The 226,891-nt window shown below is 35.4% G+C and overlaps 4 protein-coding genes and 3 long non-coding RNA genes across 17 annotated transcripts; 5 read left to right on the top strand and 2 right to left on the bottom strand.

Moving 5' to 3' along the window:
- Window positions 1-18,495: 18,495 nt before the first annotated feature.
- LOC148783359 (uncharacterized) lies at window positions 18,496-21,830 on the top strand. The gene is made up of 2 exons (XR_016049649.1): window positions 18,496-20,972; window positions 21,506-21,830. It is a non-coding gene; the product is annotated as an uncharacterized LOC148783359 (long non-coding RNA).
- A 1,951-nt stretch (window positions 21,831-23,781) lies between these two features.
- On the bottom strand, window positions 23,782-26,642 carry LOC148783358 (uncharacterized). Its single transcript, XR_016050398.1, has 2 exons — window positions 26,416-26,642; window positions 23,782-24,269 (listed from the first exon to the last, which is right to left on the bottom strand). It is a non-coding gene; the product is annotated as an uncharacterized LOC148783358 (long non-coding RNA).
- Window positions 26,643-27,960: 1,318 nt separating this feature from the next.
- On the top strand, window positions 27,961-29,196 carry CP1 (Ca2+-binding protein 1). The gene has a single exon (XM_006841559.4). It carries the CDS (start codon window positions 28,511-28,513, stop codon window positions 28,982-28,984), a length of 474 nt encoding a protein of 157 aa, XP_006841622.1. The 5' UTR covers window positions 27,961-28,510; the 3' UTR covers window positions 28,985-29,196.
- Window positions 29,197-48,572: 19,376 nt separating this feature from the next.
- On the bottom strand, window positions 48,573-56,302 carry LOC148783357 (uncharacterized). Its single transcript, XR_016050397.1, has 2 exons — window positions 56,168-56,302; window positions 48,573-49,045 (listed from the first exon to the last, which is right to left on the bottom strand). It is a non-coding gene; the product is annotated as an uncharacterized LOC148783357 (long non-coding RNA).
- Window positions 56,303-64,735: 8,433 nt separating this feature from the next.
- LOC18431436 (haloacid dehalogenase-like hydrolase family protein) lies at window positions 64,736-184,261 on the top strand. 11 transcript variants are annotated; one of them, XM_088858617.1, is made up of 28 exons: window positions 64,736-65,209; window positions 66,169-66,778; window positions 66,911-66,967; window positions 67,090-67,184; window positions 74,830-74,929; window positions 84,376-84,434; window positions 121,736-121,878; window positions 122,260-122,362; window positions 132,373-132,460; window positions 132,624-132,702; window positions 139,633-139,693; window positions 139,820-139,895; window positions 141,361-141,471; window positions 148,044-148,139; window positions 157,108-157,230; window positions 157,789-157,986; window positions 158,137-158,241; window positions 158,555-158,619; window positions 168,053-168,146; window positions 168,780-168,937; window positions 177,932-177,981; window positions 178,066-178,187; window positions 178,304-178,411; window positions 179,961-180,053; window positions 180,561-180,597; window positions 181,426-181,673; window positions 182,308-182,457; window positions 183,896-184,261. In XM_088858617.1, exons 3-28 carry the CDS (start codon window positions 66,962-66,964, stop codon window positions 184,058-184,060), a joined length of 2,733 nt encoding a protein of 910 aa, XP_088714743.1. In that variant the 5' UTR covers window positions 64,736-65,209; window positions 66,169-66,778; window positions 66,911-66,961; the 3' UTR covers window positions 184,061-184,261. The 11 variants fall into 11 exon arrangements, 8 of the variants coding, with proteins under 8 accessions (XP_088714743.1, XP_088714744.1, XP_088714747.1 ...); XM_020665419.2 differs by having other exon boundaries at window positions 64,739-65,209; window positions 66,678-66,778; XM_088858620.1 differs by having other exon boundaries at window positions 64,762-65,209; window positions 139,633-139,719.
- LOC148783356 (uncharacterized) lies at window positions 89,450-92,486 on the top strand. The gene is made up of 4 exons (XM_088858624.1): window positions 89,450-91,188; window positions 91,281-91,408; window positions 91,495-91,570; window positions 91,660-92,486. Exons 1-4 carry the CDS (start codon window positions 90,381-90,383, stop codon window positions 91,728-91,730), a joined length of 1,083 nt encoding a protein of 360 aa, XP_088714750.1. The 5' UTR covers window positions 89,450-90,380; the 3' UTR covers window positions 91,731-92,486.
- Window positions 184,262-204,745: 20,484 nt separating the features above from the next.
- LOC18431438 (basic helix-loop-helix (bHLH) DNA-binding superfamily protein) lies at window positions 204,746-205,601 on the top strand. The gene has a single exon (XM_006841563.4). The coding sequence runs from the start codon at window positions 204,923-204,925 to the stop codon at window positions 205,433-205,435; it is 513 nt and encodes a 170-aa protein (XP_006841626.1). The 5' UTR covers window positions 204,746-204,922; the 3' UTR covers window positions 205,436-205,601.
- Window positions 205,602-226,891: the final 21,290 nt, after the last annotated feature.

The raw sequence follows: 226,891 nt of genomic DNA, 5'->3' as shown, positions 1-226,891 counted from the left end.
TGGTGTGATGCTTATCAGTCAGCAAAATGTGTTTTCCCTAGAGAAAATACAAAATCAAATATAAGTAGAACTTCTGTGTTTTGGAAAGAAGCATGTTGGTATAGTAGTTGACCTCTCTATTTTTCACATGATGAGCTTAATCAGGAAAAGCAGTTTGTTAACTTTGACAAGCGCAGAGGAGTGAGCAGAGAAGGAAGTAGTTTAGATTTAAAGAGCCGGAGTTTATAGATGCTTTGTGTGTAGAGATGAGCATGGGTGCTAGAGAGTAGAGGCAGTGGTAGCTTCTATTTCCACGTTTGTTGTTTACCTTTTAACTAAAAATTTAGGTGCAATTAATAGAAACATTCTATGAGAAGAGCCATAGGTCTGTTCCCCCAAATCCACCACTTTTCATTAGGTAAGGGACTAACAATGATTCCAAAGAGCATCCAAAACACACTCTCTTAACTAAAAATTGATTTGGAGTTCCAAATTCCCCACCTCTCAAGTGGAGGGGGCCGTTTCAATATTTGGGGGGAGTTTGACTTGAAATATGTTTTGAGCTCCAAATCAAATTTTTTTTTTTTCTCTTGATGGGTAGAGGCTTGGAGCATAAGGAGAATGATATCAGATCCTTTCTATTTCTCTTATCCAACCAAATGTGATCAATTGGGCGGCGCAATCATTTCTAAATACCCATGTCTAGGGAAGTTACACATTTCAAATCCCATTCGTGCATGTCCTCGATGAACGTGCATTCTCAATCTGGGCCTACGGTTAGCTATGCGTCTTGTATATGGGTCACACCCATGTTACTTCAAGTCATGTTGGCAATGGACCAACCATCCAAGCTTTAGTTTGTTGGTCTTAGTGATGCTCCAAGTTCCCCCATCTTAGTTATTCATTTGCACCATTTTGCACAGGGTTTCGCACCAAGGGTCTTTGCGACTTGAGAAGGCTTTCATGGGTGCCTTAACTCTTTCCACGCCCCCTCTTCAAGTATACCTCCATTATCGTGTCCAACTTTCTCATGATTGGACTTTGAAGGCTCATCCTCAATAGGAATATGGTCTTCAGTCTGGTATTAATCCTTGAAATTAACCCCATTGATATATATATATATATATATATATATATATATATATATGACCTTGGTCCATATGATAGCTAAATTGTTGGCAAAAATCTCCTAATTCTTTTTTGCCACTTAGATTCTGTTTATCAAGTTGTTTTTTGAGTTTCAGATCTGTACATAGGGCTAGGCCTTCAGCACAGATTTCTGAGGATAATTCTGATGCTCATGCACAACTCGACCCATATAAAATAGCTCCCATTTACCTTGCAAATCACTTGAATCCATCTTATGGCATTAAAACCCGTAAATGGTATGAAGCCATTCTCATGGAAACTGGTTCAGCTTCAATAGTTCACTTTTACCAAGGTACTACTAAATTATACGCATACTCGAAATTCCAAATCAAAAAATTGCTTTCTTACGAGGATTGGGGATGTAATCCCCTCCAGGGAAAAAGGTTATTAAATCCAGAATTCCAATATAAATCTTATAAATATTCTGAATACATTGAGGCATGGCATAAAGTATTTGCCTACCAAAATCCAAATAATACTCATTCCTGGTATATCCAATTCAAACTCCCTGTCCTAGAAAGATTCCCTAGTTGGTTTCGCCATTGGTTTTTGTTATGGGGATCTCAAACCCAAATATTGCCTGATGCATTTCAGAGTCTACAAACAAAATTTGCTCAACATAATACTTGCACTAACTTAGATGATTACCATCTCTACTTCATGGCAATATATCAAATCCCTTGGATTCTCAAATGGGAATACTCCATTTCTGAAAATAATACTAACAACTATGAGTATATTCCCCAATTAGGCAAAACCTTGAAAGTCAAATGGTGGGACATTTTCAGTACCAATCCTGCCACACTACCTTTGAAACGGATGCCTCCACAACCTGCAACCTTCAATCCAGTGTCAAATAATACAGTCAGTCTTCCTACATTTTCAGCCTACCTCAAAAAGCTGAAACAATCACATCCCAATGCTACTTTTGACGAAATAGAGCAAACACTACTCCATGTTTTTGCTCCCGATACAACTATGCCAGCAACTTCAGAAGAAACAGTCAAATCACGAAATCCCTTATTGGATGATTTCAGCCAGAGGCCTACAGACTGAATGACCCGACCCAACGGTTCGATTCCCTTCTTCAGCACCGATATGACTGCTACAACATAAAGAAAGATAAAATATTCCCTTTTCCAAATAAGACAAAATAGAGACACGTCATTGTACAGGAAAGATTCCCTTTTCATATAAAGATAAATCCACGTTGCATAAAGGACAAATCATAAAGCAACATCGCCCCTTCGCAAAGATGCTCCTCACCGACGTGACCAATTTGGGGTCACATCAACGCATATCAACGGCTCGCTTTCCTTCTTCTCCCGCACAAACGATACTTACCTACCGACGATCGCACGAATCTCTACTATGCAAGATTCCTCCATCACTTCATCAGCCACCAGCATACCAGAGCTCGCCACGTCTCCCTCATCGACATGACATGTCCCCTCTTCGTACTATCTTCTTATCCTGAAGAATCCTTCTCCAGCAAGCTATCCATTTTCGACCACAACTTCCTTCCACCAATCCCACACTTTCCTTCATCAGCAAGCTACTGATTTCAGCCACTCGTCTGAGACACAGCCCTCTATAAATACCTCTTCATTCAAGCAAAGAAGGCAGAGCATTTTTCAAGGAAAGACCAGCAGCAGTAGCAGCAACCAAAGTTCTTCTCAAATAGTTCTCAATAGTTCTCTTCTCTTCTCAGTTCTCTTCTCTTCTTTTCCCTCAGATAGCTTTCTTTCTCAATTAAGCTTTCTCTATCTTCAACCTTTTGTACATCAGTTAAAGTCGGTAACGTCCCTCTTACTTTGTTTATTATACATGTGTGATTGTCATTTTTCTGATTTACCTTCTTATTATCGTTACGAATGGCGAAAGTTTGCAAGTCTTTGTATCTGTAACCAGTAAGTCATTTTGTAATCAGTTCTGTAATAAATAGTGATGCAATTTAAATTTGTATTTACATTCAAAATCCAAGAGTATACTCATACTTCGTGGATTATATTTGATATTTCTGTGCTTCCTATTTTCATTATTATCTTCGTGTTTTTATATTATGTCACTACCTTACAAAAATTAATAACTGCTAACTCTGTAATTTTTCAATATCTTCTGTAACTTCTAGAAATACGTACAGTAATTCTAGCAAAAGTCATAGGGTAGATCTTAGGCGTAAAATGGTATCAGAGCCAACCCTGTTTGAGAGATCTCATAGTGTTACAAGTTCTGCTATCTTAAGAAACTTAATAAATTAATCCATTAAAGAAAGTTGGTCCGAGAGTTAAGGCACGAGACGAAAAGGTCTTATGCAAAGTACCGCCAAGGCCGAGGAAGAGCCGCTTAGGGAAAACGCTGGACTTTTGGTCGTCCTGAGTTGTCATTATCCGCAACCTAATAATGGAGAAATTTATTAAGAATCTGACAGATACCACAACTAGTAAAACTAATAGAACTTTAAGGATTAAGAACAAAGAAGAAATTATTATTAATGATATTGAAAACCAAATACAGAATTGGAACATACCAAAGGTTCCAATATCAGATATTTGCAAAAAAGGTGCATTTGACTTCAAAATCGGATATGCCATAAAAACAGTAGAAGAAACTCTCTCTGTTACTAGTAATCAGGAAGATTTTCAGCTATTATCTCAAAAAATATTACAAGTTCATAAAAATAGAAATTATAAATATTTACATATAGGATTAATACAAATAGCAGTCAAACCTTTAACTCGCTTAGGATTAAATAATTCTATCTTAGTCTGTCTACAAGATACTAGGCATAATAGATTTTCAGATTCTCTATTAGGAATGGTCGAATCTAGTTTATGTAGTGGACCAATATATTTCGACTGTTTTCCAAATTATTCTGTATCAGTAACAGATCCAAATATACTAAATTTTTTATCCTTAAACCTTAAAACACAAGGATTTGATATGGTAACAGGTTCGCAAAATATTGCTATTGTATATCGGATATATTATAAAGTAATGACTACTCTATGTCCAAATGTACTCCAAATGGATACTAGGGGACAAACAATATTTTTTCAAACTACTATGGAAAAATCAAATACAATTATACCAAAAACAATATCATGGTCAGATATTGTTCTACCCCAAACATGGGCTATCCATAATGAAAACCAACCATCACAAAATCCTATTCAAAATATTCCAGACAAGATTATTGAATATACAGACGGAAATATTGAAATACAATTTACTACAAATAACAGAATTATGGATAATGCATCCATCTCAGAAACTTCAAGTAATCATTCTTTTTGAAATCCAGAACCCCCAAGAAAATCCATTACTACTTATACTAGAATTCCTCCTATAATAAGTATTCCATCAACACCAAAACCACAGATTGATGGACTTTTGCGAGCATCTGATAATATCATTATACCCCAATATAGAAAAGCTGAAGAAGAACCTGCTGAGGCAGAATTCGTTCACGTATTACAGCTTGAAGAAACATTCACCCGAGATGATATTATCAAAGATTTTTTATCTCCAGAAAATAAAAATATTAGAGAATGGTATGTGAAAGAATTTTAACCTAGACTAGTAGAATTATTTCACTCACAATTCAATAAATGGAGACAAAAAGGAAATAAAGGGAAATGCTTTTTTGACTGGTTAAGGGACACCTTAAACCAGCACAATATTCCTATTCTTAACTTTGAAATAAATACGTTAGAAACTCAATATACAGTATTTAATACCACAGAAGGGACTACTATCAAATCTATACATCCTCCTGAGCAAAGCCTGAAAATCCAAGGAGTTGCTACTACAGTACCAACTCCAAAAACTCCAGAACAAACTGTAGAATCTTCATTAACCCAAATAGTTGTATATGAAACAGTAGCCACACCATATAAACTCAATAATGCAAATATAGCCCGAGTGGAATTACTTCCACACATAATCGAACAAAATAATTATACAAACCTTTGTCTTCATACACTAAGACAACAAACAAATAGATTAGAAAATCTATTATAACCTCCCACTCACAAAGAGAAAAAACAATTGTTTTTCAAACCACCTCCTGAATTAAATAAAGACAAATTTCATATCGATAATGATAATACAACCCTTATGGGCCAATTAATTTCAAAATTATCTAAACTAGAAATAAAAGATCCTAAACCAACAATCATTTTGTCAACAAATGATAAAGGAAAAGAGAAAATTCCTGAACATGATACTATGACTCTACAAGAAGAGATACTTTTCCAAACCAATGAAGTTGTAGAACCACCCATTGCCAATACAATACAAAATATGCAAGAAGCATTTTCTGAAATACAACTTACTCCTGATAATATAAATCGTATCAATTATAGTAAAAACTGGCAACCCATAAATGCCCGACCATATTATAAAAGACCAACCCCAGTTGATATCCAATTAGAAGAAGACCTAACAAGTCATACTTCTACATGCCCAGGTCGAACAATTATAGATTGGAATATAGATGGAATTTCTGATCACAGAATATTGGATACAATGAAACACATGACTATGTATGCTTCGGCATGTAAAATGGCTGGTAGTCATGACCAAGAAATAGCAAAAGCTATAGTCTCAGGATTCACCGGATGGCTTAAAGGATGGTGGGATTCCTATCTTAATGAACAAACAAAACAACAAATATTAACTAATACTCGACAATGGACAGCAAAAAATGAACATAACCAGGATATGGTATATTCTGAAAGTGATGCTATCAACTCTTTAATATATACAATTGCTCTTCATTTTATAGGAAATACTTCGATACTTGCAGCAAGAACTGCTGATCTTTTATCTAATTTACGATGTCCTACACTATCACACTATAAATGGTATAAAGACGTCTTTTTCTCCCGACTACTTATACGGGAAGATAGTCATCTTGACCACTGGAAAGAAAAGTTCGTAGCCGGACTACCTTACCTATTTGCTGAAAAGGTCAAAGAACGTCTAAAAAATAAGAATAGTGGTGTAATAAATTATTCCCAATATAAACTACGAGAATTATCCTCAGAAATCTGTGCTGAAGGCCTAGCCCTATGTACAGATCTGAAACTCAAAAAACAACTTGATAAACAGAATCTAAGTGGCAAAAAAGAATTAGGAGATTTTTGCCAACAATTTGGCTATCATATGGACCAAGGTCATATAGATAAAACAAAACCGCATAAAATCCATAAAGTATATAAAAAGAAAAAACATCGAAATAAACCAGACAAAACATATAAGTCTTTTCCAACCAAGCAGAAAAAATATAAGAAATTTACAAAACGTTTTGTTTCTAAATCATCTCAAAATAAGAAGAAATTACCTGTTTGTTATAAATGTGGCAAAGTAGGCCATTATAAAAGTCAATGCAAAGTTAAGCAAAAATTAGACTCTATTACATTAGACGAATCCATCAAAAATAAAATCTATGATATTATTCAATTATATGATTTATCCGATAGTTCAGAATCAGACACTACTTCTTCCAGTAGTGATACTTCTTTTATAGGAACAATACATAATGACGAATTCTATTGGTTTGATAGTTCGGATACAAAAAACGAAATATGTCAATGTCCCATTACATCCTCTGATATTCATACATTAACAAAAGAGGACAATCTTATCTTAGATTTAATAGAGAAAATACCTGATCCTAATGAAAAAAGAGAAATAATTACTCAGTTTATCAATTTAACTAAAACAAAAACAAAACATACACCATTAGTTAAACCTCCTGATAATTATAATTTCTCTGATATTATGAAACGAATCAGTCAACATGAAGCCACCCAAAAGGAACCTACTATTGCTGACTTCAAAGCTGAAGTCAATACAGTAAAAATAGAATTATCCCAATTAAAAACAAGGATTCAAATCCTCGAACTTCATGATAATACCTCCGAACTACATACTGAAGAAGACATAGTAGAATTTAATCATTTACTCAAATCATATCATCCCAATGATTATTTAGATCAAATGGATCAGGGCGAATCATCAAATAGGCATTCGGTAAATGTTTTAAATAGAGTAATAACACAAAAATGGTTTGTATTAATAACCATAGTAATAAATGATGAATATGAATTCCAATCCTTAGCATTGGTCGATTCAGGTGCTGATCTGAACTGCCTTAATGAGGGATTAGTCCCTACAAAATATTTTGATAAAACCACTCAAATCCTCAATACTGCTGATGGTAGTAGACTATTCATCAAATACAAATTGTCAAATGCTAAAATTTGTACGGAAGAACATTGTTTTCCAACTCCATTCATAATGGTCAAAGGACTCAGTCAAGCTGTGATCCTTGGCGTACCTTTTCTTACTTTGCTATACCCAGTTACAGTTTCTCATACAGGTATTGAAACAAATACTCATGGTACTCCTATTAGATTTGAATTTCTTGATAAACCAAAAATTAAAGAAATTAATACTGTTAAACAGAATATGAAATACAAAGAAAATTTCTTAGGATCTTTACAACTTGAAATCAAACATAAACTTATCAGAGAAAAGCTCTAAACTCATGAGATAATACAAAAAATACAACAACTCAAACATTTTATTGAAAAAGAGATATGCAATGAATTACCCAATGCGTTTTGGCATAGAAAACAACATATTGTTGGATTACCATATGAACCAAGTTTTAGTGAAACAAAGATACCAACAAAAGCTAGACCAATCCAGATGAATACAGAATTATTGCAAACATGTCAGCTAGAAATAAACGATTTACTCCAAAAGAAATTAATACGTCCTAGTTCATCTCCTTGGAGTTGTTCTGCTTTTTATGTGAATAAAAATGCTGAGCAGGAACGAGGAGTTCACCGATTAGTCATTAATTATAAACCTCTTAATAAAGTCTTAAAATGGATTCGATATCCCATTCCAAATAAAAAAGACTTACTTGATAGATTATGACATGCTGTAATTTTCTCCAAATTCGATTTAAAATCTGGTTTTTGGCAAATCCAAATAAAAGAAGAAGATAAATATAAAACAACTTTCAATGTTCCCTTTGGACAATATGAATGGAACGTTATGCCTTTCGGTCTTAAAAATGCTCCATCTGAATTTCAAAAAATAATGAATGATATCTTTAATCCCTTTTACAAATTCATGATTGTTTATATTGATGATGTTTTAGTCTTTTCTGAATCAATAGAACAACATTTTAAACATCTTCATACTTTTATTTACACAGTAAAAACAGCTGGATTAGTTGTTTCTGCTAAAAAGATAAATCTGTTCCAAACAAAAATAAGATTCCTAGGACATAATATCAATCAAGGAACAATTATTCCAATTGATAGATCAATTCTCTTTGCTGACAAATTCCTTGATAAAATTCTAGATAAAATTGAATTGCAACGATTTTTAGGATGTCTAAATTATATAAGTGATTTTTACCAAAATCTAGCTTTAAATGCTAAACAGTTATATGAACGGTTAAAAAAGAATCCTCCACCCTGGACTAATATTCATACTTTGGCTGTAGAAAAACTTAAACTCAGAGCCAAAGAACTTCCATGTTTAAATTTATCTGATCCAACAGCTTTTAAAATCATTGAATGCGATGCTTCTGAAATAGGATTAGGAGGTATATTAAAACAATCAATTGATTCTAAAGAACAATTAATACGTTTTACTTTTAAAGCTTGGAATCCTACCCAAAAGAATTACTTTACTGTCAAAAAAGAATTGCTAGCCATTATTCATTGTGTTTGCAATTTTCAAACTGATATTCTAAATCAACATTTTTTAATTCGCACTGATTGTAAGGCAGTCAAAGACATTCTGCACAAGGATATCCAAAATCTTGTGTCAAAGCAAATATTTGCCCGATGGCAAGCTATTTTATCTGCTTTTGATTTCTCTATTGAACATCTTCACGGTTCTTCTAATTCTCTGCCTGACTTCTTAACCCGTGAATTTTTGCAGGGGGGACCATATACTACAACCTAAGGACGATACCATCTCATCTTACGGTTTTTCCTCCTACGGTTTGCAACTCTTTCTCTCAAATAAGAATATCAATACAAATATCAATATGAATCCTCAATCTCCAGATCCCAAAGGAAAACATCTAATGGATTTAGTCCCAAGTAATAGGTATGGGCCTCTTATGCCCACCCATTCCTCTCTTAACCTGACACCCATGTCACCCCTTCGATCCTCGAACGTACTAGAATACTTAATACAGACTCCTCCACAGAGTCCATTATCTACTCCAAGTCCGGCGTTTTCCCCGGCATCATACCCACATAAACAAACCTCAACCTCTGCCAAATCCATTTACATAGATACTGCTTTCTTACCAGATATAACCATTTCTGATGCTCATGCACAACTCGACCCATATAAAATAGCTCCCCTTTACCTTGCAAATCACTTGAATCCATCTTATGGCATTAAAACCCGTGAATGGTATGAAGCCATTCTCATGGAAACTGGTTCAGCTTCAATTGTTCACTTTTACCAAGGTACTACTAAATTATACGCATACTCGAAATTCCAAATCAAAAAATTGCTTTCTTACGAGGATTGGGGATGTAATCCCCTCCAGGGAAAAGGGTTATTAAATCCAGAATTCCAATATAAATCTTATAAATATTCTGAATACATTAAAGCATGGCATAAAGTATTTGCCTACCAAAATCCAAATAATACTCATTCCTGGTATATCCAATTCAAACTCCCTGTCCTAGAAAGATTCCCTAGTTGGTTTCGCCATTGGTTTTTGTTATGGGGATCTCAAACCCAAATATTGCCTGATGCATTTCAGAGTCTACAAACAAAATTTGCTCAACATAATACTTGCACTAACCTAGATGATTACCATCTCTACTTCATGGCAATATATCAAATCCCTTGGATTCTCAAATGGGAATACTCCATTTCTGAAAATAATGCTAACAACTATGAGTATATTCCCCAATTAGGCAAAACCTTGAAAGTCAAATGGTGGGACATTTTCAGTACCAATCCTGCCACACTACCTTTGAAACGGATGCCTCCACAACCTGCAACCTTCAATCCAGTGTCAAATAATACAGTCAGTTTTCCTACATTTTCAGCCTACTTCAAAAAGCTGAAACAATCACATCCCAATGCTACTTTTGACGAAATAGAGCAAACACTACTCCATGTTTTTGCTCCCGATACAACTATGCCAGCAACTTCAGAAGAAACAGTCCAATCAGGAAATCCCCTATTGGATGATTTCAGCCAGAGGCCTACAGACTGAATGACCCGACCCAACGGTTCGATTCCCTTCTTCAGCACCGATATGACTGCTACAGCATAAAGAAAGATAAAATATTCCCTTTTCCAAATAAGACAAAATAGAGACACGTCATTGTACAGGAAAGATTCCCTTTGCATATAAAGACAAATCCACGTTGCATAAAGGACAAATCATAAAGCAACATCGCCCCTTCGCAAAGATGCTCCTCACCGATGTGACCAATTTGGGGTCACATCAGCGCATATCAACGGCTCCCTTTCCTTCTTCTCCCGCACAAACGATACTTACCTACCGACGATCGCACGAATCTCCACTATGCAAGATTCCTCCATCACTTCATCAGCCACCAGCATACCAGAGCTCGCCACGTCTCCCTCATCGACATGACATGTCCCCTCTTCGTACTATCTTCTTATCCTGAAGAATCCTTCTCCAGCAAGCTATCCATTTTCGACCACAACTTCCTTCCACCAATCCCACACTTTCCTTCATCAGCAAGCTACTGATTTCAGCCACTCGTCTGAGACACAGCCCTCTATAAATACCTCTTCATTCAAGCAAAAAAGGCAGAGCATTTTTCAAGGAAAGACCACCAGCAGCAGCAGCAACCAAAGTTCTTCTCAAATAGTTCTCAATAGTTCTCTTCTCTTCTCAGTTCTCTTCTCTTCTTTTCCCTCAGATAGCTTTCTTTCTCAATTAAGCTTTCTCTATCTTCAACCTTTTATACATCAGTTAAAGTCGGTAACGTCCCTCTGACTTTGTTTATTATACATGTGTGATTGCCATCTTTCTGATTTACCTTCTTATTATCCTTACGAATGGCGAAAGTTTGCAAGTCTTTGTATCTGTAACCAGTAAGTCATTTTGTAATCAGTTCTGTAATAAATAGTGATGCAATTTAAATTTGTATTTACATTCAAAATCCAAGAGTATACTCATACTTCGTGGATTATATTTGATATTTCTATGCTTCCTATTTTCATTATTATCTTCGTGTTTTTATATTATGTCACTATCTTACAAAAATTAATAACTGCTAACTCTGTAATTTTTCAATATCTTCTGTAACTTCTAGAAATACGTACAGTAATTCTAGCAAAAGTCATAGGGTAGATCTTAGGCGTATATATATATATATATATATATATATATATATATATATATATATGAGCCCAAGGGCCAATTTGACGGTCACGATTTCATTTCGTATTTTAATTTTAATTTTTTTTCTACGAAACCAAATAATTCGAAATTTTAAGTGTGTATTTTTCAAAAATAATAGTATCTAATAAAAATATTTGAAAAATAATTCACAAAAAATAATTTGATCAAAATACCCCCGAAACGTTTTGGGGGTATTTTAGTCAAATTTTTTTTTGTGAATTATTTTTCAAATATTTTTATTAGGTGCGTTTTGATGAGAAGAATTCACGCCTAAAGTTTCAAATTATTTGGATTTGTAGAAAAAAAATTAAAATTAAAATACAAAATGAGGTCGTGACTGTCGTCTGATCAGCCCAAGATTCAATCTAGGCCATTGGGTTCATATGAGCTAATGGGTTAATCTCAGCATTTTCTTATATATATATATATATATATATATATATATATATATAGATATATATATTGAGTGAGGATGGATCAGTTTAAATTTCAGCTCATTTCAACATGGGCTTTGGGGGATATATGGTCTAAAGAGTCGCCAAAGGTCATTTTGTCTGTGGCTAGTTTTGGGTCTGGAAACAGTCACCAATGGTGTGTGAATGGGCACTAGCGGTGCCCTAGGAAGTCACCAACAATGTATTTTTAATAATACAATTCATTCACAAATGGTATCAATTGACATTAGGTTGCCTTGAAATTTGGAACATAAGGTTTTTTGGGGCTAATCCATCATCCCACCAAGATTTGGCTCCATCGGACATCGTTTGTTGGGGGTAACTCTATAAATTGAGCCACTTTTGGGTCACCAACCATATGAATAGTGCCCGACTCAGTGGCTTCTAACTTCGGAAACCCATATCTTGAGTATCCAATATTGGAATGCCCTAAATTTTTGGAAAGTATCTTAGGGGCATCTTAGATTAAACTTCAACCAGTTTTGATGACCCGCTGAGCTCATTTCATCGGGGTTTGGCTCATCTTCCTTATTGAGCACTCATGTGATATTTCAATGTCACGGCATCGTCCCAAATACATGATTTTTGCTCATGAGGTCCCATTTCATATATTCTAAGGATCCTCATGATTTGGTTTCATTCTGAGACCTTTTTTATGGTATTCACAGGTTTTGGCAGTTCAGTTGTACATGTATCATTTGTCTGTTTGACTGGTCAACCCTATGCTTTTCACAATTGACAATCATCATTGTTTGGATTTCCCCATATTCCCTACATTTTGAGTTTGTTGGTTAATCCGGTCCCGGTGTCCATGGGTTTTGATCCCATATTTCCGGGATAGGATGACCACAATATTGCTTGGTCTTGTGCTCCATATTCCATCATCCTGGTTGATGCCATGTCGGTTCTTTTGACACAAAATATACCCAAACAATGGCAATCCAATATCCGGGTCCAAGCCTGGACTCAAGTGAAGTTGACCCATCGGACCGGCGGTTCGATGGAATCCATTTGCCACCGCCCCTAATGCTTATGCTGCATTAGCCTCGCCCCTCCTATATGAAGGTCAGTCAAGGTCAAAGGTACTCCCTCATATAGTTTTCTCTAAAGATCTAGCCAACTAGGCGAAGCGGAATTTCCCAGAGTAGCACAAGTCCATGCATGACTTATGAGTCGTTCATAATTTGCTCTGTCGGTAAAGAGGTTCTGTACATCTCACGTAGCCTGCAGGTATGACATAAAGAAAGGGGTTTTGATCGGTAGTTTGAAGGTCCCCTGGCTATAATAAACATGAATGAAACACACAAATATTCTTCCTCTCAAAACACAGGTGGATTATTAAAATATGGACTGCCTACCAAAGAAATAAGAAAAGCAACACTTTTAAACTACTGACCGTGCTGAGTTTGGCTTGACCTGCCCTGTTATCATATCACAAAAGCCTACCAAGCCACCTTGGGACCATTATAATATACGGGCTGCCCGGCCAACTTGCAGTGTGATATCTTAGGGTACTTCATTCAAGTTTTGACTAGGCTTTTCAGATGCACCGAAACTCAGTTTATATAAGTTGTCAACTTTCACCTTAAATATATACCGAAAAAATGCTCCAACATGTCCAATTGATCATTTCTAGATGTATGATTATGAAAATAAAAAAAAAGGTTTTAAGGCATGAAAAACGTTTTAGGTCTTTTTCGTAGTGTATTAGCTGGACCTTCCATCTTCATTACCATCATTTGAGCTTTATCCCAATTATCCGGGGTAAGCAAATTACTTTTAGAAAAATACTCATTAGAAAAATAATGAAAAATATTATCAAATTATCTAAAAGAATAATTATAGTATATTAAAAATAAACAAAATAAATTTCTATAATATTTCCAAGCATTTTGCACCATTTTTTCCATTATTCACCGTTTTCGCAAAACAAAGACCACCACAAGTGTAAGAGAGAAATCGACCACCTCCATCTGTTCGATAATATACCCTTATCTAACCTTGCCTAGTCCTCGACGTTGAATTCGAGGGGTGAATCTTGAGATATGGGTGGGAAATCTGTTTTTTCACGTTTTCTAATCCAGTTTTCACAATGATATCACAAGTATCAAGTTAACTTTACAATAAAAAGAGGGGAGGCCAAATTTGAAATAGAAGCAGTCAAGAGGAGACACGTGGGCCAGGCCAGGTCAGCGCTGGCACGGGCCCTACTCCCTGCAGGGCCGGCCCTTGGGCCACTAAACCCTATTCTTTTAGGGACCTGGTCAGCGCATCCGGCCCATTGCCACCCCTTCAGTATGCAATAAACTATTTATGATGTCACGCGTTATGAAAGCAATGGTCAAAATCACTTAGGGCTCGTTTAGATAGGAAAAAAATTAGGAATATTAGATATTTGAAATTTTAAAGAAATCTATGAATTTTCAATACCAAGGATTTTTGTCTTGGATTCTTCAATTCTCTTGGTTGGATAAACTATACAAAATTCATAGATTCCTTGCAATCACTTCCATGTCCATTGTTTAGTAACAAAACTTGATATAATTTCTCTCTCTAAAATTTTTATGTGCTTTCTCTCTCTAAAACTTAAAATTTTGGATAGTGTATCTATAAAATTTTTGAGGTAGTTTCTCTCTCCAAAATTTGATATGGTTTCATTCTCTAAAATTTAATATACTTTCTATCCAAAATTTAAAATTTGAAATTGTCTATCTAAAATTTTTGAGATAATTTTTCTCTCTAAAATTTTTAGGTGCTTTATTCTCTCTAAAATTTAATATAGTTTCTCTTTCTAAAATTTTAAGATACTCTTTCTCTAAAACTTAAAACTTGAAATAGTTCCCTTCTTCAATAATTTTGAGATAGTTTCTCTCTCTAAATATTTTTAAGTAGTTTCAGTCTCGAAATTATGATATAGTTCTCTCAAATTTTAAGGTACTATCTTTCTAAAAGCTAAAATTTGAGACAATTTCTCTCTAAAAATTTTGCGATAGTTTCTTTTTCTAAATTTTTTTATGTACTATCTTTCTAAAATTTGATATAGTTACTCTATTAAATTTTAAGATGCTCTCTCCTAAAACTTCAAGTTGGAGATAGTTTCTCTCTCTAAAGTTTTGAAATAGTTTCTCTATTAAAAATTTGATACAGTGTATCTCTAAAATTTGATATACTTTTTCTCTCTAAAGTTTAAAATTTGAGATACTCTCTCTAAAATTTTCATGTACTTTCTCTATTTAAAATTTGATATAGTTTATCTTTCTAAAATTTTAAAATACTTTCTCTCTAAAACATAAATTTTGCGATAGTGTCTCTCTCCAAAAATTTTGAGATAGTTTCTATCTCTAAATATTTTTAGGTAGTTTCTCTCTCTAAAATTTGATATAATTTTTAGCTTTAAAATTTTAATATATTTTCTCTCCAAAATTCCAAATTCGAGATAGATTCGTTCTAAAACTCAAAATTCAAGATATTTCTCTCTCTAAAAAACAAGATATTTCTCTCTAAACTTTTTTTTGCCAGTTTCTCTTTCTAGAATTTATCATAATTTATCTCAAAAAGTTTAAGAATACTCCGTCTCTACAATTTTAATAATACTTTTTCTCTAAAACTTTAACATTCTTTCTCTCTCTAAAAGTTAAAATATGAGATTGTTTTTCTGTTTAAAAGTTTTGAAATAGTTTCTCTCTAAAAATTTACATGAAGTTTCTCTCTCTAAAATATGATAGTTTCTTTCTAAAACTTAAAATTTGAAATAGTTTCTCTTTCAAAAATTTTGAGATAGTTTATCTCTTTAAAACATTTGGTACTTTCTCTCTCTAAACTTTTAACATACTTTCTCTCTCTAATATTTTAACATATTTTCTCTTTCTAAAAATTAAAATTTGAGATAGTTTCTCTCTCTAAAATTTTGAGTTAGTTCATCTCTTTAAATAATTTGGTACTTTCTCTCTCTAAAATTTTAACATATTTTTTCTCTCTAAAATTTTGAGATAGTTTCTCTTTCTAAAAATTTTGAGATAGTTTCTCTCTTTAAAAAAATTAGGTATTTTCTCTTTCTAAAATTTTCATACCTACCAAATGCTCCCTATGTTTTGGGTCGAGGGAGCCAATGAGTGAAATCCATGGGCCTTAGAAATGCAAAAAAAAACAAGTTTTAGTGTGGAAACGAAATCATGGAAAAATAAGTCTTATTTCCATGATTTTGATTTTCTTAATTTTAAGTAGGGAAAAGTTTTAATAAAGTTACAACCCTATTGCAACAGTTACGGTTGTAACGTTCTTCACCGTCTAATAAAATGGATGGTGGATATTTTAAAAAGAAAGGAGAGACGGGAAACTGGTAAACGGAAAGCTCAAGTTGCCATTTCAATTTCCCTCCAAATTCTCTCTCTATCTTCTTAGATGTTTCTCTCTCTATCATCAGAACCTCTTACCAAATTCTTTCTCTATCCTCTTGGACGATTATCTCTCCATCAGGTTCATCGCAAAACCTTTTAGAGAGAGGTACATAGAGGTTAATCGCTAGGGATGGAAAGAACCCTCTAGAGAGAGAGGTACAAAGAGAAGATGGAAGGAGAACATTAGGGTTAGGATTAGAAAAAGCCCCAGCACTTTAGAGAGAGAAGGCTGAGAAAGGGTACAAAGAGAGAAGATTGAGGGAAACAGGAAGAGCATATCGAAGAAAAGTTGAGACAGAGAGAGGTACAAAGAGAGAAGATTGAAGGAGACCATTAGGGTTTGCTTTATAAATGGTCATCTGAGCATTTACTGCCATTCAAAATTAGCCCAAGTCAAGGAGGAATTGCAAAGTTCAAGAAAAGTTCAATGACTCTATCTGCTAGCATTTGTTGCCATTCGACATCCTCTGCAACCATTGCAATTCCAGCACCTCAATCAAGCCATCTCTCTATTGTGGGTTTTAGAGTTTGAAATCCAGAATAATCCGTAATGAAGACTTTTTTTTCCCCAATTAGCTATTTTGTTACATATGAGCTATTTTCTTCTGCTTCTTCTTCTTCTTCTTTCCTTGGTGATGTTTTGCCCATATGAGGATTCTTTTGCACAAATCAATGTTATGGTGCATCTGAGCTATTCGGTCTTTTTTTTGCCTTAATTTTTTTTCCACCTCATTTTGTTCTATGTAAAGCTATTATTAATGCATCCATTGCTTGCTTGAATTTAGTGGATGTTTATTCTAGCAAAGTCCATAATTTTTTGAAGAACTTTGGGTTCAGTCACTGAATTTATTTTTAGTTTCTTCTTTTACTCTTTGTTTTGGGAAAAAATATTTTTTGGATAAATGGTGATCAAGTTAGTGTGAACTGCGAGAAAATCATTTTCAAATCAAGATTGACAATTTGGTTGATTTAGTTTTGTTATTTACTTTGGAATTGGGCTACAAATTATCTAATCACTTAATCCACCTATTAAATTAATTTGAATTAGGCCTGGCAAATAAAAGAAATCAGACCAATACATCTGGAAAATAAAAAGAATGAAAGATTTTAACTACTCAATTGAATAATTTTCTTAAAAATTACAAATACCAAAACTATTGTGCATGGTAAATGGATTTTGAAATGGTGGCGATCGGAGATGCTACAAAATTTCTGAAAATTTGCAGCATGTTAGATAAAGCTAAAATTTTTCTCAACCCATTAATTTAAGTTTATATTTTGTTTTTTGATTTTGAACTCATTTATCCCAGATAAATGAGTGTTATGTACTTGTCAATGTACATTACATGCATGGATTAATAGGAATTTTGTATGGATGATGCTATGAAATGTTGGCGATTAGAGATATTTTGCTGCAATTTGCAGCAACATGCTAGTTGCACTATTCTTTATGAGAATATTAAATATTTTTTTGTGTATGAATGAGGAAGAAAGGTACCCAATTATTTGTATAGTAAGAATTTTTTATGTATATAAATGAGTATGTAAAGAGAGAATGTGTATGTTGGTAGCACCATTATGATATTTATGTTTTCATAGTTTTATTGCTATTGTTGTCTGTGATGAAAATAACCATCTTAGAAATATTAGGAGTGTTAAAAGAGTAGTACTTGAAGCCTGACAATTGTATGATAAGGAGAAGTCTTTAATTCTAGCTCTAGAAGTTTTTGAATAATTTTGACTTAAAACAAGTCGATAAATGTCGAATTAGAAATTTCTTTTATGTTTATGGGTCTATAAAATAGGATGGACCTAAAGATGGACACAAAGAACATAATCGACATGGAGGTGGAGAGTATTTCAGGTATTCATGTTGTTGAGGAGTATAACGACAATGAAACAAATGATATTATTCATGTGGATGGTTACAATGGCAGCGACTCTTATGTAAGTCTGGATGAGACTTGCATGGTAGAGCCAATAACTTCGGAATGTAATGATGAGGTTCTACAAGAAGGTATGCGGTTTGAATTTTTTGAAGCCGTATTTGATTTTTTATAATAAATATGCAAAAAGAATGGGTTTTAGTGTTCTATGTTCTTCAACTCGTCGATCAAGAAAAGATGAGTCGGTCATTGCTCGTGAATATGTATGTTCACAAGAAGTATGAGGCGAATCAATCTCGACCTTATACAAGGATAGAGTGTCAAGCAAAGCTAAGGATCAAGAAAGATGAATATGGCCTATGGTTCATTCAAAACACGAGAAAGATCATTCTCATGCCTTTACTTCACCATCCAAAGTCCATCTCCTTCGGTCACATCGTACAATTCCGAAAGCCATGAGAGAGATGATCTACATGTATAACTCATGTGGGTTAACTGCCCCAAAGATAACAAAAGTGTTATCTACATAGGTTGGAGGTCCAAGGAGTCCCCCTTTTGTGGAAGTAGATTGTAAGAATGCAAGATATAACATTCGGAAAAAAAAATCTAAATTGGTAGGTGGGCATGCGGAGGGTTTGATGGAATTTTTTGCTACTTAGAGTGCCACTAACCCATTATTTATATACAAGATACAAGTTGATGAAGACGGACGCTTAACCAATGTGATATGGGTTGATGCAAAATCAAGGATCGCTTACGAGTTCTTTGGGGATGTAATTATATTTGATACAACATACAAAACCAATGCCTATGGGATGCCATGTGCCCCAATTTTAGGAGTAAACCACCACACAAAAACTATTTTCTTAGGATGTGCTTTGCTCCATAGAGAGGATGAGGAGTCTTTTACATGGCTGATCAAAAAGTGGCTTGAGGTGATGAATGGATGCCAACCCAAGACAATTATCACAGATCAAGATAGGGCAATGGCCCTTGCAATAAAAAATGTATTCTCGGAATCTCGATATCGCTTGTGTAGATGGCATATTACACAAAAAATTTAACAGAAAATGGTGCAAGTTGAGCACAAACATCCATCATTCTGTGAGAATTTATACAATTGTATTGACCATTGCACCACCATCATGGAATTTGAAGATGAGTGGCAAAGAGTGATAGAAAGATATGAATTGATGAACAATGATTGGATGCATTCTCTATGTGAAATCCGACACCAGTGGATAGGTGTGTATTTGCAAGATTACTTTTCTGTTGGCAGTAGGACTAGTGGAAGAAGCGAAGCCATGAATAAGGACATTAAGGCATATGTAAATTCCCATACTATCTTGACTACATTGTTAGCCGACTTCAAGAGCTAATTGATAAAAAAATTGATGAGGAAAACAGTGCAGACTTCAAATCTCATAATGAAACATAAGTCATGAATATTGCAACCCGCATGGTGAGGCAAATGGCTCAAATTTTCACCCCAACTATCTTTAAAAATTTCTTTCAGCCAAAGTTGATGAAGGTCACTAATCTTACTTGTTGCAAGAGGATGATGTGATGATATGCACTTTCAGTTTGAAAGAATATGGGGCATGCGACCCTGCCCACACAATTATATTCAATAATAATGAGGAGAAAGTAACATGTAGTTGTCATCGTTATGAGTGCATGTGTATCCCTTGTAGTCATATATTTATGGTATTTGTTTTAAAAATGTCCTTGAGTTACCCCAATACTATATAATGAAGCGATGGACAAAGGATGTGACAAAGGGGGTTGCTCGTGATGGTTTGGAAGTCAAGTAAGGGCCAATCGTGAGGATGCCTATTCCATGCGCTACAATGATCTATTCCAACATGCTATTAGCTAATGGCTTCGTGAGTCCTAGTGTATATGAATACGCAAATATAGTTATAGATGAGGCATGCGACAAGGTTGCTGCTAGAGTGGACAAGGAGAAAGCTTCCACAAAACAAGTCTCTCCTACCCCTAGTAGCCCTACGTCCTTAAGAACACCTGCCCTTTGTGGGATCCCATCCTCTCCGTGGCTTCCAACCCACCTGTGACTATAAAGGCTCCAACTTGTGTAAAGCCGAAGGGACGACCACCTACCCATTTGAGAATCAAACCTCGGTACGAAGAGAGAATAAGTAAGAAAAAGTGTGGTGGTTGTGGAGTCATAGGTCATGATAGGCATAATTGTGCAAGGTACAATCAATCATATTTCATAGTTGTGAGTTTAGGTTTTCAAAGCTAATCGAAGTATTATTTATTGTTTCTTTAATACTTTGAGACTCAAGTTTAATGATTATGAGCAATTTTGTGTTAGTTAGTTACTTAGCTCCAACTTGTGAAATATTGTTTAAAACATGATCTTAATAATAGAATCTATTACATGAAAATTGCTATATTAGATGCTCCAAATATTATTGAGTTGTTTTCCTTTTATGTTTTGGTACAGGAGCGTCACTGTCGAGGGCCGAAGTAACTCCCCAAGGAGTATGGGTAACACTCAAAGCACCGTGGCTGAGGAGCAACAATGATTGGCCTTTAATTTGATATCTAATTGATTTTTGGATATGCAATTACACATTTTTTTGGATTTCTACTTACATATTTTTTTTGATAGTTCTGATGTTGGCTACCTTGCAAGGTATGACGTTTGTGTAAAAATCTTTTGTAAGAAGTAAGTTTGTATTTAAGTGTGATAATTTTCTATGTATACGAGAATGGATCACTGTAGGAAACAGAGGTATTAAATTTGAGCCCTTATGATATGCATGGAAAAGTGTGGAAGATGTCAACATAGGCTATTGATAATGTTCATGGTAATTTGTCATTGTTTATGCTAAGAAGATGTGAAGTATTGGATTTACTACTGCATAATTTGATGCATTGGAGTCATAGGTCATGATAACCATAATTATGCAAGGTACGATCAATCATATTTCATAGTTGTGAGTTTAGGTTTTCAAAGCTAATTGAAATATTATTTATTGTTTCTTTAATAATTTGATGACTTAAGTTTAATGATTATGAACGATTTTGTGTTAGTTACTTACTTAGCTCCAATCTGTGAAATATTGTTTAAAAAATGATCTTAATGATAGAATCTATTACATGAAAATTGCTTTATCAGATGCTCCATTTATCATTGAGTTGTTTTCCTTTTATGTTTTGGTACAGGTGCGTCACTATCGAGGGCTCAAGTAACTCCCCAAGGAGTATGGGTAACACTCAAAGCACTGTGGCTGAGGAGCAACAATGATTGGCCTTTAATTTGACATCTAATTGATTTTTTGATATGTAATTATACATTTTTTTGGATATCTACTTACATATATTTTTTTGGGAGTTCTGATATTGGTTACCTTGCAAGGGATGACGTTTGTGTAAGAAGCTTGTGTAAGAAGCTTGTGTAAGAAGCAAGTGTGTGATAATTTTCTATGTATATGAGAATGGATCACTGTAGAAAACAGAAGTATTAAATTTGAGCTCTTATGATATGCATGGAAAAGTGTGGAAGATGACATTTTGTAGAAAACATAGCCTTTCTTCAACATAGGCTATTGATAATGTTCATAGCAATGGTTTAAAAAGCGGATCGGTGATCCGGATCGAGCATCTCAAAAATCGATCCCCTCGATTCGGATCGAGAATCGGCTGAATTGGTCGGATTAAAGCTTCAAAAATCCGAAAAAATTATTAAAATTCATTATAAATATTGTTTTTTAATAATCCAATAAGAAATGAAGGTACTACATTATTAACTTTCATTTTTTTCATCAATTTGTGAATATTGAGATGCTCTTTCTCTATATAAACTTATGTTAACCATTAAATTTGCATCACATAAAAGAAAAATCATAGAATTATCATAGATAAATTATATAATTATACATGGACTATTATAAAGAGTAAACTAATCAATGAAAGAATGGCCATTAAAATCTCGTTTTGGCGAAAAGTCCTAATCCGTTAAAAAAATCCAAATTATTACAGCCTAACTAACTATAATCTAAAATTATTAAAATTTAACTAATTATAATATTATATACTGAAATTATAATTATTAGTTTATATTTTATAATTATTTTATTAGACAAATAATAACAAATTAAAAAAAAATTATTATATTATCTAATTTAAAATGTATTATTGACAACTGTAAGAAAAATAGTACATTACATGATTTATAATGTAAAAATTAATAAATAAAATAAAAGATTTGGTTATCAATGTAAAAATTAATAAATTGCGTACAAATTTTGGAAATAACACTTCAATTTTTGAAAAATTTATGTTTTTAGGTTTCTATAATAAATTTAGTGAAAGAGATTGTTAGTAGAAAGATGGAGATTTCACATAGAATAAACTTTTTATGTTTTATTTTTTTATGCTTTTCATATTATTTAAAGAAATAATTATACCACTATATACAACAAAAATTAACTGCTATACAAAAAATTAACATTTTTTTTTTTCATTTTTTTATGCTTTTTATATTATTTACAAAAATATTTATACAATATATACAACAAAAACTATACAACACAAAAAAATAATGCCCATGGGGGGACTCGACCTTGAGAGGTTACATGAAGAAACAAAAGTCTTAACCGCCACGCCACCTCACCATATGTGGTTATAACTTGATGATTAATAGAATATATTTAAATTCCCTTTTTATTTAATGATGTTTGGGAATTATCCCACATCGAAAGATGGGTATTTCAATTTGGTATATAAATACCTATGTAATATAAATTAAAATGTTTGTGTAGAAATATTGGGGTAACCTTACACGTGTCGCACGCGTACACGTGCGTGTCGCACGCTTGCAGGGAGGGAATCGGGCTGATCGGAATAGAATCGGATTGAAAGTGGCTGTTATTCTCTAGAACAGGGCGGTTCCTGGTTTTGTATTAGAATCGGCACGGGCTGTGTCGGTTCTCGAGTAGAACCGGGCGAGTCCGGTTCGACTCGTCGATTTTTAAAACACTGGTTCATAGTAATTTGTCATTGTTTATGCTAAGAAAATGTGAAGTATTGGACTTACTGTTGCATAGTTTGATGCATTGGACCTACTGCTACATAAATTGAGAATGCAACTTTTAACTTCCGTAATGCATTTCTTAATCAGGAAAGCTTGAATATTTTTCCCAAGCTTTTTCTTAATCAGCGGCAACTTTATCCAACCATAATAGTGGGTCTAATGTACTGGGTTGATGTGTCTACTCAATTTTAATCTATTTTGTCTTCATTTTTTTTTACAAATGAGCATATTTCAGGACCCAACTGATGCAACAAATTTGTTGGGATGTGGGATGTGTAGTAGTTGATCCTCCTACATACATTCTCTCATCGCAATTGATACCAAATACTCCCTCTCTCTCATTACAATAGATACCAAATGTGCTCTCTCTCTCTCTCTCCTACGTTATGTAACCAAAAAACAGAAATGTGTGAAAGAAGTGAAACATTCAACATATAATAATAATAAAGTTCACAAACAAAGGATGCACTCTTGTTCAACCCCCTGGGGATTATGAACCAAAATTTTACCTAATAGACAACCAAATGAAAACAACATGAACTACACACCTGCATGATTAAACATATACTTAAGAGTACAAATGAATATCCTAACTTAACATTGATCAACTTTTATCACAAACTACTTAAAGAGACACTTCATGCTAGATTTGTGCATGTCATTTGCATATTGAAATCTTGCCCAAATCATGGTCAAGTAAGGCAATGACGTGCTTACTTTGGTTAGAGTAGCCCTTCCACCACCTTTTGAACAATTCTGAAAAATCCTCAAGGCTCATGCCAGCATACATATTTAGGCTATTAGTTAGTCTCAAAAGGTAATGTTGATGAGGGGCCTAAGATCAATGGCTTTAGCTTTGGATTCTTATCTGCTAGAATGAATCTCCATAAAGGCCTGATAAACACAACACAAATGATCAAAATAAAATTACATAGTTTATCTTATTTTGTAAAATTAAAAGTGTCTCTAGTTCATATTGGCAGCAAAATATTTTTCACATCCATGTGAATAAATGAATTACCAACATGTTGTTGATAAATATATAACAAATTGAAATTAAGAACAAAAATTTGCTTTTGTAATAATTATTGAATGGCTTCCAAAAGGAAAGAAACACATTATTGGAATTAAAAAATTTGAGTATCCAAATAACCAGTTACATGCACACCAAGAAACATATAGTTGTTTAAAGCTTGTGAACACAAAGTAGAAGTATAAAACATTGGAATTACTTCACAATACCAACCACAACAACTTAACAAATGCATATAACTTGATTGTGAATACTTGCATTATTTATATGAAAAGATCAAAATTCAGTAAACCCATCTAAATTAATGAATTATTTGCTGATTAAGTTAACCATTTGAAATTTATAACAAAGGTCTTCTTGAATAAGAATTACTTGAATTACCATTAAAATAAAATAAGCAGAATTACTTGAACAAGAATTTGGGAATAAATGACCATTTAAATAACCATTTACATGCTCATTAGAAACCACATTTGAATTCCTTGACATCAAAATTGGAAAAAGCATTATCACTTACCAGCCTCGCCCAAATTCCCATTCCCATAGTGTTCAAATATATTACTAAATCTAGCAAGAAAAGAAAGATAAACCAAATAGTTTTTACCTTATCATGAATACTCATAGCTAGCAATACAATATCTTTTAAAGTCACCAACAAACCAACCCTTCCCAAGAGGTTACACAGTAAGTGAATTAAATTGTTCCCCACATCATTTAGATCAAATTTACTTCAACATTTATCAAGTAACAATAACAGGCCATTTTTCACTACAATAAGAAAAGAATAAGAAGGAAAACCAAAATTAAAAAGTCATATTTCACCATTCTTGTATAAAGATATATTGCTCTAAAAGGCCCTTGTCTTAATATGGAGGATTTATAGGCATACATCCCTTTGCTCAACCAAGTCTAAGAAGTGAAAAAAGTCATACACATAAATGGAGGCCATAATAGAGCACAAAAATTATCTTAATATGGAAGCGAGACATATGCAAATATCCATTTGCTCATCCAAGACCTAAAAGGAAATTGAAAGAGAAATACACCCAAATGGAATCAATAAAAGAAAATCCACGTTATCTACATCAATCCTACCATGCCAATTGAATAATTGCTTTTAACATGGATAAAACTAAAAAGCAAAAAAAGCCAAGAAAGACCACATATTTTGGTCTATTTGGGTCCCTAAAAAAATGAAACCTCTCTCTATTAAAAGAAAAAAAGAAACAGGGAACTTTAAAATGGTGGTGGTTATAAACATACCTTGCATTGGCATTGAAAGAGAAATACACCGAAATGGAGTCAATAAAATGAAACTCAAGTCATCTATATCAATCCTACCATGCTAATTGAATCATTTCTTTCAACTTAGATAAAAATAGAAAGCGAAAAAAAGCCAAGAAAAACCACAGATTTTGGTCTATTTGGGTCCCTAAGAAAATGAAACCTCTCTATTAAAAGAAAAGAAGAAAATAGGGAAACCCTAGAACGGTGATGATTATGAATATACCTTGCATTGGCATTGAAAGAGAAATACACCCAAACGGAGTCAATAAAAGAAAACCGAGGTTATCTATATTAATCCTACCATGCCAATTGAATCATTTCTTTTAATTGGGATAAAAATAGAAAGAAACAAAAAACCAAGAAAGAACAAAGATTTTGATCTATTTGGGTCCCTAAGAAAATGAAACCTCTCTCTATTAAAAGAAAAAAAGAAAACATGGAAATCCTAGAATGGTGATGGCTATGAACATACCTTGCATTGGCATTGAAAGAGAAATGCACCCAAATGGAATCAATAAAAGAAAACCCAGGTTATCTATATCAATCCTACCATGCCAATTGAATCATTTCCATTAATTGGGATAAAAATAAAAGGCAAAAAAAAATCAAGAAAGGCCACATATTTTGGTCTATATGGGTCCCTAAGAAAATGAAACATCTATCTATTAAAAGAAAAAAAAAAAACAAGGAAACCCTAGATGGTGATGGTTATGAACATACCTTACATTGGCATAGAAGAATAGCTGCAAACCATCCCTTTAGTAGGAGCAAAGCCGAACACCACCTTATTAGATAAACCCACTCCAATCATAGAAAAAAATCTTGTCCTGAGATAAACCCACTCCAGAGAAAAAACTCGTCTTGTATTTTAGAGAGAGAGATAGTATTCTGCAACAAATTGGTTCATCTTCCTTATTTTGATAAAGGATTAGGCTTTCTTTCTCCGAGAGAAGAGGAAAGGCCAAAGAGATTCAGAGAGAGAAGTTTGGAAATTGTTTTGGCCATTAATACTTATTTTTACGTTTTTCCCATTTTTGGAAAATTTCAAAAAATACTCTTTAGCACAAATCGATTCTTTAAATTCCAAAATTTTTCATTAATTTTCAACTTCAATTGAATGTGTTTTGTTTAATCATGTTTTGAATATATTTTTCATGTGTTATTAGTTTTTTATTGTTTATTTAAACATTTTTTTGACTACTTGAGATTTACCCGGTTAGGCGGGATTTATTGCTTAGTACTGAGTAACAACTGTGGACACATGCCTGGTTAACAGGTTCCAGTTTTCCTACACTTTTTAAAAATAAAAAGAAGTCGACAGCAATTTACTAAAGGGCAAACTTTCTAGGTTTCTTTTACCACATAAACTTATATACTTCCCCTCATCCAATCATCCATTTTAAATAGAGGGTTAAGATTGCCCCAATCACAATATCATGTCTCCACACTATTTTATTTTTAATTTTTTTCTATAAACTATTTTGACACTAAATTTTGGACGTCCAATCCTCTATTAAACTCGCACTAGCGAAAAATATAAAAAAAATATTTTCAATAAAATAAGATGATCAAAAGACCCCTAAAACTTTTAAGGGGTACTTTGGTCATTATATTTTATCGAAAAATTATTTTTAATATTTTTTTGTTGGTACGTCCTAATGAGAAGATGACAAATACCAAATTTCATATTCATACAAATTGTTTAAAACAAAACTAAAAATAAAATACTCTGAGGTATCGGATTTAAGATCAAACGGTGAGCGACTCTCTTGAAGGCATGTATACATTAGGCATGTATACATTAGAAGAAGATGCATGGATCATTTATGCGGTAGGAAACCTTTCACTTTACTAAAAGACAAAATAACACAAATTTAGAATAGTATTCATATTCGAAAGCCAGAGAGAAACGAACAAGATAACTCCCAAAAAGTAATGGCTCAAAATCTCTGCTCACTTACCGTAAACAATAAAAACTTCTAGAAAACGTTATTGAGGGGGGGAAATATTCGGAATGTACATCAATTTCGCTGAAGTCCACACCAGCGACTCCACTCTGTCACTCTCGACTCCGAAACGACACTCCCACCGATCCCGCTTTCTATCTCTTGCCAAACACCACATTTCTCTTTTTTTCTCCCCTTTCCCTTTCCCTTCCCATCCCAATTCTCCTCTCTCCTTTTTAAATTAAATTTTATTTTTAAGATATTATAAAATTTTATTAAAGGAGATTAAAACGAAATTATAGAGACAATTGCTTCAGGTAAAAAATGCCCCCTTTATTCATCACTACCCAGGGCTTCGGCTACAAAATGTGGATTGAGAATTAGGGTAGGGCTAGGGCTAAGAGAGCTCGATAGTCATGTAGGGCTAGGGCAACAACAAGGCCAGCTTAGTTTGGCCCTGTCAATTTCATTTTTGTATGTAATTGTATTTAGCTTGAATGGCCGCTAGGGACTAAAAACCAGTGATTTGAAAAACGCTAGGATCCTTCGATGATACTCCGGAATCTGTCAACCCTTTTTTCACGTGTTAACTGTCTTTTCCGTACAGTAAAATGGTGATCCCATCCGTCATTCAAACCGCCCAAACCAGATTACCGATCCGTTTTTAAAATCAGCACAATCCCATTCCTCCCTTACCCTTGGGACTTTTTTCTCTCTCTACTCAACGAACCCCGCGTCCACTTTCTCTCCCCCTTGAACGTCATGGCACGCGTCACCGAAGCCTACGTCTTGTGCCCCAAGCCAGCTTCGCCTTTTCTCTCTCTATATAAACCCCACCGAGCCCTCCTCCACCTCTCAAAAAACGCAACATGTGCCCAAACGACAGATACGCCCATGACCTCGCCGGACTCTCGGACTTCCGGCGAGCTTTCACAGTTCTAGATTTTGACTGCGACGGAAAAATAGGCAAAGAAGATTTGCACGCGTTTTTCCAACAATTTTCTGCTGATCCTCGAGCCACTGAAGACGTCGACTCGATGATCGTGGTTGCTGATAGAGACAAAGATGGGTTCGTTGAGTACGAAGAGTTTGAAAAGGTTCTGAGTTTCCCGGCTCCTGAGTCTCCAGAAAATGAGGTTTTCCGGGAAGTTTTCCGGCTAATGGACGGAGACGGTGATGGAAAATTGGGGTTTTCCGATCTGAAGGGGTACATGGGGTCGTTGGGCTTTTCTTTGAGTGACGAGGATTTGGAGATGATGCTTAGAGTGGGCGGTGGAGATTTGAACGAAGGGGTTGGGTATGAGGGGCTGGTGAAGATCTTGGCGGTTGATTTGGCGCGATGAGAGGGTAGTATTTTCTCTGATTTTTTATTATGTATATTCAGAGAATAACTTCGATTCGAGAAGGGGTTGGCACATCTTGTTTTTAACCTTTTTCATTGTTTTTAATGGTTTTTTATTTTGTTGGGTTTCTTGGAAATGTACGATGCAGCTCTGGAAAATTTTGTTTTCTTCTATGTAAACTGTTCTAGTGGAAAGTTATACCATTCACTTCACTGATTGTTATGGTACCTTTCTATTTTTTTTTTATTACATATGAACTTGAGATGCTGCACATACACAAGCGATTTTGATATATACTCTCTCTATTGTTTTACTATTTATGGGAAAAGTTAATGGGTGCAGTTAGGGTGAAAGCTCCAGAAAATACAAATGGTGTTTGTGCCAGAGGCCTTATAATCTTCCATAGATTTAGGTATCCCGATTATAAGTTTTTTTGAAAATTAAAATACACTTTTTAGAGTATGAAACCCAGTTGGTAAGATTTGAAGTGTGGTTCTAAAAAGTTGGGGCCGGCCTGCATTATGCTTTGCCAAAGTTTAATAACACCCATGCAAGTGCACCCCTTTTATAATGTTCTGCACAAAAAAAAGGGGCAAACAAGGTGTGCTCATGGCGCATCTACATTGCAGTCCGATTGTCCGATCGGAATGAGCTATGGTTTACAAAAAGAAATTGAAAACCAGGAGAATCGAGGGATTCTCAAATCGGAAATCACTGGTGCATGCCGCCCGAGCGGACCCGGATAATTGATTTTTAAATCTGTTTAAAAGTTTGGAAGTCTCTGGTCGGTCATTATTGGCTGCTAGCGTTGACAGGTGGTTCTGACGGAGTAAAAATTGAGGTCTGGCCGGTCATTATGCCCCTTTTAGCGTTAGTGAGAGAGAGTAAAAATTGAAGTCTGGCTGGTCATTTTGTCCCTTTTAGCGTTAGTGAGAGAGAGAGATTTCGATTGGCCGATCTTCAAGCAGTGTTAGCCGGGAAACAATGACAACAAGTATTCAAAAACCCCAATTGTGTTTCTGGATTTTTTTTATTTAATTCGGCAGACTGGCCATGTGTGAAAAATTAACGAAATTTGAAAACAATTAGTAGGGTTTTATTAGAGAGTCTGTCATTATTGGTCATTCGATAGTTAAAATAAAAAATATTTGTTTAAATAATTAAAAACTGATTGATTCTATCAAAATAAAAAATATTTATTTAAATAATTAAAAACTGATTGATTCTATCAAAGAATTAATAAAGATCGATTGATTCAATAAAAAAATCAACCTGACAAAATTTCTTTAACAATGATTGAGTGAGGATGGAAGGGGGTAATGACCACGTGCTTAATAATGTGGCTTAATGTTCGTTTACAATTTGTCACGACGTATCTTATTAATTTATTTGTGGGGTTTCCCATAGAAATGGGGCCGGGCCTACAAATGCTTGTACTCGATGCATTTTTGACATTTTGTGTGATACATATCGACGAGCGACCAACCATTTTTCTGGAGACGAGCAGCATTTAATGATAAATTAACGGAGATTAAAAAATAAAGAAAAAATGCTCATATTATAATTTTATAATTATATGTCGGGCAGTTTTTATAAGGTCGCAACTATAAACAATTCGCACGTCTAAATTTTATCATAATGTGCAATTTTGGTGTAAAATATTTTTAGTATTATTTGAAAATCTATTTTTTATATCTAATTATAAAATTTTAAACTCTAAAAATAGTTAAAATCGAGTGGATCTATAAATATATGAACATATTGAAAATTGACTGTCTAGATAATGTGTTGCAAGATGCACTATTTTTGGGACTCAAAATCGTTTTTTATTCATATTTATACATCTCGATGTTGAGATGATCCAATTAGAAGATTTTTCAACGTTAAAACAACCTTTTTTCGATGGAGTTTTTAGGTGCATCTGTAATTCTACATTTTATGGTTCCAACTTTTTATAAACTTTTTTCTTCTAAATAAACTCTTGTACCCATGAGAACTTCTCATGTGGCTCCAAGTTGAAAGAAAATAAAATTTTGGGATTGTTTATGAAGAGGCCATTGATTTTTTTTGTACATGAAGGTCACAATCATTCTCATTCGTTGGATGTCAAATTGCATGGCTTGAGATTAGTCACAAATCTGAAATTTTTCTTTTCGAACTTTGTGTCTATTCATTGATACTCTTACAGTTGCCCATTTTAAAATTTAAGAAACAAGACGATTATAACCTCTATGAACAAAAATAAACGATCTCTTTTATAGATACTCCCATAAAACTTCTCCGTTCCATTCCTTTTCATTTCCAATGCCCAAATGCTTGTGAAGTTTGTCTTTACGAGATGGATGGGTGATGAAGAAAGATAGGAGGGTACCTTCTTATGGGTTGGATGATGAGATTATTAGATAAAGAAAAATGAAAGGTTTATATACTTCTCCTACAGCATAGAAGATCTATACTTTCCCTACCATATAACCGTCCAATTTTGATCAAGAGAGCCACTCACCATGTGATCTTAAATCCAATGTCTCAAAGTATTTTATTTTTAATTTTTTTTATACAAATTGTATGAATATTAAATTTGGTAGGTGTCATCTTTCCATTGAGGCGCACCTATAAAAAATATTAAAAATATTTTTTCGAGAGAATATAATGACCAAAATACCCCTTGAAACTTTTAAGGGTATTTTGGTCATTTTATTTGTTGGAAATATTTTTTATATTTTTTCGCTCGTGCGAATTTAATAGAAGAATGGAGGTCCAAAATTTTGAATCAAAATAGTTTATAGAAAAAATTAAAATAAAATAGTGTAAAGACGTGACATTGTGATTGGGGTAATCTTAAGCCTCCATTCAGAATAGACGGTTGGATAAGAAGTATATAAATTTATGTTGTAGGGGAAGCATAGAATGCTGGCCCTAAATAAAAAGATAAATATTATAACTTAAATAATAATAAAAAAAGAGTAAAGAGGTGGTTAAACTTTATCTTCTTTTAATTTGGAGGGGATCTATAGGATTTTTATAGGTTTAGGGTTTTATTTGTAATTATAATTATAATTATAAGAAGGGGTTGTGTGTCTTTCTTCCAAGAGGAAAGCACTCATAGAGCAATTTTGTACGAATTTCCAAATACAAACGAAGAAATCATAAAAAAAAAAAAAAAAAAAAAAAATCTTTGTATACTACGTTAAAATTGAAACTCAATATAATTTTACTATTTTGATGTCAGCAACCAAATGAGAGAAAAAATAAAAGTTTTTCTTTTAAATATCTCAAATATTAACAAAGTGGAAATGCAACTCATGCCGTTGTTCTATAGCACGCTGCCTTAACCACCTAGACCTTGGCCTTGTGACTAAGGTCAAAGCGAAGTAAAACAGTTGATTTTTTTTTTATTGTTTGAAGTAAAATATTGCTTTGAAGATAGATTTTTCCTTTGCTGATAGACCCCTTCATTTCAGCTCAATATATGTCAGAATGTTTTAATCCTTATGTCCTATTAGAATAGGGAAAATGTATAATGAAACCATTTACATTTCGCACAAGGTAGTCATAAATTATTCTTGATTATTGGATGTGAAATTGGGTGGCTGCATTTTTTCGAATTTTATAACACACCCAAGCTAGATTTTACATTTAATGATTATAATTAATTGTGACCTTTTTATACTAAAGGTAAATGATATCATTGTATATAATCCCATTAAAATATTAACTAAAAATTTTACTTTATTTTTGTGATATTTCTGCATCATAAGCAACTTTTCTCAACTAGACTTGGAATTGCCATTTAATTTCAAGGTTTAGAAGCTAAACTACTTGCAAATTAAAAAGAATAAGAAAGACTAAATCTAGGGTTTGAAATGAGTTAAATGTTTTGGATATCTAGTAAAGGAAAACATGTATACACGGTTGACACCAATGTTTCACAACGGGAGTTAAAAAAAAAAATTCAAAAAGAGGATTCAAACCTAAGACCTCTTAAAGCGAATGCTATAATATATATATATATATATATATTTATGTTGATTTTTTATTTTTTTGAACTTGAATTGTATTCGGGCGAGTTACTCGTAATCACCCAAATAACTCGGTTCGGGCAAGGGTCGAGAACCTTGGCATAGTCGAGTTTCTGAACACTGGTTGTTGATACCTTAAAAATGCAGAATTAAGGCGTATATCTAAAATCTTCCAAAAAGGATTGTTTTGAAGTTGGGAAAATAATTAATTGATCATCTTAACATCGAGATATATAAATATAAAGAAAAAACAAAGATTTCAAGTATTAAAAATAGTACATCTTGCAACAAATTATGTGGACCGTCTATTTTTTATGGATTTGCTAGAGTTGAACCATTTTTAGAGTTTAAAACTTATAACTAGAGATAAAAATAGATTTACCATCCTAAGAATTTTCGACACCAAATTGCATCTCATGACAAAATTTGGAGGTACATATAGGTTCCAGCAACACTTGACAGGGGTTAAAAGAGATGTTTTTGCGTGCAATAATGTCCCTAATAATGTAAGAAAGCAGATTGCGACATTTCTCAAGGCTATCTGTAATAATTCTAAAATTTCAAAAAAAAAAAAAAAAAGAGAAGGAAAAAAACTTTTAATAAGTGATAGTCCATATGAGTATGATGGTCCTCAGGGACCATCACTATTGACGTGGGCTTTAAGCGTATAAGGGGTAATATAATGGTTATACCTCGTGTATAAGGTGTCACTTAATAAAATATTATAATAAGTTATCGTAAGAGTTTAAATACAAGAGGCGAGAACTCCCACCCTAGAAAACTTCTGAGATCTTTCTCTCTCTGGTCGAAACACAGTGAGCTCCTCTCCCTAGCCGAATTTTTATCGGAAGCTCCCTCACAAATATTTTAGGTAAGTGACTTCATTATCTTGAAAAATAATCCGTTCTTTTTAAAAATGAAATGAAATAATTATTTATGCTTATTATCATGATTAATTATTGGCATGATAAATTTTATGCGCAAGCGACCTCATTATTTTGAAAAATAATCTGTTTAATAAAATTGTGATATTTTATCTATGTTAGAAATTTTAAGTGCTGTAAATTTTTTGAAATAAATTTATTTATTTTTCTTGTCTATTGTTAGAGAATTTTAGATACTGTAAAATTATAAGAAATAAATATGATATTTCTGCTGTTAGTAAAATTGTAAGATTTCTGTCTACTGTTTTTGAATATTTAGACATTGTAACTTTCATGTGCAAATGACTGCCTTATTATTTGAAAACTGATATTTTTGCAATTGATTATAGCATTGTTGTGAAATGTTTATTTGTGAATTGATATCCCATAAATTGTGATAATTCTGTATTCTTGAATTTCTATAAGAGTTTTTCTATACATATTAAATTGGCAATTATGCTAGAATGTCTTTACGAACTGCTACCTTTTTAAATTTGAGCTTAAAATATTTGATTGGTTATTTTTGAAATGTTATTGAAAGTGACTGTTATTAATGATTTAAGTAAAATTCATATTAATGATTTCAGTGATATGTTGAGTACATGATATTGTTGATTTCGAATGTTTAAAGAGATTTAGAAATACTTTAAGTATGCAAGTGGACTCATCCGGTTCGCCAATGAGGTAGGTGGACCTATCCGAGACGCCTGTAGGGATTAAGTGGACTCATCCGGTATGCCGGTGAGGTATAAGTGGACCTGCATGGATTAAGTGGACCTATCTGGGATGCCGATAGGAATTAAATGGACCCATCAGGACGCTGATGGGGTATATAGGCGACCTACTTGGGACGCTAGTAGGGTAATTTTGTGGAATCTTTTGAATTATGCCCTGCCGTTAAAATGTTATACGCATTTCAATTATTCGAATTATACTTAATTATGCATTTTTTTTTAAAGTGAAACTATTAATGCATTTCTGTTAATAGATCTCCTTTTTGAAAATATTGATATCTTTCAATCATGATTATTTTTAGGATTATGATGGTCACTTACTGAGAGCCAAACTCATCAAACTATGGTAAACATTTTTCAGGATAACTGCGGTTTCATTTTGAGTGATCGTCAGGATCAACTTTGGAAGATATTGTAGTTGTGCTTAAACTTTCTTTTGTTACTTTGTAAGAATTTGCCTCTGTAAATTTGTCCTATCAAGAGATGTATATATGTTTTAATTGTCACATCTCAGGAATAACAGTATTGTAAATTCTTGGGGTGTGACACTACCAAAGGTAAAAAAATTGCAAAGCAGAGGATGGATGAGGAGATAGCTAGTTTATATATGCCATCACGCGGGAATGATCCAGAAGAGCAATATAATAATGACTTGGAGATGGCTACAAGAATGAGTTTACATGAAACATACTAGAGGGAACAAGGGTTTAGAATGCCTGATGGTTATGACATGGGCATACATAGTGGGCCTAGCTCAAACATGCATGGTAGGTCCAGCTCGAGCATGTATGGCGGACCCAGCTCAAATATGTATGGAGGGATTGGTGGCAATATGTATAAAGAGGAATAAGACGTTGAAGAAATTGTTTTTAGCTTATCTAGGAGTGCCAGTATTGTAGGTCATGGTCGTATAGACCCATTTCTCTCAAAGCCTAAGTTAGAACAGATGACCCTCAAAGGCATGGTGAAAGGTACGAGAAACATGTTGGGCAAATCTGTTGGTAAATGGTTCTATGATAAAGGGATCCCCTTTGATGCAGCCAATAACCCATATTTTTCACCTATGGTCACCGCAATCTAGAGAGCCGGGCCCTGGGTAAACCCCCGATGGCATGTGAGCTCAGTGGGCCAATATTAGATGAAGAGGTGGAGAAAGCTAGAAAGTGGATTGAAGAATATAAATAGAGTTGGCCAAGAACAGGCATTACTCTCATGAGTGATGGTTGGTTGAATAAAGTTAGCAAAAAAGAGTTTGTAAATTTCTTGGCCTATTCCCCAAAAGGTACATCTTTTTTATCTAGCAAAGACGCATCAAAGACGAAGAAGGATGCAAACTTCTACGTACGATTATATGATCAGATAGTGGAGGAGGTGGGAGATAAGCATGTAATCCAGTTTATTACGGACAATGCGCGTGCATGTGTTTCTGCTGGCAAGAGGAAGCATCTAGTATGGACCCCGTGTACTGCACACAACATCGATCTTATGTTAGAGGAGATCGATGAGATCAAAATTGTGAAGGAGACTCTACAGGAAGCGAGGTTGGTGTCAAGATTTATATATAACCATTCTAAAATTTTATTTTGTTAAGAGAATAGTCTAAGAAAAAAGAGATAATCAGGCTTGCCATAACCCGCTTTGCGACAGATTACTTGGTCGTGGACTCTATTCGAGAATCTGAAGGTACAATAAAGAGATTGTTTACCAGTGAAGAGTGGTTAAATGACTGCCTCTCAAAGTCCAGTACCGGGCTAAACGTGGACGGCATTGTCTCAAATAGGAGGTTCTAGTCTCGATGTTTCCATATCGTAGAGGCCACTGCCCTATTGGTCATAGTGTTAACAATGATGGATGTTGACAAGAAAGCTACCATGGGCATCCTTTATGAAGGTATCGAGAGGGCCAAATCAACTATTGGGGAGAAGTGTAGTTTTGCTAGTGAAGTGATCGAGATTATAAAAAGAAGGTGGAACACTAAATTTGGACGTCCAATTCATTGTGCAGGTAAATATATAGTTATATCATTAGAATGTTTCATTGTAAATTATTTTTTTATGAAATTTTAAATGACATTTCTCTATCTATATATTTTCCAGGTTACTACTTCAACCCAAAATTTTTCTATTTGACACCTGAACATCCCCACAAGATTATGAAAGGGGTCAGATACATTATTGCTAGGTTGGAGAGAAGCCATCGAAACTAGGTAGTAGCAATACAAGAGGTATTATTTAATATTTCGGTAAGAAATGATTGAGTTGTTATATTTATGAGGAATAATGCACTAAAATGAAATATTGTGTTTTAGCTTGCTATGTATAGGTAGAATCCTTCGGAACTAAACTTGTCAGAAATTCTCGAACTAAGATGGATCCAGGTTATTCCCTAACTAATATTTTGTTTATTCATAATTTTAATCTTATGAATTATTGTTGCCCTTACAATGCTTTTTGCATTTTAATTCACTTGAATGGTAGGAGATATATGGTAGTAATGCACCTCACCTAAAGAGGATAGCAATCAAGGCGTTGTCTCAGACATGTTCTGCTACTGGCTGTGAGCGAAACTGGAGTACGTTCCAATGGTTGCACACTACTAGAAGGAATCGACTCGCTTTGGAGAAGCTTCATAAGCTACTCTACGTTCATTACAACTTAAACCTCCGAGAGAGACATAAGAAGGAAGCTTGAAGAGTATGGGTCGATAGACTTGGACACAATATTTGTCACAGACACAACAGAACAATGGGTAGTAGAAGAAGATGAGTAAGTATTCACAAGAGAGCGTTCCTTGAGGCTATTGGTGAGGAAGATCTTGAAGAAGGTGATGAGCAGCATGAAAGAGGAAGCAGCCCGCCAACATATCCACAATTCATCGGAGATGTCGGTGATATTACACATAATGAGGGAGAGTGAGAAGGGGGTCTAAGGGAAAATGAGAGAGATGATGATTCTGAGGCCACCCAATCCTAGCCAAATTATTCACATATCGAGTCTCAACAACAAGAGGGTAAGGATGAGCACGATAGTGTAAGTGAGCATGACAGATGGACAAACTTCGGGAATTTTGGATTAAGACCACAACAAAACACTAACACTCGGGGATTTGGGTATAGTCAGGTGCCCACTAATTTGGATGGTTCGTTTTTAGATCGAGTCAATGAATTATCACGCGAATTCAATCATTGGCACTAGCGTGACCAAGATGAAGAACGACATCGTCTGTCATTTTATTTTTAGATTGTATATTACGAATTGTATGCTTTATTGTAGTTCATGTATGATGATATACTTAATCCATGATAATTCTATGTTTATCCTTTTGTGTGATATTAATTAAATGGTAAATAGTAGTTCATGCAGGGAAAGAACATATCAGTATTCTCATATTCATGCAAAGAAATAAAAATTCTTAATGGAGTACCCTAATTTCTTATTGAATTCTTAAAAAACAACATTTATAATGAATTTTAATAATTTTTTCAGGTTTTTTTAAGGTTTCATCCTACCGATTTAGCCGATTCTCGATTCGGATCGCCGATTCCCCGATCCGGATGGGTTTTTGAGATGCTCGATCCAAGTCACCGATCCGCTTTTTAAACCACTGGTTTAAAGAGTCTTAAGAGGAGCGCAGAACAGGGCTTATTTCCTACCGCTTCGAGTTGGTTTCTTTTCACCCAAAGAGGTACTTTCTCTTTATATATTGCCAATTTTTTATTATGAGACACATGAAGAGATTAAGGAGTTGTTCTTACGAGAAAGGATTGGGGCTTTGCGTTCTTCCATCTTTGTCTCAGACATCCCAAAGAGAGAGAGAAACTACAACATGCAACTCTTAGGTCGGAAACCTCATCCATGAAATCATTGAAGCAAGGTTAAAAACATCGACTCGGCCAAGGTACTTAGACCCTGGCCGAGGCAAGTCGGCCAAATCCAGTTCACTTTTTTTTTTTTTTTAATGAAAATGAACATAACATTGATATATATATATATATATATATATATATATATATATATATATATATATATATATATATATATATATATATATATATATATATATATATATATATATATATATATATATCGAGAGAGAGAGAGAGCAATGATCTAATACAACGACACTTCTAGATACCTGTTTGTGGTATTTGTATGACCTCAAATTTTGCATATACACTCTCTTTATCTCAATAATCAATCCCCCCCAAAAAAAAAGTTCAATTTAAACCCTAGATATGGTCAAGATGAGTTACTTCCAAAAACGAATCTAAACCATTCATTTTGTGAATTTCAATATCTTAGTCTTTATAAACTCAAAATCTTTTTTTTTTTTTTAACATTGTTCATCTAATGATAATAAAACCATCAAAAAAAAATTAGAAATGAAAAACTCCTTCTAAGACTTAGATCTAAGCATCTCACCAAAATGAACGGCCTATGTTAAATGGGCAAAAAAAATGCTTGCTAGATTGTGTTTTCAATTTTTTTCTTTTTTTCTGATTGTTCATTAGAATGAAAAAAGTGTATATTTCAAAATTTGGATCACACAAATGACCATAAGATGGTTTTTTAAAATTATTGCATCCTAATACCATACAATTCGGATTTGACCACCGAGGGGGTTGGGAGCCCAACAATGCAACATGGGGATGGGGCTGAGGAAGATGAAGATGGCAAGAAGATAGGTGGACTTCATATGAAAAGAATTCATTTTCTTAGATATGCAGGGGGTATCTTAGGCTTTTGCGAAAGACGGATCACATTTAATAAGGCGGATTGACACCTTTGCGTAACTGTCCTCTCACTTTTCTAAGTTAATTGGAAGAAATTTACACAAGGTTGCAACGTTAGAAGTAAGGTACACTTCAAAAAGCTAGTAGAAAAGAGTGTTATGGAATTAAAAAAACCTTTCAATTGATCATCTCAACTCCGAGATGTATAGATATAAAGAAAATGCGATTTTCAAATCCTAAATATGATATATCTTGTAACAAGTTCTCAAGAAGATCTATTTTGAAGATTGTCTACAAAGAGACCATTTATTTTTTGTAAAAGGAGGTAATGACTATTCCTACTCATTATATGTCAAATTGGATGGCTTGGGGCGAGTCACAAAGTCAGACAAAAAAAAATTGAAAATTTGTTTTTAATCAATGAAACTTTTACAACCACCCATTTTAAAATATAAGGGATAAGAATGATGCAACCTCCTTGTACAAAAAGTAAATGGTCGATTTATAGACAATACCAATTATTTCAAGATTTTAAAGCAGTGTTCAAAAAAATCAACTCTACTTAAGCCTTGGCCAAGGCGAGTTACTCAGGCAAGTCCGAGTAAATTGCTCAAGTCCAGCTCAATTTTTTTTAAAAAAAATGAGGACAAAGAGAGGTCTTGAGTTCGATTCTTGGGGAGGGCGCTATTTTTTTTTACTAGTAAAAATCTCAATAACCTAAACAGACACTTTAAGAGAACAGAGACCAAACCTACAATGCCCCATTCTTAACAATCGCAAGTACAAGGTTTTTTTTATTTTTTTAGTTTTTTATTAGTAAAAGTCTCAATAACCTAAACAGACACTTTAAGAGAACAAGGACTGAAACCTAAAATGCCCCAGTCTTAACAATTGCAACTACAAGGTGTTTTATATATTTTATGATTAATAAAACTGTCAATAACCTAAACATGCACTTCAAGAGAACAAGGACCCAAACCTAAAATGCCACATTCTTAACTACTGTAGTCCTAGGAGTAGGGGAAACGATTCATCACCGGGACCTTAAAAATCCAATTGGTACATGGCTTAGGCCAGTTTGCATATCAAATGAAAAAAAAACTCACATTCAAAAAAAAAAAACAACTATTTTCCACCTTGAATGAGAAATCTTGTTTATAATATTGTGTTTAACTGTTTGAATATATGTGGAAGTATCATAAATATAGTTTTTTTTTTTTGCTAGATATGAACATTGGTAAGTTTTACAATAAATTTTGACCCAATATATTTCTTATTTATTTATTTTTTGATTAGTAAAAGTCTCAATAACCTAAACAGACACTTAGAACTAGGACCAACCTAAAAAGCCCCATTCTTAACAATTGCAACTACAGGGTTATTTATTTTATTTTTTGATTAATAAAAGTCTCAATAACCTACAGAGACTTTAAGAGAACAAGAACCCAAACCTAAAATGCCCCATTCTTAACGATGGTAGTCCTACGAGTAGGGGAAGCCATTCATCACGGGGCCTAAAAATCCAATTGGTATATGGCTTAGGACCAGTTTGGATGCCAAATGAAAAAAACTCACATTCACATTTTTTTTTTAACTTTTTCACATTGGATTATAAATTTTTGTTGATAATTTGTGTTAACTGTTTGGATACACGTGAAAATATCATGAATACAGTTTATTGGATGGATATGACCATTTGGAAACTTTGCAATAAATTTTTACTCAATATATTTCTTATTTTTTCATTTATTTTCTTCTTTTTTACTTTGAGATTAACCGTCACTTCGGTAATTAAGATGACCTCTGCAATTAATATCAATTAACTACTAGTTAATTGAGCATAAAGATTAAAAAAAAAAGATAAATAAAGATAAAAATCTGGGATAAAAAGAACAAAAATAGAACTATTTACTTCTTGAGGAAGCTCTTCTGCCATGTGAATATTTTGAATGCGCCTGATCTATATATACATTTTGAATGTGGCTGATCTACACATACTTGTCATAAAAATAAGTTTATCAAATTGTGGAGAAAATTAATAATATTATTAAATGTTATGTTTGGAATAAGTAAAGATAACCTTATCAACTGTCGAAAGAACTAATAATATTATTAAATGTTATGTTTTAGGAAAATAGATAAGTAATTTGGGGCATCACTCCTCTATGAAATATATTTAAAAATAAGGAAAAATATCTCATTATCTCTTATTTTTTACTTATATTTCTCATGAGACTCAATGATTGAAAATATGTCTCATATGATTGAAAATATTACTTGCAAGCAAAGGGTGTCCATCTCCTTTTGAACATGAATTTCTAACTAAAAAAAATACTAAAATGACACCCTCGCAAAACTCTTTTTTTTCCATTAATGCCTATCTCTCAAAGTACCATGTCTCTCCCTCAAACCATTGTCTCTCTCTCTCTCAACTCCATATCTATGTCTCTCGAATATCCAAAGTCGCAGAGAAGTTTCCCTCTCTACATCGTCTCTTTCTCTAAAAATTATCTAGCCAGCCCTCTCATGTTGTTATGGCAACAATATCTCTCTCTACCAGCCCTCTCTTACTTTCTCTCTCTCTCTACCGCTGAAATTAAAGCCGCCCCTCACAAAAGAAAAACTTGCCACCAAAAATGGCCAAACATGAATTTTAAGTCCAATGTTTTTGAGGGCAACTATTGGTAAAAAAGGAGCATCTTTCTCTCTCTACCAGTCCTCTCTCACTTCTCTCTCTACCTGTGTCTCTCTTTCTCTCTCTATCCTCAAAATTAAAGCCTCTCCTCTCACAAAAGGAAACGCGCTACCAAAAATAGCCAAACACGAATTTTTCAGTGAAGTCCAACATTTTTCAAGGTAAACTACCGATAAAAAAAGGAGCAGGCCATGTTTTCAAGCGAAAACAAGTTTATTTCCCGGCAAAAAGAAGTGTTTGTACAAAAAGGGAAGAGAGAGAGGTTGGGTTTTCTCTCTTATTAGATGGGGCTTTAGATAGAGAAAGCCACTTCTCTCTCTATCAGCTCAAGTCAGCCTTCTTGCGATGGTATCTATAACAAGACAGACGCCCTTCACAAACTTCTTCAAATTAGTTTGAAGATTAGTTGCAGGCTTTTACCTAAGCTCCTCTTGAGCCACTTTGATGTCTTCCCCAAATTGTACATAACACAACTTGGGTGTTTCCAAGCATTTCAACAACACCTTCAAATGTCTCTAAAATGAGAGGGAGAAACAATGTCTCTGCAGCTTTGGGTATTTTTGTGAGAGAGAGAGTGTGAGACGGTGATTTGAGAGAGAGGTGGTGATTTGAACGAGAGATAATGCGGAGTGTTGAGAGGATATCATTTTAGCATTATTTTTTTGTCAAAAATTCATGGTCAAAGGGGTCCAAGGTTGTAAGATAGAAAAATTGCTACTATTTGCTTGTAAGTAATATTTTCAATCCGTAGGCCTCAAGAGAAATAAAAAAAAATAAAATAAAGGATTCATGCATCTTGGATTCGTCTCTATTGAACACGTACCTATTCCAACGTATTAATTCCTTGATACAAACTTATATGAAAGTTGGAAAATTCAATTTCCACAATCTGACGCTTCTTGATACAATTGTACATCTTGGATACAATGCGTACTGATCTTCAATACAATCATGCATACGAATATAATCGTGCCGGCTGAACAAGTTATTTCATAAAATTAAATAAAAAATTTTAAACAAATTAAAATTATAATCATAGATGCTAAACGAATTAATCCATAAAATCAGAATAACAAATAGTTTTTTTTCAAAAAAACAGTTCAAACAAATTAAGAATAACAAAAATAGCAGGTAAGATATATTTTTTTAAAGTCCCACACCACATGGCCGCAGCGGGTAAAACACCAATTTGTCCCTCTTAAACTAAAAGAAAAATTTTAGAGGCATCTTCTTATTCCTACTCAGATTTGTCTCCACCCGAGTTTGTTCGTCCCATATTCTCTCTCCCCTTCAACTACAGCGGCCTTCTCATCTTAAATCTTCGGCGTTCACTCTCCCACCACCTTATTATGTTAAAATCTTCATCCCTACCCCTTTATCTTTTACAATATTATCAGTTTTCTTCTTTACCCCTTCACTTTAGGAGTTCAACTAACCTCTATTTTTCAATCTCTCTCCTGATCTCTATATCTTATTATTTGTCTAAGAAGGATGTTAACCCCTTCACTTTAAGAGTACAACTAACCTCTTTTTTGACCCTAAACTTTTTGTCCTGGACTCCCTATCTTGCTATTTGTCTAAGAAAGATGAGGACCTTAAACTTTTCTGTCATGGAGTACAACTTATCTCTCTTTGTCATCTCTCTCTTGAACTCTGTATCTCTGGAGTTAAGAAGGATGATGATCTTAAACTTTCCCATCCCAAATGTCATGGAGTACAACTTATCTCTCTTTGTCATCTCTCTCTTGAACTCTCATCTCTTTGGGTTTAAGAAGGATGAGGACCTTAAACTTTCCCTTCTCAAATTTGATAAACGCGGTGTATTTTTTAAGTAAGTAGTCAATGTAAAACTTTACCATAACTTTTTATAAATCCTCGATACGATTTGATTCGTGTAGCAGACCCTAAATAGTTGAACAAATGTTTGATGATGATGCATTTGCAAGAACCTTGAGGAGTTGTGTGATGCATTAGCAAGAACTTTGAGGAGATATGTGAAATAAAGATTTTTTTATAGATAATTTGGGTGTCTCGACATTGGTTTACATGAGGATGTGTGATGCATTAGCAAGAACTTTGAGGAGATATGTGAAATAAAGATTTTTTATAGATAATTTGGGTGTCTCGACGTTGGTTTACATGGTAATCATGATAAGCATTAAGTTGTGCATGGTTTCCATAGTTTCTTAGTTTCAATGGCAACCAATTATGATTGGCAACCAACTCAAACTCTAAAGTTTTCTTTGTTTCAATAACTCTCCAAGACCTACTTTCCCAATTCTCCAATACCCCATCGATTAGCAACCCACCAAACCCATTATCATTAGGAAAACTCAAACTCAAACTTTTCTTTGTTTCAATAACCAATTCAAAAGAACTAAATAATTTTTCTTTGTTTCAATAACCAAATCAAAAGAACTAAATATCACTGGATCTTAAATCACAAAATACAAGTTGTGATACAATCTAGGGGAAAAAAATAGGGCTTGAATAATCAACAGAAAAATCCCACTACCTAATAAAAAGAAAAAATAAAGGCAGTGAAAATTACATATTTGAGAATTTTGGTGTACTAGAAATAGAAAATAAGTTATATTTAATGATTAATACAAAATGTTAGAGGGACCAGAGAATCTTAAGGCACCAATAAATTTGGTCCAAGCTGAATATCATCGTAGATTAAGTTAGCTACTTTTGAACAAAGAGGGATTATTAGAAGACAAAGAAGATGTCTTAATAAACCAGTAAGACTACAGGGAACATGAATATAAAAGTGGAAAAAGTTTATACAAGGTCGCAACCTTAAAATGTAGAATTAAAGATGCATCTCAAAAATCCATCGAAAATAGTTCTTTTAATGTTAAAAAACCCTATAATCGATCATCTCAACATCGAGATGGATGAATATAAAAATAAAATAAAATAAAATTGAGTCCCAAAAATAATGCATCTTGCAACACATTATCTAGACTGTTCATTTTCAAGATTTTCATATGTTTATAAATCTACTTATTTTAACCAATTTTGGAGTTTAAAATTTTATGGTTAGATATAAAAATAGATTTTTGGATAATTCTAACATTGTTTTACATCAAAATTACATGCTATGAACTTAAGATAAAATCTGGAAGTGCTCCTTAATTGGATTGTTTAAGGTTGCCACCTTATAGAAACCACACACTATAAAAAATAGAGTTAACAATAGAATCAGTTGCATTAATAAAGAGCATGACTTTACCACCATACAAACTTCGCTCTCTCAATCAATTTCACTAACAAACCGAAGCAAATATCTACTCCCATAGAAGGGTGTTTTGATATAGAGCTGTTCCTCAGTAATTGAACAAGCCCTCAAGCTCTAAACAACAATCACGATGAGAAAGTGTTTGATGAAATGGATGTCTCTTGAGCTTCTTTGTACCAAGAAAATCAGAGCAACCATATGGGTCTTCATAAAATTGTGCCCTAACCAATTCCTCATCTCTAAGGGATCTCTCCTTCAATGAAGACGATGCAAGGTTCAGAGTAGAAGAACCTTGATTCAGGTAATCCAATCTTCAAGTGGTGGAGATGGTATTGGCCAATCGTATGAGAAAAAGGTTTAGTTTTGGAGAGAGAGAGAGGGGAAATAGTTTGGGCAACAAAGAGACAGGGAGATAGTTTTGTGGAAGAAGATAGAGAGGTAGATTGAGACTGGGCTTCTGTATTATTGACAGGGACTAAGAAAGAAGCTAGTAAATGATAGAGAGACTAGAATAGGCGACTGGAAGTGGAGGGCACATAAATATTAGTTGGAGGGCGTATAACTGTTAGGATATGGATATTTTGGGTTTATATTGATGTACATCATTATGGATGTATGAGTATATATTTCTTAATAAGATGAGGTATCAAGAAGATAAAAAGAGACAAAGTCTCATCAAGTTCGGGTTTATATTGACATTACGGATGTATGGGTATATATCTCCAAGAATCACACCATATTTATCTCTTGTAATTGTTGATTGTTCGAGTTTATATTGATATACATCATTATGGATGTATGGGTATATATCTCCAAGAATCATACCATATTTATCTTTTGTAATTGTTGATTGTCTTCTATATATAGTGGTACCTGTTGGGCTTTGGATCCGTATACGTAAGGTTTCGGCATGAACCACATAAATGTTGTGTTCTCTCTCTATTCTCCATTCAATGTTTGTGCATGTATGCTCTAACATGGTATCAGAGCGATAGACTCCTTAGCTCAAATCTGAGCTTGACGAAAAATTTCAGTACCCTCTGACTGGCTCTACCGTTGGCTCAGATTAGTGCCCACCGTATTTTCTCTCTCTAGACGAAACCCGATCCTCAAACCCTCCATCTAGCTCTAGCTCATCTCTTCGAGTCAAGGTGGTTTCAGAACACCTTCAGTCTACCGCCATAAATCATCATGTTGGTGTACCAAGATCTGCTCACTGGAGATGAGCTTCTGTCTGATTCCTTTCCATCCAAGGAACTGGAGAATGGGATGTTATGGGAACTTGACGGAAGTGGGTTGTTCAAAGGTTTCAAAGAGCGATTGATGTTGACACATTTAGGTTTCAGGAGCAACCCCTTTTGACAAGAAAATGTTTGTAGTTACATTAATAAAAACAAGCTTTTTAAGAAGAATATTGAGGGGGCAACCAAATATTTACTCAAAAAATTGAAGTGGAAGCATACATGCATAGACATTGAATGGAGAGGAGAATGGAGAGAGAAGAAGAGACATTGAATAGAGAATAGAGAGAGAAGAAGAAAAAACACAACATTTATGTGGTTCAAGCCGAAACCTTACGTCCATTGATCCAAAACCCAATGGGCTTACGTCTATTGATTCAAAACCCAATGGGCTCTTCACTATTTTGGATATTTTATATGGCTGTTTACATCAATAAGTACGTCTATATATAGAAGATAATCAATAATTACAAGAGATAAATATAATATAATTCTTGGAGATAGAGGTAAATAGTAGAAGGCCTTATCACAAAACTAACTTGATAACCAAGTAACTTTGACTTGTCTCTTGGTATCTTTTAGATACATAATCTTATCAAAAAGATATATACTCATATATATCAATATGAACCTGAGATATCCACATCCTAACACTTCTCCTCGAACTCAAGATGCTTTGACACAACGCAGCTAGAGTTTGAACAATACGAATGCTGGAGTTTGAACAATACAAAGTTGCTAAAAACGAGTGGTGATTTTCAAATTGTTCAGATTGCTTGAACAACAAGCACAAAAAAGTGACAGACCTCAAGAATCGAAACAGACGGCCTCAGGAACGTCTAATATCGAGTAACGAAAAACTTAGGAATCGAAACAAACTGCCTCAGGAACATCTGGGATCGAGTAATGAAAAAATCGATCAATAGACATGATCAAATAACGAAAAGAAATTCGATCATCTCACAGGATAGAGCAACGAAAAACTCCATCATCCAACATGATTGAGTAACGAAAAACTCAATCATTAAACATGAGCATAGATAGGATCGAGTAAACTCGATCATCACACAGGATGGAGTAACGAAAAATTCAATCATCCAATAAGATTGAGTAACGAGAACCAGGATCGAAAGATATGATCATCAAATATGAGGTACTTGAAAGAGCTAACAAAAATCAAAAGAAAATCTAAAACCTTTGAAATGTGAAGAATGCAAATAAACCTTTGAAATGTGAAGAATGCAAATCCTACAAACTTGTAGGCTCTCTAATTTATTTTCTCTTCGAAACTCTTTACTTCTCCCTTCTTTCTCTCTCTTCTTTTTCTCCCTCTTGTCCCTATCTCTGTTAGAGAGAAACCCCAAGATCAATGGTGCACGAAATTAATCTCTCTACCAAAACCATCTCCAATATTATTTCAAAGACTCCAGAGCCACTAACTTCTCTCGAGTCCATTGCAAAATTGATCAATATACAAAACCCACTTTCAAATTCTGCCAAAAAGCTCACCTTTTACCCCCAAAAGCTGATAACGACCCAATTCCATATCTATCCCCAAATAAATCAATCTCTATTAAAATCCTTTTACCCCAAAAGCCAATAACGAGATAACCCAACTCCAAATCTATACCCAAATAAATCAATCTCTATTAAAATATGAATCTTAAATTTGAGTTACATCCCATCAATAACAAAACCAAAAAGCATCGGTGGCAAAAACCAATCTCTATTACCCGAAAGTAAATCTCTCTACTAAATCTCTCTCCCATCAATTAAAAAAAAACACAATCTTCATAGCATCAAAATAATATCTCAATCAATAATAAAACCCAAAAGCATCAAAAGCAAAAACCTTTCTCCAACTCTATTGATAGAAAGTAAATCTCTCTGTTAAATTTCTCTCTCCCACCAATTAAAATAAAAACACAATCTTCACAGCATCAAAATAATATCTCAAATTAACAGCATCAAAATAATATCTCAAACTAATAAAATGTGCAAACTCAAACTTTCGATGATCCAACTCAATTGAACTCGATCTTTCTTTCTTTTTGACAAGCATAACGTCAGCAATTTTCTTTCTTTTGGCAAGAATAAAGCCTTATTATAAATATCAAATCCATAAATATCACTTCTCCAAAAGTCCAAATGAAAAACGGTTAAAAAACCAAACTGCTACACCTCCAAAACACCTGAAAATATAAATTATGCAAATACCATTCTAGAATGATCTCCCCAACGAAAAATTGAAGGTTATTCGGTATATTTAGTTGTCCCCTCAATATTCTTTAGTTTTCCGAGTAAATATTTGGTTGCCCCTCAATATTCTTCTTGAAAAGCTCTTGTTGCTCCACGTCCAACTTGGGTGCGAGCAATTGCATTTCGTTAACAATAACTGCGGGTGAGGCCTTGAAAAGCTCTTGTTGCTCTATGTCCAACTTGGGTATGAGCAATTGCATTTCGTTAACAATAACTGCGGGTGTGGCAAGCTTAGCATGACACATCCATAATCTCAACTAACACATTTTTCAAGAGAAAAACTCTGTGGGTGTGGCAAGCTTGACATGGTACATCTAGAAACTCAACTAACACATTTTTCAAGAGAAAAATAAACACAAATCACAATCAGGTTTGATACAATGTGTCATCCAGTGAAAACATAAACATATATTAAGTTTTTTTAGGTTATCTTAGTGGCTAATAGATAGAGGTAAGTCATAAAGAGAAGTAAGAGTACTAACTACAAAATGACCAAAACAAAAAAAGAGTGATGTGATAACAGTCGCCATTGGCAACACTAGCTTTGCAGATGTTTTAAATGCACGTGTATTACATGCATTAAGCATAAAAAGACGATATGGAGTTAATTCCAATTTATAAGCAAAGAATAGTGAATAAATATAAATAGAGTAAAATAATCAATGAACTAGATGAGATATCTAAAAAAAATGTCCTCTCACTGAAGTAAAAAATTGTGTATGAACATGGTTTCAACTCCCTTATTACAAAATGGGTTTTTAGCAAATATTACGTAAATAGCTTAACCTTGTAGATTTATTTTAGACTTGTTTTCTAATTCGACATTTCTAATACTGGACAGGTGGGAAATCCTACAACCATCTTTATTAGTAAGGGCCTATCTGGTATTTGAAACATTGAAAAAAACTGTGGTTGAAAAAAACTGTGGTTGGCATTTCAGATGTCGGATAACTCAATTTTTAAGTTGTCTAGTATTAAAAATACCATATTTATTATAAATAATTATTATTCAAATTCTTAGCATTCAATTAGTATAACAGAATTTATGTAATATAATTAGTTTTATTTATTTTTATTTTATTTATTATTATTTGTATTTGAATTATTTTATTTTTCAATATTGAAAAATAAAATACATTCAAATACAAATAACAATAAATAAAATAAGAAATAATTAAAACTAATTACATTATGCTTTATTAATTCCATTTTTTCTATTGCCAAACTACTTAGGAAGTTGAGCTAATGTGCTTGTTTGGTGTGGATAGTACTTGATAGGTCTTTATTAATAGAGTTGGTAGAGCACTTCCGGTATTTTCCAACTGTCCAATATTGGAAATATGGGTAATTCTTTTAAAATAGGTCGTGGATGGGGTGGTCTTAACGTAATTTATGCAAAAAGTAACATAGGCTATAATAAAGGCATTAAAACCATGTCTGAATGTAATTTTTTAAAAAAAATTATTAAAATATAAAATTTCAAAGCTATAGAATATAACTACATAAAATAATTTTTGAATAAATAAATAAATGATATGTTTAAATATAAATATCAACTAACTCTAAATTCACTTGGGTACTAGGGAAAAAAATAGAATGACATTTCATGATAAATAATACAATAAAATCAAAAACGAAAATAGCACAAAAAAATAAACATAAAAAATTATACAAGATAAAAAAACATATGTTACTAATAAAAATATATTTAAAACTAATATACCTCTTTAGTCTCCTCCAATACCCTAACCTATTTTGTCGTCCAATGTAATTACTAAGCTTTCTACTTTGCTAAACAAACTTTTGTCCAACTTTTCTCTGATTTTTTAATTCAGCGTCGAGAATTAGCTGAAATTTATGTATAGAGAGATTCTTAAAAGGCTTTTATAACACAAAACAAATAAATACAAAAGAAAAACTTACCACAACAAAAGTATATTATTCTAAAGTATTGTCATATTAAAGGCATGTGACTTCAAATCATGAGTCAAAGGCATGCAAAAGATTTGGCAAGTTTATATGCCCTATTCTTTATATATTTAAACTATATATATTATTAGTGGGATTTGCTATTTACAACATATTTTGTTCAAGCAAAAAAATGTAGGTGCAAAGAATAAAAATAATGATCAAAACTAGTGATCTCCACATTATTTCTAAGGTGGACGAACCACCCCATTGATCCAGGTTTTGAAACAATGGCTAGCACTATTCATGTAACCATAAAATTCATGATTTATTGCTATTCATGTAAGCATGTGCCACCTGCAACTATATTATAAAAAGATACAAAGTATTCAACTCTTGTACTATATTACTACAGTTTACACTATTATAGATAATTATAAAAAAAATGAAATCTATCTTTGAAAAGCTTGATAGTTTGTTGTTTGAAAAATGATTTGAGAAAAAAAAGGGGTGAAATAGACACTCAGAAAAAAGTTCAAGACTTTTATGTTTTGTAGCAAGCATCTCAAGAACTTATACTTGCAAAAGTGAGCCCAATGATATATGCCAAAAACTTGAAATGGAGAATTCAACATATAAGATTATAAATTTATCTTTAGCCATGAATACTTATTTTTGCATTTTCCGTTCTTTTTGGATTATTTTTAAAATACCCCCATCCCCCTAAAAATTGATGTTTTTTCAAAATCGATTGTTTTGCTAATTAATCATTAAGAAAAAACTTTAAATTTCTACAAAAGTACAATAGTATTTTTGAAGTTGGTGCTTTGAAACTTTATTTGTAGCATACTTTTATTCTTCTAGTAAGAATTTCAACTTTACCCCTTATGAAGAAAACATAAGTACCTCTTGTCTTTTAATGATATTTGCACACACACGTTTATTTGATCAATAAAATACTATAAAAAATAAATTTTAACAAAATAAACCACATACTTAAGTAAATTCATCATTCGCAACTCATTCTAATTTTAACTTTGTATTATTTGAATAATTGATTTTCAATATTTGTGAATTGTAGACTATCCTTTATTTAAATTATTACACTACCATATTCATCTACCATATACATTTTATATTGTATCTATTTAAACAACTACTAGATTCATCCATAATCATATTAACTTTTGTAGTCTTTGAACTTGATTTTGAATATTTGTGAATTATAGATTATATTTTATTTAAACTACTCCTACTAATATATTCATTTACAATATACATTATGTCTATTTAAACAACTACCAGATTCATCTATAATATACTATATTGCCAGAACTTGATACTTCAATCTGTTGAAGCTGGTATGGTTTTCGTAAAACTTTCTCAAGTTAGTAATTTTTTTTGTCGACTACCCTTTCTATCTGACCGTTGTCTTCCTATAAAAACTTTTGCAGATCCTTTTGGTTATGGTCACATTTGACGTTGTCTTTCTTGGCAATGGGCTGGGCCAACCTTGGCCCTAGCATGGCTCTAGTTCCCATAGGGTTGGCCCAAGCCCACATGGCTATGATGGGTCCAAAGAGCCCTACACCTAATCCCGGTTCTAGCCCAATCAACAAGGATGGGCCGAATAAAATCAAAAGAAAAATAGGAGAAAAAAAAGAAAAAGGATCGGGCCAATCTTGGCCCAGGCCGGGCCTAGCCCTACCCTCAAGCTGTGGTTGATCGGCACTCATGTCACACTTTGTGGCCCAAGCCCTAGTTTTTTAGGGTTGGGCTAATTGGGAAAAATAAACTATAAATATAAAATAATAAATTGCATAATCAATAAAACAATTGAACTCACTGAAATTATTTTTTGACACTAGTTTGGAAAAGGTTGAGGTATATACTAATTTGGCCAGTAACAATGTTGATTGATACAACAAATCTTTCACCGTTGTGGTCAGATTCGCTTCCTTTCAGCTAAAGAGGCCGAAGTCTTCGGATTTTGGACCTAGACCTAAGCGAAGCGAAACCCGGTAAAATCACTTTGGTAAGCTTCGGTAAAGGAAAGACCTGGTCATGACCCGACATATATAATTGAAGTTCTAGTATGTGAACTAAGATTTCCCGAACTTCCAAAAAGAACCAAGAAGATAGCTGAACAAAGTGCAACATTTACGATAGTAGTTCATTTTGAAGATGGGATTGAGAAAAAATGAAAATGAAAGCAAAGCTGGGAAAATGACAATCGAGAAACAAAGGGACGAAACAAAGAGGTCCATGGAAGAGCCCATGAGGGAGGTCTTAAAGGAAGAAATTGAAGATTTATCTATGGGACTTGAAGAATATGAAAATCTAGTAGCTGAACTAAGGTTTCCTGAAGCTGAACAAAGTGCAGCATTTATGGCGGTAGTTCATTCCGAAGATGAGATTGAGAAAAAGGAAAATGAAAGCAGTGCTTGAAAATTGATGGTCGATAAATAAAGCGACAAAATAGAGAGTTCCGTGGAAGAGTCCATGAGGGAGCTCTTGAAGGAAGAAATAAGGCAGACTTGAAGAAAGGAATTTTCAAATTTAGAGGGACATTAGAAATGTAATTAAAAATAGAAAATTGTTTCATGCGAGCTGGATCGCATTTATACAATATGTTGTGTATAAAGCATCTATCTTAGAGATGGATGCAATTAGGTTTCCATAAAAAAAATTTGAAACTAACGATCCAAATCTTTTTTTAATAGAATTGTTATTTTTAATTTTTAAATTTTATTTATTTTTTTATATTCATGATCTCCATGTTAGAGATAACATGTCGTTAAAAATTAAGTTAAAAAATCCATCTCAAAAATAGATTTTTAAAAGGTGACTCATTTCTACATGGACGCGTAAAAACCATGTCCTTAGAACATTACTAAAAGGTATTTTTGTCTTATCTCTCTAGGGCATTGTAGAGAATTATAGAATGTTCTAGAATTGGAAGAAACAAATAGTCATTTTTGGAACTAGGAAAATTAGTTATCTTCCAATTAATGCACAAATGACAAGTTGCGGTGAAATCCTATGTACGAAGAGTTATTTTAATTTTATAGTTAATGGCCTTTTTTCTATATAGAGACAGGCTCGAAACAATCAAATTTGAGCCTACCTCAAAAATTTCACTAAAAGAGGCTGTTTTGATATCTAAATATTCTCAAATTGATCATATCGACATCAAGATGCATAGACGTGAAAAAAAAAATAGATTTCAAGTTTTGGAAATAGGCTACTTTGTAATGCATTTTTGGACCGTTAATTTTCAAGATTTCAAATTTTCATAGATCTATCGATCTACACTATTTTTGAAGCTTTAAACTTTATAAATAAATAAAAATATATATTTTAAAGCTATCACAAAGATTTCAAGTATTGAACCACATCTCTTGACAATGTTTGAAGGTAAGCTCTAATTTCATTGTTTAGAGCCTAGGCTCTATACAGACAGCACCCGAATAAAAGAGTAGTGTGAAAATGAGAGAGAGAGAAAAAGAGAGAAGTTTTTAGGTCTAGCATCTCTGTTATGGTTGTCCAACTAATTTGTGTCGATCAATGTATGTATCTATTTGAAGATGGAAAACGTTTATATAAGGTTGCAACCTTAAAATGTAGAATCACTGAGGCACCTCAAAACTCTATCAAAAAAAGTTGTTTTAATGTTAAAAAACTCTCTAATTGACCATCTCGACATCAAGATATATGAATATGATAAAAAAGAAGAAGAGAGATTTTAATTCCCAAAAATAGTGCATCTTGCAACACATTATCTAGCCCATATATTTTCAAGATTTTCATATATTCATAGATCTACTTGATTTTAATCATTTTTGGAGTTTAAAATTTGGGAAAATTTTGTATAGAACCTTAATTCATCGTATTATTTCATGGTAGACCCTCTTATTTTTCTTTCAAACAGTATAAGAAAACCGGTAAAGATTTCACCATACCCCATCATCTCTTATCTCCATCTTTTATTGATTTTTTACCATAAAAATTAGCCTAACAATTTTTTTTATATCATTTCAACCCAAAAACTTTTAGACCCTCCTTCCTTTTTTTTGTCAAGCAACAAAAGAAAACCCGTAAAGATTTCACCATGCCCCATCATCTCTTATCTCTCTCTTTTATTGACTTTTGACTATAAAAATTAGCCCCAATAAATCTTTTTATACCGTTTTAACCCAAATTTTTTTTTTTATCGGTAGAAAGAGAAAAAGATGGTTAAAAAAGGTTTTGGGACGAAATGGTATAAAAAGATTTGTTGGGGCTAATTTTTATGGTCAAAAGTCAATAAAAGAGAAAGATAAGAGATGACGGGGTACGGTGAAATATTTACGGATTTCCTTATGGTGCTTGAAAGAAAAACGGAAAGAGAATCTACCATGAAGTAATATAAGAAATTAGGATTCTATACGAAATTTTCTCTTAAAATTTTATAATTAGATATAAAAATAGGTTTTTAGATATTCCAAAGATTTTTTTACACCAAAAATAAAATTTAGAGGTACGCCTTAATTAGATTGTTCAAGGTTGCAACCTTATAGAAATCACACCCTTTGGAGGTACGCCTTAATTAGATCGTCCAAGGTTGCAACCTTATAGAAATCGCACCCTTTGGAGGTACGCCTTAATTAGATCGTTCAAGGTTGCAACCTTATAGAAATCGCACCCTGTCAAGATATGTAGCTTTTTTAATAACTTTCTCATTATGCTGTCGAATCTTATTTTTCAATGAAAAGTCTCCTTATGAAAGTGACATACCTCTCATCCTTATTTTCCTTCTTAATATTTGAAAAACTCCATACGTTATGCTTCCTAAATTGTGAAATATAATGTTTTAAACAAACTTCAGATTTCCAAATGGTATTCTCTTGCCAAACATCATGTTTTAAACAGACTTCAAATTTCCAAATGATATGAAAGGAAAATATTTTTTTCCAACATATCCGATGTTGAATTACATTTTTAGAAAGAGAAAGAGGCCCTAAATTTCAGCTAGAGAGAAAATAACCTGATTAGGGACAGAAGGGCATAATGCAGGCTGAAGATAGAGCCAGGGTGTCCATGCGTGAGAGATAGAGGACCTACTAGAGAGAGAGTAACCAAACAGCTACAATATAAAAAACCAAACCAACAAAAGCAAAACTATCATGATTGAGAGATTAAACAAGAAAAATTCTCATAATTTTTAAAATTATGAAATAATTGAAAGAAACTTGACCAATTTTGTTTTATGTTTCTGTTTTTTTTATGGGGGGTGCTTGATTTTGAAGTTACGAAACAATGAAAAGAAATACGATCAATTTCAATTTGAGAGAGAGAAAAAGGGTGGCCTGATGTTGAATTATAGTTTGAGAAAGAGGGCCTTTGATTTTGAATTTTAGCTAGAGAAAGAGAGCAGTTGGTCACTAACCTGATTATGCAGAGAAGGGACCTTGTGCAGGCTGAAGATGAGCTGGGGTGCATGTGCATATGAGATTTAGAGACTTGGGAGTTTAAAAACTTTTTAACGAATAATGAGAGAGGCTGGGGAGTTTAAAAGTGTTTTATAGGTTTCACTTACGATTATTTCGAGAGGGCCGGGGGTTGGGTTATTTAAGACAAAGGGATGCCGGAAAACGAAGAATTTCGGCCTCCTCCTTATCAAAGAGGGTAATTTGGTTACTAACTAAAATGCATTATTACGGTGGGAAGTTGGAAGCAATCCAAATACTACACAGTATACTTTGTAGTGTTAACCACCATCTATTCCTAGTGATGGACATCGAGGATGAACTAGTTCATGTTAGATGTGTTTGATTAATCAGGTGAGCCAACTCAGACTCGTCTGAATATCTCTGAGTTAGGTGGTCTAACTTGGGGATGTTAAAAAATTTCAAAAAAATTATAAAAAAAAGTTAAAATACCCCTGTCAAAAAAGACAAGTGCTGGTAGCCAAACATGGCCTCAATCGCTGGTTGATGTTCATAAATGGGGGACTTAATATTGTCTGTCTATCTCATCTTTAGAAAGGGATTATGTCTTGTAGAGCTTTTGTAGTAAGCAATGTTTGCTGGCTGGTTGGCAAGAATGACAAAGTTCTTTTTTGGCATCAAAAGTGGGTCGGTGATAGACCTTAAAATTCTGCGACCCAAAGGTTTTTGACAAAAGTTATAGAGCCCATGGTAAGGGTACAAGAGGTTTGTCAACAAAGTGGCTAGGGGTTATCTTGGGATATCCGATGTTTCTAGGATCTCCTCGGTTTATTTTGATGACCGAAGAGTACTTCAAATTATTTTTTTAACAAATTACTTTTCTTTACCTTATTTAATTATTATTTTTACCAAAAAAAGTAGCTTTATTTATTTTAAAAAAGAATAATATTTCAGTTTATTTTAATTTCCAAAATTTTCCTCAGTTTGTTATTTGACCATCAAATTATTTTACCTTACCCCATTTTATTTTTTATTACCGTTAGGAACCTCAATTTGGTTTTAACCAAAAATACATCCAAATATCTTATTTTTAACTAATTTTAAAATTTATTACCGAAAATACCTCAACCGATTTGTTTGCAAAACAAAAAACCCTAGTTTATTTTAATTACCAAAAATTTAATGAATTTATTTTTTTACGAAGAAAATAACTCGTTATATTTTTCTTTATTTGATACTATTTTTTATTTACCAAAATTACCCCAATTTCTTTATTTGATGGGGTGTTCTTGCAATATGGAGCACTGTTGAGGAGTTGGAATCTCAATATTTTTCAAAGAATGCCGATAATGAGGCGATATGGGAGGCTGTAGATGATGGGTGGTTTTTGGTTAAATTAGCTTAGTGGATTATTTTTTTCATGAAACTGAGATGGGAGCAACCAAATTTTGCAAAAGATTTGGAAGTGGTGTATCCCACATAAGGTGCATGCGTTTTTTTGGACATTGTTTTAAGGTAAAACTTTAACTTAAAGAAGGCAAGATAGTGGTGAATGCTTGTCTATCATACATTGTTTTAAGGTAAAACTTTAACTTAAAGAAGGCAAGATAGTGGTGAATGCTTGTCTATCATACAAAAATGTGATCACTTGTTCTCACAATGGCCATTCGCTTACAATTTATGGATGTGTGTTTTGCTAAAGATTGGTTGCTTCATGGCTCTACGGAGGAGGAACTTTAATATTTTGGAGTAGATGGATGTCTGTGGTCTACCAAAAGTATGAATATTAATATAGAAAGCTTTCAGAGCTTTAGAATTATGGGAGATCTGGTCGGAAAGATATAAAAGGACTTTTGATGGACGAAGCCTTAGTATGGTACCCCTAAAGGTCAAGATTGTTCACAATTTATGGAATTGGATGTCTTTTATGAAGGAGGGTGCTAGAGTTTCAACTATTGTTGTTATTGGGGCCATTGTGGGAATGTAACATCAAATGAAGCAGAGATTTCAGCTCTCTTACAAGGGTTGAAGTTTTTGCTTTTTTTTTAATTTTTATTTATTTATTTTTTTTGTTTTTTTTTTTTTTTTTTATAATATTAACCACGAATTTCGTTGCCTCAAAGATAAGTACACTAGGAGATTACAGGAGAGTTGAGATCACCAACGATTGTTGGTGAACTCCCCCTTTGGCAAGCGTATCAGCCTTAGAGTTTCCTTCTCTATAACAGTGCAACAATTCAAACGAATAAATAAGTAAGAGAGAATTAATTTCATTAAAAAAACCTCGTTGTTGGCACGGTGGTTTCACCTCTCCTCTTGCTCATGAAATAACATCTGAAGAGTCTCCTTCATTTATCTTATGGTCATCCATATCGATGAGCAATTTAAGGCCCTTGAATAAACCTCTTGATTCAGCCTCATTTATTGTTGTAATACCACATGGACATGAAAAAATCTTTAAAACTAGTCCATTATGATCTCGGATTAAACCACTAAAGCCAGTTAGCCCTGGGTTACTCAAAGAACTATCATTGAAATTGAGTTTAAGACATTCCAAAGGAGGTGGTCTCCAGTTTGCACGAATCATGTTGAAATACTTTTAAATATTTGCCACTTCCAAGGGATTTTGGATAACCTAACTTTTGGGAACACTGCTACAATCTTTGAGCACCGAGAACCAGTCCACCGCCATAGCAAGAATAATTGATTTCAGATTATCCATATCCATGCACACTCCTTCAAATGCTCTTCTATTACGCTCTCTCCAAATATTCCATTATATGTTAGTCAATATAGACTGCCATAGAATATAACCAATCTTTGGAATTCCTGGATGCATCCATTGTTGAAGAAGGACATTCATTGACTGAGGAATGTGGATACAAAGCTGAATCAAACCTATAATCCCAATTCCAAAGATTTTGGAAAAATCGGTCGTGTAGCAAAAGATGATCCACAGTTTCATCATTTTGAAAGCACAACAAGCATGCATTTGTTAAAGCAAACCCTCTTTTTCGAAAATTGTCTATGGTAGGAATCTTCTTTTGGCACGCAATCCACAAAAACAATTGAACTTTCAGAGGGATATGAGACTTCAAATTTTGCGAAGATCGAGGTCCGCACTTACTTATCATCATAAAACGAGGCAGTAAACTGACTTCATCAAAAAATCACCATGAGAATTTAGATCCCATTTAAGAGTATCTTCTTTGTTTAGTGCACAGAAGAAGGTCTGTAAAAGCTCCAAGAGATTTTGGAATTTAGCAGTAAAAGAGTCAGACAGCCTCCTATACTTGCACACAATGAGCCAAGAATTATTAGAAGCATCATCCCCTCTTACTTCATTCACTGAGGCCAATGGGTTTAACACTATAGAAAAAACCTCAAGGAACAAACATCAAAGGGGTAGTCTACCAACCACTTATCAAACCAGAAAAGGGTTTGATCTCCTTTGCCTACCAATTTATAACAGTGGGGGAGATATAAAGGCTTGTGAAAGTCAATTCCTTTCCATATACTAGACATGGATGCTTTAGATCTTAGACTTCTTGAAGCATACATCTAATATGTATTTTTCTATGAGCATATCACACCATAAGGATTTCTGATGTGACTAAAAATGCTACCACCATTTTGTAAGTAGACTTGTATTCATTATCCTCAACCTCTTGATACCCAGTCCCCCATCCTTAATGGAAGCACAAACCTTATCCCACCTTAAAAGCTTCTTCTTTTTTCTCTCTCCCACTTCCCCCGAAAGAAAGACTCACATTATATCTCCTAACCATTTTGCCACTTCTTTTGGCATTCGAATGATAGACATAAAGTAAATTGGTAAATTAGATAAAGTTGATTTTATCAAAGCGGTTCTTTCCCCAAAAGATAATAATTTGGATTTCCATAAATCTATTTTCTTATCAAACCCTTTAACAATTAGATCCTAAATCGATCTTGAAGCATTTCTAGCAACCAGGGGAATTCTAAAATATTTACTAGGCTACTTACTGACCTCACATCCAATAATACCCAATTGTCTCAACTTGTTTTCCTCATAGCCAATTCCAATAAGAGCCGTTTTGCCCAAGTTAACATTCAATCCCATAGCTAACTCCATGCATTTTAGGAATACCCATAAAGACCTAAACTCCATGCATTTTAGGAATACCCATAAAGACCTAAACTCCCTCTCTTCAAGGTTGCAAAAAATAATGGTATTTTCAGCGTATTGAAGATGTGAAATCTTCAACCCATTGTTACCAATATTAATTCCATTAATTAAACCTTTATCCACTGACTTTTTGACATTTTCTCATCTTTTTTTAGAAAATTTCAAAAATACCTTTGGGTATAAATAGACTTTTTAAAATCCATTTTTTTCATTAATTTTCAAGTTCATTTGGATGCGCTTTATTTAATCATACTTTAAATATATATTTTATATTTTATTAAATTTATTTTTGTGTTATTATTCTGTTTAACACTTTTTTGATTGCTCGGGACTTGCCTGGCTAGGCCGGTTGGCTAGGCCGGTTAAACTGCTTCTAGACCCATATTCGATTAACTGATCTGGTTCGATTTTTCGTACACTGATCCACACCACCATGGGCTTTAAGGTTCTCTTGGAGACATATTTTGGGTATTTGTATTGAGTTGGAGATTTCATTTAAACATGGCTAATGATTTGGCAGAGGGGTTAGCTAAGAGAGGTATCCTTCAACTAACGCTTGTTATATATGATGTTGTGAACTTTATGATGTATTTTTTATGGAAAAACTTTATATAAGTGTGAGGCTCTAAATAACTAAATTAGGGCGCACTAAAAAATTTAACTAGAAAAGGTTTATTTTGATCCCCAAATATTCTCAAATTGATCATCTCGACCTCAAGATGTATGGATACGAGAAAAAAATGGATTTCAAGTTTTGGAAATAATGCATTTTGGACCATCAAATTTCAAAATTTTCAAGTTTTCGTAGATTTGCTTGATCTACACTATTTTTGAAGCTTTAAATTTTATTATTAAAGATGAAAATTACTTTTAAAATCAATCACAATCAAAATAGTTGTTTTTTAAAAAAAAAAAAAAAAAATCCCAAGAATCTTATAAGAAAATGGCATGATGCAAGAAATCTTTGGTCTATCAACTGGGAAATGGGGCTCTTATTTGAACGAGATATTCTCCAAAAAAGGGTATTGTTAATAATCCCATTGGTATCGAAACCATTTAAAAGATACCCAATAACTTATTAGGTATTGTACAAAGTATTTGAAATATAGGACAAAAGTACCATTCGGGTAATATTTCTAAAAGAGTTGCAAAGGGATCTATTGGTTCACCAATCATTAAAGGTTCTAGAACATCTAGACCCATGTTACATGCAATAGTACCTAAAATTACCACTGGAAAGATTTATAAAAAAGAATTAGGCCATGCGAGTTCTCTGTAATAATTATGTCCCATCCTTTTAACCAATTTAGCTCTCAATACAAGATCATTCATGCCAGGCTTCTTTGTTATTGAGATATTTTAAGGCTATCACAAAGATTTCTAGTATTGAAACCATATTTCTTGACACTAGTTGAAAGTACGTTTTACTTTGATTGTTTAGAGCCTCGGCCTTATCCAAACCTCACCCAATTTTTATTAGTGTTTATCAATAAAATCAAGTAACATTTGTCAAAAAAAAAATATTCATTCGCATATTTCAAAAATTGTTGGCAGGGGACATTGATGTAGACAAGGAAGAGGAATAAAATAGAAGCCAAAAGATATTCTTCTCACGCATGAGTGGAATCTCTATTTACTCCCTCAGGCAGAACCCCCCCTAGAATTAATTCTAGGACCTTAAATTTAGGGGACGTAACATCTTCAACCATATATTAACCTCAATAATAATAATAATAAATTCCTAATTGTGCCCTTTATGCACATGAAAGAAATAATGTCTTGAGATCGAATAAAGGCCATCTAAATTTCAGATGGTGAAATCTAAGTGTGAAAAAACTCAAATTTCAATTATTTTTTAAGAATAATCATCTAGTAATTGTTATATAGTTATCAAAATTTTAGATTGAAAAATCTTCCAAGTAGGTCTTCTGACCGAGGGTGTATAGGCAAATTATGCTTATGAGGGAGCATGGTATATGAGTTCAAAGTAGAAGGTTGGGCCAAGGGGAGAGCTGCCATCCACCATGAAGGGAAGTTTTTTTTGGGAGAGGGAAAGAGTGACTACACTTTCAAGTGGTGATCGCTTTAAGGCTGACATGGTAAGTGAGCAGGTCCCTAGGGTGTTCAAGAGAGTTTTTTATTTTTTGATTTTTGATAAGGTTGGATCAATGTTTATTGAGAGGTTAATTGAACATGGGCGATGTGCAAGGGCGTTGAGCTAATGATTATTAATGTTGGATTGGGCCGACATGCGTGGTTAGAAGTTTCTTGTTTTGGTCAGTCTTATGGAAACTGAAAATCGAGTGTACTTCGTAAATACTTGACCAATTTTAGCTTAATTAATGCTTGACCGATCTTAGTTTGAACAAAACTAGGCAACTGAAGATATTTCACATTTTTGTTCTTGTCATTTTTTTTTAAAATCTTGTTCAATCAATTCAACTGACGAGTGGATCAATTTTGATTGGACAATATCCTCAGTTGAACTGAACCAGTTTTGATTGGATTGGTTTTCATATTTGAACGTTTCCATAAGAGAATGCCATACATCAACTCCCTCAAGAAAATAGCCATTTGGGAGATTCTTTATTCCAAATTTTGGGATTTCAAAGAAAATAATTTAAAATTTGAGTTTTTGATTATCTAGATCTTTCCTTCAAAAAATTGGATTGTTCTTTTACAATAGTGGAATGTCATCTTTTTAGAAAAAAAAAGAAAATGGCTATTTAGGAGTTTTTTTTCTTTATTCAAAATTTTGGGATTTTTCTAATTTATCACTAGATGAATATTCAAATGGAAAGAATTTAGATTTTGAATTCTTGAATATCTAGGTCGTTATGAAAAAAACTTGGATGCTTTTTGTGCAATATTGGGATGCCATTTTTTTTCATGCACATAGAGAGTAGAGTTAATTCCGTTTTCATTGACGGTAGTCGGGTTCCGGAGATTGTACCTCCGAAATTTGGGATGTGCAAGGGAGTAGATGGACAGCATACTCCCAAAGGTTGGAGATGTTTTGGCTTTATATTTTGGAACACTTTAGCGTGAAACTACAAATTTACCTAAAACGCTATAATTTACCATATTATTACACAACGGTTATATGAAATTATTGCCCTTATTAAGAAAAAAAAAGAAAAAGGGCAAGCTTTCTATGCTTCCTCTACAACATAAAACTCATATTCTTCCCCTTATCCAACCGTCCATTTTGAATGGAGGGCTCATATTGTCCCAATCACAATATCCTATCTCTTCATTATTTTATTTTTAATTTTTTTTTTATGAACTTTTGACACCAAAATTTTTACATCCAATCCTCTATTAAACTCGCACTAGCAAAAAATATTAAACAAATATTTCCTAAAAAAAAAACCAAAATATCCTTGAATTTTTTAAGGGGTATTTTGATCATTATATTTTATCAAAAAATATTTTTAATATTTTTTATAGGTGTACCATAATGAGAAGATGGCATGTACCAAATTTCATATTCATAGAAAAATAAAATACTTTAAGACATCGGATCTAAAATCAAACGATGAGTGGTTCTTTTGATCAAAATTGGACGGTTGGATGGTAGGGGAAGCATAGATCTTCTGTGCTGTAGGGGAAGTATAGAAACATTTCCAAAGAAAAACAGATGAGTTTTCTATAATCTCAAAATCGATTTTTATATTTAATTCTAAAATTTTAAACTCCAAAAATTATTAAAATTAAATAGATCTATAAATATATGAAAATCTTGAAAATAGGTTGTGTGTTGCAAGATGCACTATTTTTAGGACTTAAAATATTATTTTTTATATAAATACATCCTGTTGTCGAGATGATCAATTAGAGGGCTTTTCTACATAAAAACAACTATTTCCGATGGATTTCTTAGATGCATTTGTAATTCTACATTTTAAGGTTGCAATCTTATATAAATTTTTACCTTATATGAGGCCTACCTTTTATAAAAAAAAATTAAATCATTACCTCAAATCGTCATTCATAAGGCACCTTTTAGCAACAAAATATTAAAGATGGGCCTAAAATCAATTTCGGATATCAACCAAGCTTTGGATCAGCCTAACTTGCCAGTAAGGGATGAAAGTGATGGATCTCTTCTTGGATATTGGAACGTGCTCGAGAAAAGCCCAATCATGATAGATAAAATGCTTGGGTGGTGATCAAAGTTAGAGTATTTTGAAAAAATAAAATAAAATGAAAAATGGTGCAAATGGGTATGAATGTAATATTTCTTTCTTATATTCTAGAGGTGTGGTTGCATTAACCGTTGCAGTACATCATTGCTCTTTTAGCAATTATGGTCCGATTTCGAGGGCGTTGCCGACTATCTCTGAATTCAATGAAAAGATCAGGGGCAAAATAGTCATGATTTATTGTCTATATAGACTGCTCCATAGCTCTAACGGTCGAACCATGGCCTCACAGCTGCTTCCCGCGACTCCAGGAACTCATTATCCACTTCCTCTTTCATCAAATCTCCATGGAGTTCGTTTAGCCAAGCTCTCTTTCTCTCATCCACTTTATTTCTCATCAAATCTCCATGGAATTTCCACTCCAAGACTCCAATTCATCCTCTCTAGTTTCAGAGCTTCAATGCCCGTAATTCGTCATAACCTGGAAGGAGAGAGGAATGGCATGAAGTTTGAGATTAGGTGCCAGAGAACTCAGGGAGAAGTTTCTGACATAGAAGATGTTTCTTCTAATGGGGAATCGAGTTGGGGGAAGGTTTCGGCTGTTCTATTTGACATGGATGGAGTCCTTTGCAACAGTGAGGAGCTTTCAAGGCAAGCAGCTGTGGATGTTTTTGCAGAGATGGGTGTGGAAGTCACGGTTAATGACTTTGTGCCATTCATGGGAACGGGTGAGACGCTTATCCATTTCCTAATTGAACACACAAGCTCTCCCCCCCCCCCCCTCTCTCTCTCTCTCTGCATCTTCATAGTTCTTTAAGAAATCGATTTGGGATATCTGTTTCCAAATTTTTGGCTGATTGGTGTAATTCCAAGTTGTATTGCTCTCTCTCTCTCCCTATTCTGGAATGTGGGCTTATGGCTTTTCCTTTTTTAATATAATGATATGATATTGAGCACTTCTGGTTTGAGATTCAGTCTTGTTCTCCATTGTCTTTGAATTTGGCAAAACATGCAGCTGAAACAAATCTAGGCTAGATTGGATGCTCTCTTTCTTATGCATCATTCTAAACCTCTCAATTCTCACCACCAGTTCTCTGAGTCACTCGCCTCCCTGAGTTGGATGCAGAGGGGGATCTAAAAAATTTCAAAAAATTTCAAAAAATTTCTGAAATTTTTTTTCAAAATGCTGGACTGTTTTATAATCTTTTTGTATATGATTTATATGTATTTGGCAAATATTTATGAGTTTTTTTGCAACAATCAGTATTTTTATATTTTCCTCTTTTTTGGATTTTTTAAAATGTCCCAAACTGTAAATCAGTTTTTTTAAATCCATTTTTCCTTAGATTTTTCAGCGTATTTTAACTTTTTAAAGTCCTTTTAGGTTTCAATTTACTTTTACTACATGTTTCTTACTTTTAAATTGTTTTGCTTTCTTCAATATCGCAAAAACTATAAAAAGAAGCGAAAGAAATATACTTTTCAATTTTTTTCTTTTCCTTTTTTTGTATTTTTGTTGTTTTAGGGCCAAAAGGCCCTGTGTGGACACTGAGGATTCGGCGGTGTAATTCCCTCGGCCAGGTGGCGAATCTTCTGGCCGAGGCGAGTATGGGCACACTGCTTCCAATCATAAGTTCAATCTCCAATCATTCATGGGGTCTTGACAATGGGCTATTATGTGATTTAGGTGGACCACAAGTGTTCTGACTAGTGGATACTCTCTATTCAGTTAAGTAGTTTATGTCATTGGATTCCAGCAAAATTCATGCCTCTTTTTTTATTTCACTCTTTCAGTGTTAACATAGGCCTTGGTGTTGAATGGAACTCTAGACGTCATGTTGTGTTACCCGCCACCCTGACGTGCTTGGAGCTTGCGCTTTCGATGTTATCTTTGGAACTTCTCTAGGACGTGGGATCTCGTTGTTTTGAAAGGATAAATAAGGCTTCAAAAACAAGACTAGAGCGTCTAAGTTACAACTTACAACTACATTCTATCAGATATGGCCATGAGATTCATAAATATCACCAAACCTATTGCCTCCTTATATATGAAATCACAAATTGTAATATGCGGGTCTTTTTATTTGGCTGGTTTGTCCTGGTTTACATGATATTGGTGCATCATGGTTCTGGCATACTTCTAGTCTTAACTTTTGAGACAAATTACATGATTTTTGTTGTCTGTACCTATAATAGGCGAAGCCAATTTTCTTGGTGGCGTGGCTTCTGTGAAAGGAATTGAAGGCTTTAATCCTGAGGCTGCAAAGAGGCGGTTCTTTGATATCTACCTTGACAAGGTAGTGCTTCTCAACACTTTGAACCTTTTTAATTCAGAAAATGATTATACGACAGTTATGTCTTGTATTGTATTATTTTATTTTAGATCATGGGTTTTATTGGAAAACTACGCATTTGTTATATTTCTGCAGTATGCAAAGCCAGATTCTGGAATTGGATTTCCAGGTGCATTGGAGCTTGTCATGCAGGTGAATGTGTAATTCGTTAAATCTTTCTCAGATTGGGCCCTTTTTTTTATTCTGTTTATGTGCCTAAGCATGGGACTTTCATTGCTGGCATGGTGTTCATTCCAATGATAAATATATATCAGTGTAAGAAGGAAGGTCTCAAAGTTGCTGTGGCATCAAGTGCGGACCGGATCAAGGTTGATGCAAATTTAGCCGCTGCGGGTTTGCCATCCTCAATGTAAGCTAATGCTGCTTTTTACTATACTCTAGGGCTTGGGCATCTTCATTCGGTGAGCCTGTCTTTGTTCAGTTTTTCCTTTTCTTTTTCTCTTTTTAACTTTTTGTTGCATGATATTCTTGACCTGACACTGGAGATTTCTCTTGATGGCCTAATAACAACTTTAGGCCTCTACTTGATGTTGACGTGTGCTAGTTCCAGAAATACTCGCTGTCATTGCTTGCATGTGCTATGCTAATTCAAGATAGATTTAGATTTGAATCAACATAAGTCCCACAATTTGAAATTGGAAGTACTTAAAAGTTCAAATTGAAGAAAACATGCCACCTCTTTGTTGCAATGCACAATTGGATATTCCATCTATATCTTGTTATGTTGCTGATTAAAATTTGAAAATGTGAACTACATATGGTGACATTCAAAAACCAAAAAGAAACATATATGGTAAAGAAATATAATAGGAACATGCCTTCTTGAATCCTAACTTAAATGACAAAAAATTGGATTTGTTCACATATATATTGACGGATACAATTCACATCTTCTTGACTCTTTAAGTGGCAAACATTTTGCTCACATGCAGGTCATCACACTGTAGACTGACATACAAGTCTTTTGACTCTCTCTAATAATAATTCAATTGTAGTTCTTCTAAGAGGTATAGGTCTACTCTTGGTCACCTGAACTGACATTCTTTGGATTCAATGGTTGCTAAATGAAAATTTTAGTCCCCCATTCCCTTACGTTTATATGTGTCTCTTTGCAGTGCTTCTACTGAGTCCTGTTCTGTGCCACTGAATGAACATAGTTAAATAGCACACTTCTGTTCCCGTTATGTTCATTGAGAACATATGAAGTTATATTGGTTTATAAGTTTTAAATTTGAGCGTGTATTCTGGTACCTCAGAAGTCAAGCCCCTCAAACACGTTCTGTGGTTACCTTCTATCTTGTGAATTCAATAGGTCCATTTTCTTAACTTCTGTTGACATGCAGGTGCAAGCTGTTTCATAAAAATCAAGTGCTACACACTAAAAAGGTCTGGCTATGTAAAATTTCACGGATAAATTCAATAATTCCTTTATTAATATATGGAATTTCTACTTTCAAGTGCCACAATACAATGTACAAATAGAAAACAAACCTACTACGATATGGGATCTTTGATTTTTACTGCCAAACAAAACTATGTTTATAATACTGAATGCAAACTTTCATTATGAATTTAAATACAATCAGGAATTCTAATCTAAGTAGACCTTAGTCCAAGTAGGAATCCTACTCCAAATAGGACTCATAGTTCAAATAGGATTTCTAAAACAAATATGAATCATCATCATCATCTGAGCCTTCCTAACTACTTGGGGTTGGCTAAAATGCTTTTGGGAATGGAGGGTGGGATGTTTTGTAACTTTGTTGAGGCATCTGCCCCCTTAACCACTGATTCCCCAACCCCATTGCCAACCCTATTCTCAATTAGGACTTCTAAAACAAATATGAATTAAAAACTTAAAAGAAAATAGATAAATGATATTGGGAAGACTTTCTGAACCTTTGCCTAGAGTTTCCTCCTTATGACCTAGCACATTCACACATGATTACCAAATCGATGACGCACTCTAGTCCTTTGGTCCTACTGAATCCTTAGAGTTGGGAAGCACCTCTGGAATACCCTCTAATAGATCTATGAGGCTAAGGGCATGGAACAAAACTGGGTTTCTTTCAGCCCTTAAAGTTTGGGTCATGCCACAAAGGCACTTACCCTGACCTCAAGACAAGAAATGGGCTGGGTGTTGTACCTGCGAACTTGGCTGGCTTGGGTGGTGCGAGCCACTCATTATGGCCCTCCCTTACTTGCCACGAGAGAGAGGAGAGAGTGAACTAAAGTCGGACATGGAGGAGAGAGAGAGAGGAGAGAGCTTTGGTCACAGGTGATGGGAGTGAGGGGAGGAGCCCTCTTTATGTAGGCCTCAATGGCCCTAGGATATTCCAATCTCAATTAGGTTTTAGTTTGAGCAAAAGATTTCCTGATCTGTGAGGTGGAAAAAACAAATAAGAAATATCACTCCCTTAATTCAACCATCATGTTTTAGAGTTAGGAACCTTATTCCCTGAGTCTTTCACCGATATTTTCTTCTAGTCAACTTAGGATAAGATTAGTCAAAACTCATCTTCTATTTTGACTAGAATTTCTTCTCTCTCAAAGACATTGTACAAATTTAAAGCCAAAAAGACATGGTCAATTTTCAAATTCAATTCTCTCTTGCAAAAAATTTACCACATAATGGGAGACCTTCCTGTAAACTATTCTCGCAAAAGCTTTTCCAAAGATTTTCCAAGATATCTTATAAACAAAGTCCATGAAATTTTATAAATAAGTGGTGCGTCCCACCTTTGTGGGGCGTGTGGCTCATGTGGACCACACGTCACAACCCATGTTGTCCCTCCACATGTGGGGGCTGGGTCCCTAGGCCCCACAAGGGTCCCACCTTGCCCCTACTAATTTCTAAAATATCATCTATGCCATGCCCGTTTTAAGGTTTTTGAACCATAAAAGTTTTTGAAAAGTATTTAAAAATATTTCTGAATAAATTTTTTATGGTACAACAATTGTTAGGAGGTGCAAGTTAATCAAGCGGAAGGCTACAAAAAGACAAATGGTTGGCCTAAAAGGACATGGTTGGAAGTGAGAAAAGATATGGGGACTTATATCCTCACTAAGGATATGACCCTTGATAGAGCTGAATCGTAGATCAAGATTTGTGTAGCTGGCCCCAAATAGTTGGGAAAATGGCTCTGATGATGATTATGATGATGGACATAAATGAATTTGAAACAAATATATTTGAAGTTCTTAAAAAATTCTAAAACACTTAGAAATATCTCTAGAAGTCGATTGGTGGGTCAAACGTTACTGCATGTGCTATGTTAATTCAAGATAGATTCAGATTTGAATCAACATAAGTCCTGCAATTTGAAATTGGAAGTACTTAAAAGTTCAAATTGAAGTAAACATGCCACCTCTTTGTTGCAATGCACAATTGGATATTCCATCTATATCTTGTTATGTAGCTGATTAAAATTTGAAAATGTGAACTACATATGGTGACATTCAAAAACCAAAAAGAAACATATATGGTAAAGAAATATAATAGGAACATGCCTTCTTGAATCCTAACGTAAATGACAAAAATTTGGAACATTTGTTCACATATATATTGACATGTACAATTCACATCTTCTTGACTCTTTAAGCGGCAAACATTTTGCTCACATGCAGGTCATCCCACTGTAGACTAACATACAAGTCTTCTGACTCTCTCTAATAATAACTCAATTGTAGTTCTTCTAAGAGGTATAGGTCGACTCTTGGTCACCTGAACTGACATTCTTTGGAATCAATGGTTGCTAAATGAAAATTTTAGTTCCCCATTCCCTTGCGTTTATATTTGTCTCTTTGCAGTGCTTCTACTGAATACTGTTCTGTGCCAATGAATGAATAGAGTTAAATAGCACACTACTGTTCCCGTTATATTCATTGAGAACCTATGAAGTGATATTGGTTTATGAATTTTAAATTTGAGCGTGTATTCTGGTACCTCAGAAGTCAAGCCCCTCAAACACGTACTGTGGTTACCTTCTATTGTGAATGCAATAGGATTATTTTGTTTACTTCTGTTGACATGAAAAATCAAGTGCTATATTGCAAGGAAAGTTAATCCCTTTTGGCTTTCATAGCTTCAAAGCACAAGACTTCTGTGGCACTTATAGGCCACACTAAAAAGGTGTGGCTATGTAGAATTTCACGGATAAATTCAATAATTCCTTTATTAATATATGGAATTTCTACTTTCAAGTGCCACAATACAATGTACAAATAGAAAACAAACCTACTACGATTTGGGATCTTTGAGTTTTACTGCCAAACAAAACTACGTTTATAATACTGAATGCAAACTTTCATTATGACTTTAAATACAATCTGGAATTCTAATCTAAGTAGGCCTTAGTCCGAGTAGGAATCCTAATCCAAATAGGACACATCGTTCAAATAGGATTTCTAAAACAAATATGAATCATCATCATCATCTGAGCCTTCCTAACTACTTGGGTTTGGCTAAAATGCTTTTGGGAATGGAGGTTGGGATGTTTTGTAACTTTGTTGAGGCATCTGCCCCCTTAACCACTGATTCCCCAACTCCATTGCCAACCCTATTCTCAATTAGGACTTCTAAAACAAATATGAATTAAAAACTTTTAAGAAAATAGATAAATGAAATTGGGAAGACTTTTTGAACCTTTGCTTAGAGTTTCCTCCTTATGACTTGGCACATTCACAATGATTACCAAATCGATGACGCACTCTAGTCCTTTGGTCCTATTGAATCCTCAGAGTTGGGAAGCACCTCTGAAATACCCTCTAATAGATCTATGGGGCTGAGGGCATGGAACAAAACTGGGTTTCTTTTAGCCCTTAAAGTTTGGGTCATGCCACAAAGGCACTTACCCTGACCTCAAGACAAGAAATGGGCTGGATGTTGTATCTGCGAACTTGGCTGGCTTGGGTGGTGCGAGCCACTCATTATGGCCCTCCCTTACTTGCCTCGAGAGAGAGAGAGGCGAGGGTGAACTAAAGAGGGGCATGGAGGAGAGAGAGACTGGAGAGAGCTTTGGTCACAGGTGATGGGAGTGAGGGGAGGAGCCCTCTTTATGTAGGCCTTAATGGCCCTAGGATATTCCAATCTCAATTAGGATTTAGTTTGACCAAAAGATTTCCTGGCTGTGAGGTGAGAAAAAACAAATCAGAGATATCACTCCCTTAAATCAACCATCATGATTTAGAGTTAGGAACCTTATTCCCCGAGTCTTTCACCCATATTTGCTTCTAGTCAATTTAGGATAAGACTAGTCAAAACTCATCTTCTTTTGGGACTAGAATTTCTTCTCTCTCAAAGACATTGTACAAATTCAAAGCCAAAAAGACATGGTCAATTTTCAAATTCAAATCTCTCTTGTAAAAAATTTACCACATAATGGGAGACCTTCCCATAAACTATTCTTGCAAAAGCTTTTCCAAGATATATTATAAACAAAGTCCATGAAATTTTGTAAATAAGTGGTGCGTCCCACCTTTGTGGGGCGTCTGGCCCATGTGGACTACACATCACAACATGTTGTCCCTCCTCATGTGGGGGCTGGCCCCTAAGCCCCTACTAATTTCTAAAATATCATCTATGCCATGCCCTTTTTACAGTTTTCGAACCATAAAAGTTTTTGAAAAGTATTTAAAAATACTTCTGAATGAATTTTTTATGGTACAACAATTGTTAGGAGGTGCGAGTTATTAAGGCGGAAGGCTAAAAAAAGACAAATGGTTGGTCTTAAAGGACATGGTTGGAAGTAGTGAGAAAAGATATGGGGACTTATAACCTCACTAAGGATATGGCCCTTGATAGAGCTGAATGGCAGATCAAGATTCGTGTAGCTGACCCCAAATAGTTGGGAAAAAGGCTCTGATGATGATTCTGATGATGGACATAAATGAATTTGAAACAAATATATTTGAAGTTCTTAAAAAATTCTAAAACACTTAGAAATACCTTTAGAAGTCGATTGGTACCAATGGGTCAAAAGTTACTGTCAAGGCATTCCCCCCGTGCCAAAAAATGTGATCTACAACTATCTTCTCAAACCAACCCAACAGGACCCATGGCCCAGTCATGTGCAGGGACTTATGATTGGCCTGTCAAACCTCGCCAATAAATAGTAGAACTAAGGTCTTTTTATGTGGATTATATGTTCCCCTTTAAGAGCAAGTCACATGCGCATCACTGTAGTGCAAGGGAGACTTTCTCTATGCGTATGACTTGTATCCCTTGCTTCTCGGAATGCAGCTGTCATATGTACATGTTGTGCGGAAGTATGTTGAAGATTTGATCGTTGCTCTTATAATGCTACAACTACACACAGGAGATCATTGAGCTCTTCTGGCCCACAAAACCTCGCCCCTGGGCATCTCTTTGACTTCAAAAGGGATGACACTCCTATGCTTATGCCTAGGGGGGAAAAAAGGATTTTAGACATGACCCGGTTCATAGACTGACCAACCCGACTAAGTCAGCCAACCAACATACGTTCCCACCGAGGTGCACAAATAACTATATTTATTATCTTTGCATGCTCTCACGAGCTGGGAGCCATGCATGTTTGACGAAGAAGAAATATCTTTCTTGATATTGACTGAATCATAATATCTCCCATTAGGAATACAAAAGTGTGTAACAAACAGAAGGGAAACAAATGCTCTTAAGAAAACAAGAAGGAAAAAGAAATGGCTATATATAATGTGGAGCAGCCGACGTGACTTGAACACTTCATTGTTTTATTAAAGCCAAACATTATATGCTTCCATGGGAGCACATCATGACATATCTTAGAGTATGTTTATGATTCCAAATTTTGAGGATGTAACCTCCCAACCTAGGTACCAACCTCAACAAATAAAAAATGGTTGTAAACACTCGACCTTTTCTTGAAGAAAGGATGTCCTAAAATTGAAAGGAGACCGTCCGAATTTTGGGCTGCCAGATTTGTGTTTAGAAACTCAAAACCCATTTTTTTATTTTGAAAATACTCATTTGATGATTATAAAGTGGATCCCAAAATTTAAATTTGAGATAATTCTCTTAAGTAAGTGTACATTGTGCTTTAGCAGGAATACACTATTTTTGCTCTTAATTAGAATTCCAAGACGCTCCAAGTGGATCCCCTTTAAAGGGCACGTAATGTGCGAATCAAATGGTGGACCCTTATGAACCATGCGAAACATAGTTGCTGGGAGCAGGAGTGGAAGTGAGCATTCCAACTGCAGCTTTACCAGCAAGTCGCCTTGGAGCACCCCTAGAATTTAAGTACATATAATAACATATAGAAGTGTTTGAACTCGGTCCGGCCACTGAACTTAGCCCTTGGCTGGGCTGAGTTACATGGTCTAGGCCTAGTTGACCAGCAGGCCCTGCAGAAAACAAAACTTGACAAATGTGTATTGAAGTGCACAAGGAGAATGTCTAGAAGAGTCATATGTGTGGATCTATATATTTCACATTTGAACAGGTGGTTCACAACCCTTTATGGAAGGGGAACACGGTCTCATGGGAAAGGGAATTCCGTTCCCACATTGGTCCCACCTTGAAACCACTGGATCAAGGTTCCTGAGCAAGACCACGTTCTATGTGCAGCTGCCCCTGTAATATGATATGATGTCTTGTGGAAACAAATAATTCTGTAGGCCATTTTAGAAGTCTTGTGGATGGCTTTGTACCAGTTCTCATGATTGACCACATGTATACATAGTGAGGTCCTTGTCTAAATATTACAAAAGGTTCACATTTATGTGATTTTGTGAGAGATGGTAGTTCAAGGCTTCAAGCATGCAGGAAGAATTTAAGTCAGAATAAGAATATTGGAGGAAAATTTATCACATTAGGAAATATTGGCTTGAATTTGAATGGATGCTATTTAATAAAATTATGTTTCATTTCCTTTGTTCTTTCTGAAGGCTGAGTAGTTTGTTCTTTTGATTGACAATTTAATATAATTTTATGTTTCTTAACTTTACCATGAACTTGTTCACCTGTTCAATTTCAGGTTTGATGCGATTGTCTCAGCAGATTCGTTTGAAAATTTGAAACCAGCTCCGGATATTTTTTTGGCAGCATCGAATAATTTGAATGTTTCCCCTACTGAGGCAAGTACAAAGGTTCCCTGAGACTGTTCCTTGTTGTTGACTGTGGTAGTAGGTACTCATTGCAAGAGGGCACTTGATCCTGTTAGTGAGCATGGATTCCTTATTGCTTAATGTGCTCATTTATATATTTTTTAAGGTTACTGTTGTCAGTAATTTTCTTATTTACAAATTCATATAACTTCCTTCTAGGATCAACCTTGTAATCTTACATTCCAATTTCTCTTTTTTTTCTTTAATGGAACTAATTTCTTACCCATCATTATGTTTAATATAAATTGTGTCAAGAGCTTTATTAGACATGAGTGTAGATGTTTTTAACTAGCAATTGGTTTTTACCAATGGTACTATTAAATAACAATATGGGTTGAAATTTGTAGTGGCCATTATCTTGCTTTTAGAAACCCAAGGTCTATTTGTGCATCTTTTAGGTTGCTATTACCTTTGGCTTTGGCTTCTAGTTGAAAAAAGCTCGTAGGTGTCTTTGTATTAGGCTCTATGATAGATGTCTAAACCTCCATCTTAATGTGACGTGATTAATCATGTGCTGGATTTCTTTTATTTGCAGGAGAAATAAGTTTTCTTTGTTTACTTGATAAATAAGCAAAATGTGTTTAAGCTTTTATCTAGAAGCATTAATAAGACAGAGACTCGAGGGGTGCATATAGTGGTCTCTGTAGTACTATAATCATCTAAGTTGACATTAGTCTCATTTGCATATTTGATCTAGTCGCATACCACAATCGATGAGTTGCATGAACTCAAATGCTATATTTTGACTTCAAAGGAACCTAGTCTCATTTGTATATTTGTGCTAGTCGCATACCACAATCGATGAGTTGCATGAACTCAAATGCTATATTTTGACTTCAAAGGAACCTAGTCTCATTTGTATATTTGTGCTAGTCGCATACCACAATCGATGAGTTGCATGAACTCAAATGCTATATTTTGACTTCAAAGTAGGGTTCCTTTAAATAGTTTACATCACAGGGTGTGCATCTTACATTGCACAATTAGGGGCTAGATTTGGATCGTTTTTAAACCTATGTAATCTTCACAGGATGTTGTTAAGGCTAAGTTCCTCCTCAAGGCTTCCCTTGCCTTGAATATATAATAAACAGGTCTTTAAGTCTTTGAAGAATCATGAAACCAAGTATTGAGATCCATGAATGAGAGTTTTGCTCTTTTTGCTCCCCTCAAGCTTAGGTAAGTAGTTGAATGGGTTTACAAATGGGGGAAGTTGTTAATCAAGAGAGATGCCTGATATTTTAAATGGAAAGATAAATAAGAACAATGGAATAAGAAAAATGTCAATATTGTCCATAACAAAATGGCCAATTAGGCCTCATGCACCTCTCATATATTCTTTTTATATTAATGGAATAAGAAAAATGTCAATACTGCCCATATGAACTAGAAATAGGACACGTATGTCCTAATAACTTAAATGGAAGAGAAATAAAAACAATTTGACTTTTACCACTCCCAGGCAAATTGGAGAATAAGTGTATTCCCCAACTTGGAACAACTTGTTTGGATCAGATTACGACCAAGGGCTTTGGAGAATATGTTTGCCAACTGACCCTTAGATTTCACAAACAAAGTAGACACTTGTTTACTATTAACTTTCTCCCACATAATGTGACTGTCTACTTCAATATACTTGATTCTTTCATGAAATATTATATCGCTGGCTATATAGGTGGGAGATTTATTATCACGATACATCTTCTTAGGCCCAACAATTGTAAACTCCATCTCCAGCATACGTCTTCATAGGCCCAACAATAGTAAACTAAACTCCATCTCCTGCATCAGTGTCTTCAGCCACATCAATTCGCATGTAGCATGTGCCACTTCCTATATTTACCACCTGCACTAGATCTAGCCACAACATTTGTTTCTTAACTCACCATGAAATTATATTACCATCAATATATATACAATAGCTAGTGGTAGACCGCCTGTTTGATGGAGAACCTGCCTATAATCAACATCTAAGTGACTCCCAATAGTCACATGATTATTTTGCCTGTAAATCAGTCCTCAACCTGGAGCTCCCTTCAGACACCACAAAATTCTATAAATCCTAGTGAGGAATCCTGGGAGAGTGCATAAACCGACTTGTTACACCTAATGCAAAAGCAATATGAGGCTTAGTAATTGTTTGATAAATCAACTTACCTGCCAGTCTTTTGTACCTTCCTGGATCCTCAATATGAATCAATAATTTTGTGTTTAATTCCATACTACTGGTTTAGCCCCTAATAGTCTAGTTTCTGTCAACAAATCTGTCACATTCTTTCTTTGAGGCAAGCTAATGCTATGGTTTGATATGACTACTTCAATTCCTAGAAAATACCTTAGCCAAATCCTTTGTCCATATGCCACAACTATCTCACTAAATTTCTCAACCCAAGAACATGGGGACTGCTTATACCATGTCGCTTATTTCAACTTACAGACCTTGTCTGACTCCCCCTAAGCAAAAAACCCAGGTGGTTGCTCCTTGTGCACCTCTCAAAAATCACCATGGAGGAAGGTATTCTTCGCATCGAGCTGCCACAGTAGCCAGCTCTCGTTTGCTCTTATAGATATAATTATTTTGATTGAATTAAGTTGAGCAACATGAGCAAAAGTTTCTGAGTAATTAATGCCAAAGGTTTGGAACCTGTTTGGTAGCTTGCTTAGACCACAATTTGGGCCTTTTCGAAATTTCACCACTCTCAAAATGGATGTTAACTTGTTTGATTTCTACAAATAGTAATATCTTCTCACTGCCAAATAACCCCAAAATGCTAAGCAAAGCAAATCCTTTCTGACTCATTTTATAAAAAGTTTTGTTTGCGAAGCTCATGCAAAATTGGAGAAGCTCTCTCTCTAACCCCCCCCCGCCCCCCCCCCTCCTCCTCTTGAGAAAAGAGGTGTGCTTCTCATTCCTCACCCCTGCTAAATCTTTCTCTTTCTTTCCACTTCCTTTGTTGCTCCTTACCCCTTGTTGCATCTCTCTCTCTTTCTCTCTCTCTTTTTCTCTCTCTCTCTTTCTCTCTCTCTCTCTTTCTCTCACTTTAACCTGCTGCAACTTTCTCTCTCACCTTACCCATGCTGCAACTCCCCCCCCACCATTGTAGTAACCCTCTCTCTCTCTGTCTCTCTCTCTCTTTATCTCTCTCTCTCTCGTGTTACTCTACTGCAAAAGTCTCCCTCTATGTTAAAATTGTTAAAGTGTATTTTCTAAAAAGTATATTAGTTTTTATGTTATTTTATCATGAGTGATGTAGTAAGGTTGCACTTATAAATTTGTGTAGTAGGAGTGTAAAACTATTCGGTGGTTAGTAGTTATTGTTGCAAGTGGGTAGTTATTGTAGGAAATATGGTTGTAAAAACCTCTATTTAAAGAGAGGTGGTGAGAAACTTGGGTCACATGTTTTAAGGTTAATCTTGGGTGTCAAGATTGTGATACCTTTGTGTACCCTTGGGTCACATGTATTAAGGTTAATCTTGGGTGTCAAGATTGTAATGCCTTTGTGTAACCCATGTTTTTGTTTAATGAATGTTTTCCTTCCACCTCGTCTTGGTTGTTCTGCTTCTTTCTATTTGGTTGTGAGTCTTGGGCTAGTGTGGCATTGTTACTCTATTTGAAAAGTAGATTGTTCCGGTGTTTTGGCGTCCATCTTTCTCTACATGGTTTCAGAGCCACAAGGGTGGTGGTGATGTGGTCTTGACTCCCTTGGTGAAGAAGATTGATTTTTTCTTAAGATGAATTCGGGTAGGAGGATGAATGGCTTTAGCATTGAGTTGCTCAACCAATCAAACTACAAGATATGGAGGTCATGTATGGAGTCTTACCTTGTTGATGAAGACTTATGGGAAGTTGTTGGTGGAAATGATAAGGATGCTTCTACACCGAAAACTGATGCATTAAAAAAATAGAGGGCAAATGCAAAGGCTGAGTCCATCTTGAAGATATCTATTTCTCATAATCTATTTGATCATATTGTGTACTGCAAATTGGCTTGTGGTATTTGGACTACTCTTGATGGGTTTATTCAATAAGAAAGATGTGGCTCAATTGCAATTGTTGGAGAATGAATTGGCTAAATCAACTCAAGGTGATCTTACTATTTCCCAATTCTTCTTGAAGATCAAGAATCTTTGTTCGGAGATTTCTCTCGTTGATTTGGAAGAACCTATTCGGAGGCACGAATGGAGTGACTTATCATTCATGGGTTAAAGAGGGAGTATATTCCTAATGTTATGTCCATTCAAGGGTGGGTTATGCAGCCCTACTTGGTGGAATTTGAGAATCTCTTTGGTGGCTTGCTAAATTGGTTGGATTTTCAATTTGGGAAATGATGGAGATGATCGTGTATGCATGGTCTCCTTTCTAGAAAATCATTTTAAGAGGGAGTGTTAAATTGTTAAACTGTATTTTTTAAAAAGTAAATTAGTTTTTATGTTATTTTATCATGAGTGATGTAGTAAGGTTGCACTTGTAAGTTTGTGCAGTAGGAAGTTGTAAAACTACTAAGTGGTTAGTAGTTATTGTTGCAAGTGGGTAGTTATTATAGGAAATATGGTTGTAAAAACCTCTATTTAAAGAGAGGTTTGTGGTGAGAAAATTGGGTCACATGTTTTAAAGTTAATCTTGGGTGTCAAGATTGTAATGCTTTTGTGTAACCCTGGGTCACATGTATTAAGGTTAATCTTGGGTGTCAAGATTGTAATGCCTTTGTGTACGCCATGTTTTTGTTTAATGAATGTTTTCCTTCCACCTCATCTGGGTTGTTCTTCTTCTTTCTATTTGGTTGTGAGTCTCGGGCTAGTGTGACATTGTTACACTAATTGAGAAGTTGATTGTTTTGGTGTTTTGGCATCCGTCTTTCTCTACACGCTGGACCTTACTTAAGCTCTTTATCCACCCAAATCTCCCTCTCTAAGGCATGGCCCTTGCTGCAACTTTTGCTCTCTGTCTCCCCATTTAGTTTGGAAAACATGGCATGTCCGGTCTCTTTCTCTCTCTAATGAGAAGCTCGCTTACCCAACCCAAAGCTTGCTTTATCTCTTCAAGAAGCTCACTCTCCCAACTCAATGAAGCTCACCCAAATCTCTATCTCTCTTAAGCTTTTCCCAGTTCTCTCTCTCTCTCTCTGTCTCTCTCTCTATTTCTCCATCTAAGAAACTCGCTAAACTCGCCCAAAATAACAAAGTCCTCACCCCATTGTAATATGCTCCACTTCTCTTTCATGGTACCCGTTCAGTGGAATTCAATCAAAACCCCCATGAAAATTTGGGTTCCAACCATTAAGTAATTTAGGGCATTCTTGTCTAGGTTTTTGAGAATTTCAAAATGCAGCATGAGGAAAAAGCTTTTAAATATAGAATAAAAGTACTCCAACACAACTCAGGTATTTTATTTTTTCTAAAATTAAATATATTGAAACCCCCATGAAAATTTGGGTTCCAACCAGTAAGTAATTTAGGGCATTCTTGGCTAGATTTTTGAGAATTTCAAAATGCAGCATGAGAAAAAAGCTTTTAAATCTAGAATAAAAGTACTCCAACACAATTCAGGTATTTATTTTTTCTAAAATTAAATAGAAATATTAAAATTAAAATCTTAAAGTTATATCAATATGGGGTACTCTCATTAATTGGTTCTTTAATATGTATTTGCAAGTATTATGGCCTTTCATTTGTTGTCTTCTGTTTGGTTTGTTTAGATCTGATGATTAGGTTTTTTTCCATTTTGGCAAATTTTTCTTATTATGGTTTTTGTGAATTGATTTGATATGCAATTTCTTTTGTATTTGTTGCTGGGAAATTTTAATTTTCTGCTGAAAATTTTGAATTTATTGAATTTGTATGTATCATGGTAATTTGTTTCTCTTTTCTTGATTTTTCCTGTGTAATTCTGTTATTTTTTAATCAATTGACGGTGCGAATAATTTGAAGTTCTGGAATGTATTGCGAATTTAATATTGAAGAATTTTTGTATTTTGAATATTTTTGGTTATGGTTGTTGAGGATTTAATGCTTTTCGGTTTGGTGTTTTATTCCAAATCTTATCAGGCATTCAATTTTGGATGTCAAGCTCTATTAGATGTCCAAACATTTGGTTTTCATTTTTTTTTTTTTGGTTTATTTCTTTTTTTTTCGTGCAATTTGTTTGTATGCTGGAATTCTTTTAGTTTTTTCTCACTGTGCAACTACAAAAGCGAGAATTTGTTGAGTTACATGATTTTTCTGGTTTTTGATTTTGAACTCATTTGTTTGTTGTTACAATTTGTGTTCTAATTTTTGTTCATATCTATGATGGATTGGTGGGTAAGTCCATTCTGAAAATTTTTTCTCCTCAAATAGTCTTAATTTTAGTCATTCTGGGTTGTTTTTCTTTATTCTTTTATTTCTTCTAAATTTCTAAATTCATATGGAGGATTTCCTTTTAATTTTCCTTTCTGGAAACCCTATTCTTTTTATTTTTTTACTTTATATTGATATTTATTGTGCATCAATTTATCTTCTAAACTTTATTTATGACAATATTCAAATGTGCTTTTTTATATCTAATTTTAACAGTGTTTAACATTTTTTGCATTTATTTTCTTTTTTCTTTGGGTTTCATAATTATATTGAATCTTTGGAATATTTTTTGGTGTATTAGCATTTTATGAAGAGGATTATTATTATTATTATTATGTTTTTTTGCCTTCTTTACAAGAATTCGATGGTTCAAACTTTTCAATGGCATTGTGTTATGGAGTCATGATAAATTGGAAAGCGGTTCAAATGAATTTGGTGACTTATTTAAGTACTTTCATTTGCAATTTGAATAGTGAATATTGATGCACTTAACCTAATGGGGGCCACTATGAAGTCATTTATAAGGGCTAAGAGGCATTAGATGCATATATAGAGAGATGAAGCAACATATGTGTCATCAGAGTGGTCAAAAAATATTGAACTTTTGTTGGACATCGGTCAGGAATTTTTTTATTTTTTTTGATAAAGTTAATTATATTTCTATAAATATTTTACATGGAGTGTTTGAACCGAGAGTTCCCTTCATGGTAGGACTCTCCGTAAAAAATGGGTCAACCGACCGTATACAAAATGATCGTATCGATCTGTCCAAAGTTATACAAAATATACATTGAGATTACAAAAAATGGGCTTATAGTATTGCCCCTTTACACCGATGGTCTTTGATCTTAAGCAAGCAAAAAACTGGCCACGCGGTTATACCGTGATCTCTCTGTGGTCCAGATCGACATCGGTCAGGAATTGGTTCAAAGGATTTCTTTCGTGCTCTTGACTGCACTTGGTATTGGAGACTTGGTCTCATTTTCTAGGCAACTAGGCTGCAAAGGGATTTATTTGAAGAAGGAAAGAGAGATGAGAGAGAGTGTGTAAATTCATGGAGAGTGATGGTGGCCAAGATTTTTCTCAAATCTCCTACATTAGAGAGAGAGAGAGAGAGAGAGAGAGAGAGAGAGAGAGAGAGAGAGAGAGAGAGAGAGAGACCCCACATATAAGATATGGTTTCTAGATTTGTGATCTACAATGGCCCAACCAAATGGACCATATGATTTGAACATTTCTTAATTGCAGTTAATATAGACCAATCAAACACCTCCAGAGAACAATTGTCAATTCCTTAAAGTACAATTCAGAAAAATGATTTGAAAACTTAACAGAAAATTTTCATATTTGGTTATCAAACAATGCTTCAGATGTAGTGGTCACCAACCTAGCTTTCAATCTCTCGACAGTGCCATTACGCTGATATTTTACTGCATAAACCTAGCGACATCCTATAGTTATTTTTCGATTGGTAACTTAGTGAGTTCCCAAGTATCATTTGACTTGAGTGCAATCATTTCCTCTTCAATTACTATCTTCTACCCAATATGAGAAATAAGACCTTGGGATAGAAGCAGCTGAAAGAAGCCACAGGAAAACTTTGATAGGATGGGGATAAATTTGTGTAGGTATACAAGATCTTATACCTTTACATATGGGGATAGGTACATTATCATTACCAAGCACAATGTAGTTTAGAAGCCGGAAGTAGCTGGTTGAGCCAGTTGAGGGTATCCATCTTGCACTTTCCTTCTCGTGTAAACCTTTATGGGCTGCTCTGAGGGACATGAATGGTGAGTGGAAGTAACTGATAGGTTTGGCAGGTTGAGGTAACTGAGGTGAAGATGAAGTATCAACAGGAGCAGGAAGCAGAACTATAGAAGACGAGGACTTTGTGACTACTTCTGGAGCAGGATAAAAGAAATTTGCATGAAGCATACAGCCCTCTACTGAAAAAATAAGAAGTATTTTTAGAAAATGTAACATTAACGCATGTAAATTTCTCTTGTAAACTAGGATGATGGCAATGATAAACTTTTCTGGAAGTGTGAGTACCCTAGAAAAGCACTCGACCATTCGAGGATCTAACCTATCACTACCAATGCCTAACATGTCACCACAGTGCCACTCTTTGATTAGACTAGGGCATCATCTATATGCACAATAGATTTAGGGTTTTTGAGATAAAATTCTGGCGGATCATGAGATCATCCACGATTGCCCACAAACCTCAAAACTATTCAATGCTCCTCTATTGATCTCAATCTTCTGAGATTAATCACACAAACGATAGCATGATCACACTAAATGCAGACCTACATGGGTTACACACAAAACCTATGAAACAAGCATAGGGTTTGGATCAAGCAGCCCTAGGAAGTAACCCTAGTTTTGCTTTCGTCCTCCGGCCCCCCCCCTCCCCCCCCCCCGCACCCACCCCCCCTTCCTTTCCCCCTAATTGCGCATATCAAGATCAATCCTCCTAATTGCGCATCTCGAGATCAATCCTAGGATTTTGGTAAGAGCAATACAGGAAATAAAAAAAAAATTTAGGGTAGAGATAGAGAAAGGATGAGGAGCAAGATGGAAGAACTAATCAATGCATTATACGATGCTAGAGAGAGAGAGAGAGAGAGATGTTAGAGTGCAATTAAACTTCACACACCTCTCATAACTTCTTTTGATATTAATGAAATAAGGCAAACGATAATACTACTCATGCAAACTGGGAATAGGACATATAGGTCCTAATAACTTAAATGACAGCAAAATAAAGATAAAGGGGCTTTTACCACATGGTTTTGAATTTTTCTTTTATACTTGGGTAAGTTGGTTAAAAGGTATACTATTTTTTCCTTATTTTTTGCAAAGATCCTTTCTTGTTCTGTTCTAATGAAGCACCTTTATGTTTTTGAAAAGGAGAAAAGAGGTAAGTACCAGTTTTCACATTAAAATTAGCAGTTTATGTTTAGAACTTCAGATACAAAATGCCATATTTTTTATTGAAGTCTTGTGAAGTTCTTTATTGAGGATCTAAACGAGTTTCTTAAGTTATTTTTAATGACCTCTTTGTTTTTTATCAGTGTGTTGTCATTGAAGATGCACTTGCTGGAGTTCAAGCTGCTAAAGCTGCACAAATGAGGCAAGGATGTGATTTAATTTTTTCTGCACAGCTTAAATTTATTGTCTTTAAATGCAACACGAAAATATTATTCATTTGTGCATATTGATAGCCTTAGATGCCATGGCAAGGATTTATTTGCTTTCTATACCTTTTCCTTGAGATAAAGATAATTTATGAGGGATGAATATACAGTGAGAGTTTACTCTCATATTCCTTCATAGTTTGTCCTTATTAGTATTTGAAAGGGTTAGGACACCCTTTTATCAGAGGACACACATATTCTCTGTCTCTCTCTCTCACCCCCTCTCTTTCTATTTCCACCCTCTTCTCTTTCGTCTTTGGTAATACTCATTTTTCTCCTACATCCCCCTCAATCTTCCTCCCCCTTCTCTTTTGATTTTGCTTTCTCCTCTCTCTCTCTGTTTTTCGTCTTGCTTGTTCCAGGTCCTCTCATTTGATTTCTGCTAAGGGCAAATTTACATTGTACACAGCCTATATTTTAATATCGTAGAGCACCTGACACATGGGCTGCCTTACCAAGTAAAAAGAGTTCTGTGGGGATGTTCAAGCATGTGTGTGTCTGAGAGAGAGAGAGAGAGAGAGAGAGAGAGAGAGACCTACTAACTTACGCAACAAAAGAGAGTCCAGGAAAATGAAGTTCTAAGCTGACTTGAAATGGAACCAAGAAAGAAGTATAAATGATAGTTAGCGGACTTGGATAATCGATAGCTAGGGATTGTGAAAGGTTCATACGTCCCTAGGTTTAGGATTGCTATCCGCACACCCCAAAATTTAGGGATCGAGATCCCATTATGTTGGAGAGCTCGATCCCAATTTCTAGAGATTCAATGATGAGTTCTACTTGTCTGAGCTCCATCTGATTGGAACTGAAGGTCCTCAAGCGCACTTAATTAGGTTCCCTAGCTAAAGAGCACAATCCATATAGTATTAGAAATAATTAATGAATTTTTAAAATTCAAAATTCTATTAAAAATGTAATAAATTATATCATTCTATTTCCCTAGGTCAAGAGCACAATCCATATGGTATTAAACATAATTAATGAATTTTTAAAATTCTAAATTCTATTAAAAATGTAATAAATTAAATCATTCTATAATAAATTTTAGGGAAATTATCATAAATTTACCTGAATTTTTGTCTATTTAGAAATAACCTTTCTGTAAATCTCTGAATTTACTTGAATTTACCCTCGACTTTCATAAATCTCTCCCACACCCTTTTTGTTCAATTTTGGGTGTTTTTTGACCAAAATAACCTTTACAGTAGTCGTATTATCGTGAAGCACAATTACAGTACTTTAAGTACCGTAAAAACTAACTCATGTTATACGACATTTTAATTACCGTAAACCCTTTTTTCCTTCCGTTTATATTTATCTCTTTCATCTCTAATTCTTTTTATGTTTATCTCTTCTTTCTCTCTCTAATTTTTTTTAATATTTATCTCTTCTTTCTCTCTCTAATACCTTTTTATCTCTTCTTTCTCTCTCTAACTCTCTCTCTGTCAAAGAAGATTTGTATAACAACCTGTGAGCACCTTACCCTCCCCTATAAAAGCTCCCTTCAACCCCATCTCCTATGAAAATTAGACGGAGTCAGATTTGTATCGCATTGGAATCATATTTATTGAGTTGAAGAAGTAAGTAGAGAGAGAAATAAGAGATAAAAAAATTAGAGAGAGAAAGAAGAGATAAGTATTAAAAAGAATTAAAGAGATAAAGAAGAGATAAATATTAAAAAGAATTAGAGAGAAAGAAGAGATAAGCGTAAAATGAATTAGAAAGAAAGAAGAGATAAACGTAAAATGAATTAGAAAGAAAGAAGAGATAAACATAAAAAGAATTAGAGAGATGAAAGAGATAAATATAAAGAGAAAGGGAAAAGGGTTTACGAGATTTCGAGGGTCGTATTGTTGGCTATGTGGCCTTTCAAGGCCTTAAAACCAAGAGTCTTACGCTCAGTGGGAGTTAGAGAGAGACTGAATCTGGGTGCTTGGCGCACTGGGGCTCAGATTCATACACCCCGTCTATTGAGGCATTAAGAATATACATTTTAAGTATGTGAACTCTCGGGGAGGTGTGAGGGTCACCTCTCTATCAGGACTATATTGATTAGAATGCCTCATAGTTGATGTGATAAGACAGAGCTTGGAGAATCCAATCTAGAATAATAGAACCTCGAGTATTTAAAAGAGTATTTACCATGTATGGAATGGTCGGCTCATGGGACATGAGCCCTATCTTGACACGAGACCGTTCCATAGCATGTGCACCCATAGTCATATGGGGAAGCCACTCTTCTATAGTATTATGCAACTTAGAAGAGCAAGTGCACATGTGCTTTGAGAGGACCCTTGTATTTAAGTAGGAAAATGTCCAACAGGGGTGCACCAGTAATCCATTGAACCCCTTGTAACGGGGAGCTCTGGCTCAGCGACTTTGATGTGGTCAATTATGTGTTCATGTCATAGACTGTGGAGCATAGGTCCATTGGGTCAGCTTGAGACACCGGTAGAATGTCATTTGGGTTAGCCCAATGGAAGACTCCGATTAGTGTTATAAGTCTAGAGATCTCATTTACCTTTGGCCCAAACCAGCGTTTAAAAAATCGCCGAGTCAAACCGGACTCGCCCGGTTCGACTCGGATTTCACGAAAATGGACCGGATCGTTTCAAAAATCGGGAATCGTCCGGTTCTAGAGAGAACCAGACGATTCTGCACATTGACTCGCCGATTCACTGTGCGGAATCGGCGAGTCCGTGAAGAACACGGGTTGCACAGTGTTCTTCACGGATTCTTTCAAATTTGTCATTTTTTGATCATTTTTTTTGTTTTTTTTGGCATGTGATCTGATTTGCAGGCTGTAAACAGCTTTATTCAGCTTTTTCAAGAATTAAATGGTGGAAAAATTGGTTGTTTTTGGTTCACGAAAATTTCGGGGTTTAGGGTTTCCGCCTTTTCTGAAATTTTATGCCAAATAGGGCATGAATCTTTCAAAATTTGTAGGCATTTTGATCTTAAAGCTGGGAATCAAAACCTTTTGTTACTAATTTGTGATAATCGTTGAGAAAAACAGAGTTTTTTGGAGATTGAAGGCTTCGGTTCACAAAAACAGGTAAGAACTTTGGGTTTTTTTTTTTTTTCCGCCATTTGATTTATTTCACGGCATATTTTGAACAAAATGAGTTCAATAATTAGGGTTTTTAATCTTTATTGTGTCTAGTATGATTTAAAATTTTCAATTTTACGTAATCTAGTCAATTACAACAAGAAATTTGATATGAACAGTGAGATGTCTGCGGAACCAAATTCCGCTGTTTTTTTTTTTTTTTCGCCTTTTGATTTTGTTTTCATGATATATTAGAAATAATGTGTTAAAAATTTAGGTTTTTGATTCCTTATATTGTTGTTTATCAGAAAATATACTCAATTGGATGTAATTTATTCACTTAGAGGTGAATTTTTGAGTTAAAATCGCTTTATGTAAAACGACTCTGTGAAGAACAATTTTTTTTTTTTTTTTTTGTTTTTTTTTTTTTGTAGCCCATGATCGAATTTTTTGTAATCCATGATCGAAATGTTTGTTTTTTTTTCTTGTAATCCATGATCGAATTTTATTTTTTATTTTTTATTTTTGTAACCCATGATAGAATTTTTTGTAATCCATGATCGAATGTTTTGTAATCCATGATCGAAATGTTTATTTTTTTTTGTAATCCATGATCGAATTTTTTGTTTTTTGTTTTTAATGTAACCCATGATAGAGTTTTTTGTAATCTATGATTGAATTTTTTGTTATCCATGATGTAAATGTTTTTTTCTTTTTTTGTAATCCACGATCGAATTTTTTTTTTTTTTTTTTTTTTGTAGTCCATGATCGAATTTTATGTAATCCATGATCGAATTTTTTGTAATCCATGATAGAATTTTCTGTAATCCATGATCGACTTTTTTGTAATCCATGATCGAAATGTTTGTTTTTTTTACTTGTAATCCATGATCGAATTTTTTGTTTTTTTTTTTTTTTTGTAACCCATGATTGAATTTTTTGTAATCCATGATCGAATTGTTTTTTTCTGTTCTTGTAATCCACGATCGAATTTTTTGTTTTTTTATGTTTTTTTTTTTTTTTTGTAATCCATGATCGAATTTTATGTAATCCATGATCGAATTTTTTGTAATCCATGATCGAATTTTTTGTAATCCATGATCGATTTTTTAGAAAATTTATGATTTTTTTTTTTTAATCCATGATCGAACTTTTTGAAAATTTGTTAATTTTTTTTTTTAATCCATGATCGAATTTTTTGAAAATTTGCTGTACTTTTTTTTTTTTATTTCTTTTTATCCATGATCGAATTTTTTGAAAAATGATGATTTTTCGAAAAGATGTGAAAATCGTGATAAAGTTTTGATTATCATGATGTATTAAACATTTAAACCCAATTTTTAATTTTTATTGTTTGAGTTTGCTGTAATTTTTTTTTTTTTTTTTCCATGATCGAATTTTTTGAAAAATGATGATTTTTTGAAAAGATGTGAAAATCGCTACAAGGTTTTAATTATCATGAGGTATTAAACCATATTTTAAATTTTTATTGTTAAAGTTTTTGTTGAAAAAATTGTATGTTGGTGGATTATTTATGCAAAAAAATGCATGTTATTATATTTTCAATACAAAACTGTATTTTTTTTATCTGTTGTTCATGGATTTTTTAGTTGGAATGATTGATGTTAGCCGGCTCTTTGAAGAATTGTTTTTATTATTAATTTTTTAATGCAAAAAATGTATGTTCTTGATAATTGAGTTGTAGCCATGTTTGGAGCTTGCATTTTGTATTATTCTAAATGTTTGTAATTGATATGTACGAAAATATTATTGTCCTTTTGCAATAACAAATAACAACGAATATGACTACATGAACTACCGCAATATATTATCACTTCATATGGTGATTATTTTTCTTTTTGAACTGTCAGGTTAATTTAAACTTTTTACATCTTAAAACAGTTGAATCATGTCAAGATCTACAGAAGACCCTGCATGGCAACATGGGGTCAGACTTGATCCCAACAAGAAAGACAAAATTATTTGTAATTACTGTCAAAGAGTGATAAGTAGTGGGGTACATAGGTTCAAGCAACACTTGGCAGGGGTTAAGGGAGAAGTTTCTGCATGCACTAGTGTCCTTAGTAATGTAAAAAAACAGATGGTGGCAATTCTTAATGCTAGCAAAGGTAAAAAAATTGCCAAACATAGGATGAATGAGGAGATAGCTAGTTTATATACACCATCAAGCAGGAATGATACAGAAGAGCAATATAATTATGACCTAGAAGAGCAATATAATAATGAGCTGGACATGGCCACAAGATTGAGTTTACATGAACAATATCAGAGGGAATGTGGGTTTAGAATGCCTGGTGGGTCTAGCTCAGACATGCATGGTGGGCCTAGCTCCGATATGCATGGTGGGCCTAGTTCAGATATGCATGGCGGGTCCAGCTCGAGCATGTATGGCGGGCCCAGCTCAAATATGTATGGAGGGGTTGGTGGCAATATGTATCAAGGAGAATCAGTTGTTGAAGAAATTGTTTCTAAGTTACCTAGGAGTGCCAGTATTGCAGGTCATGGTCGTAAAGACCCATTTCTCTCAAAGCCTAAGTCACAACAGATGACCCTAAAAGACATGGTTAAAGGTACAAGAAACATGTTAGGGAGATATGTTGGTAAATGGTTCTACGATAAAGGGATTCCCTTTGATGCAGCCAATAGCCCATATTTTCCACCTATGGTTAGTGCAATCTAGAGAGCCGGGCCCGGGGTAAAACCCCCGACAGCATATGAGCTCAGTGGGCCAATATTAGATGAAGAGGTAGAGGAAGTTAAAAAGTGGATTGAAGAATATAAACAGAGTTGGCCAAGGACAGGAATTACTCTCATGAGTGATGGTTGGTTGAATAAAGTTAGCAAAAAGGAGTTTTTAAACTTTTTGGCCTATTCCCCAAAAGGTACAGCTTTTTTGTCTAGCAAAGACGTATCAGGGAAGAAGAAGGATGCAAACTTCTACGTACGACTATATGATCAGATAGTGGAGGAGGTGGGAGATAAGCATGTAGTCCAGTTTATTACGGACAATGCGCGTGCATGTGTTTCTGCGGGCAGCAAATTGATGGATAAGAGGAAGCATCTAGTATGGACCCTGTGTGCTGCACACAGCATCGATCTTATGTTAGAGGAAATCGGTGAGATCAAAATTGTGAAGGAGACTCTTGATGAAGCAAGGTTGGTGTCGAGATTTATATACAACCACTCTAAAATATTATTTCTGTTTAGAGAACACTCTAAGAAAAAAGAGATAATCAGGCCTGCCATAACCCGCTTTGCGACCGATTACTTAGCTGTGGACTCCATTCGACAATCTGAAGGTGCATTAAAGAGATTGTTTACTTGTGAAGAATGGTTAAATGACCGCCTCTCGAAGTCCAGTACCGGTATAAAAGTGGATAACATAATCTCAAATAGGCTGTTCTGGTCTCGATGTTCCAGTGTTGTAGAGGCCACTGCCCCTTTGGTCACGGTGTTAAGAATGGTGGATGCTGATAAGAAAGCTACCATGGGTATCCTTTATGAAGGTATTGAGAGGGCGAAATCAGCTATTGGGGAGAAGTGTAATTTTGCTAGCAAAGTGATCGAGATTATAGAAAAGAGGTGGAACACCAAATTCGGACGTCCAATTCATTATGCTGGTAAATATATATTTATATCATTACAATGTTTCAGTTTAAATCATTTTTTTATGAAATTGTAAATGACATTTTTCTACCTATATATTTTTTAGGTTACTACTTTAACCCAAAATTTTTCTATTTGACACCTGAACAATCCCACAAGATTATGGAAGGGGTCAGATACATTATTGCAAGGTTGGAGAGAAGCCATCGAAACCAAGTAGCAGCAATACAAGAGGTATTATTTAATGTTTGGGTAAGAACTTCATTGAGTTGTTATATTTGTGAGCAATAATGCACTAAAACGTACTATATTTGTTTTAGCTTGCTATGTATAGGGATGCTATAGGATCCTTCGGAACTAGACTTGCCAGAAATTCTCGAACTATGATGGATCCAGGTTATCCCCTCGCTAATATTTTGTTTATTCATATATTTAATCTTATGAATTGTTCTTGCCCTTACAATGCTTTTTACATTTTAATCCAGTTGAATGGTGGGAGATATATGGTACTGACGCACCTCACCTAAAGAGGATAGCAATCAAGGTGCTCTCCTAGACATGTTCTGCTACTGGCTGTGAGCGCAACTGGAGTGCGTTCCAATGGTTGCACACTACTAGGAGGAATCGACTCGCTTCTGAGAAGCTTCATAAACTAGTCTACGTTCATTATAATTTAAACCTTAGAGAGCGACAAATAAGAAGGAAGCTTGAAGACTATGGGCCGATAGACTTAGACACAATATTTGTCACAGACACAGCAGACCGATGGGTAGTAGAAGAGGAAGAGCCAGTGTTGCACAAGAGAGCGTTCCTTGAGGCTATCGGTGATGAAGATATTGAAGAAAGTGATGAGCGGCATGAAAGAGGAAGCAGCCAGCCAATGTATCCACAATATGTCGGTGATATTGCACCTAATGAGGGAGAGTGGGAAGGGGGTCTAAGAGAAAATGAGAGAGATGATGATTCTGAGGCCACCCTATCCCAGCCATATTATTCACATATCGAGTCCCAACAGCAACAGTGTAGGGATGAGCACGACAGTGCAGGTGAGCATGAAGGATGGACAAGCTTCGGGGATTTTGGATTGGGAACACAACAAAACACTAACACTCATGGATTTGAAAATAGTCAGACGCCCGCTAATATCGATGATTCGTTTTTAGATCGAATCAATGAATTGTCAAACGAATTCAATCAATGGCACCAGCGTGACCAAGAAGAACAACAACGTCGTCTATCATTTTATTTTTAGATCGTATGTTACTAATTTTATGCTTTATTGTAGTCCATGTATGTTGATATACTTATTCCATGATAATTCTATGTTTATCCTTTTATGTGATGTAAATTAAATGTTGAATGGCGGTTCATGCAAGGGAAGAACATATCAATATTCGCATATTCATTCAAAAACATGAAAATTCTTAATGGAGTACCCTCATTTTTTATTGAATTCCTAAAAAACAATATTTATAATGAATTTTAATAATTTTTTCGGATTTTTTTGAAGCTTTATTCTGACCGATTCACCCGATTCCGATCCGGATCGTCGATTCGCCGATCCGGATCGCCGATTCGCCGATCCGGATCGCCGATTCGCCGATCCGGATCGGTTTTTGGAAAGCCCGATCCGGGTCACCGATCCGGTTTTTAAACCATTGGCCCAAACTAATCTAAAATTGATGAGAAAATATTTTGTATTGATGAGAAATTGTGTAATAATGTTGAGAATCATTTAGAGAATTTTGTGGACTTTTTTAGAATTTTTCAGATTTTTTAAACAATAAAAAATGTGATTTTCAAATTTGTTCGACATAAATACCAAACATGGAACATCCTATGGGGACGCCACATGAATCCCAAGTGGCCATGGGGATGCCACATTGCACCCCCACCTCCCCACTCGTGGATGACATCATGCTGATGTCATATCCATGTACAGACTTATTTGTCATTAATTCTTTTGCTGGTATTATGTTATAGCATATTACTTGTTATATAAAGTATTATATATTGTTATGACTTATGTTTGATTTAAGTCACGTATATTTTTTTTTTTTTTGCTTATACATGCCATTTTTAGCATGTTTGAAGTCATGAGATTTTGAGAATTAATTTGATTCATATTGTTATCCACATATGATTTGTAGCATGTGGGTATATCTTATGTGGCACCACCTTATGGGCGTGACCCATGTGAAACTTTAGTGTTGTTAAAATCCTATTGGTGTTGTCATAAGATAATTTATTCACATGTGTGGATGTCCCATATTACCTTTATGTCCATGTCCTTGTCTTTTATTGACTCACAAATTATTCAAAAATCATGGGCATAATTATAAGCATGAATTTGGATTTAATGGGAAATAAAACATGGAGTTAAGGGCTTCAAGGTAAAATGACTATAAACCTAGGTTTTACGGAGTGAAGGGCGTCAAAAGCTCATCCATTGATCTTGTTGATAAGATATGGATGATTGGCTTGGATAAAAGCCTCTCATATGCTATTGCTCTAAGGCATGAAGGATCAATATTAAATCCATCTTTATGATCTAAGTATAAAAGTAACTTATGGAATCAATTATGATCATAACTTGAGTATTCACTTCAAAGAGAGAGACAGAGAGCCCCATTGACAAAAATGTGGCCACCCATGAGACTATCTTCTTCCCTGAGTTTTCATTTGAAACCCTTCTATGGAGTAGTCCCTCATTTATGTGATTAAGCCTATACTATTGCTTCATTAAGGTATTGATTTTTCTTTTTATGTTTTTTATTCCTACTTCATTTCCATTATCAAAGCTTGTTCTAATTCTTAATTAATAGTAGTCTTCTTCATTCTTGCTCATGAAAACTTGATATTTGAAGAGTCCCAAAGCTATTTTGTAGTCCATACACATAGTATGTGTAGACTAGCTTGCTTACTCCATCAGCTTGAGTAGTTTCAACTTGATTTTCTTGATCTTATTTTTCTGAAATTTTTACTGAGAATATACAACTAATGAGAGGTTTATTTCATTATATTTGAGCATATGAAATAGTCTATTGAGTTCATTTTTTAATGTTGAAAAGTTCGTGTGGTCCCTTATGGACCAAATGGTGTAGTTTCACCATAACTTTCTTATTTTGTGTAGTATCTCCCTAAAACTTTGAAGGGCTATTTTGAAACATGTCTCTCATGATTTGATCCCCATTAAGTGAAATAAAAGTGTTCATTTGCTTCCCATTGGATTGATCTCCTTGAGTTGTTATTATCACTCGTGCCTCAATGGGACAAAATTAAGTCCTCAAATGGCCATTTCGTTGCCCGGGAACAAGGGGTTCGAACCATAGTTTTCCCATGTATGTTTGCATGTTAATTTGATGTTTTTACAGGTATTAAATGGATTCATGATTAGCTAAATTTAGTATGTTGTGTGAATATTGAGATTGTTGTTTAATCTTACGGTATGAGCTTTAATGCTATGCATTATTGTTTATGCGAATTGAATTATTATTGGATTATTATGATTAAGTGCATGATGTGTATGAGACATTGTGTTATATGATGAGGATGAAGAATGAAGAAATTATCATATAATTTTGATATAATGAGGAATTGCAAGTGCCAGTCATGCAAAACGTTGTAGAGATGTACATTGTGAATATTTGAATATTGTATTTAGTTTAATTGTATTTTTAAGTAAGGGATTTGTAAGGGACCTATTAGGGTTGAATTTTATTATTCAAATGTTTATAAACCATGTTTGAAGGCTGGATTTTATGTATTATAGTTTTGTATTGAGATTTTCATGCATTTAAGCCCTTGAGTTTTATACAATGGAAATGTTTTAAAAGATTGCATTTCTAACCCATTGGTCTTATACCACCAATAAATGGTATCAGAGCAGAGCTCTAATATGGTCCCCTAGTCCTCCTATATTGTGTATAATTTAATTTTCAAATTGTATAAACACTTGATCATGATTGCTATGATGTATGTGCTTTGAATTTGAGAATCGATCGTGTCATTGGCATGAGAACTGTGAATGAATATTTTTTAGAACTGTTGTATATTTGTGTGAGCATGGTAGGGCATTCAATACTTTATATAACAGAATGATATTTCGTAGTATTTTGTGTTATTGAGTGTATTTTCATATGAAAAATGTCTCATGACCATATCATATATATTTTGGAAGTTATTGACCATTTTATTAAAGTGTGCCAGATCTGAGAAAAGGCCTTTTCAAGAACTTTATTCATTTTTCAGTGGGGGTTTTTATTGATCAAAGCTTATGGGAATGAGTTAGGACCACTTTGTGCTTTTGAGGAATCGAGTCTAGTTTAAATGTAGTTTTGGGCTCATAGGAATATTCCCCATATTTGGAAAGTTATGGTCATTTTACTTGAGGCGTGTCATACTGTAATTTTTGCTACACAGTAGAAATTAACCCTCTAAGAATCAGGTTGTTTGATCCACTTCGAACCATTATTCAATGCTACTTTCTTACTGAAAGTTGTTTTATTTTGAGTTTATTTTATCTGAGAACAAGTCTTATGATTACATGATGTGTAGATTTAAAGTTATGTCCATATAATTGGACCGTGTTCATCTTTAAAAAACCATAAAAATATTATTTCTCATATCCAATGTGTGAGAAGGGCATGTGTACTTCATAGTTTGTTAAGGGAAAATATTCCCTTTTTCCCTATTTTTAACTTCCATGTCTCATGAGACCCAATAATTGAAAATATTACTTGTAAGCAATGGTCTCCATCTTTTCTATCTTACAACCCCTTGGACCCCTTTGATCATAAATTTTTGACCCAAACAAACACTAAATGACACTCTATCTAAACTCCATCTCTCTCTCTAAAACTCCATCTCTCTCTTGACGTAAGGGAAAACCAGGTGGGTTTTGGCTTGAAATTATAGTTTTTTAGCGGTGGCGGAGGCGGAGGGGGAAGCTACAGTTGCGGTGGAGGTAGTGGAAGAGGAACGGAGAAATTACGGCTCGGGTTTGTGGGTTGTGGAAAGGGCGGCCTTGGGTTAACAAGATTAGGGTTAACCAGAAGGTGGGGCTTTCCATTAAGAACCAGGCCAGAGGTGGGGGGAGGGAGGGGCCCCATCCATGGCGGTTATGCTTGCCGTAGGGGCTTGGAGGAGTTGCAGTGGGAGGACGGTGAGGGGGCGGATGAGGTAGAGAGAGAAGAGGGCGACAGGGTGGAGAGATGAGTTGAAGGAGCATTCAGGGGTGGTCGTCATGGCTGCTCTGGTTCTGCAACTTAAGTTTTTGAGAGAGAGAGGATCTGGTTCTGCAGCTTGGGGTTTAGAGAGAGATGCAACTTGAGCAGAAAGGAGAGTGCTTTCTAGAGAGATGCAAACTGTGTCGAATGTGGGTTTTAGAGAGAAAAGGATGGAGAGACCTGCAACTGGGTTGAATCAATGGGCATTTAGAGAGAGGAATAAGGAACGGATTTAGAGAGAGAGGGGGGATACGCTGCACATGTATGGATGTTTTAGTAAGAGAGATGATGAAGAAAGCCGTGTTTTTGGAGAGAGAAACCTGCAACTTCCGGTAAAGAAGAAATGGGGTTTAGAGAGAAGTTGAAGAAAGATGAAATCAAGATAGAGAAAGTGAGAGACTTGCAACTTTAGTTCTTGTAGAAGGCTAAAAAATTAGTGGAGAGATAGAGAGACTCTGGTCCATGAAGGAATTAATAGAGAGAGAAAAGAGAAGTGGTTGCGCATGGATTCTACGGAGAGGAAGCCTGGTTGCAGATGGGGTTTGAGAGAGAGAAAATGTGATGATGATAGAAAGCATTCCATAATGGGAGTAAAAAATCTAAGTATAAAGTAGAAAATATCGCCATTAAAAGGGTCAAAAGGTCAAATCTACTATATCAAGTTAATTACATCAAAATGTAATTGAATTGAAAAGATATAATTTTAGTATTAGAGAGAGATGGAGTTTTGAGAGAGAGAGATGGAGTTTGGATAAGGTGTCATTTTAGTGTTTGTTTGGGTAAAACATTTATGGTCAAAGCGGTCTAGGGGGTTGTAAGATAGAAAAGATGGAAACCTTTTGCTTACAAGTAATATTTTCAATTCTTGGGTGTCATGAGATATGAAATTTAAAAATAGGGGATAAGGGGATATTTCCCTTTTTTTAATCCCACTATGAAGTATAAGTTGTTGAAAGTTCTTGTGAGTTCTTGAGATGTTTTAAATCAATGGGAGGGTTATATAAACCCCACCAACTCGTGAGTGTTAGTTTTAATACCTGATAGCCGAGTCTTGGTCTAGATCTGGGCTACTCTCGGATAGTGTGATGAAGTTGACAACAAGACTAAAGACATATGTGGATGGATGAGACAATGATCACAGTTACAAAAGAGAGAAATAAAGTGTAAAGCCAAATCACAGATCGAATACAAAGGTATTGGCACATTATTAGTTAGTCACTTTAAAACCATAAGGTATACGACTTCTTTCTACTTATGAGCCTGATTTTGATATATTGAGAATTCATTTCTTAGTGAACAACCATTTTGGTTTTATGATATCATGTGAATAATTATTGATATAATATCTTGGTGTATTATATGAGTTTAATAATTCGAAGGGTTGGACTTCTCACATAAGCAATAAACTTGAATTAGGTTGATACATATTGAGATTTTTGAATGCTTGTGTCCACTCTTATATAAGCTTAAGCCATATGACATATACTTAAGTAATTTGATTCTAGATCTATGATCTATGATTCAAATTACCGATCCTATGGATATGGATAATTCAAAATATATGACGTGTAAGGAGTGTACTTGTGATTGCTTGAGAATTATGAGATATGTGAAATGTTTATTATTTGTGAGATGCTTTATGATTTTAGAACTCATGAGATGTATCATGAATATGACATTGACTAGTCTTTATGGTGCCTCAAGCTACATGCTTCATTATTTTGAGCTTTCCTAAATGATGAGATAATGTGATGTATTGTATTATCATATTGTGAGTACTTTGTGATGCATGATCGTGCCATAATTCTTATGTGAATAAGTGAATGTGGTATTATGTTATGAATGACATATGAGGATTATTACATGGCACACTAAGCTCAATAGTCATGAAAAAAGATTTTCATGTATGAGATAACATTTTCCTTTATAATAGCATGTTTTTCACTATTTGGATATTGAGATGAATCGAACCAAAATGTATCTTGAGTATGGATTGTAATAATTAAGAAAATGTGATGAAAGAGATTTTATCTTAAACACTTCTGAATGAGGATTGTTATATTTAAAAATTTTTAGCACAAGAGGATGTTAGAAACCATAGCTGGGATTCCACCCCATTTTGTGTATTGTTACTTTGTATTGTCTTTCTATGCTAAACTCCATGCATCTTTCATTTTGGAAGATCACCCTTAAAGAGGTTCTTTTAACATTATGGTATGACCACATAATCGTGTGTCATAATATTTTGAAGTATCTCATAGTTATCAATCTTTGACTAAAGTTCTTTTTGAAACCTTTGAATTTTTACTTAAAAGTAAACTGCTTTCCAAGACATAAACTCAAGTTATTTTGAAAGACAACCTTGTTCGTTTCAGTGGGAGCATCTTTAGTAAGTCTAAGTAGTAAAACCATCTTCAAAGAGAGAACTATGGTATTGATTTTGGAAACACTTATATTTCAAATTAATTTCACTTATGAGAAAATTAAAAGAGGCTTTGAATAAGAATGATTTGTAAATAAAAGCCAAAAGTAGTGTTTGACCTTTTATTTGAAATTGATCGTTTTATGAACCCATGGGCCGTTTTCTTTCGCAGTATTATAAGTATTATTGTTTCATTTAGTGCCACAGTGAGAAGTCTTAAGTCACTTAGAGACATGTCAATTGTAAGAGTTGTGAGGCATCTCTTTGATAGACTTTTGAATTTTCAATGATTAATTGTGTGACATTATGGTAATAGATCCTCACTTGTCTATACATGCATTTTATGCCATGGTGATCATATGTATTCACTTTCACATAGATGATCCACTAGATAGCTTTTACTGGTCTCTTAAAGGCTAGTAGGCCTTTTAGTGAAGTACACATAAGCCACTTGAAAATGTTTTTAATAGCATGTGAGACCTTATGTAGAGCTGCATATTTATTGGTGGATTATGATATGATAACATGATGATAAAGGACACCTTATTTTGTGGGCTAGCCACACTGATAGCGACTATCTATGCATGGACCATATGCATATGACTTAATGCAATTGGATGTTGATCATGAGATAATTTGCGAGATTAAATGTGAGAGAAATCCAATAAACTTTGATAAGTCCCACATTGCGTGAGATATTTTTTTAATTGATTGGAACTTATAATGTGCTTGGTCACTCGGACGTGTATAATTGAACCTCTCTTGATATTGGGATTAGATCTAATTAATAGGCTCATGATGGCACCTGCTAGCCATCTAATCCGAGTGTAATATCAATAAGAGATTGAATGTATTGAATGGTGAAATGCTCGAAAGTCCAAACACTACTCCCTCACCTTGGTTTTGAATGGATAAGGTACCAGTTCGTGACTAAGGAAACTTTGAGAACAATGCATGAGATTAAATCATGCTTTTAATGAACTTTTGTTCGAAAAAAATATGTTTCCTGAGAATTGATATGAACATACAGTTGTGAACTTTTGCTCACATGAATAAATGTTGAGAGAGCAAGTAAGAAGATAGATGTGAACATATATGTCAATCTTTATGAGCATAATTGTCATGAACATGCACATAAAATTCTGTATAAAAGTGATTTGGAAACTTGAGAATACATAGGAAATACATAAGATTGGTGATGGGAAGACTATACCACATAACATATATCTTGTCAACCATTCTGCCCATGTAAGTACTGTACACTTTGCCATGCCATATGTTCCCATATTTCTTTTCCTTTAGGGATACCCATTGCATTCTTAGAATATGTGATTGTTGAAGATGATTACTTCCGCAATTAGCACTTAGTAGATTAATATGTCAAGCATTGACATGAGTATGATGTGAACTGTTGACACAAACTATATGATATTTGATTAAATATGTGGATGAAGGAGATCGAACATGACACTTAAATTGTGATTTGTAGTTTATGTGACATACACCAGACATAGAAAGCATTCATGACAATTTGCTCTTGCGATTTCATTTGTTTGACCACATGTGCTTTTATTAGTTCATGACTATTGATTGTGTTAATGGACCATGTTGATTGACTATGCTTGTGGAGCATACAATGGTTTACGCTTGTGCATGATATGAGATTGAGAAAGTTAACTTGGTTTTTGATACTTGCTCCCTTGCTTGATATGAGTATTGCTTTTATGGTAGTACTAAAAGTTTTAAATTATTTTATTGTGTATAAGAATGAGAGAGTAAACCGTTTGAGGCCTCAAAAAGCTAAGTGGGAGAATGTTGGCTATGTGGTCTTTCAAAGCCTTAAAGCCAAGAGTCTTATGCTCAGTGGGAGTTAGAGAGAGACTGAATCTGGGTGCTTGGCACACTAGGGCCCAGATTCATATACCCCAAGTATTTAAGGCATTGAGAGTATACATTTTGAGAGTATGAACTCTCGGGTAGGTGTGAGGGTTACTTCCCTGTCAAGACTATATTGATTAGAATACGTCATAATCAAGACTATATATGAGTATTGCTTGGAGAATCCAATCGAGAATAATAGAACATGAGTATTTAAAAGAGTATTCGCCCTGTATGGAATGGTTGGGTCATGGGACATAAGCTCGTATCCTGACACAAGACCGTTCCATGGCATGTGCACCCACTGTCATTTGGGGTAGCCTCTCTTCTATAGTATTATTCGACTTAGAAGAGCTAGTGTACATGTGCTTTGAGATGACTCTTGTATTTAAGCTGGAACATGTCCCAGAGGGGTGCACCAGTAATCCATTGAGCAAGCGGTGACGGGAAGCTCTGTCTCAACGACTTTGATGTGACCATTTATGTGTCCCTGCCACAGACTGTGGAGCATAGGTCCATTGGGGCGGCTAGAGACACCGGTGGAACGTCATTCGGGTTAGCCCAATGGAAGACTCCGACTAATATTATAAGTCTAGAGATCTCATTTACCTTTAGCTCAAATTAAACTAAAATTGATGATAAAAGATTTTATATTGATGAGAAACTGTGTAATAATGTTGAGAAATCATTTAGAGAATTTTTGGGATTTTTGGAGAATTTTCAGATTGTTTAAAAAATAAAAAATGTTATTTTCAAATTTGCTTGACATAAATGTTTGTGGGATAAGACCATTGGGCTTAAAAATTCAATCTTTTAAAAATTTTCCATTGTACAAAAACTCAACGGTTTAAATGCATGAATATCTCAATACAAAACCATAATACATATATTCCAGCCTACAAATATGATTTATATACATTTGAATAACAAAATTCAACCCTAATAAGTTCCTTACAAATCCCTTACTAAAAAATACAATTAAATTTAATACAATATTCAAATATTCACAATGTACATCTTTACAACATATTGTATGACTTGCACTCGCAATTCGTCATTATATCAAAGTTATATTATAATTCCATCTTTATACTTCATCCTCATCATATATCACAATGTCTCATACACATCCAATAAGATTTCAATTCGCATAAACAATAATGCTCATACCGCAAGATTAAAGAACAATCTTAATATTCACACAACATACTCAATTTAACCAATCATGAATCTATTTAATAACTGTAAATACATCAAATTAACATGTAAACATACATGGGGAAACCATGGTTCGAACCCCATGTGCCCGGGCCACGAAAGGGCCTTTTGAGGACTTAATTTTTTCCCAATGTCTAAGGCACGGGTGATAATAATAATTCAAGGAGATCAATTCAATGGGAAGCAAATGATCACTTCTATTTCACTTAATGGGGATCAAATCATGAGAGTAACATGTATCAAAATAACCCTTCAAAGTTTGAGATAGATACTACATAAAATAAGGAAGTTATAGTGAAACTACACCATATGGTCCATAAGGAACTACACAAAAGTTTCAACGTTAAAAAAGGAACTCAAGTGACTTTTTCATATGCTCAAATATGATGAGATAAACCTCTCATCAATTATATATTCTCAGTAAATATTCCAGAAAAATAAGATCAAGAAAATCAAGCTGGCTAGTCAAGATCATGGAGTAAGCAAGCTAGTTTACACATACTAGGCGTATGGACCACACTATTGCTTTGGGAGTCTTCAAATATCAAAGTTTTCATGTCCAAAAATGAAGAAAGCTACTGTAAATTAAGATTTACAGCAAGCTTTGATAATGGCCTAGAGTTAAGAATTAAAATGTAAAAAGAAAAATCAATACCTTAATGAAGCAATAGTATATGCTTGATCACATAAATGAGGGACTACTACCTTTTTGTTAAGGGCTTTCTCTCTCTCTCTCTTTGAAGTGAATACACATGTTAGGGTTATAATTGATCTCATAAGTTATTTTTATACTTAGATCATAAAGATGGATTTGATCTTGATCCTTGATGCCTTAGATCAATGGCACATGAGAGACTTTTATCCAAGTCACTCGTCCATATTTTATCACCAAGATCAATGGATGAGTTTTTAACACCCTTCACTCCTTAAAACCTAGGTTTATAGTCATTTTACCTTAAAGCCCTTAGCTCTACGTTTTATTGCCCATTAAGTCCAAATTCATGTTTACACTTATGCCCACGGTTTTTTAATAATTTGTGAGAGTCAATAAAAAACAAAGACATGAACATAAAGGTAATATGAGACATCCACACATGTGTATAAAATATCTTATGACACCACCAATAGAATTTTAACAATATTGATGTTTCACATGGGTAAAGCCCATAAGGTGGTGCCACATAAGATATACCCACATGCCACAAAATCATATGTGGATAATAATATAAATCAAATCAATTTTAAAAAATCCCATGACTTCATACATGCTAAAAATGGCACATGTGAACAAAAAAAACCATGTTACTTAGGACAAGATAACATGTTATAACATAATACCAACAAAAGAACTAATGACAAATAGGTCCCCACATGGATATGATTTTAGCATGACGTCATCCACAAGTAGGGAGGTAGGGGTGCCATGTGGCCTCCCTATGGCCACTTGGGATCCATGTGGCATCGCTATAAGATATCCTTGTTTGGTATTTATGTCAAACGAATTGAAAATATAATTTTTTATTTTTTAAAAAATCTGAAAAATTCTCCAAAAATCCGAAAAATTTTCCAAATAATTTTTCGACATTTTTACACAATTTGTCATCAATGTAAAATCTTTTCTCATCTTAATTTGGGGCAAAGGTAAATGAGATCTCTAGACTTATTATACTAGTTGAAGTTTTCCATTGGGCTAACACAAATGACGTTCTACCAGTGTCTCAAGCCGACCCAATGGACCTATGCTCCACAGTCTATGGCAAGGATATATAATTGGTCACAATCAAAGTCGCTGAGCCAGAGCTTCCTGTCACCAGGGGTTCAATGGATTACTGGTGCACCCTTGTGGGACATGATCCTACTCAAATACATGGGTCCTCTCAAAGCACCTGTGCACTAGCTCTTCTAAGTCGGATAAAACTACAGAAGAGTAGCATCTCCATACAACTGTGGGTGCACATGCCATGGAACGGTCTCATGTCAAGGTACGGGTTCATGTTCCATGAGCCCCCAATTCCATACAGGGCGAATATTTTTTTAAATACTCGGGTTCTATTATTCTCGATTGGATTCTCCATGCCATGGCTTATCACATCAATTATGAGGCATTCTAATCAATATAGTCCTGACTGAGAGGTAACCCTCACACCACCCCGAGAGTTAACACTCTCAAAATGCATCCTCTCAATGCCTCAAATACTCAGGGTATATAAATATGGCCCCAGTGCGCTAAGCACTCAAATTCAATCTCTCTCTAACTCCCGCTGAGTGTAAGACTCTTGGCTTTAAAGCCTTGAGAAGCCACATAACCAACATTCACCCACTTAGCCTTTTGAGGTCTTATAAACTGTTCTCTTTCATTCTTATACACAATGAAATAATTTAAAACATTCATTCTCTACCATAAATGCAATACTTATATCAAGCAAGTGAGCAAGTATCAACAACCAATCATGCACAAGCGTAAACTATTGTATACTCCATAAGCATAGTCAATCAACATGGTCCATTAACACAATCAATAGTCAAGAACTTATAAAAGCAAGTGGTCAAACATATGCAATCGCAAGAGCAAATTGTCATGAGCTCTTTTTATGTCTGGTGTATGTCACATAAACCATAAATCACAATTTAAATGTCATGTTCGATCTCCTTCATCCACATATTTAATCAAATATCATGTAGTTTATGTGTCAAGATTTTACATCATACCCATGCCACTGCTGGACGTACTAATCTATTAGGTGCTAATTTCGGTAGTAATCGTCGTCTTCAACAATCACATATTCTAATAATGCAATGGGTATCCCTAAAGGAAAAGAAATATGGGATCATATGGCATGACAAAGAGCATTTGCATGGGTAATATGGTTGATAAGCTGTATGTTATGTGTTGTAAACTTCCCATCACCAATCTTACGTATCTCTTATGTGATCACAAGTTTCCAAATGACTTTTATATAGACTTTTTTGTGCATGTTCATGACAATTTATGCTCATAAAGATTGGCTTTTATGTTCACATCTATTTACTTATTTGCTCTCTCAACATTTATTCATGTGCTCAAAAGTTCACAACTCTATGTTCATATCGATTCTCAAGTAACACAGATTTTTACTCTAACAAAAGTTCATTAAAATCATGATTTAATCTCATGCATTGTTCTCAAAGTTTCCTTAGTCATGAACTGATACCTTATCCATTAAAACCAAGGTGTGGGAGTAGTGTTTGGACTTTCGAGCATTTCACCATGCAATACATTCAATGTCTTATTGATATTACACTCTGATTAGATTGCTAGCAGGTGCCATCATGAACCTATTAATTATATCCAATCCCAAGATCAAGAGAGGTTCAATTATGCATGTTTGAGTGACGAAGCACATTATAAGTTCGAATAATTTAGGACAATATCTCATGCTATGTGGGACTTATCAAAGTTTATTGGATTTCTCTCACATTTAATCTCACATTTAGTCTAACAAATTATCTCATGATAAACAACCAATTGCATTAAGTCATATGTATATGATCCATGCATAAATAGTCACTATCAGCGTGACTAGCCCACAAAATGAGGTGTCCTTATCATCACATGATCATATTATAATCCATATATAACTATGTAACTCTACATAAGGTCTCACATGCTATTAAAAACATTTTCAAGTGGATTATGCGTACTCCATTGAAAGGCCTACTAGCCTTTAAGAGATCGGTAGAAGCTATCTAATGGATCATCTATGTGAAAGTGAATGCATGTGTACACAAGTGAAGATCTATTACCATAATGCCATACAATTAATCATTGAAAATTCAAAAGTCTATCAAAGAGATGCCTCACAACTCTTACAATTGACATGTCTCTAAGCGACTTAAGACTTCTCACTGTGGCACTAAATGAAACAATAATACTTATAATACAGCGAAAGAAAATGGCCCATGGGTTCATAAAACGATCAATTTCAAATAAAAGGTCAAACACTACTTTTGGCTTCTATTTACAAATCATTCTTATTCAAAGCCTCTTCTAATTTTCTCATAAGTGAAATTAATTTGAGATTTAAGTGTTTCCCAAATCAATACCAAGGTCCTCTCTTTGCGGATGGATTTACTACTTAAACTTACTAAAGATGCTCCCATTGAAACCAACAACGTTGTCTTTCAAAATAACTTGAATTTATATCTTGGAAAGCAATTTGCTTTTAAGTAAAAATTCAAGGTTTCAAAAAGTACTTTATTCAAAGATTGATGAATATGAGATACTCCCAAATATTATGACACACGGTTATGTGGTCATACCATAATGTTCAAAGAACATCCTTAAGGGTGGTCTTCCAAAATGGAAGAAGTATGGAGTTTAGCTTAGTTACAATACAAAGTAGCAATACACAAAATGGAGAGGAATCCCCTTTATGGTTTCTAACATTCTCATGTATTAAAAAATTTGAAGTATAGAAATCCTCGTTCAGAAGAATAAGTGTTTAAGATAAAATCTCTTTCATCACATTTCCTTAATTAATCCAATCCATACTCAAGATACATTTTGGTTCGATTGATCTTAATTTCCAAAATAGTGAAAAACATGCTACTATAAAGGAAAATGTTATCTCGTACATGAAAATCTTTTTTCATGACCATTGAGCCTAACGTGCCATGTAATAATCCTCATATGCTATTCATAGCATAATATCACATGCACTTTCACATAAAAATTATGGCGCGATCATGCATCACTAAATTCTCACAATATGATAATACAATACATGTAGCTTGAGGCACCATAACGACTAGTCAATGTCATATTCATGATACATCTCATGAGTTCGCAAATCATAAAGCAACTCACAAATGATAAACATTTCACAAATCTCATAATTCTCAAGCAATCACAAGTACAATCCTTACACATGCCATATATCTTGAATTAGCCATATCCATAGGATCGGTAATTTGAATCATAGATCTAGAATCAAATTACGTAAGCATATGGCATATGTCTTAAGTTTATATGAGTGAACACAAGCATTCAAAATCTCAATATGTAAGTATCGGCCTAATTCAAGTTTGTAGCTTATGTGACGAGTCCAAGCCTTCCAATTATTAAACTCATATAAAACACCAAGATATTCTACCAATAATTACTCACATGATATCATAAAACCACAATGGTTGTTCTCTAATAAATGAATTCTCAAAATATTAAAATCATGCTCATAAGTCGAAAGAAGTCGTACCTTATGGTTTTAAAGTGACCAAGTCATAATGTGCCATTTCCTTTGTCTACGATTTGTGATTTGGTTTCACCCTTTATTTCTCTCTTTTGTAATTGTGATCATTATCTCATCCATTCACATGTCTTTAGTCATGTTGTCAACTTCATCACACACTATCCGGCAGTAGCTCGGATTTAGACCAAGACTTGGGTATCGTGTATTAAAACTAACACTCACGATTTGGTGGAGTTTATATAACCCTCCCACTGATTTATAACACCTTAAGAACTCACAAGGACTTTCAACAACTTATACTTCATAGTGGGATTACAAAAATATAAAGTACTCATGCCCTTCTGACACATTAGATATAGGAAATAATGTTTTTCTGGTTTTTCAGGATGAGCTCGGTCCATTCAATCGACATAACTTTAAATTTACACATCATTTAATCATGAGACTTGTTCTTAGATAAAATAAACTCAAAATGAGACAACTTTCATTTGGAAAGTAGCATTGAATAATGGTCCGAAGTGGATCAAACAACATGATTATCAGAGGGTCAATTTTTGCTTTGTGTTGCAGAAATCACAGTATGACACCCCTTAAGTAAAACGACCATAACTTTCCAAATATGGGGAATTTTCCTATGAGCCCAAAAGTACATTTAAACTAGACTCGATTTCTCAATAGTACAAGATTTTCCTAACTCATTCCCGTAAGTTTTGATTGATCAAAACCCCCACAGAAAATGGTATAAAGTTCTTGAAAATATATTTCTCAGATTTGGCACACTAAAATAAATAGTCAATGACTTCGAAATTATACACAATATGGTAGTGAGACCTTTTCCATTTGAAAATACCCTCAATAATACAAAATAAGGCCAAATATCATTATCTTATATAAAGTATTGAATGCCCTTGCATTCTCTCACAAACATACAACAGTTCTGAAAAATATTCATTCACAGTTCTCATGCCAATGACCCTATCACTTCTGAAAATCAAAGCACATACATCATGGCAATGATGATCAAGTGTTTATGCAATTTGAAAATTACATTATAGGAAGGCTAAGGGACCATATTAGAGCGCTGCTCTGATACCGTTTGTTTGTGGTATAAGACCAATAGGCTAAAAATTCAATCTTTGTTAAATTTTCCATTATACAAAAACTCAAGGGTTTAAATGTATGAATATCTCAATACAAAACCATAATACTTATATTCCAACCTACAAACATGATTTATACACATTTGAATAATAAAATTCAACCCTAATCGATCCCTTACTCAAAAATACATTTAAACTCAATACAATATTCAAATATTCACATCTCTACAACATATTGCATGACTTGCACTTGCAATTTGTCATTATATCATAGTTATGATAATTCCATCTTCGTTTTTCATCCTCATCATATATCACAATGTCTCGTACACATTATACACTTGATCATAATAATCCAATAAGATTTGTATTCGCATAAACAATAATGCATAACATTAAAACGCATACAGCAAGATTAAAGAACATTATCAATATTCACACAACATACTCAATTTAACCAATAATGAATCTATTTAATAACTGTAAATACATCAAATGCCAACATACATGGGGAAATCATAGCTCGAACTCCTTGTGCCCGGGACACGAAAGGGCCTTTTGAGGACTTAATTTTGTCCCATTGTCTAAAGCACGAGTGATAATAATATCTCAAGGAGATCAATCCAATGGGAAGCAAATGATCACTTTTATTTCACTTAATGGGGATCAAATCATGAGAGAGATATGTATCAAAATAGCCCTTCAAAGTTTGAGAGGTACTACACAAAATAAGGAAGTTATGGTGAAACTACACCTTGTGGTCTATAAGGGACTACACGAATTTTTCAACATTAAAAAAAGAACTCAAGGGACTATTTCATATGCTCAAATATGATGAAATAAACCTCTCATCAGTTGTATAATCTCAGTAAAAATTCTAGAAAAATAAGATCAAGAAAATCAATTTGATACTTCTCAAGATCATGGAGTAAGCAAGCTAGTCTATGCATACTATGTGCATGAACTACACTACTGCTTTGGGATTTGTCCAATATCAAGTTTTCATGACCAAAAACGAAGAAAGCTACAGTAAATTAAGAATTATAGCAAACTTTGATAATTATAATGAGGTAAGAATTAAAATATAAGAAGAAAAAATTAATACCTTAATGAAGGACTACTGCATGGAAAGGTTTCAAATAAAAGCTCAATGAAGAAGATAGTCTCATGGGTGGCGACCTTTTTGCCAAGGGCTCTCTCTCTCTTTGAAGTGAATACACAAGTTAGGGTTATAATTGATCCCGTAAGTTCCTTTTATACTTAGATCATAAAGATGGATTTGATCTTAATCCTTGATGGCTTAGATCAATGGCACATGAGAGACTTTTATCCAAGCCACTCATCCATATCTTATCATCAAGATCAATGGATGAGCTTTTGACACCCTTCAGTCCTTAAAACCTAGGTTTATGATCATTTTACCTTAAAGCCCTTAGCTATATGTTTTATTTCGCATTAAGTCCAAATTCGTGTTTACACTTATGCCCATGGTTTTTTAATAATTTGTGTAAGTCAATAAGGAGCAGTTTGGGTACGTGGCAGTCTATTACGTGACAATAGATTACAAGGAAATATGATATTTACACTGTCTGAGTACACTTTAATAGTAAGGAAATGGAAATACATTATTTGAGATTTCTGCAAAAATCATGAAATCCATTACGCGAGGTGAGGGGTGAAAAATCTATTACGAGGTTGACCGGTAATCTTTGGAAATCTTTCACGTGCGTCTCTTTGCCTTATCCCTGCTTTAAAAAATATTTCCCTCTCTCAAGTATTCGTTGTATTGTATAATTATTAGGAAAGTAGAAAGTGAAAGTAGGGGATGAAAAGGGGAATCTAAATTGATTTGAACAGGTGTACGAGGACATTTTTCTACTGCAAGCATAATAAAATATTTCTACATCCCTCTCTCCTCAATTTGGTTGTAGCCCTCATCTACCTCTCATATAAAAACATTTTTTTTTAATAATTGGCAAGTGAAAGTAAGGTGAAATCTAAATTGATTTGAACAGTTGTAGAACTTGATGAAATACAATTTTCTACTGCAATTATAATAAAAAAATTTCTACATCCCTCAATCCCCAATTTGGGTTTTAGCCCTCCATAAGCTCTCGTATAAAAACAAAAATAATAAAAATAATAATTGGTAATCGATGAGAAATCTTTAGTCTCCTCCAATGCTTCAAAATTTTCTACTGCAATTACCAAACCTTTCAGTTTATTAATCAAATATTTTCCTATTTTTTAACTTTTACCATAAAGATTTTGATTTTGGTATCATTAATTTATTGCTTATTGGAAATTATATATAGAGAGACCTTTGAAAGACTTCTATAAAAAATAAATAAAAATAAGGCTTATCACAATAAAATCATGTTATTCCAATCATATTATTCCAATGACTTATCATGGTGAAACCAAAGTCTAATCATGTTATCCAAACATAGCCATATTTTTCATATTTGGATGGTAATGCATTTATCATATTTCTTCCATAAATAGCCAAACAGTTGCAATGTATTTCCCAAGTTTCATCTAAATACTACCCAAACAGTGACAATCCATATGCAGGTAATGTATTACGCCCGTAATATATTTGATAGACTATATTTCCAGGTATCCAAACGGCCCCTAAAAGACAAGGACATAGACATAAAGGTAATATGAGACATCTACACATATGAATAAAATATCTTATGATACCACCAATAGGGTTTTAATAACACTAAAGTTTCACATGGGTCAAACCGATAAGGTGGTGGTGCTACATAAGATATACCTACATGCCACAAAATCATATGAATAATAATATAAATCAAATTAATTTTCAAAACCCATGACTTCACACATGTCAAAAATGACATGTGAGCAAAAAAAACCACGACTTAAATCAAACTTAAATCATAACAATATATATGAAACTTTAAATAACAAGATAACATGCTATAATAATACCAACAAAAGAACTAATGACAAATAAGCCCCCACATGGATAAGATGTTAACATCATGTCATCCACGAGTGGGGAGGTAGGGGTTTCAGGTGGCATCCCTATGGCCACTTGGGATACATGTGGCATCCCCATAGGATGCCCTTGTTTGGTATTTATGTGAAATAAATTTAGTGTGAGAGACCATTGTAGAAATGAAAAGCAATCCACGAAAACAAGAAAGAAGAAACAAACACTAAAGAAAGAGACAACCAACCACAACGTAAATATATACGTGGTTCGTCAACCTGCCTACGTCCACGGGAGCTTAGAGCTTCTTTACTGCCAATGAAAATAGGGTTACAATTCGCTCTCTTCCTCACGCCTTTTTATTTTTATTTTAACTACAAAGAGATCTGCATTTTTTCCTTGACCCCTAACTTTAGATGAATCCCCAATCGTAACGATATATATCGAGTCCCAGATAGATGGTACAAATTACCGAAATACCTTTGTACGAATATATATATCAAGTCTCAAATATATTGAATCCCATGTACGGATATATCCGAACCTTGGTAGATATATTTTCTTAGAATACGGGACATCAATCCTCAACAATCTCCACCTTGGCTTGAATTCTGTTGAGCTACCCTGAAGATGTGTTTATCCCCGTACTTCTATAAAGGTACGATATTGCACTCCCACCTGCCATGGGGTGCTTCCATCACTCTCAACAATGAGAGACATTAAGCAAGTCCAAGCAAAGCTTGAACTTCTCCGTGGTGACCGGCTTTGTAAGTATATCTCCAGGGTTGTCATTCGTATGAATTTTCTTTCGGTGAATGATTCTTTCTGACACAAACTCTCTAATCTTGTGATATGCCACATCAATGTGTTTTGTCCTTGTATGAAACACTTGATTCTTTGCAAGATTTATGGAACTCTGACTATCATAGTGCAACACAGTACTTTCTTGCTCTACCCCCAACTCACGAGCCAAACCAGTTGACTAGATCGCCTCCTTTGCAGCCTCAACTGTTGCCATGTACTTTGCCTCTATCGTAGACAAGGCAATCGTAGGTTGAAGCATTGCCTTCCATGAAATAGGTCCACCTGCTAGTGTGAAGACGTACCCTGTAGTAGACCCTTTGCTTGTCTAAATCACCAGTATAGTCGGAATCGACATATCCCACCAGTTCTGTAGAGCTTCTCTTCTAGCTGAACATAATTTCGAGATCTGACGTCCCGCTCATATATCTGAAAAGCCATTTAATAGCATTTCAATGCTCCCTTTCAAGAATACTCATGTATTGACTGACAACACTTACAACTTGAGATAATTCGGGTCTGCTACAAACCATAACATACAGGAAGCTTCCGATTGCGCTAGCATAGGGCACCAGAGGTATCTGCTCTATCTTCTCATCCGTAGTGGGACATTGCCGTTCAGGTAACTTGAAGTGACTCGCCAATGGAGTGCTAACTGACTTGGCCTTTTCCATGTTGAAACGCTCCAACACCTTTTCAACATACCTTTTCTGAGTTACCCAGAGTTTACCTGCACTTCTATCTCTATGAATCTCCATACCAAAGATCCTATTAGCAGCCCTTAGATCCTTCATATCAAACTCAAAACTTAACATAGACTTGAGAAAAGTTGTCACATGCATTCTTGGCAGCGATGAGCATGTCATCAATATAAAGCATCAAGAGAATAAGGGAATTATCATCAAGAACTTTAAAATAAACACAACAATTATACTCACTTCTTGAATAGCTAATCCGCACTATGAAAGAACTCAAGCGCATGTACCACTGCCTGGGAGATTGCTTAAGACCATAAAGCGATCTCTTGAGTAAGCAAACTTGATCTTCCTTTCCATGTACCTTGAAGCCTTCAGGTTGCTCCATAAAGATTTGTTCCTTCAAATCACCATGAAGAAACGTTGTCTTCACGTCAAGCTGTTCTAGCTTCAAATCAAACATGGCTACTAAAGCAAGCAGTAGCCTTATTGAAGTGTGCTTGACAACCGAAGAGAATATTTCATTATAGTCCACTCCCTCCTTCTGAGCGTAGCCCTTTGCTATGAGCCTAGCCTTGAATCTCTCACATTCCTTTTCTGTTGCTGCCTCTTTCTTCTGAAAGATCCACTTGCACTCAATCACTAGCCTTCCCTTGGGCCTCTTGACAAGCTCCCAAGTCTTGTTTTGTTTCAAAGACTCCATCTCATCCATCATGGCTGTCATCCATTTATCACTCTGTGCATCACTTAGAGCATCTTTGAAGGAGTCGATTTCTCCAGTACCAACAGTTAGAGCAAAGGCAACCATGTCCTCAAAGTCGTATCCCACAGAGGCTTTGTGAACACACTTTTTTCTACCTTTTGCCAAACTGCAGGGTTAAACATGTGATTGTTGTTTTGTTCTGCTATGCTGTTAGATGATTTTTCCTCTTCTGGTGTTTCAGACTCTTCTAGCTCCACCTGGACTGTCAATCTTTCTCCATCACTTTCATCTTTGTTTGTTTATTGACTTCACCATGTGAGATTTATCAAACGCAACATCCTTACTAAGCACAACCTTATGTGAAGTAAGATCCCAAAGCTTGAATCCCTTCACTCCCTTCTCAAAACCGAGAAAGATGCATTGCTTAGACTTAGATTCTAATTTGGAACTTTTCCCACTTTGCACATGGATATAGGCTAGACATCCGAAGATCCTCAGCATAGAGTAATCTATCGGCTTTCCTGTTCACATCTCCTCTGGAATTTTACAATCAATCGCTGTAGATGGTGGCCTATTAACGATGAAACAGACCATGTTAACTGCTTCTGCTTAGAAACTTTTCTTCAAATCTGAATTCAATCTCATACTACGAGCTCTTTCCAAAAGAGTCTTGTTCATCCTCTCAGCTACACCATTTTGCTGAGGAGTTTCTGGTGTGGTAAAGTGACGTACAATCCCCTCTTCTTTACAGAATTCTTGAAATTCTCTAGACTTGTACTCCCTTCCATTATCTGATCTCAAACATGTTAGTTTCTTTCCTATCTTCCGTTCTACCTCTGTTTTTCATTGTTTAAACTTCGTGAATGCTTCACTTTTGTGTTTCATGAAGTAGACCCAGACCTTTCTTGAATAATCGTCAATGAAGGTAATGAAGTATTCTGCCCCACCCTTGGATTTGATTGGTGAAGGCCCCCATACATTAGTGTGTACATAGTCTAGTATATCTTTGCTCGTATGAATTGCAGTTTTGAATCTAATCTTGCACTGTTTACCGAAAACACAGTACTTACAGAAATCCAGTTTACAGGCTCTGACACCCTTCAACAATTTTCTTTTATGAAGTTCCATCATACCTTGTTTACTCATATGCCATAAACGCATATGCCACAGATTTGTGTCATCTGTGTTGGATTCAACATCTATGGTTACAGAAGCTCCACTTGTAACTGTATTCCCTATCAACCTGTATAGGTACCTAGTCATCTGACTTTTCATGACAACCATAGATCCCTTACTAACTTTGAGGACTCCACTTGTTGTTGTATACTTGCTGCCATTCAAATCAAAAGCCCCCAGAGATATTAAGTTTTTCTTTAATTGTGGGACATGCCTCACATCAAATAAGGTTCGTACCATCCCATCAAACATCTTGTTTTTGATAGTTCCTATTCCAATGGTCTTGCATACTGCATCGTTCCCCATTAGAACAGACCCACCACTATATGATTTGTAGGTTTCGAACCAATTTTTATTTGGACACATTAAAAGAACAACAAGAATCTAAAATCCAAGAATCAGTAAATTGATTATTACCTGAAGATATAGAGAAAAGATTTCCATCATCTCCGTCAGAGCTATCGGCCACGCTAGCTTCATCAGATGTTTTTCCTATTTTTATGCTCTTTATATCCTCCTTTCTTTTCGGGCAATCTCTTTTTATATGACCTTCTTTTTTACAGTAATAGCAAATAAACTTGCCCTTCCCCTTCGATTTTGACCGACTTCTGCTTCCAGACCTCCTTTGATTTAATCTACCTCTTTCATGACTCTCTTTGTGTTCTCCAAAGAAACCTTCTCCTTGAGATTTAATACTGCTAGTCTTCTTTCTTGTCTCGTTTGACATAAGAGTAGCAGTGACTTCATCTGTCTCAAGAGTCTCCTTCTCGTAAAGTAGAGTCGTAACCAGGTGATCGTATGATCCTGGAAGCGAAGCCAACAGAAGTAGGGTTTTGTCTTCATCCTCGATTTCGACCTCAAAGCTCACTAACTGGCTTATGATATGGTTGAACTCGCTGAGATGTTCAAGCAAATATGTGCCTTCTTCCATCTAAAGAGAATACAACTGCTTCTTCGAGAACAACTTGTTCGTCAGAGATTTCGTCATATAGATACTCTGGAGTTTTGTCCAAACTTCCGGAGCACTTTCGAGATCCACCACATAACGCAAGGCGTCATCTAAGAGATTCAGACGAATCGCACTTACCGCCTTTTCCTCCATCTCTTGCCACTCTTCATCGTTCATCTTTGCTGGTTTCTTCGATTTCCCTACAAAGCCCTAGCCAGACCTTGATGTATCAAAAGATCCTTCATCTTTCATCGTCAAAGGGTGAAATTGTTCTTTCCATTGAAGTTCTCAATGTCATACTTGACGCTTGAGCCCTTTCCTGTCATCGTGGTAGCAAACACTAGAACGCGGAATAACCTTGTAGGCTTTGATACCAATTTGTAGAAACGAAAAGCAATCCACGAAAAGAAGAACAAACACAAAAGAAAGAGACAACCAACCACAATACAAAGATATACGTGGTTCGGCAACGTGCCTACGTTCACGGGAGATTAGAGCTTCTTTACTGACAATGAAAATAGGGTTACAATTCGCTCTCTTCCTCCCGTCTCTGTCTTTATTTTAATTATAAAGAGATCTGCGTTTTTCCCGTAACCCTCAACTTTGGATGAACCCCCAATTCCAACGATATATATCGAGTCCCAAATAGATAGTACAAATTACCGAAATACCCTTGTACATTTATATATATCAAGTTTCAGATATATCGAATCCCATGTACAGATATATCCGAACCTTGACAGATATATTTCCTCAGAATACAAGACACCAATTCTCAACAGCCATTCATCATTGTCACAAGGAGGTCATAATCACTCCTAGCCATTAGATGTCAAAGCAGATGGCTTGGGGTGTGTCACGAAGTTCGAAATTTTTTTCTTTTCAACTTTGTATCTAGTCAATGACATACTTAACCACCCAATTTAAAATTTGGCGAATAAAAGTGATTCTAACGTCCTTATATTGAAAGTAAATGGTCTCTTTGTATACTTTTCCTTTCAGAAAAGGCAATGTTGATGCAAATAAATTTCTTTTGTAAACCAGCATGCGATAACGTTTCTAGAAGCGTGAATACTTCTTAAAAACACATTTGACTGCCCAAGGATCTAACTTATCATTGTTAGTACCTAAAAAATGAACAAAGCAAACTCACTCAATCACTTGAGTTGCACAACTCTTACCTCTATCACCTTTGCCACCACCTCTTCTTAAGTCATGACTTCGTCCCTGACCTTTACCTCATCACCTCTCCCCACAAATGTATTCAATGTTGTATCATTGAACTTAAACCCTAGGATCAATTTTTGTAGTGCCTGATTAAAATGAAAAAAGGAGGAAAAAATAATTCTGGTTTCTTCGTCGTGTTGTTCATTCTAAAAATCTAAGGCTGTTTCCTAGGGTTTTTTGTGTCATGTGGATCTATGTTTAGTGAGGTGATGCTACTGTTTGTGTGATTCCTCTTTAAAAATCGAGATCAATAGATGGATCGCTGCTTGGCTTCGAGATTTGTGAGCAATCTTGGATGGTCCATTAGAGTTTTCACTTAAGAAACCTAAATTTGAAAATCACATTTTTCATTGTTTAAAAAATCCCAAAAATTCTTCAAATTATTTTTCAACATTATTACACAATTTTTCATCAATATAAAATATTTTCTCATCTTAATTTGGGCCAAAGGTAATTGAGATCTCTAGACTTACAACACTAGTCAGAGTCTTCCATTGAGCTAAACCGAATGACGTTCGATCGGTGTCTCAAGCCGACCCAATGGACCTATGCTTCACAGTCTATGGCAGGGACACATAATTGGTCACATCAAAGTCGTTGAGCCAGAGCTTCCCGTCACCGAGGGTTCAATGGATTACTTGTGCACCCCTGTGGGACATGTTTCTACTCAAATACAAGGGTCCTTTAAAAGCACATATGCACTAGTTATTCTAAGTCAGATAATACAATAGAAGAGTGGCTTCCCCATACGATTGTGGGTGCACATGCCATGGAACGGTCTCGTGTCAGGATACGAGCTTATGTCGCATGAGCCGACCATTTCATACGGGGCGAATACGCTTCTAAATATTCAGGTTCTATTGATTGGATTCTTCATGCCCTGGCATATCATATCAACTATGAGGCATTCTAATCAATATAGTCCTGACTGGGAGGTAACCCTCACAGCTCCCCTAGAGTTCACGCTCTCAAAATACATACTCTCAATACCTAAATACTCGGGATAGATGAATATGGACCTCAGTGCGTCAAGCACTAGATTCAATCTCTTTTTAACTTCCACGAAGTGTAAGACTCTTGGCTTTAAGGCCTTGAAAGGCCACATAGCCAACAATAAATACCAAACAAGGACATCATATGGGGATGCCACCGCAAGTGGTCATAAGGATGCCATGTGGCACCCCCACCTCCCCACTCGTGGATGAGATCATGCTGTCGTCAGATCCATGCAGGGACCTATTTGTCATTAATTGTTTTGTTGGTATTATGTTATAACATGTTATCTTGTTATTTAAAGTGTTACATATTTTTATGACTTAAGTTTGATTTAAGTCACATGTTTGTTTTTGCTCATATGTTCCATTTTTTGCATATATGAAGTCATGAGATTCTGAGAATTAATTTGATTCATATAATTATTTATATATGATTTTGTAGCATGTGGGTATATCTTATGTGGCACCACCTTATGGGCTTAACCCTTGTGAAACTTTAGTGTTGTTAAAATCCTATTGGTTGTCATAAGATTTTTTATTCACATGTGTGGATGTCCCATAAAAAAAGTTTATAAAGAGCTGAGGCTCTAAACAATTAAATTCGAGCCTACCTCAAAAATTTTACTAGAAGATGTTGTTTTGATACCCAAATATCCTCAAATTGATCATCTCAATATCAAGATGCATGGACATGAGAAAAAAATAGATTTCAACTTTTGAATATAATTATTTTGTAACGCATTTTTGGAACGTCAATTTTCAAGGTTTTCAAGTTTTCATAGATCTCTCGTTCTACACTATATTTTTGAGCTTTAAACTTTATAAATAAAGATGAAAATATATTTTAAGGCTATCAAAAAGATTTCCAATATTTAAACCACATTTCTCGACACTATTTGAAGGTAGGCTCTAATTTGATTGTTTAGAGCTTAGGCTCTATACAAACTACACCCATTACCTTTATGTCCATGTCCTTGTCTTTTATTGACTCTTACAGATTATTCAAAAACCATGGGCATAAGTGTAAACATGAATTTGGACTTAATGGAAAATAAAAAAATTGAGTTAAGGGCTTCATGGTAAAATGACTATAAACCTAGGTTTTAAAGAGTAAAGGGTGTCAAAAGGTTATCCATTGATCTTGGTGATAAGATATGGATGAGTGGCTTGGATAAAAGCCTCTCATGTACCATTGATCTAAGGCATTAAGGATCAAGATTAAATCCATCTTTATGATCTAAGTATAAAAGTAACTTATGGGATCAATTATAATTAACTTGCGTATTCACTTCAAAGAGAGAGAGAGAGCCCCATTGACAAAAATGTGGCCACCCATGAGACTATCTTCTTTCTTGAGCTGTCATTTGAAATCGTTCCATGGAGTAGTCCCTCATTTATGTGATCAAGCCCATACTATTGCTTCATTAAGGTATTGATTTTTCTTCTTACATTGGTAATTCCTACGTCATTTCCATTATCAAAGCTTGCTGTAATTCTTAATTAACAGTAGCTTTCTTCATTTTTGGTCATGAAAACTTGATATTTGAAGAGTCCTATAGCAATAATGTAGCCCATACACATCGTATGTGTAGACTAGCTTGCGTACTCCATGATCTTGAGTAGTTCAACTTGATCTTATTTTTCTAGAATTTTTACTGAGATTATATGACTGATTGGAGATTTATTTCATCATATTTGAGCATATGAAACAGTCCCTTGAATTCCTTTTTGAATGTTGAAAGTTTGTGTGGTCCGTTAGGGACCACATGGTATAGTTTCACCATAACTTCCTTATTTTGTGTAGTATCTCTCTCAAACTTTGAAGGTTTATTTTGATACATGTCACTCTCATGATTTGATCCCCATTAAGTGAAATAAAAGTGATCATTTGCTTCCCATTGGATTGATCTCCTTAAGTATTATTATCATACATGCCTTAGACAATGGGACAAAATGAAGTCCTCATAAGGTCCTTTCGTGGCCCGGGCGCGAAAGTTTCGAACCATGGTTGCCCCATGTATGTTTGCATGTTAATTTGATGTATTACAGTTATTAAATGGATTCATGATTGATTAAATTGAGTCTGCTGTGTGAATACTGAGATTGTTCTTTAATCTTGCGATATGAGCTTTAACGCTATGCATTATTATTTATGCGAATTGAAATCTTATTGGGTTATTATGATCAAGTGTATGATGTGTATCAAGTGTATGATGTGTATGAGACATTGTTATATATGATGAGGATGAAGAATGAAGATGAAATTATCATATATTTTTTATATAATGAGGAATTGCGAGTGCAAGTCATGCAAAATGTTGTAGAGATGTAAATTGTGAATATTTGAATATTGTATTGAGTTTAATTGTATTTTTGAGTAAGGGACTTGTAAGGGACCTATTAGGGTTGAATTTTATTTTTCAAATGTGTATAAACCATGTTTGAAGGCTGGAATATATGTATTATGGTTTTGTATTAAGATATTCATGCATTTAGACCCTTGAATTTTTATACAATGGAAAATTTTTAAAAGATTGCATTTCTAGCTCATTGGTCTTGTACCACCAACACGTATAACATAGGTTATTTTTAGAGTACTTAAAATGCCGTTTAACATGGGTCGGTTTACGGCATTTCAAGTGCCGTATAACATGGGTTAATTTTTACGGTACTTTCCTGTACTTAAAGTACTGTAATTGTGTTTCACGGTACTACGACTACTGTGAAGGTTATTTTGGTCAAAAAACGCCCAAAATTGAACAAAAAGGGTGTGGGCATTTGTGAAAGTTGAGGGTTTTTTTTCCTAAATAGACGAAAATTAAGGTATATTTGTGATTATTTCCCTAAATTTTAATATTCCTCTATTCCTTTGAGTGTTGTTCACTTTTCAATAAGGTAATAAAAAATTTTGAAAGAAATTGGAATTTCCTAAAAAAAATTAAGAAAACCAAATCACTATATAATATTTAATGTTTGCTTTCTTTGAATGTAGTTTATGCCTTTATGTCTATAATAACAATCATGGGCATCTATCTTTGTTGAATAGAGAGTATTACGATGGTAATGATGTTCACGGTAACTCTTGACCTGTTAAAAACTCCAAAAGGGTTTAATATAAACCACTTCCATTGGAAATTGTGTGTGAAGAAAACATGCAACCAATTATACAATACTTAAGAGTGTTAAGTTATTATGCAAAATAACTGTTACATGGCAGTAGGTTGAAGCTCAAGGATTGAATTCATGACCTCTTAAAGGGGGAATGAGAGACAAACGAGTCTCATCATCATCATCATCATTGTCGTCGTCGTCGTCAGAGTCTTTTCCCGACTAATTGGGGACGGCTACATGAATCCTGGTCTGCCATTATGCTCTATTAAAGCTCATACTCTTAGTGAGGCTATAAGTCGCCACCTCTGAGAGAATAGAAAGGAAATCTTGACTCCACATTGGTGGAACTTTGGTTCAGTTTACTTATGAACCCTCAGATATGATGCAAAGGAGCTTGGATCCCATTTAACTCAGGATCTTGATCCCCCATGGGAAGGATTGAGATCCCAATGCATCAAAAATCACAAAGAACGAGTTGCCCCTCCCTAGAGTACATGAGTTCTAGAGTGGGATCAACTCATCCCCTTGGTTGGGAGATCTTGGTAACTATGTTATTAATTACAGAAACCAAGAAATCTCCCTTCCATGGTTGTGTTGGTGCTCTTAATTCTAGATCCTTGGTGACCCCTCCGAGCAAAGTTAGCAGTTTCTCAAGGAGAATCATTATCCATACATGGGGTTTTGAACTTATTAGTTGAACAAGCTTCTTTTCCCTTGTGTGGGAACTATTACAGCGAAGCTGTTTGAGCTTATGAACAGACTTATTGGTTTCCTTCATAGTTTGAAATGGGCCATATGACATGCTATAACGTTTCTTGAATGAAAGAATACTTCATTAATTTTAATGACCCATTCTTGTTGATTGCAGATGCATTGCCGTGACAACCACACTATCAGAGGATACTCTTCTGCAGGCTGGCCCTTCACTAATAAGAAAAGTGATTGGAGACATTCTCCTTCAGGACATTCTTGGTGGTGGTGGCGGTGGTGATGATCGGTCTAGTCTGCATGGTATGTAGTTCTAAGAGCTAAATCATATAAGCATTCAGTTAAAAAAAAACGAGGCTAATAATATAAGCCTCTTTGTGTCACTATTTTTGGTTTTTTTGCTATGCATGTGGTACAACTGTGTCCTCAATCTTTTGGTTATTATGTGGGAAGCCTATCCAGAACAAACGATGTACCTTTTTCATCCATATAGTGGAAGCTAAGCACATGTTTTTTAGATTGTATTAAGTAATATATTTTAAGACTACTAGTTTTAGTCTACATCTTTGCAGGTCTGCAGGATCTTATTTCTCTTAACAAGATTTGTTACAAGAAGCATCCTTTAGCTGTTCTGTGTAGTAATGGCTGAGCACAATAGTTTTTAATGAAGAATTGATATTGCAGATCAGAAGATGCTGGGGTTTCCAAATACAGATAGTATTGAGGGGAGTACTGGATTGATCCAAAATATGCAATCAGCTGGTTACAATGATCGTTTTGGTGCAAGGTGAGGTGGATACCCTCACTGACAGACCTTTCTAGCACTGTGGAATTCTGTGAGAGTGACACATTATTTATTTATTTATTTACAGTAAGTTACTTCTTGATTTTCTTTGACATAGATCTGCATCATATATGCATGTGTAGTCTTCCTGATATAAGGTTTCATCTTTATGCCAATTGCTTAAGCATGGAGACTTAGTGCTACTATCCATGGTTTGATGCCTTTTGGATTACAAAAAGGTTTTCACATATCTATCCTGGGTATTCATCTGACATTGTAGAGTAAGGAATATTATGCATGTGTCGCGTTCTTGCAATCTCAGGAACCACATATGATGTAAAATGAAGCTGCAAAAAGAGAGGAATGGAAACAACCTGCTATGGGGGCTTACAAACCAAATGATGCTGTACCTAACCAGATCTCCTAGTTAGGATGACCAGTCAATACATGGTGGTTGCACTAGAGAAAGTGATACATGAAAATTTCTTGTATTTTGTACCAGAAATGTTTTCATAGGAACTATGATTGCATTGACATAGTTGTTGCATGAATGATGGTATTCATTGTAAGTGGTGTTTATCTTTGGTAAATGTTTTGAGGGTTTTAAGGTGGATTTTGGTCTTCCAATGCATAGGGACTTGGTGAGGGGACTTTAGAAGCATCTAGAATTACATTTGAAGTATACAAGAGCCTTACATAGTGGCTGAAAACACAAGCGGAAAATTAAAAAAAAAACATTTTTTTAACTTTTTCCAAGCAACTGCTTTGTTGCACTTGGAATTGAGTGCGTTCTCCTATTAGGAGTAGAGTGATTCCTCCTATTGGATGTTGAGTGATTCCACTTCAAGCGGGTGAAGTGATTCCCAGCTACACCTTGTAGGGGCCCCGTGGCCTTTATCAAGTTGGTCTATCCAAACATGCTCTGATCACCAGGAAATCAAGATGATTCAAGTCATAGAGAATTCCCACAACCATGTGGATGAGATGGGATGGCCATTCTAACAGAGAGAGAGAGAGAGAGAGAGAGAGAGAGAGAGAGAGAGAGAGAGAGAGAGAGAGAGAGACCTTACGCACCTCTCTTATATTGAAGAAATAAGAAAAATGACAATGCTGCCCCATACAAACTGGAAATAGGACATGTTGATCCTAATAACATAAGTGAGAGAGAGATAAAGATAAAGAACTTTTAGCACTTCCCCTCAAGTTGGAGCTTAAAGGTCACCGTGCCCATCTTGGAAGAATTTGTTTGGAACAGATTACGACCAAACGCTTTGGTGAAGATGTCTGTCAATTGATCCTTAGATTTCACATATGGAGTAAACACCTACTTACTAGTAACCTTCTTCTGAATAAAGTGACAGTCTACTTTAATATGCTTAGTTCTCTCATGAAACATTGGATTGCTAGCTATATAGGTTGCAACTTTATCATTGCAATACATCTTTTGAGAGGTATAGCTATGTAAAATTTCAACACATAAATTCAATTTTTTTCCTCTTTCTTCATGAATAATTGGAATTTGTACTTATAATTGCCACATTAGAATGTAGAAATACACCAACTACAGTGTAAGATATTTAACTCTTACGGCCAAATAAAACTTTTATTCAAAAAATGAAGTCAAGCTTAGAATATGAATTCTAACACAATTAGGAATTCTAACTTAAGTGGGAGTCCTAGTCCGAGTAGGAATCTTAATTTAAATAGGACTTCTAATATAATTAGGATTTCTTAACAAATATGAATCAAGAACCAAAACTAAACTTACAAACCAAGAAGGCTTATTTAATCTTTGCCTAGGGTTACCCCCTAGGACCTAGCACACACCGCATCTAATTACCAAACGAATGTCGTACTCTGATCCTTTGGTCCTATGCTTCCTTAGTATTGGGAAACACCTTTGGAATACCTTACCACAAAACTATGAGGCTGAGAGCCTGGGCTACTATAATTAGGGTCTATTTAGACCACTTGAGAGAGAGAGGTGGCATGGAGGGGAGAGAGAGAGAGATGAGAGAGAGGGTTGAAAAACTAATAATGTGAAAGAGGGAAGGACCTCTCCTTATATAGGCCTTAATGGCCCTAGGCTATTCCACTTAGGATTAGGATTCAATTTAACGTTAGGATTCCCAGGTAACATATACGTTGAGAGAAATAAATCAGAGCTATCCATTCTTATTATTGCCCATCATGATTAGGAAAGAATCTAGGAATCTTTGTCCCCTGAAACTTTGGCCCATATCCAGTTCTACTTAGATTAGAACAAGTTCTTCCAAAAAACGCTCCCATAAAGTTTAGACTCCAAAGCACAGAGAAATAACTCCTTGGTATTTTAGGAAATCAAAAGTCAACTGGATGATTTACTTCAAACTTGATTGTCAAAACAATAAAATGTTTTTCCAAATCTAAAGGACTCTTTACTCGAAAAAATATATTCTCACAATATCTTTTCCAAATTGTTTTTGTCCAGATTTTCTCTAACAAAAGATTATTTTATTTTAGTGAGGCATCCCACTCAATGTGGGGCTTGTCGCCCTATATGGGCTGTGGGAGCTGAGCCCTAGGCCCCCTCACGTGGATCCCACCTTGCCCCTACTAATATCGAAATATAAAATATACCCTTTTCAGAGTTTTTAGTGCATAGAATCAATATTAAAAAATTCTAAAAATAACCAAAAATTATAAGAAACATGAGTGAAGTTGAAAATAATATTTCTGAATTTCTTAAACATTCTAAAATACTCATAATTACCTCTAGAAGTGGATTGTTACCATTGTGTCAAGAAAAGGGATTGTTAGGTTACTCCACCCAAGCTAGAAACCGTGATCCATGACTAGCTTCTCAAACCGACCCAATAGGACTCATGATCTACAGTCATGTGCAAGGGTTCATGATTGTCCCATCAAAGCTGATCAATAAACAATGGAACCACGGTCCTAATATGTGGATTATATGTTCCTCCTCTAAGAACATGTCACATGCACATGTCACTATAGTGCAAGGGAGACGCTCTCTACATACAAGGACACGTATCCCTCTATAGGGTTGCTTTTGAGAATGCAATTGTCATATGTATATGATGTGTAGAACTTTTTTGAGGATTTAGCTCTTGCTCTCATAGGTTATAATAGCACAAAGAAGACCACAAAGTTATCATGGCCTGCAAACACTGTCCCTGGGTATCTCTTCGACCTCGACAAGGGATCACCTCCAGAAAACCCTCAATGGTTGTGCCTATGCCTAGGGAAAAAGGGTTTTGGATATGACTTGTGCCGTAGATTGCCCAACCTTACGACAATCAACCAACATCACTCCCATTGAAGTGTACAATTCACTATATTTATTATATTACATGTTCTCAGGGGCTTTAAAGACCCCAAAAGCCCTAACATCTTCATAGGCTCAGAATAGTAAACTTCACCTGCATCAATATATTCAGCCACATCAATTCACATGTAGTATGTTTCATTGCTCTATATTGAGCTTCTACACAATATCTAGCCCAAGCATTTTGTTTCTTAGTTCTCCATGGAACTAGCTTCTCACAAATAGATGTACAATAGCTTGTGGTAGATTGCTTGTCTGATGGAGAACCTACTCAATCAGCATCTGAGTTAACTCTCAATGGTCAATGATTATTTGGCATGTAAATCAGACATCAACCTAGAGCTCCCTTTAGATACCTCAAATTGTACGAACAACATCCTAGTGAGGAATCTTGGGAGAGTGCATAAGCCAATTCACCGAACTTATTGCCAAAGGAATATTAATGCAATGATGGTTAGAGAAATCAGCTTGATTAGCAATCTTCTGTACCTTCTTGGATCCTCAAGCAACTCACCCCTGTCAACCAATAATTTTGTATTTGAATCTATAGGAGTATCAACTGATTTAGCATTTAACATTCCAGTTTTTTTCAACAGATTAATCACGTACTTTGTTTGAGATAAACTAATGTCATGCTTTGATCTAGCTACTTTAATATCGTTCAAGTTGAGTGGATCCTTTTCTTTTTCCATTGCTTTCTTCTACCGATATAAGAAAGTTCTCTTGATAAGACTTAGGGATAGAAATATATGGAAGAGTTAAAGAAAAACTTTGATACAATGGAAATAAATTTCTAAGGTAACAAAATGAGCAATGAAATGTTGAGCACAAAACCTTATACGTATATGGATGGCAATTGGTACATTATATCATCAGACACAAAAATGTGAGTTAGAAGCAGGAAGTGGATCTATAGGTGAAGATGATTGAGTGCTTGGCTGAGTTAGTTTAGGGTTTCCGTCTTGGACTTTGCTTCTCATATAAACCTTTATGGGCTGCTTCTGAGGGACATCATAATGTGTGGAAATAATAAGTTTAACAAGCCTAGGTAATTGAGGTGAAGAAGTATCAACAAGAACATGAAGGGGAACTATAGAAGATGAGGACTTTGAGACTACTTACGGAGCAGGATAAAAGAAATTTGCATCAGTCATGCAACCATAATCTGAGAAAATAAAGGGAATTTTTAGAAAGTGATTATGTATTGTGAGACCATTCATCATTGTCACAAGGAGGTCATAATCACTCCTAACCATTAGATGTCAAAGCAGATGGCTTGAGGTGTGTCGCGAAGTTCGAGAATTTTTTTTTTGAACTTTGAATTTAGTCAATGACGTACTTAACCACCCAATTTAAATTTTGGCGAATAAAAGTGATTCTAACGCCCTTATATTGAAAGTAAATGGTCACTTTGTATACTTTTCCTTTTAGAAAAGGCAATGTTAACACAAATAATTTTTTGTTGTAAACCAGCATGCGATAACGTTTCTAGAAGCATGAATACCTCTTAAAAACACATTTGACTGCTCAAGGATCTAACTTATCATTGTTAGTACCTAACAAATGAACAAAGCAAACTCACTCAATCACTTGAGTTGCACAACTCCTACCTCTATCACCTTTGCCACAACCTCGTCCTAAGTCATGACTTCGTCCTTGACCTTTGCCTCATCACCTCTCCCCACAAATGTATTCAATGTTGTATCATTGAACTTAAACCCTAGGATCGATTTTTGTAGTGCCTGATTAAAATGAAAAAAGGAGGAAAAAAACAATTCAGGTTTCTTCGTCGTGTTGTTCATTCTAAAAATCTAGGGCTGTTTCCTAGGGTTTTTTGTGTAGAAACCCATGCGGCTATGTTTAGTGAGGTAATGCTGCTTTTTGTGTGATTCCTCTTTAAAAATCGAGATCAATAGATGAATCGCTGCCTAGTTTCAAGATTCGTGGGCAATCTTGGATGGTCCATTAGAATTTTCTCTTAAAAAAACTAAATTTTTCGTGCGTATAGATGCTGCCGTAGTCTATTCCAAGAGTGGAAACATGGAAATACTTAGACTTGGACAATTTGGTGTCACACTAGTTTATTCAAGTGTGAGAAAATGACTATGCTCAAATCTGAATGACAAATATCTCTCTCTCAATTTTTTTTTTTTTTTTTCTAAGTTGGTCCTAGCATCGCAGTAGGCTTGGGGTGAGTGACTATATTATGTTGACCTTGGTTGCCTTCTTTATCTTTTATTTCCTACACTCATGGATAATGAAATTAATCCTGGAGCCTTCAGTCTTCTTGAACAAGTGGGAATACAAATTAATTCAATAAAATTCAGTGTATGGGCTTAATCTGTTTAAGTATCCCCTGGTGCTGAGGGGAAATTGAAATATCTGATTGAGGACACACCTAGTGAATCTGATAGTAGATATGAAGAATGGACGAGAGAGAAGTACATAATAATGACTTGGTTGTGGAGTAGTATGGAACCTCTAATAATTGCACCTGTAATGTATCTGGACACTAATAAATGGGACACTGAAAGAAATATATTCATCAGATAAGAACATCTCTCAGGTATATGAATTGCTTGACAAAATGTTTCAATTGCAACAGGGTAATAAGACTGTGAATGAATATTATAGTGCCCTTAGAGGTACGTGGGAAGAGTTGAATCTGTATCAGCCTATATCTAGTGATGTGGAATTATAGAGGAAGCAACATGAGGAATTCAGAGTAGCTAAATTCCGAGTAACATCGTGTTCTTGAAAATATTTTGACAAGCAATGAGCTACCATCCCTCAATAATGTGCATGCCCGCATTCAATGTGTCAATATATCTGCCCCTCCCACGCCTTCTTCTGACTTGGTTGTTAGTCAAAACAATGCAGGAAATAAAATTTAGCGTAGAGTAGATAAAGGATGAAGAGCAAGATGGAAGAAAGGATCAATGCTCTGATACCATGTCAGAGAGAGAGAGAGAGAGAGAGAGAGAGTCCAATAGACCTAACATAGCTCTCATATTTTCTTTTATATTAATGAAATAAGAAAAATGACAATACTGCTCATAAAAGCTGGAAATAGGATATATAAGGTCAAAATGACTTAAATGAAAGAGAAATAAAGATAAAAGGACTTTTAACAATGGCCTAGTGGTTACCACTTCCTACTTGCATGCTTTGGGTGCAAGGCATAACTTTTTGTCCTGCATTTGTGGCCATAGGTCATTGGTATGGACTCCACTTTTCTAGTTTGCATGAGTGAGCAGCTAGTTTGTCAGGCTATTGTGATGCTATTAAGTTCTAATCTTGCATGACGGAATACACAATTGGTACATACCTGTGTAGTTTTGTTATGTATTATCTGTTGTTTAGTGCTTCAAGTTTCTCTCTATAGATTTGTTTGGCTGGTGTATAATGGGAATCTGCTCTCCAAGTTTAGTGTGCTAGGCATTCTTCTAACTCGAGACTTTAGTTCAAATGGAAATTTATATGTTACACGACGATTAGGTCAGTGCCTGACTCATTAGCATGTTATTAGATACGGAACTGACAGATAGAAAGGATGGATCGATGGGGCAGGGGCCTCACACTCCCTTATGCATTGATTAGCTTAGCTGCGTGGTTACTTTAAAAATTTGAAAAATTATTTTGTTCCTAAATAAGTGCAATGTTTCTGAGTTACCACATTGGCTATATTGACCAGGTTTTGATCACATCGTGGCCTTGGCTATTCTTGCACCTAGAAATGGCATAGCTATTTGTTCCAGACCCATTATGGTTATTTAGCCCTTGAGCTTTCTGGTTTTCTAGTGTTTAAAAATTCGGTGATCCGATCCGGATAGGGAATCGCCAGTACCGTTCTGGATCCAAGCATAAATGGGGATTCAGCGATTTAACTATGCAGACTCGGTATGCTGACGTCATCGATCGGTATCATGACATCACAAATCGGACATGTCACCGATCCTTTTCCTTTTTTTTTTGTCATAAAACCGGATATTTTCCATATGATCTAGATTTGCAACTTCAGGAACACATTTTTCGTATAATTTGGATTTGCAACTTTTAAGAATACATTTAAAAAACACATGGTAGTACCTGCCTGCCATATGACACCAACTTTAACCACGCGTGGGTCCCACTTGCGTGGAGCACAACTCACCTCCCATGTGAGCATTTTATTATTGAAACTTATGGGGTTGACCATTTATACCTCCACATCCTCCCACCATCCAACGATGTGGGATAATTACTTTTAAGCTTTCCATCACACTCCCTCTCTTTTGGGATTTTTCTTTACAAATTTTCCATTATTTTGTCTATCCCTTATACAAATAGACTAACGTCCAAGGAACCGCTAACGTCCTTTTAGCGTAATTATATTTATTTTTTATTTTTTATAATTTACAAAAAAAAGTATATAAAATTAAATTTTAATTGCATATAATTACAAAAAATAAATTACAAATAATATATTTACAAGAATTCCCCAATTTATTGGGAAAAGGCTAAACTGATGATGATATTTACAATAATTACTTACCAAAATCAAAAAATTTATAAGAATTAATATAATTATATGAAATTGTTTATGTTAATAAAAATTAATGTAATTATATTAAAGTTATGCCAATATAATTATGTGAATATGATCACATTAAAATTACATCATGTTAAATAAGCCTCAACCCGTGTACACGTTTTAATTAAAAAATTGCCATATAAAAGTTTTTGCTATTTATTAATAAAATGACTTTATTTTGGTAACTTTTTTACCATATTATTATTATTATTATTATTGTAGCTCTATGCATGTTGCTATTGTTTAGGGTAAAAATTTTTTTTTGAATTTTTTAATGTCTTAACATTGGAGTTTATAGGGGGTTTTATTTTTGTTTTCAATCATATGAAATGGAAGCTTTTTCTAATAATTATTGAATTTCAGTATATAATTTTATAGGTAGCTAGGTTGTAATAATTTTGGATGAGTAAAGCGAATTAATAAATGTTTGATACTTTGATGGTAATTTCACTTTATATGAAAATTTATTTTTTAATTTTATATTATGGAAGTTTTTTTTAATAGTTAAAATTTATTTTGATGCAATATTATAATATTATGTTACAATTAATAATTTTACAGATATCCATACAGGAAAACATCTCAGTATTAACCTAGTTTTACAAAGTAATGAAAGTACATAATGCACCACTCCTAATTTCTTTTAGAAACTAAAAGAACACTATTTAAGAGATTTATAGTGATTTTTTGAAAAAAGTTTGAGAAAAAAATTGTCGATTCTGCCAATTCTCCGATTCCCCGATCCAACACGGGTATGGGCGTGACCAATTCGAGTCACCGATCCGTTTTTTTAAACATTGGGTTTTCCCGATCTGCTCATAACCTGGAGGTTTGGAGCAAGAGACCTCTATTGTTAAATTTTTTTACCATATCTCAACAATAATAAGGAACACCTTCACCTCTTCTCTCTTCGTGACATATATGTCTTACAATAGAGATTGCATGCATTTGACTCTTTTACAATAGAGATTGCATGCATTTGACTCTTTGACATAGTTTAACTCATCTGAGCTATTCATTGGTACTATTGATATCTCACCAGTTCAGCATTCAGTGGTTTCTAATGCATTGGTTAAGAATAAATCTAACACAATAGATGATCCTGTTTGGATTTTCGTTTCTAGATCTTGTTGGCTCTATCTTTTGGTATTTTGTTACTAAACTTACTTTTGTTGGTTATGGTGCATGTTGTATTGGAGTAATGTATGTTTAGATAGATGAGTGGCAAGGCAAAAAGGGATAGAATTCAAAATAAATACATTCAGGAGAATTTAGGTGTAGCACCAATAGGCCATGAGATGAGAGACAGTGGACTTAGATGGACTGGCCATATGTGGCACCGACCAAGTACAACACTTGTTAGGAGGTGCGAGCTAGTTCAAGTGGAAGGACTGAAAAGGGCAAGGGGTAGGTCTAAAAGGATGTGGTTGAAAGTAGTCTGAAAAGATATGGGGACTTATGGCCTCACCGAGGGTATAACCTTTAATAGAGTAGAATGGCGGACCAGTATTCGTGTAGCTGACTCCAATTAATTTGGAAAAGGCTATGATAATGATGATTAAGTTGTGTAAAAATTTGTGTGAAAGTGTGGTTGTTAATTATTGTGCATTCAGTTTAAATCATTGTAGTATAATGGTTGGGGCCCTTTCATTGCGATTAATTATTGTTCATTCAATTTAAATTGCTGTAGTATAATGGTTGGGGCCCTTTCATTGTAGGATGAAATCCTGCAATTACCTATAAAAGAGTTATTGTTTTGGTCCTTCTGCATGGATTTAGAACCGTTTTTGTGATGCTTTCTAGGAATTGGTTCCATATGGAATCATCTAGATGATATAAAATCATGCCCTTTATTGACAAATTTAAAATGTTCGCCTCACAATGCATTCTGATGTAAATCTTATTCATGTCTTATTTTTGTGGTTCTTCTCTGATGCAAATAGCATTTACAATTAAAATTGCTAAATTGTGTATCTGTATATATTATTCTTTTTTATTTTCATAGTATTTGGATGGTTGGTAAAAATGGCCTAAGCTCTATCTGGTATCTCAAAAGATGTATGTGGCTATGAAATCATAACTTTGAGGCTCTGTTGTTAATTTTAATGGCAGGTTGCAGGGTTCCCGGCGTGATCTATTGAGATTTGGCAGTTTGGGCATCAGTATCTCTTGTTTCCTTTTCGTCATCACAAATTGGAAGGTATGGTTCATAATTTATATAAGCTTATCAATGTTGTCATTTTGGAGGGTCTTTTCTAGTTATATTTCTCATCTGTTCTTTTTAAACGTTGTTGCTGCTGTAATTTTGTATTTTAGGCGTTTTCATTATAGAGCATAACATGGACTATATTATGGTCTTTTAGGCAATGCAATATGCATCTCCGAAGGCCATCATGAATTTATTATTTGGTGTCAACCGTCCAACCCTTGAGCAAAATAATGGTAGGAAATGCTCTTGAGAGGACGTTATTATTTTCTTTTATGTGTGTGCGCACTCTTCCTTATGTGTTTTTCCTTTGTTTACTTTATTCTTAGTTGAAGGTTTTTTTTCTCGCCTGCAGCAAAATTTGTGTTTAAGTTATTTTGATGATATGGAATAATATGCTTTGGTTTAAACATTAAAATGGAGTGGTGGAACTCCATCCTTGTTGGACTTGAGGGCAGAAACAGCAGCCCTTGGGTTAAGAATAATGTCATCACATGACACCTTTGAGAGGAAGGGATGATAGCGATTTCTATCCTGATTTCTCTCTAAATTTGTTTGAAATATTTAAAAAAAAAAATTCCCTCCCCTCTCTCTCTCTCTCTCTCTCTCTCTCTCTCTCTCTCTCTCTCTCTCTCTCTCTCTCTCTCTCTCTCTCTCTCTCTCTCTCTCTCTCTCTCTCTCTTTTGCACTTTTGGTTAACCCCTTCGAGTTTCAAATATGGGACACATAGCCCTTAGCTTTTCTCCAACTTTTCTCTTTTCTCTTCTTGGAAAAATGTTCTCTCAAAACTTCTTTCTAGTGCTTCTTTTCATCCTCGGCTTGCCAGGAAAACCATTAAACCTACTCCAATAGCCACTGATATTCTTTCTCGCTCTTTGATTGGCTTTGGGGAAGTTTCTGGACAACAAGAAATGGGTTTATCTCTCCAGAAAATTCTAGGTTACTTTCATGGAGTGACAGTAACTGCAAATTGGTTTTCCTGTTATAATTATTGGAGGCTCTTGAAATTTCTAGAGAGACCCTAAAACCAGTGTTGGAAACCACTGCTCGGTCCCAGTACTTGGTCCATGCCCGATCTGAGTGCTCAGACTGAGTTTGAGTAACTCGGCTCGAGTCGTATCGAGTACTGGAGCAGGAAAAATTATAAAAATTACAAAAAGAATCCAAAAAACTAGGAAATGTATGTTTAAAGTAAGATTAAGCAAAACACATCAAAATGAGGTTAAAGAAGTAGAAAAAAAATAGAGTTTAAAAATCAACTAGTGACTGGCGGTATTGTCAAAATAATTCAAAAAAATGGGAAAATGTAAAAATAAGTTTTTATGGCCAAAGCACTTTCCAATATTTGCCAAAATGATAGAAAACATAAAAAAAACATATCACAAATAAATTCCTTATTTTTTGGGATTTTTATGATTTGTTTTAATTTTTTTTTAATATCCTCGAGTGGGACACCCAACTCGGTGTAACTCGGGCTCACCAAGGTGCCGACTCCTGAGTACTCGACCCAATTACTCGGCACTCGGACCGAGTAGTCAAATGCTGCCTAAAACTGCATCATCCTTATGCCAAACTACTTGGGGTATCTTCTTCCTTTTCAAAACACCTTGTCAATCCTTCCTTGGTAAACCAGAACGGGCTTTCATTCTCAAATAAGTCCTCATTGCTGATGTTCTTGTCATCTCTGAGAGTTTTAACGAAGATCAAATAGAACAATATGAAAATGAAATTTTGAGAGTAGAAATTTTGGAAATAGTTTCTGATTTTGAAGAAATATCTCAGTTTATAGCTATGGACTAATTTCTCTCATTTCATCCTCATCAATGGAAAAAGCCTGCTTACCAACTTTGTTTACTGAAACTTGTCGAGATTTAATGGAGAAAGGGCAAGGCTATGAAGAGTTTTTTGCGACAAAAGGCTGAAATCCAGTTGGAAAGAAGGTTTCTCTCTCTAAAATCTTTGAATATTTCTTGTTGACCTTAGAGAGGGAAATGGGGTTTTGTTGCCGTACGAAGTCTATTGGTCTTCAAGGAGAAGAATTCAATAGTGTCAGGTGTAATCACCCCCAAATCCCTCCTCCATTTAGCCTATTCCAAAAACCTCTCAATCCAATGCACTGCTGGTCACTCTTGGCTATCTATCTCCCATGGGGTGGAAGAGAGAGAGAGAGAGGGAGGTTGCTTCATGGGAGGAGGTCTTCTTGGGTTTTGGATGAAGGGCACATTGTCTAAAAGAGAAGGGCGTAGTATGTAAACTGGACCAAAGAAGAAGAAGGAAGGGGGTTTCATGTCCAGCTTTGAAAACTTTGAGGGGGGTCCACAAACTTTCCATGGACCTGAGGGTTTATTTGGCACCATAAAAGCAGGAGGGGAATACCTTTATTCCCAAAAAATTTCATAAGTTATTGCTGAGCTAGTAATTTGGTTTCAGTACTCCATAGAAATGCATTGAAGCTTAGAGTTCTGAAATTGTGATTTATGATGCATGGATATGCCTCTGGACATGTCTAAAACATCAGTTTATAGTTTCTAGGTATGTTTTTGAGGCTCCTGACCTGGATATGGCACCCATTTTAAAGCATATATGTATCTTAGACTGTGGATGGAGGGTGCATTGTCTAAAAGAGAAGGGCGTATGAATGTAAACTGGACCAAAGAAGAAGAAGGAAGGGGGTTTCATGTTCAACTTTGAAAACTTTGGGGGGGTCCACAGACTTTCCATGGACCCGAGGGTTTATTTGGCACCATAAAAGCAGGAGGGGCATATACCTTTATTCCCAAAAGTTTCATCAAGTTATTGCTAAGCCAGTAATTTGGTTTCAGTACTCCATAGAAACGCATTGAAGCTTAGAGATTCTGAAATTGTGATCTATGATGCATGGATATGGCTCTGGACATGTCTAAAACATCATTTTATAGTTTCTAGGTATGTTTTTGAGGCTTCTGACATGGATATGGCACCCATTTTAAAGCATATATGTATCTTAGACTGTGATAATTCCCGCAAATTGAGGTAGACTTTGATTGCTAATGCCCACAAACTGGTAGTTATGAAAAAGGAATGACCCTTCTGACAAATAGCAGATTCTGTAAAATGACAAACAATTTGTAGAAAAATTAAACTGTCATCCAAAATGAGAATAAAATTCCACTTCTGGATCTTCTCTTTTTTTTAATTAAAAATTAAGTATGTCTATCTATCTCTGCCATGGCTTTATGATCATGGTGGCATTTGGATGATGTATCGGGTATGTAATGGTAGGGGCTCAAACTCACACTGAAGGAATGTCACTTCCATTAATGACTTAATTGATATTCACTGGCCATCTAAATAAGTAAATTTGTAATTTATGGATGTAAACATAGGATCAATACTTTTATATTAAATGAAGGTACCACTTTTTTTTATTTTGCCATTAATCCTTACCATTTTCCTTTGACCTAGAATTTTAGGCTGCTGCAGGCTGCCTGGGCATCTAGATCCATTACTGACCTGGGGTTACCTGGCACCTCATAATATGCTAGCATTGAAATTAACTTATATGAATGTGGTATGAGCATAATTCAAAACAAGGCCATAAATATTCATGTCCTCATCCATTGGATTCTTTTTTAACAAAATCCATTCTCTGCAGCATAAATATGCAAAAACTTCCAAATTTGAATGTACTTGATCATTTTTGAAGCAGGGCTGGATATTTTTTTTATGAAGGATATTAGAGCTGGCAGGAGGTGAATCCAACAGACTCAAATATCTGCTTGAAGTAGCTAGAGAAGGAACTCAACTCATAATAAGCATTGCAAGCTTCAAATTTCTTTCAACAGAAGAAATCGATGGCAAGAATAAATAATCCTCTCAACTTCCAAACAAAAAACCTTAAAATGTTCGTATAAATCCTAGCCGTCAATCACTAAACTTGTAGACTTCCTCACAAAGACTCCCCTGCCCTGGAGGAATCATAACCGTCCATTCCTAAACTTGTAGACTTCCCCACAAAGACTGCCATAAAGGAATCACGTGCCTAATCTAATTTTCACTCTCTCCTATCCTATTATGTGCATCCCTCATAAAAAGTTCATAGTTCTGGACCTGCCACACGAAGCCCAATTAAAAAGGAAATATAAAATTTGGTAACTGATGAATTTACCCCTTGATGATTAATATCACAAGAATATCAATTAGTCCCAAAATTAGCTACTATTTTCCCTCGTACGTTTTATACTAAGATTTGAGACGTAAAATAAAAAAATTCTAAAAAGAAGAAGAAGAAGCAGAAATAACCTTTTTAGATAATTGAAGATCTCGAAATGCGATTTGAAGCATCTGAGTTGTGGATGAGAAGTTATACTGCTTGGATAACAAATGAATCAATCTTCCCTGCTTGTAAAAAATCGCCCTCAAGTTTTGAGGAGAGCTAAGATGGATTCTGCATCAAATCAATAATCTTCTTTGACCTTCTTCTATGTTGTCTTTAAAGTATGAATGGTAGCGAATGCCTCAAGAAACAGATCATGATATATAGATGAAATTATGTGTCAAATTCAGCCACAATTTCATTATTTATGAATTTGTGTGGACCTGTTTCCTCCTCAAAGTCCAACACCTTTCTGAAATTGGATATTTTGCTGAACCCAATCATCATCTTGGTATTCGTCAAAGATTGGTAGCGAGTCCTAATCTATGACTTATTGATTTTGTGAAACAGACAATGAAAATAAAGATTCTCCATGATGATCATGGAAACCATCCAGTGCCAAGATCCCTCATTAATGAAGTCAATTAGTCCTTTTCTCTTCATATCCGATCCTCTGGATCCTTCCATGCCGTTGTTTAGCCTACCCATCATGCCTGCATTATCTAGTTCTTGGTAAAGGTTTGTCGCAATTAGGCAAATCCTTCTTGATTTGGAGTAAAAACTCGTCTTCTTAGAGATATCAAATCATAACTTGAACTCCCTAGGAAATCCCTACTCTGATACCAATTAATGCATGCCTTGATATTTTATTCTTGTTTTTTAAATAAATATTAAAGCATGCAAAAGATCAAATCAACGAACACAAGGTTTTGCACAAAATAGCTAGAGGAGTTTTTTTCTGAGAATGTTCACATATAAGGAGATTACAGTGTAGATCATGTGCGTATTAACACATATACATGGTTGGCATGCCTGCTTGGCAGGTGCCCTATATAAAAAAACCCAAAAGGGGTTAACAATAAAAAACCAAAAAATCTCTACAGTGACAGTTTGGAAGGGAGGTAAAAATCTTTTAAGTAGCCAGATAGTTGTTAGGGCTTGCACCATCCCTAGCTAAGGTGCGGCAACAGCATTTGCTTCCCTGAAAATGTGTCTCCAAGTAATTCTTAAATAGCCACAGATGAGAGCAATTTCGTCAAAATTGGGCTCAAGTCTCCACAGGCAGGGAGCAAGGCCAGAAGCCCAGGGAGCACAATAGCTAGAGGAGTTCAACAGAAAATAAGTGTCACAGGCTCCATTTTTCTTTGACAGAGGAAATCAATAGAAGAAATAGATAGTCCAAGTCTCCTACTCCATTCTCTAACACCACTGAAACAATTTTGAACTGTTTCTACGGAAATATAACCATCCATTCTTAAAACCTTGTGAGCTCTACCCCATTGAGACTCCCATCCCTGAAGGAATCACCAGCCCAATCTAATTTTCACTTTATCCTATCCTAGTACGTGCAACCCTCATCAAAATCACACAGTTCTAGGACTTCTACGTGATTCCCAACTGTAAAGGAAATATGGAACTATAAAATATCCAAAAAAATTTAAAGGGTATTTCTGTATGTGCAACCCTCATCAAATCACACAGTACGTGCAACCCTCGACAAAATCGCATAGTTTTAAATGAACAAAAAACTCTAAATGGGTACTTCTGTAATTTCCAAAATTTAAACGGGTTTTTTGTGGAGTGGGACCCGCATGGGCCTAAGGGGCAAGGACTCAGCCCCCACACTTGTGGGAACCACATGGGCCACACACCCCACATAGTGGGATGCCTCAGATATTTCTCAGTATATTGGGAGATCTTGTGGAGAATCCAGGAGATTTGAAAAAGATTTAGCTTGTTACAAGATATCTTAGAAAATCTTGGGGAAAGATTTTGTGAAAATATTTTGTGGATGTGGAGAATATTTTGTGTTTAGAAAATATTCTTTCAATCTTTGAATTTTGACCAGGACTCTTTGACTTTGAATTTCCTTGTATCCCTTTGTGAGAGAAATGGAATTCTAGTCCAATGAGGAGTTGAGTTTTGACTGGTCATATTCTAGATTGACTAGAAGTGGATATCTGTCAAAGATTTAGGGGATAAGATTCCTAAATTATTTCTTAAATCATTATGGCTGATTTCTTGGATGGATGACTCTAATTTCTTTCTCTCTCACCACAAAGATTACCAGGAAATCGTTTGATCGAACTGGATCTTAATTTGAGTACTATTTTCAGGCATGTACTTTAAACTAAGATTTGTGGCCAAAACAGAAAATTATGAAAAAGAACCCTAGAAATAGCTTTTGTAGATATCTGACAGATATTTGAACTGAAACTTGAAGCACCTAGAGAGAACACACAAGTGAAAAGCTATGATTCTCGGATGATGACTGCATAATATGCTCCTTAGTTCTATGTTTAGAATAAATGAATTTTTGAGCTTCTAGGGTCTCATTGTTGATAGGTCTAGCTTCTACATATACTCTAGTCTACAAGAAATAATTAGGAGCATGTTATCCTTAGATGTTGATAAAATTTCTGAAATAACATTATACGAACCTTTGCATTCATTTTAGAATAATATTATATGAAATGAACCTTCATCCAAGCTGATGTGCTTAAAATCCTCAATTACCACTACCCAGGAAAGGTTACTGATGTAGTTCATATTTTTCCAGATCTTCCATCTCATTGAATTGAGACATACCCCAAAATATCTGTAAAATTTAATCAAATGCCTATTAAGCTTGGATGTGGAGATATTTTGTTGATGTTATGACATTCCAAATCCTGTTGGTTGGCCATGTAAGGGATTCTTAAATATATCATGGGGTCGATTTCTTCCACATCTCTGATAAGTATATATGTTTGTATAGATCTAAATTACCTTAACAGAATGCTAACATTTTGTCATTTACTTTTGATAATAGGAGAATCCTCGGCTATAAGAGTTCAACAATTTGTGAACTACATATCTGATGTAGAGGCCAGGTAGTTACCTGATTGCATCATACAATGTAGGATTTCTTCGCCTATTTTTTTGAATGGTTAAATAATATTTTTTTGTTTGATTACCATAATTTTCATATGTATGACTATATTTGATGTTGATGGCAGTGGCAGTGCACCTATGGTTCCGGAGTTCCCATCAAAACTTGATTGGCTGAATTCCGCCCCGCTTATATTCCAAAGGGTACTCCCTTTTAATATGTTATGGATCTTACCTTTGTTTCTGTTGGATGTCTTACATAATGAGACTGTAATCCCAATTTGCTGCATTTTAGATATTTTCTCTTTTAATATTTTCATGATTTCTCATTGGATTTTATTTTTTCTTTTGACTCTTCATATATATTTATGTCATGCATTGCTGAAAAAGTGACATTGGGCTTTCTCAGTTACCATGTCAGTTACCATATCACCCAAAACTGCTATTATACTTCTTAACTTGCGGAAGTCAGTTACCATGTCACCCAAAACTTGTCAGCTTTTTTTTAGCTTTTTCAATTTAATCAAAATTGAGATTTTACCTGAAATCTTGCATGTATTATAGAAATATCTAAGGAATTGAGAAAATGAATCAGCCTATTCTTGCAAATTTCAGTTAACATTTACATTTTGGTCATCCAAAAAATTGGTAGTTTAGTCATTTCCAATATGGTGCTAGTGTCTAGACAAATATGTGATCATATTTGTGTAAAATTTCATCTGGAGTTTCTTTTTGTCTTTGTGATACTAAAAGACATACATCAAATACCAGTAAAGAAAATCAAGTTGGGTTACTAAAGAGCTCTATTTATACAAAAAGTGGTCTGATAAATGGTTGGGTAATAGAAGTTTCACTATTATTAATGGTTTATCCTTGTAACCAAAAACAATTGCACTGTTGGCAAATTGTGTGAGAGGCATTCAACACCACCCACAGCCACCAGATTTGGATTTGACTTTCTCCAATCATCCTAGTGAAAATTTTACTCATTATCTCAACTGCTGTGGTTGACCGAGACGGGTATTGCATATGTTGGAACCTCTACATGGTTGCTCCTTGACTGTTGCAATTTACTTGTAGGGAGCTAGAAAATTCTTCTGCAAATGGAATTTGTTGGATAATCATGGTATAGTTTGAGTTATTTATAACTTACTGGACTGGAAAAACCTTTAATAGAACTCTTCTTGATCTCATATTCTAATTTTGATATTTTAGAGCAGACTGTTGTCTTAAAGATGATTTTGGCATCTCTTGGTTGTATATTTAGGCTTGTGCATATGAGCCACTGTCCATGAGCTATTTTTTCATTCCTTCATTTGAACATTCATTATGGATTTCCAAAATCCTTGATGGCAATTTAATGGGTTTTGATTTCAATGCTTCTGTATAAATTTGAATCAGAAACACTCTGTTTAAGTTCCAGGTTAAGTTTTAAGTTTTATTTGTATGATTATGGGTGTTAATTTTCTATGAGTTTAAGATTTGCTTCGATGACTATGTATGGGACTACTGTATCTTGATCTCTTTGTGTGATTTTTAGAGGGTTGTGTTTCTGTATCTTGGATGTTTTGTTTAATTGGAATTACTTTTTGATGATTTATGTAAAAAACGATCATGATTCAGTAAATTTCATAAGTTCAAATTAAGCTATAGTATTTTCCATGTGCAGGACTTGAAAGGAAAAGTGGTTGTACTAGATTTTTGGACATATTGCTGTATAAATTGTATGCATGTGTTGCCAGACCTGGACTTTTTGGAGAGGAAGTATGCAGGGAAGCCGGTGAGGGTTCTGATTTCTCTTTATTTTTATGGTTTCTCTTTTACTTCATGAGAGTGAATTTGATTCATTTGCTTTTGTTTCAACACCAATAAGCATAACACTTATTGATATTGATATTGAATAATACTTTTTATTTCTAGAGTATAGTTACTATAATCCTCAAATTTTTCTATGAAATGACATAGTAGTGATTATTATGTGTCCCGCGCCCATTCAAGAAACATGTAGTGACCATTATACGTATCATGCCCATTATAGAAACCTGCATGTGGTGATAATTTATATAATATTCCACCATATTTAGGTGATTTTTCTTGCATTAACAATTACAATTTACTTGTTGTAACAATTACCATATTTAGGTGGTTTTCCTGTTGTTTCAGCTATACTTGTTGACCTGCCAACATGGCAACTCCCATGGGAATCTGCGTATATAGGGCGCATTGCCCCACGATTGTATATAGTTCAAAGACATCTATATTTATTTTAGGGAAAAACGCTCCCCACATCTAAACTTATGGTCCTATATACACCCTTGGGTCCATGGTTAGCTCATGAACCTAACACCCCCATTCCCCCCGCCCCCCCAACTTTTAAGAAAGGGTCAAATAACCCCCTAACCCCTTTTTTGTTTTTTTTTTCTCTCCCCAAGTAACCAAGGTCTTTTTCACTTATCCTCCCCACAGTCCAAATCCCTTTGCCTTTTAATCCCATTCTCTCTCTCTCTCTCTCTCTCTCTCTCTCTCTCTCTCTCTCTATCTATCTCTCTGTCTCTCTCTCTCTCTCTCGGTAACCTTCCCTCTCTTTCTCTCTCTTCGCCATCAATTTTTGCCCCCCTCCCCTTTCTCTCTTGATGTAGGGAAATTGATAAAAATGGTAAAATTAACAAGAAAACATGCCAAACACGAGCAAAAAGTTGGAAAAACATAAGGTTTCCTCATCAACCCAAGCTGGCTCCAAAAGCCTAAGCTTTTCTTTCTTTTTCTATTATGCAAATCACATGGAATGACCCCCTCAAGGCCCTACTATCTCTTATATATTATAATTTAATATTCAAATACATTGGATATCCATATAAGAATTAGATGAACTAAAAAACCGAATTTAAACACAAACTTTGTAATAACAAATTTACCCATATGAATAGTAACCCACGAACAGTACCCATAAGAGTATCTATGGACAATATCCAATAATGGTAACTAATGAATAGTAAATAAAAATATAAAAGAACCCTAGAATCCCTAAAAAACTTTAAAACCCTAAAACCGAAATCAAAGTATACATCCTTTAAAATTGAATAAAAAATTAAAAATACGAATAACTTTGTCCTGCATCATTCTTCCGTGGTTCGAGAAAACTCATCGAGTTTTAAAGTGTGTTAAGATGAATTTAGCATCAAAACCACCATCTTCTACCTTCTTCTTTATTGGCTCAAATATTATTCGTGAGTAAAGAAAATTTCTCAAAAAATGGATCCTGATATTTATCTTGTGAAATAGTTGCAAATTTATCAATTTCGGCTAGTCTTGGACTCCCATTGAAAATCGTGTAGGAAACTTCAAACGCAATATTCTAGCCTTTAAAACTTTCTCAACATGTATTTCGCTACATTGAAACCATGGTCACAATTGCAGTTTATGAGACGACTACACTTTCGTTGCTGTATTCTGATTTGAATGCGTTGAATCTCGTGAGTTCTACCCCTCTTTGATATCCTTGAGATCTTCATCGTTTTCTTCTATCACAGATTGTTTTAACCACGGAATCTTGATCGTCATCGCACACTGGTCTGCTACAAGATCTTGTTCTTCATCTATGCATGCATTGAAGATTGGTAGCAGATCTCAATCTACAACCTACTGATTTTTTATAGTAACAACGTCAAAATAGAAATCATCCCTCAAATAAAAAACTGTAGAATGATGGTCCCCACATCTAGTATCATCTCTATACCCCATGAGAGAGAGAGAGAGAGAAATGGTTGATGAGGGGGAGAGAGAAAGGAGGAAAGGTTCACCAATAAGAGGGAGAAAGGTGGGGAAGGTTCATGGGTTAGAGAGAGAAAAGGCGGCCATGGGGGGGGGATATAAAGGGATTAAAAGAGGGGAAAGGGATTTGGGTTATGGGGGATAAATGAAAAATAAAAGGGAAATTTGGAGAAAGAAAAAGCTAAAAAAGGTTTCTTTGACATTGTTTTTTTAAATTTAAAGGGGTCCACGGGCTAGTTATGGACCCAATGGTATATATGGGACTATAAGTTTAGATATTTTTATTTTATTTTTTTTTGTGGGGGAGGAGGGGTTGTTTTTCTGTCCCCTTTATTTATCTTGTGCTTCAATATTACTCTCTCTCTTCTCTCTCAATCTTAATAAACATAGATCACTTCCATCACCAACACATGCGTCTCTATGTGCTACTTTGAAATAAATGGCCATACATATACAATCTGAGATTGGGCCACAAAAGTTAAAAGAACAAATATATAAGAGTTATCGCAGAACCAAATATTTTTCGATTGCTCAAGAAATAGCCTTAGGAGCATATTTTTGTCGCAATGTCCATGCTATGTCACAATGCCCCCACTCTTTGATGGGATTGGCCTCTTTGAATGAGAGACAGGAGATCATGAGAGACAAGAGATCATGCTCTGCTTCTATCTTGGGCAAGCAAGAATGTGTTGTCATGCTAGATGCAAATGGGGCCAGAAGGATCTAATTTACTCTAAAGGACCCTTCCCACGACTATTTGTCGCTTTCTCTGTACATTGCTTTTGACAAAATCAGCTAGTGGAAAGTCCTCCATCCTTTTTGAAATACAGTGCTTTTTGATGATGACAACGAATCAAACACCCCCAACAGAATCCTCCTCCTTTGCATTCTGACAAAGATGAGACAACTGTATAACTCTATCGCCATTAACTCTATGACCATTAGGCTGAAGACATCCAAATACCGCCATATTTTTTTCAAAAATTTACATCTATGCAATGAGTTCCAGGAGATCTCTTTGAATGATTGATCACCTCACCAGAGTTTATTTTTCTTCTATCAAAAGTCTTGATGCTATTGCAGTTATTCACTTTTGCGTCAATCTGTTTGACTACTGAGTAAGCTTCTGCAATATTACCCTTTTTAGTGTTTAAAATTCCATATTTCCGATTTCCAACTCTTGTACAACCTTCTGTATTCATGTCATGTGAACATTTTTTTCAGCTTTTGTGATAATTTAGAGAGAAGTTATATTATTTGCTCTCATCAATCTTGCTTATAGGCCTTCCATGTTACTCTTATGTAGCTCTTTCACTGCCACCAGCAGTATCCTGGAGGAACATAATTGATTGACATGACTACGAGGGTGTTCCTATCGATTCCTTTCTTCTTACAAGTGTAGAAGATGTTAGAAATAGAGATCACTCCCTTGTTACAATACGCTTTAAAATTTCAACACTAGTGACTCTTTACGCCTTTTCACATATACATTTGAATCAGAATTACATCAATAAGGGACTGATATATTCACTTTCCAACCTGATTTACAAATCAAAATGAAGGTAAAAACACTGCAATGTAGCCCATAAATATTTTAAATGGTTTACAACTCACAATGAAGATAAAAAACACCAAAATGTAGCCCCATAAACATTTCCATTCATTTGAACTAGTGAAGGTTGTAGTGGTACAATACAATGGACTTCAGGAAAATTCAGAAACAATTTTCATTGAGTATTACATCAAACACTTTATAGTTACAACTTTTATGACTCAAATACAACCTTCCACTTTACAATGACTCAACGAATGGGCGCAGCAACGACAGCAACCGTGGGAAAGCCAATTCTCATAAGAAATGCTCAGGATCACCTCCTCAAGACTTAAACTACACCCCCATGCTGGATCTCCTTATCGATAGCGCAACTGATCAGGTCCTTAAAATCGTCCAATTTTGGAAGCAATTTAAAGGAAACTATTATGCAATATATCACACTTAAATTGGGGCTCATTTCATGATCTTTAAAGAAGCTTTGGAAAAAAAGTAGGTGGTGTGGGGGAAACATTGGGCCTAAATGGGCTCATATGAAGCACCATGCATCAGCATGCAATTGGGCATGGTGATGGCTCATAAAATTGAATTTATGGCTTACAGAGAGATGAATTACCTTGTTGTAAATGGATGAAACTCAGTCATAACCAGTGGGATAGAAGTTGAATTTGAGCACCATTGGTGAAACATAGAGCCATGGTTGAGCCATAGGAATCATGGGCAAAGGACCAGGGTTAGATAACTGGGTTTGGTTTGGTGCTCATAGCAATGGGGCATGGCTAGGCTTGGTGCGTGAGTGTTAGGATGAGAGCACCCCTATTTATAGGTTTGGTGCGTGAGTGTTAGGATGTTTAGGATTAATTTGGACCATTGATCTTCGTGAAAGAGGCTTTGATCTCAGCCATCTTCTCTAGATTAGTTGTCATAGATCTAGGGATGAGATCTAACCTCATTATCTCTAAATTCAAATTTAAATTCTAAACTTCCCTCCATTCTTGATTTTCAGTTTTCAAATTCAATTTTCGTTTTCAAATTCAATTTTAATTTTCAAAATCAAAATTTAAATATTTCACAAAGTCCAATTTGCCCCTCTTAATTTTTTCATTAATCTAGAGAGAGTTCAAATTGTGAGGCCCATACCCCCTAGGTTTTTCTTTCTCTCATCCCACTAGTCACTAGAAATGAGAGAGAGAGAAGTTGAGATTCTTTCTCTCTCTTGCACATGGGGTGAACATGTGTTAATGAGTTTGTCACTATTGTCACACATGTAGGTCTTTTAGTTTCCCAGTAGCCCTTGGGTTTCAATCCAAACCCTATACCCCTTCTAGAAGATACACCAATGCCTCCTTGATTATATCATGACGATGTCATCCACGTATTGAATAGTGGGGAGCACATATGGTCCTCCTTTGGGACACTTGTGGTGCATTGGCCATTTGGGCCTCATGTCTAGCCACCCCGTCTCTCATTAATTGGAACTTTTTTAAACAATTTTTCTAGTTCATTTTATTCTCCATAAAAATTATATAAATTTCCCAAAAATAACCAAAAATCATTTTTAAGTTTGTTTTAGCATTTTGAAGTGGTTTGGACTTTCCAAAATATATTTGGAGGGTAATTAGGTAATATTTGGAAATGAAACTTAAATATGTTGGGCACTCCAATCGGCTTACCCCAGAATAGGTCTCACTTTCTTAAATTAGCCCAATGGAACTCATGAACCATGGTCTTAAACAGGGGCTCATGATTGGTCCATCAAAGTCAACTAATAGATGGTTGGATTCCGGGATTGAAGTAAATTGTAGGTGCACCCCCTAGGACAAAGTACTCAGGCATCTTAGATGTGGGGTTCCTCTCTCAAGTACATGTGCAAGTTGCCTTTCAGGCAGATCACTTAGAAGGGGCAGCTTCCTAAATGCGAGTGTCACATGAATATGTTGTGCGATGGATCAAGGATTTGGCCCTTGTCCAATCAAACAAGCCTTCCCAGATAGGGTGGTCTGTATGAAGCCTATAGTCCACAAAAAGTCCACAAAAATTCCCTAGTAAGTCTATAGAACGTCCCCACATGCCCTGGCTATATAACGACCATAGAGCCACACATTTTCTCTGATTGAGGGATTACCCCCAACTCCCACGGCAACAACCATGCCATATGCTCATGCCCCATGGTCTGGGGTTTTATGACTTTATAGACACAATTCCTCGGGTCCAAGACCACGAAGATCCAATAAGTTACAAGGATCTTATTTGGATCCATACCCCCAGTGGAGTTCAAATATCATAAAGAGAAATGGTGTTACGGCCTTGAATGGCCACATAAATCCAACAAAAGATAGCCCGTAATGTAAACTTCGTCTTTGTTCCACAGAATAGGATGAATACCAATGGTACCAAGTTTTGCATGAGTGAGAAGAGACATGAGAATAAATAAAGTTACTTTTGCATTGCAAGTGCGTTAAGTTTTGTCTTTTCTATTAATTAGTGGAATATATGGTATGTTGTTTTAGAATCATGCATTGGATGTGATATTGGAAATGTTATTTGATCTTATTCTATAGAGACTCTGGCATCCAAATAACTCCACATCAAATAACTCGGTTGTTGATTTAGTTTGGAGTAGATGCTCAAGGAAATTTATTTGATGATTATTTCCATGGAAATTTCTTTTACACTTGTAGAGTTACTCAAACCAGTTATGTAGAAGACATGAGGTCTGTGGTTATCGTGCTTAGTGTAATGCCACCTTCTGTTGCACTTGTTTAGGATATCTTTGCATGTTGTGGTTAGGAAATCTTATGCAGGTTGCGTCTCAATATTAAATAACTGTTTGGAAAGCACACATATAATAGTATTTATGCTTCACTAGTTTGGGTGTTGTCTCCATTTTCATAAAAGAGATTGGATAAGCTCTTAAGAGAATGTTAAGTTATATTCTCAAAACTTAACGATAGTTAGTTTTGTTGAACTACTGATGTTTATTTGCAGATTAGTTCCTTTTCATTTCCCCTTTTGTTTTGTAATGGCAGTTTACGATTGTTGGAGTGCATTCTGCAAAGTTTGAGAATGAGAAAGACCTGGAAGCCATTCAAAACGCAGTTCTTCGATATGAGATCAAACACCCTGTAAGTTGTTTGTGATGCAAAGTGGACTGTATATGTAACATCTGATGTAAAGATGTGTGACACTTCCATGTAAATATTGTGATTCTTCTTACATCTAATTGGTTTGTCTATGAAATAAATAGTTTTGGACAAATGTCCATGTCTTCAACATGTTTCTAGATATTCTCTTCAGTAGTGTTGGAGAAATGTTTATTGTAACTTTTTTAAGTTGTCTTAGTTGGGACAATTCTATGAAGGTCCCACCACCATGCAACTATGTAGCTTCTTATTTTACAAGAGAAGACTCTCCTCCAAACTTTAATGCATTAGACTGAGGTGGGATCCTCTAACAAGCTCAAGATCAGGCTTAATGACTAGGTTTCAGATAGCGAATTTGAAATTTCACTTGCTAGCTCTCTCTCTCTCTCTCTCTCTCTCTCTCTCTCTCTCTCTCTCTCTCTCTCTCTCTCTCTCTCTCTCTTTCCACACCATACCAAATAGGCTAAATTCTTTAGGACAACAGGTCACATGCAGGCCACGCCTAACCTACTTACTGTTCTTGTTAGAGTGGCTATGTGCCCTAGTTCTTCAGAAAGAGGCTGGGCTTCTGAACCCTGTGGTTTACGTGATGTGACCGTCTTGTTCTTTAGTTTAGGGTTTGTGCCCTGAAATTTACAAGATATGAAACAAGTAAAATAGTGATAGAAAGATTTGTTTTTGTTCTCAAGGGCTTACACCTTCCATTTTTTTTCATGTCTATTTGGTAATACAAGACACGAGTCTTTAGGAATAATCTTTTACCACGGCATGAGAACCATATTGTTCCAGGTTTTACATGCAAACATCGTATATGTGCTGAAATTATGTTTTATGTGACATGCTTGTACTTGGAAAGCTTGTTTTGTGTTGAAATTCGTGTCTATAAGTTTTCTCATAAATCTATGGATTCCAACTTTTATGCTTGAACACTACCTGTTAATGAATCATGAATGGTAATTTAGAAGAATATATCTATTGTTTCCATTAGATCATGGATGAATGTTATATGTTGAAATATGCACATCATCATAATTAAATTGACATGCTTGGATTCTTCTTCTTATATTAGTTTGGATGAAGACCTGGACTTAGAGCATTTCTTGTAATATTATATGCTTGCTACTAAATTGTGGATATGTGTGCTAGGAAGATTTGCTTATTTTATGTGTGCAATTGTTGTTCTACACATCTAATTCATCTTGAGTACATAGGTCATAATGTGACAAAAGGCTCATGGAACTTAGAGACCTTGGAGCCTCTGCAAGACCCTGCCCACTCAGCGTGAGATCTGCGAAAACATCATCGAGGAAAACCAGGAAGAGGTAGGAGGTTCTGCATGAGATCTGCGAGACCTTGTGAGAGGTAGGAGGCTCTGCGTGAGATCTGCGAGCCTCTCCGAGACCTTGTGAGAGGTAGGAGGTTCTGCATGAGATCTGCGAGCCTCTCCGAGACCTTGAAGCGAGTGAGATTTGCGAGTTTTATGAGGGACATTGATCTGCGAGGTGGAGGAGTAGATCTGCGATTGAGAGGCGAGACCTTGGAGCCTCTGCGAGACACTGCCCACTCAGCGTGAGATCTGCGAAAACATCATAGAGGAAGACCAGCGATAGGTAGGAGGTTCTGCGAGACCTTTGAGCCTCTACGAGACCCTGCCCACTCAGCGTGAGATATGCGAAAACATCATCGAGGAAGACCAGCGAAAGGTAGGAGGTTCTGTGTGAGATCTGCGAGACCTTGTGAGAGCTAGAAGGTTCTGCATGAGATCTGCGAGCCTCTCCGAGACCTTGATGCAGAGACCTTGAAGCAGCGAAGACCTTGAAGCAGAGATCTGCGAGTGAGATTTGCGAGATCTGTGAGGCACATTGATCTGCGACGAGAAGATCTGAGAGGAGCAAATCTGTGAGGAGCACATTGAGAACCAAGCCATTGTTCTCTCAGATCTGTGAGGACTTTGGCGAGCATATCTGCGAGGAGCACTTTGAGGAGCAGATCTGCACCGAGGAGATGGAGGAGAAACCTCCTGATCCTCGGGCAGGTGAAGCTGCCCACTCTGAGGAATTTTTCAATGCTCGTAGTTCTACCCCTTGCAATGATGTTGTTCAAGATTCTGGCCTTGAAAGTCCTTGTTTGGGTCGTGGCCCTAGATCTAATGCTGTTGATCTTGATGGGGTCATCAGGAGTCCTGTAAGGGAGGCCTCTCCTCCTTTGAAGGGTGTTTCTGAGAGTGGCAAGGAGGTGGCTGTTACTCCTCCTTTGGAAAACTTTTTGGGTAGTAAGGTCTTAGGATCTACCTCGCGTCCTCATGATGAAGGTGTCGTACGGGAGGAGTTTCCATCCTTGGCTCCTAAGAACAAGATTGATTGTTTACCTAACAGTTGTTGGGGCTCCGAATGGTCCTCAGACCTGTTATTTGGGGCCAAAGGTGTCCAAAATGGAGTGTTTTACTTTGAGGAGATGGATACTTCACCTACTGAAATTATTAATGGTAAGAAATTTGTCAAAATTGATAAGAAGGTGATGGACTTTTATTGGAGCCAGTGGGAAAACTGTCTATTGGGATACTTCTTGGACCGCCGACTTGATTGGAATTATATGAAAGAGATGTTGAGAAGATGTGGAGGCTTGAGCGGGATGTTGAAGTATTCTTCGCTGATGGGGGCTTCTTGATTTTTCGTTTCCATTCTAGTAAGGAGATGGAGGTTGCCCGTACGGGGGGACCTTGGTTTATCAACAAAAAATGTTCGGTGCTTCAAGAATGGGATCCTTCAGTTCAACCCTCTAGGGATACATGCCATATTGTGCCAGTCTGGATCAAATTGCCAAGGTTACCATTGGTGTATTGGGAACCAGAAATTCTTTTATGTATTGTCTCCAGTGTTGGAAAACCCATCTTCATGGATAAACCGACAAAATTAAGATCAAGGGCTGAGCCAAGGGTGTGTGTGTTGCATTGGATCTAGATACCATTTGTTCGACTAAAGTTTGGCTGGATTTTTTTGGAAAGGATTATAGGCAAGAGATAGTCTATGAGTTCATATCCACGATCTGTTCCAAGTGTCGGAGGATGGACCGCAAGCCCGAATTATGTCGAGCAGGCTTAAGTGCAAAGGTTTCCATCAAGGTTAGCGCAACAATAGTTCCCAATGGTGATACTACTGTTAAGCTACCCTCAGGGGAAGAAGGTTGGAAGGTAGTTAAAGAGAGACAGCAGTTAGTTTACAAAAGGATGGGGAAGGAAAGCACTGATGTTGTTCAAACCCTTCCGAATTTGTCAGAGAAGAATATTGTTGTTGTTTCTTAAGCTAACAACAGAGTGTATCCAAAGGATATCATATCTAATGCTTTTGCAATCCTAGCCAATGTCCATGAGGATAACGAGGGTTCTCCTATTGAGCAGGCAGTTAGCTCTTCTGAGCAAAATACAATCGACACTTGTATTTCGATGGGTGATTCTGATATGCAACAAGAGTTTGAGATGACAGTTATGACTCATGTTGATAATATTGGTGTGTCTGGAGAGGTCGAGGTTCTGTCACAAGTGATTGGGACGGCACCTGTTGAGGATGGCGACTCCTCGCTATTGTCTCTGGACAACCATGCTGATGATAAGCATGTTACCCAGTCTAAGAAGATATGTGAGCACTATCTCCAGCAGGTTAATGTCACTGCCATCATAGAGAAAGATGGGAAGGAGTATGATGTTGAGGACTGTTTGGATCACTTGCTTATTGAGGATCTGAAAACCCTTGGTCATGGTAACAGTGTGATTGGGCCACAGGGAGACACGCTAGAGGATGGCATGGGAAATATTGTTGGTGATCACAATCCTAAGCAAATAGCCGATAAGGTGGATGGTTCTAGTAAACTAGTGCAGGATCATACGAATAGTGTGCAGCTTCCTCGAGCTCAAACTAGGTCGCAGTTAAAAGCCTCTTTGGTAACTTCTAGTGACAAGAGGGGCCATTCTTCATTAGCTATAGGTGATACCAAAGGATTAACTCCAGCTTCTATTGGTGACAAGATGGGGTTACCCCATAAGGCCCAGCGTGCTCCTACAGTTCCTGAAGGTAAGGTTTCACTTACCAAACACCCAAACCTTTGATTTTATTTATGTCTATTGCTGCTTGGAATATTAGGGGCCTTTAGGGCGGGGGCAGAATATCGGATATTGGGGTTTTAAAAGGACAACATAATCTTGGTCTTATTTTCTTATTGGAAACTAAACTTCCTATGGAGCTGGGCCGTAGTTGGTCAAAAAAGATGAGATTCTATAATAACTTTATTGCTAGTGAAATTGAGGGTAGATCCAAAATTTTAGTTCTATGGAATCTTCTAATTTACTCAATCAAACTAATTGATGTAAACGATCAAACGATTACTGTGGAGGCTACCCGTATTTGTAATGGAAACATTTCAATGATTTCAGGAGTGTATGCCTCTAATTATGTGTCCCAAAGGGCCTTGCTATGGGACCATATGAGGACCTTAGGAGCAACTATTGCTCTTCCCTGGCTAGCACTAGGGGATTTAATACGTTATTGGATCCCTCAGAATCAGTGGGGAGGAGCATATTCTCTACCACCAAACTCAGGCGATTTTGCTCAAGTAATGACAGATTGTGCCTCTCTTTTAAAGACGACTGATAGAATTATCTCTTTGAAAGATCAAAATGGGAATCTCTTATCTACATGCTGATATTGAAAATCACATGATTGGCTACTTCAAAGACTTAATGGCTCAGGAGAGCAATATTGACCTTCACATGGTTGATCAAGTCTTGCCACCATTTCATCTCAATTCTTCTCAGAAGGACAAACTAGTGGACGCAATAACTATGGAGGAGATTAAAGCATGCATTTGGGATGTGAAAAATGAAAGTGCTTCAAGACCAGATGGGTTCTCAGTGGAACTCTACAAGTTTGGATGAGAAGTCATTAAAAAGGATATTTTTTTGGCTCTTAAAGATTTCTTCACTAAGGGTAAGCTGCTCAAGCAAATCAATTCCACCTTTATTTGTTTGATTCCTAAAGTGGATGCTCCTAGGGTGATGAAAGACTGTCGACCTATACGGTTGTGTAACGTCTTATACAAAATCATCAGCAAAATAATTTCTAATCGCCTACGAGTTGTTCTTGCTGATTTTATCGACCCTAGGCAGGCTGCATTTTTGAAAGGTAGGCTTATTACTGATAATATTCTCATGGCAAACGAACTTATGTCTCTTTGCCATAGGAACTCATATCAGTCTAAAATGTGTCTGCAAATCAATTTGAGCAATGCATAAGACAAAGTGTCTTGAGATTTTATAGTGGGTACGATGCATGCTTTGGGTTTTCCTGAGTTATTTGTTTCTTGGGTTCACTTGTGTATTTTCACTACTTCTTTCTCTATTCTGAGGAATGGCACACCCAAAGGTTTTTTTAAAGGTAAGAGAGGTTTGAGGCAAGGGGATCATCTATCTCCTTATCTGTTTTTGCTGGTCATGGATTTTTTTAATAGACAGCTGGACTGTGCTATGTTGCAAGGCATGGCTCCCAGGGCGTTTCCTTCAGGGTGTGACTATGGGGTCTCTCATCTTTTTTATGTTGATGATGTGCTTATTTTCTGTGAGGCATCTATCTCTATTGCGATAGCAATGCGTGAACTTATTCATAAGTTTGAGAGGAGTACTGGTCAGATTCTAAACTCATCTAAACGCAAGGTCTTTTTCTTTGGTGCACTATGGGGAGGACAGGGGAGAATTCTTAGGGAGTTAAAAGTTTGTTGAAGGGTTTCTTCGTGTCTGCTATTTGGGCCTACCATTATTCGTGGACATCTGAGGCACAGTTATTGTCATAGCCTGGTGGGTAAGGTATTTGGTAAGATTGGGTCTTGGTAGCCTTTATGCCTCTCATATGCTGGTCGACTTCAGTTGCTTAAATCTGTACTGGGGGCTACATCGGTTTTCTGGTTGTTATCCTTCATTCTCCCAAAGAAAACATGTAATATGATAGAGAGACTACAGAGAAACTTCTTGTGGGCCGGTGAAGCAGAAAAAAAGTTGTTCATCATATAAAATGAAAAACAGTGTGCCTCCCTATGACTGAAGGAGCTCTTGGGGTAAGGGATATTACGAATTTCAATATCGCAGGAATGATGAAGTTAGCATGGCGAATTTTGGAAAATCCATCCTCGTTGTTGGCACGATTCGTCAAACATCAATATTTTAGAAATTCCTCTATTTGGGAGGCTGAAGGCAGAAGATGTTCTCATGCATGGAAGGGGACTTTACTTGGGTTGTTTCATTTAAGAGGCAATGTACAGTGGAATATTGGTAATGGTCAAATGGTGGATTTTTGGATGGACCCATGGTTAGCAGGTCAGCCACTTTCAAATTTCCACGATGATAACATTCAGGAATATTTGGGGGCTGTTGTAGGGAGGAGGGCTTCAGACTTTATCAGAGGAGTACCTCAAGCTTGGGATATGCCACATCCCACATCTAATTTTTGAGGAATATATGGAGAGAGGTTGAGAATTATACTCTCCCTCTACAGCCCAAGAAGGATTCACTAGTTTGGATTCATTCTGCTGATGGATCATTCTCTATTAAAAGGGCATGGGATTTTATTAGGCATCAAGTTTCATCACAACCTATTTTTCGTGCACTTTGGTCCTTCAAATGCCACACAAGGGCGAAATGGTTCTCATAGCTGGCCTTGCATAATCATTTGCCCACTTCATTCTTATTACAACAGCGAGGCATGCAACTGGACTCTTTATGTCCCTTTTGTAGTAACCATTATGACAATCTTTTTTATCTTTTGTTCCAATGTGCCTTTACGCAGGGTGTATGGAGATCACTCGCTTGAAGATGTGGAAAAAGATTTGTCCTCGATACCTGTATCCCTGATTTACTTAGGTGGCGATTACTTTTCAGGCTTAAATCACATGAACTTCGTAATATTTGGTCTTCCATCTTTTTTATTGCTATTTGGTTTCTATAGGAAGAGCGCAACAGAAGAGTTTTTGAGTCAAAACCCACCAGGAGAGAGTTTATTGTGAAAAAGATTACCTCACATGTTCAGGCAATAGCAAAAGTTAAGAAGTGGTCTTTTCATTTATCAAAGAAGGCCATCATTGGTAACCTTCGGATAACTTGGCAGCAACAGAGGGCTGAGTCCTTTACTTCGGTATCGTGGTCTTTTCTTGAGACTCATAATTACAAACTTAATATTGATGGTGCCTCCTTGAGAAATCCAGGTTTAGCAGGTGGTGGTGGAGTTATCAGGAACAGTGTCAGCGGCTTTATTGCTGCTTTCACAAAGCATTTTGGTTTTGCTCCTAATAACCATGCGGAATTCTTGGCATTTGAGGAAGGAGTTCAATTAGTTATTCAAAGTAATTGCTTTCCAATTCAGATTGAAAGTGACTCGGTCTTGCTTGTGCATGTCATACATAATCGATGCAATGCTCCATAGAGGCTAAAGACGATTGTAGACAATTGTTGCACCAGACTGTATTCTCATCAATGGTCCATTACACGTCTTTCGTGAGGCTACAAGGTTGCTAATGCCATAGCTAAAAGGGCAGCTGCTGGCCCCGGTGGTACTGCGTGGCGCCATAGACCCCCAAATTTTCTTTCCTCTTTTTTATTACATTATCTGGCGCAATGGCCCTACCAAAGGGTTATATCTTAATTGTTTTTCTTTGCTCTTCTTTTAATATAAAGCGGGTAGGGGGCCTTCTCCCCCACTGACTTACCCAAAAAAAAAAAACTTAGATTGTGAGTACGGTTTGCAATTTTGTATGAATTTTTTTAAAAGTTAACAACGACTTTATTTTCCTAATGCTTTTCTTTTGCAACACTTGTTTGACAGATTTGGTTATTCAAATTCAAATAACAAAAAGATATCAAAGAAGTAATGTCATGTTCATCATCATCATCTAAGCTTTATCCCAACTATTTGGGGTCGGCTACATGAATCTTTTTCCACCATTCTGCTTTAGTAGGTTCAAGATTCATCAAAAGATGTGGAAAAGTTTTTTGCTGGCTACCTACCTAGCACAACCCTCCTCCTTTATCCGGGCTTGGGACCAGCATGACTGGCTTGGGACCGGCCATCGTAGAGCAAATCAAAGAAGTAATGTATTGACTGAGAACTAATGGAATCTCCTGAGGCTTAGCTTCAATGGCTTTGCAAATAGAAGACCTGCATAATTTGAGCACCAATTTATCTTGTAAAGACAAATACAATAGAACAAACTTTGATAATAACTGGTAATATTAGATGTTGGAATTTTAATTGTTGACGCATGATTATAGTTGAATTGGGAAATGGTGATCAAGCAAACAGTTGTGAGAGTCGCTTTAGCAAAAATTTCTCAAGAGCCACAGGAAGTTATTGGAAGGCATCAAGTTGTGAATGGGGTGAAGAGGGTATGGGTGGATACTTTAGAGACATGCAGGGATTGAGGCAGCTGAGGATCATTAAAGGTCTTTTAGTTGTTCATGATAAGATAAGAAATCAACTACTTGGTGGCTGATGTTTTCAGACACCATACTCACATCTGATCAAGTCTTTGTAATTTCTTTTAAGGAGTTTTTTGTATGCACTAGTTAAAAGCCTAAAATACAATGGTTTTTTCTCTTTGGTTGGGACTTTCAGCTTTTATGTTTTAAATGGTTTTGACTTTTAAAGGCTCCTCCACAACTCTGTTTTTCGTCCATTCATGTTTCAAAACAAAGAAACGATTGAACTGTATTAAGTGTCAAATGCTTAAATGTGAAATTGATGGTAATGAGACTAACAACCAAATCAAAGTTTTGTGATTTGGATTAATTTATATGTGAATAGTAAATCCTTTTATTCTCATTTTGGCTGTAAGTTTTTCGAGTACTGACTACTATATAATCCTTGTTTCCTGTCCTCATGGTGTATTAACATGTTGAGACCGTTATTTGACGTAGGTTGTCAATGATGGGGACATGTATCTGTGGAGACAGTTGGGTGTAGATTCGTGGCCTACATTTGCCCTCATTGGGCCAAATGGTAAGCTATTGGTCCAGATTTCAGGCGAGGGTCATCGAAAGGTAATTTAATCTTCATTATGTACTTATCATGAGTTTAATTACTCTTAAGCACCAATTGAGGTTGGGAACTAAGATCTGTTGGCAATTTATATTGGAGTAAATTTATTTAATATTAACTCTCATCAAGAAAGTCTTTTGACATTTAATCCTATAGCTGCTAATTTTTATTCAAATCACAAAGGGAATAGAGAAGCCTTACCGAAATCAGTGACACTAAAGGACAAAAGACATGCTTCTCTTACTCATGCAATGTAACCTCATAAGAGGCACTAAAGAAACATCAATGTCTTAAAATTATATAATTTTAATAATTTCCTGAAATATTCTTATTTTCACCAACTAGTGTGATATATCATTATAAATATACTTCGCTACCCAGGCATGTCCATGCACATGCCTTTACGCCCACACTAGGAGCCTTTGCTCAGTAATGCATTCCTTTACCTTCCATGCCACTAAATTATCCTTCCTATATTGGTGTTTTCTTTTTCTTGAACTCATTGTATTTTCTCATACTTGATTGTTTTCGAACAATTGCAATAAAAATAATTCTTTCAGGATCTTGATGATTTAGTAGAGGCGGCACTTCAGTTTTATGGTGAACGGAAGATGTTAGATAGCCATCCTATTCCATTGGCTTTGGAGAAGGACAAAGCTGCTAGTCTATTGAATTCTCCCTTGAAATTTCCAGGAAAACTAGCAACTGATATTTTGAACAACCGACTGTTTATTTCAGACAGTAACCATAATCGGATAGTACGTTCACTCCCAAGCTTTTCCTTTCATTAATATATATTACTTTGTGCATGGCATACATATTTGACTGAATCACGGGTAGAAAGTTAGATTTTTATGTTACTATATGATGTTGACTTGCCACTGATATTTAGTCTGTGGAACTGTCAGGTGGTAACTGACCTTGAAGGAAATTTCTTTCTCCAAGTAGGAGGCACTGGAGAAGAGGGTCTACATGATGGTGATTTTGAGAATGCGACGTTTAATCACCCACAAGTAGGGAATATTATTTAAGTCACATGGAATTTGTATTTTGTAATAATATTTCTGGATGGGTGTCTGTGCTTAACTTCTAAGAATGCAGATTTTCTTAACTATCAGGAAAGAAAAAAGTATGCGGATTTTCTTTCTTGTTTCTGAAATTGTGTTTGATCAATTCTGGCCTGAAATTGATGTATACTTTTGATTGTGGCATTATTTATCATGCGTCCTTAAGATCTCATGTGTTTATGACAGTATAGGTCCTCTGTGTTCATACCTTGATGTTTGTTTTGCATGGATAGAAGTAACCTTATCCCTTTGCCTGTAGGGTCTGGCATACAACCCAAAGAAAAACCTTCTATATGTTGCAGACACTGAAAATCATGCCTTGAGGTATGTATCAAATTATTAATTTTTCTCTCTTTCATAAGTTTTGGGATCAGTTCTTAGATTAGTGACATTACACTCATTAGTTATCAATAATATTTGAGTGGCTTTGTTTTGCCTGATATATTGGCTGGAATTCATGAATGCAAAGTCTTCATTCTATTTCTTATGGTGATGAATGAAGAGTTATGTTAAAGAGAAAATTCTTCAGAATGCACATATGGACAATGGCTGTGCTTCCTGGGCAGGACAGGAAATAGGCAAGAGGGGTTGGGTAACTGAACTAATGCTTGTAACTTATATTCGTGAATTAAAAAGCTACGAGCCGATGATATAAAATGGATCTTTGAGAGACCAAGTTCCACCACTTGTATCCTCAAAATGCCAACTGATAAACTGTAGCAGTCTGGCCAAAGTTTTCGATCTAATTGGAGATGCAGGAAAGGGCCTAGCACATTCACTATTTTATTACCCGCGAGGTGGATGTGAAGTATCTGCCAATTTATATGAAGCAGAAGTTTCCCAAAGGTGACCCACAAAATCTGAAAGGTGTGGCTATGTAGAATTTAAAAGTGTAAATTCAAAAATATCTTTATTAATAACTGGAATTTCTACTTACAATTTCCACTATGCAATGTAGAAATAGAAAAAATAAATCTTCTACAATCTAGTATCTTTTACTTCTACTGCAAATAAAATTTTATTCAAGGGCCAAGTCCAAACGTTCAAATTTGAATTCTAATACAAATATGATTTTTGTAAATAAATATAAATCAGGAACTTCTAATCTGGAAATCAATAAATTAGGCTAGGAAGACTTACTAAACTTTGCCTAGGGTTTCCCCCTCAAGACTTGCACTCGGCACCTGATTACCACACCGGTGGCACACTTCTTGAACTTTTGGCCCTGCTGAATTCTATAGACTGGGAAGCTCCTTAGGAAATTCCCTTTAGGGTCTGTTTGGGTACTTGGCGAAGCCTATCCTAGGGATAGGCTTATACTAGAATTGGCTTCTCTTGGAATTGGTCTATCCATGGATAGGGTTGTCTGCTATTTGGATAGCACCTGATAAGAAACGTGGATATGCCTGTCCACTGTTTGGATTACTTGGAATAAGTGAATCCTTGGAAATTTAGTTATAGTTTTTGTATTATTACTCTACATTTAATTATATATTAATTAACTCAGCACATTTATTCCAAAATTCAATATTAATTCTTAACTATGATGAAATCCTTATTTTCTCTTATTCCTTTCCATTGTATCCTTATATATAGCTATCTTACCTCTCAAATATTCAATTTACATCAATGTATTGGGAAATCAAGAAATTATATACAAAATGGTTTTGGCTCCAGTCTCAAGACTGGTGTCCCATTGTCTCAAACTCCCAAGAAGCCAAAGCCAAGGTGATTCTTCATAGAGGACTTTCATAGCCATCAAACCCTTTTTGTATAATCACTTAGAGAAGAGCATCCATGGTCAAAGGCAGATAAATTTCGCATACCAAAAATTCCGGTTTTGCTTCCCACGTTAAATAAGACATTGAAGACGTGTAGTAGCTTCTCATTCTTGAGTGTCTGTAGTTTTGTATTCACAAGCCACATCACAAACTCATAAGCAATCGATGAGTTTCCTTCTTCACGGTTCTTCTATTTACGTTGAAGAGCCATACATGTAATTACTCATATCAAAACACCAAACCACAAGCTATACAAACTTAAAAAAAAAAAAAATTCAAGACCTAACTAGAAATGGAGGAGAGAAACTACCCAAAAGCCATAATCTTTTGCAAAGATAACCAACCGATAATTCACAGAGGACAGTTGAAGTCATTTCCCATTTTCATAGGGAAGAGCCATAAAAGGGGCAAAACCTAAACTTAGGCTTCACAACTTGAGCACAAGAATGGCATCTCAGAACATCAGAAAGAACCCTCGACTCAACGCTGGAATCTCCATTTTCTGGCAAGGATCTGAACATCTTTGGCAAGAAAAGGGAGCAATTATCACAGTGTTAGGGCTTCTTCATCTCAAGGCCTATGGTTGCGCTGTATTTTATGGCGGACATGAAAATAGCTCAACAAATTGAAGTGAATGTATAATTTCGGGTCCGTGACGGGGATAGTGTTATCTAAAAAAGTTTGGATGGACTTATTCCACCTCTTTGGGTGGAATAAGGTTATCAGCGTTTTTTAAAGGAAAACATTGAATGGCTAGTCCACGGGATTATGCTATCCATGTGTGTTGTGCTACCCAAACAAAGGATAGGGACTCAATACCTAGATAACCTTATCCGAGATAGTCTAATCCAGGTACCCAAACGGACCCTTAGAGAACTTGGGTTTGAGAGCATAAACTCAGTCTCATGTTTTTCTAAAACCTTTTAGGGTTGCCACTATGTGGCACCACCCTGCTACAATACGGGCTGGGCGTGCTCCGTTCCTTAGCCCTAGGGTTGGTGTGACCCTAGGAATCCTTGGGTGGCGCCTATCAACCTCAAAGGAACAGAGATAACTATAGAGAGAGATGAGGCATGGAGAGGGGAGAGAGTAAGAGAGAGGGGCTAGAAAACTGAATGAATGAAATAACGGGTAAACTACCCCCCTCCTCTAAAAAAAAAAAATTATAGTTTTCCTAGGGTATGCCTATCTTAATTAAAATTCACCTTGGCCAAGAGGATTCCTTGCAATATGTTCGGTGAGAGAGAAAACAAATTTGAGCCGTCCATCCAAACAATTGGCCATTATAATTCTGGGAGGAGTCTTAGGAACCTTATCCCCTAATTCTTTGTCCCATATCCACTTTTAGTTAAACTAGGATAAAGATGGACTTCTATTTTAGTTTTGATTCTGATTTAAGTAAGAGTCCTAATCCAAGTTGGAACCCCAATCCAAATAAGATTCCTAAAACAAAAGGTAATATTGTAAATTTAAATGGGGGAATCCCACTTTGTGAGGGTGTGTGGCCCTTGGGGCCCCACATCCCACCCCTATGTGGTTGTGGCCTACCCTATTGTGGGATTTTAGCCCTTCACCCCCCCCCCCCCCCCTCTGCCCCACTCCCCCAACCCCACATGGATCCCACTTAAAACCAAGCTTCTACTAAATTGTAAAATATCAGCCCTTTCAAGGTTTTTATAACAAAGAATAAATTCTTAAAAATTTTGAATAACGAATCACTAAAAAATGCAAAATGATAATTAAAGCTGATAACAATGTTTATAAGGTTTTTAAAAAAAATCTAAAACACTAATAAATACATCTGGAAGTGGATTGGTACCAAATGTGATTGTCAGGGCACTCCACCTGAGTCAGATATCGTGATCCACAACTATCTTCTGAAACCAACCCACATGCATAGGGGTTCATGACTAGCCTGTCAAAGTTGGCTAATAAATGGTGCAACCACTATCTCAGTATGTGGATTACAAGTTTCCTCCTAAGAGAATGTCAGATGCACACCCCGCTATATTACAAAGGGGCCTCTCTGATGCACGTTACATGTAACCTTCTATAGGTTGCTTCCTAGAATGCAATTGTCATATGTAGAAGCCATGTGGACATTGAGAATTTTGACCCTCGCTTTCACAAGCCTACAACATTACACAGGAGACCATGAAGCTCTCTTGGCCGACGAAGCATCCCTAGGCATGTCTCCGACTTTAATAAGGGATGACCTTCCTGAAACCCTCAACGGTAGTGCGTCAAAAAGGTTGGATAATGACCTGCGCCATAGACTGCCTAACCTTGGGTCAATCAATCAACATACAACATACAGTTTCACTAGCTTTAACCTTGGGTCAATCAATCAACATACGCCTAACCTTGGGTCAATCAATCAACATACAGTTTCACTTAATTGTAAAATACATCATTTTTATTATATTTACATGCTTTCCTGGGCTTTAAAGGCCTCAAACTCCAACAATATGTACAAATTACAGAAATACCATTTGGAATAGAACTAATGTCCTTAAGTATATAAAAAAGACAAGAATGCCTCACAATCCATAGCAAGGACACAACCAAAATAATTTATCTTCAACACTCCCTCTCAAGCTGGAGAACAAATGTCACTCATGCCCAGCTCGGGCAAAATCTGCTAAGTCTGGTTATGACCAAGAGGCTTGGTGAATAAATCACCCAATTGATCATTTGGCTTCACATATAGATTACTTATTTGCTTACTTGCTACTTTCTCTCGATTAAAATGACAATGCACTTCAATATGTTTTTTTCTTTCATGAAATACTGGAGTGCTAGCTATATGGATGGCTAGCTTGATTGTCACAAAACATCTTTATTGTCTCAGTAACTGTGAATTCCATCTCCTACATCAGGATTTTGCGAGCCATTGTTGTATATCTAGCCTCTGCACTAGACCTGGCTACTACATTATGTTTCTCGCCCTTTTATGTTACCAAATTTCCTCCAACAAAGTGACAATAGCCTCTAGTAGATCTTTAGTCTGATGGATATCCTGCCCAATCAACGTCAAAGTAGCTCTCAATGCTAAAATGGCCATTCTGCCTCTAGATGTATCCTCGACCTGGAGCCCCCCTAAGATATCTCAAGATTTCTCCTAATTGCCTCCTAGTCCTGTGAGAATGCATGAACAACTTACTACACTCATCGCAAAGGCTATGTTTGGCCGAGTAATTGTTAGGTAGGTGTAACAATCCTAAACTTTTGAAAAAAAAAAAAAAAAAGAAGAAAATAAAATTTTAATACGTGATGATTCGTTTGAACATGGTGGTCCTTAGGGACCATCTCTACTTTTCAAAGCTTTTCGTTTAAAAGCTTTGTTGCTTCTTTACGCTTGCCACGTCCACTAAAGGACATGGGCTTTAGTCGTTTAAAGCGTAACCTAACGCTCACACCTGTAACGTAATAAAAGAATAAAATAATATATTAGTAGAATTTAAATTCAGAGAGATGAGGACTCCTACCTTAGAAAACTTATGAGATTTTTCTCTCTGGTCGAAACACAGTGAACTCCTCTCTCTAGCCGAATTTTTATCGGAAGCTCCTTCTCAAGTATTTGTGGGTAAGTGATATCGTCTTCCTGAAAAATAGTATGTTTTTAATAAATAGTGATATTTCCGTCCAGGATCTTTATTTTATAAGTTTTGTGTGTAAGTGACATCGTCTTCCTGAAAAATAGTATGTTTTTAATAAATAGTGATATTTCCATCTAGGATCTTTATTTTATAAGTTTTGTGTGTAAGTGACATCGTCTTTCTGAAAAATAGTCTATTTTTAATAAATAGTGATATTTTCGTCTAGGATCTTTATTTTATCAGTTTTATGTGTAAGTGACCTCATTGTCTCGAAAAATAATCCATTCTTTTTAAAAATGAAATGAAATAATTATTTCTGCTTATTATCATGAATTTTAGGCGCGATAAATTTTATGCGCACGTGACCTCATTATCATGAAAAATAATCTTTTTAATAAAAATTGTGATATTTTATCTATGTTAGAAATTTTGAATGCTGTAAATTAGAAAAATAAATTTATTTATTTTTCTTGTCTATTGTTAGAAATAAATGTGATATTTCTGCTTTTAGTAAAATTGTGATATTTCTTTCTACTGTTTTGAATATTTAGACATTGTAAAATTCGTGTGCAAATAACTGCCGTATTATTTAAAAATTGACATTTTTGCAATTGATTATTTTATCCACAAGCCTTCTGTATCTCCCTGGATCTTCAAGTAACTCTCCTTGATTTGTGGATAATTTAGTACTTGGATCTATAGATGTATGAACTGATTTGGCACCCAACATCCTATTTCTGTCAACAAATTTGTTACGTATTTCCATTGGGACAGACTATCACCATACTTGGAGCCTTCAAATCTAAGAAAATACGTTAGCTGGCCCAAATCTTTTGTCTGAACATACTGTAGCAAATATTCTTCTAATTTATTTACTCCTCCTTGGCCACTCTCTATAAGGATGAAATTATCAACATAAACCACCAAGACATTATGCCAGTGAATCGTCTCTGAATAAATACTGAATGATTCATATGGCTCTGTCGAAACCAACACACTATGACAATTTCACTAAACTTCTCAAACCATACACGTGGGGACTGCTTCAGGCCATACATGGCGTTCTTCAACTTGTATACCTTGTCTGACTCGCCCTGAACAACAAATCGTGGGGGTTGCTCTATCTACATCTCTTCTTGGAAATCACCATGAGCATCAAGTTGCCACAGTGGCCTCCTCTTGTTTGCTACTACATATATGAACGCTCAAACGAAGTTAAGTTTGGCAACCGAACAAACAAATGTCTTAGAATGATCAATACTAAATGTTTGCGTACATCACTTTGCCACCAACCTAGCCTTTAACCTTTCCACAGATCCATCTTGTTGATATTTGACTGTATAAACCCATTGACATCAAATTATCTTTCCCATGTGCCATTTGATTGAAATGTTGTCATTTCCTCCTTGCATTACTCTCTTCCACCTGTATGAGAAAGAGCTTTCTGAAAGGACTTAATTACCAAGTAGTGGAAGGTGATAAAACAAAATTCCAGTAGGAAGAAGACAAATTTGTAACAAAATGAGCATTAGATGTTTAATACAGGATCATTGACCTTGACGAAGGGCTATTGGAAGACCAACATTATCAAGCCTAGAAATGGGGTCAGGTCAGGTACTGGGAGTGGATCTGTAGACAAAGATGGAGACTGATTGGCTGTCTGAGTTGATGGTAGTAGCACCTCCTTCACTTTCCTTCCTGATATATACCTCACAGAGATGCTTTTATGGGAGAGACAGACTCTACAAGGAGCAGACACTTGAGGTGGTGTCAAAGAATCATCAAGAGGAATAGAAACAGGAATGGAATGGGAGGAAGAGGACACTATTTCATTATTTGTAAGTCTCCCCTTGAACAGGATAACTTAAATCAACTTAAGCATTTGACCCTCATTGGAAACATATGTAGTATTCTCATGAAAGGTAACATCAGCACAAACAAAAAATTGTCTTAAACCAGAATGATAGCATCGATAACCTTTTTTTTTATGACAATATCCCAAATATAAACACTTAATAGCTCTAGAATTTAACTTGTCAGTCTAGAACGCAAAACATGAACAAAACAAACACAACAGAAAGATTTGACGATTTCTAAACTAAGAGACTTGGGGAATAGGATAATGTGTGGTGATTTTCCATATAAAAAAGAGGAGGGCATGCGATTTATCAAATAACAAGCATTTAATACCGCATCCCCCAATAAACTTTTGCCACACCATATTTGACAACGCATGACTTACTTCTATTATATGTTGAATTTTCCTTTCTACAAACCCATTTTGTGAGGAGTGTGTGCATACGATGTTTGATGGAAAATACCTTGTTGGGCTAAATAGTTTTTGAAAATCTTGGGATAATATTCTTTAACATTATCAGAATGCAAAATACAAAAATTCTAACCAAACTGAATTTGACTCTCTTTATGGAACAATGGAAATATAGACAAAGCTTCAGATCTTTCTTTCATTGATATAGCCATGTCATTAGAGAACAAATATCAACAGAAATTAAAAATATTTGTGACTAGATAGACTTTGAACTCTAGAAGAATCCAAATATCTGAAGGAATAACTGTGAATGGAACAGACGTATTGACTCCAGGATGAAAAGACACCCTATGATGCCTGCCTAACTCACAAACCTCACACTTTAATATTGAAAAACACAATAGGAATGATAGAATGTTCTTGAACATCGAAATGATTTGTTTAATTTACAGACAAAAGAATAAGTTGAATGGGAATTTTGATACACAGAGAGCAGATGACAGTGAAAGAGAAGAAGTAGGATTAATGATGCCTTCCCTAGACACACTTGATAGAGAACCATCATCTAATGTAACAAATGCAGTGGAAACTGATTGATCGAGAGAGGAAAACATAGAAGACTCACTAGGCATATGATCAAGGGCTCCTTGGTCAATGAACCAAGGAAATGGCTTCTAGGACACGAGGAATTCAGAAGTACATGTTTTTGCAAGAGTAGCGGAGGGATGAGTGGTTGGCTACTGACTATGTTTCATAAGATTATTGTCAGAGTAAAACTGAGTCACTATAAGAATTGAGAACCTGGTGATGATCATTGGAGTCAACTAGATGGATATTATCCCTTAGAAAGATAAGTTACCTTGTTAGCCTAAACAAGCTTACCAAATTTATCCCACCATGTGATTGGTCTGGTCACAGTGAGTGCATTTCTTGTTGCCACGGTCTTTACCACGACCTCTCCCTGGATCACAACCTGTCGTCTATTACCACCACTGCCACATCTACAATCAACTCTACCCGTGGAGGAGGTTAAGGAAGATCCATCACTAGCACTAGGGGCAGATGAAGGTGTAAATATGGTAGGCCACTGAAGACAGGAGTATACATTGTTGAGAGATAGGGGAGTTTATTGCTAGTTAATATTTATCCACAAATGGACTGGTGCTCAGAATTAAGGCCGGACAAAAAAATTGTAACTCTAAATTCTTCTCTTTGTGCCTTCAGTAGGTCTATATTATTTGATAGAGGCTGATACACATTCAACTCTTCCCACATAACCCGAAGTGTACTGTAATACTCATGAACTCTCGTCACCTTGCTGTAAAAGAAAGATACTCCCATAAAGTTGATAAACTCCGGAGATATTCTCATCAAAAGAGTACATCTCAGGCACAGCCTCCCAAAAGTCTTTCATGGTATCAAGAAACATCGTATTAGCATTCACATGGGGTTCCATACTATTCCACAACCATGTCATGATTTGATAAGTTTCGCTAAGCCATTCTTCAACCCACTATTTGACTCTTTTGGCCCATCTTCAGCCAAGAACTTCATCTTACCCATGGTACCAGGAAACTCTTTTATGGACTGAGTCCACAGGAGCCAATTGGACCCATTTAATGTCACAGAAATTAACTGGAATTCCAATCACATCATAGATGCTAGATTTTCCCGTCTTACTTTACCAACCATGAGGTAAAATGCTTACAAAATAGAGAGAGAATGTGCAATATTATAATAGGCCGAGTATTATTGGAAGCCCTAGATCCCCCAATTGAGTCAAACAACAGGTTACATGGCAAAAGGCAGCACAAACAGCTGGTTATAGGGAGAAATATTTATGTACTTTCTTCTATTACCACTCTATTTGTTGGTTTACGCTAATTCTTATATATTGGTGCATATCCAAGGTTTAGGATGACATTTATATTCTTTTTTGGTTTTGCACTGTTTACCAACATTTTAGATAGTGAACAACAACAGAAGCACCACAATAGTGATCTGCATTAAGAGGAGAAAGCTGCTGAATCATATTTAGACTCGAGAATGTTTTGTTCTTCAAGCTTATCTGATCGACACTTATTCCTATTCCAACCTACGTTGTTTAGGGAAATAGACTTTGTTAATGAGAAGGTGCGCACACTTGCTGGAAATGGGACCAAAGGTTCAGACTATAAAGGAGGCAAAAAAGGATCCAATCAGGCATGATCATTTAATTCTCTTCTTTACTCTAGATTGTCGGTTTTCTAGATTTTCTCCATTCAAAGAATTAAAATACCACTGGTGCGCCTGGTAACTGAAACACTATGATTCGATTCTTAGCTGTAATCCATAACTTTGCAGTAGTCAAAACTAGTTTTAGATGTGTTAAATAAATGGGAAAAGTTTATATAGATCTAAACAATCAAATTAGAGCCTTCCTCAAAACTTTCACTAGAAGAGGTTGTTTTGATGCCCAAATATCAACAAATTGATTATCTCGACATCAAGAGCATGGACATGAGAAAAAAATGGATTTCAAGTTTTGGAAATAGTGCATCTTGTAACGCATTTTTGTACAGTCAATTTTCAAGTTTTCATAGATCTGCTCGATCTACACTATTTTTGAAGCTTTAAATTTTATAACTAAAGATGAAAATATAATTTAAGGCTATCACAAAACTTTCTAGTATTGAAACCATATTTCTCGACACTATTTGAAGGTGGGCTCTAATTTGATTGTTTAGAGCCTCGGCTCTATACAAACTGCACCCTAAATAAATAGATTGGCTTTTCTTTTAATAAGTTTGTATTTTTCTTTGTTCAAACTTGAGAACTTAGAATTTTGTACTGTAGGTTCTCAACTCTCCATGGGATATATGTTTTGAGCCCATCAATGAGATTGTCTACATTGCAATGGCTGGGCAGCATCAAATTTGGGAGCACAATACAGCAGATGGAGTTACTAAAGCTTTTAGTGGTGATGGTCGGGAGCGAAACTTAAATGGATCAAGGTACTTAAGGCTTGCTAAAAGAGCTTCTATTCTGATTAAGTATAATTTTCATTCTTTATCCCATTGGCCTTAGTGTCTTTCTCAATGTAGACTTGCATGTGACTTGTTTCCTAACAGATAGTTGCATTATATTCATGATTTTGATCAGTTAGTTTTTATGGTTTCCTAAGAAAATCATCTTAGTCATGGAGCCTTTATATCAAAAATAAACTGAGATTGAAATTCTGCCAGATGAATGGGTGGAATTTTAGTGGTGCTTTTCCGATCTGCCATTTTTTTTTCAAATAGTGTTGCTCCATTTGTATGCCTATGACACCTTCTATCGACATAAATTCAAAAGTTCAGGCCACCTAAGGGAAACTTGAGAATTCCACGTTGACTACTGACAGTTTTTGGTCCAACTGCAGATTTTACTTTTCCTCAACTGCGACAAAGCTTACAAGCCAAGCTTCAATGACTGCCTTGTATCAAAATGTCGAAACTCCTTTAGAACTTCTCACGTCCCTGTATTTGTAGACTAAAACTTTAGCCTTAACTTAGGCCTCAATTAAACAGCTTTAAAACTTCCAAAATACCCCTAGGAAATATCCAATAGCCGTACCCACAAAGTGACAATATTTGCACTTGGTGAAAAGAATAATGCCATGAGATTAGCTATGAGCTCATTCACAAAAAATCGGTGACTATGGGCTTAACTAAGAGCCCACTTACAAAATCAGTGGCCATTTGGGGTGGTAACTGGTCGGGTCCAATTGGACTCGGACTTGGACCCGAATAGTATTCGGGTCTAGCTTTTGGACCCGTTGGGTCCTGGGTCTACCCGTCGGGTTCCGGATCTAGTCGGGTTCATTGCCACCCTATGACTATGACCTTCTTTTCTTTTCTTTTTTTTTTTTGCCCTTTTTTTTACTATCATATTCCCGTATTATTGGCAACAAAGTAACAATCACCCGCCATTATATTTCAAGTCGCTTAATAGCTAAAGATGACTACATGTTGTTATTGTACACAATCCTTAGTACACCCAAACGAATAAGTCTTACAGTAAAGTATTTTTTCTCCAATAGTTTATGAGTACGGGTCAGCTGGACTTGCACCCGGACCCGAATAATGTTCAAGTCCAGGTTTTGGATCAAGACCCGATCTGCCGGCTTCAAAAATTGGACCCATACTCCAAGTGGCCATATACAAAAAGCGGTGCCTAGGACAGTACGTTGTACAGAAAAAAAGAACAACCATAAAACTGTATGTCCAAAACCAGCAGGAGCGTAGCTCAAAATGTCTAGGGTCGTTCCATCTTTGTTGCTTCGCATCTAGCTCCTTTTGCAAGCGAATCTGCACTAGAGTTCGCCTCACCATGTAAGTTGAAAGGAGACATGAATATGCCTGTAAAGATAGAAAATGTGCTAAAAAATGTGATCTAGGCACCATGGGGGAGACACTGAGAGCTTAGGTGGATCCAAGTTTAGCAGTGTGCAAATGTGGGGTGTGACCCTCCTCTTCTATCTCTTCACTTTACCATTATCACCATCATCGCCATCGTTATCTCTTTCATTCACTCCACCTCCACTTTGCTTTTCATCCAAAATAAGATCACGCCCCAAATCTCCATCAAAGATGGGACCCTCATCGAAGATAGGATCTCTATCAATGATAAGATCACCAACATCTCTATCGGAAGGTTCCTCATCAAAGATTGAATCACCCATGGAATCGGCATAATCATTAAGGCTTTTAGGGAAGATCAAAGTTTCTTCCCATTGAAAGGAGTAGAAGGTATTAAATTCAAAAATTTTCTTTTTCTTTTATTCAATATACCTAAATTCCACTTACATGGACCACTATACACTGCTGTAAATTAAATTTAAAACTTTGAATGCACCCTAGGATCAATGCTTTCATTGCCAAAGCAAATAAAAACCATATAGGGGGAATAACCAATCGTCCACTATAGTTTAAGTACAAAATATGTTTTTGAAAATTCACTGAAAAATATAGAATATGAATAAAACATAATCAAATCAACTGGGAAGACTTACTACATGTTACCTAGAGTTACCTTACAGGTCTTGATACACCCCACGCCAGATTCCCTAACCAAGGATGCAATTTTTGTCCCTTTTGATCTTGCTAGAATTTCAGAGATGGAAAGCTTTCATATGCAATATCTCTTATTCTAGGATTTTAAGGAGCATGAAAAACTAACTAGGGTTTGTAGAAATCCTTAGGAACAAATTAGGCTGGGCTTGAAGTCATAGAATCCTCCTATAGCTAGGCGTACCTATTTTTCTTCTCCAAACAACAAAACCCTAATTAGGGTTTCAATGTGCCATCCTTGTCTTATCAAATTTTGGGTTACATGGCCCTTTTTGGAAAGGGGGAGAGAGACAAACAACTTTTTTAATGTAAGAGAGACAGAGACAGAGAGAGACTTGGTGCATAGAGTCTGTGTCTTGAGATTGAGGGGTTCAATGGTGTTGTAATAGAAAGAATTTCTTCTCCTATTTGGATTTCAACTCCTTCCTTAGGTATTTGTCTATCCAATGACACAACTTGAGTAATAGGAACTTAGGAAATATGTGGGGTGAGATAGAACAAACCTAAGCCATCCATCCAGCACAACAAATACCCATGACCCACAGTCTCGATGCAGGGGCCATGATTGGCTTGTCGAAGTTGGACAATAAACAGTGGAACCATGATCATGGAATGTGGATTTCAGTCCCCCCCTTTAAGAGTATATCCAGCACTTGTAACCACAGTGCAAAAGTGGCTTTCTCTATGCACATGTACACATGTCCCTCTATAGGACTGCTTCCCAGTAATGCGGTTGTCATGTGTACATGCCGTACAAAAGGTTTTTGAGGTTTTGGCCCCTGCACTCATAGGCCTACAACCGCACTCAGAAAACCACATAGTTCTTCTGGCCTACAAACATCATCCTTGGGCATCTCTCTGACCTCAGCAAGGGATGATCCATTGTAAACCTTTCTCGGTAATGCCACATGCCTAGGGGTAAGGGTTTTGGACATAACCGGGTCTATAAACCGCCCAACTCATGGTCAGTCAACACGCTCTTGCTAAAGTGCATAATCTACTATAAACTATTATTTTAACAAGCTTTATAAACTTTAAAGGCCACAAAACCCAATGCCCATTTCCTTGTCCCTCCCCCTGTTAAAGAGTGGAATGCCATCCTTTCTCTACTCATGGGAAAGGTGTTGTCCTGCAAATTCTGATTCGGCATCGCCATGAGTAACCGAGCTTGAAGCAGAAAGGGCTAGGTGCACTTCTTACACCAATTCCTCCAATCATCTTCCATTTGAATTGGTTTGATGTACCGCATACACCCGTACCTCAAATTGCCTCAACAAATCATTGTAGCCTTCTCATGTAAGTCTAAATCCATAGTACAGGTTTCTCTAGTAGCCATGCACTTAGATCTACTTGGTACGAATTTGCTCTGGAACCATATGATGTAAACCAAGGACAGTGAATCCCCAATTTGTGATACCAAATGATGTAGATGGGTACCAAGGTTCTAATAGCAACTGCTGCAAACCGAGAAGGACGAACCTTCAACAATGATACCAGATGGTGGGACACAAGACAAATATGTTGAACTCAAGGTAATAAATTTTAAAAAAATTCTTTTCCTTTATTCAATATACTTGAATTCCACTTAGATGGGCCACTATATAATGCTGGAAGTCAAAATTAATTACCTAGACACAATCTAGGATCTTTACTTTCATTTCCAAAGCAAATAAAAAACATCCAGGAGCAATAAACAATCTTGCACTATGATTTTGAGTACAATATATGTTCTAGAAAATTCATAGAAAAATATGAAATATGACTGAAAATTAATTAAACCTACTGGGAAGACTTATTAGAAGATGCCTGGAGTTACTGTCACTGATCTTGATACACCTCACACCCGATTCCCTGACCGATGGCGCACTTTTTGTCCTTTAGGCGTTGCTGGAATTTTTGAGATGGGGAAGTTTTTAAGGCAATACATTTCAATCTAGGGTTTAGAGAGCTCAAAAAACCCTACTAGAGTTTATGGAAACCTATAAGAACAAACTAGGGCAAGGCTTGAGGGTTCATTTCTCTCTTGGCTGGTTGTATCTCTCTTCTTCTTGAAAAATCTGCAAACCTCACTTAGGGTTTGAAAGTGCGACCTTTTTTCCTTTATTTTCTTTGCTAGATGTCACACATAAAAGAGGAGAGGAGGGTGGCATGACTTCTTAAGGGAAAGAGAGGGGAGGCACGTGGTTTAAATTTGGGGGAGAGAGAGAGATTAGGGCATGGAGGAAATATGAGAGAGAGAGGTTGGTGTTAGAGAAAGTATGGGAGAGAGAAACATGGCGTGAGAGGAGAAAGAGAAGCTTTTTGTCTTGTCTCTTAATTTTAGAGAAGGGTTCAAATATGTTTTTAATAGGATGAAATTTGTTTCCCACTTTGAACCGAATTCCATCTAGGTATGCCTTATCTAATTTTTCAGCTTGACCATTAGGCTGTTTAGAAAATCTGTGGGGTTAGAGAGAGATTAAATTTGAGCCATCCATCTCAAAAATCAGCCACCATGATCTTGGATAGAAATTAGAACCTTATCCCCTTACAATTTTACTTAAGTTCAATTTCTATTTAAATTTAAATTATAACCACTTTTAATATTATCTAGATCTTCCAAAATTTATAGGAAGTCAATGATAATCTTTCTGTTTTAAAAGTCCCACTTGAATAGGGAACAAATCTATTTTAAAAAGATCCCTTATCTAGCCATCTTTTAACTAAAAAATAGCACATAAAACAACAAAAAAAGTGGCGTGCCACCTTAGGGACCTTATATGGGCCGCACAAGGCCACACGCCCCACTCATGGTGGCACAAACATGTGAGGTTGGATCCTTGGTCCCCATATGTGCCCTTCCAAGGTCTGAAAATTTCGAAAGTACCCTTTTTAATGAATTTACAGTGGAAATTAAAAAAAAAAAAATTGAATAAAAATATTTTTAATACTATAATAAAATATTTTAGAAGTGGATGGGTCAAAGTTTGGTGACACTAAGAGCACTCCACTTGAACCAAGAACCATAATGCATTATTGTTCTCTTATCCAACTCAACAAAGACCCATGACATAGTCTCAATGCAAGGACTCATAATTGTCTTGTGAAAAGTGAACAATAAATAGTGGAACCATGATCCTGAAATGTGGATTATAGTTCCTCCCCCTTTAAGAGCAAGTCTAGCACTTATCACCACAATACAAAGAGGGCTCTCTCTATGCACATGTACACGTGTCCCTCTATAGGGTTGCTTTCCAGTAAGGCGGTTGTCATATGTACATGTTATATGGATGTTTGTTAAAGCTTTGGCCCTTGCTCTCACAAGCCTACAAACATCATCCTTGGCACCAGTCCGACCTCAACGAGGGATGACTCACTGTTAACCCTTCTTGGTAAGTGTTGCATGCCCTGGGGTAAAGGTTTTAGACATAACCAAGGCCATAAACTGCCCAACCCATGGTCAGTCGACACACATTCCTACCAAAGTGTATATTTTACTATAACTGATCAATTTTGCAAGCTTTCTAGGCCTTTAAAAGCCACAAAACCCAACAAAGACAAACAACAAATCTAATGTTTAGATTGAAAATAAAAATAAAGCTTGCAAGCCAAGCTTAAGTGGCTGCCTTCTGGTCCAACCAGAAAAAATCAAAAGACCATATCGACAAAATTGACAGTATTTTCCCTTGGCCAAAAGAATACTGCCACTTGTGACGAGAAGATGAACCACCCCTAATCTTGCTTGAAAAGCTTCACGACTCAGGCTTCACACATGTAGAGACCATTCTTTACAAAATTAGTAGACAAAACCAACAACACTGGGTTGTGCATTGTAGAGCACCAATATTCCATTCTGAAAAATGGTCATAATGGTGAATTGGAGTTGTGAGCAAGAAGTTATGTTTGTCGGAAAATGCAGTGCTTAAACAATTAACATCACTCGGACCATCCGCATCTCTCAGGCTCGGCACCTTGCCTAGCCTAGAAGTTAGAAACATGGAAGCTGGACGGAGCCAGCTTCCATTATTTAATTTTGGTTGAACTCAACCTAATCTCTGACAGACTCTGCTGAGTTTGTCAAACGTTACTTACGATCGGGACCCCAGCGAGGCCTTGACAGGCGGCCAGGTTTTGTAACATGGGATAGGATATTACTTATGCAAAAATGTATTTTTGTCTACTAGAGGGTGATCCTCTGTGGGGGGCCAGCTTGCAGAATTGGGTGCAGATTGGGATCCTTGCCTAACAACAATATTTGTTACCTTCTTTGTAGGGGAAAAAAGAGTTCAGTATCCATTGGGGAAACATTATAAGAGGAGATTGTATTGTGGGTGAGATAGTAACCATGTCTTTTTGCGGACTTGTACACTTGAAACCCACTCTACACAACACCTTAGTATATTTGTTTTGAATTCATTTATGCATGACCTGGAAGTTGGAAATAAATAAATGAAAATTTCTGTAAAGAAGAAGCCATGAGGAGCATAAATTCCACCTAGTCAAGTGCGCAGAGATATTTAAACATTTGAGAGGCATGGTGGATGATGTAGGACTAAGCCCATCCCATAAACAGAATTGGAATAGGAATTTTCAAGGTTGGGCAAGAGTACTGGAGACTTGTGGAGGAGCCAAAGAAACTATGGAGAAGCATTGTGAGTACAAGTATGTCCGTGATGGTTTTACTGATGTCTAGAACGAGGGCAAACAGTGTGGGATTGCTTCTAAGCTATGATGATGTCCATTTCAAATGTTAAAGCTAGGTCATGACTACTTTGAGTGGCTTGGCGTTGGAGTAGTTTGCCATCCTTGCCTTTAATGAGGATCTACAGAATGTCAGTTTGCTACATCGTTTTTCGGGTGGGTTGAATGGAATCTTCATTTCTACAACCAAGGTTGACTATGGGATTTGGTAGTGGATGGTCTTGCGGTCTTTTAAGTCAGTTTACCATTCTTATTAAGGTGAAGGCTTAATTCAATTCTATAGGTTTTTTAATGGATGACAACCTTGCACAGATTTCTGACAGCAGAAATTTCTCATTTCTATGGCCTGTTCATTCCAAACATCTTTGTTATGTATTGAGAGTCCTGGAAAAACCACTTTCTCACTGCAGTTTTCCTGTTTTACAATGGTCGTCATCTTAGATTTCTTTGGTATCCATTGGATGTACCTAAGATGGTTCTCTAGCTTTTGCAGGTTGGACATTATGCCCTTTCCTCACTATAGGCACATCCTCTAGAACTTCTCTAGTTATTGGGGTTGAAATAAAGCAAAAAAATGCGATCTTTTGGGGTTACATACTCAAGTAAAGGATCAAGGGATGTGCTTTTTCTTGGCACTTGTAAAGAAATAAATCAGCATATTAGATTGGGGGGCCCTAGTCTCACATATGGAGGATTATAGGATTTCGTGTGCTTATGTATCTGAAACCTGAATGAGGTGGAAAAAGCAACATGGCTCTAACCTAAACTTTGATGGCAGCTTCTTTGGGAATCCTCGCCTGCTTGGGTGCGGTGAGCGGTCTCTTCAAAGGTGAAGGAATCTTGTGATATATTTGACTCTACTGAAGTAGAAACAAGAGCTCTCCTAGTGGGTCGAGATTGTTCTCCAAGAACCTGCATGGTCTGTTCCAGTGAAACGAAACTCATGTAATTTGGTGAGTGCATCATGAAGGTTCTCGCTCTCGCTGACATGTTGGAGCATGTCTTAAATATGGGAAAAGTTTATATAGAGCCGAGGCTCTAAACAATCAAATTTGAGCCTACCTCAAAAATTTCACTAGAAGAGGTTGTTTTGATGCCCAAATATCTTCAAATTGATCATCTCGACATCAAGATGCATGGACATGAGGAAAAAATGGATTGCAAGTTTTGGAAATAGTATATTTTGTATTGCATTTTTGGACCGTCAATTTTCAAGATTTTCAAGTTTTCATAGATATGTTGATCGATCTACACTATTTTTGAAGCTTTAAACTTTATAAATAAATATGAAAATATAGTTTAGGGCTATCACAAAGATTTTCAATATTGAAACCACATTTCTCGACACTAATTGAAGGTAGGCTCTAATTTGATTGTTTAGAGCCTAGGCTCTATATAAACCGCACCCCTTAAATATTAGTAAGCATTGGTGTAACATTTCTGTGCATACTGTTGGTGGATGCTGATTCCTTATCTCAAGGAGTGACTGGTGAGGCATCGTGGAACTCATTCCACAACCTTAATAATGGCTCTACTCTATTATGTATATGTAGTGACATAAAAATGAATGAAACACTTAAATTACCCATAAACAAAAACTTACAAACAATAAAGAGACTGAACTGAAAGAATTGACATTTATGGTGATACTCGATTAAGATTATGCTCATTTGGGTAGAGATACAGTAGATATAATTATAAAAAGTACCCATTGTGACTAAATCTGCAGACATACCCTCTACAAAGATAAACTTCACATATGCCTTCTAAAGATGTGATGTAAGCAACACATTAACATTCCTTTCTCTATTTTGCTGCATGTGTATTTTAATTGGGGAAAACAACTTGTATGACAAAAGACATTGAAAATGTATCATAGTTAATAATTTGGGTAAATTTCTCCATTGTCACTTTGTATGTTCTCGCAATGAGATATTTTTTCCTTTGAAGATGAGAACTCACAATTCTGTTCTAGTTTATATCTAATTTGAAGCATTTTCTCCAAATATATTTTTCATCTGATTCATGAAATTTGTGGTATGGTGTAAATGTTTTGTTTTATCTACCTTGTTTTGTCATGGTTATTTGAGTCATAAACACCTAAAAGCAGTATTTCACCCAGAACGTCGATTAGGCGGTAGATTTACTCCTTACAATGTCAATATTTATTATTTATGTCAAAGTATCTGACATTCTTGATTTCTTCTGTTGAGATAGTTCTACAAGCACTTCATTTGCCCAACCATCTGGAATATCTTTATCCCCTGGTAATATATTACACATTTTGGTTCTATCCTAATTCAGATTCAATAATATCATCCTCGAGGAAAGTAATAGTAAATTTATTACAGACTTAAAGGAGATTTATGTAGCTGATAGCGAGAGTAGTTCCATCAGAGCATTAGATCTGACCACTGGAGGATCGAGATTGCTGGTCGGCGGCGACCCATTCTTCCCTGATAACTTGTTTAAGGTACTCCCTCTGGTGGATTTATGCTATGTTAGTACTTCATCTCCAATAAATGATTGGAGCCTGCACAGAACACACTTATATACCCCATTTGATTCCATCTCTATGGTATTTCACAGTTCGGGGACCACGATGGAGTTGGCTCAGAGGCACTTTTACAGCATCCTTTGGGCATCTTCTGTGGGGAGGATGGTGTAATTTATGTTGCAGATTCATATAACCATAAGGTGAACTGATCAATTTGTTGCATTTATTGGTGCTTATTTATAGTCTCAGTCCACATGACCTAAACCCCTGCAGATCAGGGTCTAATTAAGCAAATGATTAATACGGAAGGTCTTGTCGATTGTTCCTGTGACTTTGAATTCTATTTGAGAATTGTTTGGTGCATTCTTTATCCTTTAGTTTTGAGTCATGTTAAATGGACCTATTTCAATGGCGGATTCACTCGCAGGAAGGCTATTGTGTAAGCTTTATAATCAATTAAATCTTCAGGCTATAACATCACTATTGTATGAGTATCCTGAGTTTTCTGAGGATCCCTAGATCCTTCAATCTGTATCTGGCAGCTCAAGATTAACAGAATCCTTCAACCAGCTTTTATTCTTCCATTCGAGTATTTTGTTAGATACATTGAATTACTATGTGCCTTATAAAGAACAAATAATATGATCTTCACGTAATAAATACTAAATTAAATTCTAAAACCGTTGAAAAGTGTGTAATGTGGATAACTACGTAATATGTGAAGGCAATTTTGATATTATATCATGGGCTTTTACTGTTGTAAAGTGTTAGTGATCTATGATAAAAATGAGCCTTTTGCAATTATAATGACATTTGGTTAATCCAACTATGCAAAACATATGATTTTTGTTTCCTTTTCCATTTTTAGGTATGTGACATTTTTTTAAGTTAATTTGTGCTAGTAGCACATATTAACTTAATACAACTAGTATTCTAAAGACCCTAATGTTATTTATTATTTTTTAGAAGTAATTTGCTTTCATTGCAGTTCTCTTTGCGGCTCATATACGTGAGAACCTCTACCTTCTATTAATACAACTAGTATTCTAACGACCCTCAAGTTATTTATTATTGTTTGGAATTTTCACTAAAGACAAGGGTGTAAATGCATTAATAACATTGCAGGACACTCACTTTAAAAATACCATTGCAATTTTGTGTAAATTTCAAATAGACCCTTCATGATTAAGCTACTTACAAAGAGAAACTCTTGACTAAAAATTAAATGTCCTAGTAGATACATCATTCACATCTCAAAACTGTACCTTTGTATTTTGAAGGTTGTTAATTATTAGACAAACCCATATATGTGTCTCAGTGTCTTTGAAAAACTTATTTTCTATTTGATTTGGTATAGTTATGATGGTATTCAGCTCAGCGTCTAATCAAGTTTGGATGAAAAGTAACAGAATTTGTTCCATAAAACAAGAACTACTAATGTCATCGATAGTGGGCACAAAGTGCTATGAAGCCTGATAAATCTAAGACAAAAAATAATTGACTAGAGGAGTGCTCTGATAAGTGGCGATTTGGGAAGTCTATTTTGTTGCAAGAAAATTTTACCTACCCAGAAAATGACAATTTTTTTTGTCAATTTCTTTATTTAAAATCACCTGTCAGCACAGTATATTTTGGTAAAGAATCAAACCCACTACATGTTATTGTCCCATTGGCTTTTCTTCTTTCTATTTCGTGGTTCAACTTTAGCCCATTCTGAGCTGTGTTTAAATGATTTCTCTCAAATGACAGATAAAAAACCTGGAGCCAGTTTCAAAAAGAGCAACCACAATAGCTGGGACTGGGATTGCAGGTTTCGAGAATGGATCTGCTCTACATGCCCAGGTGAAGATAGTGCAATAATCCTGAATTGTTTCTGTTAAGGGGAAAAAAAAATAGAAAATGATATTGTTGTATTTAGTAATTTTATCATTTATCCTTGATGACAAGCCTTAACTGTAGAAGGTAGGTTTCTTTTGATGGCCCATAAAGTAAAAATTTGTTTCTCTAATAGATATTGATCTAAATTTTTAAATAATGATGGTAATTGCATGCCGACTTTTGATAGTTTCTGAAACTAGTCATGTAGATTTTGCTCATTTTCTTGGACAGATTGCCAGAGACTCAATTTTCAGTAGGAAGTTTAGGGTTTTTATCTATTCTGACCCATGATAAAGACACTATCAATTTTAGTAAGCTCCATGCTAGAAAAACTTCATGGACGTTATAAAATTCGAAGATTGTTCTTGTTAGTAGCCCACAAAATTTACCTATCAGAGTTCTAAGTACTTTCTTGAACATTGCCTTTATACGTCCATGATGATTTTTGAGTCATTTGCAATTCTCTTGCAGCTTTCAGAACCCTCAGGAATTGTTGGAGGAGGAAAAGGTGAAGTTTTGTCCATCTAATTATCGTTTGTAATGGTTGATGTCCATTTTTCTACATTCTAATTTATTAACGAATGTCTTCTCTCTTTGTTGTTTTTTTTTGGATAAAGTTCTAATGTCTTCTTTGTTGATCAACTTTAATGTCTTATCTGTTGATCGATGAACGAAGTCTTGAAAAGACCTGGTTTTATCAGTTCATGTTGGTTTGCTGTGAGCTATCCAGTAGGTGCCAAAACCGTCCTTGAACAAGCACACTTAACTTTTAGGGATTTTGGGGGAATCTGGTGCACTAGTTCTCCTTCAACTGCACTTAATCGTACACTATGCTAATTTGGCTATTCATGTCACTGTATATACTGTTGTTTGTTATGTCACTCATAAGGGTGATCTCTTCTATGGAGCCACTCATTGATTGGACATAAGTTTTGTGATTCACAATTTTGTGAAACCTAGGTTTGTTGCTTTGCTCGTAATGTGGAAAAATCCTTTCTATCATATGGGAGGGAGAAAAATCAGGAAGAAAGTAAATATAACTATCAGTTGCTTTTGCAATTTATGTAAATCATTTGTTATAATTATTGACATCAACCGCAATGTATATATGCACATTGACACATGCTTTGTTGTGTATGAGAAAGCATGCAAAATTTCTTGTGGAAGGCACTAGATTTCTGGTGGAATTTACTTAAATTCTGCATATTTTGTTCCTTTTTCTGCAGGGATATATTTCTGGTATTTGTTTAACAATAACAAGATGATCATATATGTCTGTACGTGAAATGAAACCACCATTAAGTTCAATTAATCAAGAGTTGATCTCTGTTTTCAGGGAGGCTTTTCGTTGCGGATACAAACAACAATGCGATCAGATGTATAGATTTGAAGGATAATGGGGCTACCATCAGCACATTGGAACTGAAAGGAGTCCAATCTCCATCACCAAAATCCAATGCCTTGAAACGCCTCAGGAGAAGACAATCAACCAATGCACAGATCATAACAGTTGAGAGAATCTCTTCCATGGAAGGAAACTTGAGTTTAAAGATCTCGGTTCCTGAGGATTTCCATTTCTCCAAGGTCTCACTACCAACTTCGTCAACTCATTCTAATATTGCGTTTATTTCTGACATCTGAACTTCCTGAAATACAATTAGCTGCCACTATTTTTCTACTATATTTCATAATTCCAGCACTGCAATTTTATGTTGTAGTTCCAATTTGTTATTCTTTCCATGAGTTCAAGAACTAGACAAATGCGAAAAGTTTGAGGATAGATTCAGAAATAAGAAACTATGCACTCATATGATATAAATTGACATATTATTTTGTATGGTTACGGGTGGGGAATGTCTTCTCCTTGTTGACCATTACTTATCCAATTTTGCTCTTTTATGAATTTTTGTTACCACTTTTTCTTTTGGTTCTAATTTAAGGAAAATCATTAAGGAATATGGTCATACTAGGATTGCCTGATGCTTGAAACTGAAACTAAATGTACATATATCTCAGTATCAAGATTTTGTAATTGTTAATTTATCAAAATATCTTAACTATTTTGATGATGATAGATTACACCGATTAATTATTCATTAACAAATTAGTGCTTACTTTAGCTTTTCTTGAATTTTTTTGAGTTCGTTGCAAGCTATCGATGTCTTTTGTTGCTGGTTGTGGCTATGGTCCCGATTATTCCCCTTTCTTTCGAGCACAGGAAGCTCGCAGTAAATTCGAGGCAGATGTTGAACCTGAAGGCGCAGTTTATGTGGAACCATTGGATGGAATTCTAGGCCCAGATGGATCTTCATCACTGCACTTCAAGAGAACATCTCGTTTGCCTGCAAAAGTGACAGTGAATTGTAAGGTATATCTTTGCCAAGATAAAACATCTACTCTCATTGACATACTCCGCTTCACAGATAACTTCACAAATTCTGTATCCATTAACGAATTTGATAGCCCAAGGGAATAGGATATATGACCATCTCAAAAAATAGTCATGATGCTGAAAATGTCAATTATTCAGATATAATTAAGTAGTTTGTTTCAGTTTTCTGCATAAAATTAATGAGGATGAAATGGGCGATAGTAGTTCAAATGTCAACCTGATTGCTTAAGAAAAAGGGCACTTTAGTCATTTTAGAATTGTCAAAGCACATTTTAGCCTTTAGTGTTGTCAACTGACATTTTACATTTACAAACCCCATGTGGTCATTATGAAGATTCACCTCTGGGAATCATTTTCTCGATAATGCAGGCACCGTACTCAATCAGTTTAGTCCTTGTTGTACTCGCTGCATGCTGCAAGTGGACATATTCATGCACTTGTAATTTTTCAAGTTTTCATAATAAATAGGTCAACTAATTGCCTTATTTGGATGATCCAACCATTTTGTGGACTTCTTAGCTTGGCATTGTCATATTTTTTAAAAAAACTTTATGATAGTCATTCACATTATTATCAGATCCAGTAGGACATCCATAGGTCAAATCCATGTTTGACAAGATGCTCCCTCTCATGCATATAATGGCAGAACCCATATCCCTCTACACTACACACTTCAAATATTGTATTTTGTCTAGGCCTGCAGAAGCATTTATGTTGAGGGTAATTCATTGATTATAACAACATTGGTCAAATATTGAAATGAACATGAGTCATTGTTACATTAACTAAGAAGCTGTTGCTATTATGGGATAGACTGGTAATTTTCAAGCTATTTGCATAAAGCAAGATCAGGAATTGGCTACCTGTAGACCTTTCATGCTATGGGTTTCGAATGTTCTGGATTAATTTTGCTTAGGCCAAATCGGCCTAAATCTTCAGCGTAAGTCAATCCAAACTGGACATTCTGAATATATTGGAGATATTTTCAAAAAGTCACTGATCTATTTAAAGATATCAGGAATATACCTGGTTGTTCAAAAGTTATATTGAATTTACTTTTTAGAAAGAGCCTACTTCTATGTTTTTTATATTTTATATTTTTATATTTCTTCAAAAAATACACTTAAACTTCCCGGCAGTCTTCTCTTTCCCGGCCGAAACAACGAGCCATCCGAAGCAAATGACACTGATTTGAAAAGCACTTTGGAAACATATGTTCATCAACTTGTAAAAGTAGAACTAAATATTATCTTGACTGTTTGACTATGTTGCTTATAGTAACCAGCAGCAATGGCTGACTTGCCTATCGCATTTGTATCCCATTGTATGAGATTTGAAGAACACAAAGGAATATAGGCTACTTATAGAAGTTCGGATGCAGTGCGTATTAATCCAGTTGCATGTCATTTCACAGGTTTACTACTGTAAGGAAGATGAAGTTTGTCTATACAAGCCTTTGGCTTTTGAAGTACCTTTTGGAGAAGAAATATCAGAATCCTTGATTGCAGAGGTCTCACTTCCCTTCATGGTGAAGCCTAGATCCATTAGAAACAACTTGGAGTCTGCAATTGACAAATAGGCCTCATTATTATCAAATCTTGTATATTCGTATTTTATTTATTGCTGTGGTTATACTGAGTTATACTTCTTGATTCATATGCAAGTTAGAATATTTTTTCTGGAAAATTTTGAATGGTCCGGCCAAATTAAATAAGGTTTTCCTTATTGTGGCTTAATGTAGAAACAAATTTGTAATAATTATTCAGCTCTGTTACTTTAACATGGAATTGACTCAATCATTATCATTTTTCTCCTCCTAGCTTGGTAAGGTTTTTCCTTTGTGGGAGGAATTGTATCATGGCCTACCTACCACACGGATTATTAAAACCAAAAATTGGAGCTCAATTTAGACCAAAACTAGACAATACCATTTTGGTATGCATCAGCATTTAAAAAATGATTTGATCCGGATTCGGATATCGGTTAGGCCGTTTCGGATTCAGCTCAATCTAGAATCGAGTATCGGTTGTGCCGTTAGCTATAAAACGGGACTGGTCGAATCTCGGTATGATGATGACTTCATGGTTCGGCGATTTGGGATAAGGTGATGTCATAGAATTCCTTGTTTCAGATAACGTCGTGGAACCGCTTTGTCATATGACGTCACTTTCTTTGTCCGTTCTGCATGCTAAAATCTCTTTCCAGCGGGCCCATAACAAAGACCGTCGCGCATCATGCGCAAGCATGCACGCAAATAACGATATGGGGGGCCTCGGCATTTATACAACTTAGTGCTCTCTAAGGTCCGCTTAAACTTGCTACAAAGTTTGTGGTATGAAATTTTTATGGAAAATTACAAAAACCCCCTTCGCAAGTATGCTATTTATGCAACTTACTCTCAGCTAACCTGTTTTTTCACTTCTTCTCACGATCATCTTTACCCGCAAAAAACCCCCTTCCAGTATACTATCCTATCTATGCAACTTACTTTCAACTAACATTTTCTTTCACTTTTTCCCCACAATCATTTTTCCTCGCAAAACCCTTTCAATCCAAAACAAAAGAAAAAAAAGATTTAAACTGCCCCATTCTTTCCTCGTGCTTTTTACTCACGACTCTCTTGTCATGCGCTCCATAGAGTCGCTTTGGCAATATAAGGACTCGCTTTGGCAGTACACCTTTTAGAACCAACGCGTTTCGGCAATATAAGGACTCGCTTTGGCAGTACACCTTCCAGAGCCAGCGCATTCTGGCAATGCAAGGACTCGCTTGGGCAGTACACCTTTTAGAGCCATAGCGTTTCGACAGTTGAATAAGTCGCTCCGGCAATGAGGACACACACTCCGGCAGTACAAAGACACGTTTCGGTAGTACAAATATGCGTTTCGACAGTACAACTTCTGGAGCCACTTCGCTTCAACAGTTGAATTGGTTGCTCCGGCAATACACTACTTGGGACCGTCAATTGATTATTTTTTTTTGGAGGGAAGAGAATTTTTGTACAAAAAATAACAACTTTTTACTTTGGGGAGTTTTTGCAAGGAAAGGTCATTATGGGGTAAATGGTGAGAAAAAAGATTAGCTGGGGGATAAGCTGCATAGATAGTAAACTTTGGGTATGATATCTTTATTTTCACGCTTCCTTTTGAGGGCAATCCTAAATGAGAAATCTTAGTTGTATTTTATCTTTATTTTCATGCTCATTAAATAAGAAATCCTAAATCAGCGATGTGCATGTTGCCGATAGGTAGTTTTTTATTTTTGAATTTTGATATCGTTATTTTTCATTTTTTTGGGTAAATTTTTTTTAAAATTTTTTGATATCATAATATTAAATTTTATTGGGGTTTTTTTTTTTTTTAATCATATACTATAGAAGCATTTTTTAATATTTTTTTATCATATTTATTATAATATTATAATTAATTTTATACATTGATAACCAAATCTTGTATTTTATTTATTAATTTATTTACATTATAAATTATATAATGCATTTTTTTTTTACAATCGTAAATAAGATTTTTTTAAATTAGTTAATATAATAAGAAATTTTAGATTTGATCTTATTTGTATAATAAAATAATTATAATATATAAATCAACAATTTCAATTTCATTGTATAATATTATAGTTAGTTAGGTTGTCATAATTTTGGATGAATAAATCAAATTAATAAATATTTAATATTTTGATGTGATTCTAATTTCACTTTATATGGGAAATTATTATTTTTAATCTTATAATATATAAATATTTAAATTATTTTGATGCAATATTACAATACTATATTATAATTAATAATTATACAGATATCCAGATAGGAAAACAGTGTCTCAGTATTCACCTATTTTTACAGAGTAATGACAGTACATAATATATCATTTCTGATTACGTTTAGAAACTAAAAGAGCGCTATTTTTAAAGATTTATAGTGATTTTTTTAGACAAAAATTGCGGATTTAGCCGATTCTCAGATTCAATCCACCGATTCTCCGATCAGACACAAGTATAGGTGAAGCCGATTCGAGTCAACAATCCGATTTTTTAAACCTTGGTATGCACTAGCTTGAGATACACGTTTCCTCTTGAGCCAAAAAAAACAAAGTATATTGCATCACAAATCTAGAATATTTTAGGTGGTTGTCCATATCATATATTGCATCATGAAGTAGACTTAACATGTATCGAGGAGATCTATCCACCAGCATATCTGGCATCATAGTTAAATGACTCAAGACCCAGGCGGTTGGGTGAACCACAAATTCTAAACTTAAGAAAGATACTATCATGCAAGCATGAGTCCGTAAATATGATATACACAAAATATTTAATGTGCTATTGAAGAAACTTATGGAAAAAATCATTAAGAATATTATTAAAGAAACAGGGAAGAACATCAAAACAAGAAGAATATTAAGAGGATAAGAAATGAAAAATATAGCTCGCGAAATTAATTAGGTCGATCAAGAACAATACATGTTACATGTGGGATTTTTCTAAAAAATAAAATAGGATTACTTGAAGAAATGCAACATGTAACGGCAAAAGAAAATTGCATGCTCTGAAGATCCCAACCAAAAGAAAACGTGAAGCTAGATTAAAGCAGAGGAGCGTGTTTCGAGGTCCACATGTACTTTTGTGTTGTGTTTCTTATGTTTCAGCAGCGATTCATCACTTTATATGATGTGTGTGTTACCCTTGAAAGTTATTTTAGTTACGGGGTTTGATCCCTCCCTTTTTTTAATGTGAATCATTATTGGTTGTGAAAACATGGTATGAGTCGAGTGGCGTGTTTCAAGTACTAACATTTGCACTCTCCTAAGGCTTTAAAATTCGCTGCTTCGGAAATAAATCCATAATGCAGCTCCGATCAACTGTTGCCATGTACGTTAGAATTCAGTGCAGCATGTTTGGCTGCCAGTTCACACTTTTGACATTGTGATATCATCAAATGAAGCCTTACAGAGCAGGATCTTCAATTTGTATTTTGAAATTATTGAAATTTGAATTTAGGGTAGGTACATTTTCTACAATTTTTGCGTATATGAAGGCCCCAAAGGTGAATATTCTTCAAATTGATGTATCCGATGTATATCAGCCTCTAGAGCAAGCTGGTAAGTTTGGATGTAGCATTGTGGAATGTAGTCGAGATCGATATCTAGGCTCCTTTCCTCATGTGGTTGGTTTTCATCTGAAATGCCTAGATAGGGATACATATATGAACATGGATTTGTGGACTGCCAGAAAAACTCGGAACTTCTCAAAATTGAGAGCTCGAATATGGGTATAAATATCATATGACTCACTGATACAAGGCATGCAGTTTACAGTCAGTAAACTACTTGTCACCTCAAACCATCGTTGTTGACAACGGATGGTTGAGATGAACGTTTCCCCACCAAAGCGCACAATAGCAGCGGTACAGTTCACAGAAACTGTTTTGCGGTCAACTGGTCGTTCAGATGATTGTAGTTAATTATATTTAAATTAAAATGCAGCATGGTGTATTTTTCCTTGATGCATGCGTACGTCACCTACAATATATTTTTGTACCTTCACTTTTTATACAACTTGAAGGCATCGATGGCCAATTACAGTGACTGACCATGGGACATCCATATAATTTTCTTTCATTGGGTAGTATCGTTAATCCCCATTGTTCGTCATTTAGAATGGACAATGGATGCACTTGTGGTGTACCATAATACTACAGATTATACCAATTGTGTACTATAATGACCCGTATCTTACGTATAGATGGAAGCCATTAGTTAAAATTTGTAATGGTTAATGTGGAAATTAGATATCTAACTTGATGCCACTCAAATTTTTCTATGTGGGTGTCTTCTAAAATTGGTTAAAAGCTTCCTTCATACATTTTTCCTATTTTAAGCATCATCAACATTTTTTATAATGTATCAAAATGAATTTACCTCCTTTCATAGAGCAAAATAATGGATCAGGATTAGCAGACCCTAAATAGTTAGAAAAAAGAATTGATGATAACTATAATCAAAATAAATTTGTCTAAACAAATTTAATATTATTATGTTTCAAATATGACTTTTTTATTTTTTATTGTTATAATTTGAGGGGATGACTAGGGCATTGTTTTGATGTCGGGTGGCCACTCCCAAATCTTCATAGGCAATCGTGTAAATAGACATCTTCTACGTTTATCGTCATTGTGATAAAACAGTATTTTTTTATTTTAATTTTAAAAAATTAAACACTCCTAAAGCCAGAAGGGGCCTATAGGTGGCATTTTTGAATGAGAAGTTTAAAATAGATTCCTTAAGTTGTGCTGTGAATAGTGTTCGGCACGCCTCCCACCCAATAGGGTGGCCGTGGGTTAGGCCCCCCAGCTCCAAAAGAGTAGGGCTTGGACCACAGTTTATGGCCTAAAGGCTAGGGCTATGTGTCGGCCCGGCTTAGCCTAGCTAGGCTGGACCACTCTTTGGCCAATTCTATGGGGACAAGGGCAGGTTTAGAGCCAAGGCAGCCTCATTCCAGGCCCGGCCCGTTGCCACCCTTACCGCTCAAAATACAAGATTATGGCAATTTTACAGTTACGGCTACAAAAGGGAATATCTTGATTTAAATACTTCATTCAATGTTTTGTACCTGCCAGGGTATGAAAAATCGGTCAAAACAACTCGGACTCGGCTGAGTTACTAACCGAGCCGAAGTTGTGCTGGGTTGGGGGTCCCATTCGAGGATATTAAAGGAATTTTAAAAATTATAAAAAAATAAAAAAAACTAAAAAATTTATTTGTAAAATGTTTTTTAATGTTTTTATTATTTTGGCAGAGATTGCAAAGTATTTTGGCCACGAGTATTTATTTTTATATTTTCTCATTTTTATTTGAAAAACATTTTGAAAATACCCTTAGTTACAAATTGGTTTTTCAAAAAGTATTTTTTGGTATATTTTTTGGATTGTCTACAAAAAGACCATTTATTTTTTATTGATGGATGTCACAATCATTGTTGTTCCTTAAATTTCAAAAGGGAAAAGTTTATATAAAGCCAAGGCTCTAAACAAATTATAGCCTACCTCAAAAATTTCACTATACGAGGTTGTTTTGATGCAAATATCTTCAAATTGATCATCTCGACATCAAAATGCATGGACATGAGAAAAAAATGGATTTCAAGTTTTAAAAATAGTGTATTCTGTAATGCATATTTGGACCATCAATTTTCAAGTTTTCATAGATATGTCGATATACACTATTTTTTATGCTTTAAACTTTATAAATAAAGATTTTATGACCATCACAATGATTTCCAGTATTGAAACCACATTTATCAATACTATTTGAAGGTAGGTTCTAATTTGATTGTTTAGAGCCTAGGCTCTATATAAACCGCACCCATTTCAAAATGGGTGGTTGCAAGAGTGTCATTAAATAGAGAAAAGGTTCGATAAAATAAATAAATAAATTCTCAGACATTGTGACTTACTCCAAGCCATCCAATTTGACATCTAATGAGTGAGAATAATTGTGATCCCTATGTACAAAAGATAAATGGTACTTTATATGCAATTCCTACTTTTAAATCAGATTTAAATGTGTTTTATTTAATTTTACTTTAAATATATTTTTTTATTTTCTGGTTTTTTATATTTTATTGTTACTTTTTTACAATTTTTTTTTGTTACAATATTCGGCCCTACACTAGCCAAGTTAGTTAGACTCGGACCCAATACACAGCTCGCACTTAGTACTCAGCCCGAGTAGTGGTTTAGAAAACTGGTACCTGCAATGCTCGTGACTTCTTGGCAGGGGAATTACTAACGCCTAGACAAAGATACCATGACAACGGTGAAGGGCCGTTAATGATCCCTTTTTTAAAGGAGAAAATGAATAACGTGCAATAATTGTCATCAGAAAACCGTTAGGACAACGCAAAAATGTTAAAATAAAACATTCAATAAAGGACAGTTTTTAAAATGCCCATGCTTTATGAAAACCAATAAAGCCTCACCTTGAATTCTTGGAAAGATATTGAAAATCTCTATGATATGCTCAAAAAATATACAGCTCTTGCGAAACCGTGAACACTTATTTTTAGTGTAAAATAGACAGTCTAGATAATGTGTTACAATAAAATATATTTTTAAGTTTTAAAATCTTAATTTTTTCACAACTATAACTATCAAGGCCGAGATAATCGTTTTGAAGGTTTTCCAACGCAGAGCTAAGATAATCGATTTGAGGGTTTTCCAACACGAGAACGAGTTTTGAGGTGAGACTTATTTATTTTGACAAGTCTATAGCCCAGTCAGAACATTTTCCATGAATAGAAGTATTTATTGCATACACCCTGATTACGCTTTACATGTACCTTTTTTGTCATAAATTTATAGCTTGCCTCCTACATAAACGTCTTGCAGTTGCAGACATGTTTACATAAAGAAACATTTTATGATACATACTCGGGTCTAATTGTCTACTAAGAACCAATTACCACATCATTAGTATTAAACAATGATACTTTGTTGGGAATTTTTGGACGATGTACGGATTATGAAATTCAAACCATTGACCCCCTCATGTGAACACCGGACCACACGCCATGGGAGGAGAGTGGCATGATATTTACACATTTCCTATGGCCTTACGTATGCCACCTCATGCAATACCATGATGCATCTCCCTCAAAATTCGTATTTTATGATGGATCGAGGACCCAAAAACCTTTCTATATCCTTGAACATTAATGTAAGATTCGTTGAAATAAAATGATAAGAGATCGTGTTAAGATAGCACTCAAGACAAAGCACTTTTAGAGCTCCAGATCCATTTTTTTTATATATTCTAATATATAAAGTACAATAATTTCTATATTTTGGGTCCCCAATATATAAGTGCGAGGCTCTAAATAATCAAATTAGGGCACACCTAAAAAGTTTCACCAGAGGTTGTTTTGATGCTCAAAATTCCTCAAATTGATCATCTCAACCTCAAGATGTATGGATATGAGGAAAAAAATAGATTTCAAGTTTTGGATCGTCAATTTTCAAGATTTTCAGATTTTCATAGATCTACTCGATTTATATTTTTTTTTAAAGTTTGAATTTTATAATTAGAAATAAAAATATATTTTAAGGCCATCATCAAGTTATCCAATATTGAAACCACATTTCTCGACATTATTTGAAGGTACTTGTTTAGAGCTTGGGCCTTATACAAACCGCACCCAATATAGAATAATAATAGGGCGCCGCACCCAGAAAACACTTTTGTGGTTTATGCCTCCAACTCAACAATTACTTTTCCTTATTTATATAATTTTATTTTTCAAATAACTTATTGGCCCATTTCTATCCTCCAAAACGCATGTTATTGGCGTGCATGTTATGTTGATTGACATGTTGATAGATGGCTTGGTCGGTGCTTAGCGTCACTCCAACAAAGAGAACCGAAATGGCCAAAATTTTCACTTTAACAGTCATGTGAGAATGGCACAATGTGGAGCCATCTCTTCCGCTCATTATTAAATGTGCAAAGAAGAGGCCAAAACAACCCTAAATTTCAAAGGGGAAAAAACTAAATAAAAGCACAAAGTACTTTCATCAAAAGAGAAAGAGATAATTATAGAACTCGGCAATTAAAGAAAAGGCCATTTAATGAATAAAAATAAGAAGCAATGTTTCTTTCTAGTGTAGGTGTTTGTTTTGTTGCATCACCAACTAATGATTACAAGCAATGGGGGAGGAGACATACAAAAGAATAAAAGCGTCTCTCGTGTCCACAAGCAACCAATTAGTGGAAGACAAAAACATCCCAAAAGAGGGCCAATAATTGACTTCCACGTCAGGAATAAACTATAACAAATAATAAAAAAAACCCAATAAAATACTAAAAACCCTTAAAAAAGGAAAAAGGCCGGAATATGAGGGGGGGGCAACGGTTGCCCCTCTTGAGAGACACGATAAGCGGGGTGACGTCATCTTAAGGCATGTTTTGCTTGCCCTTCAACTTGGAGGAGTGGGGAAATTTCTAAAATACCCATGAAATTTTTTGGGAATATTGGATGTAGCCGCATTGATAAAGTGCTTGAAATATCTTTGAGGAATGGCACCATAAAAGGAAATTAGGGTGTGGTTTGTACAAGGCCGAGGCCTTGACAATAACAACTAAGGCGCACTTTCATATAGTGTGAATGATGTTATTTTATTACTGGATATCTTTGTGGTGCCTTGAAAATTTATTTTTATCTCTAATTATAAAATTTAAAGCTTCAAAAATAGTGTAGATCGAACAGAATTTTGAACACTTAAAAATCGTGAAAAAATTGATGGTCCGAAAATGTATTACAAGATACACTATTTCCAAGACTTGAAATCAATTTTTTCTCATATCCATGCATTTTGAGTTCGAGATGATCAATTTGAAGATTTTTTAACATCGAAACAGCATCTTCTAGTGAAAGTTTTGAGATGCGCTTTAATTTGATTATTTAGGGGCTCACCCTTATATAAACTTTTTCCTTTTAAGATAATGAAGAGAATTGTACACTTTTTCCTTTAAGATAATGAAGAGAAATGTAGATGATTTATGATGAACTTGGTTAACGAATGTGAAACAATGAAGAGAAACTTAGATGACTTTTTTAATAAACTTGGTTAATGAATGTGCATTTCGTACTTTAAAAAATAGGGAAAACTAGTCATGATCGGCCTTCATCTAAGAAAGGAATGAGAATATGAGTGCGGTTAGACTATTATCATGAGCACTTGCGTCTAGGTAGGACATTGGCTTAAAAGTGAGTGATGCTTGAAGGAGGTCGATTATGGAAAACAACATACCTTCTTTTTGGGTTGATTTGAGTTGGATGATATTGTTTATTGTTGAGTTTATTGCTTAACTACTAAGCCAATTGTCTAAACCCCAGATAGAAGCCATCTATGAATGATCACTTAGGAATCAATCATAACTTAAGTAAGTTAAGCTAAGTATCATCTTTCTAAAAACCATTCTTTCCGTGGCTTTTAATTTAGGGTGAGAAGTAAGGCGCACCTCAAAACTATTTCGAGAATACAGTTTTGGTACCGCAAGGCCATACGATGATATGAAAATCTATCCTTGCTCTCAATTATGAATTTTAAAGTTCAAGAAATGGTGACAATCAAACATATCTATAAACAATTGAAAATCTTGAAAATGGAAAGTCCATATAATGGGTTAGAAGATGAACTAATTTTATGACTAGAAATCTCTTTTGTTTCATGTCTACGAATCTCAAGGTTGAGATGATCAATTTGAGGGTTTTCCAATATATGAACAACCTTTCTATAGTGAGTTTTATAGGAACAACCTTTCTCTAGTGGGTTTTCCAGAATATAAGGTTGACACCTTATACAAACTTTTTCCTTTAATTTAACTGGACCCCTTTGAGAGAGAGACAGAGAGGGTGCGTGTTTAAATAATCGTCTCTATTTCTTATCAATTTTTTGAGAAATTACTTATGGGACTGTATACAATGAGACCGTTTACCTTTGTTACAAGGGGATTACAATTTCTTATAACTATTCGATTTGAAATCTAATAGCTTGGATGTGTTACAAAGTTTGAGAAAAAAACAAATTTTGAACTTTGAGCTTGGTCAATGAAATAAATGGAGCCACCAAATTTTACATCCAATGGTCATTATTAATTGTGACCACCCTGTACCAATGATAAATGGTCTCATTGTATACTTTTCTGATGCTTATTCCTCCTTTACAAAAATTAATTCAAACTCATTCGTAAAAGAAAACCAATTTAGTCCGGGTAATCCTAATGGTTATGGAGATAGTCTTTGCAATTATTAAAATTAGTTTACGTACAAAAAAAACATTGTGGAACTTACTTAATAACGTTCAAAGGATGGTTATATGAAGTTAATGACGTTTAATGGATAGCTATATCTTTTTCTTTTTTGAACATGCAATAGATAGTTATATGAAGTAATTTAATAAAAGGTAAATATCTTCATACATCTTATTTTTGTTGTTTACTTTTGTTGCTTATTTTTTAAGAAACCCAAAGATTTAAACTATTTTTAAGAGTATGAAGTCTCTATACTTTCTATCTTGAAACCCCCTAAACCCTTTTGATCGTGTAATATCGATCTCAACAACTTATTAAATGACTCTCTTTCCTCAAAACCTAATATCCATTTAACCCGTTAACCTATGTCCCCCTCTCTCTCTCTAAACTCAGTCCCTCCCTCTATGTCTCTCTCTCTCTAAAGTCCATCTCTCTCGCCCATCTCTCTCTCAAATGCCCAAATCGTAGAGATCTTTCTCCATCTCCTCCATCTCTCTCTCTCACACACATACCCAAATAGAAGAGATCCACGCTCCCATCGTCTCTCTCTCTAGGATGTTCTTGCGATCTTGAATGATCATCGGTTCGGGCTTGACTGTAGGATGTACTTGAGATGCTGCTGATTGATTCCTCAAGTAGATCATTTGAAGTGAGATGAGTTTCACAATTTCTCCAAAGTCCTTCAATGCTCCTTCAAGATTAGAACTAACATGGGGTAATTGCAATGAGCAGCCACCAGCAACTTTTATAGAGAGAAAGTATAATATGAGACAATTAAGGCGTGCCTCTAAATTTGTTAAAAGATGTAGTTTTGATGCTACAAAACTTTGTGACGGCATAAAAAATTGTTTTTGTCCCAAATAATAAAATTTAAAGCTCTAAAAATGATGCAAGTCGAGTAGATCGATAAACACTTGAAAATATTGAAAATGGATGGTCCCGATAATTCTCTACAATATGTATTACTTTCAATATTTGAAATCAATTTATTTTCATACCTATACATCTTGAGGTTAGGTTGATCGATGACGGAGTTTTACAATATCAAAATAGTATGTGGATTTCCCTTATTTCTATAATATAAGGTTGACACCTTATATAAACTTTTTCCTTACCTATGACTGGACAAATATGGACCGGAAAATGGCCCTACACATTATGGATAGGATCCTAATCTTTGTCGTCAGCGGCGTACAATGGACGAAGAAGATGTTGTATAACTTATTAGTCAAAAGTCCACCATTTGGTACCCAGGGGGATTATGGATCATCTCCACCATATGTAGGCCGCCACCAATAGTAGAGATGAGAGCCATGCAGGATCATATGTTATGCGGTGGGATGGTTGTTTTAATGGTGTTTTAAACCAATTTTGAACTGAATTGCGAGAGTGACTTTCAGTGGGGAGAGCATGATGTTGTAATGTTTAGTTTTCTTACATTGTCGACGATGCAAGGGTGAACATGCACTTTTTTCAATTGTTCAGATTGAACAAGGCCACAAATGGTAATAAAATAAAAATATTGACCGAGGAGATCTACAAACACATAAAAATATTGAAAAAAGGATGGTCAAGTTAGTATATTACAAGATGTATTATTTTTTGAAATTGAAAATCCTCGTTTTCTCCGTATTTGTATATCTCAAGGCCAAGATGATCAATTAGAGGTTTTGTAGAAAACAACATTTTTCAATGGGTTTTTAAGGCCTGTCTTATTTCTGCAGTATAAGATTTGCATCTTTATATTTATCTAGAATTTAAGTTGTAGATGCATTTTCATATGACGTACTAAATAAAAATAATAAAAGATATTTTGAATAAAATATTAATAAAATACCCATAAATATTTTGTAAATTAACAAAAAAAACTTTGTGGGCTATTCTTGTCAATTTTTTTGTATAAAACATATTTTTATTACTTTTATTGAGTTCTATACTCCAAATTTCAGCTAAAGATAATTTTTTAATAAAAAATAGAAAATAAAAATATTTTGTGAGCGTTTTGTGGATTCAATCTGAACAATTAAAAAGTGCTTAAAGTGCTTGTGCATCTTTTAAGCATCCAAGTCAGGCAGACTCTATACCATCCCATTTGGTAAATCTGGATGAAGGGTAAGAGCCCAATCAAAACTCAAGTTCAGTGCCTAGGTTAGTGCTTGAGTTTTACTAACCCAAAAAGTTTTGGTAAATCTGGATGAACAGTGAGTGCCCAATCAAAGCTCAAGTTCAGTGCCTATGTTAGTGCTTGAGTTTTACTTACCCAAAAAAAAGAAAAGTGCTCCACTTTAGGCCTGATTTCAAAATGTTTTTTAAAAAAAGTTTATAACCCGAACACTTTTGACTACATTTAGTGTTATGCCTGTGGTTTTTTGCTGTAAATTGTAATTACATTTCAAGCATAAACAGTGCATCAAGACTTGAATTTTCACCTCGGATGAGTTGTCACCTGAGTGGCTGGCACATGTCTACTTTCTATATTACACTTTTAACATGGTTCGAGTAAGCCCAAAAGTTGACTCAACCACTCTAGCTTCAACTTCCTTGATCAAAGTTAGCTTGGAAGTAGGTTTTCATTGCACCCAAAACCTTATTCAACTTCCTCTAGCTTCAAGCAGGGCTCGGACTCCTGTCCATCTTTTGAAAGCGCAAGCTGAATCTAGTTCACCACACTAATCGGTTTTGCAAGTAATATCCGAGGTAGCCTTAAGGCACTGTAGACTCCTCCTTTCCTGGCTGAGGGAATTTCAAGAAACTAGAAACTCTGTAGGGACCCACCTAGACCTATCCCAGACCATAATCCGAGCTTTTTCTCTATCCAAAGCACATTTTCCTAGCCTTAGGCATCCTATCCGGACCGTAATCCGAGCTTTTTCTCAATCCAAAGCACATTTTCCTAGCCTTAGGCATCCTATCCGGACCATCATCCGAGCTTTTTCTCCATCCAAAGCACATTTTCCTAGCCTTAGGCATCCTATGCGAACCATAATCCGAGCTTTTTCTCCATCCAAAGAACATTTTCTTAGCCTTAGGCATCCTATGGACCTCACTGTACTTGCATGTCTGAGTATACCTAACTCTTATACACAATACACCCAACCACACAGCATAATTAGTTAGGATACAATTAATTAAACCCAAACCATAGTTAATTAGTCCTGAACCCATTTAGAAAACTCTAAACTTACCTTTTCTATCGTCTTTCGTTTTTTTTTTTTTTTTATTTAGTTGTATTTCTCCTAATTTATTTCAAAAGCTTCTTCTCAAACCCCTCCCATTGTTTTTAGAAAAAAAATTTTAAAATTTTTATTTTCCTGTTCCGAGGTGTATCAGGTGAATCCGGTTCCGGTTCTCAAACCACTCGGTTGGTGGTCCATGAAAAATAAATCGTCGGTCGATTTTCCATAGAGGGAACCACATGGTCTATTAAATGACAGACGAGGTTTGCAGGGGACAAAAGATGGTCGCTGAATTTCGTGTGTAAAGAGGCAAACTTGCTCATAGGCCATGCACTTGGCTGAGGTAATCAAAGCCCTCTGAAGTTGACTGCAAATGGCAGAATATGCCTCTGAAGTTGATTACTCCACAGAAGTTGACCCTAATTCACTAGGGTCTATGGCAGTTGATTGTACTTAAACCAACGATTCACATATTTAAATGGCAATTGAATACAACTTGTGAAAGGTGACCACAAATAGCTTGAACCTGTAAACTTGGAATCGAATTTAAACTAAGGCCCAATGATTCAATAACCATCATACATTTAACGTTGTCTGTATGGGTCTAGCTAGACCCTAAGGTGGCATTTCATAATTTTCACTGCAGTTTCTTTGGGAAATCCCTGCGTTTTTTGAATTTTAGGATACCGATGAAAATTGGTAACCTGAAAGTTGGAAACCCTATTTGATAAACTGCAGTGCTAGTGTTTTTACCTGTTTAGAATTAGAAAAACAGAAAACTGCCCATCTTACGTAAGGTTCCTTCCATCCATCCAACATCTAATGCATTTCTTATTACATAAGGTTCCTTCCATCCATCCAATATGACACCAAAATATGTAAATTGATTGAAGCAATAATTTATTATGCTTGAAGACTATATAAATGTGTCAATCCGCTATGATTCTACAAACATTTATATTGTCAAGAAATAAAATTGATTTTTTAAATAAAAAAAATCAGAAAACAAAAAAATTGGGTTTTCTTTCATCATAAGCAGGATTTTTAGTATCATTTAAATATATTTGTTTAAATTAAAAATATCTTAGAGCTATTTTGTGTTTTGAGCTCGATTTTTTAATCTATTTAACTTTATATTTGTCTGAGTTAAAACTATTTTTCTAAATTATGTTTGTACAATGGTTTCCATGCAGCATCATCCAAGTGGTGTTGTATAATGGGTTCTATAGAGCATCATCTCAGTTAAGTTGGGTTTAAATATTGACTAATCCAGTGGTATTGTGTAACGGGTATTGGGTTTAAACATGGACAAACAATTGAGTGGCATCATCCACATGGTGTGGTATAATGGGTTCCATGTTGTACAAAGGTGGTGTCTATGTTGTACAATAGTGTCACGAGTAAAACTAAGTTTCGACTTTCATCCTTCTCACTATTTTCAAACAGGTGAATATTACAGTATGGGTGAAAGTTGGGTACTTTTTCACAATTATGCGGTTATCAAACACCGCCTAAATTTAACCGTTGCATCATTTCCATAAAAAGAAAATCAATACAATATGGGTATGAAAAAATAGCCGGCTCCTATTTAAAAAGGGAATCCGCCATTCATCATCAATGATGAACGATGGATAACTGATGTGCCAATAACAAACACGGCAAACTTCCAACAATCAACTATTAATATGCAACATCTGTTATTGAGTCGTTATGTATAAGGAGAAGGAGAAAGTCACGTATAAGAAGAAAGATGAGCAATGTAGATTACCCACGTCTGTGTAACTTTTTTTTAATGCTAGAAAGAAAAGGAAAAAATCTTCAATCTAATTTTTAGAAAAGCAAAAAAACTACAATCTTAACTGTTAGGTACATAAGGATAGAGGGATGAAAATTTTAATAGTTGTGATTGAATCAAAGAAAAACCATAAGCTCATAGTTCCTATTGATGAGTATTACCAGAGCTTTGTTGTTAGAATTATGTATATATGTACGTATGTATGTATGTGTGCATGTGTATATAACAACACTCATGAGTGAGGTTCTCTAGTACTTTACTCATAGTTCATCAACTATAGTCCATCAAACGGTCCAAGCTATATGATGGTATTTGAATTTTAATGATATTTTATATATTAGATTGATCTCAAATTTTGTGGGTGTGTGCATCTCAGTGAGATAGACTTAAATAAAATATTAGAAAATAATTTGAATCATAATACCAAAATACCCCTATGAATTTGTAGGGATACTCTTATTATTTTATTTTTTAATGTCTTATTTTGGTGTAAGTTGGTACGATGTACACACGCCCTAAATTTCATATGAATCTGATTTGTATAAAAATTATTAAAATTTAAATACTATCGGACAACTATGACCGTATGATGGACTTTGCACGACGATGAGCCATTAGTGAAATATTGTAGAACTTCGTCCATGAGGGTTTCCAAGAGTTTTCTATATATGAGGTATCAACCTTATACTGGAAAAGCAAGGTGCACCGCAGAAACACAATGGAAAAGGCTGCTATATGTTTGATTATATTTTTAACATAACCTAAATTCCTATCATAATACACTGTTGAGAAAACTCATTTCTTGTTTAGGTCAATGCAGGATAAAGTGCTAGATCCAGACTAAGTACTGACCTACACAAACAAAATTTGATACTTGGGCATCCTAAAAAGGCTAGGGATAACATCTAAAAAATGAACCCCTAGTCTGCATCATTGATCTTTTATTCACCCTTTACAAAGCTATATGGTGAATCTATACTCTTTTATTCCGCGCTCCGGCTTTTGCTCATACAAAATATACAGTCATCTAAACTATTTGCTTTATGCACTCTGGTGCATAGAATGCACTATCCCTCCATTCACCTCGAGATTTATTATTGACAGAAATACCCCTTTTATACTTTTACTAAAATCATGAGGACTAGGGCAATGTAGACATATTTTGGATGAGAACAACTTTGTACTTGCTAGCAGAATAATGAGCGATTTTCTTCCAGTCACTTATGACATAAAACATTATCCTTTTAGAATGTCGTATTAGTTAAGGTATGATGTAGAGATGAATACCTCATAACCCACTCAAGGATGTAAAGATCGTTTAAGGCCATGTATCGCTTTGCTTACTGCAACTACCCGACATGACTCTGAACTACCAAATAGAATGTTCGATGGCTATAAATACATCACAAGCAAAGCACGGCGCATCCGGTAGCAAAATCCATTTGTAATCGATTAAACATAGGTTTTCACTCCTCCTTGTATGAGGATACTTAATGTAATTAACAAATACCTTGGATCCTAGTTACCCATGAATAAATAAAGCTCTATGCTAGAGTCTTGTTTGATGTAATCTTGAGTTGTTTTATGAATTTACTCTCGCATTTGACTTAAGATCGTCCCAAACCCTCCAATCAATCATCTCGACCCCAAGATAACCCATTGGTCATAGAAGGTAATTCTTTTAATGTAATCAATTGGTACAATAGATCTTCTAGACCTTCGTGGCGTTTAAGATCTATATGGTTGCAGGTTGTGAAGATCATAGTTGATCATTTTCTTTGCTTCTTCGATCATGTTTATAGAGAGCCCATCTCTATTGCTAATGATCCGGCTAAGAAGGGGGTTTCATAGTCGCTTTAGTAGTTTCTAATTCTTTAATTTAGTTTCAAAATGATTGTAGTAGACTATTGAGTTGATGAAATTGATTACTCTTATAAAAAAAAAATCACCAAGACTCTAAGAAGTATGGATGCGAAAAAAAAAAAAAGGATTTCAAATACTAGAAACAATGCATCGTGTAATGTATTATCTAGACCATCCATTTTCAATATTTTCAAGTGTTCATAAATCTGGTCGATTTACTATTCTCGATTACTTAAATTTCATGATTATATATGAAAATAGATTTATAAACCATAATAAACATTTCAGGAACCCATCGGCATCAATTCAGGGTGGTACGTGCACGCATTACTTTGATGGTTTAAGGCACCAACCTCCTGATATAGACCTCACCCTATACAAGATCGATTGGACTGGCTTTGTCAAAGAACTAACAGCTTGCGGCAAACTGACTTCCAACAAGGACATAGACGGGTTACGTGTGATTCTTCCTCTGGATAGGTGATATTAAATCTTGATAGGCGTTTTTCCGTTGAACCCTCCAAAAAAACCCACGCCACCTATAAATGTAGCCCTATTTTCGTACAATGGAAACCGCATAATAAACGGACGGACGGTCTAGATTGCTTGAGTCATTTCACATCCTAACCATCGTCGTTTGAGGTTAAGAGCCAAGAGTGTGAGCTTTCCAATCATCCCATGCCACCTACTGATGTGGGCTCCACGTCCTTCTTTGTATGTGGTATGCAACTCTCTAATCCCTTTTATGGGGTTGGAGTACACAGCTTATCCTACACGCAAATAGTCAGCCCAAAACGATAAAAATTCTGGGCATCGAGTCATTATCTATAGATTTTTCAAAAAAAAAAATTCTAAAATAAAAAGAAAAAGAAAAAAATGAATATGAGGGTGAAGTATTAAACAATTACAATTTTAATTATAGCGAAAAAATGTATATAAGGGTGAAGTCCTAAACAATTAAATTAAGCCGCCCCTCAAAAATTCACGACAAGTGATTGTTTCTATACCTAAAAATTCTCAAATAGAGATTTTTTTTATATCTAAAAATTCTCAGATCGACCTCAAGATGTAAAGAAAAAAAAAAATAGATTTCAAGTCTTAAAAATAATACATCTTATAATATATTTTCTGACTATCAAGTTTCAAGATTTTCAAGTGTTCATCGTTATGCTTGATCTACACATTTTCAAAGCTTTAGATTTTTAATTAGAGACGAAAATAAATTTTAAAGCCAATCATAAAGATTCCAAACATTGTTCTACACTATTTTAAGGCGTGTTTTAATTTGATTGTATAGGGCCGCAACCTTATACAAACCACACCCAAAATAAAAAGAGAGCACGGACTTCGTTTAGCACGTGGGTACTTGATTTTTCGTTAAATCTTCTATGCTCGAGTCTCCCGAAATTCAGAGATATTTCCTTGGAACGAAATCCTCCGAAATTTCGGAAGTTTGCTTTGGCCGAAACTGAAATTAGCTTGCTCTAGTTAGGAGAGAGAGGAGGGTATTTTTGTCATTCTAGGATAGCTGCAGCAAATATTGTAATTTCCAATACAATTGGCGTTTGTAATTATTAAATTGTTTTTCGGGAATATATTTTGTTGGGTGGGCCCATAAAAGACGGCAGAGCGATTCAACCGCCGCCTACTTTCCAGCTCTTAGGGGACCAAGGAGGAAAAAAAATTCTTGTAGAATTTATTACAAAAATAAAAAATCAAAAAAATCAAAATTCACCCAATTAAAAGGGGAACGGGAAAATAAAACCTCGACTCACGAAAATAAGGTCGAGTTTATTTAATGAGAAAAAGGGGCTGGTTGATAAAAGACGAAAATACCCCAGGTAGACTTTAAAATGCGGCCGGTCGTCGTCTTCTCTAATTGTTGCAGTTGCAGAGGGCGGGGAGAGAAACTATTGAGGAGAGAGAGAGAGGAGAGAAGCCATCAAGAAAAGAAGAGAGAAGAAGGAGGAGAAACCGCCAATAAGCGAAGTTGGAGAAAGAAACCATCAACGAAGAGAGAGAAAGGAGGAGAAACCATCAATAAGCGAAGTTGGAGAAAGAAACCATCAACGAAGAGAGAGAAGCAGGTGAAGCTCTTTAATGGTGGAAGCTTGTTGATTTGCCTCTCTAAGATTTGAAACTCTCTTGATTCGCTTTCACCTGTCTTTCTCTTGAAGCATTTATCATTCGATCCATAAGACTTTTTATTTTGCTATAAGCTATAATTTTTAGGGTTTGTTCTTGAACCGGCCCTCGTCGTAATAAATATGTTCTTTGATTTGTGTGTTCATCTTTTTCTTTTCTTTTCTTTTCTTTTTTTGTTTTTTGGGGGGAATGGATCAGTTTTTGGCTTTTTTGCAGGTTTTGAAGGTCTTTGATGTCTTTCTATGGGTCGTGAATCTTTGGCCATTTTAATGATTTTCTCTCTCTTTATTGCGTATGTTTCTTTTCTTTTTCTTATTTCTTTCATATTTCCTGATGATGTTTCAGGATTGATTCTAACAGAAATTTTAATTTGCTATTTATTTTTTGATAGGCGAGTAATTACTTCGAAATTTTAGAAATTATGGTATTGTAGAGGTCAAATTTACTCAGAGAAAGGCTTTCCATTGAATATTTGGCCTTTTAAATGGGTTCCCTGCCTCCAATCTTCCAACTTTTTTGTTTCTGTTCCTACCTATTTTCTGAATTTCTTTCACGATGAATTATTGTTCTTTGTGGCTTTCGTGATGAAAGGTTTGCAAAGGCTTAAGAATTGAAATTTCTTTGGTTTCAACTTTCAAAAATGCTGATTTTGCCTCAAAATAATTTTGTTTTTATTACCGTTAACTTATTCAAAAAAATATATATATATTTTTTTGTTTTCATTTCTTTCTGTTTCCTTTAATTACCTTAACTCATCTGTTCTGTCTCAGGTTTCAATCTACTCTTCGATTATGTCCGTATTCTTTCAAGTTTGAAGTTTGAACAGTGTATTTAATGGATTCAAATGGTTGCTAGCAAATGTTCTTGTATTGTTCTTCTCAATACTCAATATTTTGCGCTTTTCAATTTTTTCTTTTTCTTTTTTGGGGTGGTCATCTGTGATTATCATTTGTATGAATTTATTTATTTGCAAACCTTTGTTTTTGGGGGATTATTTTTCTCCTTTAATCTGACTGATAATGGGACATCAATCATTTCAATCCCATATGTTATTAATATTATTTTGTTAATTGTTGTTAATATTATTCTGTTTGGATTTTAAATCCCCTTTCATGATTCATATATGAAGTTTCCATTTATGGGTCCTGAAAATCCTCATTAACCTTAACCTTTTTCTCACCATGATTCCCCCCAAAAGAAGCAACCCTTTGATTAATTCTGTTGCTTTTCTGATACTCATTGTACGTCTATTTTTTCCAGTTATTCTGTCAGCAAGCTTCAAACCACCAAATAAATATATCCAGATCCTACTAATCAATCTTATTCCTCTCATTCGTTTTCTGTCTATTACCAACCTTTCTTCTCCTCTCATTTTCTCTCTCTTAAATTCTTTTTTCCACTCTTTGACTTATTTTCTCTCTATAAATCTCTGTTTTCCTTTTACTTCTTGTTTCAGGTAGGAAACTTTCCTTGTTTCACAAGATAGTGACGGTTACGTGCTCTGCAAAACCCTAAATAGTCACGCGCACCCAAGGAAACATCAATCTAGCTACTCGCCGGAAAATGGCCGGAAATCATCGCGGAAACCTTTTCAGTTGACTTTTGGCCGTAAGAGAAGCACGCAAACCCCCGTACCCATGGCCGTAGAACCGAAGAAGAAGATAAACCAAAGCCAGCTACAATGGAAAACCTACGCCTCTAAACTCGTGGAAGCCCTAAGGCATGTGAGGAAACGGAACGGAAATTCCTCCAAAATATCGCCAAGCCGTCAGATTCGAGAAACGGCAGATCGGACGCTTGCCATTGCTGCAAAGGGCCGTACTAGGTGGAGCCGAGCCATTCTAGCGAGCCGCCGATCAACCACGTTAAAGAAGGTCAAACGGGCCGGTTTGTATCGGCTTCGGAAACCCGCTCATACGAAACTGGTTCGGGCCACGAAGCGTTCATCGGAAAACAAGACCCCGGCAATAGAAAGAAGGGTTTTGGCTCTAGGTAGGTTGATTCCCGGCGGCAGGAAAATGGGTTTGCCGGTGCTTCTAGAGGAGGCCGGTGACTACATATCGGCGCTAGAGATTCAAGTCAAAGCTATGAGAGCTATAGCTGAGTTGATCGGCTCCGCGCAGCCGTCCGATCGTCAAGAGATGCAATAATTGGTTTGTTCTCTCTTTGCTCTTAGTTTTTTTGGGCGGCCTTGACAATGGTATTATATCATATCGAAATTCTTGTATTTTATTGTATACATCATGTATGTATGTCACATATATAATTAATGTCTCATCATTTAATATGCGGCCATTGAGCTAAAGTTTCTTGGAAGGTCCATGTTACAAGATTGCCATCTTACCATACCGTATTTGATGTGCACATATGATCATACATTTGTAGGTCACGTAACTTAACCGCCACATTCAACGATCGCTTTTAATATGGTTGAAGATTGGTTAACAACTCACCTTAACCTTGGTATCATAATACTACTTTAAACTTGTGAGTTAAATGGACTTTCATAATATACTTCCTCTTTTTCGGAGAAGCCCGCCAGCCAAACATGGTCTTGAATGCCATCTAATGCCAAGTGAAAGTAGCAGTAGTTTCTTTAGACCTACGGATTACTTGGGTATCCTTCTTAGGCTTGAGGAGTTAGTTCTTAACGAAAAATCGAACCGAAACGGCTAACTGGCCATAGAGCGGTTTAGTATTAATCGGTAAATTGGCTGGTTCGACTAGCATACCCAGACAAGTCCTCGATGGTAAAAAAAAAAAGTGTTAACAAAATTAAAGAAAAGTATAAAAAAATCTAATGAGATATGAAAAGTATATTTAGAATATAATTAAATAAAGCACATTAAAATAAAGTTTAAAACTAATTAAAAAAATAAATTTTAAAGGATTGATTTGTTTTTAGGGGTGTTTTCCAATTTTTTTAAAAACGATTATAAAATGTTAAAATAAGTATTAATATTGAAAAAAATTTCCAAGCTTTGTCAAAATGATAAAAAAAAAAAATTAAGAATACATTAAAAAAAAATCAGCTATTATTTGGATTTTATATATTTTTTAAAATACCTAACCAATTCACCAAAATTAGGTGAAACCAAAATCAGCCATTCACCAAAATTAGGTGATACCAAAAAATGGCCGGTGGTCGATTTGATCTAACCAGGCGGTTAGAATTCGAAACCAAAATCGGCCAGTTTTGACTTTACCGAGCAGTTAGAATTCGAAACGCTCAAATTTTTCTTTTACATCTCAAGTTTGATTCCTATCATCGAATAGCGCCTCATTGCATGTGCGTGCCCATTATTTGGGAGAACCACACCAAAGTTGGCCTTGGCATTGCCTCTTGAATGCCCATTTTGTCGTGCTTGTCATCGTAATAGGCACACGAGAAGCCAACATACAAGGAAACCAAAGACCTCTAATCCATAGAGAACTATGCCATCGTGATATCCACCGCCCATCTCCACCACAGACGATGGAGATCATTTGTACTTAAGCAAATGTCTCGTTGTGAACCCATATTGTAGGTACATTTCCCCTTAGTACACGGCCAGATTTTCACCATCAATTTAACCCATGAATCTCCACATTAGTTGGGAACCAAATCTAGGATCACAGCCCAATTAATAGGGATGCCCCCCATCTTTATAGAAAGTCCCCCTTGCAGCTCCATATTTAGCTAGGCGAAAGTGGCAGTGCCCCAATAATAATGCACCGCAAAATCCAAGCATTGTAGACAAATAATGGCCGAAAAGAAAGGAAGGAAAAATAAACGCGGACATTATCCAATAATTCAACATATCGTTTTGCCAAATTTAGAGAGAGATTTCTTGTATTGAAGGAGCAAAAAAAAGTTACTCTTCCATTGAGGAAGCAGTTAGTTACCTCTAAATACCTGAGCCATGTGAAGGAATGTAAAAAAGTCAATGTGATTAGGGTTATGTCGTGTCCACTTTGAGGCGAGACGAGGCGTGGCGTGGATTGGTAAGAGGGAGAGGCGTTGGCATTGGCATTCGTGTGGCCTACTGCACGTGGGATGTCTATCACATGGACTTGGCATAGCCAGGTTGGTTGTCTATATCGATCCCGACGATCCCACCTTTGCCACGTGTACTCCACATGTCCAACGTTACACGCAGTTGGGGATCCCCTTCGATCAAATCAGCATAAATGCAACCTTTTTGTTTTCTTTCTCAATTGCAAAACTAAAAGAAAATTGCTTCCTGGGTCCATCCCCGCACATTTCACTATACCGCCTCAGTTGTCCACACCCTCCACCAAAACCGGATCCTCCAAATAATATCCTCTTAAAAAAAAAAAAAAAAAAAAGTTAACTGGACGGTTCAAATATTTTCTCCAAGAAAATATTATTTTTAGTTTTTACATTTTTTTTATTTTTCATATTAATAATCTCGATGTTAAAAATTATACATTCCCTAAAAATTAAGATCAAATTCTATTTCAAAAATAAATTAGTAAGAAGCCCACATTTCTACATGTGAGTATGTAGACTCATAGAAAATGTGCCCAATAAATTGTTTTGTTCATTAATACTCATTTTTATATTTTTTCATTTTTTTTAGAAAATTTTTAAAATAACTCTTAGAAAATATAAAATGGGCTAAAATTTATTTTTTTTTATTAATTTTCAATTTCATTTGAACGGGTTTTGTTTTAATCATTTTTTATATGCTTTCCATATTTTAGTAGATTTTTTTTTTAATACTTTGTTGACCGTCCGAGACTTGTCCAATTAGAGTGGTTGAATTATCCGGTTTACCAGTTAAGCCGATTAAACCGCTTCTAGCCCGATTCCGGTTTGATTTTGTCAACACTGGTTTGTGTATCCATAATAGAGTTATTTGAAGATATCAAGGGCATTACATAATCATTTATTCTTCTACATCTTTGTCGGATGAAAGAGAGGGAGGGGATGGTAAAGGCGAATGCAATCGCACAAATAAAAAGAGTCGAGAAAGAGAGGTAGTGGAAGGGGATGCGGCAAGGGATAAGAGAAGAGATTACTGTAGAGAGAGAAAGTGGCCATTCGATAGAATGTGTTATTGATGAGGGAGAGAAGGTTGCGGTGCAGTCATGTGAAGGGAGGTTGCACTCATAGCAATGGGAAGTGTTCATTAATGAGAGAGCATGATTGCACTTGTAATTAAAGAGGACGTTTTCTTGTTAGTTACAAAAAAATGCAAAGCACTCATGGGAAGCACACATTCGAGAGAGAGAACGAGAGCATGTGATGGATGTTTGAATTCCCAACTAGTGAGGACGTTACAAAATGCAGAGCACTCATACCCAGAGAGAGAGAGAGAGGAGTGTGATATGTGTAGGGGTAGCAATGGGCTGGGTGCCCCAGCCCGGCTCTAGAAAAACTGGAGTGGGCCATGAAATTTAGCCTAACGGCCGAGCAAACATGGCCTGAGAATAGGGCCGGGCAGGACCGGGCTTGGGCCAAATCCATTCCGGTTCGGCCTAGCCCAGACCGGCTCTTTCTTATGTTATTTTCTCTTTTGTTTTTACCAATTTTATTCAGCCCTGCCATGCCAAGCCCCATATAGGACTAGCATAGGCTTGGGCCGAGGTTTTTTAAGGGTGCCCACCCTAGCTTATGGGAGGAAGGTACATGTGAGTGAGGGGCTAAGTGGACATTTTGGAACCCTACAGATGGGGTGACAATAAAGTGGAAATGGAATGTTGTGTTGCCCGCCATGACAAACAAACGGACGCTACCATACAAACCTCGCACTTTTTGGGTGTCACGTCCAGACTTTTCATATGGCGCTACACACAGGGTCCATCCAGGACACGTGGATTCATACTCGCCGTACATATGGCTCTAAAAAATGTGATACCTAAATGGCCACGTGCACTATTACGGTTACTCCCCTGTAAATAGTACGTACGTGTTGTCAACACGTGTGGTACGAGATGGACCAAACGGCCCAAAAATGATCACCAAGATAGCGATTGGGGTTTGCTTTTCCCTTGTACCAAGGACCTTATATGAAGCCAATTTAATTTAAAATAAAATAAAGGGGGAATTTTATTTATATGTTATGTAATTCTATTATATAACAAGGGATAAAGCCAAGAGAAAATAAATGGGTACTTTCTTTTAGTGGTAGTCAATTAAGGAAGAGTTAAGTATTTTGGGTTTATCATTTAACAAAAAGAAGATGTGGGTTCTGAGTTTGTGAACTTCAATTAGACCTATGGGTCATTTTCAATTTAGGGTAGGTAAGTTGCATTTGTACCTTAAATCTACAGTAGTTTAGTTTTAAATTTTAACCACTAAGACCATGGAAACCCTAGCTCATGAATAATTACATGTCACTTTTGTCATGTCGTTATAATGTTAGGACATAATCCTTTACATAAATTAAGGTTTGCATTAAAGACGATGGAAAGGTATTAACTGAAATAAATAAGCTGTAGAAAATAGGATGGGATTGAGGACATTCTTTAGTGCCTAATTACCCAAAAAAAAAAAAACATTCTTTAGTGCCAAAAGATTTCATGCTCATGCAAGAGTATATTGTTTTTCTACTCTCTAGGACCCAATTTATCCTAGAAACATTTTTTAGATCTCTAATTTTAGAGTTATAATATTTATAACCCGGTGAACATGTGCCTAAAAAAAAAAATTGGATAATTTAGTGGAAAAGACAGATCTCTACCCGTTTTTTTAAGTCGATTAGGAGTTATAAAGGTATTAGTAGGGTGGTGTTGGTGGTGGGAATAGAAAGCATAACGTAGTAACTAAGGTGTGGGGTGAACATGTGCCTAAAAAAATTCCCATCATAATATTGCACAAAGAACATGCCAATTATTGGAGGGAAAGATCTAGATGTTCAAGAGCCAAAAATTCAAAAAAAAAAATTTCTTTAAAGACAATCATCAAGTGATAAATAAATCCCAAATTTTATAATAACAAAAATTCTCTTAAGTAAATATTTTGGCCGAGGGAGTTGTTATACACTATGGTTGGCAGGAGCATGCTATGCCCGCTTTCCTTTTGATTACACGCAAATCTTTTTCACTTGGACATGGACGAGTTACTCAGCTATTTATACGTTGATGTTTTGACTTGATGCTCCTGGGATAGATCGGTGAGTGTTTTTTTTAGTTATTATCCGGATTTTAGATTTTCTTTTTGTAGATTTTTTTTTTTTTTTAATGCTCCAGCTAGAATTAATTTTTTAAAAATCCATTTCTCTATATCATTTAAAGCAGATTTGAAATTTTTAAGATTTCTTTAACTTCCTATCTTTTTTAAAAAAAATTCTAGAGCTTTTTGGCTTGATGGAGACCACTCGAACTCAGCCTAGTAACTCCCTAGTCCAAGAGCGTATCCCTTGTTGGAGGCGATCTTTAATAAATATAAGGTATATGAGAAAGATTAAATATTGAAAAAAAAAATTAAAAATCAGTAAAAGTTGTAATCGGTGAACCACATCACCAACTCAATTTTACAAAGCGAGTCATGGTAACAGAGATTTCTTCAGATTACTGCGGCTTTGAATGGATATTTAATTTCAACTAATATATATGGTACAAGATCAAACTTTTGAGCTACCCACAAACAATTTTAGTTTATCTTCGTTTATCTGGCAAAGCCCATTGTTAAATCCCAGCTAAAGAAAACCCGAATGATCGATCATCATCATAGAATTCATTTTACAGGTTAGCCAAAATTTAAGGTAAATTTTTTTTGTTAAATCCCAGAAAAGTAAAACCCGAATAGAATCGATCATCATCATCCAATTCATTTTACAAGTTAGCCAAATTTTAAGATAAATTTTTTAAAAAATTTTAAGATAAATTTTTTAAAAAATTTATCTTAAAATTTATCTTAAATTTATTGAAACAGGAACTATAATCAGCCAATTGTCAAATTGCAGAGCCCATCCTAAGTTAATGGGAATTCAGCTGTTAAATATGATGATGATGATAATACAAAGGCAAGACTCATTTATGGGACTCTCTCACTCTCTTTCTCTATCTTCTGTCAAATATGGTGATAATACATGGGTCATTTATGATTTATGTACTTACTCTCTCTGTCTCTCCAATTATTTGGAAATGGGGAGCCTCAAATCCTTAAAAGAAAGGAGAGATTTCTCGTGATCCTTGAGAGTATGAAACGTGGACGTGCGAGGCCCGTGTTCTTCGCAAATGCTTTTCTCACTCATTTATGTAAAGTAGTGGAGGGAGATGCGATTCTCCCCGTCTCCCACTTCTCTGTTTTTTTATTATTATTATTATTTTTTTTTTTTCTTCTTTTTATTTAAGTTGCAGATTTTTGAAGAGGATAAAATAATTGGATAAAGTGTTTGGGAAAAGGGAAAATGGCCCTAGATTGCCCAGTAGTTAGATTTGGTGAATTAACCAGTCAAAATTATGGTATGTATAGCCATTGTTTAAAATCCCACCTTGGGGACTCGAATAAGGAACTGGTTAGGTCTGACGGCTAAGTCGACTCAGCCAGCATTAAAAAGAAAGAGAAATGGATAGACAATGCCCAAAAACACATGAAAACTCCACAAAATATATAGATACAAAATCAAAAGGTAAATCAAATCAAATATACAAATTTTAAAAACAAGTGCGAAAATGACAAAAAATAGCTGAAATAACCAAAAATAGATCTTTGAGATTTTTGTTTTCTTATACAAAAATTTTGTTAGGGCTTCTATTAATCACTTCTATAGGAATATTTTGGGATAAATCTAAATTTGGTAAAATAATTGGTGAGAAATCGAAGGTTTTCAATTTTTAGTTAAAAAGATCCCAAAATTTTCAAGACTAGACCTCTTTAAACGTGACTCTGAGCTAAAAATCATACTACATCTAAAAGGAACATTTTTCAAAAATATTTCAAAAACTTTGGCGGAAAATCGAAAGGTGAATTCGATAGAAAGGTGGATTGGGGGCTTTGAGCTTAAAAATGGCAATCTTTTTATTGTAACATCTCATCCTAAAATGGTTTTGATCCCAAATTTTAATTTGAGCTAATAAAAGGGGGACTAAGTGAATATTTTTGAAAAATTGAATTCCAGTCTTGTAAAAAATTAGAAAGGAAAAAAAAAAAAAAAAATGCAAAAAGTAATCAAATCCAATTTCAAGAAGATATTGGAAAGGTTTTCTACTACCCACTAAAATTTCAAACGTTATGTTTACAAAAAAAAAAGGTGAAAAATATTTAAAGAAATAGAAAAGTATATAATAAGACCATTTACTTTTGGTGCAAGGTAGTCACAATCCAGCTTGACTATTGGATGTGAAATTGCATGGCTCTATTTATTCTAATGACCAAGCTCAAACTTCAAAAAAAAAATTCTCAAACTTTGTAACACACCTAAGCTATCAAATTTCAGATCAAATGGTTCTAAATGATTGTGACTTCCTTGTAAATAGGCTTGTAGTTTCACACCTAAGCTATCATATTTCAAAACGAGTTTTCATAGTTCACTTCCATATATAGAACTTTATACACAAACCATGTACATCATACACTTATAAATGAAAAAATAACGCCTCAAAAGCCTACTGGAAAAGGTTGTTCTAACACTAGAAGACCGTTCAATTAGTCACCTCGAACTTGAGATGTATGGATATGGAACAAAAATTATTTCAAGTCTTAAAAATAGCGCATCTTGTAATACATTATCTCGACCATCAATTTTTAAGATTTTCAAGTATTCATAGATCTACTCAATATGCACCATTTTGGAGCTTTAATTTTCATAATTAGGGTGGATATAGATTTCCGATTCATTATAGGGATTTTTGGGGTTGGGACAACTTCTTTCGACATGTTTTTGGAAATACGCAATTCTATGATTGTTGAAAGTTGATACTTTACGAAAAACTGTACCATAGATTGAATCTGGGCTAATTTAAAAGCAAACTATTGATTTTGTTTTTTATTTTTAGGATCGTTTTCACATAAAATTTGGGGATTGAGAGCATTAAACAAAGGCATAACCAACAAAATTATAAAAAATATTTTGAAATAAAAAATTGTCCCGAACACCTTTGAAACATTTTGGGTATTTTGGTCTTTGTAATTTCAAATTAATTTTACTATTTATTTAGGTGAACCTATTTAGAAGAGCCTACGCCTCAAATTTGATATGCATTGGATTTAAAAAAAAGGAAATTCTAAAACAAAATGCAATGTGGAATGTCCTGTGACCTTGTTGTACGACGGTAGGTGTGTGTGTTTGTAGTGTACAAGGGTAGGTGAGTGTGTGTGTTTGTAATTTACGAGCGTAGGTGTGTGTGTAATGTGTTTGTATATATATAGTCGTAATGGGCTCGAAAATCACTCACTTCATAAGAGACACCTTTTGCAAAAATATTGTACTAAACCCTTTGCAATGTGATCCATGAGTTCATGAGCAAAACATGGCTAAAAACTTAAAAATTGTGCTAAAACTCGTCACTTGCAAGGTGCGGTTCGTCAATATTGAAACATTTTGATTCATGCTTTAGTTAGCCATGAATTTATGGGAAGAAAGCAAAAGAAAAACATATTTTGTTTGAAAATGGACCTCCATAAAGCTTTTATCAAAGTCAATTGGGAGCTTTTAATACATGAACTTCAAAGCTATGAGTTCGTCGATAAATTTACTAATTGGGTTGAAATACATACTACAATACCTAATTACTATATTCCCCTAAATCGAACCCTTTTGGCTATTTTGAGGACAAAAATGAGTTTTTTAACTGATTGTCCCCATACCTCTTTCTTATAGGCATGGAGTGTTTCAAATAGCTTATCATAAAAAGAATAGAAAGCAAAAAATTTCAACCATGGATTTAGGGCTCTAAAATGTGATGGGTTGATTTTTGGCGAAAAGCGAGAGAATAAAATAGCCAACAATAAAGAAAAGCAAAGAAAAAGGGAAATAATGCAAGAAGAACACCAAGATTTCATGTGATTTTTTACAGATGTAACTACATCTACAAACAAAAAAAATCAATGGTTATTCACTAAAAAAAAAGAGTATAAAAAAGCTATTACTTGAGAGAATAAGAGAACTCAAACTCAATCTCTCACAAAGCCTCTTTTTACACATTCTCTCGCATCTCACAAAATTTCTCTACATTTTGCACACACAACCTAAGGATTCTCTATAACATTTCTTTATGAACAAAACGACTATTACAAAGATGAAAGGAAACCCTCAAAAGCAATCACGTGAGTCCCTCGGCATATCTCTAGGACAAAGGATAAACGCAACCAATCACCATCCTAATTTTTTATACGTCAATATAGCTTGACATTGATTCCCTAAAAGTTAAGATTCATATACCTACGAAAATAAGAAAGTATTTCTACCTTGAAATCACTCCCTACAAAAAAATATGAGACGTAAATCAATCTATATAATTAGGCAACCCAAAAGCATCCCCTCAAAGTAAATATTGGGATTCAAGCTAATGTCCAACATAAATCACACCCACTCATTTTGAAATTTATGGGACAAAAATGATTGTGACTTCTTTATACCAGAGATAAATTGTCTCTTTATAGACAATCCCTATAATTTGGATAGGGTAAAAAGAAAGTCGAAGATTAACAATTTGGTTTAAAAATTTGAATGTGGTTTATGTGCTTTTCTATAGACCTAAGGTTTATTTGGATTAGGATGGGGCATATGTCTTTTTCCCCTTTTTAAAATGTAACTTCTTAAATACATCCGCTTTATATTTAGGTTTTGCCACTTTTCTATAGTAGACATAACCCCCAGTTCAGACTCTATTCTCACCAAAAAGTAGGGACCAAATCCTCACTGACTTACCCTTTTAATTATCCAAAAAAAAGACATTGAAATTCAAAAAATGGAAAGCTTGAAATACTTTTCATAGTTGGGGGAGATTCACCTTGCTCACTTCATTAATTCCGCAGTTACTCGCAACCACAAATACCACACAAGATAGACTCCCAAGAACTTCGTTTGAGTAAACCACCCAAAAAACCGACACCCAAAGCTTGCTAAATGGAGCACCTTTTTTAAAGCTAGCTCAGTCTGGATGAGATTGACTAGCAAAGGTAATCCATGTGGGCACAATTAATAGGAAGAAAACTGTAGATACCTAACTTGAAATTGGCTAATGTCTTTAATTAATAAAAACCCTAAACCTTAGGGAGCATACTACCTAATGCACCTTGAATAGTAAACTCAACCTTCTAGAGAAAATCCCAGAAAATATTAGGATCCCAAAATATTTTAGATTACCTAGGAGTAGAAAACCTAGAATTGGATATAATCTCCAGCTCAACCAGAAGAAAACTACTCTTAGGTCATTATAATTCTAGAACCCTAAGCAAATTGAAACACTAGGATGAACATACACTATGTACTTCTCAATCAAACACAGCTCTAGGATTGAAGATGAAGGTGCTTCAATCGCTAGTTCAATTTGGGCTATTCCAAGTGCCAAGCCAAAGGAACCGGATTCCAAGTAAGTCTTTATTTTTTTTAATTTTTATTTATTCTTCTTTACTTTATTTCTTTCATATTTTTTGGTTTCTTGATGGATTTTGAATGATTTAAGCAGCCTCTACCAAAAGTTCTCGTATTGAATTCTAGAGATCGGGATCTCTATTTGAACCGTAATTTAACATATCCTACATTCTCTACTAAAAATTTAATTGTTTAGGTCTAGAGCAAAAATTTAGGGAGGTTTCATTTGAAGAAGTATTTTTATGAGAAGCTATGTGTGAAATTCTAGAATAATATTTGGAGGAAGGAATATATAAGACACTCCCATAATCCCATTAATAATGGAAAATAACTAGTGGCTATTAGGAGATAATTCTAATATTGACTTTTATTATCCTTGGCTAGACGAATTGCCCTTCTATAAGATAATAGGGGAAAAACTATAAGGATTTGCAAAGATGCCTAACCATTTCCCAAGTTTTGGACAAAAAATCATGGAGATTCTCTCTTTTAATAAGTGGGAGAAGGTTCAGGGCTTGGAGGCCAATACTAGAAAAGTTTTCATACCATTGGAACAAGGATGAAGATAGACTCTCATGGGTGCCTATTGACTATGGAGAAATCACAACAAAAAAGTGAGCACGTGGCAAAAAACAAGACACTTGAGATCATATAAGATAAACCCATACACTTTAGGACCTCATAGTTTATGATCAAAAAAGGTTTTATTTTCTACTTTATTATTTTTTTAGGAGAGTTTAACTTTGGAGTTTTCTTGGATTTCTAATTTTCTTTAAATGTATTTATATCTTTTTTTAGTTGTACAGAACTTAAGGGTAAAATTGAAATTTTATTATTTTATTTTTTTTAAAGATGAAGGTTTGGGATTTAATTAGAATTTTTTTGAAAAAAAATTAGGTTTAACTATTGGATCAAAAAAAAGGGAAGAGAGAAAAGAGTTCATTTTTAGATATTGTAAAGAGGTCTTTTTGGGATACTCCCTTGCAGACTTGGGGGAGGATATATTCTCTTATCTATTTTTTTTATCTTAATTTTGTGCTTTGCATGTTTTCTTTCTCCCTCATTCATCTCTGCATCAACTGGTACCATGATTCTATCATAATCATCTCCTGACCCAATTATAGAGTGAATGGATGAAATAATTGAGAGATTCATAAAAAGCTTGATAGAATGTCTAAGCAAATAATAAATGATCTACACAGTAGATTGCAACATAGTGTTTATTCCTGATTTTGAGTCGAACAACACTTTGACCATTTGGCCTGACCTGAAACTTAAATGGAGTCACTTAGATGTAGTTATGGGGTTTTGTCGAATTATATATAACACACAAGAGAAACTAGCCATGGGACTGTTCTCTTATGGACCACCGGCTGTGCTGGCTTGTGAGGCAATGAAAATGAAAATCTAGCGAAAAAAAAGCGTGGAAAAAGATTTGCGAGCATGGGATATGGAGAGTTAGAAAATGCTTTTGGAAAAATCTCCCTATTCTAAACATGAAATAAAAGGAAAAGGATGAGAAAAGAAACTACCATAGTATGAAATAAAATAAAACAAAGAAAAGACTCACCATGAACATGACCTACAGGCTGGGCACCCAAAGTCGGGGCTTAATTCAAATTTTGTACTTGTAAACCAACTTTAAAGCGTTCTTCAAGATCCAACCGTTAGGACTGATTTGTGGTCTTTAACTAATTTTTTCTGTTGTTTTTGGCTAGAGTGACCAGGAATTTAGAGTTGGATTTGGTAGTCTATGACTCCACTACATTTGAACATAATTGATGTGCTATGGATATGTCCAATTAGTGGGTCAGGTTTTGGGTTGAAGCTATTGAGTCCTAAGATATGTTCCTAGGAAAATTTGGGGCTATGGTTAGGCTCAAGTGAGCCTAAGGGGAATTACGGGTGTACTTTGGCAGAGTTTCGTCTAAAATGAGCTAGTTTGGGGTATAGGAGTGGAAATGAGTCGGGTCGGGTTTTGGTTTGGACCCGGACTTGACCTTTCAGATTCATAATTTAGACCCATACGTGGACCTGAGGTCAGGTCTACCCATCAGGTCCTAGGCCTGGAAGGGTCCATTGCCATTCTATGACTATGAGCTTTGGTTTTTTTTTTTTTTTTGCCTCTTTTTTTTGTTCCCATCATATACCCATATTATTAGCAACATTTACAGCACTACACAACATTTATGAATACCCACTTATACTCCATTCCTTTCTATTTTGCATAATAACTGGAAATCACTAAAAAACAAGCATATTGGCAACATTTATGAATACCCACATATACTCATATTGTTCGGGTTGAGTCTGGATGGGATCCAACAAGACTATTCGGGTCCAGGTTTTGGACCCAAACCTGACTTTTCTGATCCAAAATTTGGAACCATACCGAAACCCGAGGTTGGGTCTACCCGTCAGGTCCCGGGTCTGGTCGGGTCCATTGTACCCTTATAGGGGTCCCCAAACCAATGGGTAAGGGTCCTATTTATAGGATAAGAGGCTGGGTAATGTCTTCAAGAAGTGGCGGTGCAATCTAGGCTGTCCATTTACTGTGAGCTATGTTAATACACGTGTGTTGTACTAGCACACATGCTACTTGTGTTAGCACGCACATTCTGGTAGGACTCACACGACATTGTTTTCCTGTTGCCTACCTCCACATATTCTAATGAACATTTTGGAGCCGTTAGAGAGGTTTCATTGGGCGGTTTCAAGTGATAAATGACCATATTTTAATAAGGTAATTCCGTGTAACGGGTCAAAATAAGGGTCTTTAGATGGGTCAAACAGTAATGGGGTTTGGTCAAGGTTTAGGGAGTGTTAATCAAGGTTCAGGCTTGACTTGTAAGGTTTTGAGGCATTCCTAGGCCTTTTTTAGTAGCTAATTTGACAAGTTTAAATGGGCCTTAGGCTTAATTAAAAGGTCTAATGGGGTTCTAGATGTATCTAGGTAAGTTCTAAGGTGAACTAATTGGTTAAGAAGTTTAATTAGTTTAGTTAAGCTTTTAATGAAACAGCTGAGTTGATTTAATTAGGGTTTAAGCTTGATTTAGCGAGGTGTAGTGTATGGAATAGGGTAGACTAGATGCATAGGTAGAATGCGGTCCCTAGGATATTTTAGGTTGTGGAAATGGGCTTGGGTTGAGGCCGAAATTAGGGTGAAGAAAAAGTTCTAGACAAGTGATGGGACTTTATCACCAACTACTAAAAAAACTTCTAAAAGATATGATGTATTCAACAAGCTCGAGCATCTCCTAATCTCGGGGAAAATGATACAAATTATTTTTTAGGAGATTGCAATTTAAGTTTGGAGTTATTTTGGGTTTCTAGTTTTTCTTTAAAGGTATTTGTGTCTTTTTAATTTTAGAGAATTGAGATGTAAAACTAGAAAAAAAAAAATTTAAGACGAAGGGTTGGGATTTATTTAGGTTTCTTAACGAATAAGTTAGGTTTTAGGATTGTCTTCTTTTATAAACATGTAAATTTTGGACCAAAAAAAAAAGGAGAGAGAAAAGAATTTGCTTTTAGATTTACTTTTAGATCTTATGAATCGTTCTAGGGGTGGACTCCCTTACAGACCTAAAGAGATGGTATATTATTTCGTCTATTATTTTAATTTTTATTTTCTTCGTTTGTCTCGATGCAGGGAAAGGGGAGAAAGAAAACAAGCAAAGCAGAAAATTAAAATTAAAAAAATAGATGAGAGAATATGCCCTGTCTCTAGTTTTACAAGGAAGTCCACCACAAGAAGATCCTTTCGCAAGATCTAGAAGTAAAAGCCTTTTTCTCTCCCCTCTTTCTGGTTCAACATTTACACATTTTAAAAAAACAACCCTAAAATCTAATTTATTCCCTAAGAAACCCTAATTAAAACCCAACCTTTCATATTAAAAATAAATAAAATAATAATAATAAAATTTCAATTTTACCCCTCAATTCTACAACTAAATAAGAAACAAAAAAAGGGAGAGATAGGGATATTTTCAATTTTATCTCACTTTATGGATATTTCCTCCACGTTAATACAATGTATGGACTACCCCCACAAACCTCCCACTTGCGTAGCCAAATATTTTAGGAAGAAATATGGTTTTGGGCTCTCCAAAAAGGGAGTTTCTCTAATGTTGGCCTCAAGCCCTAATTCTTTTCATTTCTTTCGGTTGGCGCAACTAATGGGGGCCTAACTTTGTAACTCCACCCCGCCGCCCTACACTAAAATTTGCCACACTAATAAAGAAAACGTGTCTCATATGTTCGCCCTAAGAAGGGATTCCTTTATTCCTCTATTTCATGTTCATAGTACCTTTTGAAAATAAATTGAGACAAAGACCTTTCTAAAGGTCTTATTATTACAATAAAGATAGAACCCATATAACAAGAAAACGTGGACACCTTTGGACTACTCATTGCATGTGGTGGAGTGCATTCAATCCGTTCCAACACATGGGACATGGTAATCCTATGCTTCTATATAAGGGTGGCAACGGGCTGGGCTATACCTGGCCTACTGGCCCTTGTTCCCATAGGGCCAGCTCAGATCCGGCCTTGGCCGGGGTAAAAACAAGTTAAAAAAAAAAAAAAAAAGTGGTTTGAGCCGGGCTGACATTGGCCCTAGCCCGGCCCTCAGGCCATAGTTTGTAGCCTAGTCCGTTCTTTTTTCGGGCCACGCCAACGGCTCTGACTGCCCTTTGCCAACCCTAGCTTCTAAGTCCATGATAGATTACAAAAAGCAATTTAAACTCCAAATATAGGCTCTACATCTTCTAGATGCAAAGCACTATTAAGTGCTATTTATAATAGTGATAACGGATAGGATTGACACGTACAAGTGGAGAAGTATTGGTTGGATTAAGAGTAGTGATAAGGATGCATGCTTTGACAAATAAACCCCTTTGGCCCCTCCATTATAGTAAAAGCAAAAAGCTAGTTGCTCACCAAATAAAACCCTAACTCCCACCCTCCACGTTTATTTTTATTTTTATTCTTTTGTCTCCATTATGATTCTAATCAAAAGAAAAAGATTATCATGTGAAAAGTTAGGCTTCTTCTCTTTTTTTTTTTTTTTGGCCCTTTTTTTTTTGTGCCTAATAATACTTGGCTCAAAACAAAGGGCAAAGACTTGAAAGTTCAAAACGACCGAGCTATTCAAATTTTGGCGGGACGAACGGCTGGCGATTATTTTGGGGGAAAAGAAGGCAATAGTGACGCTATGTGATGACGTGGCAAGAGATTCCGAAAGATGATGGCATGCACGCGGGAATCATCACACCTCACCTATGCATGTGGCCACGTCAGTGGAGCACATGACCAGCGTGGATGGGGGCTCACACGAGCAACGTGGCAACTCCGGGCCTTCGTATTCTCATAGTGGGCACCATGTGACCCCCGACACCTAACCCTAACCCTAAACGCCAAAGGGGGGAGAAAAAGTAGGAACCCTAAAATTTAAGAGAAAAAAAAATAACAGTAAACGCGAAAAAGTGCGAAAAAGCAGAAAAATCAAAACTTTAAAGGAAAAGAAATATAGACGAGGAGATAAAGAGGAAGAGGGGTGATTTAGAAAAGTAGGAAGGCACATGGATGGGCCATGGACTTGTCTCAAAAATCCTTTCATTAACCTAATGCAAGGTCGAAAGCCTACATTAAACTCTTAATCTTGATACTTTTTTTAAATAAAATTAATAAATGAAACAATTGCATTGCGCCTAGATCATACAAGCCTAAATTAAAAGCCAGGAGGTAAATAGGTTATAATTTTTTGGTATATATGTGATACAAGAACGTCACAGTCACTTCTAACGAGTAGATATGAAACTTGACGGTGACAAATGTATCACATAGTCTAGGGTTATCTTTTTTTCTTGTAGCCCATCAATAACACACCCATGGCTACGACGACTTCTAGTGGATAAACGTGATCGTAATTTTAATATAGCAAAAGTGAATAATCTTATTTGAGAGGTTGGGGATCCAAATGAACATGTAAGCCTATCCTCTTTGACACTAGATATCAAGATTCTAACAAAAAAGATTTGGACCCTAAAATGATGATTTTGAGTGCCATATTTGTATGTATATGAACCATCCATCTTATGGACTCTTGATTAGTCATATTTGATGCTTTGAGAGCTCCAAATCCAGATTCCTAGGGTAAATATCCAGTTGCATAGGCTTGTAATGGATTTTGAGTCCTCAATATATATTTTTTTTAAAAAAAGTAGGGTTACCATGTATTGTTCTCATGTCACTGGGCACTACCAAATACCTGAGTTCACTGCATTGTGGTTTGAAAAGTGGCTTGAAGATTTTGTGCTCTTTCTTGGAGGTCTTCTCCAAAGTTTGCAACTCGGTGAGAGAGTTGAGAGGAGATAAGAATACCAATAATTCATGGAGATAAGAATACCAATAATTCATGGTCTATTTCTTACATGTATAGAAAAATGACAGACTGATTCATTTATGAGTACCAATAGCTATTGGAATTGCTTTAAAACTTTCAGTACTCCCCTCACAAAGATGACTATATCATTTGGAATCTAACTCCCTTAGGTGACTTCAATGTCAAATTTATTTACAAAGTTCTTTATGAGGACCGTAGTAGACCTTTGAACCTTCCTTTGCTAAAGTTTGGAGTTTATATGTTTCGCTGAAAGTATCTTTATGGGCTGCTTGCCAATGTAAACTGGCCGCAACTGATAACTTGAGAAAAAGGGGGTTCATCCTAACTAATGTTTGTATCTTTTGTAAAGCTGAAAGTGAATCGCAAGACCATCTCCTTCTTCGTTATCTTTTCACAATGGAACTTTGGAGTTGGACTGGGCAGTTGTTGCCCCTGCAAATTCATGTTCCTAAGAACATGGATTCGGTGCTGCGGTAGTGGAATTCTCTTGGCATTTCAAAGATGGGCAAACTTTATATGAGATCAATTTGGGTGAGTATTATGTGGAATACTTAGAAAGAGCATAACATGAGAACGTTTGAGGGGGCAATATTTCGAGCTATCTACCCTCAAGTCAAATATCTTGCCATTGGTGGCTGAATGGTCTTTGACTCATTGCAAATTTATTCCCAAGGATCAAATTATTATGAATTCTAAAGAATCGGCAAACTTATCCATCTCGATTTAGAGAAAGTATGCATTATGGTCCCTTTTACCGGTGAACTACCGCCTTAAGCTCAATTTTAATAGTAGCTCTCTTGGTTATCCGTGTCCAGCTGGATATGGTAAACATGAGAGAGTATAGAGGCAATCTAATTATTTAATTTTCGGTCTATGTGGTATTTCAACTGCTAATGAGACAGAAGCAAGAGGGTTGCTGGAGGGTCTAAAGCTTATTTCTTTGCTGGAGGGGCATAAGATCATAAGGGTAGACTCGACTAATGTTATTGCTTGGAGTGAAGGCAAGTCTAGATTATCCCTAAAGCCTCTTGGATGATCCTTTTCACTAATTTAAAGAAGCCACTTCTAAAGCGGATTCGCTTGCGAAAGGTGGTGTCCATCAACCCCTTTAGTGTCCATCAACCCTCGTTGGTGGTCACATCGTTCTCTTAACCATTTGTGTTTTTTTTTTTTTCCTTATTTTCTTTTTCCATTTTAATCGATAGTTAATTATTAATGTTCCAAAAAAAAAAAAAAAAAATTGAGATCACTGCATGTTAAAAAAGGAAAGTGGTTAATTTCACCCTTCACGACAAGTAACATGGCACGACCTCTTGGGTGCCTTGGTCCTTGATGGGACAACTGTTTGGCCTTCCCTCCAAAGGGAAGGCGATGGGGCAATGAATCTATCTTATCAGATAAAGGGGCAAAACCCTTTACAAAATGATTAAGAGGTCAAAATGTTCTCATTTAATATTGCAAGTGTTACTTTTTTACCTTGATTTCAATTTAAAACTCTTACGCATTTTTTAATTTCTTTGGGAGGTATTCTGTTGAAATTAAAGTTAAAAAGTAACTCTTCGCGATATCATTTGGACCCTCTAATTATTTTATAAGAGGTTTTGACCCTGTTTTCCCATTTTAAAGGGTGATGCTCTGTGTTTAGTCTATAGGAGAAAGAGTTGCAATAGAAAAGGCACACCATTGTTTATGTCTTTCATTTTTCTTTTTAGGGAATTTATCAATATATCCATGAAACATGAACTATTTAAAATTTTACCCATACACTTTGATTTTGTTTCAAAATACCTGTCAAAAAAGATACATGAATATAAATTAAAATATTTGTAAATGTGTAAAATATTAGATATCATTTCTCTTCTGAGTAGTTTAATCATTTTCCTTCTTTTTTTGGCTAAGAATGACGGCTTTTTAAAAAAAATTATTATTTTTTCTTTTATTGGAGCGAATGATAGCTTGTTATTTTAGCGAGAGAATTGGTGCAAAAAAAACGACATTGATGCTTCCTTGTTAATGAGAGTTGAGCATTATTGCCTCAACCTTTTTGGAATGGACATGTAATTACAATGTAATGGTTTTAGTGTGATAATGATGGTTGTAGCTGAAGGGGGAGAATGGGGACAAGAGGATATGTGTATTGTTCTTTAACTCACTTCTTCCACTGCTATCATAAAAAAGATGCACCGAGTAGTTCATTAGCCCATAGAAGAAAATAATTCACTAAATTTAAGCGGTTGTAAATCTACCATTTGATTATTTAAGTAGGAAAGGGGTTAGGTCGTGGTGGTAGCACCTCCATACTTACTACGTTGTAGTTTCCAATCCTGTTACGTTGTAGTTTCTAATCCTGTTGACGCCACCCACTAACACTTCCAAAAAAACTAACTCCCTAATCTATATGAAAAACAGGTAGGGGCCAGTCTTCCTCACTGAATTATCTAAAAACAAAAGGAGTAATACATATTATAGCAGACTAACCCCCTCTCTCTCGCACACACACACTTAGGTTAGGCATTCGATGCACGACTCAAGACTACCAGTTACTGCTTAATTGTACAGGTAGAGAAAGTCTTTGTAGTTAAAGGGAGAAAAGGAAGTTCCTCTTCTTAACAACGAAAAAAGAAAAACCAAAATAATAAGAGGAAAAAATTTATATAAGTTTGCAACTTTATTTATAGAAAAAAGATTGCAGTAATTTACGTTATTTGTTTTTTTTTGGACCGTATAGATTTAACAATATGTAAAAAGACGTGCCACTTTTTGAGGGGGTCAGTGTTTTAAAAATGGGAGAGCTAACATGGAAGCGGCCTAGCTGGCTTGTAACATGAAGCATAACCGCTTGATGTTGAGACCCCTGGTTTTGGCACAAGGGTCATTGTTATAGCCCTTTATGTCGAATTTTTATAATTAAAAAAAAAAACTAAAAAGATAAAAAAACCTAGAGAACTACCTGAGATGGCTTGGACCAACTAGTAACTGATTTGGCCAAGTCGGAATGGTGTAGTATACATCATTTCTTGTTACTCCCTTAACCATTGATATCCATAGCAGACAACTCCAGGGTCATTCCTCCACTTAAAATCTTAGAGCACGTTTGACACACAAGTTGGAAGTTCCAGTTTAATAAACTTTTTTGTTTGATAACAGGAAATGCTACTGGAGACTGCCATTAGGAAGTTTTCAGTTCTCAAAAAATTAGAAACTTGCTGCCTCCATCTCTCCCATAGAAGTTAGCTTATCCTATTTTTCAAGAAGTTCGCGTCTAGGCTTCTTTTTGTCTTCCCAAGTCATTTCCTTAACTCTCTCTAACTCATTCTAAATCTCTCGAACCATGTCTACCCTATCTCTAGTACCTCTCTAACTCCTTTCTCTCGCTAAAGCTTTGTTCTCTCTGATGTCTCAAATCATGGCTTTTTGTCTACTAAATTCTCTCTCTATAACCGTGCATGTTCTCTCTTTAACGATCTCTAACACCTTTTTTTCTCTATCTAGTTCCTCTCTCCAACTGTACCTTTTCTCTCTTTAACTCTTTTTCTTGTCTTTTATCTCTCTTTCTCTCTCTTACTTCACACTCTTCCTAAATATGCCGTCTCTCTCTAATCGTGTCCTTTTTGTCTCTAAATCCTCTTTTCTAACGGTGCCCTTCGTCTCTCTAGCTCGTTTTCTTCTCTAAATGTTCCCTCTCTCTTTAACTTTGTCTTCTCTCTCTAATTGTGCCTTTTCTCCCCCCTTAGTGAAGCAACAAAGCTCTATGAAGCATTCATAGATCACTGTGTAGCGTGATCTTTGTATTCGAGAACTTTCAAATATGTTATCAAAGAAGAATTTTAGAACTTTCATATTATAATAGTCCCAACATTTTTGAACTTCCAGCTTCCAAAGAATCCCCACAGTGCCAAACATCCCCAAAAACATTTAAATAGACTTTGAGCATAAACAACACCAATTGTTGACAATCCATTATTGAAATCAACTTTGAGCGGAGAAAGAGCACCAACCAACCATCCATTATTGGCGTCTAATGGTTCAAGATAGCTATGTACTATGTAAGAAACCCGTATGAAGATCTAATATACTTTTTCATGATAGTACACTTGATATCTACTACACGCCTAATGATGGACCATCCATTATTGGCATCTAATATGTAATAAATGTACGAAACCCGTATGAAGGTCTAATATACTTTCTCATGATAGTGCACTTGATATCTACTACACGCCTAATGATGGTTATTTAGCCATATCAAGGTAGAAACAGGGCTTGGGCATGGGCTTGATTGATTAGTAGTTGCCATTTAGTAGTGCTACATCTCAAGTTTGACACTTACCAGTAAACTACCAAAAAAAATGGATTGACCCCAAAAAATAAAAAGGTGTGGTCTGTATGGAGCCTAGGCTCTAAACAATCAAATTAGAGCCCACCTTCAAATAGTGTCGAAAAATGTGATTTCAATGCTGGAAATCTTTTTGATAGCCTTAAAATATATTTTCATCGTTATTTATAAAGTTTAAAGCTTCGAAAATAGTGTAGATTGAGAGATCTATGAAAACTTGAAAATCTTGAAAAATAATGGTCCAAAAATGCGTTACAAAATACACTATTTTCAAAACTTGAAATCCATTTTTTTTTCATCTCCATGCATCTTGATGTTGAGATGATCAATTTGAGAATTTGGGCATCAAAACAACATCTTCTAGTGAAATTTTTGAGGT

This window comes from Amborella trichopoda, chromosome 2 (genome assembly GCF_054954075.1).
Source record: "Amborella trichopoda isolate Santa Cruz 75 chromosome 2, AtrichopodaSantaCruz75HAP2 v2.0, whole genome shotgun sequence".
Lineage (NCBI taxonomy): Eukaryota > Viridiplantae > Streptophyta > Magnoliopsida > Amborellales > Amborellaceae > Amborella > Amborella trichopoda.
This window is presented reverse-complemented; position numbering and strand designations above follow the sequence as displayed.

Bases quoted from the DNA above. Each gene is read 5' to 3' on its own strand.
- CP1 (XM_006841559.4), top strand. From the start codon at position 28,511: ATGTGCCCAAACGACAGATACGCCCATGACCTCGCCGGACTCTCGGAC.
- LOC18431436 (XM_020665419.2), top strand. From the start codon at position 64,762: ATGGCCTCACAGCTGCTTCCCGCGACTCCAGGAACTCATTATCCACTT. The intron at 141,472-148,043 runs GTGAGGGTTCTG...TTGTAATGGCAG, and splicing joins GGAAGTATGCAGGGAAGCCG to TTTACGATTGTTGGAGTGCA. The intron at 148,140-157,107 runs GTAAGTTGTTTG...TATTTGACGTAG, and splicing joins GATATGAGATCAAACACCCT to GTTGTCAATGATGGGGACAT.
- LOC148783356 (XM_088858624.1), top strand. From the start codon at position 90,381: ATGAGTGATGGTTGGTTGAATAAAGTTAGCAAAAAGGAGTTTTTAAAC. The intron at 91,189-91,280 runs GTAAATATATAT...TATATTTTTTAG, and splicing joins ACGTCCAATTCATTATGCTG to GTTACTACTTTAACCCAAAA. The intron at 91,409-91,494 runs GTATTATTTAAT...TATTTGTTTTAG, and splicing joins AAGTAGCAGCAATACAAGAG to CTTGCTATGTATAGGGATGC.
- LOC18431438 (XM_006841563.4), top strand. From the start codon at position 204,923: ATGGCCGTAGAACCGAAGAAGAAGATAAACCAAAGCCAGCTACAATGG.